General features: G+C 40.0%; 1 protein-coding gene and 1 non-coding gene across 8 annotated transcripts; both read right to left on the bottom strand.

Annotated features, from left to right (window-relative positions):
• Positions 1-108,469: 108,469 nt before the first annotated feature.
• MYO1B (myosin IB) lies at positions 108,470-287,429 on the bottom strand. Of its 7 annotated transcripts, none has more exons than XM_003309371.7 (31): positions 287,346-287,429; positions 254,028-254,171; positions 234,847-234,962; positions 201,162-201,256; positions 189,614-189,718; positions 185,212-185,258; positions 181,269-181,332; positions 170,763-170,861; positions 169,136-169,239; positions 167,632-167,779; positions 167,231-167,349; positions 161,864-161,950; positions 161,198-161,263; positions 149,844-149,948; positions 148,052-148,114; positions 145,345-145,545; positions 143,976-144,202; positions 140,924-141,124; positions 139,215-139,308; positions 138,195-138,344; positions 134,927-134,995; positions 133,156-133,242; positions 132,789-132,875; positions 130,906-130,992; positions 125,430-125,504; positions 124,442-124,576; positions 122,450-122,556; positions 119,440-119,572; positions 118,951-119,103; positions 117,395-117,522; positions 108,470-109,796 (listed from the first exon to the last, which is right to left on the bottom strand). In XM_003309371.7, exons 2-31 carry the CDS (start codon positions 254,160-254,162, stop codon positions 109,673-109,675), a joined length of 3,411 nt encoding a protein of 1,136 aa, XP_003309419.1. In that variant the 5' UTR covers positions 254,163-254,171; positions 287,346-287,429; the 3' UTR covers positions 108,470-109,672. The 7 variants fall into 7 exon arrangements, with proteins under 7 accessions (XP_003309419.1, XP_009442172.1, XP_009442174.1 ...); XM_009443897.4 differs by lacking the exon at positions 287,346-287,429 and adding an exon at positions 267,680-267,768; XM_009443899.5 differs by lacking the exon at positions 130,906-130,992.
• Positions 160,446-160,553, bottom strand: LOC112208457 (U6 spliceosomal RNA). The gene has a single exon (XR_002942939.1). It is a non-coding gene; the product is annotated as a U6 spliceosomal RNA (small nuclear RNA).
• Positions 287,430-288,358: the final 929 nt, after the last annotated feature.

Here is a 288,358-nt window from a genome sequence, read left to right as displayed (position 1 = left end):
GGCCCCTCATCTCAAGAGCTCTCTCCAGGCAGCACAAATCACCTGACTTCATCTATGCTTCCTTCATGCTTGGTGTTTAAGCTATTTCCATATAACTTATTGTTTGCATGACTCTCTGCCTCAAGCAACTCCTGAGGAAGACCAAGTGTTCTTTCACATCGTATGGCTGCTTGTAGCACAAAGGTAGTTCAATAGCAGTTTGAGGAATTCTACTGAATGAGTTTGTATACGTGTCATATATGCTGTAACAGCTAAAAGGCTCAATGTATAAAAGCCAACAGTAACCTGCAACAATGTAAGAGAACTTCATGAAATCTCTTCCCAAGGTCACATTTAGTGAACATATTCCAAAAATGATCGAACTGATCATCTTACCAGATCAGATCTCCTTCTACTCCCACCTCCTTGTGGCCATCTTATTCTCCTTGTACTGCCAGCCCCCAGCATGCTGGTCATAGAGAAAGTGCTCCATAATTGTTGATGAGATATTGAGAAATGAATAAATTATGTACAAAAATACACACACATTCTATATCAGCATTTTAATCAGTCTTAAATAAAAGTAATACAGCTACAATATGTTCAATTATTCTCTTCACCTTGGATTTACCTGAATCTTCAAAGAGTTCTACCTATCAATTATATTTTTCTCTCTAAAACTATGTTATAAATTGGCAGCAAACTTTCAGACCAAAAATAAGAATTCAGGAAGGAAGCTATTTCTCTACCAAGTGAGTATTGCATCATTGACACTGAATGCAGTTGGCCTCATCAGTAAGATGAATAATAAGTAGATTGAGTTTTTTAAATAGCAAAAAAACCCAAGTGAGTTTCATAACCCAATCATTAGTGGATGAAGCCAACCTTGAACACACAACTAGACAAGAAGTTATGTTTATGCTCTGTACTGTTTATCTCCAGGCATTTTATTGCCATATTTAATACACATTACAATAAACACTAAAAAAAAAAAAAGTCTAAGAAAAAGAGCATTTAATGAAGGCAGGCCCAAATTACGACAGAAATATTTCCAAAAAGAGAAACATTTAATTCTTTTTACAGAGAACTAAACCTGAGATGAAGCACCTCAAGCATTTCCCCAAATATGCATCATTGTACAAGCAAGGGATTTCTCTCCATCAGGTTAGATGTGAGAAAGGGATTGATTTTATTTGGACCCCTGTTCTTGCCAGTTAGACTCACCTTCCTGACACTCCTCTTTCTTATTTAGAAGCAGCATGCATCCCCCAATAGAGAGGATCCTCGTTATAAGCCAACCCAAACTGCACTTCTGTTAGTGCTAAATGCTCTTTTCAAGTTAAAAGAAATATAGTAGACAAAGCTCCAGGAACTCAGTCCTGTATTTCTCTTCCCTTTGGAGCCTTACCCGCAGGCAGCAGGGGAGAGCTACCATACCATCATGGTCTTATTTAACGCTTCAGTCATTTTTCACTCTCTTCTAGAAGCAACTCTAGGCTCTAGCTCAGGTGTCTCCGCAGGTGCCCTGGGACTTTACACCTGCCATGATGGAAGACATAAACACAAGTTAATTAAGTCTATTGTTCAAACAATTTGTTTCTCACTGAGGCTGACTCACTTGCAACTACATCTGCACAATTTTATTTCTAGAAGTAGCCTTCCGCCTTCATTCTGGGTGTGAGGACTCTCTCTTTAGAAATTCACTTTATTTCTGAGACTCTTGGGTCACTGACAGAATAACACTTAACCAAAAAAAAATACATCAGCAATTTAATCAGCATTTGAATATATATATAGCTAATGGATGACAAGCTGTTTTTTTGTTTTTGTTTTTGTTTTTAAAAAAAATTATGTGATACTTGGGCCAGGTGTGGTGGCTCATGCCTGTAATCCCAGCACTTTAGTAGGCCAAGGTGGGCAGATCACTTGAGGTCAGGAGTTCGAGACCAGCCTGACCAACATGGTCAAACCCCGTCTCTACTAAAAATACAAAAATCAGCCGGGCGTGGTGGCACATGCCTGTAATCCCAGCTACTTGGGAGGCTGAGGCAGGAGAATTGCTTGAACCTGGGAGGCAGAGGCTGCAGTGAGCCAAGATCGCGCCATTGCACTCCAGCCTGGGCAACAGAATGAAACTCTGTCTCAAAAAAAAAAGTATGTGACACTTGTAATTTTTTTTCCTAGCCATAAAGTTCCTCAGGGTAACATCATTAAGGGAAAACTGGAATAAGTAGAGTGTTGAAGATTTAGTATTGTGTAGCATTCTTACTCAAAGTCAGGACTGAAAACTACTTTTGAAAGGCTTTCATAGTCTCTCTGGCAGAGTGAAGCATAGAAAATGAATGGAAGGTTGAGTCCGAGGAGAAAAATTTAGGCAAGACGTACACAGAGGGAGGTTTGAAGCATGCTGCTTTGTTTTTGTACAAAAGGATCAAAGGACATTTCTCACATTAATTGCTTCTATTTTTACTTGCATCCTTATTGTGCTTCCATTCGTCTCTCTAACTGATGTCCTGGACACTCTTTTTGTCCTTGTTCCTCTCTCATCACATGCCACACAATTTCTGCCTTGGATCATCCATCCCTTTCCTCTTCTCTCTCTCTCTCTCTCTCTTCCTTCTCTCTCTCTCTCTCTTTCTCTCTTTCTCTCATTAGGTTCTGTATTCTAGAGCAGCAGAGAAGGCCAGCTGCCACCCATATGCTGCCCTTCCATGTTGTAAAGATGTCCCTGGGCAGCAGCTAACCAGCCAGAGCCCTCATTTCCCAGCCTCCCTTGCGGTAGGTTGAAGCGAAGTGACTGAATTCTTCCCAGTGGAATGTGAGGGGAAGGGTGCACCCTCTCTCCAGGCCTCTATGCAATCTTCTGTATATCATCTGTGGAATTCTCCACGCTCTCGCTTTCTGCTTCAGACACCTGACACTGATGCCCACTCATGGTCATATTGGAAGCCATCTGCTGAAGATGGCAGAGCCTCTGTCAGCCTAGGACCCTCATTGATTTCCTCTTCCATCTGCCTTCCTCCCACAGGTGGACTGTCTATAAGCAAGAAACAGATTTCATTTGTATTATATCTTCGAGATTGCAGGGGTTACTATTGAAACAGCTAGCAGTACCTTAACTAATACATGAGGGCAATGAAAGAAATCAAAGCCTACTACAGCAATCAATCATTCATGTCACAAATATTTATGGAGCACCTACTATATCCAGGGCCCTGTACTAAGGTTGGGGGCTAGACAGACATAGTCCAACACTCACAGAGCTTACACAGAAGTTCCTTAATTTCTAAATCATCTTGTTCTCCTAAGAGCACCTATTCTGTTGCATTTCACCTGACATCTCTGAAGTAGGAAAGTAATTTATGTGTATTTTACACATGAGGAAGCTACAGCCCAAGCAGAATGTGGCATTTGGGTAAGCCAAATCCATCTTCCTGACAGAGCTTCTTATACAGCATGGTCTGGAGAACCACCAAGTAAAGTAGAACTGGCTTCTCGATATAGTTTAGATATCTGAAGCCCAAATCTCATGTTGAGTTGTAATCCCCAGTGCTGGAGGTGGGGCCTGGTGGGAGGTATTTGGATCATGGGAGTGGATCCCTCATGGCTTCATGCTGTCTTCATGATAGTGAGTGAGTTCTCATGAGATCTGGTCATTTAAAAGTGTGGGGCACCTCCTCCACCAACTCTCACTCTCTTGCTCCTGCTCTGGCCGTGTGACAAGCCTGCTACTCGTCCTTCACCTTCTGCCATATTGTAAGCTTCCTGGGGCCTCCGTAGCAGCTAAGCAGATGTCAGCACCATGCTTTCTATAAAGCCTGCAGAGCCATGAGCCAATAAAACCTCTTTTCTTTATAAATTACCCAGTCTTGGGTATTTCTTTATAGCAATGCAAGAACAGACTAACACACTTCTCCATGAGCCCTACCAAGTCAAGAACATGAACCACATTTTCCAGCCACTAAACACATGAGACCTCAGCTGCTCAGTGAAACACTGTGGTTCAAAGCGAAAAAGGGTAAGAAAAGACAGATAACTAGAGGGTTTATTTTTTGTAAGATAGATGATACAGAAATCTAGGGTTTTCTTTCTTGCTATCGCTTTATAGAACTTGAAGAAATAACTCATTTTACAAATCATCTGCTTTTAACCACTTGTGTATGCATTTTAAAAATAGCCTATATAAAGAAGTGAGATGTAGCTAACTAACTCAGGCAAGGGTGAAACCTAAAACCCATACATTTTTGAAGACTCCTTTTAAGGAAAATAATATAAATTACAAAAGCGAAATTTGATACAGGGCCTGGAAAGGGCTCTGGCAAATGAAGCTTTTGCATCATTGGTTTTATGGCAAATCCACGCACAAGCTGAAATTTTTAAAATTAAGTGACGAATTAAAATAAGGGTTGAAAATTTTCTAGATATAATCTCACTTTGCTCCGTGGCCCAATTAATTGTGAATCAGTTGTCTATAACCAGATGTAGCAACGATCCATCAAAACTGTGTTTTTCAGTTCCTATGTTCTGAACCATGTACCTTGTTGCATACTCCTGCTTTGAATGTATTCATCCCTGCTTATGTAAGAGAGGACAACAAGAATTTTTTAATGAGAACACAAATATGGATACTGCAACATAAAATAATGATGGCAGAAGTCTTCTCTTCAGTTTGGAAAACTTATTTTAATGCTAGTTGGAAAAAAAAATGTATTCTTCTCACTGATTGTTAGACCTAGGGAAAACCACCATGCCATTGTGTGTTAGTCAAGTATAGTGATTAGAAAATGAGTTCATTTGGCTGGGCACGGTGGCTCACGCCTGTAATCCCAGCACTTTGGGAGGCTGAGGCAGGTGGATCACGAGGTCAGGAGTTCAAAACCAGCTTGGCCAAGATGGTGAAACCCCATCTCTACTAAAAATACAAAAAATTAGCTGAGCGTGGTGGCGGGTGCCTGTAATCCCAGCTGTTCGAGAGGCTGAGGCAGAGAATTGCTTGCACCCGGAGGCGGAGGTTGCAGTGAGCCAAGATCACACCACTGCTCTCCAGCCTGAGCGACAGAGTGAGATTCCATCTCAAAAAAAGAAAAAGAAAAAAGAAAAAAAGCTCATTTGGGCCCTGATCTCTAGCCACTTCCAACAAATAAGACTTAATTAAATAGATGTGCCATCTTCTGAGAACTAATGACCTTATGCTTTGTTGACTTGGGAAAACTCAGTTGCCAAATGAGAATTCTCTACAATGAACTGTTGGCTTCTATATCTGAAGATTACAACCCAGGGACCAATTAACAAGAGCTCATGGCTTATCTTTGCCACCAAAGGGCCTGGGGAAGCCCAGACCTGCAAGTCTTCACCTTGAGTTATCCTCAAGAGCAAATTTGTAACCTAGTTAGAAAGCAGACACATTTCTGCAAATGTTAAATGCTGTCCTGTTAAACTTCAGCCACAACTTTGAGTTAACATTAAGACTAAATTTTATTCTAAGATCCCAAAAAGTGAAGAGCTACCAAGATATTTATTTTCTTGGTTATAGCTTTCAATTTAGTTCAGGCAAAGCTATATATTCTACCATTACAAACTTACAAACTCTCACCATGCCCAAAAGTTTGAAACCATCTGTTCTATATGGTAAGCATATAGGAAACCATTATTGTTAGATCATCCCACCCTTAACCCCACCCCAAAGAACCTGGAACTACATTTTCTCTCAAAGAGTCAACACATGATGAACATAGTTATCAATCTCCAGAAGTAATCAGCCTACTTCTCTGTCAACATACCAGAAGAGCAGAACAAAGAAATTGAGTAATTAAGACTTTGTAAAAGAGATTTGCAGATCTGAAGAAAGATCAGGTAAACTGGAAAAAAAAAAAAAAAAAAAAAGGTCCACTTTGAGCCTGAAAGTTTCAGCAAGAAAGAATTCCGTGAGTTTAACCACTTTTGTTTATACCATATATAAAAATCTACTCAAAATCAATCATAGGCCTAAATGTACAAGCTAAAATGATACAACTTTCCAAAGAAAACATAAGCGTAAATTTTTTTGACCTTGGATTAGGCAATGGTTTCTTAAGAACAATACCAAAAGTACAAGTAACAGTAGAAAAGCTTAATTAATTTGACACCATCAAAATTTAAAACTTTCATGCTTCAAAGGATACCACAAGAAAGTGAAAAGACAATGCATAAGATGGGGGAAAGTATTTGCAATCATAAACTCAGTAACGCATTCAGAATATATAAGGAACACTTACAACTCAACAATAAAAAGACAAATAATACAACTACAAAATGGATGAAGGACTTTTTTTTTTTTTTGAGACAGAGTCTTGCACTGTCGCTCAGGCTGGAGTGCAATGGCACAATCTTGACTCACTGCAACCTCCACCTCCCGGGTTCAAGTGATTCTGCTGCCTCAGCCTCCCAAGTAGCTGGGATTACAGGTGTCCACCACCATGCCCGGCTAATTTTTTGTATTTTTAGTAGATACAGGGTTTCACCATGTTGGCCAGGCTGGCCTCGAACTCCTGACCTCATGATCTGCCTGCCTCAGCCTCCCAGAGTGCTGGGATTACAGGGTGAGCCACCATGCCTGGCCAAGGATGAAAGATTTAATAGGTGTTTTTTCAAAGAAGATATAAGTGGCCAATAATCACATGAAAAGATGTTCAAAGCCATTACTTATTAGAGAAATGTAAATAAAACCACTATGAGATACCACTAGGATGGCTGAAATTAAAAAGATAATAACAAGTAATGAAGAGTATATGGTGGCTGGGCAAGGTGGCTCATGCCTGTAATCCAAGCACTTTGGGAAGTTGAGGCGGGCGGATCACTTAAGGTCAGGAGTTTGAGACCAGCCTGGCCAACATGGCGAAACCCCATCTCTAGTAAAAATACAAAAATTAGCTGGGCGTGGTGGCACCTGCCTGTAATCCCAGCTACTTGGGAGGCTGAGGCAGGAGTATTGCTTGAACCCGGGAGGCAGAGGTTGCAGTGAGCAGAGATCATGGCGTTGCACTCCAGCCTGGGTGGCAAGACCGAAACTCTGTCTCAAAAAAAAAAAAAAAAAAAGTATATGGAGAAATTGGACACTCATACATTGCTGATGGGATTGTTAAGATGTAGGCACTCTACCAAACAGTCTGATAGTTCCTATAGTTTTACATGTGACCCAGCAATTCCATGTCTAGAAATGAAATGAAAATACATGTCCACACAAAAACTCATATGTGAATGAATGTTCTTAGCAGCACTATTCATGGTAGCTGAAAATTGGAAACAACTCAAATGTCCATCAACTCAAGAGTGGATAAACAACACGCAGTATGTCAATATGATGGAATAGTACATGGGAATAAAAAGAAATGGAGTACTGATTCATGCTGCAACATGAATGAATCTGGAACACATTATGCTAAGTTCAAAAAGAAGCCAGACAAAAAAGAACATATATAATTTTGTTTATATGAAGTGTTCAAAATAGGCAAATCCATAGAGACAATAAGGAGATTAGTAGTTGCCAAGGGCTGAGGGGAAGGGCAAATAAGAAGCGACTGCTAAGGGGTACTTTTTGGGGTGATGAAAACGTTCTGGAATTAGAGAGTGGTGATGGGTGTGTCACTTTGTGAATATATTAAAACCACTGAATTGTACAATTTAAAGGGGTAGATTGTGTAGTATGTAAATAAAGTTGTTATTTAAAAACAAAACAAAAACACATTTATGTTCAGGAAAGAGGGTGCGCTGATCACAATCCCTCTTAGCAGAAATGGTCAAAGAGATGGATGGCATCATTGTGTGGTGCTACCAGCCAACAGTATCTTCCAAATAACCTTCTTTGCTCTGAATCTGAATGTAATCTGGTTTCCCATTTAGGTTTTCTCACAAAAAATACACTTTTTATCAGCATTTTAGTTCCCTTTTATTCATGCATTTGATACATATCTTTGGGCCTCCAGTGTGCCATGCACTGCAATATGCACATGGTATAGAGCAGTGAGTAAGACAGACATGGTCCCTGAGCTCACTATTCTCAAAGTGTAGTGGGAGGCACATAAAAAGGAAACAAACAAGGAAATAGTGTTATTTTTCATTATTTATTGTCTCAAAACAACTTCTCTCCCTACCCAAAACCCTACCCTGACCTCACAAAAGTTATTATATCTACATAATCCTTGTATCTCTGTATAATAATCTATGTATACAATCATATATATCAATATAGATACATATATAGTCTATTAATTGAGATAATATCTGTAAGCACTTAGACTATGCCAGGCACATAGTAAGTGGTCAGTGACTATTATGATGACGGTCATTGTATGATTTTCTCCCAAAGAAGTGTTTGTATGAATGGTGTTGTGAGTAAAGATGACTTTAGGTCTTGGTTAGGCTGGTCTCCCTGGAGGGAGGGAGCCTCCTGGTGTCAGTCATCACAGAAAGAGGAAGGTGTCTGTTAGGTAACTTGGTATGTCTTAGGCAGGGGTGGTGGTGTTGCAGGGGACACCTTTGCTCTCTCCCCGCTCTGTCCCTTGACCTCACTCTTTCAGGCCTGGATTTCAAGGTTTTTAACTTGTGTTTCCACAATCTAGTTGCTCTGAATCCTTGAGGGAGCTTTCATTTTTTTTTCTGAAAATTTTTTTTCCATAGGTTATTGGGGTACAGATGGTATTTGGTTACATAAGTAAGTTCTTCAGTGGTGATTTGTGAGATTTTGGTACACCCATCACCCAGGGAATATACACTGTATCCCATTTGTAGTCTTTTATAGTCCCCCTTCCACCCTTGCCCCCAAGTCCCCAAAGTCCATTGTATCATTCTTATACTTTTGCATCCTCATAGCTTAGCTCCCACATAACAGCAAGAAGATACGATGTTTGGTTTTTCCATTCCTGAGTTACTTCACTTAGAATAATCGTCTCTTGGCCAGGCGCGGAGACTCACGCCTGTAATCCTAGCACTTTGGGAGGCTGAGGCAGGTAGATCAACTGAGGTCAGGAATTCGAGACCAGCCTGGCCAACATGGCGAAATCCCATCTCTACTAAAAAATATAAAAATTAGCTGGGCGTGGTGGCACACGCCTGCAATCCCAGCTATCGGGAGGCTGAGGCTGGAGAATCACTTGAATCCAGGAGGCGGAGGTTGCAGTGAGCCAAGACTGTGCCACTGTACTCCAACCTGGGTGACAGAGCGAGACTGTCTAAAAAATAAAAAAATAAAAAATAAGAGTCTTTTAGGGAAGCTTTTAAATAAAGATACTTGAACCCAAACCCAGGGAGTTCCTAATATAATAAGCCTGGGGTTAGAGTGCTTAGCGTACTCCTAAATAGTAAGGGTTAAAGAAAGTTGAACAAAGAGACAGGCCCAGACTGAATCTACACCACATTCCTACTGATGGCTCCAAGCTCAAGCATGCAAACAGTATCTGGCAAGCCACATTATCCAACTCATGTTACTCTCCACAGTGTTGCTAAAGCTAATCAAAGATTGGGGTCCATACCCAGTCTGGCCAGAATAAAGGACTGAGAAGTTACAGCAGTGACAGGGAAGCAGTCAGTGGCCTTCCAGTAGCGAAGGAAGATTCAGGGCTGCCTTTTCCGAAACAGTTATATCCCACGACTTATCGAGAGGCAGAGGTAGTCACTGAACCGGGGCTTCACATTCATGAAGTAGATTTTTGGGTTTGTAGTCACAGAGACACACTTCGAAGACTGGATATTTAAGCTAAACTACAGTTTTTGTAACCTTGAATTGGTGTTTCTTTTTCTCTGACTATATTGAAAGTATTTCTTAAAATGTCTTTATTGTAATACCTAAGTTCTATTCTTTTTATTGTAAGATTGGCTTTCTTGTTTTTATTTCAGTATAGCTGTGTAATTTAGAGCAAATTACTTAACCATTGTGAACTTCAGTTTCTTCATCTATAAAAATGAGAGCAATGATGGCCGGGTGCGGTGGCTCATGCCTGTAATCCCAGCACTTTGGGAGGTCAAGGTGGGAGGATCACCTGAGGTCAGGAGTTCAAGACCAGCCTGACCAACATGGTGAAACCCCATCTCTACTAAAAATACAAAATTAGCCAGGCATGGTGGCACATGCCTGTAATCCCAGCTACTTGGGAGGCGGAGGCTGGAGAATTGCTTGAACCCGGGAAGCAGAGGTTGCAGTAAGCCAAGATCACGCCATTGCACTCCAGCCTGGGCAACAACAGTGAAACTCCATCTCAAAAAAAAAAAAAAAAGGAGCAATGATAAAATTGATCACAGGAAGTTGTTGTGAGGATAAAATAAGGTGATAGATTTAAGACACTGAGCCTGGCAGATTATTAAACCCCTAATAAATGGTACCTATTAGGTGGACATTGTGGCTCACATCTGTAGTCCCAGCATTTTGGGAGGCCAAGGCAGGAGAATCACTTGAGGCCAGGAGTTCATGACCAGCCTGGGTAACCACAGTGAGACCTCATCTCTACAAATAATTTTTTAAAAATTAGTCGGGCGGCCGGGCGCGGTGGCTCACGCCTGTAATCCCAGCACTTTGGGAGGCCGAGGCGGGCGGATCACGAGGTCAGGAGATCGAGACCATCCTGGCTAACACGGTGAAACCCCGTCTCTACTAAAAATACAAAAAATTAGCCGGGCGTGGTGGCGGGCGCCTGTAGTCCCAGCTACTCGGGAGGCTGAGGCAGGAGAATGGCGTGAACCCGGGAGGCGGAGCTTGCAGTGAGCCGAGATCGCGCCACTGCACTCCAGCCTGGGCGACAGAGCGAGACTCCGTCTCAAAAAAAAAAAAAAAAAATTAGTCGGGCATGGTAGCATGCAACTGTAGTCCTAGCTATTCAGGAGGCTGAGGCAGGAGGATCACTTGAGCCCAGGAATTCAAGGTTACAGTGAGCTACAGTCACACCACTGCCCTCTAGTCTAGGTGACAGAGTGAGATCCTGTCTCAAAAAAACAAAAACAAAAACAAAAACCTATTATTGGTAGTAATAGCAAATTTTTGAGGTAATAGTAACATCAGCAATTGAGCCACAAAATCCAGGATCTGAATCTGTCAAGCTGAGGACCAGACCTCAAGCCACAGTGACTTCATCCATGCCAGTCAGGCAGCAGGCATCGTTCTTAAACTTCTTTGTTGAGTCTTTAGCTAAATATTTTAGTAAGTTTTTTGTTTGCTTGTTTGTTTGTTTGTTTGAGATGGAGTCTCTCCCTGTCACCCATGCCGGAGTGCAGTGGAGCGATTTCAGCTCACTGCAACCACTGCCTCCCGGGTTCAAATGATTCTCCTGCCTCAGCCTCCTGAGTAGCTGAAATTACAGGCTTAAGACACCACACCCAGCTAATTTTTGTGTTTTTAGTAGAGTCAAGGTTTCACCCTGTTGGCCAGGCTGGCCTCAAACTTCTGAGCTCAAGCTATCTGCCCGCCTTGGCCTCCCAAAGTGCTGGAATTACAGGCGTGAGCCACTGCGCCTGACCGGTGTAAGTCTTTTATTTATAAAAAATGAAGCCATTCATATTAGTTCTCACAAATTTCAGAGTAGTCTTTTTTCTAGATATAAGGATGGATGGATGGATGGATGGATGGATGGATGGATGGACAGACAGACAAAAGATAGATAATCAATAGTGGAAAGTTTAAAATATTATAATCTGAATAGTTTTGGTTTACCATGCCAAATTTCACTATCCAGTCCTCCAACAAATGTTTATTGAATGCTTATTACATGCCAGACATTTTGCTAGGTGCAGTGAATTTGATAGTGGGCAAAGCCAGGGATGCCCTCTGCCCTCATGAGACTTCAAAAACAGAACATCCGATTGTAATTTTCAGGGCTGTAATATATCGAGGCAGTGACCTGTATGATGCATTCATTTTTCAGTGTTTAAATCCTTTAAGGTCTTCCAAGAACCAGCATCAAATGATTGCTAGTCCTAATTTTCCTGGGCATAAATCGCTCCAAGCGTAAATTTCCCATGTTTTGAAGATCACGTGTTCAGGTTTTGCTGGGTGTCGTTCATCAGTGCCCTGTGGTGGGAAATTTATAAAACCATATTCTGGGTCACAGACTCCTCATGTCAACAATCACTTACAAGGTCATTTAGGCCACCCTCACGCTCCATGAGGGAATGCTCCCATTATGTCTGAAAGTGTTCTTCCAGCTTCAGATAAATATGTTTACCTGCAAAAAAAAATCATTGCTCTCAAAAAGTAGCCTTTCCCTGATGGCATCATGCTAATTACTTGGAACGACTTTCCCTTAGTGAACATATTGTCATAAAATGATAAATTGCCTGAGGCTAACATTTATCATTTTCCAGACCCTGGTCATGGACCTCACCAGGCTTCCTCAGTCAACTCTACTAAACAAATAAAATTAGATTCATGACATTTGAAAAGGCAGCATGATTACAGTCACCACTTAGAAGACAATGGGGCAAAAGACTGCTCAAAAAATTAAAAAACAATGAAATCCACAAGCCCAGACTCCAGCCAATCCAAAAGATTTAAAATGAGACATTTAAGGTATATGTGTGTGTGTGTGTGTATATATTTATATGTACATATGTATATGTGTGTATATATGTGTGTATATATATACACACACATATACAAATTGTAAACTAAATTGAAACAAAAAACATTAAGAAAATTTTAACTCTGGTTTCAATTTAAATCAAGAGAGAGAAGGTGTTGGAAAAAATGATCAAATTAAAGCAATTGGGAAATATTTGCTAGGATTACAGAATTCCAAAATGAGCACGAAGCCCTGATTCAGGGCCTAATTGCTCCTGATGGCTGCACTAGACCATCACTAAATTCTCCTTTGTCAAAACCTCTAGTGAAGAGTCTTAAGTAAGAAAATGTAGGGGGGAAATGAAGTGAACTCTTTAGTACTGAATGATTTCACTTTAAAAGAAATCTCCATGTGCACTTTTAAAAAGGTAGTCAGTATCCTGTCAGCATAAATATATGTTCTATAAACCTGCAGTTTGTACTATTAGAAAGCACTGAGCTTAGTTTTTATCAAGTCATTTGAATTTTTTATCCATTTACTCACAATCTTGATAGGGCAGACAATTATTAGACCAAACACAAAGTTAAACGGACCTTCCTAAGTGCAAGAAGGTATTAACTTTTTGCATTTGATCTTGGGTTCTCATTTTAACATGCAATGTAGACATTTAAACACCAGAGGACAGTGTGTGAATGAAAACAAAGTTCAATTGCTATTCATCTAATTCAATTCATTTACTTACTACATCAAAGTAAAATCTTAATTTTAAGTGCTTTTCCCCCCAAAGACATTTTATGTCATTTCATGCTTCAGAAATTAAAAGTAGAGGTTGATAGAAATGTGAATCATGAGACCAACTAATCAAGTTAATTTGAATCATAATGGAAATTAGAAAGATTAATTTCATAAGCAATCATTAATAATGGAAGCTCTCATGTACGAATAATCAAAGCTTTAAGTATTATATGGTAATTAATTCATTACTATGGGTTACATATTTTAAAATAGCTCAAATCTTCCTTGCTTTGGTGTGCTTTTTAATAGCAATCCTTAGGGAAGAAAAGTTAAAAGGTTTCTTTATGAAAGTTTTCTGTATGTGTTTCTTAATGGGCAAGCAAGAAAGTTGAATTAAATTCTACAATAAATAGGCTTGCTCATTTGGTAACAGGCCTTCTTCACCCATAGAAGAAGTCAATTGTCAGCCCTTTGTGAAAGAGTAGAAGATTGTGCTATTGACAAAGAAATAGCCTAAGGTGGAAGATTAATTATATAATTTTGTTGTCCAACATTGCAACTAGTATTTTGTTTACATTTAATTTCATTTAAAAAGGCATTTGACTTGGGGCTTGATTTGGAAAGTGGTCTTGTATGCTGTCACCATTTACATCAGTACACATTCAAACGTTCACTGAATAGTCACATTTCTCATTTGCAATGCCCCTATACTTTTCCCACATTCAAATTTATATGCAAAATACTTGTTATTATGAGTCGTCTACACAAAAATCAGGCACAAATGGACTTAGAATGTACTTTTAAATATTACCTCTTCTCGTCTTAAGGAATGTTTCAGTATTATCATTAAAGAATTATGAAAACTGTTAGTATATTGTTTCTTATGATAACATAATCTCTAGAATACAATGGATTCCTATCATATCTTCTGTATAAACCTTCTTATATATATATATCTTCTCATATATATAACATCTCCTTCTTCCATTTTTCTCAGTTTTCTAGGTGATCTGGATTTGCCCTGGTCTTGATAATACTTTGACTATAATATTTGACTTCCACAATGCTAATTTTATTCATTCCTCTAGCCAACAAGTACTGATGTCCCCCACATTCTTTTTTTTTTTTTTTTTTTTTTTTTTTTTTTTTTTGAGAAGGAGTTTTGTTCTTGTTGCCCAGGCTGGAGTGCAATGGTGTGATCTGGGCTCACCGCAACCTCTGCCTCCCGGGTTCAAGCAATTCTCCTGCCTCAGCCTCCCGAGTAGCTGGGATTACAGGCATGCGCCACCATGCCTGGCTAATTTTGTATTTTTAGTAGAGACAGGGTTTCTCCACATTGGTCAGGCTGGTCTTGAACTCCTGACCACAGGTGATCCGCCCACCTCACCCTCCCAAAGTGGTGGGATTACAGGATGAGCCACCGTGCCCGGCCTGGTGTCTCCCACATTCTAGTCACTCTTTCTAGTACTGGAGATACTATGGCAAATAAGGCAGACTAGATCTGGAGAAAGTTCTACAAAGAAGCTTGCAAGGGCTCTGTGCTTCTCTAAGAATCTAAAAGAAGGCTATTACAACTGGCCCACTGAAGTGAATAAAGGAGAAAATGACAGATGCTGTCAGATACCACAGAGTCTTGGCAGACTGGGTAAGGGGCTTAGAATTTACTCTGACTGTAATAGGAAGCCACTGGAGTTTTTTAAGCAGGGAAATGGTTTGAACTGATTCCCCTTTTAAAGTATCCCTCTGTTTGAACTGATTCCCCTTTTAAAGTATCCCTCTACCGAGGAGGCAAGTGCAAAGGTAATGGCAGAGATAAAATGGTGGTTGGACTAGGATTGTAGCAGTGGAAATGATGGGAAGCAGGTAGACTCAGTGCATATTTGAAGGTTGGAGTGACAGGGACTTCTTTCTTGATGGGCTAGCCATAGCGTGTGAAGGACAGAGCAGTCAGCGATGGCTCCTGGGTTTGCAGCTGAGAAGTCTGTGGGAGAGGCAGGTTTGCTTGGGGTGAGGAGTTGTTTGGGCCATGATAAATTTGAGGTGATTGTTAAATATCCAAGTGGAAAAGTTGAGTTGGCAGCTGGATGTAGAATATGAAGCTCAGGCCGGGTGTGGTGGCTCACACCTATAATCACAGCACTTTGGGAGGCTGAGGCGGGCGGATCACCTGAGATCGGGCATTCCAGACCAGCCTGACCAATATGGAGAAACCCCTTCTCTACTAAAAATACAAAATTAGCCGGGCGTGGTGGCAGGTGCCTGTAATCCCAGCTACTCGGGAGGCTGAGGCAGGAGAATTGTTGAGCCCGGCAGGGGGAGGTTGCGGTGAGCCAAGATTGTGCCATTGCACTCCAGCCTGGGCAACAAGAACAAAACTCTGTCTCAAAAAAAAAGAAAAGAAAAGAAAAGAAATATGAAGCTCAGAGAGGAGGTCGCAGCTAGATGACTAGATATAGAGCCTCATGAAACTTATCAACTAACTGGAAAAGAGAGAGTTAAGCAAATAGTATGAGTAATAGATAATTCTTTTCTAAAAAAGAGAGTACATCTGACACATAAAAAAGAAAAAAAAAGAGCACAATGGGAGGAAAGCCGTATTTAAATTGAAGGATTCAAGACAGCCTCTTTGAGAGTGAAAACTCTGAAGACTTCTTTAGCAGCATTGTATTTAAGAGTTAATGACCTCAGATTACAAACCAGACCTTTACCTGTAAAATGATAATTGCTCAGGGAAATAGATCCCTAATTACATGCACCTTCTAATTCATAGCAGCACCCTAGATCATTTTCCTACCAATTACAACTATCATCCTTCATAAATATTATATGGAGCATATGCTCGCACAATGGACTATGACCAAGTGGCTAAGCCCTGGTTGTCAATTCTTTAATTTTTCTCTTGTTTGTAACTCTTTGTAGAGAAAAGAGGGGAACAACAGCATCAATGAATAAGGAATGATATATATTGAAGTAGCCTGTATCATATGCTTAAACTCTCCCTTCCACACCTCTCAAAATTCCAAGTTTTCTTTTCCATTTTGAATACCCATTATTATCGTAAGTTAAAGCCAGTATCTCAAACTTCATTTTCCAATTTCTCTTTCTTTCTTTCTTTCTTTGAGAGACTTAAGCCAAGTTCTTCCTGTAGTCTGTCAGACTGTTCACAGGTAACAGCACTCTCCTGTGGCACGAATTGCAGAACAGCTTGCTGTAAGTCTCGTCTGTCACATAATTCATTATCAGAATGTTTAATATTTTTCCTCAGGAATAAGAAGTTGTACTTCAGGAAAAAAAATAGAATAACCTCCCAAATAATGGTTCATAATCTTCTTAAAAAGCCAACCTTGGCAAGGCTAACATTGCCATTTTCAAATTGATTTATTCTACCTAAGCTCCTCGCCCAGAAATTACTGAATACACACACACACACACACACACACACAAGTACAAAAATGTTCCTAAAACAGACTAAATGGTATGCATGTATTTTTAGGTTTTGGTTTATGCTCCCCTTAGATGTTGTCACAGAGGATCTAGTTGAACAATAAAAATATTAGAAATGCAGTTATTTTTACTGAGTTGATTGGAGCAAGCAGTTTGTAGTCTCAGAATGTAGCAAAGCTACCTAGACACTGTCAAGCTGGTAATCAAATACTTTTTTTATTAACATCTTAGTTTCTAAACCATAAAACTTGACTATTGACAGTTTCTTTCATTTCTGTTTCAATGGATTATATCCTATTTGGACTGGATCATTCCCACTGAGCCTCTGACTTCACCCTTTTGTTTGATCTCCAGCCTCCAACCCCCTTCCTGACAATCCTTCTGCCCAACTCGACCAGATTACGATTCCTAAATTATCTCTTTGATCACATCACTTTCTTGCTCAAAAATATTGATGGCTCAGTATTTCTCCATGAAGTCCAAACCACTCAATGTAACACCAGCTGGCATCTCACTTCTCTCATAAACACACCCTGCAGCCCAGCTAAGCAGAGGTATCCACCATTGCTGTGCCTCATTCGAGAAGAACTTCCCCTCCACACCTTTGTTGAAGTTTTAAGCTTCCTTTAAGGTCCAACTCAAATGCTGTCTTCAAGATGATCTCTCTGATCATTAATTCTTCGAAAACAGCTTACACTCTCTGTAGCTATCAGTAGAGGGCTCCCAAAGTGACACCTATTAAGTGCCATGTACTCTTGCATTATGGGTCCTGCATTTGCATCAGTTTGTTTGTTTTTTAATCTTTCCACTAGAGTGTAAGGTCCTTACATTGAAGCCAGCCTCTATCTCCTTGTTTATCACTATATACCCATGGTATAGCACAGTATCCAGCACAAAGTAGGTGCTCAATAAATATTTCTTAGCCCAAATTACTAAGTTGTCTGAAACTTTAGTAGTGACATTAATTTTAGCCTGATCTAAACAAGCACTGTTTTTAGAATATTTATACTGACAGCAAGTCTTCTTATTTCCTCTCTTACTACATTTTTTATTAATTAAAATTTTTGTGGTTTATGCTGTGCATTTTTACATTTGCTTACTGTTGTCATGTATTCCATGAGAACAAGCAGGCTGTCTGTTTTACTTATGTATTTATTTAGTTATTTTTATTTTATTTTTAGATGGAGTCTCACTCTGTCACCCAGGCTGGAGTGCAGTGGTGCGATCTCGGCTCACTGCAACCTCCACCGCCTGGGTTCAAGCAATTCTCCTGCCTCAGCCTCCCTAGTAGCTGGGATTACAGGCGCACACCACCATGCCAGGTTAGTTTTCGTAGTTTTAGGTAAGACGGGGTTTCACCATGTTGGCCAGGCTGGCCTTGAACTCCCAACCTCAAGTGATCCACCTGTCTCAGCCTCCCAAAGTGCTGGGATTATAGGCGTGAGCCACCGCACCTGGCCTTGTTTTATTTTTAAAAAGAACCATGCTTGACAGGTTTTTAGATTGATCCCCAGCCCTACTGCCCAGTAAACCAATGGTTCAGCAATGGTAACATAGAGACCTTCAGCTTTTCAGCCTAAGGCTTTCTATTTTTACCCGCTACAAGACTTAGCTTGAGCCTTGAGAGGAACTTACCTTAGTTTTCTTAAGGGTCTCTAGCCAATAATGTTATCCATATGTCTTTTTAAAGCCTTAAATGGAATTGATGCAAATTCACTAGTATCCATTTATCTCAGTTCTGCAAAACCAAGTTAGTAGAGCCATGGCAGCCAAGGTCATACTGTTTATTCCAGAGATTTATTTCCCCCATGTGCCTTTTCGAGCTCCCACAAAGGACTACTAGTGTTACACTTGCCCAAAGTGAAAGCACAACATGAGATTCTTGTAGTAATCTGTGTTCTCCTCCCTCTCCTTTCCCTTCCCCGCTTGCCATTCCTCCTTCTCTCCCCACCCGCTCAGTCATCAATGAGTTCCGTTCTGTCCCCACTCTAATAACTATAAATGACACCAATGCCCAGCAAGGAGCAAAGGTCAAACAGCTCTCCTGTATTCTTTATTTTTCTACCAAGATTGCAGGATTTATGTGGCAACAAAGAATAAAGAACTGGGCAGCAAATACAAATTTGTAAATTTTAAGAACAGAGAGCTTAAAACACAGTGCCCATCAGAAAAAAATATACATATATTATAATTGTTTCAAGTCTTGAAAAAGAAGTAGTCTTTGCTGTGGTGAGCAGGCAAATAACAACAACAGATTCCTGAGGGAATGTGATAGGCTTTTCCTATGATAGGCTTTGAATCAAATAAGTACAGGTCATGGATTTTCAAATATTTTTCTAGTGTGTCCATTACTTTCCAAAAGGTCCATCTCTCTGCTGTTGCTGTTGCCACAGCTGCCAGGTTCTCCAAGCAGAAGGAGGGAGAGAGGCTCCTGCAGCTTCCCCAGGGCACTCGACCCCTCCACCCACACACCTTCATAAAACATTCAGAAACCTCTCTGCTCAGTTATATGTGCATATACCACTGCACAATAACTCTCCTAACCACATGTTATCCCAAATAACCTCAATGGCACTGTTATGACAGACTACGAACAAGGCATGGGGACTCAGCCAGGATTGTGTAATAGGGTTTTGGCAATAAAGAGGGTTTTGGCCTGTCTTGAAGCCAGGAGTGATTATTTCTACTAATAATAGCTATCGTTTATTAAATTCCCACCAGGTGCCAGCTGCTTTATATAAGAAATAATGATGAGAGGTGGTAACATTTATTGACTTGCTCATTATATGCTAGGTACTGTTACAGATTTGTAACATGTATTTTCTCATTTAACCCCTACTCCCCCCAACTGCTATATATTAATTTTTTTAGCTATATATTAATTTTTTTATTATATAAAAAAGGGCTATATATTAATTTTTTTAGCATCAGTAAATAGATGAGGAAACTGAGGTGCAGACAGTTTAAATAACCTGCCAAGGTCACACAAGTAGTAAATGCTGGAGCTGGGACATGAAGCCTGGAAGCCCAACTCCAAAACCACACCCTTAACCATCATGTTAAATTATCTTCCTGGTTGAGTTACTTTTAATCCTCATCAAAACTCTACTTTATACCCAGTTCATATGGGAAAACTGAGGCTCACAGTTGTTAATTAATGTAGGTAGTAGCTGGGGTTCTGTTCAGTGTCATGAGACACCAAAGCCTCGGGATGTGGGGTACAGAGCTCTATCACCCCAGGAAGTTCTGTGGCTGTCTAGCCTTGGACAAAGGAGTTAAGTCGCTGAAGCTTTCTTCAAGAGCTTCCACCTTCTATCTTTTCCATGTTTGATCCCCTTTCCATCTCTGAACTCTCCCTGAGGCCCATCTCCCCCTGCCACCACCCCTACCCTCCCATTATAAAACTCTTCTTTGTCTCCTTCCTGAAGGGGCCTCTATAAGGGAACTCATAAATTAGCCCTTCCTAATTTTTCATGGTATAATATTAGCACTTTAGAGTGCTGACTCTGCTGAAAATGCAAATCTCAGGCCACACAGACATAGTGGTCCTGACTCGGTAGAGCTGGGTGGGGCCCAAGGATCTGCGTTTTTCAGTAAGCACCCCATGATTCAGATGTGAGCAGCCCAGCTTGATTGACTCTAGTCCAGTGTGTCCACACCTTCTGACAGAAGATTTGCATCATAGAAAGGGATTTTATGTTGGGAATTTGAGGTCAGGGCAAGTGAGATATTAAAGCAAAAAGACCTTCGGGTTTTGTTTTTGTTTGTTTGTTTTGGGTTTTTTCCTTTTTTTTTTTTTTTTTTTTTTTTTTTTTGAGACGAAGTCTCACTCGCCCATGCTGTAGAGCAGTGGTGCAATCTCGGCTCACTGCAACCTCCACTTCCCAGGTTCAAGCGATTCTCCTGCCTCAGCCTCCCAAGTAGCTGGGACTACAGGCATGTGCCACCATGCCAGACTAATTTTTGTATTTTTAGTGGAGACGGAGTTTCACCATGTTGGCCAGGCTGGTCTCAAACTGCTGACCTCAGGTGATCCGCCCGCCTCGGCCTCCCAAAGTGCTGGAATTACAGGCATGAGCCACCATGCCTGGCAGGCCTTTGGGTTTTGTTTTCCTCTGGCTATCATATTGGTCAGATTTGGGTATATATTTTACTTATGTAAATTTTAAAGTGAAGGCCTTTCAAATACTCTTCTCTTAAATTTAAATAATTGGTCTTTTAAAAAGACAGAATAAAATTTAAAACTTCCTGTTTATTTCCAAAAAGCTTACTAAATAATAACTTTTCCTTTATTTGGTCATTGAATATACGCATATCTCACACATGAAATAAACAGTGTTGGAGTTCCTTTTATGCTGAAACCAGGCTTCTTTCCAGGTGTTTCAAGGGGTGTGTCCTGAGGAATAATGTATAGTTTTTAAAGACACAATTTGTTTTTTTCTTTTTTCTTTACTTTTTTTTTTTTTTTTTTGTGAGTCTCACCCTGTCGCCCAGGCTGGAGTACAATGGCACGATCTCAGCTCACTGCAACCTCCGCCTCCCAGGTTCAGATGATTCTCCTGCCTTAGCCTCCCAAGTAGCTGGGATTACAGGCACCCACCACCATGCCCAGCTAATTTTTGTATTTTTAGTAGAGACGGGGTTTCACCATGTTGGCCAGGCTGGTCTTGAACTCCTGACCTCATGATCTGCCTGCCTCGGCCTCCCCAAAAGACACAATTTCTTTACCAATACCTTAAAAGTTATGTTTTGAAAGAATTGAGCATTTTCTCTATAGTATTTCCATGAACTTTCTTCCAATAAGATTCAGCATGAGAAAGTTAAAAATACTAATGATAAGAAAATATAAAGTAGAAAAAATAGAGGATTTTTTTTAAGCTCAGAAGTTTGAACATGAAGCATTTTGAACCATTAGACACCACACAAACAATGAAGAGTCTCACCCCAAGGGGACTTAACAGTTGGCAAAGACAACCATAATGTCATAAATAAATTAAGCTAGAATAAATATGAAGGCATGCCCTACCTCTTTTATTTTAAGTGCAGAGCTTTCTTGCAAAATTCTTATTAGTAATAAATTCCCTTTGCTACCATGGTGACCTTATAGTTTAAAATGTTCAGTTCTTTTTTCCAGCCAACTTTGGATGTGTTCTGAAGGTTTTATCTGAACTTTTTTTCCAGATACTGTACTTTTCTGGTTGGCATTTGCATAGTCATTTGCATAATGTTATTCCTGATAAAGCTCTGGTTCTCTGAAGAAGAAAATTAGCAATTATTATTTTGCCACAGAATGAATGATAGCTCAGAATGTTAGCTACCAACCTCGTTTAAAAACTTTTGAAACAGGGCATAAAAATAATATGAAGACATGTAGGATTAAAAAAATTACCATCTCACCAAGCACGGCACAGGCTGCTCTTGCAGTGATTAAGGGTGTCCACGGAAGGTCTGGAAGGAGGGGTGGAGGGGCCAAGTTGTCAGCTGCTAGAAAGGCAAAAAGAGCAGGCAAATTATTGGGAGCAAACCATTTAATGAAGGCTTTGTTAGCATGTAGGGCTGCCATGCTGTATGACAGCTGGCACTTAAGAGTCTCATTATTAAGGCAACGTAATTCTGTCCATCTGCAAGCTTGGGAAAAGGGCAGTAATGGCTCACTATCACCCAGAGCAACAGTGTCTCTAATTACAATTTTCCATACTGAAAGACACCGCACATACATGCTACCCATACCCGTATAGGCACCCATTGTTGTTTAGAGTAAGACAGGATGTTTCTTTATCTCAACACTTCTCTTAGATGACTCCACATCTTCTTACAGCCATTAGGGAAGGCCGCTCTTGTTCCTGAGAAAGAAGTGCCCAGCTGCGCTTTCTCTCCAGGGTTATGGTAACAGCGCATCAAGTCACATCATTAACTGGACTGCCACAGAAGACAGGGTGAGGGAGAGGGCTTCCAGCAAAAGCTCATCAGTGTCATCTCACACATCCAAAATATTAAACAACCTTAGCATTTTTTAGTGGGTTGAAAAGGTCAATGGACACGAACACTATTATCCTATTATTTATAGGATAATAGCAAAGTCTTTCATAAGATGGCCCTTAAAATTTAAATTTTGTCTTGTAACTGAAGTTATAGGACAGTTAGAACATGAAAATAAATGAAAAGGAAAAAAACTCTACTTCTACTACCCAGAGACAAACAATACCCTTATGAAATCCTTTTATTCTATGTGATATATATATATATACACACACATACATATTTGTTAGATATCTACCCATATACGCCATGATACTGATTTACAACCTGCTTTTTTCCATAAATAATATTCTGCTAACATATTTCCTTGTTTTTTGATATTTGACCTTACAACACAGTTTTTAATGGCTGCCTAATATTTCAATTATAAAAATGTACTTTTTTTTTTGAGACAAGAATTTCACTCTTGTCTCAAAAAAAAAAAAAAGTCTCACTCTTGTTTCCGAGGCTGGAGTGCAGTGGCGCAATCTCGGCTCACTGCAACCTCTGCCTCCTGGGTTGAAGCGATTCACCTCCCTTAGCCTACTAAGTAGCTGGGATTACAGGCACCTGCCACCATGCCTGGCTAATTTTTGTATTTTTAGTAGAGACGGGGTTTTACTCAGCTGGTCAGGCTGGTCTCGAACTCCTGACCTCAGGTGATCCACCTTCCTCAGCCTCCCAAAGTGCTGGGTTTACAGGCGTGAACCACTTTGCCCAGCAAAAAATGTACAGTCTTTTATTTACCAGCCCTCTACTGTTAGGCTTTTGGATTTTTTTTTTTTTTTTTTTTTTTTTTGCTATTATATAAACATTTATTGTTTTCTGTATTGTTGTTTGTTTGTTTTTGAGACAGGGTCTTCCTCTGTTGCCCAGGCTGGAGAGAAATGGTGTGATCATATTGCATTATAACCTCAAGCTCCTGGGCTCAAGTGATCCTCCTGCCTCAGGCTGCAGAGTAGCTGGGACTGTAGGTGCATGCTGCCAAGTCCAGCTAATTTTTAATTTACTGTAGGTGGCAGCAGACGGGGAGAGGAGACTGGGTCTTGCTTTGTGGTCCAGGCAGGTCTCGAACTCCTAGGCTCAAGTTATCCTCCCACCTTGGCCTCCCGAAGTGCTGGGATTACAGGTGTGAGCCACTGTGCCCAGCTCCTTTCTTAAACATAAAAAGAGATGATCACAGCCACATAGTAATAGTTATATTTCTAGTATTTCACTGACTGAAGAAATTTCTAGAAACAAACAGCTACTATTAATTTAGCAATACTTTTCAATGAATTTTATTTTATTAATTACAATAGCATCTATACATATTTAACAGGTAGTCATACATACACACAACTACAAAACCTATTTGATTCCCATATAATTCCCTGACACCCTATACCTTCCAGAGAATCTCTGGGCGTCTCTAACCCACAGGTGGAAGACATTTGGTTACAACACTTACCTGGGAAGGATCTTCCAAGTGTAGATGCAGAGGCCGGCATTAACATCTCCTTAGATTTTAGAATCACAGTGATATTGGCCCCTTAAAAGTCAAGTGTTAGGCCAGGTGCGGTGGCTCATGCCTGTAACCCCAGCACTTTGGAAGGCCGAGGCGAGCAGATCACCTGAGGTCAGGAGTTTGCGAACAGCCTGGCCAACACGGAAAAACCCTTTCTCTACTAAAAATACAACAATTAGCTGGGCATGGCGGCGCATGCCTGTAATCCCAGCTACTCAGCCGGCTGAGGCAGGAGAACCACTTGAACCTGGGAGGCAGAGGTTGCAGTGTGCCGAGATCGCGCCACTGCACTTCAGCCTAGGCAAGCCTGTGAGTGAGACACTGTCTCAAAAAAAAAAAAAAAAAAAAAAAAAAAAGCCAAGCGTTAATTTGTTTTCAGTTGTCTGTATTTGTTCTTTTATAAAGTTTAAGAAAATTTCTTAAATCTCAAAGTTAGAAAAATTGCAATTTCGAACTGGACATGTCAGAAGAGGTCACGGGAAGAAAGGAAAGGGAGAAGCAAGTCTTCAGCTCCTGGTTAAGAGCCAAGTGCTGTGCTCGATGCTTTCATACCTGCTATCACAGGTCCATGAATCTGCTTGTATTAACAGCTGATATTCAAGATCAATATTTTGTCTTAAAAACAAATGAAGAGGCCGGGCACAGTGGCTCACGCCTGTAATCCCAGCACTTTGGGAGGCCGAGGCGGGCAGATCACGAGGTCAGGAGATCGAGACCATCCTGGCTAATGCAGTGAAACCCCGTCTCTACTAAAAATACAAAAAAATTAGCCGGGCGTGGTGGCGGGCACCTGTAGTCCCAGCTACTCAGGAGGCTGAGGCAGGAGAATGACATGAACCCGGGAGGCAGAGGTTGCAGTGAGCTGAGATTGCGCCACTGCACTCCAGCCTGGGTGACAGAGCGAGACTCCGTCTCAAAAAAAAAAAAAAAATTAAAAGTTTGTATGTTAGGAAAATTCATCCATACTCAGTTTTGAAAAAACAAAGAAGTAAGCTGCATACCCCATTGACCCTGATGTGATTATTACACATTTTATGCCTGTATCAAAATCTCTCACATACTCCATAAATGTATACACCTACTATGTACCCATAAAATCTGTTTTAATTAAAATTTAAAAAGGGGTAAGCTAGCCTCATGGCATAAGGAAGACTCAGTCTGTGTCTTCACTCTTACATCCAAGAGTTGAAGAAGAATGCAGGAGTAAGAGGAAAATCAATTTTGAAGAAGGAAAACAACCAAACACATCTGTTTTAATTGTCCACATCAATTCAACTCAGCACATTACATTTATTTTTAGGTTTTGGCATATTTTATGCAATTTTACTGCTTAAAATTCAAGAGGACAACTCATTGGCTATTTCAGCATTTAGTTATTTATAGGTACACAATAAAAATTAAATACTTGTCCAAACCTACCCAAATGAATTTATAACAACTGCACAAATATCTTCCATTATCATCCAAATTAGCAGGCCTATAAAATTTCATTTTATGTTTTTGAATGGGAATAGGATATAAATCATAGTACAGTTTTTAAGAATTCAGATTCAGATAGAATATTTTTTCAAGAACATGAAAATGCTTATGATATGTGGGGGGGAAGTACATAAAGCTGCTCAGTGACATGGTATTTACTTTTAATTGTATCAATGCAACCCAGGTATCAGCTGATACCGCCTGCCTCTAAGATTTAAATACAATTGTTTTCACACCTTTCCAAATTTCATGGGGAGCTTGAGGTCGTCTCCAAAATTCCTGTGAATCCTGAGATGTACTTTATCACTGTCACTTGTGGTGTCAGGTTTCTTCTATTAAACTGGATCTCATGCAAACGTCATCACCCATGGCACTTCTCGACCCCCTTCCTCCACCTCAATGCAGGCATGGAATTCAGCCATTTTTTTATTTGCCCCAAACACATGAAGCCTTAGGGTATGAAACTAGACAACACAGAGTTGGGGTGTCCAAGAAGATCACATATCAGGAACACAAGTTCAAATGAAATTGTTTGTAAAAGTTCTCTAACTGCCCTACTGTAGGAATCTCTCATATTGAATTCAAGCAGTAGCTTTCTGCCTGGCTGCTCTGCTCTCCTCTCCTCTTATTGTCTCTCTTTTCTCCCTTCTCTTCTCTTCCCAAAGCTACACTCCTGTTCATTTCACGTGGAGGGCAATTGCACTGTCTCTGTTGTTTCCTTCTCAATGTGCCCTGGAGCTTCATTGTCTGTATACTAGAGACTTATCAAGCACTTTTCCTAAACAATATACCATCTTCCCCCACTTTGTCCCCTCCCCCACTTCCTCTGCCCCTTTCTCCCTCCCTCTTTCTCCACAAACACACACACACATGCATACATGCACACATATGTAGTGTGATAAATATTCATTTTTTGGATTACATAAAATTACTTTTATAGTTAGAGAACATTATTTAAAACATGTATTTTGGAATAAAGATGAAATGGGCTTTCTTCTCTTTTTTGGTCTGGAGACTGCTGGCAAAGTTGCTTGGGGAAGGCCCATTGTTAGAATGAATGTAAAGTATCAGTAATAAACACTGTTTATTCTTTATAATTTCCTAATGCCAAGAAAGTTGTACTCTGACGAGGTTTGTTTCTTTTCTTTTCTGTTCTTTCTCTTTTTTTTTTTAACTAAGAGGTGTTTCATTCAAAGTTCCTATAGGGTGTTGCTGGTGGTTATTTCTGCCAAGTTACATTCCAAATTGTTGAGAAGGGGTCTATATTATAAATAGGATCCCCAAAAGAAATGACCTTTCAAAAAAGAAAACATATGTACATGTACTCACATATCTATCAGGGTGCCAGATATTGGGGAAACCAGCCCCCAATATTTCAATGTAGGTTCTTTTCTATTTTCTCTAAGTGTCGGCTGGTCTGAGAAATAAAGGGAAAGAGTACAAAAGAGAGAAATTTTAAAGCTGGGTGTCCGAGGGAGACATCACATGTCAGCAGGTTCCGTGATGCCCCCTGCACCATAAAACCAGCAAGTTTTTATTAACGATTTTCAAAGGGGAGGGAGCGTACGAATAGGGTGTGGGTCACAGAGATCACATGCTTCAAGGGCAATAAAATATCACAAGGCAAATGGGCAGGGCAAGGTCACAAGGCCAAGGCGAAACTAGAATTGCTTATGAAGTTTCATGTCCCACTGTGCACGCACTGTCATTGATAAACGTCTTAACAGGAAACAGAGTTCAAGAGCAGAGAACTGGTCTGACTAGAATTCGCCAGGCTGGAATTTCCTAATCCTAGCAAGCCTGGGGGTGCTGCAGGAGACCAGGGCGTGTTTCATCCCTATCTACAACTGCATAAGGCAGACACTCCCAGAGCGGCCATTTTAGAGGCTCCCCCAGGAATGCATTCTTTTCCCAGGGCTGTTAATTATTAATATTCCTTACTGGGGAAAGAATTCAGCGATATTTCTCTTACCTGTTTTCAGTAATAAGAGAAATATGACTGTCCTGCCCAGCTCCCAGGCAGTCAGACCTAATAGTTATCTCCCTTATTCCCTGAGCATCACTGTTATCCTGTTCTTTTTTCAAGGTGCCCAGATTTCATATTGTTCAAACACACATGCTTTATGAACAATTTGTGCAGTTAACGCAAGCATCACAGGGTCCTGAGGCGACATACGTCCTCAGCTTACAAAGATGACAGGATTAAGAGATTAAAGTAAAGACAGGCATAGGAAATTATAAGAGTATTGTTTGGGAAGTGATAAATGTCCATGAAATCTTCACAATTTATGTTCAGAGATTGCAGTAAAGACAGGTGTAAGAAATTATAAAAGTATTAATTTGGGGAACTAATAAATGTCCATGAAGTCTTCACAATTTATGTTCTTCTGCCATGGCTTCAGCCAGTCCCTCTGTTCGGGGTCCCTGACTTCCCACAACACATATCCCAAACCATATAACAGGTACTTTTGGTTGCCAACACAATGGCCATCCCCTACCCAGCTCCTTTTAAAAAATAACGTCAGAGGCATTCATTCCTGAGGCTACTCCCCTCCCCTGAATCAAGATTCAGGGATACATCTTGATTGGTCTAAGCCAACTGTGGTGGTGCAGTCTTCCTTGCTGGCACATATTAAGCATGTGCATGTGATCCAGTTCTGACCAATAGGCTATGAGCAAATATTTGCTCGGGGTTTGGGGGGTTGTTAAAAAGTGGTTTCTTTACTCTTGAAAGAAAAAAAAAAGCTCAAAGAATAGAGACTCCCTTCTTCTTCTAGACTTTTTCATGTCTGCACATAACACCTAGGGCTGTGCCAGCTGTCCTGTATCTATGAGTATGGCAAGCAAGGGGATGACACTGACAAGATGAGATGGCAGAGTGAACACACACACACACAAAAATGGAATCCTTCATGACATCCTTTCACCTCTGAATTAAACAACCCAGCTGCCTGAGCACTTATTTTTTCTTAGGAAAAATAAATTGGTCTTCTTATTAAACCAGGTGAGTTTGGATTTTTTGGCTTCTTGTGCCAAAAGCATCTTCCTGATGTGCTGTGTTCAAGCCATTGACTAAAACTAAACCCCTTTAACACAATATTTATACTGAATCAATGTGAACTTCTATCTCTGGGGATGCCATTTTCTTTTTTTTCTTTTTTTCTTTCCTTTTTTTTTTTTTTTTTTTGAGACGGAGTCTCACTCTATTGCCCAGGCTGGAGTGCGGTGGCGCCATCTCAGCTCAGTGCAACCTCCGTCTCCCAGGTTCAAGCAATTCTCCTGCCTCAGCCTCCTGAGTAGCTGGGATTATAGGCACGCACTACCACGCCCAGCTAATTTTTTTGTATTTTTAGTAGAGATGAGATTTCACCAAGTTGGCCAGGCTGGTCTCAAACTCCTGACCTCAAGTGATCCACCCACCTCAGCCTCCCAAAGTGCTGGGCTTACAGGTGTGAGCCACCACGCCTGGCCGAGGCTTTCATTTTCATCTACATGCTTAAAGATGCCTCTTTCACCAACCCCTCTGGAATTGCTCTGTTTACATTGCCTTCCTGGCAATTAATAACAGCTATTTTGGCTCAGAAAAATCAACAACTGGACCCTGTGCTTTCTTCTCCATTGTACCAAACAGTACCCAGAAGAAGAAGGGTGATACAGAGATGAGCTGGTGATGTCACAAGAATGGCTCCCCTTGACTCACAGCCAAATTTATGGGGAAAAGAATCACCAAAGCAGTCAAGGTTCCACAGTCTGATGGAGGTCACTAACAGCATCTATTTATTCTGCCTTGTATGCAGACCTAAATTTGGTTCAAAAATAGCAGAATGACATTTTGTAGGAAATTGACAAAGACACCATAATAAATATTTAAAAGACCGACTGGTTTCAAAAGTGCCTCTGTTACCCTATCCTTTCTTGTTGTCCAGCCCAGGGGTTTTAGGATCAGCAATGAAGTTTTGTCATGTCCTGATCGTGCTGGTTTGTAATATCTGTCTTACTACCAACCCGCACCCAATGAGATGGGTGTGGCTAGAAGCAGTAATGGAGCAATCCTGACAAGAGGCATTTTCCATACCTCCTAACAGTGGAGTCCCGACGCCCATCTCATAGCACGAGTAATTTCTCTGTGTTATCAAAAGTATTCTGTTTAAATGTTTAATTTAACCTTGCAAATAATTATGAAATATGATCCACCCCACATATAGGCTGATTATCTTTCAAAATGTCACAGAAGGAAAAAAAAAATACCCTGTGGATTATTTACATCTCTCTCAGCTCATCTCCTGAAGGCCAGAATTTGAGAGAGCAATTTAATACGTGCTTCTGTTATTGTTTGTTCCTAAGTCTCCATTTAGGATCATTGATATTAATCCAACTTAAACCTCAGCAATTGGTTATGTGACCTTAAACAAGTTGCTTAACCTCTTTAAGCCTCAGTTTCCTAGTAAAATTAGACAGTAATTTTATTGCAAAGAGTAAGATAATGTTGTAGGAGTTATTAAGAAATTATTTTAGGCAAATAGAGAGGAAAAAGCGTCCTTGGAAAGTCTTCATTTTTTAAAGCATCTTTGGAAAAGTTTCTTGTAAAGCCCCAGCTCTTAGAGCCAGGCCGGCAACCTTTGATATACAAATGCTGGCCATTAGAAACTGGGTCCACCCAGCCAGGCGTGGTGGCTCACACCTGTAACCCCAGCACTTTGGGAGGCCGAGACAGGCTGATCACAAGGTCAGGAGATCTAGACCATCCTGGCTAACATGGTGAAACCCCATCTCTACTAAAAAATAGAAAAAATTAGCCAGGCGTCGTGGCAGGTGCCTGTAGTCCCAGCTACTGGGGAGGCTGAGGCAGGAGAATGGCGTGAACCTGGGAGGTGGAGCTTGCAGTGAGCCGAGATCGCGCCACTGAACTCCAGCCTGGGCAAGAACGAGACTCCATCTCAAAAAAAAAAAAAGAAACTGGGTCCACCCAACATGGCCAGTCTGGCAACCTTTAATAAGCAAATGCCAGCCATTAGAAACTGAGTCCACCCAACATGGTGATTCCTGCAGCCTTCTTGCCCTTGCCCCACATGTGCCTGGAAACATGGCTGCCCCCATCTATCCCCACATGTGTAGAACATCATGGTGCCCTGCATTTGCATATTAAAAGGCTAGGGTAGGAGGGCCATTTTTTTCACGGGCTATGTGAATGACATGCCTTGTCAAACCAACCCCCTGAGCCCTACGCAAATCAAACATCGCCTCCTCCAGCCTCTTCATATACCTGGTTGGTTTCCGTGGCAAGTGGGGTTCCCTCTCTCGGCTTTGGAGTCCCCCTCCCTCTGTCTCTGTACAGGGGAGCTTTTTCCTTCTCCCTTCCTTCTTACTCCTTCTTGCCTATTAAATTCTCCGCTCCTTAAAACCACTCCACGTGTGTTTGTGTCTTATCTAATTTGATGTGAGACAAGAGCCCTGGTGTTCCTCCACTCATCAGAGCCACATCAATAATTTAGGTGAAGTGCTTGGCCTAATGCTTTGCAAAAAGCAAATGATAATAAATATCAGCTTGTTACTGGTGGAAGTTATCTGAGTTACAGGTGGCAAATCCCTATGGGTCTGTAGCAACCTCAATTCTTGCCTCCTCAAAAGAAAGAATTCAACTGAGGGGCATAAGGCAGAAAAAGAGACTGAAGCAAGTTTCGGAGCAGGAGCGGAAGTTTACTGAAGAGCTTTAGAGAAGAAAGGAAAGTACACTTGGAAGAGACTCAAGTGGCAACTTGGAGGTCAACTGACCCATTTGACCTTGAACCTAGAATTTCATATGCATTTCACTTCCGGTGTTGTGATCCCTTTTTTCCTTGATTCTTCCCTTAAGGTGAGCCACCCACATGCGAGGTAGCCTACTGGTTCCTAGGAGGTGAGCGCGTGGTGTGTTTACTGGAGTTGTATGCATGCTCACCTGAGGCTTTCCTCCCTTTTCCAGTAGAATGCCGGGAAGGTCATACTCCACCATTTTGCCTCTTAACGTGCATGCTCGAGACCACGTGCCCAATTTCTGAAAGCTGCCCATTACCAGTTTCAGGGGTTTTTATGTACTGGGAAACTGCCTCTCCCTGGTGCTGGCTGCAACCAATTATTATATTAGAGAGGTAGTGTGACAACTGCCTGACCATCATCCAATGGTCACCTGACATTCCTGGTGAGTGGGAGATGCCCTCTCCTGCCCTGCTGATGCCCGACTAGCTACCTTTTGTAACAAGCTGTTGTTGTCTTGTGTCATTGTTGCTAACAATTCTGCAAAGAACTTTGGAGTTTGGCTAAAGAAAAATAAATTTAGTTTTGTTATGGTCCTTCTTTTACCTTCCTTATGTAAACCAAAAATAAAATTCTAAGTCCCCCCAACCATCTGAATGGACTTCCTTCTTGGCCACGGTGCTCTTAAAATTTAACCTGAGAGACTGGTTTAGGCCAGGACAGGAAGTGAGGGTTGGACAGCATTCATTATAGCTCACTGGCATCAACATCAATGCAGACCTTAAGTCTGATAAGAAGCATTTACAGGCCAGGCACGGTGGCTCACACCTGTCATCCCAGCACTTTGGGAGGCTGAGGCAGGCAGATCATGAGGTCAGGCACTCGAGACCAACCTGGCCAACATAGTGAAACCTCGTCTCTACTAAAAATACAAAAAAAAATTAGCCGGGCATGGTGGCTTTCTTCTGTAGTCCCAGCTACTCGGGAGGCTGAGGCAGGACCTGGGAGGCAGAGGTTGCGGTGAGCCCAGATCGGGCCACTGCACTCCAACCTAGGCAGCAGAGTTAGACTCCAAGACTCCATCTCAAAAAAAAAACAAAAAAACAAAAAAAGCATTTACCATTCATTCTCTCTGAAGCCGGCTACCTGGAGGCTTCATCTGCATGATAAAACTTTGATCTCCACAACCTCTTATTACAACCCAGACATTTCCTTTCTGTTGATCCCAGGTCCAGATAAGCTCAACCAATTGTCAACCAGAAAATTTTAAAATCTACCTATAAAGTGGACCGCCCCCCCAACCCTCACCACCTTTGAGTTGTTCCGCCTTTCTGGACCAAACCAGTGTATTTCTTAAATGTGTTTGATTGAAGTCTCTTACCTCCCAAAAAATGCACGGAACCGAAGCTGCACCCCGACCACCTTGGGCACATGTTCTCAGGACCTCCTGAGGGCTGTGTCATGGGCCATGGCCACTCATATTTGACTCAGAATAAATGTCTTCAAATATTTTACAGAATTTGACTCTTTTTGTTGACACTTAACCATAAAATGGAGATGATATTCTGTCTAACGTTGAAGAATTAAGTAAAACTAAATCTTTAAGCACTAGATTTTACAGGCAGAATTTTGGTACTATAAAGTGTTAGATTAAAAGTTTATTTCTAAATGCTTGTTCATTTCAGAAAATTAAAGCTTTTTCTTTGATAATTACAATACTGCTGTCTTTTCTTGCACAAAGAAAGACAATGGAGAAACAAGGTAACAAGAAGTCCCCATAAGTTTTCCTCTTATTTTACTAAACACTGTACAACCAAGAGGCAAAATTAATTCCACAAGAGGGAGACAGGTCCATGCTGAATTTCCTCAGGGAAAGAAAAAAAAAAAAAAGAAACTATGATTCTGTTCAAGGACTTCTTGAAATTTCCAAAGACATTTTAGGTTTTGCCATATTTTTAAAGGGGTCAGTTTGTGTGCTCTTTCCTTTTTCTCTCACCTTTCAATGAGCTATTAGAGAAACCGGTCCTGTCTAAAGGGAGCCAGAGATTGAAACTTGGCTCCCAGGCAGACCTTTCAACAAAGGCCACAGCCATCTCCCAACTGGCCTTTGCTCCTCCGACTTGACATATGACACCGGTCCCACCAACCATCTCTTTCTGTGGCAACCAGCTTCCGTTTCTCCCCTTCGTTTTCTGGTCTCTCCCATGGCCAGCCCCCTCTCCTTCACCCTGGGGCAGGAGGGAAGGCAGGGAGGGAAGAGCTGAAGCTGCGGCTGCTCTGGTGTGTTTCTACAAGATGCCTGGCAGCCTGTGGGCCTCCCAGCTGGCACGGGGGTGAGGAGACCCGGAGCTCAGTGTGGGGAGGACAAGAGACCTACACACAATGGGATCCCAGGAGATGAGCAATAACCCCACTTCTGGCTCAGCCAGCCGTGTTTGGCCTGTTTCCGCAGCAGCTATAATTTGCTTTGTTTCTGTGCCAGAGTGGGCTTCCCCAGCATGGGAAAGGATTCCTTTTTGGTTCATCCCCACAGTTTCCAGAAGCCTCCCTACTTCAAGCTGCTGCAGTGTATGCGTCTCTACTGAAGGATAATAAAGTTGTCTTTGGAAGGAGCATTCCTGACTCAGCCACTTCCTACCTGTGGGGCTTTGGCCTCAGGTTCACCTTTCATTGTGTGGGGATGATAACAGTCTGCAGAGTATCAGGATTAAAAGAGACTAGACAAGTCTGTGATTTTCAAATTGTGCCCTGAGGAGCCCTAAGGGTCTGGAGGACATATCTAAAAAAAACTGCTCTGGCAATGCAGGGGGAGCTCCAGCAGTTCGATATCACCTGCTTCACTCACACACACACACACACAGAGTTACTTTACTCACAATAGCTGGTTGGCCTTGCCTAGAAGAGCTTGACCCCTTCCAGATTACAATCCTCCTCTTCCTCCCTGTGCTTTAGAGCTGGGGTTTCTAATCACTAGCCTTATGCAGCTATTTTCAAATGGGGCTTCCCTGGAGCTGCACTGGGGTTTGGATACCCAGCCTCATATCTACTCTGCCCCCGCCCCTTAACCCCACAGGGCAGCTCTGCTTTTCTCTGTCTTATATAATACACTGTGGTTCTGAGTAGCATTGGTAGCGAGGCAGCAGTCTAATGCTCTCAGTCTGAGAAGCCCCTGATGGAGGGCATCTGGAAGCACTTAGGGGAGCAGTAGTGATGAGGCATGATGCCAAAAGGCATGGGGACTGTGAGCAAGAATTGAGTGGGACTGAGGCTGCCTCAATGCAATTGGCTTGCCAGCACAAGGGCTCCAAATACTTCTTAGTCCCAATACTTACTACTTGCCAATTGCCTGAGACTGCTTTCTTTCTTGGTTTCTGCCAGTTTCAACAAGAACGAAGAAGGAAGCTGTTCGGCTTAAGCCAGAACATCGCATGTTGTGGGAGCAGCGGCTCAAGGAGGAGCAGATGCAGAAGCCCAGGTAGCAGAGTGCAGCTGCCACCCACAGCCAGCCCTGCCTCTGACAGGGGATACAGCCTGCTGGCGTGAATGGTCCATGCCACCATGCCATGTGAGGGACAAGGAGACTCCTCCTCAACTGTGAAAAACTCAACACACCACATTCACATATGCGACACACATTTTATTTTTGCCTCTATAATTTTCCTGTCATTTTACTTTATTTTTATTTGAATTGTTTAATTTTGTCACACAAAATGTGAAATTATGTCACCCAAAAGGAAGAAGCAGTGTCTGTCAACAGATAAATGGATAAACAAAATCTGTTTGTACATATACATTCAATGTTATATTATTCAGCCTTAAGAAGGAAGGAAATTCTAACACATGATACAACGTGGATGAACTTTGAGGATATTATGCTAAGTGAATAAAACAGTCACAAAAGGGCAAATATAGTATGATTCCACTTATTCAAGATATGCAGAGTAGTTGAATTCATACAGACAGAAAGTAGAATGGTTGTTGCCAGGGTCTGGAAAGAGGGAGGAATGGGGAATGTATTAGTCCATTTTCACGCTGCTGATAAAGACATACCTGAGACTGGGCAATTTACAAAAGAAAGAGGTTTATTGGACTTACAGTTCCACATGGCCAGGGAGGCCTCACAATCATGGTGGAAGGCAAGGAGGAGAACATCACATCTTACATGGAGACAGCAGGCAAAGAGAGCTTGTGCAGGGAAACTTCCGCTTTTAAAAACCATCAGATCTCGTGAGACTCACTCACTATCATGAGAACAGCACAGGGAAGACCAGCCCTCATGATTTAATTATCTCCCACCAGGTCCCTCCCACAACACGTGAGAATTATGGGAGCTACAAGATGAGAGTTGGGTGGGGACACACAGCCAAACCATATCAGGGAGATAGTGCTTAATGGATACAGAGATTTAGTTTAGGAAGATGAAAGAAGTTCTGGAGATGGATTATAGTGATAGTGTACAACAATGTGAATGTGCTTTAATACTACTGAACTGTACACTTAAAATGGTTAAAATAGTAAATTTCACATTATATATATTTTACCACAGAAAAAAGGAGTTTTTAATGTTTGGTTATGAAATATTTTAATCATACAGAAAAATACATATCAGCCACTTGTGTAAGTCTTTGGATTTAATAGACACATTTTGTCATGTTTGTTTCTTTTTTTTAAGAAATAAATCATCACAGATGCAGCTAAACCTTCCCTCCTTGTTCCAGTTGTATTCATCTTTTTCCTCCTTTCCTTGTATGTTTTAATGTTTTACTGTATAATAATACACTATTTTGTGTGATGTTTTAATCAGACAGAGAATATTATATTTTCCAACTTACTTTTTGTTGTATTTTTAGAAATTGTTCCACATTGACCTATGTAGTTCATTCATTTTTAACCTCTGAATATTATTCGGTTGTTTGAATCCCCCACTGATGGACATTTAGGTTGCTTCCACTTTTTTGCTACCACTACAAGTGCTGCCGTGAATATCCTGTGCATGTCACCCTGAGTGCATGTGTAAGAGTTTCTCCGGTGCACAGTCCTGCAGTGGAAATTTTGGGTTGTAGAGGACATGTGTTTTCCACTTCACTAATATTGTCAAGTTGATCTTTGAGGTGGTTGCACAATTTGAATTCCTACCTTCACTGAAAAAGACCTCTTGTTTCCACAATTGCCCTCAACAAACTTTGGAATTATTACTTTTTTTCCCATGCTAATGGATGTGAAGTGATATCTCACTGTGAGTTTAATTTGCATCCACCCTCCCCCAAACATCAGTGAGAGTGAGCAGGTTCTCACAAGCTTACTGAACATTCCAGTTTCTTCTTTGAAAAATTGCTTGCTTCCTAAATGGTAATTTCCAGAAGGCCAAGGATAGTCTGTGTTATTTATAGTTGTATATTCATTACCTAGCACAATGCCTGGCACATGATAGGTAGGCATCATTATCTGCTGAATGAATGAATTGCCAGGCATACTGACAGGTGCTAGGTAAAAATAGTATTTAAAAAACATTAATGACGGTAGGTGCTATAAATACTCCTGACCTTGAAGTTGATAGAAGTTAAATAATTTGCCAAGGCCACACAGCTATTACACGGTGGAACCTGGACTCAAACCCTGCTCTGTCTCATGCCAGAGCTCACACCCTTAATACTACAACATCCTGCCTCCCCTCAAAACTCAGATGGAAGACAAAAGAATAAAGAACAAATATATTACGGATCTTTAATGCTGTTAACAATTCTTTGTTATTTTATCTTGATTAGATCTCTCAAGAAAATAAAAATGTGTTTCAATGTCTGAAAGCACAGTTGCTTTTGGAAAGTATCAAATGATTTTCTTAGCTTGGAGGCCTTGTACCAGGCAGAAAAAAAAAATGCTCCTCTTATTTAAAAGAAAAGCTGGCACCAGCTGCTACTGTTTCTAGATCATTTATATCTATAACCCATATTTTTCACCCAAATAGTAAGCTTACCCAACTGCCTATAAGATACCTCTTAGCTTGCCTCTCCGAAATTGAACTCTAGTCACCATCTCCCCCAAATCTGTTCCAGCCACAGCTTTCCCATCCCAGTTGATGACAGTTGTTGACAGCCCCACCCTTTCAGTTGTTCACAACAAAAACCTGTGCTCTTTCTTTCCCAGCTCACATCCCTCCCCCTCAGCGTATCTGCTGGCTCTGCCTTAACAACACGTGCAAAGCTCAACCACAGCTCACCCCCCTCCACTTTCTCTCCCTGGTCTTATCATCTTTGTCTCTGCATTTGTTTCCTAACAGGTGCCCCTGTTTCTTCCCTTGCCTCCAATCATCTATTGGCAACACGGCAGTCAGAGTGATCCTGTTAACATTCAGATTATGTTCCTCTTCTGCTCAAAAGCCTGCAGTGACTCTCCATTTCATTCAGTTTAAAAACTAGAGTCCTTCAAAGAGCCACAGGCCCCACATAATCCTGCTCCTCACTCCTTCCCTGAGCTCATCTCCTATCTCCCCTCATTTGCTCCTCTCTAGCTACAGTGACCTCCTTACTGTCCCTTTCATATGCCAGGGCACTCCTCCCGTAGGGCCTTCAAGAGAGCCCGGAGAGCTGCTCCTCACATAGTCATGCGGCTCTCTTCCTTTCCTCCTTCAAGCCTTCGCTGAGATCTCACATTTCAAGAAGTCCCTCCTGAGCACCTACTTAATAACTTGATTCTTCCTCCATCTCCAACCCCTACACTTCCAATCCCCTGCTCTAATATTTCTCTTTTCCAAATCATTTATCACATTCTAGCATGACATGTGTCAATACCATATGCTTCATCAATACTGTCTGTCCCCCCCCCCCCCATGGGAATATAAGTCCCTCCAGGGTAAGAATAATTTTCATTTTGTTTACTGATGTATTCCAAGCAACTAGAACAGTGTCTGGCATTGTTAGCGCTCAGTTATTTGAATTTAACAAACAGTGTTTGCATAACCAATAACCTTCCTCTTCATCCCTTTCTTACTAAGAAAATTTCAGGTTTTTTTTTTTTTGAAAGTCTCACTCTGTCACCCAGACTGGAGTGCAATGGTGTGATCTCGGCTCACTGCAACCTCCACCTCCCGGGTTGAAGCGATTCTCATGTCTCAGCCTCCCAAGTAGCTGGGACTACAGGCATGTACCACTATACCTAGCTAATTTTTTTGTATTTTAGTAGACACGGGATTTTGCCGTGTTGGCCAGCTGGTCTCGAACTCCTGGCCTCAAGTGATCTGCTCTCCTCTGCCTCCCAAAATGCTGGCATTACAGGCATGAGCCACCGCACCTGGACAGAAAATTTCAGTTTGATGGAGAGAAAATATCAGCCCTTGAGAACGAATCACAGCCTTTGCCAGTAACTGGTCCTGAGGTAAGCATGTGGCCCCACTTTCAAAACTCTAAAAGTTACGTTTCAAAAATTCTATTGCAGCCAGGCTAGAGGCATATGACCTTGGTTTGATCAAGTAGATTTAATGGTGTTAGACTTGGATTGTGTATGTGATCACTATGGCTGATATCCTGGCATCCACGGGGATGAAAGAATCTGGTTCTCAGAATCAGCTCAGGTGGGGATCTGGAATTATAGCTGCTGCAAGGTAGGTGGTAATTATAGGCGTGCTTTATCAATAATGGCCCTGTGGTTTCATTGCGCATTGTCCCTAGAGGCAGTTGCCCTAATTGCATTGTTCCTGGTTAAAAAGACTGTTTCCTGGCTTTCCAAGAAATTCTATGAACTATTTACTATAATAGGTCCTTTCCTTCTTAAATTAACTAGAGTGGATTTTGATGTCTGCATCTAAGAAATGTGACTCCAAGATAGTGCCATTGAGGACGTCATTCATTAGGTCTTCAAATTAACCCTGGGACTCATTTCCTCCAGATTTCTTACAACACGATAATCAGTGTCATAGTGATTTAGTAAATAGTATATTTTCTTATACTTTCAGTTGAACACATACTGTTGTAAGTTGTACATAATTCTTCAGTCCTATAAAAGATCTTCATATGCTCTTGTTTTATTTTGTTTGTTTGTTTGTTTGTTTGTTTTTTGGTTAAGAAAAGTGAGGACACCCAACCATGGCCTGGAATGTGTGAGAATGAAACAGAAAGAGAGCTGAAATTCTCTGCCTAATGCAATCAGAAGGACTCGCATTTCTGTCAATAGCTTCAAGTAAGAAGTGAAAGATGTGTGGAGGTTATAAAGAGAGAAAGAATAAGGCACTTCTACCTAGTTTATAGAAAGCTGGGAAGAGCATCGCTCCATATCAACAAGAAACAAGTGAAAAAGCAACAAAATAATAATTTTCTTGAACCTAGTTGAGAGCACAGGGAAATCAATTAACCTAAAATATAAGGAAAAACAGGCCCTTCAAGAAGATGGGATGCAAGCACTGGCTCAAGACACAGCAAGGAAATGGAACTGGTTGCCATCCACACAGGTAAGTTAAAGTGTTTAATAACCTGCGAAATGCCAATTCTGACAATCTCCAGGAATTCCACGGACACAGGGTAAGATTGTAGCCCCACACAGTCTCCTCTCCACAAACCTCCATCTCACACCAGGCACTCAGAGAAAGGTTGGGGGCAGGGTGGGAGACTTAGCAAACCTCATTTTGTGGTGGATGTCTAGAGGAGAGGAGTGGCGGCCATAGTGGGAAAATCCACAAACCCTGTCTGGAGCCATCGCCTCTGTGGAAAGAAAGCCTTAAGCTGCTAGGTGTGTAGGAGTAGCCCGGTCAATCCCAAGATGCAGATGAAACCCACTGGGGTGGCAGAAGGGAAGAGACACCCTCAATATAGCATTCGAATCCCAGGCCGTTAGAGGACTTCTATCACTGGGGAAGTGGCAGGAAATTTTCCCCCTCATAATTCCTTTAAAAAATGCAAGGCAGTTTGGCTGCCAGTGGTAAAGAAGCAGGAGCATGAAAAAAATTTTGACTCCCAAGATCCAGTAAAACAGGTTTTACCTAAGACTGAGGTTGGATGAAGGCAATATAGAACCAGTCCCTGATCCCCTCCACCATCAGGCTAACAAGCATTGAGTAGTAAGCATAGCCATTTGCTGATGTGGCAAAGACAGGATATGAAGAGAGATCCACTCTGAGGTGTAGATATATGAAGAAGATATAAGCTGAAGGTAGAAAAAGAGCATTGAGAAAATCTCTCTAACATAGACAGGAGACAGGGAAATAATGGGTAGAAGAGGGTGGTTCCCTGGCAAAGGCCCCACACTCAAGCCTGGAAACCTGTGGCCCTAAATGGGAACAGGCATTCCTGCTTTCACGCCCAACCACGTCCCCCTGTCTTGTACCCACATAAACCCTAAACCCCAGGTTCCATGAGCAGAAGAGCGGAAGAGCAGCACAGCAGAGAAGAAGAGAAGAGAAGGAGCACCTGAATGTTGAGAGGAGTTCAGATGGGGATGGTCGGAGAGGAGATCGGCTGCAAGACAACTGAACTCCAGGGGAAGATCATCTTCCCATTCCATCTCCTTTCCATCTCCCCATCCATCCTGTGGTGAGCCACCTCCATCCAGCAATAAAATCCCTCACATTTACCATCCTTCAATTTGCCTGTGTGACCTGATTCATCCTGTACACCAGACAAGAACCTGGGTACCAAGAAGGCACTGAGCTAGTTAACACTTAGGCTGTCTGCAGATAGCAGAGCTAAAAGAGCATTGTAACACACCCACTGGGGCTTTGGGAACCACAAGCACCCACTCCTAGATGCTACTGTGGGGCCGGAGCTCCAAAAGCACTCACCCCAGCTTCTGCACCTGCCTGTCTGTATGCTCCCCCTCCCATAAGGGGTTTGAGTGCATGGTGACCAAACAGATGAGCCACATCCCTATCACACAACCTACGAGGGGATTGGAGAACTCTCCCATTTTATCTCCAGCCACTCAGTCTCTACCCTAAACACAAGATAATACGAAAGGAATTTAAAGTTGGTGGTACCCTAAGGTAACCACAGCAACAATAAAACCCAACCCAGCTCAAATTCTTAGATTGATTCAATTCCCCATGTGAATGGCCTACCAGTTGAAGAGGCATGCTCATTTTTAGGCATAAATTCCATTTAACTCAGTCTTTCCCATTCTATATGTCATATCCCAAATTAAAAAAAAAAAAGTTGCAAGAGAAAACAAACCATGAGATAAAATAATTAACAAAACCAGGCACATACTATCAGACAGGAAAGTTAAAATAACTATGAAAAGAAATTCAGATACTGTCACCAAAACAAAAAACTGGCCATCAATGAATAGATCTAACAGAATGCTAATTCAAGGATTCAAGCATGGATGGAAGTTGGAAAAAAATAATGAATGAGCGTAACAAAGTTTTAGGATACAAAGTCAATACAGAAAAATCAGATTTATTTCTATATAATAATAGTAAACAATTAGAAGTTGAATTTTTTTAATGTACCATGCATAGTAGTATTAAAAACATTAAATACTTAGCCATAAATCTAATAAAATATATGAAATATTTACATACTGGAAACTAAAAAGCGTTGATGAAAGTAACCAAAGAAGACTTAAGCAAATGAAGAGAGTTGCTGTGCTCAGAGATTCAAAGACTCAATGTTGTTACTAATTATCCACAAATTAATCTAATGATTCAACTTAAATCAAAATCACAACAGGATATTTTATAGAAACAGACAAGCTGATACTAAAATGTATACAGAAAAGCCAAGAAGGTAGAATAGCCAAAACAATTTTGAAAAAAGACAAAGTTGTAAGGTCTTACATTACTTGGTTTTTAAGACTTCCTATAAAACAACATTAATCTAAACTATGTTATATTAGTAAAAGGAGAGACCACTAGAACAGAAGAGAGAGTCCAGAAACACAGCCACATATACATGGTCAATTGATTGTAATTGACCGTAGTAATTTCATAGAGAAAGAATCATATTTTCAATAAATTGTGGTGGGACAATCTGACATTCATACAGGAATGTATGAATTGGCACATACCTCACATCATCACAAAAATAGATTTAAATTAAATGTTAAAACAAAAACTATAAAATTTATAGAAGAAAATTTTTGTGACCTTGAGTTAGGTAAAACATCTTCAGATATCACACTAAAAGCACAATCCATAAAAGAAAATATTGATAAATTAGGACTAATCAAAATGTAAAACTTCTACTCTTTGAAAGACACAATTAAGGAAATGAATAGACGAGGCACAGAATGGGAAAAATAGCTATAAAATACATGTCTGATGAAATGTTTATACCTAGAATTTACAAAGAATCTTCAAAACTCAATAATAAGGAAAGAAAGCACCCAATTTATTTTAAAAATGGGTGAAAGATTTGAACAAACACTTCACCAAAGATATATGGGTGGCATATAAGCACATGAAAAGATTTGCAACACTATTAGTCAGTAGGGTAGGGCAACTTAAAGGCAAATGAAAACCTCAATGAGATATCACTATGTATTCTTGTTTTATATGTGTGTATGTGTGTATATATACATATATGTGTGTATGATATATATATAACATATATATATGTTATATATATGCAGAGAGAGAGAGAGAGAGGTTCTTGTTATGTTTCCCAGGCTGGTCTCAAACTCCTGGCCTCAAGCAATCCTCCTGCCTCAGCCTCCCAAAATGCTGGGATTATAGTGTGAGACACCATGGCCAGCCCCCACTACACATTCTTCAGAATTGCTTTTCAAAAATCCAACAATGTCAAATACTGATGAGGATGTGGATCAACTGAAAATTTCATACATGATTGGTGGGAATGCAATGTGGTACCACCACTTTAAAAATCATTTGTCAGTTTCTTATAAAGTTAAACATACAATTACCTCATATTTCAGCAATTTCATTCCTAGTTATTTATCCAAGAGAAATGAAGACTTACATTCACATGAAAATTAGTATACATATGTTTATAGTGGTTTTATTCATAAATACCAAAAATAAAAAACAGCTCAAATGTCTTTCAACTGGCACATGGATTTTTAAAAAACAACTTTGGTATAGTCCTACAATAAAATACTGTTCAGCAATAAGAATGAACAAACCACCAATGTGTGCAACATGACAGGAGTCTCAAATTCATTATGCTTAGGAAATAAAACTACGTAATATATGATTCCTTGTTAACTCCCTTTTTATGGGTTAAAAATAATGTTTTTATTAAATTCTCAAAAAGGTAAATATTAGGGATGGAAAACAGATCGGGGTAGGTAAGGGCTGGGGATAAGATAAGTGCTGCTAGAAAGGAGCACAAGGGAATTTGAGGGGGGCAGCAGGAGCGGTAACAGAAATATTCTATGTCTTGATTGCAGTGATGGTTATACAAATGGAGCTTTTGTCAAAATTCATAAAGCTGCTGTACACTAAAAAGTGAATTTTAACCATATATAAATTATCCTTCAATATGCCTGACTTTAAAAAGAAAGAGTGGCAGAGGGACAGAGAGACAGAGGAAGGGACAGAGAGAGAGAGGAAGAAAAAGAAGAGGAGGAAGAGGCCAATGACGACACAGGTAATCCGGGACTTTGAGGAGATTAGATGTTCTCCATGAAGAAATGACTAAGAAATTTTAAGAGAGTAATAACTAAATTTCATTTCCATCCTTGGTTACCCTAATCCTTAAGAAAAATTAAAAAATAAAAAAAGTGTCTTTTACCCCAGAGAGCATAGTGGGAAATCCAAGATCTGACAGGATCTGAATGAATTTTTTCTTTTTTTTTTTTTTTGAGACGGAATCTCACTCTGTCTCCCAGGCTGGAATGCAGTGGTGCGACCTAGGCTCACTGCAAGCTCCATCTCCCGGTTTCATGCCATTCTCCTGCCTCAGCCTCCCAAGTAGCTGGGACTACAGGCGCCCGCCACCACGCCCGGCTAATTTTTTTGTATTTTTAGTAGAGATGGGGTTTCACCGTGTTAGCCAGGATTGTCTCGATCTCTTGACCTCGTGATCCACTCATCTTGGCCTCCCAAAGTGCTGAGATTACAGGCATGAGCCAGCGCACCTGGCTGATTTGTTTTTTTTTTTTTTTGAGACAGAGTCTCGCTCTGTCGCCCAGGCTGGAGTGCAATAGTGTGATCTCAGCTCACTGCAACCTCTACCTCCTGGGTTCAAGCAATTCTCCTGCCTCAGCCTCCTGAGTACCTGGGACCACAGGAGCCCACCACCAAGCCTGGCTAAGTTTTTGTATTTTTAGTAGAGATGGGGTTTTGCCATGTTGGTTAGGCTGGTCTTCAACTCCTGACCTCAGGTGATCTGCCCACCTCCGTCTCCCAAAGTGCTGGGATTACAAGCCTGAGCCATCATGCCTAGCCTAAGGATCTGAATGAAATTGAACATGGCAGCCTTTCCTGTATTGCCCCTCTGCTGAGGATGGTAATAATAGCTGCATGCTATTAAGGAAAGATACCAGAATCTACGGGGGTCCCAGGACTCAGGTGAGTGGGGGTATGAGTTAGAGGCAAAGGCAGAGGACACCAGAGAAGTGGGCAGGTTTGGACTGACCCTGGGGTAGAAATGGGACAAGCTTCCCTTTTTTTCAAAGCTACCAGAGATGATAATCCTTGAATAGACATAGGCAAACACTTGGATTATCATTCCCAAAAAACAATCCAGAAACTCAGATGTTTTCCTGTACTGCATTCTATCAAGTTGTAATTAATCAACCTTTCATGCTAGAATGTAGAAGCATAAACACAGCCCTAATTCAAGAATTATCTCATTTTTTTACAGCTTTGTGAATTGTCAACACTACAGCAGATACATTAAGCATTTGTCCCACTTAGTTACAAGAAGATAAAAATCCGTCTTTGCATAGATTGCTAATTGCATAGATTGCTAACAAATATGTCACTGCTCTTAGCTCATTTTATGTAAAATGAATGGCGTCTTTTATTGCATTTTTTAAAATGATGTAAGATTCAACTCAGACAAGAGTTCTAACGCTGCTCTTTAGAAATGCTTTCTTATAAATTAGTTAGGTTCAGGATTTTATTTGATTTAGGTCAGCTTTTCATAAACAGATACCCTAAGAATAACTTGTCCTACTTGTAAGCTTGAAAACAGAGAGAAGAAGCTTGGCAAATAAATCAGTTTGGAAAATGTGGCACAGCGTTTCCCCTTGGTATTCACAATTCACATCAGTATATTAGATACTCTCAGGAATCTTGCAGTAAGGAAGCTTGCTTAGCTGTGTTCTAGTAGACTGTGAGCCTCATGTGGACTGGGACTAGCTGTATTTTGTTCAGTGCCTAGCAAAGCTCCTGAGACAAGGCGCCACTCTGTAACTCTTTTTTTGAACAAAGCCAGTATTTCCCACACTTTATTTGACCAGAGATTTTTTCTTGCTGTAACATCTGTTTAACAGCCTGCATATCATATCAGGGTTCTTGGGAACTGCTGACTTGGCTATTCAAAAACATAAAAATCAGTGCACAATTTAAAAGGAAAATTTGCATTGCCCAAAAAGAAGAAAAGAGGGAAATTTTTATTAAAAAAAAAAAAAAAAAAGTGATGTTCCAGCTGTCAGATGTAGTTGTATCCTTCCTCAACCATTTAGAGTTCAGCTCGAATCTGGGGGCTTTTTTGCCTTGGGCATTGGAAAGTTCATTCAAATGATATTCTAACTTTTTACCACTGTCAGTTCATGTTTTTAAATGATGTGGGGGTGGGGGATGGGGTGGGAAATAATAATGTGAGAAGCTACAAATCATATATTTTATAGGGGTTAAAAAAGTTCAGTTAATCATAGTCCTTTCAAGATTGATTTTCACAACTTATCTGGTCCCAGAAGGGACTGGAAATAGGAACTGTAAAATATATTAAGGAAGCCAGTCTTCAGCTATGCAGATCAATTAGACAGAAAGGTACCAAAAATCTTATGGTACAGCTCAGTTCTTTTGTGGGAGATGAGGAGTGGAAGAGGACTTCAGGTGGAGATGCATTGCAAAGGCTTAGGAAAGGCTTTGGGATGACAGAAGCATTGTCCTGGTGGGCAGGCCCGCTAGAATACACCGCTCTCAGGTTTTCCCCAGCCCCCTTGACTGCCCTTTGCTGTCAGAGTCGGAAACATTCTTTGTTCAACTGAGGAATCTTCCAGGGAAGTGCTGACAACACATATTGCCTGCACATAGACAGAACATTTCCTGGTTCCTCCTTTGCCACATCGGTTTCGTGTGAATTGCCAAATGCAGGGAGAGGCAAGTGAATTGGACTGCCCCGGGCTCGCCATTCCTGGAGATCCAGCATGAATCATCAGGGGTCACTTAGGTGAGCAGAGTCACTTAAGGTGCTGTAGGATAAAGGACTTCTTAAAGGAATTAGACTTTTCACACCTGTGAGAGGAGCTGAGCAAGTACAGGTGTGTAAGGATGAGTTGGAGAATGAGGGAGTCATGAACCAGTCACAAAGAGGAGTTAGTTACATTCGTGACTAAAGTAGGACAGTGAAGCAGGGATTCATGGTGAGGTTACAAATCATTGTATCAGCAGCTCCCAGCCTGCCACTAGATACTGGCCTACAATATCTAGTGGTACAGCCCAATATCTAGTGGGCTTGGAGCTGCTATTGTTCAGCAGGGCCAGCAGTCTGGAAGAACTGGACACAGAGCGGAGTTTGGACAAGTTTTGTCTGTCTGTCACCACATATGACCCTGAAAAGATTTTCAGAAAGTAACAGCCACTGCCTCTCTTTTGCCTTTCAAATCTCATGCAAATTCCATTCTGGCCATCTCTAACCTGACTCCTGCAAGAAAAAGGACTTTGGAAAACAGTCCCCAGCTTAGATACTTTGACAGCACAATCTGCCACACAGAGTACTTGGCAGACTGAAAACATGAAATATGTGTGAAGCCCCTCTGACCAACATGACCAGTCAAGCCTAAGCTCTATACAGCTCCACAGGCTCCTCAGCTCACTGGTCTTTGACCGCCTATTTTTATCCAAAATGGCATGAAGACATTGTCTTTCCCAGTAGCTATGGTTATCAGAATGTGGCAAACCTCAAAAGGAGTGTCAATACAGTGTCATTCACAAAATGATATTCTGTCCTCTCCAATTACGCTACTTCAGACTACCAGAAGGCCCATGGAGACACTCTTGTAGCTTCCACGGCAAAAACGCTGGATTCAGAAACACAATCCAGGCCTTAATTAGCAAATTATGTAAAATCAAGTGTTACCTGGTCTCTCTGCCTCAGTTTCCCTATATACAAGTTGAGAAGATGGAGGAGATGATTTCTAGGGAACTTTCTAGTTTGAACATTATATAATTCTACATCTGTGGCAACTTTATGTCTGGGGAGGCGAGTCTGCCATTTCATGCAGAAAATGAAACTCCACCAGAGAAAACCTCTGGTATGTGGAAAAGAAAAGGCAGTAGTCATCTTTTCTCATTAGCAGCACCACATTCTGCTACCTCAGCTGGATGCTGTTTAGTCATCTGCAGTAATAACCTCCATTCCCAGCTCCAAGCTGCTGCCTGGGCCTAGACTGAAGTCTCTGTGGTTATGAGTCACAAGCCCATTAAAGCCAGGAATTGACACGAGACCTTGAAAGGCAATTTGCCTTCCATACCTAGCTTCCTAGGAACTGGTTTCTTCCCAAAGAGAAAATAGTATATGTGGTTTATGAAATATCACATAGTATTTCCTCATAAGCTCATGGCTCTAGAAATGAATTCCTAATTCTCCAATTGGAAACACCTAGATTTTTGATTTTAGCTACTATTATCAGTTGTTGGATCCACAGCTCCTCATGGGCCATTAAGTCTAGTGAATGCAGTGCTGAACAGAATACAGTCATTGATACAAGCTACTTTTATCTGGGAAGTCTGCTGAGGCTACTTGTCCTTTTGGCATTTTCCCTTTGCTAAATGTTAAGGTATGGGTTCAAAGCAACAAGGCTTTGCAATATCAGCAAACTTCTAAGGGCAGTCCTTCACCCCCACAGGTATGCTCACCTTAGCTCCTTGCTGTACTACTAGATGTCTAATAAGTATTCACTGATGGTCCCCTCCCTGCTGCTACCACATGATAAATCAAGAAGGAGGTGGTGCCAGCCCTACTTTCAAAGTACTACAACCAGGTCAGCCTACACTCCCTAATTTCAAAGCCTGAGAAGAAGCAACACAATTTGCAGACTATAAAAAGAGCTTTGGGGATTGGATAGAAATGGAAACCCAAGTGGTATCTTCTGCAGAGCAAGCACAATGGGCCCCGGGGAATGGAGGGAAGTGGCTGCATGGACAGCGTTATTACTAAAATTTGGCCAAGGGAGATAAAGGGCAAGGCTGAGGGTGGGAGCATGATCCTGGGAATCCAAAATTAGTGCCTGAGAGGATAGAAGCACCAAAAAGAATGAGAGTGAGGGCCAAAGAGAAGTGAGGAAAACCACAAGGGTGCTGTATGGGATTTAAAGACACAGCAAGATATTAAAGATGTCTTCATCCAAGACATCCCAAGGGAAATGGAGAGGAGTGGGAAGGTTTTCTCAGAGTATCCATTTTCCTTCCAATTTCCCAGGAGAGGTGACATTTGTGCTGGTGTTAAGGCCTGAGTTGGTATGAGTTAGTGATACTACACAGGCTATGAAGCCAGAGTCTGGCCCAAGCAGGGCCCTACTCTTTACTAATTGTGTCATTTTAGGCCAACTGTGCCTCAGTTTCCTCATCTGTGAAGTTCATTCATTTGAAAAATCTTTGCTGACCATTACAATATACCACACAGCATTATGGTGAATAAAACAGATAAATATTCCTTTTCCCTGTAGCTTGCCTTCTAATGGATGAGAATACTACTATTACTACTAGTAATACCTATCTCATAATGTTGTCATGAAGATTAATTAGTGAATATACATCAAGCACATAAAACTGTGACAGCCCATAATTAATGCTCAATAAATGCTGGCCATTATTATTACTATGAGGTGGGCAAGCAAGCTGAGGCTATTTCAGTAAGAGAAGGAAAAGGATGTAGTAAGTGTGGAAATAGCAAGAAGTTAATTATGATCATAGTGGTGGGCACCTGGAGTAAAGATAAATTTGGACAGTTGATCTGGGGACAACTGGCCCTTGAGCCATATCTTTTATATCTTGAGAGGCAGAAGGGTTCAGGCTCTGGGGAGTGAACCTCAGCTCCATTACTCACTAACTTACATCACAGGTGACTCTAGGTTAGTAACTGGAGCTTTTTGTGCCTGTTTCCTCATTGGTAAAATGTTGAGATCTACGTCACAAAATCAAAGGGAAGATTAAGTGAGTTAATATTTGTGAAGCTCTTAGAACTCTGATGTCATAATTCAGGAAACATTTGATAAATATAAGCTGCAATTAATTATCCTCCTTACTAGTATTTCTATCATCTTCCTCCACTCTCTAGTTTGGCAACATGTACTATCATAATGTGTTATTCTTGTTCTTTGCCTTTCCTGCTATTCCCAAAATAAGCTGCCAGGAAGTTATGCTTCTTCCTTGTACTGAGTCTTTCCAATACTTCCTTTCTCTCCCAGGGATCCTTTGCTAGTTTAGGCCCTTACTCTTTGTTCTAAGGATACAGCAGCAGTTTCCCAGTTGGCCTTTTTTTCGTAAGCCATCCTTAACCCAGTCTGTTTTTCACAAAGCTGCCAGAGTAATCTTTCTCAAAGAGTGTTGTCCACATGTGCATCACTCTGTCTTGCCTATTGTACATCTTAGTCTTATTCTGGCATTCAAAACCATTTTATTAGCTCTACCATCCCCAACCATCACCACCACTATTCTACAACCTCCCTCCACCACTCCCAGGATGGCTAGTTCAAGTGCAAGGCAGAAAAAGGCACCTTGTCCTCAAGATATTTGACTGCCATCTGCAGCAGAATTGTTGCTATCAGCCAGGGTCTCATCAGGAAACAGACGATGTTAAACTGGGTAATTTAAGGACAGTTTAATAAAAGAACTACTTACAAAGCTATGGGCAGGATTTAGAGAAAGAAATAATGGGGAGTGTAGTACCTCAGGACTTGTAACAGTTGGAAACCATTATCACCCACTAGGCATGAAGGTTCAAGGGCAGGGCACAGTCACCACAATCCAGAGAAAGGTAACTGTAAGAAAAGGGCTGTTTGACAAGAACTATGACGTTAAGTAGAGGCATGTGGCCAAACCATGGTGACCCAGCAAAGAGAGAATTAGGGGGAGAAATACTCCCACCTCAAATTTCTTTTGCCCTCTCATCTTCTCTGAATCCAACCAGAAGTCAGAGAGTAAGATAGCCCATGGAGACAGTTCATACAGGGCAAGTTCTTGAGAAACAAAGAAGGGTAGAGAAGTGTAGAAGTGGATCAGGAGGAGTAAACAGGAGACATTCAGCATAATTGTAATAATAAATATAAATCTATGATGACCCTATAGTTTCACAACTGCACAACCAAACATAGCAGCCCTACCACTGACCTATGGCCATGCCTACCACCACCTCTAACCAGTGTTACATTCCCATCCCCCTAACCTTCACCACCAGGTCCAAGACTTGACCCAAGGGAGGTTTTGTGCAAATTAGAAAAAGACACAGCTTTCCTCAAGATACTTGACTTCCATTTGATGGAAAATTATTGGAACATACTGTGTTTGTTAGAATAAGCCATCTTAAGGCCATCTACCATAAAGCGTTTACAATTATCAACATACAAATCTACTATGCCTACAATGTGAATGTGGCCCATGACTTCAGTATGGCAGCATGAGGAGTGCCATAGACTCACTCCCCAAAGAAACAAGCAATATTGGAGGAAACTATTTAAAAATGACAACATTTAAAGTCTCTGGAAGTTGTCCTATAAGCTATAGCAAATGAAGAAATATTTAGGAAAACCTACTAAAATTTAATTTCAAGAACATAGAGATTCTATGACATTTTGTAGTAGCTCTGCCAGTGCCCCATAATGTTTCAGTTTTGTTGTTTGAAGTAGAACCCAGAGTTCTTTGTCTCATGACCAAGAAAATTAAGGAGTGAGGACACAAGGGTGAGGTTGGACCTAAAGTTTAACAAGGCAAAAGGAGAAAACTCTCCGCAGCGAAGAGGGGACCAAAACGAGGATTGCTATTCTACAGTCAAATACAAGGGCTTTTATAAACAGGATTGTAGGGCAAGATATTTCATTTACATAAGGTGCAAAAAACCAGTTAGGACTAGTGTTTCATTTACATCAGGCGCAAATTCCTGAAAGCTCCTCCCTGTCCTTTTAGTGCATATGTAGACTCTTAGCTTAGGTCACTCCACTACTGTGCATGTGTAAGGGGGTAGAATTCTCAATTGCAGATGTGCCTGGTTCTGTGTTACTCCTCTTAGTCATGTTTCAAGCAAACCTCCCTGCACCCCTGTGCAAACTCCCTTATCTAAGTATATCCAAAAAAGGAAAGGAATGTACTCACTGAAGCCTACCGTGTATACGTGACCCTTGCTGGTTACACAGAAGGCATCTTTATGGTAGACCTTGCCTCCTTATCTATGCTTGCAGCCTGATCTTTCAGGCTGTTCTTTCATTAGAAAAAATGGAATTCTACCACGGACTTGTCCTAGGTATCTGCCTAACTGGTTCCTTTCTCTCTTTTCCCTCAATTTGAAGCATAGCCAACTCCCTCTCACAACCAGCATTATACTCCCTCTCCCCATCTTTCCTCTTGTAGCTCACTTGATGAAAGCTTTCCTCTGGAAGGTGTGGCCAAGAAGATGGAGCTCCCTCTCCCCTCGGCTCCCCATCAGGGCTGCCATATCTCACCAGGAGAGAAAGGCCACCAGCATTTCTTATCTCTTCTTACCCCGGATTAAAGAAACTAAATTCCTGATGAGTGCAGTTGAGACACTGGGGACTGTTTTCTGTCACTCACTCACAGGACAGAGGCTCTATCTAAAGCATGGAAGGCCAGGAATACTGCGACCTGATTACTCTCAATTCAGCTCACTCATAGGGAATATGGGTGTTCTATCCTGGAACATGCAAGCCAGGAAGATCAGAGGCTGTTGCCCCACCAAGCACCCAGAATATTTGCTTAGAGATTTTGACCAGGGAAAGAGGAAGTCCATAAGAAAATGGGACCCTATAGCTCTTCCCAAAGAACTGGACTTTAAATGAAACAAAATATAGGCAAGTTCAAGGCTTAGGGTGCTCTTGAAAACAATAGCTCTTTTCAATATAGAGCAACAAGCTAAACAATAGACCACCTAGCTCACCAAGGAAAGAGACAGCTAAAGAGAGCCTTCTTGGGATTATTTAAAAAAACTTAAAACTATCCCTGCCAAAGGGCCTGAATTTAATTGAATCAGACTGCTGAGCAATTTATGCTCCAAAAGATTGTCATAAAACAATAGCACAGTCAGCCAGTAATTAATGTAACCTAACAGTTGAGTGTGATGCCAATTGAGGTAGACAGGTTAACAGAAAGATCAGGAAAAGAGACAAAGAGAGTCCTGCTAGAACCACTGTCATCCCAAGGTGATTGTGTACACATCCAAGCCTGCACCATCTGAGGAACATCACCAAAGGCTTCACACTCTGGGGGAAATAGACTACACTAAAACAGTCTAGCCAAGTCATAAAACAAACAAGCAAACAACAAAAGCAAGCTCCAAAGATGAGTAAGGGGAATCAATGCCCAGAATTGTTACAGTATATTACCTAAAATAATTTTCAGCAAAAAATTACATGATAGACAAAGAAAGAGGAAAGAGTGACTCATACAAAGGAAAAAAAAAAAGCAGGCAACAGGAACTGCCTGTGATAGGGCCCAGATGTTGGACTTAACAGATGAAGACTTCAAAGCAACCATTATAAAGACGTTCAAAGAACCAAAGGAAGCCATGCTTAAAGAAGTGAAGGAAGGTATGATGACAATGTCTCATCAAATCGAGAATATCAATAAAGAGATAGAAATTATAAAAAAAGAACTAAATGAAAATTCTGGAGTTGAAAAGTACAATAACTAAAACAAAATATTGACGAGAGAGGGTTAGCAGTAGATTTGAGCTAGTAGAAGAAATAATCATGACACTAGATGGATAGAGACTGTGTAATATGAAGAACAGAGATTGAATAAAGAGAAATGAACAGAACACCAACATATGTATAATGGGTGTGCCAGAAAAAGAAGAAAGAGACAAGAACAGAAAATTATATTCTAAGAAATAATGAGGCTGGGCACAGTGGTTCATGCTTGTAATCTCAACACTTTAGGAGGTTGAGGTGGGAGGATCACTTGAGGCAATGAGTTCAAGATCAGCCTGGGCAACATAGCAAGGTCCCATCTCTACAAAACATACCCAAATTAGCCAGGCATGGAGGTACATGACTGTAGTCCCAGCTACTCAGGAGGCTGAGACAGGAGGATTGTTTGATCCCAGGAGTTAGAGGCTGCAGTGAGCTATGATTAACACTGCATTCCAGCCTGGGTGACAGAGTGAGATCCCGTTTCAATAAAAAAAAGAAAAAGAAACAATGGCTGAAGACTTTCCAATGTAAATAACACCACTTTCTATGTTATCCTTTTTGTGTAGCAAGAAGCAACAACACACAACATATACACATGGCAGTCCTGAGTTCACCACAACAACAACCACCACCATCACCGTCCCTGAATCTTTTTTTCTTTTTCAAAAGAGCAGTTGTGCTCTAGCCAGGTCAATCTTCATACTGTCACCTAAACTTGCCTTAGTCATTCTAGTCTACATGTCTTTCCTTTGACATCTTTTATTTCCGGATTACCCTTTTGATTATTCTTATCAGCACAAACCCATCATTTTCCCCAAGCCTCCCTAGTCCTTGTATTTTTATCTAATTGCTCATATTGCTTACATGTTTTTTGGTGGTTGTTCTGTCATTTTCTTTAAATATCCAAACAATATTTATTGAATGTGTATTATGTTTCAGGCATTGTACTGGGCATTAGCAAAGAACAAGACAGAGACTTTGCCCTAATTATTCTACACACAAGCAAATTAATAAGTAGCATAATTTTGGATAGTAATAGGTGCTCTGTAGAATGTAAAGCAGGGTGACTGAGATTACATGGAAGAAGAGGGCTACTTTACATAGTGTCCAAGGAAGGCTTTGCTGATATGAGAGCAGAGACTGTATGAGAACAAGCAGCCAGCCAGGTGAGAGTATGGAGAAAGGACTTTCCAGGCAGGGGAAACAGCACAGGCGAAGGCCTTGAGGCAGGAACATTCACAGAGGATCTAGAGAAGAGCAAATAGGACAATGTGATTGGAGAGTAGTAAGCCAGTAGGAAAAGGGTGGGAGATAGAGTTTGAGAGGTGGTGGGGGCCTCTATCATGTAAGGCCATGTTTGTGTGCCTCGTTTCTCCCTGAGATGTCAGTCTGGGAGTGCCAGGCACTGGTAATTTCCTGAAATACCCAAATCCTACCTTCTTCCCTACCCAGGGTCTATCTGCCCAGGGAAAGAAAGGCAATTTCCATACCCAGGGCTCAGAGTCCTTGTTCTTAAAACTGAGCACTCGTAGAGCCAAGATTGAGTATCAGATTCACCAGGGAAGCAGGGAGAATGTTAGCCAAGGGATAGAGACCAGCAATGGATGATGGAGAATGATAGGACCCCAGTAAGTCAACAGAATACATTTACTGTAATATTATTTACTACACCCTTAATCTGCGTCAAGTCCTTTCTATACACAATGCCATTTAAACTTGACCACAACCCTGTGAAGGCAAGGCAGGGGAAAGCAAGGGAGGGGATGAAATGGGAAGTCCCCTCAGGGTGCTGAGAATTCCCCCAAACTGCAGAATCTTGACTGAAGTACATCTGACAGCAAAGCCCAAACGCGTCTAGAGTCTTGAACTCCTTGATCAGAGGCTTTTCTGAAACCTGCCCCTCCCTCTGGCTGCCCAACGTGTGGCAGGTTGAGAAGCCTTATTAAAGGCCTTTCATAAAAGCTCCAGTCGAGGAGCATCTGCTCCTGGTGTGTGAGAGATTACACAATGAGTGATCTTGGCCAGGGAGACCTAGCCAGCTCCAGGCTCCGCTGGGGAGACAAGATTTCAAAAGGCAGCCGCTCAATTAGGGAAACAGCCTTTCTTGGCCGTGCCTCTGAATTTCATTTCCAGCACAGGCTCCTCTAGTTAATGATAAGAAGCCCGAGATAAGAGCCTGCTTGTCGCCTGAATGGCTTCCTTCCTGACGGAGGGGAAAAAAGGAAACAAAAGATTAGCACAAGCATCAGACTCCTGATTTAGCTTTCCTTCTGAAATAATAAAATAAGTAAACAACAAAGAGCTTTTTACCATCAGAGGCTGTGTGGATTTCTCTTCTTGCACTGCCCCATTCAGGTTGTGTTTTATTTTCTAAGGTTGACCCTCTGCATTGTAGGGCATTGTATTCTCTTTCTATAGGAGGCACTTAATGGATTAAATTTGCAAAGAGTCAATGGCAATCAGCCATCCATTAGAGAGGTCTATTTACATGCAGTCACTCCTGTAGTTTTTGAAGAGCACAGAATTAAAAGAAAAAAATTGCTGGAAAATACAATTATGAGAATCTTTTGTCCCTCTTGGCACCACCTCTTTATAACCTTCCATCTGCTAAGGGGGAAGGGAAGGCGCTGTGTAATGATGTACGGACAGATGCTTGAAGGCTGGGCGTGGCTTCTGGGGTAAAAAAAGGAGAATCGGTATCAGTGCAGTGTATGAGCCTCCTGGTTCTTAGAGTTTTCTATTCAGCTGCCGGTGTTATCCTTGTGAGTGCATGGAAACCACCCTGAACAATCCAATTTAGAACAGCTTTTAAAATTCTTCACAAAAAGCAAGATGGCCTTAATTAAAATTTGAGATTCAAGCCTGTCAGCGTGGTCACACTTTCCGAGTGGCTCAGGGAATTTTACATCTCCTATTCCATGTAGGATTTGCACTGGTGAATCTTTCAATGAAATGACCATGTTATTATTTGTAATGTTTGAAAATCTGCACATTGAAGATTCTGTTTTTCGATTTTAGTGTGCTTTGTGACCTTTACATTTAACACTGTTATTAGCAGGACATAACTTATTAATGGAGAAAGCTGCTGGCAAACCCCAGGTCAATGCCTTTTCTAGGTCACATTCCTTATGGGTACAGAAATAGGATATCTGTCTGATTTGTGGAAATCACACAGCTGAGAGGGAATGCTGAATCAAGGTTCTTATCTCAAATCACTTTTTAGAGTAGAAAGATTTAAGTATTATAAAATATTAAATTAATAAAAATTCAGAAAGCTTTTCTAAAGTTGTATTGACAGCCCAAAGCAAAATGAAAATCTATTCAATTCAACAAATACTTATTGACTATGCTAGATACTTCTGTGAATATTAAGATAAATTTTACATGAACAAGTATCAGGTCTTCCATTTAGGTTCAATCAATTGCATAAACTTACAATGAAGCGGCTTTGGGGCATATACCTTGGGCTTTGTCTTCGCGTGCCAGGAACATTTAGGACACGGACACACAAGGAGTGGGTTTAGAAGCAGAAAGTTTAATAGACAAAGAAGAAGAGAGAGAGAGAAAGCTTCCTCATGCTGAGAAAGCGGGGTGCCCAAGAGAGGTCTCCAAGTGGAAGGGGCCTGCTGATGGCGAATATGCCGAGTTTCATAGTCCAGTTTGAGGAGGGGATGTCCGATTTTCATAGGACTCATAGATTAGTTTGATTAGGTATGATGTTTACATAGCACGTGGGGAAGGCTAGTTGCCCCACCCTAATCTTCCTATGCAAGTTGATCAGTGCCATCTTGTCTGCTCCTTACAGCACACCGGGCTGGGCAGAGAAGGGAAGTTGGAGCCGCCATCTTGAAAATGTCTGGTCCTGGCCGGGCGCGGTGGTTCACGCCTGTAATCCCAGCACTTTGGGAGGCCAAGGTGGGCGGATCATAAGGCCAGGAGATCCAGACCATCCTGGCTAACAAGGTGAAACCTTGTCTCTACTAAAAATACGAAAAAAAAAAATTAGTTGGGCGTGGTGGCGGGTGCCTGTAGTCACAGCTACTCAGGAGGCTGAGGCAGGAGAATGGCGTGAACCCAGGAAGCGGAGCTTGCAGTGAGCCGAGATCGCGCCACTGCATTCCAGCCTGGGTGACAGAGCGAGATTCCGTCTCCAAAAATAAAAAAAAGAAAATGTCTAGTCCTTAGTTCCTGCCAGCATTCGTCCATGCAAGCTCACAGCTTGCAGGCTGTTCTGTTAGAAATGATTTGGGGCTGCATTTCATTAAAAAGAAAAGCCTTACTGAGGACTCACATGCCTTTGCTATCTGCCGAAGTAATTCTTTCTTAACTCCTGTATCAACAATACATAGGATAGATTAATTAACAATACATGGATAGATTAAGAGTTCATGCAAACAAGGATTTGAACCTATGGTGTGACTGGAAAACAACTCATGAAGCTTTGTGCTGCACCAATTGAAGTACAATATCTAGGTAAAGGATATTGCCTCAGCGTCTGCCCTCTGGCGGGTGCATGTCTGGAGTATTACATTCATTCTGGGCATCACAGTGCTGTATGCTATGTTTTGAAGTGGACGTTGACAAAGTAGAATCCACGCAACGGAAGGCACATGTGTGGTACATAATCTTGGAAAACATCGTATGAGGAATAGTTGAGGGAGTGGAGACTATTTAACCTTCAGAGAATCACATTTAGGAAAGTCCTAGCATCACAGAATTGAAGAGTGAGAATAACCTACTCTACATCTCTTACTTAACCTCTGTCTTTTACAGATGAGAAAACAGGCCCAGAAAAGGGCAATGCCATGCTGGTCTCCATCTACAGTCTTGCTTAAGCCTGGTGGTTTTATTCCTGTAGTACCAATATTCACTACACATCTCAGCTTATGCTTCTGGTCAGCTGTTGATTCCAGTTATCAGAAGGATGGACCTTCTCTGCCCTCAAAACGATCTGAGTGTTGGAAAGAAGAGCAGGCCAAGAGTCTAGTTCTTTTTCCTTTATCTATTGCCTGGCAAATTCCTGCTTATCCTTCAAGGCAGCTCAAATGTCACCTCATCTCTGAGCCTCTGTAAAAAGTGAGGTAGAGGTTCCTCTTCAAAGAGACTTTCCTCCCCATCTAATTAAGAACAAATATAACTTCTCTTAGAAGCAAAATTTATTCAAAGACCTGTGCTAACATTCTAAAATATCTGCTAGCCGTAATAAAGAAATCAATATACTTTGTGTTCTTAACTCCCACAAGTTTGCCTAAATATTTGCCCTGGCATGCTTATACTGGTCCAAGCAAGCCTTAGGTCATAGCCTGTTCCTCTTCCTTATTTGGAGGTGTTTTTACTTTCTAACACCTCACAGTCCTCTTTGAAAATTAATTACACTCTCCCATCATTTCCCACAGCTTTCTGGAAACATCTCACTGTAGCATCTATCACTTGAATTGTAATTGTTTACTTATACATCCATCTTTCCACTAGATTTTGAGCACCTGATCCAGCATGACTAAGACTAGTCCTGACTGATACTATGACTGGGTATCCACATATGACCTCTCCATTTGACTAGGGCTTCCTCACAGCATGGCTGCCTCAGCGTAGTCAGGATCTATGAACAAATGTTTCTGTGCACAAGGCAGACACCGCATGGCCCCTTATGGCATTGCTTCGGAAGTCACATATTGTCATTCCTACCATGCTGCCAAGATTCAAGCAAAGGGGCCATAGAAACTACCTCTCTATGAAAGAATTGTCAAAGAATCTGCAGTCATGTTTTAAAACTGCCACCAGTTGACAGAAAACAAAGTAACAAATACATAAAATACTATATATAATATGTTTAGTGGTGATACACATTATAAAGAAGAATAAAGTAATACTGGAAATAGAAAGGACTGTGACTTGGGGAACTAGGGTCGTGATTCTAAATAGGGTAGTCAGAGAAGGCTTTACTGACAAGCTGGTGTTTGGGCAAAAGTTGGAGGAGGTGAATGGACTATGCTGATCCCTGGGCATGACCACACCGGTGAGAAGGAATAGCAGTGCAGTGGCTCTGGGGCAGCACTGAGCCTGGCATGTTCAGAAAATACCAAGAGGGCCAGTGGGGTGGGAGCAGAAGAAAGCAGCAGGTGAGGGATGGAAGGCACTAAAGTGGGAGACTCAGATCCTGTCAGACCTTATAGCACTAAAAGGACTCTGGGCTTGATCTTGGGTGACATGGAAGACACTGGAAGGTGTTAAGCACATGATTGAGTGTATGCCAGGTGTTAACAACATCACCAGATCAGATATAGCTGAAGGGTAAAGCGAGGAGACTATAGAAGGCCAGTGAGATGTTCACAAGAGAGTTCATGGTGGCTAGGGGGATGTTGTAGAGGGAGTGAGGAAAAAAGGCCAGATTCTGCATATATTTTAAAAATAGAGCCTGTAGGATTTGCTGCTGGAATGGATATAGGTTTAAGAGAAAAATACAACTCAAAGATAACCTTAAAGTTTTTGGTCTGAGCAACTGTTTGGAGTTATGTTAGCTCAGCTGAGGAAAGTTTTAGGGAAAAGACTAGGAATATAGTTTTGGATATACAGTCAGTTCTGCTATAATATGTGCTCCTAAATATTACCACAAAATTACACAATAAAAATCACCAGGCTTATGAGGGAAAAAAATGGCATTGAGGGCATAATACTCAAGGATGTCCTCAGTGACACATTTAAAAAAGAAAGAAACCTAATGCAAATAGAAATACAGTTTTACACATACTAAATGGTAAAGATATGCATAAATACTACCATCAGTGAGTGAGGTACGTCACCTTATAAAGACCTGAAGTTTGTGTGTGGAAGTAGGCTGCAGGGATGTTATTGGGAAGTGGTAAAATAGGGTTATCTGTAAAATAATAGGAAGTTTTTTTTCAGTAACACCAGATGTGGATGGGTGTGGCTTCACAGTCCTTTGTTCAAATTGGCATTGAACATCACAGTTAAATGAGCTCTCTCAGGCTTGAATCCTGGTACAAGTTGCTCTTCCTTTGAGATGTAGGTCCTCAAATGTATGCATTTATAATAGTTACCTGTTTCATCAAAATTGCAAATTTGGTCCAAAGTATAACTATCTACTTTAACTTCTGCATTGCTGGAAATTTTTCTGCAAATTCCTCATATGCCTGATAGCTGGAGGCTTTGGAAACTGTAGCAATGTCTGAAATCTTGCAACGAGGCATCAATAGCATGAAAAGTCACTTCTGCAGGATTTGAGGATTGGAGATTTCCTTTTGAGTCTTTTGTGTATAGATAGTGCCTTCTCATTAGAAAGATTTTTCCTGTACTTTTTACTATTTGGTCTTTAATCTATACATTCAATTATCTTTCCATTTATTTTGTATTTCTAGTCTTTGTTCTTACTGTCAAAGTTGTCCTAAGCATGGATTTTTTAAAATTTCATTTTTGTGGCATTGTCTGTCATTGTCCACACTGTAAATTCCCTTATGCCTATTGCTCAGGAGATATCACATACAGCCAATCCTGCATGAGACTGTTCTGCATGACGCTGTGTTAACAGAAACATGTATCAGAACTTTGTTCATGCTAAGATTTGTCAACTAGAAAGGGAGCACATCATTCCTTCCAATCTGCATGGGTTTCAATGAATGCGGTGCTGTGCAAAATGAAGATTGCTTATATCCTCCCAATTTTTTTTTAAACACCACATTGTTATTTCAAGCATCTCCTCGATACTTAAATATTTCTCCAGGCTGGGTGCGGTGGCTCACGCCTGTAATCCCAGCACTTAGGGAGGCTGAGGTGGGCAGATCACTTGAGGTCAGGAGTTTGAGACCAGCCTGGCCAACATGGTGAAACCCTGTCTCCACTAAAAATACAAAAATTAGCCAGGCATGGTGGTGCATGCCTGTAATCGCAGCTACTCAGGAGGCTGAGGCAGGAGAATCGCTTGAACCTGGGAGTTTGGGAGAAAGAGGCTGCAGTGAACTGAGATCGTGCCATTGCACTCCAGCCTGGATGACAGAGTGAGACACCACCTCAAAAAAAAAAAAATTCTCCTTTTGTATGCACTGCTTGGTGTTTTTGAGCCAGGACACTTAGATCTATGTTTGGGATATAGAATGAGAGTTTTTTTGTTTTTGTTTTTACGTAGAAAAGTTCATGAAGGCAAAAGAATAGCCAGACATAACTTAGTAGGATAACACACTTCGAGGTGAGGTGGCTGATGGATGGTGCATGCATGTGTGCGTTTTGTGTATTCCTATGTGGCTCAGCTGGATGCAGTTTTCTGCATTCACCTAGCATTTCTCACAGACAAAATTGCACATGAGCAAAGGTAAAATTGGTGTTAACGCTCAAATTATACCCTAGTGTATCAATCGCGTTGGAAGAAATTAACAGTTTTAAAATGTTACAGCAGAACTGGCCGTATTGAGCTTGAGATGCTTATTGTCATGCAAATGGAGATATTGAATAGACATTTGTCTAGAATTCAAGGAAGGAATCAAAACTGGAGATATAAATGAAGGCACCATCAGTTTAAACATATATTTAAATCTATGAAATCATCCAGGGATTATGGACAGAGAAGTGATGCAGACTGAGGTCCTCTAACGTCTAAGGATTAGAGAGAGAAGGAGCAACTGGCAAGGGAGCCTAAGAAAGAACAGACGGTGATGAAGGAGCAAAACTGAAGACAGTTCTAGACACAAAGAGATTAATGTGTTTTAAGGAGGAACGAATGACTAGCATTGTTAAATATCGCTGGTAAGTCAAACAAGACGAGGACAGAGAATTGACAGCTGGATTTAGTCATGCAAAGTTTATTGGCTACCTTGAAAATAAAGGTTATGGTGGAGTAGTGGGAGCGAAAGCCCAATTACAGAGGGTTTGAGAGAGAAAGGAAGGAAAGGAAAGAAACTGGAGAGTGTGAACAACTCCATCAAGAAGAGCCAAGAATTGGGAAAATAATTGGTATGGGATATGGGGTCCAAAAAATGTTTTTTAGGTTTTTAAAAATTTTTTGATGTAGTAAAAAGTATAGCAGATGTGTATGTTGATGGAAACGGTAAGAAGAAAGGGGAAAAAATGATGATGCTCTGAGGAGAGGAAAAAATTGAAGGAGGTCAGTCTTTCAGTATGTGGCAGGGAAGGATGGGATAAGTGTGTTATCCTACTAAGTTATCTATCCATCCAGGTAGAGGAGCTGGCCACAGACAGGGATGCAGGCAGTTGGTTCAGGGAAGCAAGAAGGAAGGCAGAGAACAGAGGTACGGGTACAGGTAGGTATGCACACCAGGTGACAGGAGCTCTTCTCATAGCTGTGTTTTCCTCAGTGAAATAGGAAGCAAGTTCATCATCAGCATAAGGACTTGGGGGGTAGGGAGATTGAGGAGAGGTATAAAGTTATGAAACAGTTTTCTAGGAAATAGGAATAAACGGGGAAAATATAGTAAGGTGGCTGGGCAGCAGTAAGGGGCCCAGTGGAAATTAGTGTTCATGGGAGGATAATCCTGTAAAGTACTTGGAACAGTGCCAGGCACATCATAATAGCTCAATCATTGATAGCCGTATATTATTATCATTATACTACACACTTCACTCTTAAGAAATTTTTTTTTTTTTTTTTTTTTTTGAGACGGAGCCTCGCTCCGTCGCCCAGGCTAGAGTCCAGTGGCGCGATCTCGGCTCACTGCAAGCTCCACCTCTCGGGTTCACGCCATTCTCCTGCCTCAGCCTCCCGAGTAGCTGGGACTACAGGCGCCCACCACCACGCCCGGCTAATTTTTGTGTGTTTTAGTAGATACAGGGTTTCATCATGTTAGCCAGAATGGTCTCTATCTCTTGACCTTGTGATCCGCCCACCTCGGCCTCCCAAAGTGTTGGGATTGCAGGCAGAGCCACCGTGCCTGACCTAACTTTGTAATTTACCTACCAACTCCCAGTCCTGACCTCATAGGATAAGAATGATTCTACAACAGCTCTTAATAGTTGTGTGTTCCAAATTCACTAGGAGGCAAGATATGCACAGTAGAGGGTCCCATAAATGTCACACCAGGGCAGGCATTGAATGGGAAGGAAAGGCTTAAGTCAAGGTCTGACCAGGAGTGTAGTTTATATTGTTGATGGAGAGTGTTCCTTGATGCTTCTATAGATCTAGAGAAAAGAAAAATATTGAGGGCTTTTAACTAAGGCAGGAGGGTTGGTGTTTCCAGGCACAGTATGTAGATACGGGAGGTAAGACAGGTGGATAATTCTAAAGTTAGAATTCACTAGTCATGCAAACAAACAGCCACAGGTGACCACTGATCCTGGGGGAAAGACTTTCTGCTGTCTGCCCCATTTCATGCTGCTAATAAGGCCGGAGTAGCCTCAGGCTCTAAGCTGCTATCCAGAGGCAGAAGGACATAAAAAGGCCTCAAGGTAAATCTTGACCCAATTCCAGAAAGCACGAGAGATGCTGAGATTAGTTCACATTGTGAAAGATTATAACATTAATTTTTAGCATGTAGCTTAGTCTTGTTGAACAAAATTATTTGAAAGCAGGAAAGCAAAATACTCTCTATTTTAGAAAAATTATTTCAGGCCTAATTCATGACCTAGATTTTTCTGTACTCAAAACCAAGTCCATATATACTCAACGCCAGCAGGCCTAGGAAAGGATTTTCATTCCTATTCAAATGCCACATGAAAAAAGCAAACCTTACACACCCACCTTGCACTTAATCATTGTATGATCATAGTCTTTAAAGTCATCAGTTTTACTAAATGTCAGAGGCCTATTTTATGTATTTTGAGAATTATGCCATAAAGCTAGTTTGATCACTGATACAATAGAAGTCTAACTTGAATTGTCTGCTATATTCAGGATTAACTCTCCAGAGTTTTATGAGGTTTTCTCAGGCAATTTGACTACTATTAGGTATAATTATACTTGGCAATCAACTTACTTTTCTAAAGATATCCACTTGCTATGCAGCAGAATTAAATAGTAACCATGGAATCTGAATATCTTTTATTTCAACAAGAAATTTTGCAATCACATACGTTCCATTTGCTTGGACAGATACTAACCTGCTAGGCATCCCATGTTATTAACACCTGTTTAGAGCAATGGCTAATATTTGTTTAAGGCTCTATGAAGTCATTGCTCCATCTACAGAAGAAAGTGATTGTAATAAATATATAGAAGGAACTGGAGGTGTAACAGACTAAGTTCCCCCAAATATTTGGGGGATTTGCTCCTCAATGGAAATCTGACTACACAGTTCCAAGGACAAGCAACAAGTTCAATCCAAGGAAGCTTCCTAATGATCTTCAAATTGCAAGTGAACATTTTCAGAGCAGTTAAGTTATAATCTTTCATTTGTTTATTAGTTTTCTTTCTTCAACATCAAACATATTTGAAGGTTTTCTGAGGCAAGTGTAAAGATAAGATAGGACATGCTTATATGGAACTTAGAACGAGAGTTCAATTACACTATTTAAAAAAGGAAGCAGGCCGGCGGCCGGGCCTGGTGGCTCATGCCTGTAATCCCAGCACTTTGGGAGGCCGAGGCGGGCGGATCACAAGGTCAAGAGATCGAGATGGCCAACATGGTGAAACTCTGTCTCTGGTAAAAAGACAAAAATTAGCTGGGTATGGTGGCGGGCGCCTGTATTCCCAGCTACTCAGGAGGCTGAGACAGGAGAATCGCTTGAACCCGGGAGGCGGAGGTTGCAGTGAGCCCAGATCGCGCCATTGCACTCCAGCCTGGTGACAGAGCAAGACTCCGTCTCGAAAAAAAAAAAAGAAGCAGCAGGCCGGGTGCAGTGGTTCACGCCTGTAATCCCAGCACTTTGGGAGGCCGAGGCAAGAGGATCACGAGGTCGGGAGTTCAAGACCAGCCTGACCAACACAGTGAAACCCCATCTTTACTAAAAGTACAAAAATTAGCCGAGCGTGGTGGCACGCACTTGTAGTCCCAGCTACTCAGGAGGCTGAGGCAGGAAAATCGCTTGAACCCGGGAGGCGGAGGTTATGGTGAGCCGAGATTGTGCCACTGCACTGCAGCCTAGGCAACAGAGTGAGACTCCGTCTCAAAAAAAACTAAATAAATAAGATAAAAAAAGAAGCAACAAGGCCGTCCAATTCTAATTGCTGGTTGAGAGGTGCCCGACAATAAGTGTTATGAATTACAGAGAGGAATGAATCTTCCTAAGTTATTGTGCAGGACGGCATCCAGGAAAAGCTAGGACTTCAGCGGGGTCCTGAAGGGAACACTAGAGTAAAGTAGGTAAAATGCATAGGATGAATGAGGAAAAGGAGAGAACAAGACAAGGGGATGGAAATGACGATGCTTGTTTAGAGAGCATTGACTCTTCCAGGCCGCCTGTGACAGAGGGCTTGAGAAAGGAAGTTAATGACTAAATTGGTTTGCATGTGGTTGGTACTTAATATGCTTTTGTTTAATTTAATTGAAGGCACACTGGAGGAGAGTCTTGAATGTCAGCCTTCAGGTAATGGAAAGTCTTTGAAGTCTCTTGAGCAGGGGCCTGGCAAAATGAAATGACATCAGGAATTTCTGCTGTTAGAGAAAGCAAGTGAGAGTGAGAGGTGGAAACAGAGTTGAGGTCTAAGAGGGTGAGAACCAGGAGCAGAGGGCACAAGTGCAGCCCTTTCCAGAAGGCCAAGGGAAAATGGCTGCATAGTGCATCTGGGGAAGGGACCACATGCTTCTGAGCAAACATTTCACTGGCGCACATGAGGCGTGGAAACAGCAGAGAGGCACCAGGCCTGCAGGCATTACACAGACAAGCATGATGGACGTCACCATGGTGACGTGTATGAACAAGCAGAAGCTGTTCTTCTGCTCTCCCACCACCCCTTCTTGAGGTCTGGGAACTTCCGGGAACAGAGTTCAGTGTCCAAGAACTCTGGCACCTACACTGGCAGGATAGGGGAAAAGCTCAAGGAAGATGAACGTTGTCAGGATGACTGACATCACCCTGTGTTGTGTTGGTTGTGTCCTACACAAAAGTGCCTGGCCAAGGGATGGGGGTAGAGGGTGGGTAAAAATCCAGTGTTCTCTGCAGCCCAAGCACTGCACCTAGAGGAAGAGGCTTTGTAATTTGTCCACCCAAGGTGTGTTTTGTGATTCTACTATCTGGAAGAGGTGCTTTCTGGAAATTATGTGCTGGTGGAGCCCTGAAAGTTAACTACTCCCACCCACCAAGAGTCAGAAATTAATGTAAACTATAGACAAATTCCATTTTCCACTCCTGAATTGTGACTTCCATATTCACCACATAATGTTTGCCAGGCCTACATGATGAATTGCTGAGAAAATCAAATGAGATAACATATGTGAAGAAACTGTTTTAAAACTGGTGAAATGCACACAAATTTAAAGCATTATCATCAACAGCTTTGAGCTTTGGGGCCAGAACACTTCCTTTTGGTTCATATGATCAATATAAAACATTAAATTTTTCTTTGTACTTTACTTGGAAGTGGGAAGGGTTCTGCCTACAAAATTGCACATGCATTTTATTTATGTCATTGCAATTTGCTATGGAATTGTCATTCTAGGCCCTTAGATCATTTATTTATTTAACAAGCACAACACATGTTCTATGTACTATTAAATGAACACTGATGACACTAAAATTAAAAAATATAAAGTACCATGAAACTATTAAATTATTCTCAAAGGAATCAGAAAAGCAAACTTTCACAATGCCAAAATAATTTCCTCTTTTGAAATATCAGGACAAGTTTAAAAGGAAAATATTGTTTGTACATAAAACTAACTGGTTTTGCCCTACATTGTCACAGTAAGTTGAATCATATCCATAGAGCTGTACACAGGAACTCTATTTTTGGAATGGAATCCAATAAAACTTCTATCTTGGCTTTATAAAGGTCTTTCTCTCTTTTCCATTCCTAGCTCATTGTATTTTTTAAGCTCTAACTAAAATTACTTAGTAAATTATTTTTCAAGATGTGAATTCATTTAAAAAGTTTGTCCGCTGTAAAATATCTTTTTGCCATCAAAGTTGAATGAGCTCACTTTCCCGTATTCTTTTGTTTAAAGATGATGGAAACTGGTAGGAGGGAGAAGTTGGAGGGGGGAATGTTTGGAGCCTTCAGGACAGCCTGTGACAGGAAGTCCCAATGGAGCAACCCACAGTTACAGGAAGTGAGGAGCCTTTCTTCCCAGAGTCTTCTGCAGCTGTGTGGATCAAGGAGGCCACATTCCTGGTTCGACCTCCACTTAATTACTCTGACCAACAAGGCCTCAAACTTTGTCCCCAAAGTTGTAAGACTATTAATTAATTAATTAATTGATTTTTTTTTTCAGACAGATTCTTGCTCTATCGCCCAGGCTGGAGTGCAGTGGCACAATATCAGCTCACTGCAACCTCTGCCTAATGGGTTCAAGCAATTCCTCTGCTTTGGCCTCCCGAGATGCTGGGATTACAGGCATGCACCACCATGCCCAGCTAATTTTTTTTCTATTTTTAGTAGAGATGGGGTTTCACCATGTTGGCCAGGCTGGTCTGGAACTCCTGACCTCAAGTGATCCTCCTGTATGGGCCTCCCAAAGTGCTGGGATTACAGGCCTATTTTTTGATTTAAAGAAAAGTTTTAGGCCAGGCACGGTGACTCACACCTGTAATCCCAGCACTTTGGGAGGCCAAGGCAGGCGGATCACCTGAGGCCAGGAGTTTGAGACCCGCCTGACCAACATGGATAAACCCTGTCTCTACTAAAAATACAAAATTAGCCAGGTGTGGTGGTGCATGCCTGTAATCCCAGCTACTCAGGAGGCTGAGGCAGGAGAATCGCTTGAACCCGGGAGGCGGAGGTTGCAGTGAGCCCAGATCGCATCATTGTGCTCCAGCCTGGCAACAAGAGTGAAACTCGGTCTCAAAAAAAAAAAAAGGTTTTGACTCTTCATCAGTGAGAGTCTAGGCACTGCTGTGGGCTCCACCCACTAAAGAGCATCTCTCCTCTTGTTGAGTGAACCATTGCTTGAGACTGTTCCCAGGCACGAGGTGGAAGAGCTCGGTAAAACCAAACAATCTTTAATGAAAGAATGTCAAACTGAAAGTCAGCAAGATTTTACGTGTTCTTACCATCCACCCTGTTTTCTTAGTAAAAGTTTAATATCTTAGGGATACCAACCAGGTTGGATAAAAATGATATTAATAATTAAAAAAATCAATTGGTTAGAGGAAACAGAAGTTATTGACTTAGAGTCTGGGGATATTTATATTTAATATATTATATATAATAAATGTTTAATATATTATGTATGTTTAATATATGATATATAATTTATATTTATAATTTTATAAATGTAAAATTTTATGAATTTTATAAATAATTTAAATGTAATAAATATTACAATTTAAAAATTTATAAAATTACATATATAATTATATATTTTTTATATATATATAATGACTTTTCTAATACCCAGGGTGGGATAAAATGTCCCAACAAGATACATTTACTTTTGACCTTCAGAGAAAAAAAAAGCGATTTCTAGCCTTTTTAATAAGAGATACCTTTAAACAAAAAGAAACATATTAAAGTTGAGAGAAAATTTTTCATTGATACAAATGAGATGTTCTTGAAATGATTGCCTTTGTTTCCAACATCACGGTGCTCAACTGCCAAATACATTATGACCTTTGGGAAAACCATAAAAGCTCATCATTTAAATGTACATTAATTCTTCTAGGTCCCTGGGTGTCATTAAGTAAATTACCAGCCCAAGACATCTTAGGGTGTCTTTGGGGCCTGAAAATATGTATGCTTATATGCTTTTCTCAAAGAAGGACCAGACCCCAGGATGGCTGGCCTGCCTGCCCTTCTCCCTGGGAATATCAAAATCAATCTCTTTTAAACTCACGTTTAATTCTAGGAGGTTGCTGTCTATCAATGCTAGGAACCAGCTTTTGCTGAGTTGTAACGGTGTGCTTTATAAAGGTTTGATACAATTGACTCTTCACCCTGAAAGTTTCCTAACACTAGACCAGTGTTTCTCAACATTATAAATTATTGTTCTGATAAAGAGTCCCTGTAGACATTTATTTTTCCAATCGACACTGATAAGGACAGAAGGCAGGGAAATACTGGGTAGAAGAGGGTTGTTCCCTGGCAAAGGCCCCACCCACAAGCCTGGGCCCACGCCCTAACTGAAAACTTCACATCCCTATTTTCCTGCCTGAATGTTGCTTTTTTCAAAACCACCCTGGCCTGCCATACCCCCATCCTGTACCCATAAAAATCCCAAACTCCTCTGGCAGAGGAACACAGCAGCATGGCAGAGAGGGAGAGAAGAGAAGAAGTGTCTGAATGTAGAAGAGGTAGCTGGATGGTCAGAGCAGAGTTTGGCTGGGGACGGCGGAATTCCAGGGGAAGATTATCTTCCCGCTCCATCCGCTTTCCAGCTCTGCATTCCACTGAGAGCCACCATCATCACTCAATAAAACCTCTGCATTCACCATCCTTCAAGTCTGTGTGTCCTGATTCTTCCTGGATGCTGGACAAGGACTCGGGTACCAAGAGGGCAGGGTGTAAAAGGCTGTCACCCTGACTCTCCACTGAGCTGGTTAACACGTAGCTGTCTGTGGACAGCAATTGCTAAAATAGCATTAATTGTAATACACCCCTAGACACTACCATGGGGCTGAAGCCCAAAAGCGCTCACCCTGGCCCCAGCACCCATTCACTTGTGTGCTCCCCCTCTCATAAGGGGTTTGAGTGCCGCGGCCAAGTAGGTGAGCCACACCCCTGTCCCAAGTCCCATAAGGGGTCCAGGGAACTCTCCCATCTCACCACCCCGTTTCCAGAAAATAAATACTGGAAAATAAGACTCTGTCAGGTAGGTTGAGCCATATTTAAGTTACTATCCCTGTTGAGAATATATGCATTAGACCAGGATTTCTCAATCTTGTCACTTATTGACATCTGGGGCCAGATAATTCTTTGTTGTAGGGGGCTGACCCACATATAGTAAGATGTTAATAGTAGGATGTTTAGAGCATCCTTGGCCTTTGCACACTAGATGCCAGTAGCACCCTCTCCCTGCAAGTTGTAACAAACAAAAATATCTCCAGACATTGCCAAATGTCCCCAAAACTGCTCCCACACTGCATCAGACATGTAAACAAGCAGAAGGTACATAAAAGTATAAGAAAAGTCAGAACTGCACTTTTGGCAAAGTGCAGGCAAAACTATTTTTTAAATGTGAACTAAGGAAAAGGCTAGAAAAGAGAAGGTGAAATGCAGAAGACAATACTATAGCAAGAAAAGTGAAGTGGGAAAGGCAAGGCTGTGTAGGGACAGGGGTAAGAGAATGGTTCGGAAACAAGACCATTTATTATTTGTCCTGGAGGGCAGGCAGCTGGCCTCACTCTCCTCGCGTATCCTGCCCGCTCTGTCCTCAGGGCTCCCAACACATTAAGGGCCTAATGGCAGTTTGTTTGCTTATGTTTTATTTATAACTCTGTGGATTGGTTTCTTGACTTTTAATCATTAGCTCTGCCTCTTTTACTGGAAGATTCTTAGGGAAATATTGGCAGGGTTTGTCCTGACTGGGTTGAGTTGCCAGGCAACCAGGCCTCAGGTATAGCTGGAGTTATCCAAGTGAATGAGAACTTTGACTTCCTTGCCAATCCCTTTTTGTAATCAGTAGGACTCATCCCTTCCCAACTGATTCTCAACAAGTTAAGAGATGATCTGGACCAGTCTTTTGCAAAGAGCTCCCCCTCCACAACACACAGAGTAAAATTATGCTTTAATCTGTTTGGAGCATATCTGTAAGATTTTATTTGAAAAAAGAATTCCTCCATTTGAAATAAAAACATTGATCTTTTAAGGACTGTTAGTGACATCCCAGGCCCTCACTTTGCATACAGCGCTGATAAAAGGGCTAAAGGTATTACAGCAAACACACATAAAATAAGGTACACCTACCTTACTACATCTTATCACAAGGAATCCTGTGAATCTGAGAGACCTCATATGAAACCAGCAATCAAAATGGTTTTGTTAGGAAATCCCTATGCTGATGACAGGCCCACCAAAGAATGGACATCAGTGGCTTAGCATCATCAGTAAAAGCCCTACTTAGATTGGTATGAGTAGATTTAATCTCTACCTGTAAGAGTTGGATAATACTACGAAGATTTAGGAAAAGTACAGCAGAAATGTGTAAAAGGTAGGAACCAGAAGAAAAGAATTAAATAATGTTAGTTTGTTTTCTTGAAAGGGAAAGACCAAGAGGTAATTTAATACATAAAAGGGAGAAAGATGGTTAAAGTTTACATGATTTTATTTTATTTTATTTTTTGAGATGGAGTCTTGCTCTGTCGCCCAGGCTGGATTGCAGTGGCACAATCTCGGCTCACTGCAAGCTCCGCCTCCCAGGTTCACGCCATTCCCCTGCCTCAGCCTCCTGAGTAGCTGGGACTACAGGAGCCCACCACCACTCCCAGCTAATTTTTTGTATTTTTTTAGTAGAGACGGAGTTTCACTGGGTTAGCCAGGATGGTCTCGATCTCCTAACCTGGTGATCCACCCGCTTCGGCCTCCCAGAGTGCTGGGATTACAGGCGTGAGCCACCGCGCCCAGTCAATAGTTTACATGATTTTAGATGTCATGAATCTTACAGACATTTAATCTTTATAGTAAACTAGAGTGGAAGGCTACCATTTGGCCCCTAATAGTCATTCTTCCCTTTCTTCCATGGTATTAAAATTTTCAGCTGCCCTGATGGCCACGCAAAACAAACACTACCTTTTCCAGCCACCATGTATGTGGCCCTTTATCTAAGTTCTGGTTGTTGGATGAATGTATTGTGATAGACTTTGAGACCCTTTATTCTCTGCTTCTTTCCTCCTGGCTGCTGGCTGGAGAGTAAGCATAGTAGCTCAACCAGAAGCAACCATATTGGACTTTGGGGGACTTTGGAATTGAGGGCTACTAAGGGCAGAATCATAAGATGAAAGGAGCCACAGTCCCTAAAGGCATGGAGTGCTATACCGACTCTGGACCAGCCTCCAGACATACAGATGAGATAAGTGTCTATCTTGTTTGAACCACTATTATTTGGGATTTTTCTGTCACTCCTAACTTAACCTAATCTTAACTCATAAACCTGGATAATGGCCATTATCCTCCTCTCCAGATGAGGAAATAGAGGCTCAGAGTTGTTAAATAACTCAAAGCCATGCAGCTAATAAAGTTCAGAGTGCTTTGTACTATACTGTGTTTAAATTTTTGCATAAATCTAGAGCTAGATGGTAGAATGAAGCTTATTATTGCTGTTTGCTATTTCTGGAACAAACAGGACATAGGTTTATCTTACAGTAAGAATTTGGTAAACCTGTCTTATCACCCAATCCCCAATTAGGAGAAATCAAACTCCATTAGTAAATTTGTACCTATGGTTTAAAGGTAGACCCTGCCTGACAAAGAGGGGTGATCCAAATTTACTCAATTTTCTTTGCACAAATGTTCAATGAGTATCTTCTAACTGCAAGGCACTGCAAGAAACTGGACATACAGAAATGAACAAAATAGAAAAAATTCTTGCCCTTATACAGCTCTTTTTTTTCAGTAGAAGTAAACATATGATACATAAAATAATAGTAAACTGATAATATTTCAGTGGTGAAAAGTGTTGTGAAAAAAACTAAAGCATGGAAGGGAGATAAGGAATGTCATTTTTAGTAGTGATGGTAGTGGGGTGTGTGTGTGGAGGGATGGTGGGATGCATTTTAAAAAGAATATTCAGGGAAGGCCTCACTGAGGTGACATTTGAGCCAAGACACAATTTTGGTAAAGGAGTGAGCAAGGTGACTGTCTGTAGGAAGAGCATTTTAGGCAGGTGGAACAGTCAGGACTAACACTCTGAGGTAGGAGCATGCCTGCTATGTGTTAGCATTGCAAGGAAGCAAAGCATGAAATATGAGATATGGTCAGAGAGATGATTGCAAAAAGCCTTGTAGGTCATTGCAAATAGTTTGACTTTTACTCTGAATGGGGTGAGAAATAAACAGAGGGATCTGATCAGAAGAGTTAATAATTGTACTTAAATATTAAAAGGGGACTGCCAAGTAGAAAATTGACTAAAGAGGCAAGAGAGGCAGCAGGAAGAACAACAGGAGGCTACAACAGTACTCTAGGTGAGAAATGATGGCAGATTTTGGTTCCAGGAATGGCAGAATAACAAGTATCAGATTAAACCTCTCACAGATAACAAGCATAAACTCTGAACAAATTTTTTTTTTTTAATTTTAAGACACGTAAAGTGACACAACCAGCAGAAATGGCAGTAAATTCAACCCTTAAAAGAAGGGAACCATGCTAAGTGAAACTGGATTTTCACTGGGCAGCAGGATTTAGTCTATATGACACCTAGAACTCACTCAGAAAGCATAGTCTTACTGACTTAGGGAGACAGAAGACAGAGTTTAGGAGTTGTAAAAGCAACTGAAAATTGAGCAGAGAAATCTCAGAAAAAAAAGATAGTACAAAACTAGAGGACCTAAAAATCTGCGTATAAATTCCATGCAACTCTTTGGATGATCTCTGAACTGCATCAAGTGGACCCCATGGAAAACAACAGATTTAAAAACATAAAAACTGACTAGAGATTTTAACTAGTTTGAAGTTTAAGTTCAGGTAAGTTAATTGCTTACTAGAATAACTGGATACCAGAATCCAAGAATCTCTGTAACATATCATCCACAATGTCTAGCACGCAATCCAAATTACTAGACATGTAAAGAAACAGAAAAATGTGATTCAGTTTAGAAAAAAAGTAATCAACAGAAACTAATCCTAAAATGACCAGATATTAAAATTAACAGACAAGAACTTTAAAGAAACTATTAGAAATATGCTCAGGGACTTAAAGGAAAATGTAGTCATAATTATTGTGAATCTCAGCAGAGAAATGGAAATGATAAAAAAGTGAAACTTTTAGAATTGAAAAGTATCTCTCAAATGAAAAATTCACTAAGATGGGGTTAACAATAAACTGGAAATAAAAGTAGAAAGTTCAGTGAAGTTCAAGATAGATCAGTAGAAATAATCTTATCCATGGAACAGATAGAAAAAAACATGAAAAAAGTTTTGCTTTTTTTAATTACTAGAGTTTAAGTGACATATGGAACAATATCAAACAGTGTAATATCTATGTAGATCTATGTAGTTAAAGTGATAGAAGAAGAGAGAGAGTACAGACCTGCACTACTAAAATAACAAGGGAAGACTTTTTTTCAAACTGAAGGGAAGTAACACCAGATAGAAACACAGACTTTCAGGAAAGAATGAAAAGCGCTAAAATGGTAAACATGTGAGTAAAAGCATTTTTTAAATCTTTTTTCTCTATTTATTTAAAAATTTTCTCACTTTTTAAAGCAAATAATATTGTATTATTAAATTATGAAGTTTATAACATACATAGATATAAAATACATGAGAAGGATGACACAAAGATAGCAGAAGGTAATATTGGAAGGCTCTTACATTTTACCTAAAGTTGAACAATATATACATAGTTCTAAATTAACCAATAAGTTAAGGATACATATTGTAATCACCAGAGTAACCTCTAAAAAGAAATTACAAAGATGTGTAACCAAAAAGCCAATAGAAGTATTAAATGGGAATACTAAAATATATCTGATTAACCACTCTCCTCCCTCCAAAAACGACAGGAATACTAGAAATGGGGGGTGGGGTAAATAAGAAACATAGATTACAGAAAAAACAACTAGCAAAAATGGTAGTCCTAAGTTCAACTGTATCAATAAATACATTAAATATAAAAAGATATAACCACTCCAATAAAAGGGCAGATATAATCAGACTGGGAAAAAGGAAAGACTGCACTATGTGTTGTCTACAAGAGATACACGTTAACTAGAAAGACACAGATGAGCTCAAAGTAGAAGGGTGGAAAAAGGCATACTATGCAAACTGCAAGCAAAAGAAAATTGGAGTGGCTGTATTAATATAACATACTGTGGTCTTCTAGACAAGAACTATTACCAGAGATGAAGACTTTTCATAAAGACAAAACAAAGTCATCAGGAAGACATAATCATAAATGAGTATGCACTTAATGATGGAGCTCCAAAATGCATGAAGCAAAAACTTACAGAACTAAAGGAAGAAATAGAAAAACCTTCAATCAGAGTTGGGAATTTTTAACACTCCCTGTCCAGTAATTGCACAGCAGATAAACTAAAAGAAAATTAATAAGGGTATAGAAGATCTGAGCAACGCTATCCACCACCTAACCTCATTGATATTTATAGAACACTACATCTAACAATTCTAGAATACACATTTTTCTCAAATGTACATTGAACACTCACCAAGAGAGACCTTATGCTGGGCCATAAGATAAATCTCAGTATACCTCATAGCACTTAAATCTTACAAAGTATATTTTCTGATCACATCTAACTAAATTAGAAATCAATAACATAAGATACTTAGAAAAATTCCAAATATTTGGAATATTTAATATTCCATATAATAAAATTTGACATAAATTCCATATAATAAATAACATGAGTCTAACAAGATATCACAAGGGAAATTAGAAAATTTCAAACTGAGTGATAAGAAAATACATCATATTTATGACATACAGCTAAGTCAGTTCTTAAAGGGAAATTTATGGCTACAAATGCTTATATTTTAAAAAGATAAAAGATAAAAGATGGCCAGGTCCGTTGGCTCACGCCTGTAATCCCAGCACTTTGGGAGGCTGAGGCAGGTGGATCATGAGGTCAGGAGTTTGAGACCAGCCTGACCAACATGGTGAAACCCCATCTCTACTAAAAATACAAAAATTAGCCAGGTGTGGTGGCACATGCCTGTAATCCCAGCTACTCAGGAGATTGAGGCAGGAGAATCGCTTAAACCTGGGAGGCAGAGGTTTCAGTGAGCCAAGATTGTGCTATTGCACTCCAGCCTGGGCAACAGAGACAGACTCCATCTCAAAAATAAAAATAAATGAATAAAAGATTTAAAAATCAATGATCTAAGTTCTACATTAAGAAGATTGGTGGGCGGGGGCGGGGGAGGGGAAGCAAATTAAACCCAAAGTATGATAAAGGAAATAATAAAGAGCAAAACTAACCTAATATAAAATAGATTAAGAATAAAGAAAATCAACAAAGCCAAAAGGTGATTCTTTGAAAGAATTGATAAGGTTTTTGAAATGCTTTGCAAAAATGATTAAGAAAAAAGAGGGGGCAAACAGGAATTACCAGTATCCATACTGAAATATACCTTTCAGACATTAAGAGATAAGGGCATATTATGAACAACTCTACATCAATAATGTCAAAAATTTGAATGCAATGAAAGTGACACAAGTGCAGCCCCTGCCCGGCCAGCCGCCCCGTCCGGGAGGGAGGTGGGGGGCGCCTCCGCCCGGCCGCCACCCCGTCCGGGAGGTTAGGGGCGCCTCTGCCCGGCCGCCCCTTCTGGGAAGTGAGGAGCCCCTCTGCCCGGCCGCCACCCCGTCTGGGAGGTGTACCCAACAGCTCATTGATAACGGGCCATGATGACAATGGCGGTTTTGTCGAATAGAAAAGGGGGAAATGTGGGGAAAAAATAGAGAAATCAGATTGTTGCTGTGTCTGTGTAGAAAGAAGTGGACATAGGAGACTCCATTTTGTTCTGTACTAAGAAAAGTTCTTCTGCCTTGGGATGCTGTTGATCTATGACCTTACCCCCAACCCGGTGCTCTCTGAAACATGTGCTGTGTCCACTCAGGGTTAAATGGATTAAGGGCAGTGCAAGATGTGCTTTGTTAAACATATGCTTGAAGGCAGCATGCTCGTTAAGAGTCATCACCACTCCCTAATCTCAAGTACCCAGGCACACAAACACTGCGGAAGGCTGCAGGGTCCTCTGCCTAGGAAAACCAGAGACCTTTGTTCACTTGTTTATCTGCTGACCTTCCCTCCACTATTGTCCTATGACCCTGCCAAATTCCCCTCTGCGAGAAACACCCAAGAATGATCAATAAAAAAAATAAAAAAATTAAAAAAAAATAAAAACGAAAGTGACACAAGTAAAATGGAACATAGCCTATATCTGTTGAAGAAAATCTGTTGATGCGTTATCAAAAGAATTCCCACAACAGAGACAGCATGCCTAGGTGGTTTTACAAGGGAAGTCAACTAAACATTTAAGGAATAAATAATACCAGTCCAACACAAACTCCTACAGAAAATAGAGAAAGACAGAACACTCGTTTTATGAGGCCTGTATAACCCTGATAACAAAGCATCAAAATGAAGAGAAAATTGCTGGGCGCAGTGGCTCACGCCTGCAATCCTAGCACTCTGGGAGGCCAAGGCAGGTGGATCACAAGGTAAAGAGATAGAGACCATCCTGGCCAACATGGTGAAATCCCATCTCTACTAAAAATACAAAAATTAGCTGGGCATGGTGGCACATACCTGTAATCCCAGCTACTCGGGAGGCTGAGGCAGGAGAATTGCTTGAACCCGGGAGGCAGAGGTTGCAGTGAGCCGAGATCGTGCCCCTACACTCCAGCCTGGCGACAGAGCGAGACTTCGTCTAAAAAAAAAGAGAAAATTACAGAACAATATCCTTCATGAACATATTCTTACAAAATTGTAGGAAATCAAATCCAGTAATATGTAAAAAGAATAATATTTCATGACCAAGAGTATCTATCTCAAGAATAAGAAGTTGGTTTAACATTCAAAAATCATGTGATACAATTACCAGGATTAATAATTAGAATTAAGGAGAAAAAATATATTGTCTTAATCAATACGGAAAAAGCATCATTAATTTCAAAACCAACTCATGATTTTAAACAAACTAGGAATATAAGGAATTTTCTCAATTTGATAAAGGGCATCTATGACAAACCTACATGTATTAATACCGTCATGCCTTAATGATGACATATTACACCTTTTGCCCTAAGGAGCAAGAACAAGGCAAAGATACTCACTCTTGCTTCTAGTTAACATTGACTAGAGGTGTTAGCCAGTGCAATCAGAGAAATAAACAGCATAAATGTTGAAAATTCAGAAGTAAAACTCTATTCACAGACAATATGATTATTCATGTAGAAAATCCTAAGGAAACTGTGGCAGACATACCCTAAGGCAGGGGTCTCCAAGCCCCAGACCAGGAACCGGTACCAGTCCATGGCCTGTTAGGAACCAGGCCACACAGCAGGAGGTGAATGGCCGGTGGGCAAACATTACCACTTGAACCTCCTGTCAGATCATCAGCAGCATTAGATTCTCATAGGAGCATGAACCCTATTGTGAATTGTGCATGTGAGGGGTCTAGGTTGCATGCTTCTTATAAAAATCTAATGCCTGATGATCGGAGGTAGAACAGTTTCATCCTGAAATTATTTCCCACCTCCAACCGTGAAAAAATTGTCTTCCATGAAACTGGTCCCTGGTGCCAAAAACATTGGGGACAGCTGCACTAAGGGACCCCAATGAGTTATACCTTTATATATCTTTATATATATAAGAAGAGTTATACCTCTTCTTGAGTGTGCAGAACCTGTGACTTGCTTCTAGTCAATAGCATATGACTAAGGTGATGAATTGTTTCCATGATTATGTTACCTTAGGTAAGACTTTGTCTCAGCAGACTGGAGGGAGAGATTCTCCTGCTGGCCTTGAAATAAACCAACGTGTTGTGAGAGGCCTATAAGGTTCCACGGAAGTATTATTGAGCCAAGCTCATTCTGTCTGTGCACAGCAAGCCAATTGTTGTGATGATAGGTTTTGCACAAAAGCAAGAGTTTATTCATGAAGCAGCCAAGTGAGGAAGCAGGAGAACAAGTCACAAGTCAGCCTGCCTGAAGATGGGGTTTTAGGAATATTTATGGGATGGAGGAGCAAGGTGATCCAAGATATGGGAAAGGTGATTGGTGGGTAGGAAATGTGAGATAATTGGGGTTTCTGTGCAAATGTAATTGAGCTACACGGCTCTTCACATGATGCATGTTCATAAAATGGTGGTGTCAGATGATCTGAGGGTGGAGTTTTGGCTCTCTGACGTCAAAAGGTCACTCTTCGGTGACCCGTAAAGACCCAGAGTGGAAGGGTGGGTGGTCTCAACCAGCTTGAGTCGGAAAGAGCTGCCCCCTAGTTTCTGAAAAACAACTTTAAGCACCTGTTGCTATAGTGACCCACAGTCAGAGATGTTATCAATGAGGACGCTAGTGGGAGTTATGTACTACTTGGCTTGCTAGTGGGAGTTTTAAGATCAACTAGAAGTAACTTATTAAAAGCAAGCAAGGCCAGTATCCTTGACTGTATCCTGTAACCCTGCAAATTTTACATATTAATTATCATAGCTGCTGTGTGAATTTTCTACTATTGCAAAACAAATAACCACAAAATTAGTAGCTTATAACTGTGTTTTAGCTTATGGTTTCCATGGTTCAGCCTCTGGGCATGACTTACCTGAGCCCTCAGCTCAGGGTCTCACAGGCTGCACTCAAGTGTCAGCTGAGCTGCGTTTCTCTCTGGAGATCAGGGTCCTCTTCTGAACTTATGCTGGTGTTGAGAGACTTCAAACCCTGTGGTTGTAGGGTTGGGGCCTCTGTTTTCTTGCTCAGCTGACACCTTGAGTGCAACCTGTGAGACTGTGACCAGAGGGCTCAGGTACGCCATGCCCAGAGGCTGAACCATGGAAACCATGAGCTTAAACACCGTTATAAGCTACTAATTTTGTGGTTATTTGTTTTACAACAGTAGAAAATTCACACAGCAACTATGATAATTAATATGTAAATTTTGCAAGGTTACAGGATACAGTCAATATACAAAAATTAATTGTATTTCTGTATACTAGTTGCAAATAACCGAAAAAATAGAATTTTAAGAATTCCACTTAGAATGTCCTCAAAAACTATACAATTATTAGAAATATATATTTCTCTATATATCTAGATATATTTATATTTATATATAAGTATATCTAGAAATATATAGAAATATATATATATTTAAATGGAGTCTCACTCTGTCACCCAGGCTGGAGTGCTGTGGCACAATCTCAACCCACTGCAAACTCCGCCTCCCTGGCTCAAGCAATTCTCCTCCCTCAGCCTCCTGAGTAGCTGGAACTACAGGCACATGCTACCATGCCTGGCTAATTTTTGTATTTTTAGTAGACACAAGGTTTCACCATGTTGGCCAGGCTGGTCTTGAACTCCTGACCTCCAGTGATCCCCCACCTCGGCCTCCCAAAATGCTGGGATTACAGGCATGATCCACCACGCCCAGCCAGAAGTAATTTTTCAAAAAAGAAACATGCAAGATTTCTACATCAAAAATTACAAAACTTGGCAGGGAGAAACTGAAGACCTAAATAAATGGAGAAATATAGCATGTTGACAGCTTGGAAAACTCAAAACTAAGATGTGATTTATCTTGCCCATCATTCTCTTGCAATATAAAATGTGCTGCACCTCCTGGATTCCCTTTTCAGAACTGAGGCATTTCCTCAGCTGCTTGGAGTGTTGGCCACTTATGGTCCTCAACTGAATCTCTTTCTTAGAATTGCTCTTGTCTGAAGAGAGCCCTTTCGGACAGGCATCTTTCAATGATTGGTGCATGCAGAAATAAAGTTATAGCCCCCTTCCCTTAAGGTGGAACAACTCAGAAGGGCCATCTCAGCTTCAGAACTCCCTATAGAATGGATTGAGGCTCTTGTTGCAACTGTGTTGCAGTTCGACTTCCCCCTCTGCCTAATCCTTCTTTCCTCAAGCCTCACAGGTATTGTTCATAAAAGCACTAGGTAATAAACTGCCTGGTTGTAAATATCAGAGTCTCAGAGTCTGTTTCCTGGGAACGTCACCTAATATAATACCTAAATTGATCCATAGATGTAAATGCAATTCCAATCAAATCCCTCTAGATTGTTTTCTAGAAATAGGTAAGTTGATTATAAAATATATAGGAAATGTGAAAGACCTAGAAGAGCCAAAATAATCTTCAAAAATAGAAGCAAACATAGAGGACACACACAGTCTAATTTTTAATCTAACTCTAAAACAAAAGAATCAAGCAAGTATGATGTTGGCTTAAGATAAATATGGAATGGAACAAAATAGAGAATCCAGAAATAAACCCAATTTGGTGAATTGATTTTTGACATGGGCACCAATATGCCAATTTAATGGAAAAAGGAAAGTCTTTTCAACACATAGTGCTGGTACAATTGAATAAATATATAAAAAAAAATTTCAACTTCTACTTTATACCATACACAAAAATTAATTTGGGATGAATTATGGACCTACATGTAAGGGTTAATACTAGAAAGATTTTAGAAAAAAACAAAATAGAATATCTGCAAACTTAGAGTAGGTAAAGATATCTTAGAGAGGATATAAAATGCAATAAACATAAAAAGAAATACTGATAAATTGAATTTCATTAAAGTTAAAAACTTCTCACCAAAAAATAGCATTAAGAAAATAAAAAGGCAAGCCATCAAAAAGAAAATATTTGCAATACATACATCCAACAAAGGACTTATATCCAGAATATACAGAAGCTTCTATAGATCAATAATAAAAACACACACAACTCAGTAAAAATAGTGGGCAAAATATCTGAACAGACTATTATAAAAATATATCAATGGCCAACAGGCACATGAAAAGATGATTAAGAGCATTTGTCATCAGAGCCATACTCATTTAAACCATAACGAGACACGCATCCCACTAAAGTTAAACCACTAAAGTGGCTTAAGGGCCAGGCGTGGTGACTCATGCCTGTAATCCCAGCACTTTGGGAGGCTGAGGTGGTCGGATAGCCTGAGGTCATGGGTTCAAGACCAGCCTGGCCAAAATGGCGAAACCCCATCACTACTATAAATACAAAAATATTAGCCAGGCGGGTGGCAGGTGCCTATAATCCCAGCTACTCTGGAGACTGAGGCAGGAGAATCGCTTGAACCCAGGAGGCGGAGTTTGCAGTGAGCTGAGATTGTGCCATTGTACTCCAGCCTGGGTGACAGAGACTCTGTCTCAAAAAAAAGAAAAAAAAAAGGCTTAAGGTAAGTGTTGGTAAGGAAGAACAATTGGAATTCACATACATGACTGTTGGAATGAAAAATGGTACAAAAACTTGGGAAAAACTGACAGCTTGTTAAAAGTTAAATCTACCTCTACCCTATACTTTCCTAGTTATAGAGTAACTTTCTAAAATAAACTACTTATACATGCAACAACATGGATGTACCACAAAAACATGATACTGAACAACAGCAACAAAACAGACACAGAAGAATATATACTTCATGATTCCATTTTTTTATATTCAAGAATAGGTAAGCTAACTTATGATGACAGACATCAGTACAGATGCTTATGGGAAAGGTGACTAAAAGGGGTCTGTATTAGTTCATTTTCATACTGCTAGGAATAAGTACCTGAGACTGGGTAATTAACAAAGAAAAAGAGGCTTAGTGGACTCACAGTTCCACACGGCTAGGGAGCCCTCACAATCACAACGGAAGGTGAAAGAGGAGCAAAGGCACGTTTTACATGGTGGCAGGTAAGAGAGCGTGTGCGGGGGAATTGCCCTTTATAAAACCATCAGATCTTCTGAGACTTATTCACTATCATGAGAACAGCATGGGAAAAACCCACCCTCATGATTCAATTACCTCCCACTGGGTCCCTCCCATGACATGTGGGGATTATGGGAGCTACAGTTCAAGATGAGATTTGGGTGGGGACACAGCTAAACCATATCAGGGTCATTGGGAACTTTCTGGGGTGATAAAAATATTCTACATCTTGAGTTTGTTGATAATATATACATTTATCAGAACTCATCAAATTATATAATTAATACCACTTAATCTCACTGAGATTACCTTTAAAAACACCCACAAAAAATATTGAATTCTAGCAAGCACATATGCTTTTTGCAGGTATATGAGTTAGCAATTCCGAAATTATTTTATGTGTGAAGCAAATGAACATTTTATATGTGAGCAAATGAATGAAATGTGTGAGCAAATATGTGAGCAAATGAATTATTTTATGTGTGAGCAAATGAACATATTAGTTAGCAATTCTGAAATTATTTTATGTGTGAGCAAATGAACATGAATATATATATATTCACTTATGTATATAAAGGATGGTGGGAGTGAGATTTGCCACTGCTGGAGAAGGCAGTTTCAAATCTGGACAATGGGAAGACTTGAATGGATCCTGCAGCATTGGATTAGAATTGGGAGTATCTGTATGAACTTATGTTTTTAAAGATAGGTAGATAAGTACATGATAAATGCAGGTAGATAGATTAGATAGATAGATAGATAGATAGATAGATAGATAGATAGATAGATAGACAGACAGATGTTTTCTAATTTATGCCTACTGAGAAGGCCTAGAAGCAATAGCTCCTGTAACAATGAGCACACAAAGAGCCATAGCTTTGTTTGTAAATACTATTCCCTACTTGAAGGAACCAGGGCTTTTTGTAAAAGTAGCTGATTCCAAGGCTGGGAAAGGAAAAAGACAAAATGAGCCTGGAACATCATGCCAGAAAGTAAGGAAGTGCCCCAAGATAAATGGGAACATAGCAAAAGGACATAGGAGCCAGTTTAAAAAGGCTATCACTAGCCAAATCTGCCTCAAGAGAGCATCAAAATGTATTGGAAAATGTAAGGAATATAACATACTGAATAAGATGAGTCACTAAGTTCATATGGATATAAATAAACATGCAATACATAAATTAACGGGAGAGAAAGGAAAGCTCTTCTATATAGAATAATAGCAACTGATAAACGTAGAAGAAATACTGGAATTTGAAAATCACCAATGGAAGCTAAAATTAGTGGTTGAAAACTTCATGAGGAACAGCATATTTATATAGTCTTTAAGAATCTGCTCACAAAGTATTTATTAATTATAAAGGGATGGTGGCTCATGCCTGCAATCCCAGCACTTTGGGAGGCTGAGGTGGGCGGATCACCTGAGGTCAGTAGTTCGAGACTAGCCTGGCCAACATGACAAAACCCCGTCTCTACTAAAAATACAAAAAAATTAGCTGGGTGTGGTGGTGCACGCTTATAATCTCAGCTTCTCAGGAGGCTGAGGGAGGTGAATCCCTTGAACCTGGGAGGTGGAGGTTGCAGTGAGCTGAGATCATGCCACTGAACTCCAGCCTAGGCAACAGAACAAGACTGTCTCCAAAAAACCTCCAAAAAATTATAAAGGGAGAAAAAAATAATAACATTGAAGAACCAGGCAGATACCACTTTAATCAAGTAATCAAGGTTCAGAATCAAGTATACATATGTGTGTTTATGTGTATACTTGTGTGTCCGGAATTGGTGGGTTCTTGGTCTCGCTGACTTCAAGAATGAAGCCGCAGACCCTCGCGGTGAGTGTTATAGTTCTTAAAGATGGTGTGTCCAGAGTTTGTTCCTTCTGATGTTCGGATTCTCGCTGACTTCAGGAGTGAAGCCGCAGACCTTCACAGTGAGTGTTACGGCTCTTAAAGGTGGTGCGTCTGGAGTTGTTTGTTCCTCCTGGTGGGTTCGTGGTCTCACTGACTTCAGGAGTGAAGCTGCAGACCTTTGTGGTGAGTGTTACAGCTCATAAAGGCGGTGCGGACCCAAAGAGTGAGCAGCAGCAAGATTTATTGCAAACAGCGAAAGAACAAATCTTCCAAGGCATGGAAGGGGACCCCAGCGGGTTGCCTCTGCTGGCTTGGGTGGCCTGCTTTTATTCCCTTATTTGGCCCCACCCACATCCTGCTGATCGGTCTATTTTACAGAGTGCTAATTGGTCCATTTTACAGAGTGCTGATTGGTCCATTTTACAGAGTGCTGATTGGTGCGTTTACAGTCCTTTAGCTAGACACAGAGTGCTGATTGGTGCATTTACAATCCTTTCACTAGACACAAAAGTTCTCCAAGTCCCCACACAGAGCGCTGATTGGTGCGTTTACAAACCTTTAGCTAGACACAGAGCGCTGATTGGTGCATTTACAATAGTTTAGCTAGACAAAAAAGTTCTCCAAGCCCCCACCTGATTAGCTAGACACAGAGCGCTGATTGGCGCATTTACAATCCTTTAGCTAGACAGAAAAGTTCTCCAAGTCCCCACCCGACCCAGAAGCCCAGCCAGCTTCACCTCTCACTTGTGTGTATGTGAGGGGACAAGTATATGAGAGAAGGAAGAAAAAAGAGATGAGAGAGAATGATGAAGCAACTAAAGCAAAATATAAATCATTGGTACATCTAGGCAATGGGTATATGGAAATTCTTTGTACAATTTTGGCAACTTTTTAATACTTTTAAAATTATATTGAAATAAAAGAAAATGATGGCTGCTTGAACCACAGTGGTAGGGGTGCCTGTCATAAGAAACAGTCAGATTTCTGAACATATTTCAAAAGTAGAGTCCAAAGGATTTGCTGACAGCTTGGCTTTGGGGTGTGAAAGACAGGCATCAAAGAGGACTCCAAGGTTTGGAACCAAAGCAAATAGAAGGAAGAAGTAAACATTTATTTAGATGGGAAAACGGTGGGTGGAGAAAGTGTGCAGAGGTGGGAATCAGGATGATCTAGGACCTAGGATGTTTGAGCTGTCTATCAGCCATCCAAGTAGAGCTGTTCAGTAAGCCATTGAAATACACTTCTGGAGTTTGGGGGAAAAGTCTGAGCTGCAAATATAAAGTTGGTAGTCATCAGTTTATTTAAAGCTGTGAGGTGATTTAGGGAATTAACATAGAAGACTGGATTGAGACATTCTTGATAAAGACCTTCCTACTCTCAATCTATAAATAGTATGTAAATCCACAGTCTGTATTTAGCTATTTGCATCCTCATAGAGGAGTTCAATATCTTCCCCTAATTTATTCACTTACATTTTCTAAAACAAGTATTTATTATTTTCAGTATGCAAGGCACCATCTCTATATGCCTATTATGCAAGCACCAACATGTGTATAAGATTCCACCTAGGTGATATGAATGAGTAGGTAGCAAGAACAAACAATCTAGAGTCATATATCTTATCATTCTCCCTATGCTGCTTAACTGCCTCGTAGAAATTTATTGCCCTGATCAACTACAAATATGTTTTAGGTAATATTGTGCAATGCCTTTGCAAGAGAAAACACATAACTCTATTTTCTCACCACTTCTGGGAGAGCAAGGGACAAAGCTTATCACCATTTTGTTTACTTGTTTTTTAAAAATAAATCTACTGCTCATGAAAGGTTACAATAAATTGGAGAAAACTTAACCCAAAGTCCCCTAGAATTGAGTTTTCTATGTCAAATCATCCCATGACCTCTGTGAGGCAATGCCTTCCCAAACTAAACAGTTATAGAAAAATTTATTCAATCCTTTGGTTGTTTTGGCTTTTTTTTTCTCACCTTTTCTTTTAAATTTTATTGTAAAATTAAACACTAATACAGAAAACCACACGAATCAAATGTATAGCTTACTGAATTATTATAAGACAAACACCTCCAAGCTCATGAAACAGAACTTCACCACTTGCCTTGGAAACCCCCTCAATGTGCCCAGCCCAATCGCAGTCTCTCCCTTCCCCATAAATAACCACTATCCCGACTTGTTCCTCTAGTCTCTGTATTTCCTGCCAACAGGAAGCTGAATCCAGAGACAGGGTCCGATTCAGGTTCTATTCCCTTGACAAATTTATAGGCAGTGTTTTTGAAGGCTATAGAGGCATATTTTGTCTGGTTGTCTCTGTGATTTTAGAAACTGTTGATACTTAACGCCTATAGCCACTCATTAAAGGTTGCAAAATGGTGATATTCTAGTTCTATCATTTCTTTTTCATTTATTAGTTAGAATACTTTCATAAAGTGACACTTCCCCTTATCTACTATTTGTTTACAGAGTAAAACATTTCATATAGGAAATGAAGGATAAATGTTTGGTTTTTTGGCTCTGTTTACCAAGATAATGATTTCATTTCTTATCATCCTCCAAAACTAATAATTATGTTTTTATATTATCATGAAATCATGGATTTAAATCTATTTGATGAATTTTAATCCATTGCAATTATCATTACTAACTCAAAATTTTCCATCTTTGGCAATGGTAGCCTCTTCAAGTTGACTCCTGAGTCCTGTAGACATGACCCTAGTTGTCTTTGATAGCTCCCTAACCATCTGGTATGACAAGATGTTCCAGGGTCGTCTTGTTCATTTCCTGCATTACACCTGGAATCAGCACTGTCTCCAAAGACACCTGGTCCTTTGCAGTGATGAATGGTATTGTAAAACCACAAAATAGAAGCTAGAGATGTTTACTGCTGCTGTGTAGTTATTGTTTCTAGGTCTTTTCTTTTTCTTTTTCTTTTTCTTTTTTTTTGAGACAGAGTTTCAGTCTTGTTGCCCAGGCTGAAGTGCAATGGCACTATCTTGGCTCACGGCAACCTCCACTTCCCGTGTTCAAGCGATTCTCCTGCCTCAGCCTCCTGAGTAGCTGGGATTACAGGCTCGTGGCACCACACCCGGCTAATTTTGTATTTTTAGTAGAGACGGGGTTTTTCCATGTTGGTCAGGCTGGTGTTGAACTCCCAACCTTAGGTGATCTGCCCACTTCGGCCTCCCAAAGTCCTGGGATTACCGCCTCTGTGTCTTTTCAGTGGACACATCTGGGAATAAAATAAGACAAAGAATCACGTAGGTTTATATTGATATCTTCACTGAGGTTTTATTTAATCTCTTCTCTACTTTAGTATCACCTTTCTTCCATATCAAGGAAGAATCTTGGTTCTCAAGGACAAAGGAGATGATAGATTTAATATCTCAGAATTATTCATTTGTTTTATTCTATTTTACACACAGTCTCAGAATGGCAATAGTAAGACTAATACCAATATAACCAATGAAATTATTCCCCCTCTCCATTTTAAACAGTTGATTAGCATTCTTTCTTAGCCCTCAGTCTTCATTCTAGGGACCCATGTACTCAATGCTCACCAACAGTCCTTACAGTAGTCAATATTTGTCTAGTTATTTTATCTGAACCTCATTTTCTAAAAGATTTTTCAGGTAGGGCTCATGAAAATAATATTCCCGGAGTTCTGTTGGTGCCTATTATACTTGAAAGTCATGCTAGATATAGAATTCACACTTGTTTCCATGAGGATCTTAAATATCTTAATCCATATTTTTTTGCATACAGCATTAGTGTTAAAAAGTATAATAATCTAATTTCTTTTCCTTATAAACAATGTGCTCATTTTTTCTTTTTTCTTTTCCTTTTTTTTTTAGGGGGGGACAGAGTCTTGCTCTGTCACGCAGGCTGGAGTGCAGTGGTGTGATCTTGGCTCACTGCAATCTCCCCCTCCCAGGTTCAAGCGATTCTCCTGCCTCAGCCTCCCGAGCAGCTGGGACTACAGGCGCCTGCCACCACGCCCAGCTAAGTTTTTGTGTTTTTAGTAGAGATGGGGTTTCACCGTGTTAGCCAGGATGGTCTTGATCTTCTGACCTTGTGATCCGCCTTCCTCGGCCTCCCGAAGTGCTGGGATTATAGGCATGAGCCACTGCGCCTGGCCAGCAATGCGCTTATTTTTTCTAGATACTCAAAGGATATCTTCTTTTTTATTTTTCTGAGGCAGAATCTCATTCTGTAGCCCAGACTGGAGTGCAGTGGTGCAATCTCAGCTCACTGCAACCTCCGCCTCCTGGGTTCAAGAGATTCTCCTGCCTCAGCCTCCCGAGCAGCTGGGATTATAGGTGCACTTCACCACGCCCAGCTAATTTTTGTATTTTTAGTAGAGACGGGATTTTGCCATGTTAGCCAGGCTGCTCTCGAACTCCTGACCTCAGGTGATCCACCTGCCTCGGCCTCCCAAAGTGCTAGGATTACAGGCATAAGCCACTGCACCCGGCTACTCATTTTTTGCTTTTAATTTTTAAATATTTTATATTTAAATTTTTTTTCAATTTGGAAGTAATTTCATATTGGCAGAGAAAGTTGTAAAAAATAGGACAAAAAATTTCTATCTACTGTTTACCTATTCCTCGAATGTTAATATCTTACATGCTTACAGTACAATTATCAAAATCAGGAAATTAACACTGATATAACTATTGTGTAATGTACAGACCTTACTCAAATTTTATCAGTTGTTCCATGACGGTCCTTTTCTTCATCAGGATTCAGTCCAGCATCACACATGGCATTTAGTTCTGTCTCTCCTTAGCTTCTTTTAACTTTGAACAGTTGCTTCATCTTTCCTTGTCCATATTTTTGAAAAGTGTGGGCCAGTTGTTTTGTAGACTGTCCCCCACTTTGGGTTTATCTGACATTTCCTCATGATTAAATATCAGTCAGGATTTTTCAGCTTTGGCACTATTGACATTTTTGGCCAGATAATTCTGTGTTGTAGGAGGCTGTACTCTGCGTTGTGTTTATTGTATGTTTAACAGCATCCTTGGCCTTTACTCACTCAATGCCAGTAGTATTTTTCCAGTCTTGACAATCAAAAAGTCTCCAAACATTTTCAGATGTCTCCTGAGTGTGAGAGGAAATGAATCCCAGCTGAGAGCCACTAATTTAAGTTATGTATTTTTGGCAGGCAGTATATTCGACTGATTGGATGAGGTCCACTCACATTATGGAGGGGAATGTGCTTTATTCAAAGTTCACTGATTGAAATGTTAATCTCATCCAAAAGTGCCCCTACAAAAACATCCAGAATAATGTTTGACCAAATACCTGGGAACCATGGTCCAGCCACGTTGACATATAAACTTTGATATATTTCAGGTTTGTGTGATTTACAGCAAAAATCATTCCTGATACATAGTGCTATTTGAAATTTATGAAATTACTTTGATATTCCAAACATTTCTCTTCCTAGTTCACCTTAACCACAACCACACAAAGTACTTCCCTGATCTGTTTTTACTTATTCTTCATCACCTACATTCTCAACTAAGATTGATGATTCTGAAAATCTTACCTCTCTATTGCATATCAAAGGCCCTAGGAAACACTTATAAATATTTACCTATCTCTAGACAGAGGATTTCTTTCCTCACTTTTATTCAATTGTTTGCTATGGTATAGACCTGTGATATCTAATATGATACCTACTAGCCACCTGTGGCAACTGAGCATTTTAAATGTGAATAGTTTGAATTGAGGTGTGCTGTAAATGTAAAATACACAATGAATTTTGAGCCGTTAATATAAGAAAAAATGTAAACCATCTCAATATGTTTTTACATTGATTTCATGTTGAAATGATAATATTTTGGATATATAGGATCAAATATTATAAAACATTAAATATTACAATTAATTTCACTTGATTCTTTTGACTTTTTTAATGTGGCTGTTAGAAAATTTAAAATTACAGGCCAGGCGCGGTGGCTCACGCCTGTAATCCCAGCACTTTGGGAAGCCGAGGAGGGCGGATCACGAGGTCAGGAGATTGAGACCATCCTGGCTAACACGGTGAAACCCCGTCTCTACTAAAAATACAAAAAACAAAACAAAACAAAACTAGCCGGGCGTGGTGGCGGGCGCCTGTAGTCCCAGCTACGCAGGAGGCTGAGACAAGAGAATGGCGTGAACCCGGGAGGTGGAGCTTGCAGTGAGCCGAGATGGCGCCACTGCACTGCAGCCTGGGCGACAGAGCGAGATTCCGTCTCAAAAAAAAAAAAGAAAGAAAGAAAATTTAAAATTACATGTGTGGATTGCATTTGTGGCACACATTATATTTCTATTGGACAGTGTTAGTATATACATAGAAATAATTTTTTGTAATTAATCTGTCAATATTATATGTACATTTTATAGGCTTTTACGATTTTATTCAAAAATATAAGTTGATTTGTTTTATTTTTATTCTTTTAAAAGTGCTATCTGGAGCATCGTTAGCAATTCAGAAAAACAAAAATTACAATGAAAAATCAAATGGGTAAGGAAAGGGTTATACGAACAGGGACTCGACTCAGCACTTCGTGTCCAAGAAGCTTAGCAATTTTCCCAGCTCACTGAATTGTGGGAACTCAGCTTTTCCAGGGAATAAATACGCTATTTTTAACAATTTTATTATACAATTTGTCACAGGCTGTCTCATGAGAGTATCAACAATCAGTTTCAAATAGAATCCAACCACAAACACTTCTCCACATGGGACTCGGAACATCTGGCCTGTTGGAGTGCCCTCCGCCTCAGGCGGTGCCGGCAGTCTGACTTTGATTCTCACTCTCCTCGAAGGCTTTGTCATACTTCCCACACTGGAACTAAAAAGGGAGGAAACCGTCTTTCAGAGGCCAGCCTTCAGCAGGTCTGAGTGCTAGGCGTCTATTCCCCCTGACTTAGGACGGCAGGCCCTTCCAATGGAGGCACGTGCTGCATTCCACTGATATCACTGACTTGATGATTTATGTGGCATTTTCCCTAATGGTCGAGATGACAGCTTTGGTCTAGAAAAAAAATCAGCCAGCTTCTCCAAGCTGAAGAGATCATTATATCTGCCCTGAGCAGAACGCTTTCATGCAGGAGGCTCAAATTTATAACAGGCACAGGCTGCTGTGTTGCCCACACCTTCACATGAGGCAGAAAAGGCTCATGACTGGAAAAATGAAGCAAGTAAACGTGCTCATTCAGCCAGCGGCACCAAAGCAGTGAAAGACACTGAAAAAGGGAGATCTAGGGGAACATGGGAATTACATAAAGAAACCCCGGGCGTCTTACCTCCCTTTCAGCAATATCACCCTGAAAAGTTAGAAACTGAACATTAAAAACTCACTGATGTTTTTGGCTACGTGGAAAAGCCCCATAGAACCAGGCTGGGTGGCTCAGGCCTCAGTTAAGGGTGTGGTAATCTCAGCATTTTGAGAGGCTGAGGCAGGAGGAGGATTGCTTAGCCTGGAAAGTTGAGGCTGCAGTGAGCAAATATCGTGCCACTGCACTTCAACCTGGGCAACAGCGAACCTGTCTCAAAAAAAAAAAAAAGAAAAAGAAAAGGGCCGGGTGCAGCGGCTCATGCCTGTAATCCCAGCACTTTGGGGGCCAAGGTGGTTGGATCACTTGAGCTCAGGAGTTCGAGACTAGCCTGGCCAACACAGCAAAACCCTGTCTCTATTTAAAACAAAAAAATACAAAAATTAGCTGGGCGTGGTGGTGCACACCTATAATCCTAGCTACTGGAGAGGCTGAGGCAGGAGAATCACTTGAACCCAGGAGGCCGAGGTTGCAGTGAGCCGAGATTTTGCTACTGCATTCCAGCCTGGGTGACAGAGCAAGACTCTGTCTTAAAAAAAAAAAAAAAAGGAGATGGCCCATGATAGATTTCTTCCTAATGGGAAGAAATCTTTAAGGAAGCAAAAACTGTCCTGAAATCATATTTTCCAAGTACAGGTCTCAATACAAGTGTGTCTTTAAATGAGACATGTAGAAGACTCTGGCATGACACTTTGGCTCACCCATATTCAGTAGGTAGACACACTCTCACTCTCCTGTGATTCACATGGGTATACACACACTTAAGTGTTCTCAGCAATGATAACAAGACTCACAAGAAAGCATTTGCCTCAGCGGAAAACAGATTTCGTCTTTCATGGAAAGAGTCATTATCAAAGTATTTGAAAATATTTAAGCAGAATTGATGTGAATAAAAATTTACTAGAAGATTAAATATACTTGAATGAATATATGCCATTCCATCTTAAATATTAATGCACCTTTTGCTTTCTGCCACACTCACAATTATATAAAATAAGTGACAGAGAAGATAGAGTTTCAACTTGTTAGATTCAATTTACAGTCACTGCTACCATGACTAACTAAAGTCTTTTAACTGCAATGACAATGTAACATGTAGCATATGTACATATTCCATACACAAGGCACAATTTTGCTTTCCAGGCTTTTGGGGGGAGTATTATACACATTTATGTTGTTAAATAGTTTTCACAATATTCCTTTCTATGAATATTTGATGGATAAATTAATGAATGAAAGGAATGACAGGAAGATAAAGAAAATAAATGCAATTTTGCAAAAGCAAAATAGTGGTCAGGCACGGTGGCTCATGCCTGTAATCCCAGCACTCTGAGAGGCCGAGGCGGGTAGATCACCTGAGGTCAGGAGTTCAAGACCATCCAGCCTGATCAACATGGTGAAACTCCTTCTCTACTAAAAATACAAAAATTAGCTGGGCGTGGTGGTGCATGCTTGTAATCCCAGCTACTTGGGAGGCTGAGGCAGGAGAATCACTTGAACCTGTGAGGCAGAGGTTGCAGTGAGCCAAGATCGCGCCATTGCACTCCAGCCTGGGCAACAAGAGCAAAACTCTGTCTTAAAAAAAAAAAAAAAAAAAAGCAAAATAGTATTTATATTGGAAGGAGTTTCTCACAATATGCCTTTTAACTTTAATACCTCACAAGAATTCACGTGACTTGCTGAAAAGGTTTGCCTGCCTCTTCTAGTTGGCAAATAGTCTTCCCACGTCAATAGAGGTGACAGCTATTTTGTTTGTTTGGTTTTTTCCCTTTGAAATGGGAGAAGCCTGTGTAATGGGCCCTCAGCTGGGAAGGAGATAGCACTAACACATTGCAGGACCATGATTGAGTTCTCCCTCTTGATAATGATGTTGGGTGAATGAGTAGATGAAACATTTACATCTTTTTTTTTTTTTTTAAGAGCCAAGCTATTAACACTCTGCAATTCCTCTTTCAGCAGTTCATGGTGTTTTGCCTGTGCTGAAATTCCCTCTCACCATAGATAGACTATATTTCAAAAGTTAATTTAGTGCATTGTTAGAGACCATGAATATCTTTTGCCATAAAAACTGTTCTAAAAGATGGTTTGGTTCCCTTGCTCATCTCAAATTTATTCATATACTGTGGCTGAAACACCTCATGTTTGCAATGATATGTACTTGAAAATAATAATATTAGTAATTGAAAGAGAAAAATCATGAAGTAAAATAAGAAATATTTCCAACTGAAGGCTTAGGGAGAAGTTTTTTTTGAGACCGAGTTTCGCTCTTATTGCCCAGGCTAGAGTGCAATGGTGCAATCTCGGCTCACTGCAACCTCTGCCTCCCGGGTTCAAACGATTCTCCTGCCTCAGCCTCTGGAGTTGCTGGGATTACAGGCATGTGCCACCACGCCTGACTAATTCTGTGTTTTTAGTAGAGATGGGGTTTCGTCATGTTGGTCAGGCTGGTCTTGAACTCCTGACCTCAGGTGATCCGTCCATCTTAGCTTCCCAAAGTGCTGGGATTACAGGTGTGAACCCCTGCGCCCGGCCAGGAGTGGCTTTAACTAGAAAAATTTGAGGAGATAGAATTTTATATGTATTTTCAAGTATTTTAGAGGTTGATCATACTGGTTTTATTTTCAGTTAAAATGCTTTTTCTTTTTTTTAGAGGAGGATAATTTGATCTATTCATCAATTAGAATGTAAGCTTCAGGAGTCCAGGGACTTGTTAATTTTATTTGCCATATGTCCGCAGCACCCAGAACAGTATCTTACATAGAGAGGAGTTCAATAAATATTAGGTTGGTGCAAAAGTAATTGTGGTTTTTGTCATTACTTTTAATATTTATTGCATTCATTCATTAATTCAGCAAATATTTACTGAGCATCTGCCATGTTCCTGCCACTATAAAGAAGCTGGGAAATAGAAAAAAAGAAGTTGAGCAAAACTGAAGAAATCTACACCTTCATGGAGTTACCTTCTTGTAGGGGAGAGAGAAACTCATAGAAGAATCACATGAATGAGTGTAAACCTGATTTAAAGTTAGCCAAGTGCTCAAAAAGAGAGTTACTTCGCCATGACTGGCGCGTATTTTTGGTTCAAAGATTTTAATGAAATTGAGGAAGAAATAGAATTCTTCCGAGGAAACTGACAGGCTAAGGAGCAAGAAGGAAGGAGGTCATAAGAATGTGCGCATGCAGAAGAGAATGAACTCTCCAGACAGGCAGTGAGCCTAGCTAATAGAAGAGAAAGCAGAGATGGAGTGCGGAGCACAGCCGCATACAACACCCCTTTGAGGGGTGGGGAGAAAGGAAGTAGAGAGGACACGTCCTCCCCGGGCACGCAGCAATGCTGTCCAGAGTGGGTCAATGGGAATGGAATGGGGGTGGGGTGTGGGGAGACAGCACACAACTTCATCCAAATATACAGGATGTTTCATGATTTAGAAAGTTCCCATGCTGATTAAAAACAAAACAAAACAAACCCCAAAATCATGTCCTTTGCAGCAACATGGACTGAGCTGGAGGCCATTATCCTAAGAGAACTAATGCAGAAACCGAAAACCAAATACCACATGTTCTCACTTTTAAGTGGGAGCTAAATATTGAGTACGCATGGACATAAAGATGGGAACAATAGACACCGGGGCCTCCTTGAGGTGGGAGAGTGGGAGGAGGAGGAGGATTGAAAAACTACCTGTTAGGTACTGAGGCAGAATAGGGTTTGGAGACAAGGAACATAAGGACTTCCTAGAACTAAGTCAAATGGAAAACACTTCAGCTACAACAGAAAATATCCTCTCCATTTACGTAGGGCGTACAACAGTAAATGACTTTGTAACTTTACTTCACCCTCTTAATTTACATAGAGCATACACCAAGTAACCAGTGGAAACCTCTAGAGGGTATTTAAACCCCAGAAAATTCTGTTAACAGGGCACTTGAGCCCCTATGCTCGGGTCCACTCCTACCGTGTGGAGCATCCTCTCATTTTCAATAAATCTCTGCTTTTGTTGCTCATTCTTTCCTTGCTTTGTTTGTGCGTTTTGTCCAATTCTTTGTTCAAGACACTAAGAACCTGGACACACTCCACCGGTAACAGTACTATGCTCATACCTAGGTGACAAAATAATCTGTACACCAAACCTCAGTGACACACAATATCCATGTAACAAACCTGCACATTTGCCCTCAGAACCTAAAATAAAAGTTGGAAGGAAAAAAAAAGTTCCCATGTTGACTCTTTCTGAAAAGTTAATTGTATGATTTATATAAGTAATTTTAGATTTAATAATAAAATAATCATTTTTTATAATTTTTCTAGCAGACTAATTGGAAGGATAAATTTAAGGATGTGATTGAACACTTTATTAATTAAAGAGTATGTTAAGGCATCCAATTTGAACAATCTTTTTGCCATTGCCGAATATTTCCTCCCACTTGTAATCTCCAGTCCTTTAAACTCCCATCCTTAGCTCTGCCTTGCCTGCTGTTCTGTTCACACAGCTTGGGCAGTTCTCCTATCTCTCTCACCCTACTTCCCCATGAATCTGTCATAATGGTCTACAGCCACAAAGGCTAATGCTAGTCCGTGCCGCAAAAGAGAAATGGAGAATTTTCCCCATGGCATGAAAGGAAGTTACGTTTTTCCAGTAGTGGGGAAGGAATTAACAGTGACCCCTCGGGGCCTGACATCTGGGACTTTGGATGAGTAGGGTGGATATAGTCCAAATTGGCATCATGGAATTGTATTTTATTCTTTTGCTTTTTTCAAATTTTAACCCAAGTGTCATGGTATTTGAGGGACAGGACATATTTTTAAGGAAGGCAGAAAGACACAGCCTTATGTTGCAAAAGAGTTACAAAAATAACTCTAGTACTTCCTGATTAGACACATCACAGATGAGATCTGCCTCTTTGCAAGTGAGGTTAAAGTTCAAGGAAACGAGCACATAGCGAGATTTTCTGTTTTCCTTCTTTGTAAATATATACCCATGTGCATATGCACACAGGCATGCACACACACACACCATCTTTGGAGCTAAGGATTTTGGACACTTTTTATTTTAAATAACAGCTTAGTCTCAAGAGACTATCATATATATAGTTTTACAGAATAAAATACATTTGATTGTTTTAAATATCCATCCATCAGTCACAAGCACATGGAAATCTTAGAAACACTACTGCTAAGTCAAGAAAGGTCCCCTCCCCATCCCCACCCCCCCGCTGTATATAACATTTAAATGCAAATAAGGCTTCCCATGTTGAAAAAGTGCCAGAAATAGAAGGAGTAAGAGTCTATATAGTAGGCAGCTGAACCCCAAGAGTTTAAAAGGGAACAGTAAACTATCCTCTCTTACAAATCTTAAATGAAACACACGTAAAACTCTGCAGATGCAATTATTTCTCTTTATGGTCCAAAGCACCAGCTGCGTAGGTTCAAAGCCATCTGAGACTCAGGCAGCAGTTTGCCAGTCTACCTCACCTCTATCAGCTGTCATTCACACCAAGTGCTGAAGGACATGCTTAAGATGCTCACACCACTGCTTGAAACTCCAGTTGAAACTCCAGTCGTTGAAAAAATATTTTCAACTTGTCACCATTTTCGTTTGTAAAAAACATATCTGGTCATATTATTCTAATTTTCCTCTGTAAAAGAATTTCATTAGACAGTCTAGAAAACAAGAGGAAAGCAACAGAGAAAGTAATAGCCTGCTTAAAGAACCAAGAAACCACGTGTTACTCAGAATACACTTCTCAGCAACCAAATCTATCCCCAAAGGCATAATACAGACATGCCTTTCTTAGGCATGTTCTGAAAGTGTATCATTTTTGTAGATTTTATTTCTCATCATTTTACTCCCCTGCAATAGCTTGTGTTTTTGTTTTTCTCTAACTGGAAATGGCTTCAAACATGTCGGCTCTTCCAGAAGTGAGGAACTTCAGGTTGTCACCCTGATGAGCATTGTGTTTCGTTCTGGAGGCTGCATTTTAGAAGGGACACCAGTTGCCTTGCATGCAGGCCAGCTGTGGGCTGGGATTCATACCATAAATGAGCAGAGAATTGGAGGGTTTGAAGATGATGCTTCTTGTGGGAGGAAACGATGCTACTGTCACGTGGAAGAAAGCAGAACTCCAGAGGTGCTTCAGAAGACAAGGCAGAAGGTGTAGTTGTAGTTTTCATACAGTCATTCTTCAATCAAATTTTCATCTGTGATACATTTTACTGTGTCATTTTAATTTTTATCAATTTAATTTTGAGTTACTAATTTTTCATGAGAAAATTGTGAGCAACTCGCCTCACATATCTGACTGCTTCAGGGCCAAACACCAAGGCCAATCATTTGAGTTCCTGCTTTGCATCCATCCTAAGAAGGCTGGGGGGTGGAGAGACAAGAGAGATTAAAGAGGTTGAGACAACCAAGAAGAACGGGGCAAAGTGAGCATTAAGAATTGTCCTTGAAAAATAAGCTTCTACAGAAGTGCATGCTACAAAAGCCCTGGGGTGTGTGTGTGTGTATGTGTGTGTGTGTGTTTATAAACCAGGATTAAGATCTAATGAAGCCAACTCTAGAAAGAACTACCAATCTACTCTAAAATGTTCTTCCTAAAAAATGAAAGATGTTAGGGCTCTCGAATCTCAGCAGCATACATCTGTGCAAAATCCCACCATGATTTTGCCTATCAGAAGTAGCTAACATTGGCTCACTTTAGCCTCATGATACTCAATCCATTTCTCTTAACCTTCCTATTAAGTAAATGGTAGGGGTTGCAAGCAGCCACAATTTTTCTATAAACAAATGTAAGGGCCTCATTCTCATGTAGATTTAAATTTCTTTCTTTATACATGAACACTATCAACTTAAAAAATAACCATTAGGAAACTAAGAGCAGAAGTTTCTAAATGCCCAGTGTCTCTTTAGGCAGCCAGAGGTCTCTGTTCTTTCCTCTTTCCGTTGGGAAAAATCAGGAGTATCACTTTGACTTGTCTGAAAGAGTGCTGACTCCAGGAAAGGGCCATCTGAAATGCAGTTTGCCTAGCAAACCTACTCTTCATGTGTTTAAATAAGCATAAGGCCATTAGCCTGAGGTCGTTTCCATACTTTGAGATCCTACCTAACAAACTGCAACCTGTCTTAGGAGTATAACAAACAGCTGTTTCAGCCAATCACAGGCAGTCGGCTCATCAAACCATGCCCAGATAAGGCAGACGCCTAGCTGTAGCCAATCAGATGATTCCTCTACTTTGCTTCTGTGTCCAGCCTATAAAAGCTCACTGCTCACACTCCTGGGTGTAGCTCTCTGAACCTCTTCTGGTTCTGAGTGCTGCCCAATTCATCAATCATTCTTTGTTCAGATAAACTCTGTTAAATTTGTCTGAAGTTTTTCTTTTAATACATGCAACAAGTTTCACTTTTCCTTAGAAATTTACGTTGGCTCTGCACAAAAGTGAGTTCTGTGGGACTCAAGTAATAATTTCATGGAGGTGGGGAAGATATGCAAATGTGTTTGTGAAATGGGTGTTTGTGCTGCAGGATAGTTTATACTTATGATATAGATACAATTTTGTTTTGGAATATGCACCATTTTAATTAGCTTAGAGATAACTCCTATTATACAAGGGAAAAAAAGACCAAGGAAAAATTATGTAATTGTTCATATCAATATTACTTTACTTAGGACACACTGATAAAGAGGACATCTACTTGTGCCCACTTCCTGCCAGAGGGATGGTCCACAGGAACCGAAGATCAGCCCCTTAAACAGGTATTACAGAAAGCTATAGGGGTGGGGAGAGTAGAGGGGAGTGGGAATTGAACTACCATAAATAATTATCTTTGTGGAAAGCAGGCTTGAACATTCAATTGGACAACTTGAGTAAACAAGGACAATGAGAGTTTCATGTTTAAAAGAACTAGAATGCTTAGGAAAGTAGAGGGTTAGATATGGGAAAGAAGTTACGCTTCTGTGTGCTCTATTTATTGAACAATATGTGCCAGGCCCTGCCAGTTTCGGCTTCCACATTGGGGTCCCATCTTTCTTGTACTTTAAAAAAATGTCAGCATCTTCCATTGATATCCATGGCTGTTAATTTCCTAAATGAAACAAGTGTTTGGGCATCTTTTCCTAATCCTCCTTGGGGAGCCTGTAGGAGTGGAAACCCAGAAGACATAAATTGTAGTCTAGTTCTTCCAGTAACCACAAAACCTTGGACCAATCACTGCATCTCTCTGGACCCTGATTTTTCTTCTCTGCAAAGTGAAGGGATTGGAGGGTACAGTTCAGCAACTTCCAACCTTTGGAGTTTTTGTAAAGGGTCCATAAGTTCACATGAACCAAGTATTGTTTGTTGACTGTATTAAATAAGACCTGTAAACACATGTAATGACATTTTCCAAACATATTTAAGTGTGCTGTAATTAAGAAAATGCAAATTTACTTGTCTCGAACTTACACAAATTATATATTTGGCCCAATCAAAAGATGCTAAAAGCATGACTACCATCATGTAGGTGTTCATGAAGACATTAAAAAATGGTCTTCATACTAGAAAACGTTGGGAAACATCTAACTGGATGACATAATTTCTTAATATTTTGTTTTTAATATTTCGTTGATATTCTTGAAACCCAATGTATACAGGGAAAATATTCTTTTTAGAAAAAAGTGCTTTCCTTCACTATCACAGTCCTCAGCATCCATATTCTAAATCAAGATGGCAACCTTTGAGACATTAATGTACTTTCATTTGAATGGCAGTATAGGGTTTCTGCCAAGCCATCAACTGGCATTTCTGGCTAATGACACAGATTTGGCAAGACTGGTTGAGGTGAAGTCTAAGAGCAAAATGGCTCATTTCAGGGATCTAATTTCAGTCTAAATGCATTTTATTAGATCCATAAAAAGAACACATGGTGATGCAGTTATTGTAAAGTGACTGACTTGCTCAACCAAATAAGATGTAATGGCATATTAATAGAGTAATTTAAATTTCTACACTCAAAGCAGTTCCTATTACTAGAATGTATCATGTCTCAGCAGAAAATATAATAAAATCCCAGTGGTTGCCCCAAAGATGGTGTATTCAAAGATGGGTTTGTTTTGGCAGGCAATCGGCAACCATGTGACCAATGATGACTTACTGCAATCCAGGAGAGTAGAGAACCATACCAATCTCCCTGATTAGACCACATGTGCTCTTCAGAAATGACAAGGATATGAATAGTGTGTCTTCATCTATACTATCAAATCACACTTCAGAAATAGACTTTTTCAAACAAAATTTGCCCATGTGCTTCATGTGGTTTGAGGACAGTTCAAGACACAACACAGGGAATCTTCATCTGTGGGGTTTTTTTTTCTAGTGGAAAGAACAAATTGGTCGGTGAATTTCCTTCCCTTTTAGTAGTGTTTCCACAACAGCTCCCAAGTACTTTCCATTTAATGCTACCAGTTCCCATTTCTTTTTGAGATCCAAGTCCAATTTGTGCTAGGAAGTAAAGAGTTACCAAATTAGTCTCCAAGATGAGCAGAAAGACTAGATTCCAACTACTGCCATTTCCTGGATCTTCACACTTACTCATTCATATTAATACTGAGACACAAAAATTTCTGCCCCATTTAAATTCAAAGCCACAGTAAAGTGAAGGTATTTTCCAACAAACACCGAGATATCTATAAATATCTTCCTATTTTTGTTTATAGTCATCCACATGCTACAAAATAATGCTCAAGGTGGCAGTAAGTTTTCTCCCCTTCTCTGCAAATGGTATGGCCATCTGAATAGAAACTTATTTGATTTCCCCCTATCAGAAAGTATTAGGTAGTTTTATTTGACAATGCTGAGTCCAATCTAGTAGGATACAATCCTAACTTCTAAAAGCAGCTGTCCACAACCTTTTTGGCACTAGGAAGACAATTTTTCCATGGACAGTTGGGAGGGGGCATCTCTTAGAGATGAAACTGTTTTACCTCAGATCATCAGGCAATAGATTCTCACAAGGAACGTGCAACCTAGATCCCTCGCATGCACAGTTCACAATGGGATTTGCCCTCCTGTGAGAATCTAATGCCGCAGCTGATCTGAGAGGAGGTGGTGCTCAGGCAGTAATGCTCGTGCTCCTCCCCTCTTGCTGTGTGGCTAGGTTCCTAACAGGCCATAGACCGGTACCCATTCATGGTCTCGGCGTTGGGGACCCTGTCTAAGAGCTTCTATTCTAAAAGCTGCTGTTTTCAAACTTCAGGAAATTCATTTCAGGTCATTTTAGAGACGATATCACGGAGAATTAGTTTTGATGGCTGCTCTGCTTAAAAATGGCATTATTCCATTCTAGAAGTTAGGATTTAAGAGACAACAGAATGTAAATATTACCATATGAGTTACATTGCTGAATAAAGAAAGAGGGTGAATTTGTAGTATACTGCAGCTAAAGGACTACTTTCAGGTTTCTGAAGGATGGAGGAAAATGTTTGTTTTCTGCTATGCAATGCCTCAACAACCTTCCACTTCCTTTCAGTAGGTGAATTTAGACGGATACAAAACTTATGCATTTCCTATTTGACTTTGTCAAGCAATTGATTCTTATTGGTACACATAATACGACTAAGTTAAATATGTTTTCCTTTGACTATAATTTGCTTCTCATGAAAAAATAAATGATGCATATGTCTTTACTGCTACTAAAAACAGTTCCTCTGCCTTTTTGGTACTGCTCCTCTCTGTCAATTAAAATCCCAATTTCAGGAAAGCTGAGCTGGCAGAGATTATTTTTAAAAAGGCAACTCTGAATTTAACTAGCTCAGAATTGCACACAAGAGATGGATTACTGGGAAATGAGTTAGAAAAATCTCTTTAAAAAAAAAAGGTGGGAGTATTAAAAAAGCCAAACAAAGATACAAACTCCACTTCTGGCACCATCTGGCCTCATCTATACACTATTATCATTGAACAAGATAACTGACTATAATATTTAAAGAATTAGAAAAACCCTCAGAGGTCTCTCATTACCAACTACTTAAAGGAAGAGGGAAACAGGCAGTCTCACCTAAAAACAAAAGAAAATATTCACATGCATTTATATAAGACAGTAATTTTAGGAAGACTTTATGGAAAACTTTAAATGAAGATGACTAGTAATATGGCTAGAAACCACTGAGTCAATGGAAATCCAAAATACCGCATAAAATTAGAAACTGTTAATTTACTTCAAGGAAACATCTCATATTTTCCCCATCCAATCCCATTAGGAACTCCCAAGCTCAAATCCCTGTGGCAAAAGGAAAGGGCTTTATGTTCATATTTTTAAAACTCTGATGAACTATCACTACTTCCTATACCTGAACAAGTAAATTTATTAGTTTTAATGTCTTTTTCCTCTGCCTAGCACCCAGAGCTTAGGACCTGTCACTAAGAATTATCGATTTCACTTTTGAACGACTATGCCAACATATTTCAAAGCTGTAATAATGAACACAGTTTAGTGTTGGCACAAATAAACAATGTAATAGAAAAGAAAATTTAGAAACAATGCAGTGAAAAGGCAGGCCTTTTCAATAAAAGGTGTTGGGTCCACTAGATGTCTATATGGGGAAAAAATGAATCTTGACCCCCTGCATCATTAAAAAATCTTTAAAAAAATCAATTAGGTTTAGGGATAGAGTTGGCTCAAGGTGGTCAAGTTATAATGAAATCTTCCAGGTGTAAGCCGGATGCTTTCAGGTGGACTGAAAATCTAAATGTGAAAAGTAAAACAATAGATATTCTAGAAGAAAACATAGACAAATATCTTCATAATATTGGGTAAGCAAATATTTCATAAACGGAAAAGAAAAAGTACTCACTATAAAGGAAAGAATTGATAAACTTGATTACATACACTAAAACAGAGTTTCTGTTAATCAAAAGACACTGGTAGAAGAAGGAAAAGGTAACCACACCCCATGAGAAAATACATGTCACATACATAAAGAGCTCATATTCAAAATATATATACAAATGCAAATCAAAACAAAAACTAGACAGAAAAATTGGCAAAATACTTGAACAGGCACTTTACAAATGGTAATATCCAAATGGCCAATATTGAAAAGGTAATTGAGCTCATTAGTCATAAGGAAATGAAAATGAAGGCTAAGATCCATAAGAAGAATCTTTAAGAGACTGACAATACCACATATAGCAAGCATGTAGAACAACTGCAACCCTCATGCACTGCTGGTGGGAGTGTAAACTGGTATAGCTCCTTTAGAAGTCAGTTTGACAATCTACTCAAGCTGTACATATGCTTACCCTATAATCCAGCAGTTCTACTCTTAGGTATATATCCAGCAGAAATGTGTATGCATATTCACCAAAAGACGGGTACAAGAACATCTGCAGCAGCACTATGTACAATAGCCAAATGGCCATCAACAGTAAAATGGACCACAAAATTGCAGTCTACCAACATGAATTACATAGCCAGGAATATGAACAAACTTAGTTACGCATAAAAAATACGAATGAAACAAGCCAGGCAGAAGACTATATATTGTATGATTCAATTTGTATAAAGCTTTAAAATGGGCACAATGAATAAATGTACTATAAAACAAGATGCGTTACTTTTGTGGAAGGATTATGACTAGGATGCAGAAGGGGGCCTCTGGGTGCTATCTTTGGGGTGCTTGTTTTGGGTGCTAGTCACATGGATGTGTTCACTTCCTTGTTCACATTTCTGATGTATATATTATAAAAATGTATATTTTTAAAGGGAATATGACAATTCTGTTACTCTGTGAGCCCCCTCTCCCACCAGAAAAAGAAAAAAACAAAGTTGGGGTGAATATAAAATAACTGAAATAAGGTAGCTAGTTTATCTTTCCCTTAGTACTGTCAGGCCTTTGGGTGAATATGGAATTAAATTTTGTTCCCTATTCCTCCTTGAAATACTGAGAAGCTGAGACTATTTTCCTTGGTTATAAAGTTAGATTTTTGTTGAATTTCATGGAACTGACCAGAGGTGATCTAGCAACCATGCCAGAAAAAAAGTTAATGAGAAAGAGATTGTGGCTTTTGCTGTACTGTGATTAACTCCAGATTTTGAAAATGATCTTCAAACCAAAGAAAATGAGGCAAACATTCCATGATCTGGAGGAAACCAACTCAAAACAATTAATTTTCTCCTGTGTGGCAAATGAAATAAAAGCTGATGAGACCAGAAAGCATGTGCCACCTCGTCAAGGTCACGGCTTCCTAGGGTTTAGCTAACAAAAACCTAAGAATCAAAGAGCACACAACAGAATTATTAAAGTAAGACTCAAAGAAAGTGCTCCTCCAATAATAACACAACAGAAAATCTTCGAATGTATGATGAAAACTTACAGCTGTTTTTCTCAACAGGAGGAAAGAAAAGCAAAACTACTGCCCTTCTTTCTCTTCCATTCTACCCCTATGCATCTAATTGTTTTAGTGAATTTGAGTACCACAATATTCATGGAAAAACAATGTCCAGCTTAAAAACAAAGGCTCTTAATATGATACATTCTGGTTAAAACTCATTGTGAGAACAGACACATTAATGAATTTACTAAATCCTTCCCCAGCAACTTACACCATTTCAAAGGTACTTGCTATTTCAAGATTTCAATGAGCCTAAGAAATACCTTACCTATTATATATGAAAAGTAACAGATAAGAAGTTTTGCCTTTTATATTTGGCCTAAAAGCATTTTGAACCATGCTCTAATTATCACAATTATACTCAATTACATGAACTTGAGAGTTCTCAGCATATTAATTGACATGGCATAATAAACAGTTCATTCTCTTAGATTTCTGCCAAATCCATAATATTGAAGATATCCCTATGATTCTCAGAACTCTTGGCCTGCTTCTTTGCCATTACAGACATACCCCCATCACCCCTGGGTATGAGCAAAGCTTTTCAAATTTGAGCTGAAGGCCTTCCATTTGAGTTCTGGGTCCAAGTTATTATTCAAGAGTGTGCAGTACAAAACTGTAATCAAGCCATTAGAGAATAACTATTCCCATACTCCCTTCTTGTCCTGTGGCAGATGGAAATCAAAGTCAAGAGTAGCTGCATCAACTACACTGCATACCTTGGCAACTACCATGTTCTATTTGGTACCCATTACCTGTTTACTTTTTTCAAGCCCATCAGTTAGTCACTCCAGGGTCTGGGTACTCCTAGTCACTACTGGACTAGATCTAGGAGTCTAGGTCCTAGGTGACTAGGTCTAGTCACTCCACTCACTCCTAGAAGTCACTGCAGGGGCCGAGCAACCTTCTAAGTTATGGGTGGGAACAAGTTAGGGCTGTGAGGCCAGGCCAGAATACACAGGAATTCTGGAGTGTCATGAATGCTTTAACTTTCCTTTGCAGGACAGTGACAGAAACCGAGATAAAGGAGTATCAGTTTCTTGCTCACTGTAATAGAGTGATGCCACAGTTATTGGTAACCTCTAGTTCGGCACTGGGGTTGGCAGATTTGGCAGGTATGGCTCACTGGGCCATGTGCAGCCAGAGGGAAGCTTTAGACTAATGGTTCTCATATTTGGGTGAGGGTCACCAAAGGAGGACTTTTTAAGGCATAGACGGCTGTGTGTAGCTATAGAGAAGCTCTAGTAATTTCCCTTGGTGGTTCTCAAACTTCAATGTGTGTGAGTCATCTGGAGATTTTTCTTTTTTGAGACAGGGTCTCACTCTGTCGCCCAGGCTGGAATGCATCTGGAGATTTTCTTTAAAATGTCTGTTTTCAAACTCTATTCCAGAGATTCTCATTTGGTTAGTATAGGGTATGGCCCAGGAACTGGCATGGGTTTTTGTTTTTTTTGTAATTTTTTAAAAACGAGCTTTCTAGCTGGGTGCGGTGGCTCACGCCTGTAATCCCAGCACTTTGGGAGGCCGAGGCAGGCAGATGACTTGAGGTCAGGAGTTTGAGACCAGCCTGGCCAATATGGTCAAACCTCGTCTCTACTAAAAATAAACAAATTAGCTGGGCGTAGTGGTGCATGCCTGTGGTCCCAGCTACTCAGGAGGCTGAGGTAGGAAAATCGCTTGAACCCAGGAAACGGAGGTAGCAGTGAGCTGAGAACGTGCCACTGCACTCCAGCCTGGGTGTTGCAGCGAGACTCTGCCTCCAAACAAAACAAAACAAAACCAAAAATTAAAAAAAAAAAAAAAAAAAAAAAACAGAACAAAAAAACAAGCTTTCCTTGTGGTTTTGAACCAGATTGACGTGCGGTGACATTTTGGGAAACACTGCTCTATAGTGGGTCACCTGGGCCATAGTGGCACTCTCCTTTGTAGTGTGGTCAGGTTATTACTGCTCTTCCCAATGGGGAATGTGAAGGGCTTTCACCTTGGTACATAAGGAAGCTTTCTGGCTGCAGTTCAGCAAATCTTTCCCAACACGTCAAGTCACAACCCATGAAGAATGGGTTCCATGACCAAAAATTATTGAATACTTCAGTGACAAGACTGATTGAACAATCTGCAAATAAGGTATTTGGAAAAATCTAACAAGTAGACCTATGGGATATTTCTCCTTTCCATCCTAGTCTTCCATCCTCAAGTTCCATTTAGGAAGCAACCCAATGATAATGAGTAGGAGACCAGGTAAATCCACCACAGCACATCCATACAACGGAAGAATGAGCAGCTCTTCATGATATTCTGCTAGGTGAAAAAGGCAAGATAAAGAACAATGGCTACAATATAGTCTACTAAAGCAGAAGAACGTAAGAATCTATTTTGATTTCCTTTTGCAAACATATGGACAAAGTAATACAAAAGCAACTAACAACAATGGTTAATGCTTCGGGGAGGGTGGGAACTAAGCAGATAGCTGGTTGATAGGATGCAGAATTTGTAATGTATATATTTTAACACTTACTTACATGCTGAACAATGTGAACATACTGCATGTTATTTAAAACACCACACCCTCTCATTCCCAAATTTCTACTCACCAGTATCAGGAACTATTAATCTACCACTTTAGGCACAAGGCAAGAAGAATCTAAGTAATTACATCCTCTACCTGCACCAATAAACACAAAGACTTCTGAGAACTTCTTTATGTGAGCAATTTTTAAAAATACAAGTCAAGAGAAAATCCCCAGAAAATATTTTCAATTAATGTTTCTGGTTTATAAAAGATAAGTGAAATTCAGTTACACAGAGAACATATAATGTTTGGATTGTAAAACCTTTCTGAGAGATGATACATTGACACACAACATTATGAAAATAGCTTGAGATACAAAAATACAGTTGTGATTCAGGAAATGGCACCAAATTAGAACAATTTTATTATTTAACATAATACCAATGTGTATATACATTATCCTCCCAAATAAGAAACAATTTGATTCCAAAGTTTAAAATGTAGTTTCCAAAATGAACCCTTGTAAATTTGAAGAAAAAGAAAGAAAGCCCTGCAAGTTACACAAATTTTGATCCATGACTAAAATAGGCACCCTGTACCAATCACCTTTCTCATACAAAAATGTATATTATAAATAAAACTTTCAAAAAAGATCTTGGATGTTTTATTGCACATCATACAGAATGTTTTACTGCTATCTGAATGGCTTTTAGCCCTTTACTTTGTTAGGTGTTTAAAATATCTACTCAAATTTGGGTGAAAACAATATTCTGGAGATACTATCATTTCGAGGATCATATATGGTATTTACCAGAAACAGAAACATATAATCTTACTGGACTGCTTCTGTCACTTTTTCTAAAATAAGAATGACTTCTATTTTCTACTGTTACAAGTAATTACCAGAGTTTTAAACAAATTAAAAGTCCTGTTCAAATGTCAGTTTTCTTTTTTTCAAACAGAAACCACATGTAGAGGGATTTAACCTGGTCATTCATTTCTGCCCCCTCTTAGGACCAGCCCTTCTTGAAGCCTATATTGTTAAATATCATACTACAGGGTTCCTAATAATGCTGTCCATCATTAACAGTTATTGTTTTGGTCTCACCATTTCTAAACCTTCTTAGATGTCGTTAAACCAGCACAAACCAGCCAGAATGCAATGGACTCAAAAACAAAAAGGTTCCTAATAAGTTTTCATACCATCTAGCACAGTGCCTAGCATAGAGTAGGCATGGAATAAATATCTGATGAATGAATGCAGTATCTTTTAAGACCATTTCCTATGCTTATATTAATTAATGATTTATGAGTAATATGCTGATTTAGGGTACACAGACCTAACGTGATGACTAAAGGAAGAACACATCAGACATGAAAATAGACACTGTTAGTTTCTACAATCCTGCTCCAGGACAGAACATGTATTTGAAAGGTTAAAACTATTCCAATAATAAAAATTGATTAGTCAAATATTTTTATTTTGCCAAAGAACTCTAAAAGCCTTTGGTGATTCCCAAACATACAATGAACCCCAAATAAAACAAAACCAAATTGCACTATTACAAAGAAACAAGTCCATGAAAGTAGAGAGGAGGCGCCAGTTAAGGGACAGCAACTTCAAGGAGACGGTTGTTTTTTCGTTTACATGTTGGGACACTCCCATTTTTCTGGTTTCCCTGAATAAACTTCACACATACTTTGTCCTGTCTGAACTGTACCAGGAACCTAGGAGAAAAGAATAAAACAAATTAAAGTATACACAAAACAGCTCATGATTACAATAACACTTGCTTTTGTATTTTAATGGATACTGATCTTGACAAGTACAGGCTGCGCATCCCTAACCTAATCCGAAAATCTGAAACCTCCAAACTCTGAAATGTTTAAAGCACTGACATGATGCTTAAAGGAAATACTTGCTGGAACATTTCAGATTAAGACTGAAACATTAAGTATAATGCAAGTACAGTCTATGGGCTACCTAACAACGTTTCAGTGAACAATGAACCACATATATGATGGTGGTCCCATAAGCGCGGAAAAATTCCTATGGCTTAGTGACGTCATAGCTCTCCTAATGTAGGGCAATACACTACTCATGTTTGTGGTGACTGATGTAAACATACCTAATTCACTGTCAGTCATATACGATAGGGGTCCTATAAGATTATGATGGAGCTGGCCTATACAGTCGTACCATTTTTTTGTCTTTTATACTGTATTTTTACTGTACTTTTTCTGTTTAGATAGACAACTATTTACCATTGTGTTACAATTGCCTACAGTATGCAGTACAGTAACATGCTATAAACAGTTGGCTATACTATAATATACAGCCTAGGTGTGTAGTAGGCTATACCATCCACGTTTGTGTAAGTACACACTCTATGATGTTTGCACAAAATCACCTAGTGACACACTTCTTAGTACACATCCCCAAGTTAAATGACACATGACTGTATTCCAAAACAAGAAACTGGGAACACTTCTTGTCCCAAGCATTTCGAATAAGGGAGACTCAACCTGTATCACTTCTTCCCATGAGTACTTCTTACATAGAATTGTATCAATGCAATTTACCTCCAGTAGTCCTCATTTAGCCCTAAGGAAACTAAAGTTCATTAACTCATCATATTCTAGTAAGGTAGAAAGGCTAAGAATTATTTCTGTGTTTCAAATGGAAAGACCAACAGGTTATATTTCCATTTTTCCATGGCAAAAAAAATATGGGAGGGGGCTCCTATTAAATTATCAACAAATTGAGAAAATGAGGTAAAGAATTTCACAAAAGGAAGGGGCCTGGCAACCCTCTAGTCTATGGCTTCTAAACACTGGTTACTCACATATGTCCTACATAGTTTTTGTCGTTATCTGCATAGTATGCTAATAGCTATTGCTAGCTTAAATGTATTTCAAAATAATAGTGACCTACAGAATATGCATAAAATCATGTGTCTGATCTACCACATATATCTTTAATACCCATTAAAATATTTATATAAAAATTATAAAAATTTAAAAAATCCATTAGTGTATAGAAATTAATTCATGGATTAAAAAATCCATTAGTGTATTTTTCCCTCAGTGTATCATGTGGACCACTGCTGGGATAAGAGATGACTTTAGGTGTACAATTGAGCATCCACAGAGGGTTCTTCACACCATCCCTGTGCTGGTGCTGCGAGGAACCCCCAACTGTATATGATGAGATCCCTGAACTGAGGATAGCATCACTGGGGGACATGAGAGCTGCATCGCTGGGCCAGAAACCAGGTCTTCCAGTTCCAAAACCAGTGATCTCTTCTCTCTACCCTCATAATTAGCATAGCATTATGACATTTTCCATATTCTCAGGGATGGTTTTCTCAGTCAATGGCACATTATTAAAGTGAGTCAACCTAACAACCACTGACCACTTACTGACATCCCCCAGCGATGTGAGGATCCACAGCTCTGCTCTGTATACATTAGTTTCAGTTTCAAGGTCTAAAGAGGCCACATTTTGCAAACATTATCTGCTAGAATGAAACAAGGCAAATGTGTTTCTAATTCATCAGTTGTTTTATAAGGATAGTGCTTCTGATCTTTTAAATGGGTTCTTCATTTTCAACTTGAAAGCAATGAGGAAAGGACAGCTATAGTTCCAGATTCAACTATCTGAGATATCTCTCTGGCATATATACTTGTATGTATGTGTCTCAAAAAAAATCTTTCAGGTCTATTGAAAATTCACACATTTTAAAAATCAAACACTTTCACATTTTTATTTTCAAAGACCACTTGTGGCTGGGCACAGTGGCTCATGACTGTAATCCCAGCACTTTGGGAGGCCAAGGCAGGCAGGTAACTTGAGGCCAGGAGTTCGAGACCAGCCTGGCCAACATGGCAAACCCACGTCTCTGCTAAAAATACACAAATTAGCCAGGGATGGTGGTGCATGCCTGTAATTCCAGCTACTCGGGAAGCTGAGGCAGGGGAATCGTTTGCAGCTAGGAGGCAGAGGAGGCTGCATTGAGACGGGATCACACCACCGGACTCTGACCTGGGTGACAGAGGGAGACTCTGTCTCAAAATAAATAAAAAAGACCACTTGTAAGTGTAATAAATGTATAGGAACTTCTTTCCCCAATAACCTTGGCCTACATTAACTGTTTCCATGTCTATAATTCCTGATTAATATTCACACTAGAGGCCAGGCACAGTGGATCATGACAGTAATCCCAGCACTTTGGGAAGCTGAGGTGGTCGGATCACCTGAGGTCAGGAGTTTGGGACCAGCCTGGCCAAGACGGTGAAACCCCGTCTTTACTAAAAATACAAAAATTAGCAGGGCGTGGTGGTGCATGCCTGTAACCTCAGCTACTCGGGGGACTGAGGCAGGAGAATCCCTTGAACCCAGGAGGCAGAGGTTGCAGTGAGCCGAGATCTCGCCACTGCACTCGAGCCTAGGCGACAGAGCAAGACTCTGTCTCAAAAAAAAAAAAAAAAAGATTCACACTAGAAATAACAACAGGCAAGATATATTGAGGATTTGCTACATACCACACTGCGCTTGGCCATTTACTATGTTATTAGATCAGGCTTTAAGACAATCCTAGGAGGTAAGCACTATTATTTATCTTCACCTCATAGAAAAGAGAAAATCCTCCTCCAACAAACAATAACATGGAATGTATTATTTCATGGCATTCATACCAGTTAGAATTTCAAGGTAAAAGGAACATGGATTAGTTGTTTGGATTTCAAATATTCAGAAAACCAACTGTATAACTTAAATGATATATGTGTATCTATTGCACACACGTGTATACCTATATGTATATACACACACATATATTTAAAATGTTTAATGAAACAAATTCACTTTAGTTTTTACTCTATTTGGGAACTTGATTTTAGAAATATAGTCATGCATCATCTAACAAAAGGGATACATTCTGAGAAATGCATCACTAGGTGATTTTGTCATTGTGCAAACATCATAGAGTGAGTGCATTTACCCAAACCTAGATGCTACAGCGTGTTATTGTACTGTAGGTAACTGTAACACAATGGTATTTGTATGTGTAAACTTAGTAAACATAGAAAAGGTACAGTAAGAATAGCATAAAAGATAAAAAATAGTGTACTTGTCTAGCGCCTTTACCATGAATGGGGCTTGCAGGCCTGGAAGTAGCTCTGGGTGAGTCAGTGAGTCAGTTGTTAGTGAATGTGAAGGCCTAGGACATTACATTACTGTATACTTTATAGGTAATTTTTTCTTTCTTCAATAATAAATTAACCTTTGCTTACTGTAACTTTTTGCTTTATAAACTTTACAATTTTAAAAACATTTTTGACACTTTTGTTTTGTTTTTGAGGCAGGGTCTTGGTCTGTCTCCCAGGCTGGAGTTCACTGGAGCAATCATGGCTCAGGGCAGCCTTGGCCTTCCCGGGCTCAGATGATTCTCCCACCTCAGCCTCCTGAGAAGCTGGGACTACAGGTGTGTGTCATCATGGCTGGCTAATTTTTTAATTTTTTTGTTGAGAAGGGGTTTCGTCATGTCGCCCAGGCTGGTATTGAACTCCTAAGCTCAAGCAATCCACCAGCCTTGGCCTCCCAAAGTGCCAAGATTACAGGCGTGAGCCACTGGGCCCGGCTGTTTTTTGGCTCTTTTGTAATAACACTTAGCTTAAAACACAATACTTTGTATAGCTGTACAAAAATATTTTCTTTATAACCTTATTCTATAAGCTTTTCTCTATTTTTAAAATTTTAATTTTTTTAATTTTTACTTTTTAAACTTTTTGTTAAAAACTAAGATACAAACACATTAGCCTAGGCCTACACAGGGTCAGGAGCATCAATTTCACTGTCTTCTATCTCCATGTCTTGTCCCACTGGAAAGTCTTCAGGGGTAATAATACACATGGGGCTGTCTTCTCCTAAGATAACAATGCCTTCTGAAATATCCCCTTAAGGACCTGCCCGAGGCTGTTTTACAATTAACTTTTTTAACATGTAGGCATACACACTAAAATAAAGATAAAAAGTACAGTATAGGCCGGGCGTGGTGGCTCACGCCTATAATCCCAGCACTTTGGGAGGCTGAGGCGGGCAGATCACGAGGTCAGGAGATCGAGACCATCCTGGCTAACACAATGAAACCCCACCTCTACTAAAAGTACAAAAAATTAGCCGGGCGTGGTGGCGGGTGGCTGTAGTCCCAGCTACTCGGGAGGCTGAGGCAGGAGAATGGCATGAACCCAGGAGGCGGAGCTTGCAGTGAGCCGAGATCACGCCACTGCACTCCAGCCTGGGCAACAGTGCAAGACTGAGTCTCAAAAAAAAAAAAAAAAAAAAGTATAGTATAGTAAATACATAAACCAGTAACAACATCATTTATTATCAAGAGTTACATATTGTACATAATTGTATGTGCTTTTACTTGTATACAACTGGCAGTGAAGTAGGTTTGTTTACACCAGCAGCAGCACAAACATGTGAGTAGTGCCTTGCACTATAACATTACAACAGCTGTGACATCAATAGACAGAAGAATTTTTCAGCTCCATTACAATCTTAGGGGACCACCGTCATCTGTGCAATCCATTGCTGACCAAAATGTCATTATGTGGTGCATAACTGCATTACACATCTTGCAGGTTATCCTTAAAATGCAATCTAGTTACACATTGAACAGCTTAGAAGTTTAAGGACTAGAAACTATAAAGCAGCTGAATCTCTGAATGAATTCAATTCTCACTTCTATATGTACAAGTTTAAATTCCACTGAACAGGCTGGGCGCGGTGGCTCACGCCTGTAATCCCAGCACTTTCAGAGGCCCAGGGGGGCGGATCACCTGAGGTCAGGAGTTCGAGACCAGCCTGACCAACATGGAGAAACCCCATCTCTACTAAAAATACAAAATGAGCCAGGCGTGGTGGTGCATGCCTGTAATCCCAGCTACTCAAGAGGCTGAGGCAGAATAATCCCTTGAACCCGGGAGGCGGAGGTTGCGGTGAGCCAAGATCGTGCCACTGCACTCCAGCCTGGGCAACAAGAGCGAAACTCTGCCTCAAAAAAAAAAAAAAAAAAAAAATCCACTAAAGAGTAAACAGGACTTTGACTCTCTTTCCATAAACTGACATCCACTTATCCATAATGATTACAGAATCTAGGTTTGTTAGAGTAACTACTTCTACTTCTGGGAAGGAAAAAGCAAGGAAGGGCTTAGTCACTAAACTGCATGTGGTTTTCAACACTGGTTCTATAGAGCTAGCGAAGCCACTTAGGGTTGACACATAAAGGAACAGGAGCCCCTGCCTATGACTTTGGACATTTTCATTTAAATTCAAAATGCTCCCTAAGGAGATTTACGATCCTTACCTACAAACTTCCTCTGCAGGCTTCCTGTGCCACCTGGGGAAGGGACCCACGGGTGGTACGTAGAGTCCTATGAACTGTTTTATTTTTATGAGACCAATCAATAATTAGGCACTGGAGAATGAAAGGCATTATAATGCTACCCAATGTTTGTTTTCTTCATGTGGCCACATTATAAATCTTCGCTTAGACAACTGTTTACTGAAAGCTTATGGCATCCAGAACATCACACGCCCTCTGTGACAGGGCAGGGCCCTTGCTGCCCAGAGCGAACTGTCCCCCTTTCCCAGATGGCACACCTTCGAACACAAGCTGTGAGAGCTGCTGAAGGAGCTCTGTGGTTGACTATGTTTAGGAATCACGCCACACGCTATCCCCGCAAAGCTCCTCAGGAGAATCACAACAAGATTTCAGGGGCTCTGAGATGTAATGTAGTGAAGAAAGATTTTAAATTTCCATCAGAGAACAATTTTTTCACAGTACATTGTTATTAGCATCCTGTACAAGCAATGTTCCTAGAATCCCGGTTTGGGAAATGCTTAAAAATAGCAGTACTTTGTGGTCTGGATGTTGGTGTGATTTCCTTTCTGTGTAAAGATGAGTTTATTCACATAGTGGGACAACTATGAGACTGCTTCGTCTGTACACTGAGGAGCTTCTGCTGTCTGGGATACATACGATCTTCCCATGATGAGTGAGAATTAGCAGCCCCACCAAAGCCCATTCTCCCAGATTATGAAAAACTTCAACTATTATAAAGGGATTTTAAAGCTCTAATAGGCCCTAACGTGTTAAATCCTTAACTGAAACACACCAACCATTATCTTTTTTCCTAATTTCTTTATGAGAAAGATCTCATTAACAAGAAAAGTTATTTAGTCCGAACAGCAATTTCCAATATAGAGTATACATGAAGCCCAACCTCCCACCCAAATCTAAACACTTCAATGAGAACTTAAGAAAAGCCCACAGCACTGCAAAATCCTAACATATCAAAGAGAGTCTGACTTACAAAGGGGCAGAAATGGGTGTAAATTTATTTTAGAAAGACTTTTAGGAAGAGTTGAAACAGAATAGACTAGAAAATTCTTAATTAGAAAAGAATATAATTTCCTGAGCAATCTAGACATGCAAAGAAGTATATAAGCAGGTAAACAATCTATTGAAAGGTAACCAATTAAGTATAATCAACACAGTAACTCAGATTTGTCCAAAACACTTACATAGATAGATACAATAAATCAGGGGATGCCCCAACCTGTATGCAAATAACTAACTTCTATAATCAGAACCCTAATGAGAAATTGAAGAAGCAAATTTCAAATTTATACCAGTCTCAGATGTCACCACATCAAAGAGGCCTCCCTGACTCTTTTTTTTTTTCTGAGACGGAGTCTCACACTGTCACTCAGGCTGGAGTGCGGTGGAACGATCTCAGCTCATTGCAATCTCCGCCTCCCGGGTTCAAGAGATTCTCCTGCCTCAGCCTCTTGAGTAGCTGGGATTACAGGCGCCCGCCACCATGCCCAGCTAATTTTTTTTGTATTTTAAGTAGAGACGGTTTCACCATGTTGGCCAGGCTGGTCTTGAACTCCTGACCTCATGATTCGCCTGCCTCGGCCTCCCAAAGTGCTGGGATTACAGGCGTGAGCCACTGCGCCTGGCCTACTCTCTGACTCTTAACCCTTTTTTTCCTCCATAAACACTTGTTAGCCAAAATCTTATCAACTATTTCATCATTTTATTTGTACATACTGGTCTCTTCCACTAGGATGTCAGGTACATGAGGTTGGAGACTTGGTCAGTGTCATTCACTGCCCATTTATCATGTGGAACAACTACTAGACACCTACCTGGTACTTAATAAGTAGTTGTATTAATGAATGAGATCGAGAGCTGAACTAAAACAAAAAAGCTGAAAGAGAAAAAGGGTTTTCAAACAATACATGAACGTACTCATCGGAAATCTCAATATTGAGCTTCTGTTTGGTTTGGCTGAGAGTCGTGCGATAGAGCTTGGTGGCCATTTCAATCAGGTGATCACTGCTGAAGAGAAAGTCTCCTTTACTCGCTGCTTCTGAGCCCTGCAAGGACAAACCAAGAGTCGGTCATAATTAAAGATACCTTAGAAGGTCAATATTTACAGGCTTGGCTAAAAACATACTTACAGTCTCTTTAAAACATCAGATCCTGGAATCCATTCTCCCAAGGTAAACAATAATGACAAAAGCAGTGTTTCTTCCAACTTGCTCAGAGCACTTTAGTAAGGTTACCTAATCCCCTTCTACCTAAAGTCGGTGGATGCAGCAGAAGCACCATCTGCATCACTTGGAGCTTGCTAGAAAAGCAGAATCTCAGGCCCTACCACAGCCCCAGTGAATATGAAACCACAACACAACCTCCAGGTATGGGTTTACACATTCAGGTGTGAGGAGCATGGACCTATCCCGCAACTCTTCTGAAGGACTTGATTAAAAAACTTTTCAGCGATTTGGTTAAAACCCTAATGACAACACTTCCAACAAATATCCTAGGGCAGTGGCTCTCAGCCTTAGCTGTGCAAGGGAATCATCTGGGTTTATTCAAAAAAAAAAAAAAACATGATGCTTGTGCCCCCTCTGAGAAATTCTAATTTGATTTCATAGGGGTATGGCCTGGGCATCAGAATTTTTAAAGTTCCCAAGCTGTTTACATGTGTCACTGAGGTTGAGAATCACTGTCCTAGTATTTGATATGCCCCCTTTAAGTTAAGATCCAAAATAGGGTAAACAGGCTAAGGGAAGCTTTGGGGATTTTTCTAAGTTTAGGGTTGGCCAGAGAGTAACATTATTAGCTAGACACATGTCCCTACATATGATCAATATTTGCTAACTTTTGTTTATTCAGTGACTATGTGTTATGTGACAGGCCCTGTTCCTCCAGTGTCTCATTTAATCCTTAATCCTTACAACAATGCTATGAAGTAGGCACTCTTACTATCCCCATTTTAAAGATGAGAAAAAGTAGATAGGCACACACAAATTAAATGCCTTGGCCAAAATCATCATAAAGTGAGTGAGACCAACTCCAGAACCTACATGTAACCACTGCATCGAAGCCAGGAGTCCTGGTTAAGCTAAAGGCACAGAACACTAAAAATTATTTAGGTTAAAATTAACTGGCGGTTATTTTATTTTAGTTGTATCCTTTAATGTAAACCCCCAGATTAGAGATGAACATTAAGACATTTACTAAGTTGATACATAGAAGAAAAAACAGGAGAAAACAAAATTTAAAACATCTTGATATTTCTATGTATTAGTCTCAAAAAGTAAAGTAAACTGGTCAATAAAAGTGATTAACTTTATTCAATTACTGAAAAACTGAGTCCGAGATTTTACATAGGGGCGAATATCCAAAATTTGCAAATTAGCAAGGCAGATATATAAACTGCGATAGGATTACCAGATATGGAAATTTTTTAAATCAATGGCTGAGAGATTAAGCACAGAAATCTTCTGTTGAACCTTTACCTCTTTGAGATGGACGGCGAAGAAGCCATCATTTTGTGAGCTCATTGATACCTTGGTCACATCCACCAATGGAACCTCTGACTTGATTTGTCCAGACTTTTGGTCAGCAAGAAGGAGATTATTGTTTGTTAAGAGGAAAATCCGAGATGTACTCTAAATCAAAATAAAAAATAGTATAAAACCAATGATCACAAATATTCAAAAATGGTCCATGAGTTTAAGGCATTATTTGCAAAAATTCCAATATCCTTCAACAAACATACCTATGTAAACCAAGAACACAGTAAAGAACATAAATAATATGTTTTATTTCATAAAAATGTCAGAGAACAAGCAAAATTCCACCTAAGCTTAAAGGTAAGGGGAAATAGCCGCCTTCATAGTTAACTCTACTGAGAACATGAAATGCAAATTTTTACATTCAGAAAACAGGGTGACTATCCCAACTAATAGGTACTTCTTATCAGTCTTCAAGGTTAGCATTTTTACCTTCCCATTAGCACGGTTAATTTTGTTCACGACTTCAGCAATGATGATCTTTTCTTCAATGGCATCTTTGAGTTTCTTATACTTGGGGTTCTTGTTGATTTCCAGGTAAGCCCCTTGGAATGGTTGCCCAACACTAAAGGAAAAAAATTCCTGCACATTAGAAATAGTTTCAAATGAAAGTACTACTAAAAAAAGGAAACAGGTCAGTTGATTCTAAGGAGTAGCTGACAACTTCATAAAAACTGATTTCAATTTATTTTATATATTACACTTACATCTGTCCTAAATATAAGTTGGAAATGAAACCTTAAACCTATTTCAAATACATTTTTGGGGTGATCATGGCATTTGGTGGGCAGGACTTTGATAATAATCTTATCACATGGAACAATCAAGACAGAAATCACTCATAAGAACAACAGCTAAGACTCAAGTACATGGCCTCATGTGAAGGAAAAGGCAATTTCTTCTAATCTGTTAATATAAAGTTAACAGCTGCTCACAAAGGATTTACTAACGCCTTCAAACAATATGTGGCAGTGAAAAAAGAGCTGAAATCATTACCATCACCTGCTCTAAAGAAAAATTTCATTTCTTGCAGAGAATAAGAAAATCAATAGGCCTTCTGGGAAAGAACAGATCCAGGGCAATCACTTTAGAAGAAAACTATAGAACACTTAATATTAACATGTAACTGTGGTTCTAAGTAGGCAATACAGATGGTCTCTGACTTGGTTTGACTTAGGGTTTTTCAACTTTACAGTGGTGCTCATAAACCATTCTGTTTTTCACTTTCAGTACGGTGGTCAATAAACCACATGAGATATCCAACACTTTATTATAAAACAGGCTTTGTGTTAGATGATTTTGCCCAACTGTAGGCTAATGTAAGTGTGCTGAGCATGTTTAAGGTAGGCTAGGCTAAGTGATTGTGTTCAGTAGGTTAGGTGTATTAAATGCATTTTCAACTTACGATATTTTCAACTTCATATGACATATGACAACTTCATAAAAATTGACTTCAATTTATTTTATACATTACGCTTGCATCTGTCCTAAATATAAGTTGGAAATGAAACCTTAAACCTATTTCAAATATATTTTTGAGGTGATCATGGCATTTGGTGGGCAGGACTTTGATAATAATCTCATCACATGGAACAATCAAGATAGAAATCACTCATAACCCATATGATGGGTTATCTGTGTGTAACTGCATCATAAGTTAAGCAGCATCTGTATATGAAAGGAGAATCAAGCCTCTTCTCCTAGAATATGCCTCTAAATGGACAGAAGTAACCAAAGCAAACATTCAGAATCAGGGCAATTTTTTTTTTCCCAAACAAACTAATTTTTGTAAAAGGTTAACTGTACACTTATCACTAAGATATCAATTTCCCTAAAGACTTGTCGGGGGACTCTTTCAGGACAGGTTCATCAAAGGCACCAAGGAAAAACTGCTGCTTCAAGGAATCTATAAGCTTCATTTTGAGCTACAAAGTTCTGGCAATTTGCAAATACAAATTTAAATGCTTATGTTGTGGGTGGAGGATCAGGGAAGAAAAATCCACGTAGGTGGTCAGCGTTTCACAGCTCTCAGGATATAAAAGGCCAACTCCCATAAGAGCTGCCACTTTGCAGGGTGGTGGGAGGCTAAATTATTCCACCTCTCTCACTGCTGTGGGGTGAGTGTGCCACTATCCCTGAAAACTGATAAGACTACCCAAAAAGGACTTGGCTTGAAGTTAACTTTTTTTGGTTCCTATTCAACTGTGTTTTAAATTATAAAAATGCTAACAGGCTTTTAAATTGTTTCCTCAAAGATGTATTTTCCAGCCTGTAGTTTCTGAAGAGTCATCCACAGGAAATGTTCATTAAGAAGGTTATTCCCTAATTTAAAAATGTATAAAAAAAAAGCTGAATAAAATTAGTTGCTGAAGCAAGCATACAGACAAATTCTCCTGTTTGAATATGCTTTATATAACAGGCACTTTGGACAACTTTGGATTTAGACACTGTGTTTGACTTAAGGGAGTATGTATCACCTCAAGCAGCCACATCAGCTAACCAATGAAGTTGTACAATTTAAAATATTTAAACCCAGTGAGTCTGGCAATGTATATTCCTTTAATCCTTTAAAAGGAAGATATTTTAAATGTGTACAAAGTCACAGAGAATATAAACATAATTTATGTAATAAATGTGAATATACTCAGCATATAATACATTCTTTCTTTGGCCATTCATTGGGAGAAGCTTAAAGTTGTTACAGATTTGGCTTGAAATTGTACAATCTACTTTTTTATAAACACCAGACGAAAATGGGATTAGATTGCTGGGAGGAAGTGATGAATGCAGGAGATGTAAGACTATTGGGATAAACAGTCTTTACCAAGGACTTCACTTGCTGAACTTGGGATTGGTGTTCCTTCTTTTTCTGAGTCCATGGTGTCTAAAATAAAGGAACTGAACGTGCTGTACAGGCCACAGAAGTCATATCCGTTGAGTTAGCAGACCAAAGGGCACCACAGACCAGTGCTCAAGCAACACTCAAAAAGTACTATCCTGGCTCGCTCTTTCATTTACCTTACAAATAAGTTTCTGACCTTGCTTGCTATGGCAGGAAGACTGGAATGGTGATTAAAGTATATTGCCAACAGAAATTTGGCTAGTCTTTGAAAACTACGGAAAAGGAACAGGAATTTACAATGCAAACGTATCTTAACAGGCTATATAATTTTTATGTTAAATGACTTCTAATTATTTAGTAAAGTGTTTGAGCTAATGCTAATGGAGTGAAACCAACAATCGTAACCGCATTTCATTAAACTGCACTATAGAAGCCATAGCTCAAATAAATGTGTTTACATCAAGCTGATTATAAAATGATTCACAGAACTAAAAATCACTCATCTAAGACTGAAATCAAACACCAGGCAAAACGGCGTACAAATATACTTGAGAAACTTTTATAATCCTGAATTTTATGGGTAAAGCAAAGCCATAATACCTAGATGGGTATAAAGCCTTCTTGTCTTTGAAGAGTTCACTGGCTTCTAGTTTCTCTTCATAAATAAGTTTCTGCTGGTCTGTGAATTGGTCCCTGTATTTTTTACACTGTGAGATATGAGAAGAAAGAAACAAAACATCATTTATATAAATAAATCATTACTCATTCTTAAATATGCTAAGACAATTTATCAGCAACAAGAATAAGGGAGAAAGTACAAAACATTCACTAAAAAAGGCCCAAAACATTTTTCCCTTGTGGGTTTTAAAAAGTTTGTCTTGGAAAATGTCAGAGTATTATTTGTATTGCAGAACCTGGGATGCTTCTTCAAAACACACCAGGGCCTAGTGGGCATGGGCCTTGCAAGTACTATTTCCTCCCACTATGTCAATCCTTGGAAATCCTCTAGTCCTGAGGCTGTCACTCTTCTAGAGAGACTCACAGTAAAAATATTGTGCATCACAATCCACTAAGCACATTTCCACACACATACAGAGAAAATTGACACAAAAGCGTCACAAAACAATACTCAATCCTTTCTATATATTGTACACTCTGCTATTTTCTATTCTATTGCATTTTATTGAAAAACGCTGGTAGTAATCCACTAAATTGATTTCATGACCACAAATATGCCATGACAGTTTGAAAACCACTGCTCCAAATCCCCCCACTACCATTTTACAATAGGGATGAGGGACCTGAGATATCCCCTTTCACTCCATCTCTGAAGCTGCAATGAGAGGAGACAGTGGCCAGAGGAGCAGGGCTAGGTTTTTTAGATGAGCATTCCTAGAAATTCAGTTACAGGTGTGGTCAAGTGCTACTGAAATAATTGCATGAAGAAGTGTGAGCATTGCTGCTGACCCTTTCCATGGAAAGGCTCCCTTCAGGAATAAACAGCCCTCATCTCCCACCTCCAATCCAATGGAGGGATGGGTGAGATTGCAAAGCCAGGGGAGGGCAGAGGTGGTGCAGATCCCCAGCAATGGGAGCTCCCTGTCATTATTTCTGAAAACAGTTTCTGGGTTAGACTCAAGAAAGGAGACAAGCCATTAAGAGGTTCATGAACCTCGCCAAATTGGCTGTTAGAGAACAGAACTCAGAATCCAGTTCCTTATGTTGTATGGTACCACTTATCAAGCTAATCAGCGATAATGTCACTCTATACATAGATGATTCTAACAAAAAAACAAGCCCACCGTGCTGGGCAGGAAAGTTTCCTGGAGGATGTGTGTACTGAGCATTCATTTACTAAATACATGCCCTTCCATCTCATGATTTTATTACATCTGATAACTGCATATATTTAACATTCCACATATCAACTGACTAGGTTATCGAAGTAAGGTCAACATCTATACAAGTGCCCCAGGTGTTCCATGCTGGGCAACATCTAAATTACAAGCCATGTCCTCTTATATAAAATAAGAGAGCTAAAATAAAAGGCAGTATAAAACAGATTTCCAGCTTCCCTGTAATTTAGATAGAGAATGTGTTACTATCTTTAGGGACAGGAAAAAGCCTTTTTTCCCACCCATCAAAGTGTGTGTGTTCACATGTATTATCTGATTATCTGTTCTGTACATCTGATAAAGTAAACTCTTCAATTTGCAGGATTTAACTATGTTGCCTGAAGGTGTCCAAATTTTATGATTTCTCTGTCCTACAGTATTCCTTTAGACAAAGAGAGAAACAAATGAACAAAAAACTGAACTACTTGAGAGCAGCTGGAACCTGGAATGGAAAGAAAATGCAGCCCTGTGCTCCCCGTTCCAGCCAGGGCCGAGAGGCGACCGCACAGGGAACGCCTGGGCCGCTGCAGGGGCTCTCGTAGAAACTCAATATGGTGCATGGGGGAAAATCACCAAAGTCCTCAAGTAATCCTCTTTGAGGCAAAGGAAGAATGTGTTAACAGTTTTGATTTTATGTGTTTTCAAACACTCAAAATAAATAAGAAAGTCTCCGAAAAGATGTAACATGACATTTTACCCTCCACAAGTGGAAAATCCTTTTTAGCTCCTTGTGAGTAGAATCCAAGAATAAGTAAGGTCTTGAGGGCCAATTCTTGTCTATTGGAGATAAGGAAGGCATCTTATTTTTCATTTCCAAGAAGTATTTTTGCACCTGTGATGGGTTGACAGAAAATACTACATGAGGAAAATATACCACAAAAGATACTGTTTTACATACATCATGATCAAATAAACGAGACAATAGTAGAATTTGTTTAACTTTGGAATGTATAAAACTGTAACTCATCTGGGAAGTCTCTATTCCACTCTTTCATACTGGTTGGGGAAATATGAGTTCCACCAAATGGTTAAGAGAAAAGAAGAATAGTAATGCTAACACTCATATTAACACTAATGCTAATACCAGCTAGCTCTATAGAGCTGTATTGTCTAAAATGCAGTCACTAGTCACACAGGCTATTTATATTTACATTTTAAGTAATTAAAATTAAATTAAATTTAAAAATCCAGTTCCTTAGTCACACTAAGTGGCAGTGGGGGCTGGCTCCAGAGTTTGCAGTCTGTTCAGCACTACATACACCTCTCTGAAAGATGGAGAACTCCAGAGTCCATGTGGGTGGAGCTGCACAGCCTGGCTCCCTGTCACCCCTCTCCCCACTAATTTGCTTGCCAGCCTTGCCCTGCCACAGCTCATGGCAGTTTCACAGGGTAAGGTCATGGCTTTCTTGGATCCACTTTCCCCCAAAAGTTCTCTCTGTCAAATAAGGCAAACACTGTATTAATAATATACGGGCCATTAACAACTCTTTCTGACACAATTCTACCAGAATTTGGAAGAAGATGATTTTAAAAGATAACTAACTCTCAGTGTCACAGCTATGATTTAATTATTATTTAAAAAGTCACTTTTGTCATTTAGGAAAAGGCACATTTTATGGAGTTGGTGATATTAGGTGGGTAATTCCACAATGCTGATTATCCACAGACATAAAGTGTCAACTTACAATTCTCTGAAGTGTAAACTCATAGATTTTCTTTCCAGCATTGGCTCTGAAGAATTTCCTGTATTCTCTACGTACCTTTAAAAAGAAGATGTAGGTTAAGTGGTTAATGTGTGGCTGGTACAGGTCCATAATGATACACCTCTATTAAAAATGAAAAAATGTCAAACAAGTCAGTTTATAAGTGTCCTTTCTAGATTTAGTAAAATAATTGAAACACATTCACATAGTGGATCTTAAGTCAGAGAGAAAGAAATTAAGAAATGTAAAATGATGAAACCAGCATGAATTGATGTTTTAAATCCTCTTAGTAGTTTTTGAAGAATCTGATGATTTGACAAGAAACATTTTACAGGCACAGCTGCAAACGCATCCCCAATTAAAATACATTAAAAATTATATAAAATAATGTTCTCTTCAGATTGTTTTGTAAAAGGCAAAAAGAAAAAAAAAGTCTGAAGAACTGTATCAGTTTCCAAAAGCCTTGCATAGAAGATAAGGCTTTAGTACTACACACTGAGAACTGAATATGGCTAAGAATTTAAATAGAAGCTTTGAAACTACCATTATCTTCCATTTCATTGCATTAATTTTTCTCTATCATCTCTACTCCCACCAAACTTTATACTTAATGCTATCAGAGCACTTAAAACATCATATTATAGTTTTAGTTCACACATTTTTTCCTTGCTACATTGTTATATTTACTTCATATACTAATGTCTAACAAATAACAGTAATGAAGTGGAGTGTTTGTATAACAAATGAATAAATTATATAGTTAAATTTTGAAATTGAAGGAAAAATATCTTAAGTATTTATTACCATCCAGATACAAATGGGAGAGTTAGAATTTAGCAAAATATTAGCCTATCTGAATAATTCAGATATTACATATCTTTTTTCTTTTCTTTCTAGTTTTCTAGGTTTAACTGCACATGTTCAAAATATTTCTACATTACGGGATGTAAGCTAGTAATCTTCTATCCAAATTCAGTTTATAGATAAATGTTCTGTATGCATATTTTTAAGTTAAGAACTTAATATAACAATTCAGACTGCAGATTTCTCTTAAAGTTGTCTAAGATCTAGCAACATTGAGGCCTAGTCCTATAAAATAAGTGCCAGGGAGACCAAAGTAGCTGCTGCTGCCTTTAGATGAGGCATGCATGCTCCAAACTACACGAGTCCCTTTGCTCCTGATCCACCTCCCATCTGATGCTTTCCTCATCTGTATGACCAACCTGGTCCCTCTGAGCATTTTTGCACCAGACCCATTCTCTACATCTAAAGACTGTTAAGGTTTAAAAACTGTAACATATACCATATAGGCAGTTTTTCTTTTTACAGGCATACCTCATTTTAATGCACTTTGCAGACATTGAGTTTTTACAAATTGAAGGTTTGTGGCAACCCTGCATCAAACAAGCCTATTGGCACCATTTTTCCAACAGCATGTGCTCATTCTGTGTCTGTCACATTTTGATAATTCTCACAATATTTCAAACTTTTTCATTATTTTTCTATCTGTAAGATGGTGAACTTAATCAAGAGACAGTGTGTGTATTCTGACTGCTCCACCCATTGGCCATTCTCCCATCTCTCTCCCTCTCCTCGGGCCTCCCTTATTCCCTAAGACACAGCAATATAGAAGTTAATTAATATTGAATTAATAACCCTACAATGGCTTCTCAGTGTTCAACTGAAAGGAAGGGTCACACACTTCTTACTTTAAATTGAAAGCTAGAAATGATTAAGCTTAGTGAGGAAGGCATGTCAACAGCTGAGGCAGGCCAAAAGCTAGGACCCTTGTGCCAAACAGCCAAGTTATAAATGCAAAGGAAACATTCTTGAAGGAAATTAAAAGTGTTATTCCAGTGAACATACAAATGATAAGAAAGTGAAACAGCTTCATTGCTGATAAGGAGAAAATTTTAGTGGTCTAGATATAAGATCAAACCAGCCACAATATCCTCTAAGCAATGCCTAATCCAGAGCAATGTCCTAACTCTCTTCAGTTCTAAGAAGGCTGAGAGAGGTGAGGAAGCTGCAGAAGAAAAGTTTATTAACTTTTCATGAAGGTTAAGGAAAGAAGCAGCAAGTGCTGATAGAGAAGCTGCAGAAAGTTATCCAGAAGATCTAACTAGATCACTCATGAATGTGGCTACACTCAACAACAGATTTCCAATGTAGACAAAACAGCCTGCTATTGGAAGAAGATGCCATCTAGACTTTCATAGCTAGAGAGGAAAAGCTAATGTCTGGCTTCAAAGGACAGGTTGATTCTCTTGTTAAAGAATAATACAGCTGCTAACTTTAAGTTGGAGCTAATGCTCATTTACCATTATAAAAATCCTACAGCTTAGGAATTATGCTAAATCTACTCCGCCTGTGTGCTCCATAAATGGAACAACAAAGCCTGGATGACAGCACATCTGCTTACAGCATGGTTTACTGACTATCTTAAGCCCCATATTGAGACCTACTGCTCAGAAAAGAGAGAACTTTCAAAATATTCATGCACACTGACAAGGCACCTGGTCACCCAAGAGCTCTGATGGAGATATACGAGGAGATTAATGTTTTCATGCCTGCTAACACAACATCCATTCTGCAGCTCATGGATCAAGGAGTAATTCCCAGTCTTATGATTTAAGAAATACATTTTATAAGGCTATACCTGCCATAGACAGTGATTCCTCTGGTGGATCTGGGCAAAGTAAATTAAAAACTTTCCAGAAAAGAGTCATCGGTCTGGATGCCATTAAGAATATTCCAGATTCATGGGAGGAGGTCAAAACAGCCACATTAATAGAAGTTTGGAAGAAGTTGATTCCAACTCTCATGGATGACTTGGAGGGGGCTCACAACTTTAGTGGAGGAAGTAACTGCAGATGTGGCAGATATAGTAACAACTAGAATTAGAAGTGAAACCTGAAGATGGGACTGAATTGCTGCAATCTCAAGATAAGATGGAAATGAACAAGGAGTTGCTTCTTATGGATGACCAAATAAAGTAGTTTCCTGAGATGGAATCTACTCCTGATGAAGATGCTGTGAACACTGTTGAAATGACAACAAAGGATTTGGAATATTCCATAAGCTTAGTTGACAAAACCAGTGGCAAGGTTTGAGAGGATTCAATTCAATTTTGAAAGAAGTTCTACACTGGGTAAAATGCTATCAAATGCCAACATATGCTATACAGAAATCTTTCAGGAAAGGAAGTCAATCTATGTGGCAAATTTCATTGTTATCTTATTTTAAGAAATTGCCACAGCCACCACAACCTTCAGCAGCCACCACCCTCATCAGTCAGCAGCCATCGACATCAAGATAAGCCAAGACTCTCCACCAGCAAAAAGATTACAACTTGCTGAAGGCTCAGATGATGGTTAGCATTTTTTGGCAATGAAGTATTTGTAAAGTATGTACTTTGGCTTTTTAGACATAAGGCTATTAGATACTTAATAGACTACAGTAGAGACAGTGTAAACATAACTTTTATTTGCACTGGCAAACAAAACATTTGTGTGATTCACTTTATTGTGATATTCACTTTATTGCAGAGATCTAGAACTGAGCCTGCAATATCTCTGAGGTATGCCTGTATTCATATTCTAGTTACTGATTATCATCTGTCTTTTAGCCACAGAGTTGTCAGATCCACAAACATTTCTAATCTCAAACTAAGGTGAGAAGGGACAAGGAGAAGAAAAATGTTACCTAATAATTGGCTCCTGAAATTATAATAGTATAGGAAAGCAGACAAATGAAGTTACATAAGAATATATCATTAAAAATATACCTGAAGTCATACTATATTTAGTTGAGCCTCATAACTGAGCTCATTGCTATATGCATTTTGATATTCGACAGGGCAGGTTATTTCTCCCAAAATACAACTACAGACACTAAAAGCCTGGTGACAACATGCTGGCATATACGATGGTGCCCCCTGGGGAACTGGGAGTCTTAAAAAGGCCCACTGCACTTTGTAATTATTTCCACAAGAAAAGTCAATCATTTGAGAGGGCAAAATTATCATTCATATTAACATGATTCTCTTTTAGAAAAAAAAAGTACAAAATTATTATATTCTTGGACTTCAAGTAAGTTTGATCTTATTTCATACAATAATACTGGTTATATAGTAAAGTAGCTCTGTTTTGTTGGAGACTGAGAGGAAAAAAGTTATGTCTAGAGTAAGCCCAGTTAACTTCTGCTAAAATAATATTCCCCTACAAACTCCATTTGCTTTGTAGGTTGCTAGTGTACACCCTTAATGCAAAAATGTTTTGAAATCATATGCAGTTAAACCCAGAAAACTAAAGATGTGAGTTAAATGGGAAAATGTTTACTTTTGTTTGACTTAAAAAAACCGGTTATAGAGCTTGTTTGGAGTTCTTCAAATAGAACATCTGTTAAAATTCATATTTAAGTTACTTCTTAATTACTTCAAATATTACTTGGTGAATATTCAGTATAATCAAAAAGGATAATTTACTAAAGTTTATAGGCTGAAATTGCAGAAAAAAATGCAGATTGTTCAAAGCAGGATTCAGGGATATTTCTAATGGTTGTTCAGACTTAGAGTCAATGATTACTCAGATAATATTCAAATATTTGGAGTAAGATTAAACGTCATAAGATTAAAGTAAAAACAATGATAAGGAATACTGTCAGAAAGGGGCCTAATTATCCCCAAAAGGCAATATGGATGGCTTCCTATGGTGACTAATTATTGAATTTGGGAGACCAGATCCTTACATGGTGTAAAGAATATTCTAAGGGCTTCTCAGAGCTCAGAGTTATTTACTTATGTGTAGTTCTGTACACATAAGTGTACCCTACTGTAGTAAGCACCATTTCAAAATAAACCCTGCCATAATCACAAGGTATTTGAATTCGAGGTTCTCTTTAACATGAATGATCCACTGATCTCTGAATCTCTGAACTCATTCATCAAAATCTGTAAGCTTAGTGATGCAAGACCCTTTGGTTCCGACACTGAACAATTAGAACAATGGTCGCTCTGAAGAAAGCTCTACTGCAGGCAGCCATTATTGGGGCAGAATTGGCACAAAAAGGGAAACAAAAGCCTGGCATCCCTAGGCTGGTCACTGCGGATGTAGGGCAGCTTTTAGCTCAACTATTGTAACTGTGTCTCACAGATTTTAAAAAAACAACTTTACACTCATAAAGATAACAAACTAGAACTTTGATAACATAGTATCTTGAATAAAACATGCCATATTGCTATTACATTAAACCTATTATTTAAAGAAATAGAAATCACAAAATCAGAAAAAAAATTAGTGTATAGGTTTCTTCTGAAAAAGGTACAAAATTAAGCAAGATGACATTCTACAAGACTGTGCAGACCATCAGCAAGCATAATCAATCATTTTCTCAGGGTTAGTAGGTGCTAGGCTTTATGAAGTTCACCCTGGACAGAAACAAGTGGTTGAGGAAGTACCTTCAGTCCAAGCCAGTAAGCCCAAATGACAGCAACTGCATGCTTACGCCTAGCCTCCTCCTTCAAGCGTTTCAATTCCCTTCGAGCCTAGAATGTTTTAGATAGTAAATAAAAGAGACAGCCCAATGCAGACAGCACAAATGACCAGAAAAAGATACCCCACCAAACAGAAGAGCCAATTTATGAATAAGGATTTCAGAATGACAGAGGAACAGTGCATAACAATTTAAACCCAAAGAATTGGTGTCAGGCTGGTGCAGCGCTTATATTTTCAGTGCACTGAGATTCTGTTCCAGAGAAGGACAATCTGTGTGGTTCCCAAGCTAATCATTTCCCACCCCTTACTTCCATTCCTTTCCTTTTTTCTCCCCTCTTCTCTCTCTCTGTTCGCTGCCTTCTCCACACTCTTTCACTCCCATATCAAAGCCTTCAAACTCTGAGTAACAGCCCTAATGACGTCATTAGACTCCCCTTTGCTGACAGCACATTGGGCTGAAGAAGCTATGCACTCCTGAGTTCATCCCTTTGGATGGATAAAAAGACAACTCTTGTGAACAATCACTTAGAAAACTGGGAGGAAAAAAGTTTATTTCTCTGAAGTGCAAACAAAAACCAAAACTAACAAAACTCAAAAATTCCTTCCAGTCAAAAAATGAAAACTGGCATGTGTAAAAATTCAATTTTAGCTAAGGTCGCAAAAGTAAAATATACTGGAAGACTGAAGCAATTATAGGTTAAACTTATAGGTTTAAAAATTACTCTTAGGGAAAAAATAATCTTAGGCAAGCTATTCTAAAGGATACAAATAGGCACTGATTGTTCAAGATATTATAGTACTGAGACTGGGAAATGAACTCACTGGATGGAGAAATCTTAGCAAGACCCATCTAAGAGTCCTTTTGCTTCTGCTATGACATTTCCCTCAGTTGACTAGAGGAACAAGTTTGTTCTTCACAGATTTTCAGGAAAAGCACAGATGAACAACTCTGGTTAGTTTTTGGCAAATTAGCTCTTTATGCAGGCAGATGTTGACTTTTCTCATTTTCTCATAAGATAGGCTTACAACATTGACAAGGTGGACTTCAAAACACAGGACTCTGTTGATGTTTGTGTTTCTAACTGGAATACACATTTTTAGCAAAGATGACCTTTGATTTTCTAAGTAACAAAAACATCTAAAAATCTTGTCCCTTGGGGTATGTGAAATGTTCACAGAGCCCACGACTATGCCTGGGGATTAGTGAGAGTATTTCAGGAGGCCTTTGTTTCTGAAAACAAACAGCTGATGCTGAAATTCCTGGGATTCTTCAGTGGCAATCATAGCTAGCTGTGCATGAACATAGTTTTCTGTTAAATCACGGATGATAATTCTTTGCACATGTAATATTTTGCTTATAATCAATAGCTGCCACACTGAGCCTAAAAAAAAATTTCATTCATAAATTAATATTTTAAAGACATATGTTAGAGGCATTTCCATTGTCAACATGTTGCAGAAGACCGACTGAAGCCCAAACTTGAACATTCCCAACATGCGCAACCCCTCCAGAAAACCTCTAAAAAACTGCTAGCATTCATCAATGGGGGCCGGGGGGAACCTAAACATGCATGTTATTTAAGAGTTGTTTTGTTTTGTTTTGTTTTAAAGAGCAATGATACTAGTGCCTTTTTAGTAAGCAATTAGTTTTATTGACCTATGCATGCCTAAGCTTCCTATGCATACTACTGAACTAATGTTTCCAGGTGTGTTAAATCTGGCGGCTAGGACATGCACCAGTGTGAGCCACTATTAATTGTAGTCATTCATCCCCTAATAGGCTAGAGGTAAGGACTGATTATTGCAGAATTCCAGGATGGAGTGTTGGGATATGTGCATCAAGTACCTTAGATCCAAGCCAGTAAGCCCAAATAACTGCAATAGCATGTTTATTCCTAGCCTCCTCCTTCAGCCGTCTCAGTTCCCTTCGCGCCTGTGATGCATTTGAAAAGGAGTTACAGAAAAGTTTAAGGCAGGAAAGGTTACTGCTGGTTTTCAATGAAGAAAGAAAAAGAGAGACACTAGTCACCACCAAATGGTAAACGCAAAAGCATGTGCCACCACCCCACAACAAAATGTTGGAAAGAGCAAGAGGCAAACACGTGCTCAGTAGCTCAAGCCAGTGAAATATTTTCTGCCCCTGAAGCCGAGGGTTCATGGTTCCACATGACGTTACTGCTGACCCACCGCCTTCCTTGGGGTCTCGGGCCTACCTGGGTCCCATGCCAATATGCAGCAATGGTCGTGACTGCTTCCTTACAGCGCTTTTGATGCTTCAGTTCCCGCAGAATTTTTCGAGCCTAAAGGGCAGAATCACCCAAAAGAGAGAATGTTTAAAAAAAAAGGAATTGACAGTGACTTGAAAAAAAAACCTGAAGAGATGATCGTCCCAACACCCATGCTATTGTGATAAATCAACAGGTTAAAGAAGGCGAAGGTGACTAGCCCCAAACTGACTATGAGAAGGTGGACAATGAAGACATCATTAAGCATGGGTTTCCACTTGATTGGAACAGCAGCCTCCCGTACCCTGATACACAATGGGAAAAATCTGACTACAGCACCACAAGCTGGCACACATCTGTGGGATGAAACAGTTCTCAGAAAGGGGCCAGAGGATTCCAATGATCCTCTAAAGGCCACTGTATCTCTTTCATTATTATTGCCTGGAATGTAACTGTAGCTGTCCTTTTTATTCAAGATATTTTTAAAACTCCAAAACCAAAATGATCTCATTGATCCCAAACCAGTGACTTCTTTCCATTAGTTGCTGGAAACTGATTTTATGGGGGCCAGGAGGACACCTGGTTTCAAGGTGGACTTTGGGTCCTTCCTGTAAGGTCTCTCGCCTATAAACGGGGCCCCAAGGTCCAGCCATGAGGCCAAGGAAGAGCCTGCAGGCAGCAGTTTCACTTACTCTACATGTTCAGATTTGTGTTTTGCCATTTGCTGTGAGACAACTGCTAAGCCCTTAAGTTGTCGAGGGCCTGGGCAAGGTCGGTCAGTGTTGCTGGACTCGGGACCCAGCGTCTACCCTCTGAAAGGGCTCCAGGCCTGGGCACTACCCCTCTGGATCCAGACCATACCACAAAGTCTCCTCACAGGAAAGTGGTCAGAACAGGCTCTGAAGTATCGTTGACCTAGATCAGGGATCAGTAAACTTTTTCTGTAAAATGCCAGATGGTAACTGCTTTTGGCTCTGAAGGTCACACAGTCTATCGCTACTACTTGACTCTACCACTGTAGTGCTACAGCAGCCAGACAATCTGTGAAATAAATGAATGTGGCTGTGTTCCAATAAAACTTTATTTATGTACACTGAAATCTCTATTCCATATACTTTTCATATGTCATGAAATCATCTTCTTTTGCTTTTTTAAAAACAACGGTTAAAAATATAAAAACCATTCTTAGCTTGCAGGTTGTATGAGAACAGGCAGCAGGCTAGATGTAGCCTGTGGCCTGTAGTTCAGTGACCCTTGAACCAAGCCTTGGCAGCAAGGACCTAGAACCAGGCTGTCCACCGTGACGGCTCCTCCATGTCCCCACCACTAGACCTGGCCAGATCTCAGGATCTTTCAATCGTGATGGGTAGCCTGCAAGATGGTTACTGGACAGTTACGGAAGTCACTGGGGTAGGGATTCTGAGTACGAAAGCAATGGCTGTGAGATAGCCTTCTGTACCACAGCTTTTCTCGAAAACACGGGGCAAAGGGATACTGAAATCATGTATGGGTATTATTTCAAGGACTTCCTGCTTAGAGAACAAAGCGCTTAAAAAGAAAGCTGGTTAGAAGGAAGTGGCCAAGACATGGTCACCAGGGTCCCTGTTTGGCCCATAATATTTATTCTTTCCATCTGACTGTTTACAGGCGAGGCAGGAGACAGAGGAGCCCCTCCTCTGCAGGGTGACCCTAAAGACATTATCCTTTGTGAAAAACCAGAAAACCCAAAATAAATAAAGCATACTTCTTTTAAACTCACCTTCCAACCCCGGATATAAGACTGAATTACTAAGGCGGAACTCTTTGTCTGCTGGTACCTCTTTTGTTGCTGTAGGATAAAAGGGGAAGATATCGGCAGTTGTAGTTACATATCTGTAACGCATACAAGGATTGAGAAAGGGTATTTGCTCACTTCGTCTGACTCAATTATCCATACTCCTTCTGGAAACCAATACATAAAGAAACCAAAATATCAAACAATCCAATATTATTACAGTTAATCCAAAGTATGCGTTAAGGATGCTAAATAAAATAATTCCTAAATGACTCAGGACACAGCATTATTATTTTCTTCATCTCATGCTGTTATAATACAGGGTTCCACACACGGCAGATACTCAGTAAATGCATATTGAATGAAAACCCACTGAGTTCTGCATCTGCTTTTGAGTGTTCTCTCTTCTTGGTGTCATTTCTCACCATGCTACTTACTGGACCCACCTCTAAACCTCCCTAGTTTCTTTTAGGTTTGCTACTTTTACTCTGCCTCAAGCTGGAAAATCAGCTAAAAATTTAAGTAAACTGCTATCAATCAACTAAATATTTATATATTGAGCCTCTACTATGCATAAAGCCTTTTAATAGGACCATGAGGATATAAATGTGCATCTGACTGCATCCCTGCCCTCAAGGAGTTGAAGTGAACACAGGTCAACAGTATAAAGAAAGGATAAACAGTACCCTGGGACAGATGCAGCACAGAGAGCACAACAGTCAGGCTCAGAGGCAGCAGAGGTTAATTCCAGGTGGGGAAGGTCAAAGAAGACCTAGTGAGGCTCCCAGCTCTGGCTCAACAAGCTCAATGCCCAGAGGCCTTTCTTACTTCTAGGGCTGACGCCCTGGAGTGGAGGCTGCTGGAATACTCCCTAGAAAAGTGAGCTTTTACAGTATTCACTTTGGAATATACACTGAAACATGGGCATCCCTAATGAAAATTCACAGCATTTCGAAGTACTAAAGTCACATTGTGAATCCCTCATGTTAGAAGTGCTAGCTGGCTCAGCCCCCATTCTCTGAGGCGGGAGAGATGCCTTCCCAGGCTTCCAGGCTATGTCTTGGAAGATCAGAGGTAATGGGTGATGGTACCAATAGATGGGCAGAGGAACAAAAAAGGATGCCAGGGAGAAAATCCAAGAGGACCCTGGGACCTCAGACAAGCCACTCACCTTCTCTGGGCCTCAGTTTCCCCAGCTGTTAAATGAGGAGGTGGAAAATCTCTAGGATTCTCCCCAGAGTAATATTCCACAGATGTAGCTGTAGAATAGCTACAGTATCTGACCATCACTCTGACATGCATTTGGTACCTCTGTATTTTCCTTTTTAATTAATAAATGTCTTGAAAATAAGTATATCTCACTTGAAAATTCATCTCTAGGAAACATGAAATATTACAAAATACGGAATAACTTAAAAGTAATCAGCGACTAAAAAGGAGCATTCAAGAAATCTTTTGAGTTATCTGGTTGAGGGAAAATAATGAGTTTAACCACTGGCTTGAGTAACATGTAGTGAACTGGTTGAGGTATGTAGTTCAAATTTTGAAAGAGATGTAACACTAGAACAAAGTTAATGCATTCTCTAAAACTGGGGCTATTATTAGTTTTCATTCTACAAACTAATATTGCTCATAACTCCTGACATCATGAACTAATGATAAATCGTGACTTTTTAAAATCTGGTGATATAAAAGCTTTATGTTGGGAGAAAAGGTACAAACAGTACTTGAGCTTCCTTTGCATTGCCTGTTCTTTCTCATCCTTCTGATCAAATGGCCCCTCCCCGAAGTTTCTCCTTGACCACTCTAGCTTAGTTCACATCCCGCCTCCCCATTATTCTTTATGGCAGTTCTCTATTTCCTTCCTAGCACTTACAACAGTCTATAATTGTTCTGATTATTTGTTTGCTTAAATGCATATTGTCTTTCATTAGATATAAACTTTAGGAAGTCAGGAATTAGGTTGTTTTGTCCACCTTGCTAACGTGTTTCAAAAATATTTGTAGAATTCAAGACAGATGAATCCAGCACACTTGTAAACTTTTCTTAATGACCTCTAAATAAGAAATTATAAAAAGGGCTCCTTGAGGACTTTTTCGTCCTCTTGTTGGTCCTCCCTTTCTCAGGCTAACAGAAAACGGAGCATTATGAATCTGCAGCAGAGTTAAGGAGTGGTATTATGTGTACAGAGGAGACTCCACGGCCACCAGGCCGGGTGACAACAGTCCAAAGTGCCTCTGCAGAATGCATATGAATGACTCTATCATTCACATGGCTGGGCAGACTCATATTTTAAGACTTATACTGCTGGTTATAATCTTAACTAGCATGAGCCATTGTAAAGATAGTCTCAAGCTGATTTTCTTTAGCTTAATCACTTAAATACCTCATTAATTTGTAAAACTTGGAAATAATAAACTAAAATGTATTATGTGAGAATAGGTCAGTGTAAATTATGTCTTGATTATATACAGCCCTATAGCAAAGTCTCTTTATGGCTGAAAAAGAGGAAGAATATAAGAAAGGAGATGTGAGTGCAAACTTAATTCATTTTGTGAGAACACAGCCCAAGTTTCAATTAACCCTGAGGCAAACCTTCAGGCTTCTCTCATACCTGTGGTATGCCTTCAACAAAATCTCTACAATCAAATGAGGAAGGAAATGCCAAAAAGAAATTTCATATTAACTAGGTAAACATTATTTATTATTGAATCTTTCCCTATAGTTAATAGAGCCAGATACCTAAGGACTAAAGAGAATGCAATCCTTTAACCAAAACCAGAAATCTACAAAAACATGGCATTAGCTTTCTGGAATTAAAGCCACTTTCAAAGCTGCTACAATAAAGAATAGCCAAAGAATAGCCAATTACTTTGAAAAACTAGCCCAACCAAATCAAAAGCTTAAAGGATATTGTCTCTTCCAATCTGATGACCAAATTAAAAATGTATTTCCAACCAAATACAGCTAGATCAGTGAAAGGCGGTACGGCACACTGAACTTGAGCTCTAATACTGTCTTGGATTCAAATCCCAGCTCTACCACTTATAGCTATGTGGCTGTGGGCAAATTACTTAACAGCTTAGTGTCTTAGTTTTCTCATCTTTAAAAAAAAGAACCATTAAGAACATCCATTATCTCATGAGGTTGTTGAGAGAATTAAGTATGTAAAAATCACATACATGGTAAGTACATAATAAATGTTGGCAAATTAGCATTGTTATTACTGATTTAAAATGACTGAGACTCTTACCGCATATCTCCTGTACCAGGCGGCAATCACAATTTGGCTTTTTTTCATTAGCAGGAAGTGTGTGCGGCATTTCCACCCCCGATATATCTTCTGAATGAGAGTGGCCAAGTCCTCCAGGCGTTGCTTCCTCAGGTCTTCTAATTTGAATAACTAACAAGAAATGATAGATGGACTTATCAAAAATCCTCTGAAACCTCACAGCATACAGGAAAGGAATTTTCAGGAGACAAAATGCCATGATGTTGGAGTCAATTACATTGAAAAAAAGAACTGAAAAACCATATGCATTATATATGATATGGATAATGGTCCATGAGAAAATTATTTTGATGGATTCATGAAAGACTTACAATTTTTATTCCAGTGATTCAGAATTTATGACAAATCAGAGAGGGGCTGAATTGACCTTAAGTTTACCTTCACACTGTCTATGAGGATGCAATTACTAATGGAAGGTAGATGCTGGAAAATTCTCTTAAATGAATTAAATACTTTCCAAAATCTTAACATTTCCAAATTACCAGTCACCTGCTATACTCATTATACTTCACACTCATCTATTCATTGACAAAAAGATTTCCTTGGGGTTCTATGAGGTAGAATGCTAAAAGTATTTTTTTTAACTTAAAAAAAATTTTCATTTTAGTGCTTTCCTGTACCTCTAAATAATGGGGCTGTAGTTCTTAGAATTAACGTATAATTCAGGTATTACAAATACAGACTGTTTACCTGCAGTTGCTATGAATGTTGTACCGTTGTCCTAACAGTTTCTTTGTGATTTCTTAAGTGTTGTACAATCTGTCAGAGCAAAGACTTTGATGGTTCATAAAAAATACGCATTCTTCTACCGCCCCTTACCCTTATCTGTCCCTGCCTCTTGATTATTTGTAGATAAACACACAAGTGTTTTGTGGCATTCATGGTGGCCCCTCATATAATGTTATAAAGTTAAACATATTTTAAGAACTTTCCTATACGATTCCAACTTAAGTTCAGAGTGTAAAGGTTTTCGTTACATACTGTTCTTGGGTTTCGGATGAATATCTTTGATCTACCAAAGGAGTATTCTTCCACGGGAATTTCTAATTCATTAAATAGGACCTCCACACCAGACCTAAAAAAATAAAAATAAAAACAGTGAGTTTTCTGAGTTACAAAAATAGTTTTATCTTCTATCATGGTATCAGGTTCTCAGTGGTATAAAACATAGCTTCATTTCCAAGTGTAATTGCTCTTTCAGCAATCATCCATTTATCAAAGAATTTTCCACAAATTAAACTTAATCCAGTAAACACTGAAAAAGTAAATTTGGGTTCATAACTATGTATTCTAAGAAAATGTGGTATTAAAGCCAATTTCTTGATTTCATTAGTAGAGGCAATACTTGTATCAAAAATACCTATAATGATGTACCAACCTGGGCCAGGAGGGTGTGCAAGAAATTCAGATCTATTTTAAACTCACTCAGTTAATTCCTGAAAATATTTTAAACATTGTTTCTGCCCCTGAGAATAAAAGCAGAGACCAAGAAACAGTCCCAGACCAACGGGACGCTAAGGAACGTTGGCCTTACCCAGTGGGAGCAAGAACTGGACTTGGCCCTGACCTCTCCATCCTGGACCCCGGTTTCAACATCAGTCTTTAGAACTAAACCTCACTCCACCCACCTGCAGACTAGATGCCAGGCAGGGAGTGAATACACATTCTGTATTATGGTACCTGTTTGCCATAACACCCCGGAAATTAGCAATGGGAACTGAAACAGTACCCAAATCCTACATTAAATTAGGGTACTAAATTAGGCATCAGAGACCGCACCATACATCTGGAGTTTCTAGATCTTCTTATAATACAAGGTAAGTGTCCTAGGTGTGTTGATGTTCCTGTGAAAGGCCAGGTGCAGTGAGAATAATGTGTAGGCAATATCAGTACAGTTAAATGAAAATCGCCCATTTCCTGCCTAGGCCCATGAAACAGGCATGCCAGCCCTCCAGCAGTATTCAGGGGCAAGCCTTCTTCAGCCTGCAGAGGAGCAGCCTCTCTGGTGAGGGCAGAAGGAATAAGGCTTGATTTCTCTCCTGCAACAGCCGCCCGTCAGTACACAGTTCTCTCTGCCTGTGGAGAGCTCACAGGACATGGGGATGCACCACTGGGCCTGCAGTGTCCAGCACTCTGTCTGGGACTGGATGAGTAAATGCAATTCAGGACAGACCAGCTGAAAGCTGTATGGCCCTGGGTCCAAGCTACGTTCTCTAATCCAGCTCTCCTAGCAGTAATGCTGACACTGTGAATCCTACCTGCTCGTATCGTCTATTGATTAACTGGTATAGATATAGGCAAAGAGAGGGACCTTCACCCATCCACTGATTCTCTCTGCAGCCAAATTCTTCATGGGAAAAGTGACAAGTGGTAATCCAACCTGTCTCTAATTCTACCCTTCTATGATTCTACACAAATATAAGCGTATCAAATTACAAACCACCTCCTACGAACCTACCTTGGGCATATTCTAAAAATTAATATTATTGCCATACAAGTCCCAAATGTGGATTTGGTAAGTCTTATTTTGACCTTAGCACAAAATGGTATCCTAATGGAAGAAGGTCCAAAACAGAGGTTACATCCAGTTTTTCATAAATTTCTGTTTTATCTAACAGCATGTGAAAAAACACCGTATTATTTGACCACTTAAAACATTCATTATTAAATATGGTCACTGAATTTCTTACCTGGCTGGTCCTTTCCAATGAGGCCATGTTTGTTTACAAAGCATTTTGTATCTTTCTAGGCAAGGTTCATAGGCCTGCCTGAAGGCGTAGCCTGCCCTCCGCACTCGGACGTTCTCCAAAAGCCCCAGGTACCTGATCTGATGACACACTAGAGCCTCGTTGAAGATGTGTGCTGCTTTTTTATCATTCGGTTTGATACACCTTAAAGATCACAAAGATTTTAGGTTATAAACTGCCTCCTATGGATATAATTGTCTATGTTTTCACAAAGTATTATATATAACTGTTTCATAGCAAAACAATTATTTGTTATTCTTAAGAAACCTAGTCATTACTTTTGAAATTATTTCAAATCATTTTACAACCACCTAAAAATAAATACAATACTGCAGGCACAGTAATTTTAAAAAGAACACATTAATAAATGCAATAATGTGGATAAGTATCACTCACATTTCATTGAGTGAAAAGAAGCCCAACACAAGAGTACATGCTGTAGTTATGATTCCATTTATATCAAGTTCAAGCAAAACTAACCCATGGTTAAAAATCAGTATTGCTGTTACCTCTGGGGAGAGGTAGTAGTGGGGGATCAACATGCAAGGGACACAAGGGAACCTTCTGGACTGACGGGAATGTTTTACCACTTGATCTGGATGGGGTAACACAAGTACATACATCTGTAAAACTTCAAGAAGCTGTACAGTTAAGATCCATGCACTTTAATGTATGTGTATTATACCTCAATAAAAAGATAAAAAACACTGTTTCCTCCCTATATCTGTTCTCCTTTCTTAACAGGGCACTTTGCTGCCCAGGGAAAAACTTTATTTCCCAACCTCCTTTGCAAGTAGATGTGGCCAGGTGAGCAACTTCTGGCCACTAGGATCAGAGGGGAAGTAATGTCTGCAGCCTCTAGTCAGTGTTTTTAAAAGAAGGGACAGGCACTCCCCTTCGTCTCCTCCAGCTTACTGCTGGCTGCAAATGTTGACACGGTGGACAGCCATCTTCCTCCATGCAGACGAGGAACACACCCAGGAAACGGCAGAGCCACAAAACAGAAGGAGCTGCCCTGTCAGCTCTGGAGTCCTCATACTTAGAAGTTACTTAAGAAATAAACATCAATCTTGCTTAAATCATTGCTAGCTTTGGATCATACTGCAGCAATCCCTGTGTCCTAACTAATACTTAAAACATTCATGATTACGGCTGCCTAACTACAACTGTGAAATTACACACTTACGTGGACAACTACATCTTAGCTAGTTTGGCATCAGTGTTACTATGCTTTCTCTTTTACCATTTATAAAAATAATGTCTACTCTTTGGCTTAAATAAAGATGGACAAATAGATAAATGGAATGGCCTAGTAAGTTCAGACCCCTACATATACATTCAACAGATTATCAATAAAGGCCACAAAGCAAATCAATGGGAAAAGAAGACTGTTTTCAATATGGTATTAGTGCAACAGGATATCTACATGGGGGGGGAAACAGATCTAAATATGAAATCTGAAACTATAAAGCTTCTAGAAGAAAATATACGATAATATATTCACAACCTTGGGGTTTATTAATTAAGATTTCTTGGAAAAGCTGTAAAAATAAAAAAAGGAGGGGAACGAAGAAGCTTTCTGAGGTAATGGAAATGTTTTACGTCTTAACCTGGGTGGTGGTTACTAAAGTATATATAATGGTTAAAAAAAAAATTGAACTGTTCACTTCAGATCTGTGCTTATCACTTCACATAAATGATACCTCAATAAAAGAGAGTTAAGATGCAAAAAAAAAAATTCATTCAATTGAGAATAACAAAAGCAACTCATCACAGAAAGTTTCTTGGATTTTTTTTTAAACTAGGATCTTCTCCCAACATATGTTCTAATCTGACTGCAATCAAACCAGAGGGTTTTGTCTACTTACATTTCTGTAAATATAAATATCAGGCACACAAACTAAACACAAAAATATTCTTCACTCTAGTTTCCTCATAACTGCATTTTCAAAGACAACTATAGAAGGTACTTGTGGGTATGGGTGTGCTCTATGAAATCTGACCCACCAGACACATACCTTCTACTATCTAGCTCACCAAATACACACATAGCAAACTCTAATCCTAGTTGGTCTTTACTAAATCTAGAGAGAGTTCTGTCTAAGATGCCCTAGAAGCAGAAAAAGAGAAGAGCCCAGAAGCCTTTTTCCTTTTTTTTTTTTTTTTTTTGAGATGGAGTCTTGTATTGTCACCCAGGCTGGAGTGCAGTGGCGTGACCTCGGCTCACTGCAACCTCCGCCTCCAAGCGATTCTCCTGCCTCAGCCTCCCAAGTAGTTGGGATTATAGGTTCCTGCCACCACGCCCAGCTAATTTTTATATTTTTAGTAGAGACAGGGTTTTGCCATGTTGGCCAGGCTAGTCTCGAATTCCTGACCTGAGGTGATCCACCTGCCTCCGCCTCCCAAAGTGTTGGGATTATAGGTGTGAGCCACCACGCCCAGCCCTTTTTAAGAAGGTCTTTCTACTGCCTTGAAAAAAATTCAGATTGCTTTAGGAATCATTACTTTCTCCAGGCCTACACCTCTCACAGGGAAGAAAAAAGTGCATGTCTCCTAAGAAGTGCCAGAGCAGTTAACTAAAGCACTTGCTTCAATGCTGTGCTCTAAGCTAATAGAACAAGAATCCCAAATGAAGCCAACAAGAGTTTTCTGCAAAACACTGACCAGAAAAAACACTTGCATTTTGTTTTTTAACTTGCCATTAAAAAAATAATAATAAACATACAGAAAGTTGAAAACCCCTAGGTCTCAACCACTGAGCTTCATTAAATATCTACTATCTTCTCCACCACACTTTACTTTTTTACTTTCTTATTTTAGGGGAAAGGATAGTGGAGCATTTTTTAAGCCAATCCCAGATAAGGTATTATTTAATCTGTAAGTATTTTAGTTACCCTCTGCTTGGGCTACACTCAGATTGAGGCAAAGGGAAAAATGATATTCCTTCGGGGTGCTCTCACATTTGAACTGTGAAAGTTTCATGTGCCAGAAATACCTAATATAGTTTGGGTTCTTGGTCTGTAGGTTTTTCATCAGAGTGGCCACGGATGCCTTGAACTGTGAGCCTGCTGTAGGAGGCCTTTTCAGGTTGATCTTGGCGGGATTCCCTTCGGGGAACAAAGACTTGATGAGGGCATGGCTGGCCTTCCACATGGCTTGGGACAGGTCTCGATAGAGAAGGTCGTTGTTTTTGTCAACAAATCCTTCCACCTGGTACAGCACCTATAAGCAGCACATGTAACTCAATGACAGGCACATTGCATGCTATAATGTCAAACAACTATTAAAAATACTCCAAGACAATCTACATTGCAGCCACTTCCTTCACCATCAAAAAATCCCTGACATGTTAGTCACACTCTCATAATGAGTTCGCCTCCAAGTTTAAATTCCATCTGTCTAAATCACAGACAAGATCAAAATAAATTCTATTACCATTCAGGATTTGCAAGAATAAACTCCAAAAATGTTATCATAACATTTTCAAAGGATTTTGCATTTTTTAGGAGTCTGAACATATTCTGGGGTTTTACTTTTATTTTTTAGTTCTCATATACCAATTCTAGTCTGTTTAAAAGTAGATGGGGCAAAATAGAAACAATGCTAACACTTTCATAAATATCCTGAAGCAGCAGAAAAACTGATCAGAAATTATCTTTTAATAATATACGCTAATAAAAAAATAAAATACCAAGTTCTAACATTTTGAAATTAAAGGTAATTCAGGTACTATATACTTTTTACAAATGTATAATCAAGAAGTTTTTTTCCCTTTGAAGTTTGCAATTTTATGAAAAAGGAAGTATTAGCTCTAATCAATATTCTTTCAGGATTCTAAAGATTAATCAATTAAGATTGTTTTTAGCATTGTCTTTATATATTAGACATAAAATTAATTCCCCCAAATATTAACCAAATAAATAAGTGCTTTTTTAAAAAAGTAAATATTTTCCCTAATGTCATTTCAAAATCTCAAATAATTCATTATTTTTGCTAAATGGCTTGTGTTTTTAAAGCCTTAAGTCTTTATTGACTCTTAATTTGTACTGGCAAATCTCCTTCAATAGTGTTAATAGATATTTTTTATAGGATAGCTTAGAGTTTGAAAATAATAAAGATGATTCAAAAATATATTTAGACTCTTCATTAAGTCCATTAGCTTTGCTTTTGATTTTCTATATTAATAAGATTTTAGTCAACATGGTCCAGATTCTATTTCTATTGAACATTTATTGATTCAACCACTTTAGCAGCTCAATTTGTCCTCACAAGTTAATGGGGTTTCGAACGCCCATCTCTGAGGTACAGCCTCCTTGCAGGGGTAACTTGGCAGGCCTGACTGGGTGCTCACAGCTCCCCCATACCTTTCCAGCATAATGCTGGATCCTGAAGCAGCTGTGAGGCAGAGACGTGTCATTGAGGAACCGAGAGCACTTGCTCATCCTGCTCTCAAAATGCTGGTGGGTGGCACATACTTGGTTCAGCTTTTCTAAGAAGGTCTCATCAGTGACTGTGCCAGGTCTGAGGCACTCTTCATCCAGCATGGCCAGGATTCCATTTGTGTTCTGGGAAAACGGAAATAAAAAAGTTTCCTTCCTTCCTCACTGTATTGTTTTAATAATTATTCCTAATTACACCATCAAACACAATCAACTTAGTCACAAGAAAAGTCTGTTCAGTTATAACAAAAAGCAGAGAATCAAAACAATAACAAAAGCCACAGGAATCAGCTCTTTCCTGAAGGATCCCAGGTGTGTGTATGGTGGTGTGGTTGGGAAGTGTGTGTCTTCTTGGTTTCTCTCTCCTCGCACAGAACAACAGTACCTGGGAGTTGCCTCAGACACCTTAGCCTGATGATGACTGAAATTTATACTCTTAGAAAAAGACAAGTTGGACCTCAAAGATTCAAAAACAAATCTAAAAGCAGAAATGAATGTGACAATACAGCCTCTATAACATGTCTCAAATCACAAAGCAGTCTTCTAAGGCCATTATTTGATTGACTCCTAAGAAGGAAACTCGTTTTCTATGTTTCCAAATTGTTCATGTGTTCAAAATAAAGTTTATTTCCTAGAAAAAAATGCTGTGATTTGAGATGCTGCTTTTAACAATCACTGCAATCAAGCTGATTTCAAGAATATCTGTTTCATATAGATTTAGATTTTAAAAATTCATGTGGAATTTCGAAATGGATGTTAAACATAAGTGAAAATTTATTTGTTGCATATCTAGACCCTGTGGTCATTTTTATTCCAAGAGTAGTCAGCCCTAAACTGAATCAGAAGTCAGGAAGCTTCTACTTTGCTAAATAAAGACTGCTACTCCATGGACTGCCCCTATGGGGTCATAAGTCTTAATTCCAAAAACAATCCACTCCACTGACCATCAATCCCACCTACTTCCACCCAGGCAAAGTCCTCTGTTCCTCTCCCCTTCTGCTCACAAGGCCACGACATCCTCTGACCAGCATTTATTCATTCCACACAAAACCCTGGGGAAGCGTGGACTCTCAGGAATCAAGTGTGTTCATAACATCCCCAGAACAAACATTATTGTTCAATGATGCTGGAAGGAAACATTTCCTTTATATACCCAGGTTCCTATGTGAACATGAGCTTCTTCAATCATATAGCAAGGGGATTTTTGGCTGAGATAATCTAGTTAAATTAAGTGTATTACCACTGTTCTTTTTCTCCTCTTCTTAAGAGAATAATTAAATGCAAGGTTATATTTATCAAGGAAAACATACTAATCAGCAATTCTGAAAATTAAGATTCCCATAGCAAATTACCTCCTTCACAAAATGGACCAGGAAAATTTTCAGGAAATTCACTTTTCAGAGCCAAAATCAGAGATCTGAATTGCTTATGTGGAATATTAGTGTTCCCATTCAATATTGTTCAGATTTTTTGAAACACAGTTTATTTCTTATTGAAAAATAGTGATGCCTTAGAATATTGTTTTTAATGTTTAATTTAATCAGAGAAACAACTTTTAGGAATATCTTGAATACTGAGGAAAAAAAATACTGGCTAATTACATATTTCCCAAAAAGCTTTGTAAAAGATGAGTAGAAAATGATTTAATATTCATTCAGAGCATGTGACTGTATTCCTGAAACACAGCACTCATCTCACTAAACTGGTCTTGCTAAAAAGACTGCAGGATAATAAAGCTTATACACTGTTTCAAATTACTTATTCAAAGTCAGGTATTAGTAATCCTAAGCATAAATTAGTTTCCTGTTTTCCACACACAAAATCAGTCTTCCTACATTTAATTCATTTACAATAAACTACGGAATATGATCTAAAAACAAAAATCTTGGACTCAGAAAGCTTACTCGAAATTATCCAATAATTTTTCACACTTTAAGCCTTTTTGCATATGCACATACTTGGGTCATCCGAAAAATTCCAGGTCCCTGGCCACCTGCAGTCACACATGCAATGCCCTCTGCATGTAGGATCTGAATCAATGCTACAGCTGCACTTAAGCCACTTCTGGGGTCCCACTTAATTCAGCTCCAGAGGTTGTCCCTTTATGTCACTTAAACTTAATATAATACCCGGTGAATAGTATGTTAAGAGGTCATTAGAGTTTTGGGAATGAAATGGATATTTTGATTTGGCAAAAAACTGGATGGCTGCTCAGAGCCTACTCTGATCAGTACTCACATGACCAGGAGTCATGGAATAGACCTGGGCTCCAACCATACAAGAAAGGCTGGTACCTTTAAGGCCTGGTGTCTGAAGGTCATAAAAGGGTGTTGTGATATGGCCACTGGGGATCCTGGCTAAGTATCAAAACATCCAGCTCTCTATGTATGTGTTCAAGAACTGTGTATGATCTCTTAGGGCTACAATAAAATCTCTAGAACTCTGCAGTTCCTTAACATATATATATGTATGTGTGTGTGTGTGTATGTGTGTATGTGTGTGTGTGTGTATATATATATATATATAAAAAACAGTGAAAATACTAATGCTTAACATTGAGGCACTGAGAACATTTATAAGGGTGAATTATAGGACTAAAACATTCTTTAGAAAACTGTACCTAAGTACTCACATTTTCTATTAGGTCACAAATGATAGCATTATTGAAGTAGTCAATGTGAGTCCATTCTATATCCTAAAAGACAAAACAGAACAAAATCCAATGACACAAGATGAAGCCACGACACTACCATCCATAAAACAGACTTTGCCCATCTTATCATATTTCCCTTCCTCTCTGAATTTATTTTCTTTATAGAATGGGTACTGCAAATGTCACAGGCAGTTCCCAAAACTTTCTCAATGCAGCTGCCTACCACTGACATAATCTGATTGAAGCAAACACCCTTGACCTGTTCTGAGACTGCCTTCCATTCCACTCTCCCATCTGCAGCAATTTCCCATGCACTTCACTGGCCCTGGGCCAAATATTTACTCAACAGGCCCTTGGGTCAATATTACTTTGTGTATGTTTACAATGTTTATAAGGAAATAAGTTAGAACTTGATCCCAAGAATTTAAAGCCTAGATTCTTCTGTTCTGAATCCGTAATCATAAGGAAAAAAATTAATTTTAGAGTCAATCTTGTGTTGTAGGGAAGTTAACTCTTTCAAGTGTTAAAAAAAACAGGCCAGCGCTACCACAAAGTATTTTCAAGGAAAATACATGAAAGACATGAAAATCTATCCACTGGTTCTAACACTGGCTACAAAGCCAAATCCATAAAGCCAAATGTAATCTTTCTGTGTCTACTTACATTCTGTCCATAAATGTAAACATTTATTTGTCTTCTATTCATTACAGCAAGCTAGGAATCTTCCTATATATTCTTAGAAGTGTTTTAAACAATCTGTATAAACTGTTTTAAGTTACCCATCAAAGTTTGGGCATTCTCTTCATGATGAGAAGACAGGAAAAGAATGAATCGTGCTTTTAGAATATTTATGTTACTAAAAGGTGCCAGACAAGTATAAAACATTTCTGAAGCATAATGAGTACTCTAAAATAAAGATGAAATATTTATGATTTAGCTTTTGAGTAAATGGGTTGTTTTACTAAGCCACTGGGGATAACAATCACATTAGAAAAATCTATATGGAAAGAAAGATAAAAGAGAATTCAGTGTCCTTAATGGCTTAAAATGATACTAAGAAAATAAAGGAAAACAGGTAACATCATTACTAAAATATTAAGGCAAATAAACAAAAAAGGAAATAAAAATATAAACATAACAATTCCTTTTTATTTTTTGAAATAACTAATTTTACACTTGAAAAAAGACTGGCTATTTTAAAAAATAAAAGGGTGAAAAGCAAATATATATTTTTAAATTAATGATGAAAAGACTCTGCAAACACTACTTCTGGTTATTTTAAGATTATATTAAATGAGATAATCTATACATAGCACTTAATATAATACCTGCTATGTAGTAAGGACTCAATAACTGTTACCTATTTTTACTATAAATTTGAATACTCAATACTTTTTGATATTGAACAAAGTCTCAAAATATTTTCAAATCTACTTACAGTGATGCTGACTTTTTTGGTATACAGTTCTCTAAGTTTTGGCAAATGTATAATGTCAAGCAACCACCACCATTATCAGTCCCCAAAATTCCCTCGTGCTGTCTCTTTGCAGCCACAACCCTCTCACGACTCCTATCTCCTGGCAATCCCTGACTCTATAGCTTCTTATAGGTAATCAGTCTCTATAGCTTTGCCTCTTCTAGAATGACAGATGGAATCATACAGTATGTAGCCTTTTGAATATGGCTTCTTGTTTAGGCTATCTTCTGAATTAGAATTTATATTACGAGTAAAAAAGGACCAACACTTTTAAAAATAGCATTTCAACATTACCTCCCGTATATACTCCTCCTGCTCTTCTTTAAGAGTAAGTTCAATGAAGATTTGTTGCAGCTTTTCATTACAATAATTAATAATGAACTGCTCAAAGCTGTTGTCCTGTATGGAGAAAACGAAAAACAGCTTTATAAACCATGCCACTAGCTCTCTCAAAACAATGACACTCAGACATCTCAATCCATGAGAAATGCCACACATGATCTCTCAGATTTAACTGTGGCCCAGCACACGGCTCCTAGGACAGACGCTTGCCCATTGCAGGCACTCGAGGAGTGGGTCATGAGTAGGTGAATGAATGAAGTATACACAAATGATGCAATATTTGAAGGATGAAGACTTTTAGTTGACAGAGAAGCACCCCAAACAGAAAAGCTAGAAACAATCTCACTTCCTTTGCTGAAGGATCAGCAAAGACACAGTGAGCTCCACAATCTCTGTCACCAAGTTCTGAATCTCCCATTCTCAGGTGAAACTTCAGAGCTCAAGGAAGTCCCCCTGAACTGACCCCTTATTGTCCCCATCCAGGGACAGATCCCTCACTCTGACTCTTGCATCCTAACCCTTTTTGTAAATCATGTTATACGAACATGTGTGTATGTGTAAGTATACACATGTACAGATTAGTTTCATATACATCTGCCTCACTAGACTGTACATTCTTATGGGTGAGGGCTGACCATGCTCTCTTGTTCACTGTATTCCTACTCCTTACACAGCACCTCACACCTAGCAAGTTCTCAATATGTATTGGCTGACTGAATGAACAAATGAAGTTACTACCAAATGGAGACCCAAAGATTAAAGCATCTCCCTGACAAGAAACAATCTCTCTCTCTGTAGAAGGCCCACATCCTTGATCACTCTTAGAAGTCTCAGCAGCCTCTCCTTCATATTAATCTCTTATGAATTCGTTGACAGAAGCTTTATGCCTAAATCATTTCTGAACAATCTGCAGGGCTTAATGTATTGCTGTCCATCCTGAGAGCACCAAATGAATAAATTTATCAAGAACCACATGGTCCAGGAAGAAGTAGATCTGACACTAAAACTTGTTTTCACCTCTATTTTTCTTTATTGCCCAAAGATGGTGGCAGTGGGAGCGAGGGATAGTATGACTCCACCACTGGTAAACTGGAATCTTCTCCCACAGTGGTGGCCAGTCCTGGTCTAATGAGGAAGGAGAGCCCACATGTAATGGTGCAGCCAAAGCTCACTGCTCCTTGTGAACAGGCAGAGCCACTGGCCTTCAAATCCCTCCGTACATGATAGAAGTGAAAAAGTCACAGAGTCTTCTGAAAGTTGATCTTTAAAAATCAACTTTGGTCTTACTTAGGAAAACTTAAAAATGATACTTATGCTGCAGCATCTAACTACATTCTTTCCTGGAAGTCAGCTAGGAATTTCTAATCACCAGTGATGCAGTGATCAGAGGAAATTTTAAACTCAAACTCATAAATAACACATGTGAATATATTGTCAGTGACTTGTTAATGCTAAACTTAGTTAAGGATAAAAGTTTGTTTGTTTTATGTCTTGAAGAGTCTTACCAAAAGGCAAACATTTATTTTCAATAATTTTGACAAATATAGTCAGATACAAAGGGCACTCCTCAGTCCTCATTTTCACACAAATTTTTTAAAACCCTGTGCTCAAATTCGCAGAGCTAACAATTTCAATTAGAAACTGAAGTTGGTCTAGTATAGATGCCTTATTATTATTATACTCAGCATAAAGGCATTCCATATATCAGAAAGTCTCAATTGCTTTGCTAAAGTATGTCCCTATATGATGCAACTATAAATAAAACCTATAAGTAAAAGTAAAACATTAATAACTTATAAGAGCAGATCTTTGACTTTTTTTTTAGACAACAGTCTCATGGAACAAATGTGTTATCTGGCAAGTCTGTGCCCATGGAGCTATTTCAACCCTATTATGCTAAATCATCAAACAGCAAATAATGAGAAGGAAAGGAAAGCACTAGTGTCCTCAGACACATTGTGTAGCTATGAACAGCTCAAAGTACACTTCTAAAACAGGACCATGAAATATACGCAAGCAGATTAGAAACCAGAGGCAAAGCTTCACAATTACAAAACAATTTAAGGATTAAGTTACAACTAAATTAAATTTGCCCATAACCTTTAAAAATTCCTGTATGGATTCTGTATTTTATATCCACATGGTTATTCAGCAACCACTTACTGCAAAACTCACACAGCTAGAGAAGCTATTAACACAAGAGCATGCAACAGACCAGCACTGCAAACAGGTCATACTTACTGCATTCTGGTGCAAAAAGGGACAAATTACACAAAATGCAGTCAGTTCTTAATTAGCAATAAACTTCTAAAAGTGAGCATGTATTGATAGTTATTCATGGTTACAAATGACAGCTTTTACCATTCAGGCTGTATTTTTGATCAGTGTAAAACTTTGGATCAAGACCCATATCCAGTCAATTCAAAAGACAGGACCACAATACCTTCCTGTGGTGTCTGAACTGTGGTTTGCTAGGGGAGGGTTCTTTAGGATAAAAACGGTTTGACTGAAATAATGATACATCATATAACTTGCCTGAAGCTTTAAAGCTTCAAAATCCAATGCTTCTAATTATAAATTATCAGGAAAAAGAAAACATGCCATCCATGCTATCACCAGTAATTCTATATGACAAATGCTCCTTCTAACAACCCCACAATATCACCCCTTATCCCAAAATCTTTCTTCAGTTGAATCTCTCCCACTGTAGATTCCCACACTGCCCCAATCCCGCTCGAAGCAGCCCTGAGAAACATCACTAATTCTCTCTCCATACCACCCCCAAAAATTTTCGCCGTCCCAATGCTTTACCACTATTTTGTTTTATTTTTCTTATCAATATAAGAAGACAGGAATGTCAAGCCTCTGAGCCCAAGCTAAGCCATCATATCCCCAGTGACCAGCAGGTATATATTCAGATGGCCTGAAGCAACTGAAGATCCACAAAAAAAGTGAAAATAGCCTTAACTGACGACATTCCACCATTGTGATTTATTTCTGCCCCAACCTAACTGATCAACGTACTTTGTAATCTCCCCCACCCTTAGGAAGGTTCTTTATAATCTCCCCAACCCTTAAGAAGGTTCTTTGTAATTCTCCCCACCCTTGAGAATGTACTTTGTGAGATCTGCCCCCTGCCCCAAAAACATTGCTCTTAACTCCACCACCTATCCCAAAACCTGTAAGAACTAATGATAATCCCACCACCCTTTGCTGACTCTCTTTTCAGACTCAGCCTGCCTGTACCCAGGTAAAATAAACAGCCATGTTGCTCAAAAAAAAAAAAAAAGAAAAAGAAAAAAAGAAAACATGTATGACATGTATCCAAGGTCCACATCCACCCAAACAGTCAGGGCAGTGGTGGTTGGTGGATCACCGAAAAGTGAAGAGATCCATCATAATCCAAAAGTAACTCCCCTTTCCCACCCCAGTGACACATCCCTGTGTAGTACCGTGCTGAGGCTCCTCTTCAAAAACCAATAAGGAGAGAGTATTCTCCTGGAGATGCCCTAATAACAAAAACTTGACTGTCCGAACTTACTCTACTGCTAAAAAAACACCGCCCCCTCCCCCCCCCCAAAAAACCCAAACAAAAATAGAATAGCACAATCACCGATGTAGAAATTAACTTACTTCCCCACAGAAATCAGTATCTATTGCAAACTCACCTCCACAGTCTCCAAAACATGTCATGGGTCACCTAGATGATCATTACTGCTCAAAGTGAAGGCTAAAGACACACACCTCTCTTGTGATCTAAGCTGAAGTTGATGGCATTGTTCAAATGTGGAGGAAAATGGGACTTCACATATGATTAAAAACTTTCAAAAATTTAAGGAATAATCAATAATCTGCAGAAAATTAAGGAATAGCCTGGCAGCAGTTCACAGAACTCTAACTTGTATAGGTCTAACACATTTTTCCATTAATACAAATATTAAATTAATACCTGGTTTTCAACTTGGGCCCCCTCTCCTTCATAAAATAGCTAAACTGAGACTAGAAACCACTAGATGAATAGGAAGGCCCCAAAGCAACTTTATATTTGGAGACTTTTTTGGTTTGTCAAGAACTGTGTGAATAGCCAGCAATCCCTGAGCCAGGCCCTCTCCCACGTGTCAGGCTCATGAATCAAAGTCTCCAGAAGAGGAAGTGGGCAGGAACTTGCCCCAGGAATGACTCATCTCCTCTCTCCAGTTTTCCACCCATGCTCCAAGCATGCAATTTTTCTCTACTGTCTTACCCACATTTATCCCTGAAGACTAAGGAATAAAACTAAAACTTAGAAACATCTTCAGACAAGTACCTTCTGGGCTTTCTATTACATAACCTCCCTAAATGAAGCTGAGGCTGCTTTAGAGAACAAAGGCAAACAGCAAGGTGTCTGTTCTCTGCTATTTCACACTATAGTTACCAACTATAGATTGGGATAGTGAGCACTTACTATGTTTAGAAGTATATAATATAATCAAATTTTAAATGCTAGGGCTTCTTTTAAGAATTCTAGACTTTGAGTCCATCCTTTCAACATCAAAACAAACAAACAAACAACAACAAAAAAAGCCCAGAAAACCTTATTCCCAGTTGATTCATAACTACTTTATACTCACAAGTATCAATCATAAACTCTCCAATATAAATTATTTAAGATGTATCAAAAATACTGGCCCCTTTGTATATTCTCCTTAGCAACAAAGGAGACTGATGATATTTTATACTCTTTAAGGAAGACAGATATTTTAAAAACTCTTAGGCTTTTTAAAAACAATAAATATTGAAAGGAAGACAGTAAATAGAAGTGGCAGCTCTGTCCCTCTGTATTTGGGGCAGAGAAATGGGAAGGAGTCTGTAGGTGAATATAATGTATTTGAAACAGCGAGCAGTCCAAACACAAAGACCATGACTTATGTTAATTACATATTAGTGTTTCTTATAGTTCAGCACTTTCATTTGAGGTCAAATTTTGAATATAACATGCTGGCTTGGGGGTTTCTACATTTTTACATACAGTAAAGTCTCCTGCATAATAAATGAGTCAATACATTTATATAAAAGTTACAGGATTTTGAGTGTATATCACTATTTTAGGGAAGTTGGGCTATATTATTGCTGTAAAATATGCTGTTGGTCCTTGCAAAGATTTATTTGGTGTTAAAGCCTTTGACAGCTTCTGATTATAATGCTGTTCCTATAGAAAAAGATAATGCACTTAACCACGGTCCATTTTTAAATATCACAGCATCAAGAAACAGGCTCCAAAACAAGAATTGCTTTTTTTAGAATGTAAACTTAAAAAATCCTCAAAATATATGAGAAAACCATTTAATATGAAATAGTCTCCTTTTTAGACATTTACAAAATTGAATGACTAGCTAAAGGTTTAGAAAATTTCCCTTAACATTTTTTCTTCCAGGTATATACTAAAATACAGCAAATGTTTAGAAAAACAGTGTTATCGTGCTCTTCTTAAATATTTTAAAATAGGCTTTCATCTAAAAACTTTTTATACCTGGAAGAAATACACACATATTATTACACAGAAGTCCAACTTCACAAAGGAAGAAAATTATAATCCAAATATTCCAATTATTCCACACATTTAAGTTTGAATTTTTTTTTTTTTTTTTTTTGATATGGAGTCTCGCTCTGTTGCCCAGGCTGGAGTGCAGTGGTGTTATCTCGGCTCACTGCAACCTCCGTCTCCCGGGTTCAAGTGATTCTCCTGCCTCAGCCTCCCAAGTAGCTGGGACTACAGGAGCATGCCACTATGCCCGGCTAATTTTTGTATTTTTAGTAGAGACGGGGTTTCACCATGTTGGTCAGGCTGGTCTTGAACTCCTGACCTTGTGATCTGCCCGCCTTGGCCTCCCAAAGTGCTGGGATTATAGGAGTGAGCCACCATGCCAAGTTTGGACATTCTTATAACTGAAAAAATGGTCTGTGATTTCTGAGAAATACTTACAGCATATCCATAAAAGATACACTACAAGACTTTGATTCATGAGACTGACACATGGGGAGGGGTGCCCGGCTCTGGGATTCAGGGATTGCTGGCTATTCACACAGTTGGATCTGTCTGTCTGTCTGTCTATCTATCTATCTATCTATCTATCTATCTATCTTTTACAAATCATAGCAGTTGTCATCTTTTTTTTGTTTTTAAATCTACTTTAAATTGTTTCCTTCCTCTTCAATTATAAGCTTTCTAGCATAAGAAGGACCAAATGAAGGCAAGAAACTAGAGTAGAAGGTGCTGACTATAGCCAGAATTTCTTTTAAAAACAATTTAGAAAACAAATCCTATGATCATGAGGTGTACCTACCAGACTACAATGACTCTTGCCCAAGTATTAGATTTTTTTATTTGAAATAATCATTGCATCCAGCCTATCATACTCTTACCATATATGGGTCACTTTCAGTGAGGTTTATGAGGGCAAGATAAATAAGGAGTCCATAACTGAAAGTAATTAGCACTTTGCCTATGTTAAACTAGCTCCACTGTATGAAAGGTGAAATAATCAGCTACTACTGCCTGCTTTGGTCTACAGAACACTAATGACCAATCAGATTTTCCCAGTAAAATATCTGCCAGTTTTAATGCCTGTCAGATAAGTATGTAGAAAACAAGCTGAAATCAATGTAGATTGTTCAACTTACTTTTTAACTTAATATCTTTTTTCAAAAAAAGAATAGCAGTTCTTTTATGGATATGCTATAAATATTTCTCAGAAATCACAGACCATCTTTTCAGTTATAAGAATGTCCAAACATAAATGTGTGGAATTGGAGTATTTGCATTACAATTTTCTTCCTTTGGGAAGTTGGTCTTCTGTTCTACCAGGATGTACAGCTAGATTTTTTTTCCTCTATGCATTTTAATTCACTTCACCTTATTTTTGGTATCATTGTTCTACTGATCTGTTTTCCAAACTGACATCGGATCACATGTGGCCAGCCAGGCAGCACTTCCAGCTGGTACTGGAATGTTTTGCAGTCAAATCCATGTGTCATCAACCCATGGTTTAATGCATCAGTTTCCCTCTTCCGTTTAGAGACAGACCACAGGGAATGAAAGGTTTCCACCAGCTCAGCTAAAAAAGGCATTTTCATGGGAACTGCAGGGCCATGGGACAACTAGACGCATTTTTTTAAAAAAGTCTCGCCCTTTAGTGTCCAGTTTTTAAAGAGATGCCCAGGGTATTCTAAAAGGCAGAACTCTTAATTCCTACAGTCAATTGAAGAACAACAGAACAAATAAAAAAATACATGTTATCTATACTCCAGCAGTTTCTTTTCACTTGGGTGGAAAATATCACAGAAATTTTCATTTTTGCCTTGATGTGGATCTGAATACTTCTTCCATACTCTGACCCCTTGTACTTCAACTTGCAGTACTTTTAAGTTCTTAATTTTCTTGGTTTCCTAACACTCTGAGCTTCCTGATGTCTCCATGTGTTCTAACATTGCTGAGAATCCAGGAAAATATAGGCTGGCATCTGGGAATGTATGTGAATAATTTATTAAAAGAAGAAAAACACGTCTGTAACTCTGTATTAAAAAGCAGGTAAAAGTACCTAAAAATCCCCAACCAAATCGCTAATCTAACCTCCCCACAAATAAATTTATTTTAAAAAAGTTATTAAAAATCAAAACTGAAGATTAATCTGAGAAGGCTTAAAAAGGAAAATGGAGGGAACAATTAAATATAATGAAAAAACAAATCTTGATTCTCTCAAGGAACTGGGGGGAAAAAAGAAAAATTATTTACTGCATGTAGAAGGAAAGTTAAATTTTTATAATTTGATGGCCATTATAAGATTTGCTATAGACACATAACTGATTGGATTTGGCCTTGGCTGAAAGTTCTGTTTAAACGGAGTAAAAACCGCCTCCCAGGTTCAAGCGATTTTCCTGCCTCAGCCTCTCAAGTAGCTGGGACTACAGGTGCAAGCTACCACGCTCAGCTAATTTTTGTATTTTTAGTAGAGACAGGGTTTCACCATGTTTGCCAGGATGATCTCGATCTCCTGACCTCGTGAACCGCGCATGTTGGCCTCCCAAAGTGCTGGGATAACAAGTGTGAGCCACCATGCCCAGATGAACAGTAGGTGAGGCCCAATGTTTTACAAGGGTGTTTCATACAGTGGCCAAGCAGCATGAACACCACATGTTTGGAATCTGCAGTTTACTCCAGAGACTACTGTCTAACAGAGCATTTGGTCTCAACCTTGAGTGCACACTGGCATCACCTCAGAGCTTTAAAAATGTTGCTGCTGCAGCCCCATCTCCAGAGATTCTGACATAATTGCTCTGGGTACAGCCTAGACATCTGAATTTGCAAAAGCTCCCCAGGTGATGCCAATGCACAGCTGTTTGAGAACCACTGAAATAGAGTAATCCTCTGAAGAAAGGAAGAATATTTAGAAATGTAAGACAGGCAGCCAGGCCGGCGCAGTGGCTCATGCCTGTAATCCCTGCACTTTGGGAGGCTGAGGTGGGTGGATCATGAAGTCAAAAGATCGAGACCATCCTGGCCAACATGGTGGAACCCTGTCTCTACTAAAAATACAAAAATTAGCTGGGCGTGGTGCTGCAAGAAAATCACTTGAACCCTGGAGGCAGAGGTTGTAGTGAGCCGAGATCGCACCACTGCACTCCAGCCTGGAGACACAGTGAGACTCCGTCACCAAAAAAAAAAAAAAAAAAAAAAAAAGGAAATATAACGCAGGCATTTTCATAAACTGAAGTCTCTAGTTGAAACAGGGTTGAGAAAAATGATGGTATAACTTGCAGAAGGAGGGCACATTCAGCAAGACAGGTATGGAGAGAAACTTGAATCAACCAGAAGTGAAAAATATTCTTGGATTGCTGAAGGGTATAGGGTATTTCACCCAGCATCAAGTTAAAGGATGTTTACACAGGAACATCTGACTTCTGTTCTGATTAGGTCTGTAGCAAACAAACTTTTAAAACGTAATATAGTTTCCTGATTAGACTTTCCTACCTGATAGGATGCATCCTCTGGCAGCCACAGACTCTCAATCTTAGGGCTAAGACTCTAAGCTCCATGCAGACAAGGAATATCTCAGTTATGTTTACTACTGGTATCTGGTAACTCAATAAACACTTGAGAAATGACTCGAATTGTTTATGAGTTATAACTCAGTTTCCTTTGAGTGTTATAAGTGTTTCTTTTCCCATGGCTAATTAGATCTTAGGACCTACTGGAAGTCAAAGTTAACTAGATATCCCATCATAACCTCATTATCCTATTTTTTAAACTTTCCATGTGTTGTGATATGATATTAAGCCATTGCCCACTGGCTTAAGATCAATAATCCTTTTCTAGCAAAATTAAAACAAAATCAGTTTCTTTGACTTTAGAAATGTCATTGAATGTATCTTCTTAATCTAACTTTCAAGTGAAATCTCTGCTTACCCCTCTCCCCTGCTCATGAAACCATTTAAATCTAGATTAGCACAGCAATGTGCTAGGTAGTAAGTCTTTTTCCCTGCCAACTGTAAAGAATGACTTTGGCATTCTGCCCATTTAGTGATAGTAACTTGAGGTCTTGCTAGAAAGAAATTAATTTCGGCAGTGATTTCTGTGTGTACTCAAGCATTTCTCCTAACTCAGAAACCTCAAATTCTTCCCTTTCTACCAAGGAATTGGTAGCTTTCCTTTGTAGATTCTGCTAAATGGGCAACAATACAAGCAGATGCTGTGTTGAAGACCTCTGTTCTGGCGACCCCATGGGGAAGCCACCAGCACACACACTTCCATCTACGAAGCACCCAATGCTGGCCAGGAGCTTGGAGTGATGACAAGGGTGGAGAAATAGGGGAGTCAGAGACTTACCACATTTATTTTTTTCTTACTTCCAGATACTGGGGAACCTGTTACTTTGGGAAGAAAGGTGAGGAAGTGCCCCTGGTCTCAATCTTAGTAAGAAAGAAAAGCAGTAAATGAAAATATTAAAAGGGCCTGGAGTTTAGGTCCTGAGTCTGCCACTAAGTAGCTGTATAACCCTGGGGAGTTAGTTGACCTGAGGAGCTTTACTGTCTCATCTGTAAAATGGAATTCATAATAATAACAGCTACATCATGAGGCTGTTTTGAAAAGTAAATCAGACCATACACACACCACTTACCACAGTGCTTACATACAGTCGGCCCTCAATTAGTACTTACCATTAGCTATTAAATATAGAATATGATCGAGGGAAAACATACTAAGAAAAAGGCATGTGCTAGCAAGGTCTGGTTTAGGTGAAAGGAATGATCTGATGTTTTTTTTCTGAGATTCTGTGACCCTAATTTTTTAGAACATGTAAATTCTTTGGGAACATTCTGGGCAGAGCCTGGTTCCTTAAGGAAATTCACAAATCTTACTTGTGGAGGAGAATTAAGAAAGGAGGAGCCCTATCTACTTCTTATTTCCCTGAACCAAACTAAAATACCACTCCTAAAAGTGAGAATAAATGTTTTAATAGATCCTTAAAACTCCTTCTAAATGTCAAAGTTAGCAAGGGGCAAAAAGGAAATTCTAACATAAGTACATAACGTTTATTTTATTTTCCAAATCACTTTTTTCAGGGGCCATGCTCATCTTCTCTATATCATTCTAATTTTAGGTATATGTGTTGCTTAACCAAGCACAAATGGTTTAAATATTTAATCTGTAAAAAGCATAGAATCATTTTAAAAAATTCACCATGAGCTTCAGCAGAAATTATTTCAACCTCTGCAGCAGAATTCATTATCATAAGATCACAGTAATGAGACTCAACAAATCACCTAATCCAAATCCTCTTTCTCTGAGTCTCACAGATGAAATGACCAGCCCTGGCAAGGCCAGAACCTATGTCCAGCCCTCCTGTAGCTTTCTTTATGGCACCAACCTGCCACACTTTCTAAACAACACACAAATGGCCACAGACATACTCATTGCAGCTTGATGGAAGCCTCACGGTTAGAAATTTAAATACACAATTTCAAAAGTCAGGTACTAATACAAGTTCTTTTTAAGCAGTACTGTCTCCAAAATGCTGGCTCTCAGCATACACACAACACACACACAAACACACACACACTCAGGCACACATGCAGGAATACACAACCAAATTTTGTTACATCTACACAAAGATTTGTTGGTAGATTCAAAGTGATAGTGTGTTACATCTACACAAGGATTATTTGTAGATTCAAAGTTACAGTTACTTATAATGTCTACATAATACAGGTTTTAATTTCCAACCATTCCACTTTACTAAAGACAATACAAAAAAAATTTTAAATCTTACCTCGAAAATCTCAAAGCCATAAATGTCCAGAACACCCATGACCTTCTTTCTCACTTTTGTTTGTGCCTTAAAAAAGTTTCAAATTAAAGGGTTAATTAAGGCATGAAATATAACACTACAAGCATCCAAGGAACATAGATATATATTACAAGTTAATTATGTTTCTTAAGTAAGAAAATAACTGTAATTTAGTTGTTTTTTAAAAAATGTATGAGATGGGGTATTGGTATAGAACTCTTTTAGAAATTTTAATAATAGGTGATATATTTAAAGAAGGCATTAGTGGTGCCTTTCAAAATCACCTAGTCCAACACTCTCATTTTAGTAATGATTAGATCATGACCTAGTGAAGTAAAGTGACCTTTTCAGTGAAGTGTGTACCACTAGTTACCAGGTGAGCCAGGCCAAAACCTGGGACACCAACTCCCAGAGTAACTCCACAAAGACCATCAGACTATTCACCAGTCAGAAGCAACACACATGGCAAAACAAAATAAACAAAATCCCTGACAAATTTCAATCTTATACATGGTACACTCTTTTTAAGGAATAATCTTTATAAGTGGCAATCAATTATTTGATTATAAATTGAAACTTTCTTCAACTTAATGTTTATACTGTGAATACCATTTATTACAACTGATTTTGCTCATAGAAATTCAGTACCTTAATGCTTTCATTGATTCGATTTACCAACCATGAAAACAACCTGCTGTAGAGGTTTTTAGCCAGAGCATCACGGGCATAATAAGCCTATTAAAAAACAAACAAACAAAACTTAACACCCACAATTCCACAATGCTTACTTTTAATAAAATCATAAAGATACTTTTAAAAAATATTTGAAGCTCTTTTATTTCACATTTCTTTGCAGAACCAGTTTTATTGTATCATAAACAATCAAACCTTTAAGAGAATTAGGCAAATTGTTTATACACAGTTACACTTTTTCACAAACCAGGAAACTAATTTTAAATACTGCAAAAACTTTCACCACAAAGATATTTATTTCAATGTTATGGAACAGAGAAAAATCAGACGCAATTTAGACGTCCAACAATAGGGGGTAGTAAGAGAAACATGCACTGAGAGTAATGTTACATAGTCATCAGAGAGTGATGGTTATGAAAATCAGGTAATGAAATGGAAATGCTCGTGTAATGTGAAAATTAAACAACTGTCTACTTAATATGATAACAACTATTTTTTAAAACCCTTATACACAGAAATGGAAATTCAAAGGAGATATATGAAAATGGCTTTGACTGATGGAATCTGTAAATTTTTTTTCTTCACTCAATCTTTTTTTATTTTTAAATTTTTTTGGAGACAGAATCTCACTCTGTTGCCCAGGCTGGAGTGCAGTAGTACAATCTCAGCTCACTGCAACCTCTGCCTCTTGGGTTCAAGGGATTTTCGTGCCTCAGCCTCCCGAGTAACTGGGACTACAGGTGTGTGCCACCATGCCTGGCTAATTTTTGTATTTTTTGTAGAGACAGGGTTTTGCCTTGTTAGCCAGACTGGTCTCAAACTCCTGGCCTCAGGTGATCCACCCACCTCAGCCTCCCAAAGTGCTGGGATTAGAGAGGCATGAGCCACCATGCCTGGCCACACTAATCACTTGAGTATTTAAAAAAACTTCCACAATGAGTTCTTTTAAGTTATAGAATGAACATAAACCCCTTCTTACGTGCTTATCTACTTTTAAAGTTATTCAGAACTACTTGACAAAGAGGCAGAAGACATATGCATCTCTATGACTCTTAGAATCCAAAGGCCGAAGAAAGTCAGGTTTGGACAGAAGAATCTAAACACCCTTAAATGTACCGAGTGCCCAGAGCATACAGTAGGTAAGTACTAATGAGATGTTTAATACCAGCATCCTGGGGAGGCCTGGAGGTTGGGTGTCAGCAGCCTAAAAAGGAACTGGCCTTGGGAAAGAAAAAGCTTGAGGTTTTGTTGCTATTTTCAACATGCTGGCCGTATGTGTGTATTTTGCTGCTTCTAAGTAAAAATTGAGGTATTACTGTTAAAATTAACCAGTACATTTTTATTTTACAAAGAGCACAACTTGTTAGATTATGTGGGAATACTTTCTCTACATTTCTTCCTAAATAAAATGTAACAACTTTAATAACAGATTCACTTCCCTGGCAACATAACACAGCTGAAGATAACACCTTTTCCCTTCATCTGACATTTCCATGCTAATCCCAAACCTCCCTCCCTACTCCAATTAGGGTTAGAGAATATACCTAAGAGTTGGCAACAAACAAATAAACAAACAAACAAGGGAGGGAATGCTTCCATAGTAGAAGATGCATGTCAAATGCTAAAACAGAGAAATCAAAATATAATTTAGATGCATCTTTCCCCAATACCCTTTCTTCTAGTTTTTACTTTCTTAAAATAGGTAATTTAAGTGCTTAGAATAATGCCTAGCATACAGTTAGTCTATAGATGTACTTACATTGATTTCTGAAGTATCCTTTTCGTCTACTACTACCTCATGAGCCTATATAATTTCCAAATCCTTTCCTTTTTCTTCTTATAAATTCAAGTTATCTCAAAACACCACATAATTTCAAAACACCATGTTTTTGTAAATGAGCCCTTTTTCATCTTAATGTCGTCCAGCTTTTTTAGTTATATGCTATCTACTTTCAACAAGCCACTATTTCAATAAACAACTGAACTAACAGTGACAATTTATTCTGATAAATTGCTTTATATTTTTTAAAGTGTATTCACAGCCAATATTAATCTTCTTTGGTTTCTTCAACAATATTTATTCCAGGGGTTTCAAACTCAAATGTTTCCAGGGACTGTGTGATAGAAATGAACAGGAAATGATGGCTCTCTCTATCGGACTTAGAGGATGCATTCCAGGCTAAAGGCACTCAAATTCAAAACTTAAAGAGCAAACAAACAAAATCAAAGAAAATACTACCCTTTAGTCAACTAAAAATATTGAGCTTTACCTGGCCCTAGGAGCTGCCAATTTGCCACCTGGCTGCCAATGTGCCACCCCTGACTTCCTGAGCCTGATTCATGCCACCAAATCTCCACAACATTATCCTATAAAGCAGTAAGGGAAGGAATGTCTATTCCCACTTAAGGACCACTAATATGGGGTGTAGAAACGAGGGAAGACTCAAAGTGCACTAATTCACCATCTCAGTTTCAAAGCACACTATGAAAAGACCATGCACTTCTGCAGCTGCATGAAACTCAGAGAGGAAAAGCCCAGGTGGAATGTGCTGCAGACATGGCCAGTAACAGGCATGGTCTAGGACGGCAAGTGACAAAGCAAGGTGGAGACTCAGAGATGCACAGACATGGGGCCCGCCCTCCAGGAGCTTAGAGTGGAGCTAAGGAGATCAAACTAACACAGAGGAAACAAGCAGAGGCCAGGTGCCAAACTGCAAAAAAAACAGGTTCTGACGGGGGTGTGGGGTGTCTCAGGAGGCCTATTTGATCAAAGAAGTCTCCTAGGATAGGGCACAATCAGGTAGAGCATTTAGATGGGCAGAAAGAATGAGCATGACATGGGGGGTGATAGGCAGGTCGGAGCAGAGGCAGCAGGTAACAGAGAACTAGCAAGGAATAAACTGAGGTAAGCTGTGTGGGATCAGATTTCTGAGGACATCAGAAGCCAAGGAGAGAGTATGTCGGAGAAGCTGAAAAACTCTTGTCTTGAGTTTCTATTATTTCAGCATTAGTCCTCCTATCTAGAGAAAGGTCTAAATGCCTTGGGAAAAGGAGGCATGGGGCAATAAAGATGATGCTGGGGCCCAGGAATTGAAGCTATGTGGAAAGGCTAATAAAACAAATCACTTCTCACAGCAATCAAAACCTCCCAGGCAATAGATCAGTAGAACCAGATACTCTGAATACTACATTAAAAATAAAATAAAAAAAAAAAACAGTTGACTAAGGAGCCGAATAGCTGAGGATCTCTAGCCAAATTCTTTTATGCCAAAGGTTAAGAAAATGTGGAAAGTTTTCTTTAGTGATATAAGGTGACTAAATTAAGCTTATAAAGTCAGAGGCACCTGGGCCTGGTTCCCATACAGGATGATTAAAAAAGCAAGAGTAAAACACACAATTTTAAAAAGACCCAAAATATACATATTCCTAAAGGGCCTTCTTAAACAATACAGGCTTTTTCACGGCTTCCTTACAGACTTAACAATTCCCACTCTGGCTATTGAAAATGTCCAAACTCGGTGGCTCTCAAAATGTGATCCTGGACCAGCAGCAGCAGCAGCAGTGTCACCTTTGAATTTATTAGAAATGCAAATTCCTCGGTCCTACCCCAGACCCACTGAATCAAACACTGGGGGTGAGGTCTGCAAACCATGTTTAGTCAGTCAGTCCACCAGGTGATTTTGACGCACGTTCAAGTTTAAGAACTACTGGTGCAGATTTGCCACTCCGACTGCAGACTTCACCTTTCCAGCCACATTGCTCTGAATCCTCTTTACATATCTACAGCTATAGCCAAGCTTGATTAATCCTTCTTCTGATATGTGCCCCAAATCTGGCTTTTCTCAATGTTTTCTTTTTGATATGCCCTTTCAGCCATACTTCACACATCTAAATCCTTTGATCGTCTCCATGGGGTCTTCCCTAACCTCTTACTTCCCAACTCAGGGCCTATGTGTGGGCTTGTGCTGTACAGGCTCTCAGCAGCATTTCCTTGATTAAGTAAGTTACTTCGTATCTGACTGTGAATTAGTGAGGATGACTTGGACAGATATGACAGCAAAAGCAGTAATTTAGGAGGAAGGACAGGCAATGGCTATAGCTAGGAAACGATTGCTACAAACCAAATTTCCATATATATAAAGTTATGGTATTTGCCACAGCCAAAATAACTCACCTAAAATAAGATATCAATGTTGAAAGCTAAGGACATAAAGGCATTCTTGGATTATAGTAGGAAAGGCTGGTTCAGCAACAGAGAGCAAGCCTGGCTCCACCCTACTATTTATGGAGGCTTTATGGATAGTTATGAGGATGAGACAACAAGAATACAGTTGGACAAAGTGGGGGCCTGAGTGGAAGTCCTAAGTTAGTAATTTAATTCTAGCCTGAGTCATTGACTGGTGGTAAAATGTGTAAGCCATAGCACAAAGGGTTTTAGTGAAAGGGGCTGCAGAAGCTACCTGGGTATACATGCATGTATACAGGCATGCAACCATCCAAACACCCACCCACTTAACTTGAAGCAAAAGGAGAGAAGGCAGCAGCTCAGATTTGTGTCTTACAAAGACTAAAGACTTCACTGGCCCCAATATCAAGGGTAGAGGGGGTTCAAGAAGTAAGGCAGGGAGGCCAATTTGGCTTCTCCCGCTGTCTTCTCCAAATCAGTAAATGACAACTCCATGTTTCCAGTTGCTTGGGCCAAAAACATTAAATCACCCTTGATTGTTCTCTTTCTCTTAAACCAGCTAGCACCAGCAAGTCCTGTAGCCTCTACCCTCTAATAATATCCACAATGTGACCACTTCTCACTGACTCCACTGCGACTACCTGGTTCAAGCCACCATCATCTCTGGGTTAGTGCACATCTCCTCGAAGGTCCCTCGCTTTCACTCCTTTTTCCCTGACCCTCTGCTCTCCACATCACAGCCAGAGTGACCCTTTGAAATACAAGGCAGTCATGCCACTGTTCTGCTCAAAACCCTCCAGTCATTTTCCACCTCACTTGAGTCTCCTTCCCTGCCCCAGGGAGCTCCCCTACTCTGCTCTACTGTTGCTCTCAGTTCACTGATCATACCACGGGCTAGTTTGCTACAGCACTTATTTCTTATGTCTACTGATTATCATCTAATTCCCTCTACCAGAATTTTAAGCTCCATGAGGGCAGGGATCCTTATCTGTTTAGTTTATTGCTCTGTTCCCAATGCCTAGAACATAGTACAACGATTCAGATAACAGCCTGTAAACTAAAATCTTTGTTTATACTTATATGAAAATAGCACAGACTTTTAAGAAACTTTCTTCTGTACATTATGTTTCACCCACCTGAGCCACATTCAGTGTAGTTGAAACTTTCTCCTGTTTGGCCTCAACTGTTCGGAAACTGAATGCTCGTTCTAGAACTGATTGATCAATGCCGGTCAATTCACAAATTTCTTTTAACTCTGTGGGAAGGCAGGGGATGGACACAAAAAGTGACTGCACACGTGCTGCTAATAATAATTTTGAAGGCTTAGGATGTTCTTTCTAAATCATAATCAAACAGATCAGTATAAAATGTATACATCAAAAAACAAAGCTTAGCCACAGTTCTATTTCTGCTCAGTTTCATTAGAAAGCTTTCTCAAACCAATGCAAAGCAAAAATTTTACTTTCTACATTAAAAAGTGGGGAGAAGTTCAAAGCAAGTTTCCTAAACAAACAAAGTTGATTCTCCACGGATGTACCATTTTTATCTTTGATTTTGCTTTCATCTAGACCATTCACTCGAGATTCGGGCTTGAACTCAATGTTCCCCAGTTTCAACACTGCTGCCACCACCGCCAAGACAGACTCAGCTTCATGATCCATAAAGCCCACAATCTGCATGGCATTCTGGGGAGAGAAAAAAAAAGCAACTATTTTTTTTCTTGTAGTTCTTTTCTTTTCTTTTTTAATGAATCATATTACAGATTTATTTCTGGGGAAAAAAACCCATAAAAGACAAAGCTGTATCTTCAGTGGTTTCCAACTGCGATTTGAGGAACCCTGGGGGTACCTCTGGTGCTGTGGCGGGGGTTGCAGGGCACATAAAGAGGAAGACAGAAGAAACAGGAGGCTGGGAGCAGAGCCTTGGGTCCCTACTTCCACTTCAACCACAGCAGTTCAGTTTGTATGTATGTCGTTTTTTTTACACTGAGGTTTTGCTACTAGAAACAAAACCAACTTGCACAACTCCATACAAAGAAAAGCTCCTCATTCATTTTACATATCAGAAAAACTGTGGTTTGCAAAGGTGAAGAGCCCAGCCCAAGATACTGGGTAACAGGAGGCATCTGTTCATTCATAAATTTTTACGGAGTGCCAATTACGTGCCAGGCAAAGTGGTTCTAAAACCAGTCTTGGACTCAAGGTTTAAACAAAATCATGTCCAGGGATCAACAGACTATTGCTTCCATATGAAGATGTTTATACAGTTTTTTAAAATAACATACTGTAAGAGATACTTTCTTTTTGAGAACAGCTGGCTTTTAAAAAATGACTAGGCTACATAGCAATGGGAGTAATGTAAGTTTTTGTTATTGTTGTCAAACATATACAAAAGTAGAGAAAGCAGGGAAAGAACCCGCATGTCCTTTCACTCACCCTCAACAATTAACAGATGCCAACTTTGTTTTATCTATAATTCATCTTACTCTCCCCTTTCCCCATCACCACAGCTGTCTCACTTGCAAGTAAATCCCAGTTACCATATCATGTCAAGTGTATCACACATTAAGACAGAAAACAGAGTATAGTGTTATTTAAAATCATCTTTTCTAATGAATGTGGAATGCTAATCGCTCTGGTTTATATACGAGTTTCTGAAACTATATAAAAAGATTTTTTTCTGTCTCAAAAATAGTTTTGATTTAACATGATCCAAGGGCAGTTGGAAATTAACTTTTGCCATAAAAACACTTGGAATTTAAAAATAACCTTAAAGGAGTCAAACCCCAGGATAATAGAATAAGAAAACTCCTTATGATAAATGGTAAAATCACATGCTCTAATAAAAGCATGGCCTTCACAATCTTGTGTGATTTTTGAGCTAGTAAAAAAATCAAAGTAACAAAAATAGAATTCTTGTATAATTCTAAAACCTTAGGGAGAATGAGCTACACTTTAAAGAAAACTCAGAATTGCTACCAGCTCCCGCTGAGCAATGCAGTGGTATGCAATTTAAAGCTTGATGAAAGTACTGCATCTTACCCGCACGGTTCTAAAATTTGCTGCATCATCCACTCCATTCACTTTGGCCGAATCCAGACTCAGGTAGTTATACCTGCTGAAATCCCTCTCAAGCTTAAGTTTATCTATTGAATCAAAGACACAAGTTGTTATGTTGCTTCAATAAATCCAATCTTTAATATCTCATTCCCTTTGATATCTTGTTCACATCGGTAAAATGGCTTTTATATTAACTATTGAATCAAAAGAACAAAAATTATACCCAAATATCAGTAACAGCATATTCTTAAAATGACTTTAATCATTGTGATAGCACAAACTCTGTTTTATACTTATCTAGGTAAGTCTCTTTCCAGAGTTTTTATAATAAAAAATACCTTCAATGTATTATTTCATTATAACATATGAGGTCTGCCTGGTGATTCAATATATTATTTCATTATAACATATGTGTTCTGCCTGGTGATTCCCTCACCATTGGATATTTGGGTTTTCTCTAGTTTATAATAATAAATATAGAGCAGTGATAAATGTCTTCATACCAATTGGTTTTTGGATTTCATATCTGAATTATTTTGTTGGAATATAGTCCAAAAAGTGGTGTGACTGGATGGCAGGCTCTGATTATAAGAGGTCCTCGCTTTGAAGTAACACCCGCAGCTCTACGCAGATGGGTATACCACAACCTCCAAGCAGATCAGTGACAACTCTGCTAGCTTGATCCTTAATAACTTTTGCTAATATATGTAGATACTTCTACATATATTATACTATATGTAGTATATGTATATATATTATATATCTACATATATAATAATATAGTAGATACTTCAGGGCTGTTTTAATCTGCATTTGTTGGTTAATAGTGAAGATGACTTTTCCTAAGTGGTGTTGACTTTTCATAGCTCTTCTTCTTTGAACTATTTGTTCACTACTTTTCATCATTAGCTATTAGCTATTAGATAGTATCTTTGTGGAATTATGTTAATTCTCTGAAATTCCAAATATCAGATCTTTATCTCTTGTATCAACTGCAAAATGTCTTCCCCACTATTCTTAAATATTCACCTAGCAATTTGTTTTTATAGAATTGTACTCATTTAATTAGAACCCTGATAATTTTCTCTCCCCAAACAGAAAAATCATATTCTTCCATTTTATTTTTTAAACGTATGATTAGTCCCTCCCCTAATAATCAGCTTTGGCCAAGTCCAGACTGAGGTAGTTCTAGCTGCTGAAATCCCACTTGAGTTGACTGAATCATCTGCACAGTCCTCAACACATCGGAGACGTATGGCACGGTATCTGGTGAGGTACAAGAATATTACACAAACCCTGGGGTGTGGCAGAAGCAAATACACCATGTTCTTCACTTCAACTAGAATCATAAAAAATTCTTAAGAAGGAAGGGGCAAAGCATATGGAGTATGTTTTAAAGAGAATGCTTCAAAAAGTGCTGTGACACTGAAAATTAAAACATAGAAACAGTTCAGGCACAGTGCTCATGCCTATAATCCTAGCACTCTGGGAGGCCAAGGCAGGAGAATCGCTTGAGCTCAGGAATTAGAGACCTGCCTGGGCAACACAGTGAGACTCCCAGCTCCAACAACAACAACAACAACAACAACACATAGAAACAGAGACTTACTGAGGAGCTCTTCAGAGGCACCAGAGAGCAGTTGATAGAACACATGGAAGTTTCTTTCACCTCTTGGCTGTTTAACAACCCGAGATTTCTCTAAAAGATCTAAAGAGAAGAGTTAAATCATAGTATGGCATTTGTTTCACTTTCAAATCCACCATGCTTTTTTTCCTTCTCACTTTCTTTTTTACTTTCTATTCTGCATTAATAAAATGAAATAATAAAGGAAGCTATATTATTTAGTTCTAGCTTCAGGAAGAACCACAACTCTAATGAAAATCACCAAATTACACAGGTCACGTTCTTTTTAAATAATGAATATATAAATAAGTTACATTCAAAACACTGATTAAATATCATTTTTATACTAATAAATGCTCTTGGTTTTTTATGATGACATTAAATTCCTGAAAATGTGACATTACAAATGTAAGCAATGAAATACAGCCATTCAATTATGAGTCTACCTAGTAATTATAATAAAAATTAGTTAACACTTTGAGATCTTATTACGTGCTAAGTGTTTTACAGATGGTATCTCACTGAATCCTCCCAACCCTTTTATAAGGTATCATTCTACAGTTGAAAACACTGATAATCCAGGAGTTTACATAACTCAGTTGGCAGCTTGTGGAACGAGGATTTGAAATTAGGACTCTTGCACCCACATGCCCCATTACCTGGGAGAAGCAACGTAGAGTTTGTGGATATCTTGAAGTCTTAGAGAAAGATGGTTCTCATTGAATGGAATTTGGTGTTATTTGATATTATATTTTCATTGACTCCAGATAATTTTTCAACCCATAAATCTGAGGTCTTCCCAAATTTTCAAATGGGGAAGGAGGAAGGAAGGGAGGGATGAAGAGGATATTCTTGTCTGGAGCCCTGCTTATTACTCAATAGTGATACAAAAGGCTGTGGGCAAAGGCAAACTTCAACTATAAAATTCCAAATTAGTAATGTCATTATTGAGCACTAATTCTAGAGAACACACAAATTTCACGTCCCCCCCAGTCAGGCTGCAATCTAAAACATCACGATAATGCTTGGTAAGGAAGAGAATGATGTGCCATTTAATCTAAGAATGATCATTAAACTTTTTAATTTGTATTTCTGGAACCTACACCAGCATTTGTGGAGGAGTTTAGGTAGAGTGAAAGGATATATATTTGATGAATGAGAAGTCCTAGGGTGCTCCAAATACATAAGATTGTAAGAATAAAGAGATGCAGCATAAGAAAACATAAAATTAAGCCAACTGAAAAAGAACAAAAATACGTAAGTACAAAAATTATTAGGCGCAGGATGCTGCAGATTTTTCATGTTCTCCAGCTCTCATATGACTTGGAAGACTGCCAATGTCCTCAAATCATAGATGGAAAATAATGAAGGCTTCATATTTAGAAAACATGAAAAAAAAAACACCCCAAAGGTTGAAAAGTACAAGTGGGATATAACTTGTGTAATAGTTACCATTACACAATGGTAACTATTGTGTAATAGTTACCATCTCTAAAAAATGGAATGTTTCAGTCAATTAATAAGTAAAAACTGACATGCAAAGCACAAGATAGACTAAATAAGTAGTGTTAAACATGCAGTATGATTTTACTTATCACGTGACTGAGCTTCTATGGGATCCTGTAACAGTTTTAGAAGAAAAAACCCACAGGGCATGGGCAGATTCTTCATTGAAAAGCTAATTTTTATAGGAAATTCCTCAAGTTTAGAAGAAAGTGGCTTGATTACATAAAAAATATAAACAAATGCTACATTTGACTTCATCCATTCATGCACGAATTCCTTCAAACAGGTCATCTACTGCTAACGCACTATGTGCCAGCGATTTGGGAAGAAGTTTAGCACCAGCTGGACACGTGATGACCTTCCACTTGGTCTACAAAAGTCACACATGTTCCTGGCTGTTCTTGCCACCCAAACAAACAGCAGCAGCTCTCTTCACAGTGAGATGCCAAGGCCCTTGTGAGTGAGGACGAGGTGAGCTGCTGTCCTCTCACCTTACAGTGGCACCTTATAATGATGACAAGCGATTGTTTGGCAGCACTTCCACAATCACATTACAAAAGCAAACTGTAGTAGGTCAAGACACAAAATAACACCTTCAAAGAGCCCGTGACAACACTACACTGTGCAACAGCAACACACTGGCCAGTCTAATGTTTGGCACCTTTTGAATAAACGCTCATAGACATTGCAGAGTGTAGAAATGGCAATGACTGTAAGATTCAGCAGATAACAACCACCAAGTTCAAGAATAATATTCACTTATGCACGATGTGAAAAGGAATGCTGGCCAAGTGTACTTTGTAAACTGCACACACTGATATGATCAGTGATTACTCTCATATTCCAATGTGAAACATGATACTAGGTGAGTTTAAAAGGAAAGGTGCAAAGGGAAAATAGAAAGAGAACTTTCCCTGACCTTTCGCTATGCGTTCAGTGCTTTTCATTTTTTATCATATTCAACCCTGAACACCTTCCCTGAGGTTGGTTTTATAATCCCTATTTTACAAATGAGAAAATGAGGCTCGCATCCCAGTCTTGGTAAGCAATAGAGCCAGAATTCAAAGCTCTGGGTGACTAGGTATCATGCTTACAGTCTTTATAATTTTCCAGCCAAAAAAAAGCAATGTCCTTAAACACTTGGAAATGCTGTACTTTGTATAAATACATGAATTCGCTTAAGCAACTCAATCACACAAGATGAGGAATCTTTCATTACAAAGCAGTTGAAGGTTTTACCACTTAAAATGCTTACTCTATTACCCTAGAGCCTCCCATTTCAATTTCTTTATGACTTTTCTCATAAGTCACAAGCTTCCAGGTAGAAAAGTAATCAGGGAAAATGTTTGCCCCCAAATTTACTCTTGCTTAAGACCATTCCTTATTGGTTTTCTTCCCCTAAATGTGCATGCACCAACATAATCTAACAGCTTGAAGCCATACCAAATAATTACTCAAAGTAGAGAACATAAATTCAATTCACTATAGGGATTCACCACCTGACCATTTTAATTTACTTAAATGCGCCCCTGAATTAAGTCAAAGCAGAACACTGGCATGGCCTTCTCTTCTGCCTTAGGTACTTCTACCACCACCAATTGAGCCTCTGCTAACAAGACTTAGTAAAGAAGAGTTATTATTAGACACTGGATATTTAGTACAGAAGAGATATTCCAGATATTCTAATGCAGCTACATCCTCCTCACAAGATACAAATTTGTTTATATTAAATTTAGCATAAATTTCCATTTTAAGGTAAGAGATAAACATATTAAGCCACTCTAGTGGGGAAGTTAAGGGGGCAGGGACAAAGAAACAATGAATCAGAACTTGCCCCCCTGCCCCACTGCGCTGCCGCCACCCAACTATCGACACGGAGCCTGGCCGTTATGTAGGGGCTTTCCTAGCTCGACTCATTAACAGCTAGTCCACAACACGTATAAGTGCCTGTGCATGTCAGAGACAGCCTCCCCAAGGCACAAGGTGTGAAAGAAATAGTCTAAGACTGCACCTGCTGGAGGATGAAGTTTTTTGACAAATAAATAAAAAGACATGTATTGGTCGGGAAGAAAAAAAAAATCACATCACATACTTTGGGATGTAACAGAGAAAGGATTAGATAGTATGATAAAAGCTTCATTATTTTATGTATACTCTCCTCTCCTGGAAAAAGAAGTGGTCCAAATTCTTGATTAAGGCTAATTACGAAAAAATCAGCTTTGTCTTGTGAGGTGAGAAAGACAATGAAAGCTTGACTGAAAGGCTATCACTCAAACTGACTGCTCGCAGAGACCCTGTGCCTCCTCTCCAGTTGCTCCAACACTAATATTATGAAAAAAGCATCTCAGTCGCATTTAGGTTCTTTCAATGAATTTGTGCCTCTTCAGTAAAGCAAAAGGATACATTAAACAACAAGCACATGCCAGTGCATAAAGTAGATAATTGAAAGTTCGTTCATGAATGTATCTGAATCTAAAATTCTAGACCCAATCCTGAAATAAAATTAATGAAATATCTGGTCCTTACTATCTTGATTTACTACCCTAATAAACACCAATTAATGAATGAATAAATTAATTCATTAATCTGAGGTTTAGATATATTTCAACACCTGGCTTCTTCAATATTTGTATATAGTCTCATTTCATGATAAATACAGTCTTTTTTCATGGTAAACGTATGTTTGTAAAAAGAACAACAAAGTAAAACTGAATAAAGAGAAAGCATCTACTTTCATATAAAGCCACCCATTACGAATTCACAGCATTGCTCTTTTGAAATTTCACTTGTATTGCTACAGATACTTCACAACCAATGATTGACTACTTCTGTCTTCTTCAGGAGCTTTAAAACTCAAAACTCAAAACTCAAAAAAAAAAAAAAAAGCCCAGCCTTGTATGTATTATAAATTAGGCAATGTATTCTCTTAGTTTTTGATTTGTGACCCTAAAAAGGCAGATTAAAAACAGACACTTTATATAACGAATATCTCACTACTGAGAACTGACCCATAGACAGGGAGTCTTCTATTTCACCTCAATACATATATTCCCAGAAAACTGATCAGAGATTCCTTTAGGAAGTGTTCTAACAGGCAGTTTCATGCCTTTTATTGATGACTTTCCATCAATAAAATCAAATATATGATATAAAAGGAAGAACAAAGCTGTAAATCTCAAACAATTTAAAAGAGTAAAACCACGTTCCATACAAAATGGCATGAATGCAGCACACACACAGATTAAACAATGTGCCACGAGATAGACAGCACATAAAGGTATAAGCCAATTGTGTCGTAAATTAAAAAGAAATGTGAAAAAAACAAAGCAATCCAGAGTAATCTGTTCCATCCTCCATCTCCATTGTGAGGAGGGTGGCCATTTCCTTTTGCTTTACATTTCCATGTGGAAGCATCTCCTTAGAGTAACTCCCCCAGTGTGCTGGCCCCTCACTCACTCCTCCCCAGGACAAGAAAAAATACTTTGCTGAGCAGTGAGATTTGCAGAAGGAAAGGGCCGTGCACAGAGGGCTCAGCTCTCTGGGTTCCCCACACTGTGCACACATCTGGCTCTACTCCTCAGTGCTGTAAGACAGATGGGGCAATGCACACAAGGAGAGACCAGCAGTTGCTTAGCGTTGTCAATCACTGCCTCACTACCAAAGTGCCAGAGGACTACTAACACATCTACTTGGGTGATAAACCAAAAGCCACTTTCCTCAACCTTGCCTTTAACAGTAATAAAGCCACTTCCTCTCCAGCTTGATTCTTGTGCCTATTTTACAAGTGCTTCCAAACTGGGTGAGGGAAAGGATATATTATCAATCGCACCCCTGTATCAGTTAGTTTTTGCTGCATAACAAATCACTCCAAAACTCAGCAGCTTAAAACAATACCATTTATTAGCTCATGATTGTGGGCGCCAGCTGGATATTTCTGGCCTGAGCCAGCTTGGCTCATCTCTGCTGGGCTTGCTCATGGGTTAGTTGTCTGCTGGTGACTGGCTGGCAGCCGTCTGGGCTAAGACGTCCTCACTCATATGTCTAGCAGTTCATTCCATGTGTCTCTCCTCATCCAGCAGACTAACCCAAGCTCATTCACATGATGGTGATAGTGAATTCCCAAGATCAGCAAGAGAGGACAAACTCCAATATATAAACAATCCTCAAGTATCTGGTTGTGCTGTAGTTGCTAATTGTTCCACTGATCAAAATAAATCTCCCAGTCAAGCTTTGAATCAATGAGAGAGGGGACTAATCAAGGCTGTCGACACAGGGTGAGAAATTATTGTGCCATTTCTGGAAACAATCTATCAGACAGTGGCTGTCTAAAATAAAATGATTACAAATTATTTGACACTCTTTCGAGAGGTATGATCTGTGTCCCTGCCCCTGAAACTGTGCAAGCTGGTGCCCACTGTGACTACATAGAGTACAGCAGAAGTGACATGCCATATGCTTTCCCAGGCTACTTCAGGCTTCCTCCTCAACCTCTTGGAACACTGGTTGCCAGGATGTTACTTTCCTCTCAGAACCTAGTTGTAACACTGTGAAACACCCAAACTTCTTGTACTCTGCTACTAAGTTTGAGGTTGTAGGGGGCGGGGGGGTTGTCAGGCAGTGCAGCAAGAATAACTGGAACATAGACAAATCACAGCATTTGCCTCCATTCATAATTAGCAGAATTTCTTTTTTTCAAGCTGAACAAAGTCAGTAACAGGAGAACTCTGACTACCAATAATTTTGTTTGCCTTTCTGGGATTTAGGAAAAGTATTCATTTAGAAGTATTTTTAAATGATTAGCACAGAATATTCAGATAAAATTTTCCAATAAAGCAGAAGCTTTATTTCTCAACAAAACTCTTAACTGTACATAATTACTTTTGTGATCATTAATTCATTCAACAAATATATATATAAGGTGTTCGACATTATTATTATTATTATTATTTTTAAGACGGAGTCTTGCTCTGTCACCCAGGCTGGAACGCAGTGGTGCAATCTCGGCTCACTGCAAACTCTGCCTCCCAGTTTCAAGTGATCCTACTGCCTCAGCCTCCCGAGTGGCTGGGATTACAGGTGTGTGCCACCACACCCAGCTAATTTTTGTATTTTCAGTAGAGACGAGGTTTCACCATGTTGATCAGGCTGGTCTTGAACTCCTGACCTCGTGATCCGCCCGCCTCGGCCTCCCAAAGTGCTGGGATTACAGGCATGAGCCATGGTACCCAGCCTATGTTTGACACTATTTTAGTTGCTGGTCACTCAGCAATGAACCAGACTAAGGCTCTATCCTTACAGAGCATGTATTTGGTGAAAGGCTAGAGACAATAAACAAATAACTATAGTGAAAAAAGCAAATATTTATTGAGTGCTCACTATGTACCAGGCACTATTACAAGTGCTTTAGATACTAATACATAATTTATACCTCAGGACAACCTATGCAATCAGTCCTATTGTTATTCTCATTTCAAAGTGAAGAAATGGAGGCACAGAGAATGAAGTAATTTGCTGTCTTTTGTTTAGACACTGGAAACCACATGATAAACCAACAAGAGTTGCAAAAGTAGGCTCACGGGTATGCCCCAAATAATGGACAAGGAAAAAAGAGCCTGCCCGTATTTGCACTTACACACCTGCTGTGTCAGGTATTACACTAGACTCTTGATAAGGTAATGTGAACAAGACGACCTGTCTAGTCCATAGTTCGCTCAGGTGTATGCACATCTGAAATAATAGTTTCTTCATAGCATATATTTCTCTGTGATATTCTTCTTCTAGAAGACAGAATCCCTTGCGACTTGTACCATATGTTCTCCACTGTCTAAACTGCCACCAAATGCCTGTGATGTTAATTTTAAAAACTAGTTTCCAAAAGCTTCCAGTTCATAACACTAGATGCAAAATCCCCAAATACAAAAACATAAATGTTAGCAGACCAACAAACCTTAACAAACTAGGAGAAATATTATTTAACATCACCTAAACATTTGGATGTGCTTCTATATTTTATCTTCTCTATTGAAACAAATGTTTTACCATCTTCTATTTCAATACCTCTCTTAATGACACTAACCTCAGGGATATGTAGTTTTCAAGTGAGTCCCAGACTTAATTTGTCTCTTTTAGAAAAAGAGAGAGAAGTTACCAGGCTTTCCTTTCCACTTCCTGGGTACACAATTGGCTCAAAGGATATTGTGCCTTTTTCAAGGTAAGAGTTTTAGCCAATGACAATCTATGCTTTCACTAGGCAGCTGCTGGAAAAGGAGGCAAAATATACTTCCTACAAAATGGCAAATTTTGTCTTCTTTTCTACGCTACAAGAAGCTAACTTTTAGCTTCTTTAGTTTGGAGAGAACACCAGTTGGTTTATCCATTGCTTTAAACTCCCTTCTGCCAGAAGGCAGCAACTCCCAGTGACCACCTATGAGTCAGTTCTCTATACAGGATGAAATTTCCTGCTCTTACCACTAATGTATTCCTTTTCTCTCCAAAGCAAAGGATACTCTTAAATACCAGGGTGTTCTCACTACCACAAATTTCAATATAATTTCACTGTGGGAACAAATGGTAACAAACACCATATGAACTCCATTCATGAAGATATATTAATCTTAATTGGAAAAGAACTGAGTGTTTAATATTTATTCTCCATGGATACTGCAAGAATCAGGGGACAAGAAGACATTTGTGCTTAGAACTTAAACTTCAAAATTTAAAACTGAAGTTATTTTCTAATCCTTATAATAATAAAATCATCCTGAATTATTTTCCTAAAATCCTCAAGAGTAATATTGATTAAATCATTCCAAAATGTTCAGCTATAAGTTCTGTAATGAAAACAATAGTAAACCTACTCTCATTTTTAAAAAGTGTTTTATTAATTTTATAGCTAGAGTTAATTTGTCTTGTAAAAAGAAAGCACTAAAGGCTCATGAATATCATTCAGAATAAATATTAATCATTCCTTAAAATGGTGATCTTAAAACTGAGGCAAACCACTAGCTGGATAGCTCTGATCAGCTGCCATATATTGTAAAAAGAGTTTTCCTAACAAGTTTGGCAGGGGTTATAATCACTTGCCTTTGGTTACATCGTATGTGGTTTGCATGAGTACTTTTACTCCCATATTTTGTGTATGAAATCATTTAACGTAAGTAGCACTATCCCATTCAACTTCAATTCATATTAAAACTTTCTCTTCAAGGCATTTCTCTAATAATTAAACATTCTTATAAATATGGACAATCCCAACACATGGCATACAAAAGTGTGTAGGTGGGCAAACTAAAATGGAAACTTATTTATTTATTTATTTATTTTTGAGATGGGGTCTCACTCTGTCACCCAGGTTGGAGCGCAGTGGCTCAATCTTGGCTCACTGTAACCTCCAGCTCCCAGGCTCAAGTGATTTTCCTAAGTCAATCTCCTGAGCTGGAACCACAGGCATGCGCCATCACATCCGGCTAACTTTTCTATTTTTGGTAGAGACGAGGGGTTTCACATGTTGGCCAGGCTGGTCTCAAACTGATGAGCTCAGGTGATCCCCCTGCCTCAGCCTCCCAAAGTGCTGGGATTACAGGCATGAGCCATTGCGCCCAGCCAGAAGTTAAGTTATTTAAGAACTACAGAATGCTGGAAATGGGAAGAACCATGGAATTCATCCAATTCAATCCTATCATTTTAAAGATGAGAAACCTCTAGCCCTAGATGGTTACTCTCTGAATCATGATTTAAATTTTTTTTTTTTTAAATCGGCTGCATAGTTTGACCAAATTACTAAATAATAATTTTCAAATGGTATTCTTCTGCTAGGGCTAGTCAGGAAGATCTCAGTGGCATCTGAGAGTGCCAGGATTCTGGGCTACCCATCTCCTCTTCAACCAGATCAGGTCTCATTTTACCCCGGTACCTTCTTTGGGGTTCAGCATAACATTTCCTTTGAAGACGAAACGCCACTGTTATAAGAAAAATAAATGCGCACACTTTGGATACTTCAGTCAACTTTCTTTTTTTTTTTTTTTAGGTCTAAACATAAATTTTTTCATTTTAACAATCCCAATAGCACCATGGGATGGTGAGGCAGGCAAGGGCAGGAGAAGGTTCAGTTCTATGGTCCTCAAAAAACCCAGAGGACTCAGAGGATAACCAGACTGTGGCTGAGGTGCACAAAGCCCTGAGTCATCATCTTACATTTTCCAAACTAATCAACCACGAGTCAAGAGGAGCAGGGACATCAGGGTTGTGCTGTGGGTGCCACAACTCCAAAGCACTGACAGCACTGTCATTTTTACAAGAGACATGAAAACCCTGTGTGGCACTCATACACCCACTTTAGAAAACTCTGCACCTGGGCTAGTATGAGCAGACCTCATCTGATTGTGTTTTTTTGTTGTTTTTTTTTTAACTTTTCACATTAAATATTTCACTTCCACAGTCACAAATCATGTCTAAAGAAGGTTAAAAAATCTGTTTTACCTAACAAGTGTATCACATTCCAATCACTTAAATACACTGGAAGAGAAGCAACATTTCTCAAAATAAGACTGAAGTACAGGTCTACTCCTTTTATTGAATAAATATTACTTCAAAAGTTATAATTTAAAACCAATTATTTATATTTTTTTATCATAAGCATTTTGTTAAAGAAAATAACCCTTAGAGGATCTTTTTTTCATACTGGATTGCCTTAAAGACCTATAGGATTTTAAAAAGACCTATAGAATATAAAAAACAGTAGGGCAAATATTTATTTAGCAAGCTTCTAAAAAGTTTTTCCAAGGTAAAGATGTTAAGTGATCTTTAAAAAGATTTATAAATTACATTATATTATAAAACAATCTGAAATGCAAAGCTTAAAGTCTAAATATAAAGCAAGGAAACATATTCTTATGCCTCAAAGACACAAGTATCTAAACTATTCTACTATAAATATATGTTTTAGTATTCTGAACTTCTTTACAAGGACTGAAGAAAAATACTCACAGTTACTTATTACTCCTCCTAGCGGATCGCCTTTAAAGTCAAATTCAATATCCATATATTTGCCCTGCCAAAGAAAGATTTTGTGAGTTTTCTAGTTCATCTCAAAATGTTCACTCAGTGTACTTCTTAGAGAACAGCAGACTAAGCCCTTATTTTTATACATTTGTTTAAATGTAACTAAGAAAGACACAGTTTATATAACCACGATGCAAAACAACATGCCTCCATAAATAATTCATACTAAATACCCCATTAGTTCAAAGCTAATATAACCCACTGCTAATTTAGGAACAAATCTTCTCAGCCATCATGTGACTTTTCCATTTAAGATTATCTTTCAAACTTCTGGAGGATATGTACTCAATTCAAAAATAAAAACAGAAGAAAAATAAGTTGTCTGTGTATACAGACTGGTTGGGAAGATAGTCTTTTTTTATTGGCAGAATATGTTTTAAGCCATTGCTAGGAACTTGAAACATATCAGTAAATGAATTGAAACGTTCAGAGATCTGTTTTTATATCTACTCAAATCAAATACAAGATTATGTGTTATGAACAGGTCAGAATCACACTGGCCATTATTACTTTTTTTGGCTTTTCACCCAGATTATAATAGCAATATATAACGCAGGTTCATTTTACACTTTATAGATAGTATCTTAAACACACAGAAACACACATAGAGTTTAATATTCTGATTGTTAAAGAACTGGTCTATAATTGCCTAAAGAGTAACAAGTATAACAGAGTAACTGTGACAGCTGTTTCTTGTTTGGAAAAGTGTGTGTTGATCTAATAAGTAAAGTCTTTAGTTTTGTTTCATGTCCTAAGAATTACTTTAACTCATTAATTTTCAAAATGAGGGTAAGGGAGAAGAAATACAATCACATGGAACTCAGTCAACAATGCAATTTGTGCCTTTTTATCGGCTTATGCATGCTCCTGCACCTTCTCTTTTTTCATCATCATGGGTCCTCTACCCTTTTAGGTCTGCACTTATTCATAAGGATATGTCCCTCAACCATTTCCTTAAAGCTGAAGTAGGCACAAGCGAAAGCATGGCATGGCTCCTGCCTTCAAGGAGCTTACTGTCTAGCGGGGGAATTGAGACAGGTCAACTGGATATTCCAGTCTAGGAGGATATGTCCTACAGTGGGTCCTGGTGCTATGCCAAAGAAGCGGGAACAAAGGGAGAGTAGGAAATCTGCCCCATCTTAATTGCAAAGTATCAGCAGAAGTCAGGTGGGCAAGGAGGTGGGAGACCAGGAAGGAGTAGGCATAAGAATTGGCAACCGTGAGGATGAGTGGGAAACAAGGCTGGAGAGGGAAGTTGGAGCACATGATTACTTTGAGATATTCTCGTCACACCAAAGCCATGTCCTTAAAGGCTCCTAAACAAGGATGCCATGATCAAACCTGCCTATTTACAAGATTTCCCTGGCTAGCATGGAATGAACAGGAAAGAAGCAAGAGAAGATGTAGCTGACAGGAGGTGGCTACAGTGATTAGTGGAGAAATGTTGGTGGCTTTAAGTAGAAGTAGTCAAAGAGAAAAAGTAAACAGAATTGAGAGCTACCCGGAGAGTTACAGGAACAGACCCAGGTTGGATGCAGGAGATGAGAGAGGAAAAAAAAAAGTCCAGTCATGTGGCCCAGGCCACTCAGTGTACAGGGAGGACCTCCAAGAAGGTGGGGGACCAAGGAGGCGAAGCAGCTACAAAGGAGGGAAAGAATGGTTACTCTGTCAAAGGAGTCAGAGGTTGACCATGTAAGAGGGGATCCTTTTGACAGAAGGTGGTCCCTGGCCACAGGAGGTGACAGAATCTAGAGCCTAGGTAAAAGGAGTGTACATAGACATACATATAGGTCAGGCACCAGGAAGCAGGATTAACTCAGTTTGAAGGCCTGTATGATGACGATGGTGATTTCTGTGAAGTAGGCGTAACATCATGAGCTGAGAGTAAAAAAAATAGGAGGTTTGAGGAGGGTAGAATAAACACTGGAGAGAATGGAAAAGGAAGACAACCAGGGATAAACCAACGAGTGGCCAGCCCTGAGAATTCAGTTGATAGTGGAATGACACTATTCCCGCTAAGCCACTTCCTGATTACTCGCCAAAAGCTGGGTTCTGATCATGTCACTAGTCCACTCAGAAATAACTCGTAGCTCAATATGTCAAACTACAGCTGCTGTGGTGGGGAGCGGACACTGTGAGGCATCTCCATGAGAATACTGGTTCAAAATGTGAGCTACAATGAGCAAGCATTAACTACAACATAGCAGGGTCTATCAGACTACTCAGTGAAGAGGTCAAGGAATTCATTCCAGGTTAACCAGACCAACACAGACTGGTTTGCAAGTCAAAGACATTGCAATTTCCCCAGAGTGCAAGTACATAAACCACTGTTAGGTACAGTAGTAACTTTAAATACAGTAGAGTCCTCCTATAAAATTAAAACATGGGTATATTACTAGTCAAGTCACAGACCACAAAGCAGAGAAACTGCTAAAAACTGGGCATGAAATGATTTAGCCCATAATCAGGTATTAATCTCATATCCTAATACCCATGTTATAATAGGATTTCTCTGAAGTTACTTAATAAGCCAAATCACCTGCCAAGCCTTTCACTAGATTTCAAATATCACTGAGTAGTAATAGCCTTTTAAGCAATATGGGTTTTTACATTTTTGTGATCTATAGACTAAATATATTTGCAAATATTAAATACTGTGTGTGCATGTAATTTGCAAACAGCAAAAATAAAATCTCTATCACATAAAGAAGCTTGGTCATTAGAATTACTTCTATCGCCCACACTTCACTTCTAATTCTATTTATGTAATGAGATTAGCCATGTTACCACAACAGGAAAAGGCACAGATCAAATCAGTTATAACAACTTAAGGGGCTAATCTGATGGAAAAAATTCACAGCCTTGGAATTAGGAACCTTACTTAGCCTGCCATTTTCTAAACTATCAAAACTATCTCCCTTGAAGTCACTGTCCTGCCTTAAGCACAAAATAACCTTAAGGAGGAAAGAGCCAAACGGGATCTAAAAGAAGAAGGTGGAGAAAGGTCAGGAAGGGTCTCACGTAAGGAGGCGTAAAAGATCATCAAAATTGTCCCTGGTGGCAATCAGTAAGGTATGTGAGAAGACGGTTCATTAAACAAATGATCTTTTATTATAAAAATGTATACATTAATTTCAAAACACCACCATCAGACTCAACATTTCCTGCAGCTGCATCCAGGCAGCTGTGTCTCTGTAAAGGGTAGAGGCACCCAAGAGCATGGCCCGGCTGGAGGAGCCCACTGCGTCAACATGCAAGGCACAGGCCAGGGAGTAGTGGGGTATGAGGCTGGAAAGATGGACCCTGTAGGGAGAAGTAGCATTTTCCAACTCAATCAAGCTCAAAACACCAAATAGATTTGGTTTTTATTATTCAGTTCTACTCTACAGCCCCACACTCACCCCACATGCTTGCTTTTGTTGCCAAGCCTATGGACTTTACCTCTATTAATTTTAAAATACATCCCATCCTTTCTGGACCCACTGAATAAGGGACAAGGGTTATGGTGCACCCTAACCCTAAACTTGAGACCCAGTTTATCTTTCTCTTAATTTCTGATTCTTGATTTCTAAATACCAAACTCAGATAAGCAAAGTGTTACTCTAAATAGCCTCATTTAAATTGCTTATGGGATTTTATGATAGAAGATGTCAAGAAAACATGATAAAAATTGCTTGTTACTCCAAAAAGAATTCAAAAGGAAAATTCCAGAAATCAAGAGTCCTTATAGAACTTTGTGTTTCAATAGAGATGATGTTCCTCTTATTTTAAAAATGTGTGTATTAAGAAATATTAAACATCTACTGGTTGTTTAAACATACATGAGCTAAATATTAGTGTTAACACTTATGCTTATACAAATACTTACAAATCTAGAGGAGTTGTCATTCCTTACAGTTTTGGCATTTCCAAAAGCTAGTAGGAAAGAAACAGATGTATGGTTAAAAAAATAATAATCTCAAGCAGAAAGATAAAGCAAATACAGTATTTGAAATCTATGATTTCTGGAAAATACAACTTGTAGCAATGATATTTCTGTCCAAAACTTCCATAGAAATATACTTAACAGAAGTCTTAGTAAGTTGCTAAAGCTTCCATGTCTTACAAGTTCATAGAAAAAGAGAATCATTCCTGTGACTCATGGAATTTTTTCAAGTATTACTGTAAACTTAATCTTACCTAATTCAACACCTTTTAACAGTTTTAGAGAGTAGTCAATTGAGTGACCAGGAAGCAAAGCTTCATGCTCTTCTAGGATTATCATCACTGAATAAGGTTATTTCAGAGATTACTTATTATCAAAGGCTTTATGGAACTTGAAGTTTCCAGATCATGGGGAATGGCATGTGAACCTTTAAATTGTTTAATTAATTTTAAAATAAAGCTATTTAAATATTATTAATTATATAGCTCTGGAATACAGGAAGAATAAGAGATTTGGAAACAATAGTCATTTCCAATAGGCTACAAGTGCTACATGGTTTCATCAGTTTATGCACATCAGACCTAGGTGAAACTCTCCAGACAACAAAGAAAAACAATTTGGCCCATAATGCAAAATACAAATGTTCCAATCTTAGCTGTTTCCTGGAGACAAATCCCTCACAGGACTCCCTTTTAAATGACAGCGTTTAAAAACCCCATGGCTGACGCTGGTCCAGGCACACACTGCTCTTGTTTAACACAGGGAACAGCACGGAGTCATAGGGTAAAAGGATTGTTTCACCAAGCCTGTGCATAAGATAGGAGCAAGTTAACCTGGGCCATGGTAGTAGAAGATTAAGTAGCCTAAACGTAAGTTGTATAAGTAGAGGCGATCCCTGTTTGACACTCTGGAAGCCCCACCCCGCCCATCTTTACCATTTCAAACTTTAATGTGCAAACTAACTACATGAGGATAAAGTGCAGACTCAGGTTCAATGGGTCTGGGAAGGGGCATGAGATCCTCTGTTTCTACCAAGCCTCCCACCCGCCCAGTCTGTTACTGGGATCCAGGGGCCACAAGGCAGCTAGCATGAATAATGTGGTGAACAGAAATAAACTTCTGGAATCAGAGGCTAGGCATCAAATCTCTAGAGGTCTCCATAACTTCTTCAAATTAAACAGGGAGCAGATTAGACTACTGAGTGTTCAAATGAGAACTACAGGCTAAAATCTGGTCTGACTTTTGAAAGCAGTCAAAAGTCTCTGATCAAGGAGACAGGGTGTGTGCTTACCTATGTTAACTCCAGTAATTCAGCAGCCACACTTGATGCATTATATTTTGTGTGGAGTGGCTTTTTTGTGTTTTTGATTCTTAAAAAAATAGTTGCTCAAGCTTGATTAAGACAACATTTACAAAGTCAACACAGGCAAAGTTCTTTGCCTTAGAGATGCTGCTTGGGCTGAGTATGGTTTGGTAGGTCCCTGGCAGCAAATTCTGTCTTCAGCAGAAGACGAGCTGAAATGCTATACAGAATGAAGAAATTTGCACACTAAAAATATTCAAAAAAGGATGCTTGCTGGAGAGGTTCCCATTCTTATCTCATGTCCACCACCAGTTAAAAGGCCTTCATGAATGTAACCTTGATAATGGTGTGTATTGACCTAGTTATCATGAAGACGATGACATTTCTTGTGTTTTCACAGGCTAGTCTTTTGTGGTGGGTGTGAACATGCAGGGCTGCCAAGTTAGCTAACTTGCACAGCCCCAAGTCCAACTAGAGATGTTGACGCATAAAGGACAGTTTATTGTGGCTTGAAGGTCAGGGGCAAGTGAAGGAATTGCTTCAAAGAAACTTTATTCAGGGTGCTATTTGCAAGCCATAAACCATCTTTTCATCAAACAAATCTGAGTTGCACATTACTAAACACAACCCTAAACACTACAGTCTTTTATTGTGAGCCACAGAATAAAAAGCAAGTGTTCCATTATAGAACACTTGAGACACATTCCTCAATTGGTTTTTTTAAAGTTCATTGTTCTAAATGTTCATTTACAGTAGCAGCTCCAGCTAAAAAGTAAAGCATTCCCATAAAAGATAATGCATGCCCACAGTAGACATTTCTTCTATTTCCTGCACTGGAGCCTAGTTCCAAATACCACTGAATAAAGAGCCAGATTCCAGTCACAGATGCAGGCTACAGCATTCCTCAGCATTTCTCCTTTACATCACAGCACTCTTAAAATAAGCATATGCAGAAATACAGCAAATGTATAGCACCCTAACTTAAAAGCAAAAGGCAATAAACAAAAAGTCAAATAATGGAACAATAAAATTGAGAGATATCGCTTTCCATAATAGCTTCGTTATTAAGATATTGCAATGGAGGAAAGATCAAAAACAGCATAATAGATGATTTGCCTTCATTTCTCTCTTATGCTACTAACTGGGGATACAGATGCATGGTGTGTCCTTGTAATGGTGAAACTGAAGCATGGGAAGTGTGTCTTGGGGTCACAGTGAATACTCAGTGTTCGGGAGCCTCTCTGAAAGGGCAGGAGAGGCTGAGCCTGAGTACAAACTACAACAGGGCAGGGTTTTAACCCTTCATAATGGGAAAAAACTACCCCAAAGCAGTTCTGCTTTAATCCATGTTGAATCTCATCCTTCCATGACTTTACTTCTATGACTTGGACCAAAAGTTTCCACCAAACTACTTATCTAGCCTAGAGATTCTAATCAAGGGTGGTTCTGACTCCCTAGGGGACATCTGACAATGTCTGGAGATACTTTCAACTGTAACAACTAGGGGCAGGGGTGCAACTGGCAGCTAACAGAGGTCAGAGATGCACAGGACAGGCCATCCTACAATGCACAGGACACCCTTCCACAGCAACATGTAAGCAATCCAACACTGCTGAGGCTGAGAAACCTTACTCCACCACAACAAATATGTTAAGTGACAGTAAAGACATGCTTACAATATAAAGCATTTTTTTTTTTGAGACAGAGTCTCCCTCTGTCGCTTACAATATAAAACAAGTTTTTTTTTTTTTTCTTTGTTTGTTTGAGACAGAGTCTTCCTCTGTTGCCCAGGCTGGAATGCAGTGGTGTGACCTTGGCTCACTGCAAACTCCACCTCCCAGACTCAAGCGATTCTCATGTTTCAACCTCTCAAGTAGCGGGGATTACAGGCGTGTGCCACCATGCCCAGCTAATTTTTGTATTTTTAGTAGAGAAGGCGTTTCATCACGTTGGCAAGGCTGGTCTCGAACTCCTGGCCTCAAGTGATCCACCCGCCTTGGCCTCCCAAAGAGCTGGGATTACAGGTGTGAGCCACTGTGCCCAGCCATAAAGCAGTTTAATAGCTTGCCATCAGTAGGGAAAGACTTTGATATACTGTTTCCAATGCCAAGGTAGTTCATACTGATGTTGTATGCCATTCTCCATGGCATTAAGGAAACTCGTTTCTGGTTTTGTTTTCTGATGATGTTATGGGCTGAATGCTTATCTCCCCACAAAGTTCATATGTTGAAGCCCTAACCCTCAAAAAGCTAGTATTAGGAGGTGGGGCTTGTGGGAAGGAATCAAGGTGAGATGTGGTCATGATGGGTGAGGCCCTCAAGATGGAACTGGTGGTCTTATGAGAAGAGATTCCAGAGAGCTTGCTCTCACCTCTCCCCACTCAAGCACAATGAAAAGGTCAAGTGAGCATACAGCAAGATGGCAGCCATCTACAAGCCAAGAAAAGAGGCCTCAGAATAAAATCTACCTGGACAACAGCTTGATCTTGAACTTCTAGCCTCTAGAGGTTTGAGAAAATAAGTTTCTGTTGTTTAAGCCACCTAGTCTGTGCACTTTGTTATGGCAGCCCAAGCTAAGACAGAGAACTAAATAGAGAATTTGAGCACTCTCCAGTCAGGTTTAGGCTTTCTATGACTCTGGAAAAAATGAGTCCTTAAGTGTTTCTCGGGGTGAGCCCTCATTTCTCTAACAAAAATAATCAGCCACAGGTGTTATCCTGAATAATAAAACAGCACTGCACCATCACATGCAAATGATCAGTTGATTATTTTTAATCAAAATTTAAAGAATTCAAATAAAAATTGAGTGGGGAAAAGTGACTGTTAAGTGAGGAAGCCCATTTTACATTAGTAAACTATTCTGCTAAACACTTAGGCCAAGAGGTTCTAGAACACGGCTTATTTGCTCAGCAGGTCTTGGCCTGAATCTCTTCCTTCCTCTTCCCTCCCAGAATACCTCCCAGCAGACCAGGTACTCAAAGCACCCACATAACTCAATCTACTGTTCGAGTCACACCGACTTAATGTACATAACACATCCTACCTTCCAGGACCGGGTTGGACTGTAAAAGCTGTTCTTTAACTTGATTAACTTCTGCTCCTTTTCCACAAACAGCTGCCACATAGGACATGACAAGCTTACTGGCCTCTGTGGATGAAAATAAGCCATATTAATCAATAACACAGAAATTTAAAAAATCTTTTTGGGGAGGAGGAAATGTGGGAGAAGACCCACTAACGGCATTTTCAAATGTCTTTATTCCTAGAGGAGTAAATAATGTTTTGGATACCTTTCTAAAATATTTGTGCTTTCTATTCAGTGACATGTCATTAATTCAGACATAATAAAAATTGTGCTTAAAGTTTATCACTGGGCTGTTAAAAAAACTGCTTAGTAACATGACCAACAAAATATCAGAATTATCTTCTTAAAGCAATCATTTATATATAATTATTATATTATATACTGATAAGCCACAAATAACTTGGTAACCTGGGTATCTTTACCAAACGTATTTTTAAAGTTTAAAAGACTGCTCTTCTTCAAAGATATGTTCCAAATCACAAGTTCCAAGTCGTTTGCTCGGCCAGGCACAGTGGCTCCCGCCTGTAATCCCAGCAACTTTGGGAGGCTGAGGTGGGCGGATCATGAGGTCACCAGGTTGAGACCAGCCTGGCTGATATGGTGAAACCCCGTCTCTTCTAAAATACAAAAATAAGCTGGGCATGGTGGCACGCGCCTGTAGTCCCAGCTACTTGGGAGGCTGAGGCAGAAGGAGTGCTTGAACCCGGGAGGTGGAGGTTGCAGTGAGCTGAGATCGCACCACTGCACTCCAGCCTTGGCAACAGAGCAAGACTCTGTCTCAAAAAAAAAACACCAAAAACCAAAAAACTGGTTTGCTCATAATTAGACCAAATTCATTATTCTTCAACTTAATTCAAAAACTAAGCAGCCAATGTAAGGATTTAATAACAAAAAAACGCAGCCTTTTCCAGACATGGTAGTCTTAATAGGCTTCACTAGTAACCCCGTTACTAAAGCTGCTAAAGAATAGGCCACATGAGGCAAAGGATAAAACCACCTAAAAATTTTTTAGCTCAAACTGGGGAGGTGGACTAAACATGTCTTTGGTGGTTTTATCCTTTCCCTATCAGTCCGTGTCCCCTCTCTCGGCATCTGCCTCCTAGCTTCTGATTCTTTTAACACTAAGTTTCAAGAAATGTTAATAGATATTTAAGGAAAATAAGGTCCAAAGTGGATGTGGAGCTACAGTGAGTCAGATGCAGTGAAACCACTTTCATTATCAAAAGGCTTCTCAGAGCTTTTAATATGATCGCGTGCACTGCTGAACTCTAAAAAAGGATCTAGAATGCTGTTTCCCTAATTTATTTTCTATGGAATCTGTTTTCCATTGATTGGGCTGTCCTAATTAGTTGTTCTAATGTTCCGTAACCGGGACACAGAAAATGCTTGACTATTTTATGTTGGCAGAAGAAAACATATTCCCTGGTCTGGGTAGTTAAGGTAAGGAAACCAGTCTCTCCACATCCTGCTTTGTCTCAAGTCTTTGCTCTACTGCCACTGTCAGTGGGCAGGTGAGCCTCCTCCAAGTTGGAGGGAGGGTCTCTCTGCCTACAGGTATAATGAGGCAATCTTAACTGTCTCACAGGAGACCTGCAGGTGGATTCCAGTCCCATCTCCCACCATTGGGAAAATAATACGTGAAAAATTGGAATGCCACTTTGAGCACACTGCCCAACGTGTTCCTGAGGGCTTTTGCGCAACCTAAAAGCATCAACCAATAGGAGCCACTGAAGACCAAGAATCTATGCAGGTCACATAAAGCTCTCAAGTCCTAAGATGTCTGTTTCTGGAGTACTGGCAAATACATTAAGGCGGAAGTAAACAATCTCATGGAGCACAGAACTATGGTGGGACATTAGGTGCTTCTTCAATGGTTGGAGGTAACTCTCTCCAATTTGCTTTCTGGGTAATGAAAAGGAATCCAAATAGGTTGTCTGGTCATCTGTGTGGTTGATTTCTGCTGTCTCCCTTTAAAGACTGTAACTGAGAAACAATCATCTTTCCACCTTTGCAATACCGTTCTTTCACAGGGCACTTACTGTCCACATAACACAACCACCAACATTTAAAGTTCCTCAACTACATTTTCCATTATTCTCATGGTTTAACTAGAAAAAAGCCGGTGAATTATACATAGATAATCCTGTTACACCATTCAGGCTGTCCTGAGCCATCACTTACAGACAAAGACTTTATATACTATTATATTTCATTTCACTCCTGGGGGCCACATTGCCCTCTACCCTCTAGTCCAAGGTATAGCTCTTCCCTGCTCACTTCAGGATACTTTCTAGGCTCTCTGCCTTTCAATTTCAATTCAGGTGAGGCTGCCCTCCTAGCAGGTTCCTAACATCCGGTGCTATCTAGTCTCCAGCACTGGGGCAGCTCTCTTCAATCACCCAGGCATCCAACTCTGTAGCCTGGCCTTGGAAGCAATCCCCTCCAGGCCTGCTTTCTCATGTTTCTGCTTTCTCAGTGGCATTCTTTGTTCCCCATCCCCACCTGAACTCTCACATATATTATGTATATGCTTCTTTCTTGACATAAATTTCTGGCCTATCTATCCATCGTAATACTAGGAGACTGAAAACATTTATCAGCAAAATAACTGTCTTAGACAGTGGCAAATATACAAACATACTAATGCACACACACACAAATACACACTCACATATTTTAGATGAAAAGGTAAGTTTTCTTTTAGGTAAACTGACCAAAAATATATAAAGTTTAGGTCAGGCTCTTTTGTTTATTCTGGTAATTATGGACCTTACTGTGGCCAAACTTCAAAACCTCAAAATTCAGATTCACGGCTACATTGAGTCCTCTGAAAACCTGTTCTGGTCCAGGATGAACTTAGAGGACAACTGCTTTAGCAGGGTGGTGGTGGGGGGGAAATCAACCAAGAATGAGAATCTTTTGGTGGCTACTAGAATTGATTTGACCTCTCAGAGACCTTTTTAATGGCCAGAACAAGATGGGATCAAGTTCTCTCAGGGTCAAATGTGTTTGAAAATGGCACCAGGAGCAGATCTCCTGGAATGTGGGTCAGGCTTACATCACTTGGCTGTTAAAGTATATATAAACCCATAATATCTCCTGGCATATAAAGATGGATTCATTTAAACTGAAATTAAGAATCACTTTATTAACTTTAAAACCTATTTAAGCAATTCAAATAAAATTTTTAAATATAGTTTGAGAATAAAGTTCAAGCTGTTTTAATAATTTATTTCCAAGTTGTTAAAAAATCTTCAGATTCTTAACTATTTTCAAGAATTCTACTACTGGGCTCATCTTAATAAGTCATTTTTGGAAGCTGGTATTAACAGTATTTTCTCCAAAAAAAAATCACACTATTTAAAAGAGACAACTCTTATAATTTTTTTTTCCTGACATAATACTTGACCTTTAACTCAAGTAGTTCATTACACAGGCACTACTTTAGAGAAATTAATAAACCAGTAAGGATGAATTACAAGGTCCAACATACTTTAAGGAACAGTTTTCATAATATTTCGCCACGCTGGAAACTGGAAATAATAGTTACCTCATGAGACTTTGTGCTTCATTTCCTTTTGACTCTTTGGTGCTAAAGTTCAAATAAATTTGGATCTGTATTCAAATATTTATATACTTATACAAATCAAACCTTTACATAATAACCTCTATAATGAAAAACTGCATTTCTGAGGAGAATCAAAAATGGAGTATCATCCACCATATTTCAAAGTCTGGTTTTTGAATTATGTTGACTGTTAAATACAAGAATATTGTCATTTAAAATAGACAAAATGTAACAGCATTGTTTAGAATCAATTCTTGGTTCATCATTTTCTCTAACTCATAGATACTTTATATATGTAAACTTACGTACATATATATATATGTTAGAATGTAACTTGAATCTTAAAATTCATCAACAGCTGGACTAACAAAATATATGAAGCCTCTGGGGTCAAAATCTCTTCTCATCAGAAAATGGCAGAACATTTAGGGTTAACACATATTCCTCACTAATGGACAAAGGGCCTGTTACAAAATACTTCTGGATCAGAACATCTAGATCAGAATTAATTTCTAGAAACAATGGAAAGGAAGTACAGATGACAGTTTAAATGTGTGAGGATTTTAAAGTCCTGTAAGGGTAAGAATAACTAATTGAATTCTGTATTCTCTGACACCTTGCACTGTACTGTGAATAATATGTATTATCATGTAATTATCACACAACATAGAATTATATAAATTCATATATAATAATCTTTTTAATGAAAGAAAGCATTGTGAAGTAGCGGAAGGTGAATGAGAAAGGGAAAACAATACAAGGAAAGACAATTGTGATGATGACAAAAGGATGGGAATCTCATGCCTAAGATACCTAAACCTATCTATGTTAATGGAGCAGGTTCCACATGGATTCAATCACTGCATCAAGGGAAAAAAGGCTTGAGAATAGGCAAGGATTATTGTGCACTTTTTTCACAGAGCTTCTAATAAATTTATCCAGGAGTAACAGGTCTCTATGGATAAATTCATAGATATAGGCAATATCATGTATGTCGCATATTGATCTACAGGTCATATGGCATATAGAGAGGGCCATACATTTATTCGTACACATTTATTTATCTCCTTCTTTACCTCTCTATCTCTCTAGTTAAGACACCAAAGTTTTTCTAGGAATTGAGCTTTTGTAGGTCTGGTGGTTCAGAGCCCTAGACCAGAGTTTAGGGCTAAAGAGTGAATGCCTAAATCAATGAGGCCATGTTTGTGTTCAACAAAACAAGCACTCTACAGCTTGGAGAAACCACCTTTTAGCAGTCTGGAGTCTACTGTGCTGCAAAATAACCCAGCTACCGCACATCCAAATGGATCTAACAGGCAGCAGTGAAGTGTTCCAGAGTACTAAACGCATGGGCCCTGCAATGAGAGACACAGCCTTTGCTACAAGGGAAGTCACAACTGGTGATGTTTTTATTGAAATAAGCCTGTATGTCATCCTCTTCTGAAAGAGGGCCACAAAATCTCTGATAATTTATATAAAACACACGGATGGAGAGGGGTCTTTCTCACACAGGGGAAAAACAAAACAAAAGCTCACTACATTTTGGCCTTGACTTCACTTATCTATTCTGCTTCAGTGTGGGTATTTTCAACACTGTGAAATGCTCGCCAATGTTTAGGCTACAGTAAGTCAGTGGCATCTCTGTCACTGTCCAGTTGGAGAACCACTGCAGATACATAAGGTCATTTGGGGTTTAGAACCAAAGGTCTTAATGAGCAACGCAGGCTTCATAACTCTTCTAGCAGATGGCTGAAGAGTTCCTAGAAACTGATGTAACTGTAAAATTAGAAACCAAATAATTATGTTTCCTAACGTTGGGATCATCTTCTCAGGCCCAGAGATTTACTCTGATGTCCTTGGAAAAATGTAGTTTTGATGGTTCCCTCATATTCTGCCCCCCTGCCCCCATCAGTGCTTGAAAGGTTCTCCACAAACCATCTGTATTCATCGGAGTGAGTTGTGAGTTCAATGCCTAAAAATACTTGGGCACTTTTATGAGGTCTGATGAATTTTTCATTTAGCACAGCAGTAATGAATTAAATAGCACCCCAAAGGACTCAAAAGAGTTCATGCCTCTCCCTAAGTGCCCACGTTATATAACTCCGCAGCTTAAGAGTGTCTCCAATGTGTAAGACCAATAACATCATCATCTGCCAAGGAGGGTTTATGACCCAGTTAAGTTAATTACTTCTTATAAAATAAGCCCTCTAATACTACATGGTGGTTCTATACAAACTATTAAGTAAAGACTTTTATTGAAAGGAGATATTATATGTCAAGCACACAGCACATTCCAGGCCTTCAATAAATGTTAATCATCTTCTTTCATTTATTTACTAAAACAAAATTTTTAATGAACACATGTACACAAAAACAATTTTAGTGCATAAGATGATATGACATTTCAAAATGGCCTGGCATCCCTCTTCTGCTCAAAACTGAGATGAAACCCCCACTCCAAATTCCTTGTACAACTATATACTGAAATTTCTATATTATCTTCCATCATTTTATTTTCCTGTAAGTAATCTCCATAAAACAGAGACTTTAAACAACACACATATTCTTGGCTTTACTCAATTTGATAGACTAAAGACAATTAAAACCATCATAAAATATTAAGCAGTTTTTGTACCACTGCTTTAAAAAAGAAAGAAAATAGAGTAAGTCAGCAAACCACTGTATGTCTACAGTGGACTGAGAGGTAGGAGAAGCTGTTGGGTTCTATAAGTGAAAAGGACTCAAGGGCTAGGTGCTACGAAGCATGTAGCTAAGTGGGTATTCAAAATGAACCACTCTCAGGAGCAGTATCCACCTCCCGGCTCCAGGCGTCTTAGTGATAACAGAAAGCTGAAGCACCCAAGACGATAGTTCATCACGGGGTCCAAGAAGCACAGTAGCTCAAAAACAACACAAATGCTTTGAGTGACTTCTAGGCAGTATTACTCAAAGTATGGTCCAAGGACCAGCACGACTCCAAGTTGGTCAAATCCACAGACTATTAAGTGATCTACACATGCAAGTAGGCTTTTAAAAGTTTCTGTACTAATTTGGTTGGTTGTTTTGCCTGTTGAAACTAAAAGAAAAAATTAAGGTTTAAATGCTCTATTTTGTCTATTATTTCATTTTTGTAGTAATGATGAACATGAGATTTGGAACTGGTGCTTCACCGCAGATTTGAGAAGCAATGCTCTAGGGTCTCTGTTGGACCCTCCTCCAGCCTCCTCCCTGAAGCAGCACCTAATTCTATGTACTGTAAACACAATGGCACTACCAGAGGAAAGGGTGACAAGCCCTGGGAAGTGCTGTCCATTTTCCAGCTTCTGATAAAGGGCAACAGGATCCCCAGAAGGACTAAATCCAGGGAAGATGACAAGGAGAAGAGGATTTCAAGTGGTGATTTGGGCACTGAAACCAATAGAACAAATCGTCAAGCAGAAAAATAACAAGAGAAAACTATAAAAAAGAAGAATGAACTCCATTTTACTACTAGAGTTCTACCAGAGAAATAGGGTGGTAGTTATTTTTTTTCCTAAGAAAAATGGATGCCAATCCTCTGAAACAGCGCTAGCAACCTCCACTCAGTTTTTCAGTAAGGAAGATACATGAGCCCACCAGGAGATGGAATCTGGCTCCAGGAGGAAGTAGTAGTGTTAAGAACTCTCTGAGAAGGCAGATGTCACATACTGACATAGCTAATTAGTGGACGTGCTGTCTTCTCAGAACACATGTTCCAGAGGAGATGAAGAATTGGCCAAGACCCATCAAAACAATGACCGCAACCCACTTCTGATGACTCATTTAGGAACGAATTGATACAATTAGAGTATCCTAAAAAAAAAACCATTAGTCACAAAGAAGGCTAAATAAAAAGCTAAAGAACGTAAGAATGAAAGAGGCTTAGGAATATTTTCTTTTCTTCTTCCAAATGAAAATAAAAATGAAGCAATATGAAGTGAATATGTGTGCTTGTAGATAGAGTCAAATAGGATGGGGGGAGGGGTGGGCATAGATTCAGCATCAGTACACATGCCTTCAGCAAGGAACAGAGTTTCTAACTTGCCTTGCCACCATTTTCATTTGTCAACCTAGAGACAAACAAGAAGCTGTACTGCTTCTAAGAATTAAATTCTGTTTCACCTGAAAGAACTGGTTAGTGACATGGAAGGGGTAAAAACATTTTCTCAAGATGCCCATGTCCTGTAAAGTTTCCCACAGGTTAAGAGGCAGAGACAGAGAGAGATAAAGAGAGAGAGAGAGAGAGATTTGAACAAGCAAAGACTGGGGTCTGTAAAATGGAATTAGGGGTAATCAAGAGAGAAAGGAGAGAAACCCATTAGACATTGCTACAAATAATCCTCATGAGAGATAATGGTTGGTGGCTTGTGAGTCTCCATGTGGACAAAAAGAAAAGGAAGAGAGAGCCTGGTATGAGATATATTCTACAGCCAGAACTGACAAAATTAGGAAAGGGATTTGATATGGGAAATACAGGAAAGGAAGAAATCAAGGATAACAAACATTTCTATGTGTGATAACTAGGTTGACTAGTGGTCTCATTTATTGAGATCAGAAAGATTGGTTATAAGAGGGTAAAGAGAGAAATCAAGAGTTCCATTTTGTACATGCTTAGTCTGAGATGCATGTTAGACCCCAAGTAGAGATGTCAGACAGGCAGTAAATACATAGCTGGGAGATCAGCCAAGAGGTATTTTAACTAGCAGTATAAATGTAGAACACATTAACGTTATTGGAAAATAGTTGAGACTGCCTAAGGAAAAAAATGGAGAAAGATAAAGATACCCACAACTAAGCAAATCAACTAATTTTTAGTAAGATAGACATATTTTAAATGAGACCTGGCAATTTTCATATGGATCAGTCTTTGGCCCAGTCCTATTCAGTGTTTTTGTCAATTACTTAAATAAAGACAGGAGGCTGGCTCCTTGGATTAGTACATGATGTTCATTCAATTATTTAAATATGTACTGACTGCCTACTGTATGGCAGCCATTAAATTAGGTAGTAGAAACACAATACAAAATCCCTCCCTTAAGAAGACATGGGAGGCTAGTTGAAGGAGACTTACCAACATGGGCAAAGTAGTGTGGCACTCGGAAAGAATCATGTTCAAGAACTACTCTGTACCATGTTCAAGGTACAGAGATGCAGCTTAGTACAGTGGATAAAAGCAGGGACTCTATAACTACACTACCTGCATTCAAAATCCCAGCTCTGCCACTTATTCACTGTATAAGTTTTGGCAAATTGCCTAATGTTTCCGTGTTCCTATTTTCCCATCATAAAAACTGAAATAACAAAAATACTTATCTCATACATGTAAATAAGCACACCGCCCAGCACGTGATAAGTGCTGAACGTGGGTTAGCTAGTATCATTATCACCCAGCAAAATGACAGCAATCCTAAGGGAAGGGAAAGAATCACGATTTGTCAGCTTCTCAAGAGGCTATAACAATGGACCAAAATTAATTGAAAAAAAAATACAATATTCTGCATGTAAGTTTAAAATAATTTTGTTCATCAATAGTAGATTGAGCAGATCTGACCTAATGGAAGTTACTGTGAAAAAAAAAAAAATCCTATAATATCTTACTTGATTTAAAGACCAGTATGAGTCAATACATGCTTTATATTAATAGAAGCTCAGAGTCCACATTAAGAGGGATAATAGGCCAGGCATGGTGGCTCGTGCCTGTAATCCCAGCACTTTGGGAGGCCAAGGTGGGTGGATCACCTGAGGTCAGGAGCTCAAGACCAGCCTGGCCAACATGGTGAAACCCCATCTCTACTAAAAATACAAAAATTAGCTGGGCGTGGTGGTGGGCACCTGTAATCCCAGCTACTTGGGAGGCTGAGCCAGGAGAATCACTTGAACCCAGAGGGCGGAGGTTGCAGTGAGCCAAGATCGCGCCATTGCACTCCAGCCAGGGCTATAAGAGCGAGACTCTGTCTCAAAAAGAAAAAGGATAAGAGTTCCACTACAACCAGGACCAAACCTCAAGTATTCTGTTTATGTTTTGGTATGCAATTTCATGAAGCATATTGACAAATTAGGATGTTTCCAGAACAACAGGACCAAGATAATGAGAGATTTGTAAGATCCAATTCTTCTTGTAACGTGCTCTCATAAGCACCATGTGATTTTCCTTCACTCCACTTATGTTTTGCATGTAATTTGTATGTATAGGTACGTACATATATGTCTATGTAAAGAGCTATTGTTTATCTCCCCTACTAAACGAAATGTGATAAGGGCAAGGACAGTGTCTATGTCCCTAGTATAGTACCTTTCACTAAGTTGGTATTCAATAATTTTTTTTCTGGATGAATGAATTAAATCAACGTGTATAAAATGAGAAAATTTGAAGAAAAGGGATTTTTAGCCCTAGAAAGATAAAATGTTGACTTCAAATAACTGAGTGATTGTCCTGTAGAGGAGAAGGAAGACAAATATGGTAAAGTTCCAGATAGCAGACTGAAGACAAACAGGTAGAGGCAGAATTGAACTCTAGGTAAGGAAGAATTTTGTTAGCTGAACCTGTACAACAAATCCAGGGGGGTGCCATTCAAAGTGGTGAGACTTCATCACTTCAAAAGGAGTTTGGCTGTCCCATGTGGAGGAGCCTACACCAGGTGGTTTATAACTAAAATCCCTTCAACAATATGACACCATGTTTTCTGTTACCTAAGGCTCTTACATGCCAGTCCTTTTCCCTTCATTTCTGACCACCTAGAGCCTAGAACTTGCCTAGCCCTGCAAAACAATGGTGCTCGGTGTCTCCAAAGGGCTCAAGAAAGGGGGCTGGACACATTCATCTAACCACTCTTTCTTCAGCTGCATGGGGTGCAGGGAGGAGTTACTCCTAAGGCAAGCGGAGTAAAGAGTAGGTGTAGAAGGAAAACCATTTCGATGTAGATAGTGAGCCTTTCAAGGCACAAATCTTTCTAAGAGCTTGTGAATAAAATGGATTCAGTCAGTTGACTCAACACCTATGGCAGATTTTCTTCTCTTGATCAATGGGAACTCAAAATGTGTAAATGTTACAACTAACCAGCCATGTAGAACAGAAACATTTAAAATTCCACCTTTGAATACTAAAATAATTGACCAATTATCACATTCTTCTCTATAAAACAAAAGCATTTTACAGATGAAACTTTACAAAAATACCATCTCCCTCACCATCTTCCTCCTCCACAGACTCATCAGTTCCATCAAAAAAAAAAAACCCACTGATAAGAGCAGCTTTAAACCTTTCTAAGGTTGAATTCAGAGAATGTGGCTCTTCTGAATCTTTTCCAGGTAGCTGGGCACCATCTGTAAAGTCATTTTCTCACTCAAGACCACCAATCATATGAATTGCATTTATTAAAAGCACAAGGGGAAAAAAGCATAACCCTTCCATTTGGAGGGTTTTTTTATGTGAAGCTTGCCAGGTCTAAAAAATACATATAAAAATCTCAATTCTTCAGGCTTCAGAGGAAAACTCTTGAGTAAAATGTTAGCATTTTTCTGGTATCTTCCCTCACTTTTTAGCAAAGGTAGAGTGTGTTTGTACCCTCTTAAAACCTAAATAAATTGGCATTCTTGGGGAAGCAGTTTGAATCTGTAAGAGCACACAGGTTTAATGTCTTGGGAGAAAAGTAAGAAGATCTTGCACCATCCAGAGACTACGCTAAAAAGGTCTAGAATCCAGCACTAGACTTCATATTGGTTGGAATCCCCTTGGATAGGCACCTTGTTTCTCTGGGGAGTCCAGAGAGCATTCTGTGTTCCTAACCAGTATCCTCCTGCAGAAGCACCCTCACAGTGGCCCTGCGACAGATCTTGCTAAGGAGGCCCCACTGGTCCTCTTTGCTGTTGTCATTCTGTGCAGCATTTACCTTCTGCAGAGTTGCTTGGTAGGAGCCTTACCTGTTTTTCCTGCTCCGCTTTCCCCAGTAATGAGAATACATTGGTCCTTATCTTGATCTCGTAGGGATCTGTATGCTTCATCCGAAAGGGCAAAGCTGCAGGGGATAATGGAAAAAAATTCCTTAGACTTCAGATCATTATTATGTGTTTATCAGATGGAACTACAAGCTCCTTAAAGGGCCACTGTGATATGCTTTTGGAAAGCAAGCTATCACCTTTTATTTCCTTTGAATTCTTAAAATCCATAAATAAATAAACCCATCCATTGCGACACATGTTACCTTCTTCCACGTATTCTCTATTAACCAAAATAGTACTGTTTTATTGTACTCTAATGATATGCTTTATTTTTTATATAAATAATATTTACTATTTATATAAATAAATAATTTATATAAATTTATTTATATAAATTATTTATTTATTTATAAACCCAGCAAGCTACATTTATGGGTCGTTAAACTAAAATCCAGGTAACTCAGACAAACAAGGAGAAAATGTTAACACCACATGTCTAAAATTGGATAACGTTGAGATTTTTCAGGACAATACACTGAAGTTTCAATATGAGGGAAAAAAATCTTTTCAAACATTAGAAAAATATTATCAAATACCAAATAGCTGATGTTACTACAATAACTTAAATACAGAACTACTGCCTTTACAAACAAATGACTGCAACTCTAAGATCCATCAGAGGCAAAATTGGGTTTGCCAGGGTTTTTGTCCAGCCCAAGCCTCCCAAAATTCTAACCCTGCCTTAGGATGACAAAGGGCCTCTATCAAGTAAGGCCAGAGCAGTGGTCCTGTTGCTCTTCCCCACTTCAAAATTTACTAAAGTAAATTTTGCCCCTTCTAGCTAATTGAAAAAATGATTCTCACAATAAGACAATGTATTTAAAATAGGTAAAGTCCTCACTTCATTTATTAACAAGTATTTGTTGAGAGTCTACTATGTGTCAAGAAAAAGCTGGAGTGTAGAGACAATTAATGCTTGACCCCTTCTTTCAGGAGTTCTCCGTCAAAAGGAGGAGAGAAAGAGAAAGAGAAAATGGAGCCAATACATTAAGCCCAATGATAAAGGTATGTGCAAAACATGGCAGAACAAGACAAACCTCAAAGGGGTGGAGAATGGACTCAGAGAAACTCAAGAGGTGGAAAACTCAGTCCTAAAGAATGAATGAGCAAGACAAATGTCTTTTAGACAAAAATAAAGGCCAAAACATCATGGAGGTGGGGTGAAGGATTATGTGCAGTTCGATGTAGCTGGAAGGCAAAGCAAAGCATAATGAAGAGAGGATAAGAGATGAGCTGCGGAGAGAGATAGGCAGGTTCCAAATGAAAAACAAAAGAGCTGATAGGAAGCTTCAGTGCAGGATGGATAAGACAGTAATTAGAATTAATAATATCCAATTTACCATGTACCAGAACTGCCTCCAAGCTCTTTACGTTTAGTCATTTTAAATCTCACAACAAGACCAGCACAAAGCAAAGGCATAACTTGCTGAGGTCCACTGCCAGTGTGACACAGCAGGGCCAGAGCTAACGCCTGCGACTGACCACTGGGATAAAGAACCTTTGCATTCTGCATAGACCACAGGGTGACAAGGGTGCAGAGAGCAACCAGTCTGCAGCCAGGAGACTGGTGAAGGACTGGGATACAGGAAGAGTGTATATTTGGCCAAGCAGATCACAGAGAGCTGTTCACACCAGTCAAGGACTTTGGCTTTTCTTCCAAAGGCATACGGAACCATAAATAATGACAATTTACTGAACACCTTTGATGTGCCAGGAGCCCAGTAAAGTGTCCTAGGATTCACAATTGGACTTAATCTTCAACACAGACCTGCAAATTAAATGCTAGCCTCCTTAAAGAAACATGGTCTTAAGAGATGACATGAGAAGCCCATGATCCCATTCTCAGAAGAGTCATAACTTGAACCCAGAAATACTGTGAATCACATTCTTCCCTCTCTCATCATGTTCTCCTACAATTATTTGCCAGAAGATCTTACCTTCCAGCTGAACTACTGTGAGATCCTCAAGGATAGCCACCCCTAGTCTTATTTTGTAACCCTCATATCAGTGAGTCTGCTGCCTTGCATATAATAAGTACTGTATACTCTAAGTGCATTTGTTGAATGAATGTATGAATAAAAGAAAACGACAGACAGAAAAAAAGTAATAAAAAGATCCTGACACCAGGGTCTTTTTTGAATAACAGCTTGTTCTAGCTTGTTCCTTTGAACAATGTGCACTGATCTCTGTCTCTCAAAGGCCTTTCAACCATTCTCTACACAACCAAAGCCTTGCTCAAGCTTCACAGCTGCTTGTGGCCTTAGCCTTCTCTCACATTCTGATTCCCTAGTCTGTGCACCATTGCATAATGGGCATAGTGGAAAACAATGAACACAGAGGCAGAAAACATCTCAGATGCAATTCCCTGGGCCGTACAGATGTATCTCAACACCTACTTGACTTCAAGCAAGTCATTACCATGGCTGAACTTCAGTGTCTTCATCTCCAACATGGAGAATGTAGCCACATACTTTAGAAGATCAAATAAAAGTGCATACAAGCACTTTGAAATTTATAAAGCCCTGAATAAATGTCAGAAAATCTTTGTGTGTTATAATTAGTTATGTACACACCTTCTTATTCCCTACCAGAATACAAACTCCTCTAGGGCAGAGCCTTTCTAATTAATCTTTATGCCATGTTTATGCCATAGAGACATAAACATGAAATGTAACCGATACCAAATCATAAATGAAGGGATGGATGAATGAGTGGATGCTCTCGAAGCAGTGGCAAAGTCCCTACTGGAGTGAGCTCCATGAAGAATGATAAACAATGGGAAATTCATTTCTTCTATGACCTTCATGTAGGAAAGGAAAGCATTGCTTAGATTTTTTTATGAGCCTTCCTCCCCTTCTGCTCCTCCAATGTTCAGATAATATTTTGAGATGCCACTTTTATTATCATCATTGGCAAGAAATGCACGAAAACACATTACAGTAAATACAAAAGAAGTTTTCCAACATATAATACGTACTCACTGAATTTTTCACGTATTGTTGAATACAGATCTTTTTCCCATGCTCCTAGGGCTACAACTTTGCATTATATTTACCACTGGTTCCAAAATAATGCAAAATTACTTCAAAAATGAGTAACATATATGGCACACACACACACACACATATATACAAACACAAGGCTTTGGAAGATCACCAAATCACCCTGTTGTGAGTTCATTTTAACTCAAATAACCTAAGTTGAACACTTATTTTTTTCTTCTCTATCCAGGCTGAAATACTTAACTGCTGTCCTCAAAGACAGGGTCTCATTCATCTAACAGAGAGTATAATTTTAATAGAAGACAAAGGCTAAAAGGGATTTATTCTCTCAGGATTCTAGAGAGCCACTGAGTTCAAAGTGACATGAAAATTTACCAATTAAAGTACTTAAGCACTGGAAAAATTGGCTTGTAACTACTGGCATACCCATCTCAAGGACAGTATAAATGTCATCAGACTTATTTCTTATAAACACAGATCTTCAATTTCTTTTAAAAAAACAAGGGGTGGGGGCAAAAGGGAGGGCCCCAAAGAACACAAATCCCCCTCCCAATCTTGTTCCTCTCCCTCTCTGGCAATATGAGCACGTACCCATCATCAGCTCCAACATTTATAACTATAAACTGAAACCACATGCCAGTCTTCCAAGCCACTCTGTAATTAAGGAACCTAAATAAATCTTTAGAGAAGTCTTTAGTTAAAAACAGTTGTGACCCATATGCTTCACATTATTTTGTGACCGTGTCAGCATTGTTATTTACCACACAGAGAAATGAATGGTTAATTATAATATAATGACGATAGCGTAAGGGAGTAAACACGGTTTTAGTCCTACCACATTAAGGGCATGGTTTTATCCTCTTCTTCTGTCCTCTAGTTGAGCTCTAAGAATAGGGTCAGCCCGATGTTTAAAGGCCATCTCCCCTTCATTTCCAGATCAGCTACACGGCTGTTCTTTGAGAGCCAAACTTTCCCCAGCACTAAGTATGTTTCCAGACAGCTGTATCTATCACTTTTAGGTTTTAGAAGTTTGGTTTGGGGCTCATCTGTTATTTTCTGTCACGGTGGAATGCTGGGTTGCATGTTCACAATTGTCTAGCTGGTATTTATGTTCCTCTCCCATCTTATTTCTGTTCAGAGTGTTCGTCAGAGTGGTTCTGCTTTCATGGCCATCAGACACAATGGCAGGGCTTCTTTTCCCAAAGCTCCATGTTCTCCACCCTGCCATTTCCTTCCTAGGTTTGTTTCACCTCAAGTGCAAAGCAGAAAAGATGTCTGTGACACCCAAATACATCCAAAGCTTATGTTCTTTCAAACATGGCCCCATGTTTCAGCCTCTCCAGCTCTTCCCTATAGAGTTGCTTGAGAAATCATTCTCCAAAGCCAATCTAATCCATTCTGAGAACTGGTGGTTGGACCTCTCCATTAGCCAAAGTGTTTAACAGAACTAAATTTGTCTCAGGAAACTTACCTGAACTTAGATAACTGTTTCTACCTTCTTATTTCAAGTCATTTTCTTCAAAAGCTCTCAAAATGGTATTATTCCTTTTCATTTAATCTTGAGCCCTAGAGTACTTTCAAATAACACCAGGAAATTCTCCTTTGGAATTCAACCCTCTCAAAATAGCTCAGTCTCAAAATTCCCATCTACAGTTGAGATATACAAGTCTCAACTATTTCTTTTCCTTACTAGCTCTGGTTTAGTCCTAAAACTGGGTGTTTCTAAACTAACCCCCAAAAAAGTGTTTTTTAAAAATGCCTAACCTCCATGTGCTTCCCCAATTCTAACTTCACGCTAAGCCCAATCAGGATTGAGGTGGTCCACAAGGACATGGAAGAGAAGGAAAAGGAGAAAGGGAATTATGTATGGTGTGTTTTGCATGGAAACCTTGAGTTTTCTTAAGGAGAGGCACTACGTTGGCCTTCCTTATATCTTTATATCTATAATTGTCTCATATTCTTAATTCAGAAACATTTGCCCAATTGGAAAATATCCCCAAGTTGACATTTTGATATCATTGTCAAGTTAGTGTTATGCCCTTCCACCAGACATTCGTCTTATCACATCTTAAGGTAAAACTTTAGGGAAAATAAGTCTTTATAGTTATTTGTACCTTTATCCTGGAAGGCTTCACTGCAGTCTTGTCCTATGCCAGTATAAGCATGGTAATTTAATTTATGTACACATTACAGTTACCCCTGCTAGCCACAACACTGGTAAACATTCCTAAATAGTCCAAGCTTCAGGGCAAGAAAAGGTAGAAAAGCCTTTCAAAATAAATGACAATGGGCAAAGTGTGCACTATGCAGTAAAAAGAAAACAATGTGAAAACAAACATAACAGATGGGACTGGTGGGAGATGGATGGTAAATATACCTAAATGGTTGGAAGGTTTCTACATTTCACATAAAGTGGGACAATGTTAACTCTATATGGATTCTAAAAAGTTAAGGTATATTATAATCCCTAGAACAACCCATGAAGAACTATAGCCAAAATAACTAAAAAGTAAATGGAATTATACGAATAAAAAATTCAAATAATCCAAAAGAAGCCAAGAATAGGGAAACAAAAAACAAAGAAAAAAAAGAGGGAAGAAACAGAAATAAATAATTGAATGACAAATTAAATCCAACCATGTCGAATATTACATTAAATGTCAGTGGACAAAATACTGCAATTAAAAGGCAGAGAATGTAAGAATGAATATAAAAACAAGACTCAAGTATATGTGCCTACAGGAATGACATTTAAAATATAAAATCATAGATAGGTTGAAAGGAAATAAAATAGAAAAAGACATACCATACAACAACAACTTATTTTTTTAAGACACTGCACTTTTATTTTTATACATCTAATGAAGTCCCTAGTTGCCATCCCAATATAACAAAGATGCTATGCCATAGCATGACAGATGGCAGAATGCAGGTGAAAATTATCTTAGAAAATGAGCTACAATCATTTTTTTCTAAGACTGTTTTATCAACATGTAATTTTCTAATTTCATTTACATTCTTATATCCTAAACATAAGTGGCCGTGTTGCTTTCCTTTGGCTACATAACCGGAAAAGGATTGTTTTTACTGGCTACAAAACAAAAATAATATCATCAAGATAAGTCATTTGAAGATGACATCTGTTTTAGAATGACAACAGTAAAGCATCAAATAAAGCTTGAAAGTCAGGCTTTAAAATAAGATATGATGAATATGCATCTTAGTTTCTTCTTCCTTTAGAATCATACTTGTTTTCAAAACACAGATCTCACAATATTTTTGTGAAATTTCATAGATTACTTAGGTCAGCCTCAACATATACCACGTTTCACATTTTTTAAAATGGGTCACTCAAAAATATACTTTAATCCTGGCAGTCAAATGTAACCACTAAGGAAGAAAATCATACTATCTGAATATTATGTGTATATAAAATGGTTCACATGTGTTACGATGTTTTAAAAACTAGAAATCCCTGTGTAAGACACCTTCAAAACAGAGCAACTCCATCTTGAATAAGGACTGGGTAAAATAAAGCTGGGACCTATTGGGCTGCATTCCCAAGAGGTTAGGCATTCTTAGTCACTGGATGAGATAAGAGGTCAGCACAAGATACAAGTCATAAAGACCCTGCTGATAAAATAGTATGTGGTTAAAAAAAAGCCAGCCAAAACTCACCAAAACCAAGATGGCAATGAAAGAGACCTCTGGTCCTCCTCACTGCTCATTACACACTAATTATAATGCATTAGCATGCTAAAAGATACTCCCACCAGCACCATGACAATCTACAAATGCTATGGCAACATCTGGAAGTTACCCTACATGGCCTAAAAAGGGGAGGAACCCTCAGTTCCAGGACTTGCCCACCCCTTTCCTGGAAAACTCAAGAATAATCCACCCCTTGTTTAGCATATGATCAAGAAATAACCACAAAAAAAGCTAACCAGCAGCCCTTGGGGCTTCTCTGTCTATAGAGTAGCCATTCTTTTGTTCCTCTGATTCTCTAATAAACTTGTTTGTCACTTTACTCTGTGGTCTCACCCCAAATTCTTTCTTGCACAAGATCCAAGAACCCTCTCTCTTGGGGTCTGGATTGGGACCCCTTTCCTGTAACACCCGCATAATTGGACAAGAAACTCTCCTACTTCAGCATTAGAATTAATAAGCAAAGCTCATTATTTCAGGAGTTCACATCCTAGTTACAGAAAATAATCTAAAACACAAGGGGTAGTTTTCTTTCAAGATTTTAGAACACTTATTTGTAATCCTTGTGACAAAGAAGCTTAGGGACACCCCAAAATTTTTTCTAGCCTGGAGGCCTGACCATTATCAAATCATAATGGAGATCCTCAAGTCCGCCCTGGCCAGGACCAGCTTGCTAAGAGTTACTCAACAAAATAAGCACCTTTCCTTCTATTGGACTGGTAAGAATGTGAACTGGGCCAAAGAGTGACTCTTTTTCAAAGGTGGATTGCAGAAGCCAGGTATTGGAGACACACATTAGGAAGCAGATAAGGGATTTAGAGAGACTAAATTATCCCAGGAAGGAAAAGGACTGAACTTAAGATATAAAAGCAGAGAGAAGGAAACATCTGTCTTGAGGGCCTGGAAGCCGCTCTTTGGAATTTAGTAGCAATCCCTTGTGCTGCTGAGGACTTCCTTCTGAAACTTGCTTCAAAGAAAACAGTACCTAGAAATGCCCTAGGCATGAAACCACCACAGGGGGGAAAGTTCCCCACAGCGGAGCATCCTGTTGGGGTTTGGCAAGAGGTCAAAAGCAAAAAGGCTAATTCTACTTCTTTATCTGCCCTTGCTACTGCAGGCTGTTATCTCACAAATTAATGAAGCATGAATGGCTTCCACTGCCTTGATTTAATCCCTTAATAACTAAAATGGAAGAGTATGTGGAAGCAGGGGTGAGGTCATCCAGAAGAGCAGGGCTCCCAAAGGATTTCATGGATACTCATGAGGTAAGAGGCGTTGTACTCACTGTGAGGGCTCTGAGGATGATGATTAAGAGAATCTGTCATCTAGAAGCTTAAAATCTAACAAGAAAGACATCTAAGTTCCCCCATAAAAAGGGGGTAGGAGAAGGTAATAAACATATCTGTAAACTCCTAAAGATATTCAGAAAAGGAAAAGATGACTTTTACTGAGAGACGCATGTCATGGAAAGCTGCAAAATCTGAACCCCAATGCATATACAAGGAAAGAGGCTGGGAGGAAGCAGACAGCAGGGAGGAAATTATGCTATTTCCCCAGTCCAGAAATTAACCAAACACATTGATTTGGAGAAAAGAACAAATATGCAATTGGGGCTCTTAATTCAAATTCAATAAGCTCTTAAAGCATTTTTACTATCTCTTTTAACAAAAGAATTCTAACAATCACCTTTTAATACCCAACTCTTTTTAAAAGAATTGCACAGCTATGGTCTACAAGAATAGCCTTTCTGGCTCACTTTAAACAAATTCCCAACACAAATGTTTCCAAACTTTTTGGCAAAAATGGCTTATTTCAATTAGTTTCATGATCGATTTTTATGACTTTGTTACAGGCAACTAAATCATGGAAACACCTATCCCAAGAGAAGTTACTCTACAGACCTTGCTAATCACCTTTACAACTTAATGCTAAATTTAATGTTGCACTTATTAAAAAGAATGGTTTCTGCTGATTTTTTACAGACAGATGTTCCCTACTGATTTAAAGCCTTAAAAAGCAGCACCTCATATGCCACTTTTTCTTTAACTTAGAAACACATTCTGATCTAAAGTACGTCATATCCACATCCCAAACAGTTAGACTGCTTGGTTAAGTGAAGCTTTCATGTTTACAAGAGTCAAATGTAAAACACTCTCCTCTAACTCTGACAGCCCCCAGTGCCCCATCTGCCCTAGAAAGCACTGTGCTGGGGACCTGAATAGCACCATATACTGTGGAAGTGCAGAGAGATCTGGCTCAGGTTATCACAGAAGGCAATAGGTAGAGACGCCATTTGAACTGGAACCCCAAGTACATACTGTCTGATTTTTTTTTTAATGCATAAAGGAGAGAAAATGGGCAGCGGTAAAAGGCTATCAACTTCTTCAAGCTTTGGTTTGTGCTTGAAGCCTCACAGGGCTGTGCAGAGGATGTCTATAAAGTACCCTTGGTCTGAAATGCAGCAGGTGCTCAATAAAAGACTAAAAGGTATGTGGGGGCCGAATCTGTGGGTGTGCCTTACAGAATCAAGGTCATCAATCTATTCATGTTTAGGAAAACCAAATCTGTAGCCATTTCATGGAGTGGCTGCAAAATTCAATTAAATCTACCAATATTAATGAGATGCCTGAATATAGATAGATACTTGCACATACATACACACAGACCACTGTGTATATACCATGAAATGTCTGAGCTTGCATATATTATTGTACAGAAAGAAAAGTGAATTGGCAAAATAATAAAAATAAGAATAATAAGAGTCTTCCTTGTTAATAGCTAAATTCATATCATGATACTGTAAAGAAGGAAGCATTCTGGGAATAATTTTAAGATAATTCAGAACTCCTTAATTCAATACACATTTTATGTGTCAGGAGAGCGTCAGGCAGAGGCATACAAAGGATACTGTCCCTACCCTCAGGAGCTCAGTTTAGAGAAATCATGTACTATCTAACTAGAAAATAATTTAGTGATGTGAGGACAAGTCATCTGGTCCGTGTTGCCTGTTGAAAACAACAACAAAACCTTTCCCCAAAGCATGAGAGGAACACTAAGACCAGAAAAAAGTTTTTGTGATTAAAATTTTGCTTTTCTTCTTTCATCCAGCCACCCAATACCTTCCAAAGCCACCCTTTCCTTACCATCACCAGCTTGCCATTGTCTTAGAGGAGTCTCTCATTTTTGGCTTTCAGGAACCTCTTAATGGGGATTTCTATATCTAAGCAAGACATTTTCACAAGCCATCTTGATACAATGCTGTCAAAAAATGTCGTTTTTTTCATTACCATGACTCCTTCTCCATTCCTAATCTTGTCCCCCTTGTAGCCAGATTTAACTTCATACGTTTAAACATTTCTGTAAGAAATTTGTTAGAACTCAAAGCAAAATTGTATCAGTTCTGTCCCCCAAAACTATGGTTCAAAGGAGTACTCTGATTATAAGTATAATGCATTTATTTTGCTTAGGCACCAGAGAGATAGATGTCTTAGCAGCAGTTCCAAGGATTTTGGGGGCAGTCTTGACTGACATGATCCTAATGTGGTCCGGAGGCTCAACATCCCACCATACCCAGGGTTTATGATGTACCTACTCAAACAAGGTTTGCAAATTTGTAACAGAGATAAAATGTGGAAACCCTTCCTCTAGACTTTCAAATAGAAAACAAGTAAGTTCCATCATGACTTAGCCAAATCCATGTCTTAATTTTAAAAAGAAAATCAGTGACTCAAAAGGACATCAGAGGACGATGATTCAGACCATGGAGAGAGAAGCCCCCTCAGAGACTGAGCAGGCTCCAGGCCTAGAGTGACTGACAGCTTTCTCTGAGAGGACTGTGTATGGTCAACATAGTAGGGCTTATGTGAGTGTGTCTTCCAGATGGTTTCCACTCCCATTCCCTCCCTTACCCATGTCCTGGTTGCCACTCTAAGTAAAGGGTTTCAACAATAAGGAAGCTCAAGATGCCAAGTCTGTTCTGCACATTATTTGAGATTGCTTATGTTTATGGTGTTTTCAGTGCTAAAGTGTCTGCATAACAAAATGACTTCAAAGTGGTCACATAAGAATGGGTAAAGCAAAAATATCATATACCACTCGGCCTGCAGGCTCTCTTCCCTGCAGCCCTCCTCTTCCTTACTGGAGTTAGCCTAAAATGCAAAGAGGCCACTCCCTCCCTCATCAGTTTACAAGCTTGCTATGCTCTCCACCAATCCAGTCAGAGCCTGGCCCTGGACTTTAGGCAGGGAGTGACTAAACAGCCATGCTTTAAGCTATGTGACTGCTACAGGAAGATTTAACATTGGTACACAGAAAGTGCCCTGATACAAAGGGTTTCAAACAACTCTTGCATGCTTACATCACACAGACAGTGCTGCTTCAGAACACATCCAAATGCACAGCACTCAAATACTGCTTCAAGTGTTTTAAGTCATGTCAATACATCTCAAAAGTGGCTACAAGAAAATGACTATGTTGAAATATCACACACAGATTACATATATATTTTTTGAGAGAAGCAAACACTTGGATCTGCAAGCAGGAAGTTGGTATTTATTACTACGTATCTGCAGGGGCTTAAAGTTATCTGATAAAAGACTAGAGACAATCCTCCCAGAACAGCTGGGTAGAAGCGAGAGACCTTGGATCGGAACAGAGACTGCTTCAGGGTAATCTGGAGACAGGCATCAGGTCCTTGGGAGCTCTACATAGTACACATATTTTTATTACAAAATATAAGCTTGATACAAGCTTGTACCTTCAATATGAAAGCTCCATTTCTATATACTCAGACTGATTTCTGGTTATCCAGAGAGGTCAAAACCAAGCAAGATACACTCATACAGAATCAAATCCTAAAAGCTTGATTTCTCACTGATGTGCTACAGATTACAAAGCAAGCAAGGCCCTTCTCTAGAGCTGGCCCTGCTCTTTTTCCTGGCTCATTTCCCTGGAACTCCCTGCCTCTCAGCTCGCTCTAGGAGTCCCTTGCCTGTACACCTATAAAATCCTATTTCTACATCTATTACAGCCTTGTAATATGGTGTGTAATATGTTGTGTTTTAAGTTTGGGAGACTTTTTTTGTTTACAGTTTTGAGAGTGGGAATTAAGACTCACCATCTAGTGCCTAGCACAGTGCAACACATTGTATATGCTCAGAAAAAAACGTGTAATTAATCCTAACATCACCTTTTCTCATATTCATGCAAAAAAAGAAATAAAATTAATGTATGGCATCTTCAAAGTCTATGTTTGCTTGCCAACTATTTACAAATAACAAAAAGGAAATGAAATAAAATGTTATTTCAGTAGACATATATAAGTGCACATTCATATGCTTACAAAGAGCTCTGTGGGTTTAAAATACTCGAAGAATTAAGTTAAAGAGGAGTGAGGCTCTACTTTATACTCTAGTTAAAAATTTTCATTTGGGTTATTTGGATTCAGCAATTCTCTCTAATGCTGGTCTGTATAAATTCAATGTGAAGACACAGGCAAACAGTCACCTAAAATCTCCTTTTAAAAGTCAAAGTGTGGGGTAGGGGGAGGGGGGAGGGATAGCATTAGGAGATATACCTAATGCTAAATGACAAGTTAATGGGTGCATCAACATAGTGCATGTATACATATCTAACAAACCTGCACGCTGTGCACATGTACCCTAAAACTTAAAGTATAATAATAATAAAATTTAAAAAACTGTGATTACATTTGCACTAGTAACATTGCAGGCCCTTGCTAGTTCTTGAACTAAGGAGCAAAGGCAATTACAGCCTTCTTCAGAGCTGGCTAATGAGAATATGCTGCTCCTATCCTTCCTACCTTGCTTACAGTCTCCAGCTGATATGCCCTTTCGTCTCCAAAAACTGTTGGTCAGTTCTCTAGGTCCCCCTTGAACAAGTATCACTTTTATCCTCATTTCCTTCTTGAGTTCTATAGCGGATGTATCCAGTGCCTACAGTCTGCCAACAACTGTGCCCAGCATTGGACAGGATGCAAAAATAAAAACGACGCTGCACCTGCTCTCCAGATACTCAAGTCCAAGGCTCTCCCTCCATCATGGCTTGCTAAAGCTACCAAGAGCTACCTATCACAGTCCCCTTCTGCCTCCGCACATCAAATACGTCCTCCTCCAAAGAAGGATTACTTTCAGTGTTCCGAATTTGTGTTGAGAACAAGTTTTCTGCACCAACAAAATCACCGAAACCTGCAGAGGTGCGGCACTCAAAACTTTCCTGGATCAATGAACCAATACATCTTCAAAGACTCCACACGTTAAATCTTCCTAAATTAAATTGCTAGGAGACTGCCTAGAAAAGCTACAGTGACAACCCTCTGCTCACCTCCATGCCATTCTTGCCACTGAAATCTGACATGCTGTCACATCCAATCAACTCAGTGACAAGTCCTAGGATGATGCCAGAGGACCCTCACTGGAGCTTTCTATATGCCAGTGGTAGCCTTGTTGACAGAGAAGAAAATCTACAGAGATTTGGAATGAAGGCACATGTCTCCAAAGATTTTAGTGCTAAACACCTGCTAAAGGAAGACATCCCTAAAATTTTTATAAATTGTCAAATAGGAAATGCCAATTTCTAAAACTATTCTAGACTAGTAGTTCTAGCTTTATTGCTTAAAGGTTAAAACACACACATACACACACACACACTCACTCACATATGACTGTTCTCTTCAAATATGTGTACTTCAAATACCTACTGATTGAGAAAACAGCAATCCCTACAATAACTCCCGAGGCCCAAAGACTGGGAATCATTATCATAAATCAGTTCCAGTCTGGAGAACTTTCTATTTGTCATATGACTTATGGCCCCTAATCTCTGTAGAAATCTCTGTAGAGATGAGGGGCCATCTATTCAAACAAGTCTAGGTTTGCTTCCTAAATTTTCATAAAATGAAGGCAGACCAATCTATTAATGAATTTTAAAATTAAGGATCTTTTATTGGCAGTGGAAATTGTGTACTCTAAGCCCTTACCAGAGAATAAAACCTCCAATTATCTGAAGACCACCTTTAATTCAAAGCCCATTTATGAGAAAACAGAAAACAAATAAATGAACACAAAAAACTTTCACAGAACTACAAGGCACCTGAAGGAAATATGCAATCTATCTGTTCCTTGTACTCTTTAATTGAGTCAAACCATCAATAAGCTCAGCACTTGTACCTATGGTTCTCATCCCTGGATGTATACTAGGCACCTACGGAGCCGAAACCTTGTTCCCCCTCCCCAACCCTATAGATTCTAAGGGAATTCTGCACTGGTTCTAACAGACAGCCAAGGGTGACAGCCACTTACTTATACCTCTTATAGATTTGCTTTTCCTAAATCTAAATCCTTATAGATTTGCTTTTCCTAAACTGTGCTTTGGTGTTATGTCCGCTGCTTCCACTTAGTAACATGAGAAGCAGCTATCTAAAATGCATTACTAAGTTTTGGGAGGTGTTGTCATGATGACACCCTTCACATAGTCAGTCTCACAGGAGAAATCTCTTTGAAATCTAATTGGCAAAGAAAACTTTGCTTCTTTTGAGCAAATGCACTTTGATCTTATATGCAAAAATAATGTAACTGATCACATTTCCCTTTTCTGCTTTGACTACCAGGAAATGAAAAGTTCAAGTTCAGTAAGCTTAGAAGATGTCATGGTATTAACTTTCACTGGGGTCTCATCTATTTTCTATGTTTCCTTTGCTCTGAGTTTTAGAAAGCTGTTTATTTTATTACATTGACTATAAAATACTAAGCTGCCTTTGGTCAGCTTACTATGCAGCTTACTATTTTGAATAGTAGGGAAGATAATTTTGAAAGTGGGGAATATAACAATTAATTCACATTGATCTTCTTCACATGTATCTGAACTATAAAAACTAAAAAAGGCAATTGGTATGACTAAAATATATGCACACAAGAAGAGTTTTGCTTTTGGGGAGGAGGGGAAGATGGATGGGAAGATGGATGGGTGGATGGATGGATGGACGGATGGATGGATGGATGGACGGTGGGAGGATAAGGGGTGGGGGTGTGGATGAATCTGCCTCACAATATACAAACCACCCTTATAAGAAGAGCTAAAAATGTGCCCAGATAATTTTTCTTCATTCACTTACACCTGTAACATTTGCAACTCTTACCAAATCTAGAAAAATCTTCAGTATGCAAACAGACACACACAGGTTCAGCAGAATAAAAAATCTACAATTTAAAAATATAGCACCACTGAGTCAAGAGAAGCTTTGAAAGCCTACTGCCCTGACTCATATTATGGAAATAGGAACTCTTAATGCATTACGCAATAACCTGAAACTTCCCCATCTCACCTGCGAAAACCCAATATTCTTCTCCTTTCTGAACAAAAATATTCTTCTGTAATCTTTTCTAAAATTTTCATATTTCCTCACCTTCTATCTTTGACTATAGTCATATGTGGAAAACGAACTTAAAGTTGTCCTTAAACACAACTTTAAGCTCTTGAATATAGGGGAAACTGACTTTTATTTATTCATCACCCATCTGGGAAGAGTTGAATCCAAAAACATTAACATTGCATTGGCTTAAGTTTCAAAGCTGGTTAGAACCATTTTACTGAAATTCCCAATGGATGAATATGTGAATCAATATAGAAGAGACCAACATCTAATTTTCTAATAATTCCAACAGACATATTGGTTCCAAGAAAATCAGTAATATGAGAATTGGAACAAAGATGGATCTACTCCAATAAATTACCAATGCACTAAAACATCTTCAAATAATCACCAATAATCACAATAATCACATATCAACTATTTCTGTAAGCAACAGCAACCAACTATAACACTATTAGAAAAGTCTTTATTGATAATAAACCAAAAAGCTACTGAAGTCTGTTGAACAATAGTGTGAAAGAAAAAAAGTAACAACAGAAACATGGAAAATGGATGAACAGTTTTACTTCTGTGGAAATGCATTCAAATAAAATTAAACTGGAAATGTGGAAATTCACCATGATTACAATTATTATTTTTTAAAAAATTGAAAATATTTTAAGAGGTCTTTCATTCTAAATTATACTACTGAACTCATGTTTAAATTCACACAGAAGCTTGCTTTACATGATATCCACAAGTTAAATTACCAAACAGCCAACAACCTTACTGAAATAATCCTAGCAGACAAGAGACCATGTGATATATTAACTAAATCCCATTCCATTCTCCCTTCCCGGGCACAAGAGGAGACTGTATTTCCCAGCTTCCTTCGCAGTTAGGCTGGGCCCATGTGACTATGCACTGGCCAATGAAGAAGATCTTATCATGCTCTCTCTTCACCTTCCACAGCAATCTTAAAAGCCATGTGGGCCGGGCACAGTGGATCACATCTGTAATCTCAGCACTTTGGGAGGCTGAGGCTGGTGTATCACCTGAGGTCAGGAGTTCGAGACCAGCCTGACCAAAATGGTGAAACCCCGTCACTACTAAAAATACAAAAAATTGCTGGGCGCAGTGGCTCACGCCTGTAATCCCAGCACTTTGGGAGGCCGAGGCGGGCGGATCACGAGGTCAGGAGATCGAGACCATCCTGGCTAACACGGTGAAACCCCGTCTCTACTAAAAATTCAAAAAATTAGCTGGGTGTGGTGGCGGGCGCCTGTAGTCCCAGCTACTCAGGAGGCTGAGGCAGGAGAATGGTGTGAACCTGGGAGGCGGAGCTTGCAGTGAGCCGAGATCGTGCCACTGCACTCCAGCCTGGGCGACAGAGCTAGACTCCATCTCAAAAAACAAAAACAAAAACAAAAAATTAGCCAGGCGTGGTGGCGGACACCTGTAATCTCAGCTACTCAGGAGGCTGAGGCAGGAGAATTCCTGGAACCCGGGAGGCAGACGTTGCAGTGAGCCGACGTTGCACCACTGCACTCCAGCCTGGGCAACAAGAGTGAAACTCCGTCTCAAAAAAAAAAAAAAAAAGCCATGTGTTCCAGATATTATAACTACAATATAGAAGCAGCTTGGATATCTGAGTAACCATTTTTAGGAGAGCCTCTGAGAAAACCCAACAGACCCCCATCAAATTGTGTTTCACGAGAAACAAACCTTTGTTGTGTTATGCCTTGAGCTAGGAAGGCCTGCCACTCAAAAATAACCTACCTTATTCTGACTAATCGTTCCTTATACCCCCTTACAAGGTCTCAAACACACTTAGACTATAAACTCAAGTTTCATTTCCAATAGTTGGGAATTTTGTCAGTAAGCAGCACAGAATAGCTGAAGGCTAAAAATAAATATTTCCTGAATACTTACTATGAACCTAATGCCAGGTCTCCAAAGTGAGGTGTGGGCATCCCAGGGCATGCCCAAGATGAGCCACTGGAGTACAAATATAAACATCAGAACTTCTATTTATATTTCTGTATTCATCACTTTTTAAAAATTCCCAGTCTTGTGTATGTTTTATAACACACACAATACATTAGGATGGTGTTACCTGACAAGTTAACTATAAATAACCAAACACAGGCAGATTTTAAGACCACTGATCTTGAAGCAACAAAGTATCCATGTATAGTCCCTCTTCCAAAGATGCTTACTATTGTAGAAGTCTAATACTTAAATAGGAAACAATCAATGAGATACATAAGATAAATAAAAGTCATATGATTAATAAAAATCATATATAAATAAAAGGTCATGGTTGTGACAGAATGCACAATATGGACCATATGTGTTTGGACCACCAAGTGGCCTTTAGAGAAGAGGCTTCAGAATGGAGGTGGTTTCCCATATACCGCAAAAGATGAGCAGGATTTGAATATGTGGAGTGAGTAAAACAGAATATAGACCAGAGTGTCTGTGAAAGAGGAGAAATGAAGCAAACAGTGGGATTTCAGAAACAGTAGGCCACAAGAGGCCAAGTGAAAAAAAATGTATAACTGATCACTAGCTACAAATTTATCGAACTCAATTTCTCTATTTTCACAGCCAGAATTTTTAATTAGCGCTGGTTTTAATTTTAAGAGTCCTATTAAAGATCAATGCAATATATTTGTAAACATCAAAGAAAGTTAAAGTCTCTAAATATAGAAAAGGACAAAGATTTTCAAAATTTAAAATGCATCTATGCTACCTAAGCTATGCCTGTAAGACAAAGCATGACATTAACAATCAATCATAGATATAATATTCTTATAATAAAAGTTATGTTAAGTTACGGAAAGGAGGCAAATGTTCAAAGTGTTATATATCATTTTCTACTTGTTTTAGGAACAATGCCCAACACCCATGCACATGTTTCCACACTTCCTCCTTCCCTATACCCACATTCCAGGTAATGAGTAACCAGATAGCCATGACTCACTCTATCATGTAATCTTAAATAGCTACATGTGTTCATTTTATAATTTATGCCTTTAACATCTTTATACTTCAGTAACACTTTTCTTTAATACATTTCCCTGAACTTAGATGAGATTCTGCCATTTTGAATGTCCCTTTTTTTATCCATAATGCTATTCACATGAGAAAAATATGCATAAGCTTCTGCTATTAATAACGGCCAAACCAATTATAAATATAGATAGAAGCAGCAGCAACACTGCATGGCCAAACGTGAGGTAGGGTGTATGAGTGTGAAAATATGTCTTTCGAAGGCAAAGCAACTGCTTAAAAACTAGCAATTCCTAAAGAAACATCCAAGGGCCCTTAGCGACCCATCCTTCATGAAAATATAGAGGATAAAAGTAGAAATGAAACCCTCCGGTCTTAAGCCAGTAACCTAAGACCTTCTGCAGGTAACCTATGATTATGCCTGCATGTGTTTTCCCAAGGTAGAGGTCTGTGGTGCAAAACTATCCAAATCATCTCTCCCTCCAGGTGCTAAAACAGCCTAAGTTTTGGCTGTTGATGTGGACTGATGGAAAAAGATTAGTAGAAAATGTATATACTCTAACTTATTCCTCTATTGTTAAATTTATGTGAAAGCAGGCTAAGTCATCTATAAGGCTTAGGAAGTTCCTACTGTAACTGAGGATACAAGGATATTCTTTTTGGATCTCAAGCTGATCACCTATGCATCCAATGAACACTAATATACTAAGGGGGTGGCTTCAAAGGGTTTCGTAAGAGTTAATAAAGGTTAAAATCAGTATTCTTCATATCAAATGTTGCCCCTTCCTAAATTACATTGTGACTCATCACCAATAGCAACTAGAAATTCTGTTGTAAAACAAATGAATTAACATCTGTTTACACTTATATCATTTCAACATTAAATCATTCACCACTCATTCATTAAAAAATTGCATTTACACACATATACACTTAGGCATATTTAACAAGTCTGAAAATTTTTTCCAGTTCATGACTGAAATGCAAGATGGCAATTTTTCCAGACACATAGCTTGCAATTTTAAGTAATTTCCTTATCCCAAACTCTCCTCCTATTACTTTGGAATAACCTTCATAATCCTTCAGTCTTCCCAATGATTCAAGCAGATTGGTATTGGAATGTTTTATTAAAATTTAAAAATAGCTCTACATTCTCAACTCTAATACCGTTTCCCTTTCCTAACATTCAGGGTCATTATGCCATAGCCAAAACTGGTCTTTTGTCTTATCTTCTATAAACTACAAAAGCCACCTACTTCAAGAATTCCTTCTTCAGGTTGGGCGTGGTGGCTCATGCCTGTAATCCCAGCACTTCGGGAGGCCGAGGCAGGCAGATCATTTGATGTCAGGAGTTCGAGACCAGCCTGGTCAACATGGTGAAACCCCATCTCTACTAAAAATACAAAAATTAGCCAGGCGTGGTGGCGCATGCCTGTAATCCCAGCTACTCAGGTGGCTGAGGCACAAGAATCACTTGAACCCAGGAGGTGGAGGCTGCAGCAAGCCAAGATCGCGCCACTGCACTCCAGACTTGGTGAGAGTGTAAGATTCTGTCTTAAAAAAAAAAATTCTTCTTCAAGACTCAACACAAGTGGCATCTTCAGAATTTCTGAACCCACCAATTTTTCTGCACTTCCAACTTGTTCCTTGTAAGTATACTGTTACATTAAAATGCGGCTTATGTAGCTACCCCCAACCCACAACTAGAATGGACAATCCTTAAAGACAAAACCATGTCTTCTACAGTTTCTAACGAACAGCAGCTCTCCCACCCCCCACCAATCTATTCATTCATTCACTCACTCCACCAATATTTATGGAGTGGCTGCTCTGCGCCAGGCATTGTTCTAATTACTATGGATACAGGGATGGTAAAATAAAGTGCAAGTGCTCATGGAGATGACATTCTAATGCAAAAGACAATAAAGTAACAAAAAATGAGCCCATGGCAAGATGTCAGGTAAGCACAAATGCTCTGGAGAAAAATAAAGTAGCCTAAGAGAATAACAGGTGATTGGGGAAGGACTTGGCTATTTCAGGGATTGCTATTCCTGATTGCAGTAAGAGAACAAGTCAGCCCCTCTATGGTACAAGAGTGATGCTGACAGTGGCATGTTCAAGAAGCAGCAAGGAGGACAGTGTGGCTGGGGAAGAGAGGGTGAGAAGTAACAAATGCAGTCAGGAAGGTGGCCAGAGCCCAGATCAAGTGGAGCCATGCAGGCCACAAGGGAGTTGCTGCAGGTTTTGTGAGCAGCAAAGAAAAACAATCTGATGGAGATCTTTAAAAAAGATCACTCTAGGCAGCGGCCATAACATTCATGAAGATAAGAAAGTTGGCGGTTGAGGGGAGGCAGGCGGAGGCAACAGGAGAGTTGAAGCAGGGACGCAGTGAGGAGGCCACCAACATAATCCAAGCAAAGGAGGGTAGTGGCCTGGGACACGCACAAGTGGCTATGGACGTGGTTAGGATGATCAGGCTGATGATGGACTGAGTGTGCAATAGAAGAAAAGGAAAAAAACAGTTTTGCATCGAGTAACCAAAGGATGATGCTGCCACTGACCAAGGTGAGAAAGAGAAGAGGGAGTGGGGCAATCCTAAGTCTGGTTTGAAGCATGCTAAGGTGTGAGATGCCCCTTATCCAAAGAGATGCTGCAGAGCTCAACATAGCTGGATCGCCTGCAGGTCAGGCGAGAAATCCAGCTGAAGATCTAAATCCGGGAGGCATCATCAGCACACAGAGGGTATTTGAAGCCCACGTAGGCTCATCTAAATAATGCCTACAGAGGAAAAAAGCAAAGGTCCCAGAGTGGAGCCCCTGGACTTGCCACGGGAATGCAGAGACTGGATATGGAGCAGCCAGCAAGGCGGGGGAAAGACAGGAAAACGTGGAGGCCAGAAAGCCAAATTTTAAAAGGGTTCCAGGAAGGAGCTGGTCATGTTGTCAAATGTTGCTGATAAAGGAAGAAGAGGATTCAAAACTGACCATGGGATTTGATAACATGGAGGTCACAAATGATCTTGAAAAGAAGTTTTAGTGGAGCGGGAGATGAAAGCCCAATTAGAGTGATTTACAAAAGAAAAAGAGATGAACTAGAGACAATAAGCATACCCAACTTTTCAAACAGTTTGGTAATAAAGGAAACAAATGGCATGGTAGCTAGGAGATGTGGAATCAAGAGAAACACTGCAGCATGTTATGTTGGTGGGAATGGAAGAAGAAAGAAAAAAGATAAGGCAGTAGACAGGGGAAATGACTTGGAGGGGTTGGATGGGATCCTGGGCACACAACACTCAAATGTTTATTGAGTTGAACTGTTGCTACCCTTAAACATGTCTTGGAAAAAGGTGGCCTACTAATTCAGCTTTCTAAAATTGTATACAGAAACTCCAACAATAACCTGGCTTCAGGAAGCCAGGATTCGAGTATTTCAGGACAAGCTTTCTATGGCTTCTTAAGAACAATGTATAATACACATGTCCACATCTGTGGTATAAAAACAAATGTATCTGGTCTTTGTCTCAGGTTCCTGACACAGGGCTCCTAAAGCCTTTGGAATTTCCTGGGTGACAGGAGTATCTTGTATTATTCATAACAAGTCCCTTTCGCCCATACCTGAGGTTATGCAAATGAGGGGACTCAGGTGGGGCCCCTCAGTAGCATCAGGATAGGGATGTTTACCAGAAAGACCAAGCCTGTGATTACAGTGGGGGGGGAATCTTTCAACCCCACCTCCCCACCTCCAGGGAGGGGAGGGGAGCTGGAGATTGGGTTATAAAAATTTGAACACAATTCTGTTTTTTTGGGGAGATGGAGGGATCTAGGTTGGTGAACAGACTGACATGCTGGGAAGGTGGTATTCCCAGAGTGCACAGAGGCTCTGCATACACACCCCCACCGTGCCCTCTGCAACTCTTCCATTGGACTGTTCCTGTGTTGTATCCTTTATAATAAACCAGTAAATGTTAAAAAACGTATCATCCTGAGTTCTGTGAGTTGTTCTAGCAAATTATTGAACCTGAGGATCATGGAAACCCCCAAATGTGTGGGGTTGACTGAGCAGAAGTGTGAGTAGTCAGGGTACCCCATTCGTGGCTGGTGTCTGAAGTGGGGCACTCTTGTAGGACTAAGCCTTTGACCTGTGTGGTCTGTGCTAACTGTGTAGTTAGTGTCAGAACTGAGTTTGTCGGAGGTGTTCGAACCAGAGCAACTCCATCTTGAATAGGGGCGCGATAAAATAAGGCTGAGATCTACTGGGCTGCATTCCTAGAAGGTTAGGCATTCTTAGTCACAGGGTGAGAGAGAAGGTCAGCCCAAGATACAGGTTATAAAGACCTTGCTGATAAAACAGGTTGCGGTAAAGAAGCTGGCTAAAACACACCAAAACCAAGATGGCGAGGAAGCTGCCCTCTGGTCACCCTCACTGCTCATTATACACTAATTATAATGCTTTAGCATGCTAGAAGACACTACCAGCAGCGCCAGGACAGTTTACAAATGCCATGGCAATGTTGGGAAGTTACTCTACGTGGTCTAAAAAAAAAAAACAGAAGGAACCCTCAGTTCCAGGAATTGCCCATCCCTTTCCCGGAAAACACATGAAAAATCCACACCTTGTTTAGCATATAATCAAGAAATAACCATAAAAATAGGCAACCAGCAGCCCTCAGGGCTGCTCTGTTTATGGGATGAAATGGCCATTCTTTATTCCTTTACTTTCTTAATAAACTTGCTTTCACTTTACTCTGTGGATTCACCTCGAATTATTTCTTGCACAAGATCCAAGAACCCTCTCTTGGGGGATCCCTTTCCAGTAAACAAACTGAACTGTTGGACACCCAGTTAGTGTCAGATAACTGGTTGGTGCTGGGGGGAAAATGTCACACACCTGGTATCAGAAATGATGTTAGAAACATACAATTATCTGCTGTCAATTACCTGGAGCCATGCTTTTCTAGGTACCCACTGCTGCTTCCCAAGACTATCTCCAGGCTATTGCAATTCCAGGGGTTGCCTGGGACTCTGAACCTCTCCATCCCAGCCAGGAATTGTGACTGGGCTCTGATCCCCCTTTCTCCCTCTGATCCCCCTTTCTCCCTCTCTCTTCACCTTTTCTGTTCAGCTACTGCATCCTATGGATTTGCCTCTAAAGTGTCCCTCCCATCCTCAGATGAGCCTTCTGTCCTTGTCCCTTACTGCAAAAGCCTACCACGTCCCTAAACCTAAACCTCTCGTTGAGTTTCTCTTTTTCTGTACACCCACAGCAGTTCAAATCCCAAGGCTCATATTCTCTCTTCTCCTACCTGCTTAAAAATCCTTAGCACAAAAGTTCTTTGTGACCTGGGTCTGCTCTTCTTCTTCCACCTCATCTGCCCATCCTCAGTTTGCACCCTAGGTTCCAACCTTAGGAAACCACACGAACTTAGATCACTGATGTGCCATGCTGTTCTAGCTCAGTCTGTCTCCCCTTCAGACCTTTGCATCTGCTGTTGCCTCTGCCTAGAACATTCTTCTCTCAACACATCACATCTCTCCCTCTTACCCCTAGACGATGATACTGAAATATAACATCTCAATAAAGCACTCCCTGGTTACCCTATTTAAACCAGTAAACCACTCGTGACTCCCCCACAGCCCTGATGCCCCTTCCCCACGTTGTTTCTCCACAGCACTTGTCACCATTTAAAATGCCATTTGTTTTATTAACGTCTCTTGTGTTTTGTCTCTCTCTGTGCTAGAATGTAAGCACAAAAAGGCCAAGATTTTTGTCCATTGTGTCCCCAGTAGGTACACTAGTACATGGCTCACGGTGGGCACTCAAATAACGTATGATGAATGACTGAGTCAACACTGTTCCCTCTGACTAGAAAATTCTCTCCTGAGCCTAGAGTCCTATTCTTTATCCATGCGGCAAACTCATCACCTAAGGGTCCTCCATCCCATCTCCTAGCTCCTCAGGCAGGGCTGTACCCCATTTCCCAGGGGACCACACCACTTACTGCTCATTCTCAGACTCTTCTGTTAATTCCAAGAGCACTATTAATAATTATGCTGCTACAAAAGGAATCACCAGGGCTACCCAGGGCAAACCAGGACATGCCCCACCTTTTTTTATGGCCGCTTTCTCCCTTCGGTATTTATTTATCAGTCTGTCTCCCACACCAGCCTGTGAATCCTTAAGGGCAAATTCATCTTTGTATTCCCAGCACCTCAACATGTTGTGGATGCTTAATCATGTTTATCAGATGAATGAACAATCACTCGCACTTGGGGATCTGGGATCCCTGGGACAGGCTGGAACTGGAACCTGGGGCTGGTACGCCTGGGCCTGTTCCCCTCTACGTGAGTTTCTACGCCTGTGGTGGCCCCATCACCACCCTCAGTTCCGCAGTCTCACGACTAGGGCCTCATATTCGCTCTGCTGAACACTTTCATTATCCCTGGCTTTGCTAACTTCCCTGGGCTGGCTGGATGGGGACCAGCTTTTGTCAGCCCCTGTTCAGACAAATCCCCACAGGGTTCCTTTGGCCCTACTTGCCCTGCCACACCAGTCCCAGCAACAGATTGTGGCAAAGATTCCAATTTCAATAACAAAGGGTGGGGCCAGCACCCCTCCCACCTCCCTAGACAAGGCTTCCCAGGTGGGTTCCAACTGTGGCTCTCTCTGTCAGGGATGAAGTAATTATACTAATCCTTCAGCAGCCAAGGCCTCAGTGCTGCTTCTCCAGATGAAATGGATCTTTTCCAGGATGTTGCAGAACTTCTCAGAGTCTGTCAAAGGTCAGCCACATCTTGGCAGTTAGCAGCTGTTTTGCTGAGAACCAAACTTTTCCCTTTAAGATTGTATCACTGAAATTATCATGTATGCCGGTGTGAACATAGGCTTGGCTTCACAAACAGCATTTTTACAATAAACTCTTTCGAGTCTGAGATGTGCATTTGGTGAGAAGGGATATAAACTCTAATTGAGGGTCTAGAAATTAGGATTCTGAAACTGCCCAGATGTACCAGAAACACTTTTCAATTAATAAATGTATTCTTATATCATAACAATTTTCATGATAAAAACATTAGGCTGGCATCAAACCAACCTTCCTACTTGAGTTTTAAAAGCTTCATGATCTGGAAGAAAAATTAGCTGAGGTCTCTTTCCGCTAAGAGTACATATCCTGAAAGAAACTGGGTTGTTGTTGTTGTTGTTGTTGTTTTTTGAGATGGGGTTTTGCTCTTGTTGCCCAGGCTGGAGTGCAATGGCATGATCTCTGATTACTGCAACCTCCGCCTCCTGGGTTCAAGCAATTCTCCTGCCTCAGCCCCCCGAGTAGCTGGGACTACAGGCATGCACCACTACGCCAGGCTAATTTTATATTTTTATTAGAGACAGGGTTTCTCCATGTTGGTCAGGCTAGTCTCGAACTCCCAACCTCAGGTGATCCACTCACCTTGGCTTCCCAAAGTGCTGCGATTACAGGCGTGAGCCAACGTGCCCGGCTGAAAGAAGCTGTTTTGAAAATAGCCACAAAAAGCAACATACTGGGAAGAAAACTTTGAAAGTCAAAGGCAGCAAGTTCAATTCGTGGAGCATTTACAGAAGCTAATTAGGTGCGACGCCCAGAGATGTTTCCCACTGCAGACCCAGCCTCAGGAAGCTTCAAGTCAACAGCAGAGCTTGACCACCACATGGACATTGCACTGCTGATATGAAACTCGCCTAAGTCAAGAAGTTTTCTAATCCTTGTTGTCCAGAATCAAACAAATATCCCCCAAGACTGACAACAAACACAGTGCCTGCCTTCTGCTTATTTTGACCCATGACAGTCATGCATAAAAGGAAAAGGGTAATTTTAGCTATTTTCAAGATGGTGTCATTACACACGAGATGTTTATTTAAGGCATCTAAACTGGAGAGCAAACAAAGCTCTAATCCCCTTCTGTACAAGCTACTTGCGTAGATCTGAGGCCTGGACAGATGCAAAGCCTTGCAGACCACAACCTGTCATCTACTGACTTAAACTGCCTTAGATATGGCTCAAAGGGGGTTTTATAAGAATATCCTTTAAGATTCAATTTTTTTTTTTCATGAAAGCTTCCCTTCCTCTGCTCTTCCCTTTTTCCCTTCTAACCAATGGTGTGTACAATCTTGACTTCTAAATACTTAAGCTGGAGTTTAGCCTCTCTCATGAAGACAGGAATTTTATCTGTTTTGTTCACTGCTGTATCCCAGTGCCTGAAAGACTGCCTGGCACATGGTAAGCTCTCAATAAATATTTGCTCAGTAAATGAATATCTCTTCTACAGCAATAAATAAAAAGAATGCTAGATGGGAAAGCACAAAACCCTTTTCTGCAACTTATTTGTGGAGACGTACTGGATCAATTTAAGGGCTCAACTATTCCAAAAGTAAAATGAAAGAAATAACACAACAGCCTCAGCAACATCACATCAACACACACACGCACACACACCCTTCAGAAAGCACTTTCACATACAGTTGCACAAGCAACCTCTACAGGAGAATTCAGAATCTACTTGCAATAAGAGCTCTCAAACACAGCTTTAATTCACAGAATTTCAACTCTGTTGCAGAAAAAAAAACTGACTACGTAAAAGAAATAATGTGTGAGACTTCTGCCCTGGAATCTTAACCTAACCTCTGTATACTCAACCACAGCACTGGTACATTTTGAGATATAGTCAGAAATGTTCTTTATAAAATTACTTTGGTTCACCTTGAATGGAGTAAAATGGAAAACACACAAGCATTATAGCAACATCACTCATGGGCAATGGTATGTGATCCTGAAAAACCAGTCTGGCCCAAAAGTAGGGGTCAAAGAGTCCACAGACGGAGGGCTCACTTCTGGACAACTGACATTAGCACTATACCAGGTGCTCCCACTAATTGCTTACCCATTTTTAAATGAGGGTAACCAGAAATTATTCAAAGCTGTAAGCCATTTGTCTAAGTTTTAACATTTGTTGCTGAGTTTGTAATTTACTAACATGGAAAGACTGCTTCACCTTGTGACTGCAATGCCTGAGGTAATATGGCCACCACATTATATCCTAACTTAAGAAGGACACATCTCAGCTCACTCCTGGGCTATGACCACCAGAGGGCTTGTTGCCAGGTACCACAATACACTCTTCTGGTGGCAAGTTCCTTCCAATAGACATACAGACAACATGAACAAATCGAAGCTGAACAAATACTTAAGAGTTGAAGAGCACCATAAAAATATTTTTGCTTTTTTTAAAAAATGAAAAAAATTCTCATTATACTGCATGAAATTTTGAATAAACTCCACAAGTATCCTATCAAGTACATTTTGATTTCATTGAACTCTCAGCTATAACACAGGTAAAATGTAATGAAAAATCACTTAAAATCTCTTTTGTTTTATAGTTGTTGAGCTCTGAAGAGAAAAGCACTGGAGACAGCCACAGAGATGTGCAGGATAAAGTTTCTAACCTACAGAAGCTTCTATCTCATTCAAGAGGGTGACACCAAAACCTAATCAACCATAGCAAGAAGAGGTGTGTTTACGACCACGAGTGGTCTGATAACTCAGGGCCAGTGCAAGTCCCTTGTGGATTATGCTGGGGCTGACCAAGCCTTTCAGACAGACCATAGAAGACTGGCAGGATTTTAACAGTGGAGATAAGGTACAGGGTATGAGACGTAGAAAGGAAAAGACATGAATGGCTCTGGCTCAAGAGGAGATTCCACAAAGGAGAGTAGTGGGGTTTGGAGGAGAGCAGGGAGGACAGCTAAAGCTGGACTGTAAAGGGCCTTGAACACTACACTAAAGGAACTGGGAGTAATAGGGAGCCCATGAAGGTTTCTAGGAAGGTGAGTAACATGATCTGATTTTAGAAGATCCATCTGTTGGTGATAAACTGCATCAACTGCTGCAAGGTTAAAAGGCAATCACCCAACAAAAAAGGCCAGTGGATTTGGTAACTAAAATATCTGAAGGTGCACTGTCACAGTGCTATTGCAACTAAGTGGAAGGAGATTAAGTATCGACTGAGTATCGCTTAACCAAGATGTTTGGGAGTAGAAGTGTTTTAGATTTCAAATTTTTTCAGATTTGGGAATATTTGCAGATACAAAATTATCTTGGGTATAGGACCCAAGTCTAAACATTAAATTCATTTATATTTAATATACACCTTATATACATAGCCTGAAGGAAATTTTACCTTTCTCTTAGGGACACGGAATCAACTCTATGTTGCATGACTGCATTTTCACTGCATTTGGAGGTCAGGAGTGGTGTTTTCCACTTGTGGTGTCATGTTGTGATCAAAAAGTTTCTGATTTTGGATCATTTAAGATTTTGGATTTTCAGATTAGGGATGCTCAACCTATAGTTTGATTATTTCCCTCATCTCTCCCTTCTCAGCCTTTCCTTATCAATGCTGTTTGGGAATCTGAGGCAGTTCTCAATGAATCCAGTTACTGAGTTTTCTGAAATGTTCTCAGTCCTCCCTGGAATACATTTTTTACCTTCCTTATTTTCAAAGAAGTTAAAAATCATACTGGAAAGACATCACTTACCTAACTAGAAAAGCAAATGGTGGTATAGGCTCTGCCACACAGCACAGCCACATTTCCTTGGGGATGCCACCCAATGATACCCTGCTCAAAGATGTGGCTTAACACGTAACGGGGACAGTTCAGAGAAGGAAAGGAGCCGCAGAGGAGGAGTCCAGCTGAGGAGTTCCATGTTTGGGGGACTAACAGACCCACAAATGATAACAGAAAGCTATTTTTGAAAGGAAAATAGGTAAGAAACCAATCTATACATTTCCACGATCTGAAAGTCATATACTTACACAAAATGGAATTATTTTTTAATTATCTAAAATTTAAAGAAAGATAAATTGTAGACACCTTCAAAACATATGAATTACAAAAGTATCTGGATGCTTTTGCAGACTAACAGTGAACACAGCTCAAATTAAATTCCAAATGTAAGCCAGGTGCAGTGACATGTGCCTATAGTCCCACCTACCTACTCAGGAGGTAGGAAGATCTCTTGAGCCCAGAAGTTGAAACCAGCCTGGACAACATAGCAAGACCTCATCTCTTTAAAAAAAAAAAAAAAAAGGCTGCGCGCAGTGTCACACCTGTAATCCCAACACTTTGGGAGGCGGAGGAGGGTAGATCATGAGGTCAGGAGTTCGAGACCAGCCTGGCCAATATGGTGAAAACCTGTCTCTACTAAAAATACAAAAATTAGCCAGACGTGGTGGCGGGCACCTGTAGTCCCAGCTACTTGGGAGGCTGAGGCAGGAGAATTGCTTGAACCTGGGAGGTGGAGGTTGCAGTGAGCCGAGATCGCGCCATTGCACTCCAGCCTGGGCGACAGAGCGAGCGAGACTCCGACTCAAAAAAAAAAAAAAAAATTGACAAGTAAATTTCAAATGTAATATTGGGTAAGTTAATTGGCAAAGTTTTCAAAGTATGTAGTCTGAGCAGCTGCTTAAGTTGTTTTCTATTCAAACTGGAACTAAATTCATGAAATATTTACAGTTAGAATGCATCAAAAGCTAAGGTCATCTTACCCCCTTACATCACAAACATCCTGTTTGAGAATGCCAGGCTGTTTTAGTAGGGAACCAAGTTAGCATTGACCCTGTTTCAAAATACCATCAAAGATGAACATTTGCAAAGAAAAATGCAGGAAAATACACTAAAGGAAGTGGAAAATGACCCACCATGCAGAAAGTGGTGAGACAGAGCATGTGAGAATGTTGGAAATGTGTCCCACATACCTTATTATTACAACAATTGCTATAATTCTCATTGTTAATAGAAATAGCTTTCCTTTCTCACAGAGTTATGGCAGATTCCATGCTAAGCACCTTATACGTATTAGATCATTATCTAAATATCAACTACATATTTGGCCTTCACAAAAATCCCAGGAGTTAATTAATAATTCTTTTCCCACTGAATAAGCTAATTACTTAATTTCTCTGAGTTGAAGTTTTTCAAGTAATTTGCTCAAGATTATATAGCTTGTAAATGGAAGACCTGGGACTTGAACCCAAGTCCTGTTCACTATGTTTTTACTGAACCCTTATCAAATTCTTAGACAAATCATCCCTTAAACAAACATTAAATAGTAAATGTGGCAAAAGCAACAGATCTAGCCTTAGTACGGAGCAAGTGAGGACGGTTCCTCCCTAAGAGGTCTTCTGCAATTTGAGGTCTGAAGGAAGAACACGAGTTGCTTTGGAGAAAGAGGGAAAAGCATTCCAGGCAGAAGGCACAGAATTCTATGCAAGGATGCTCTCATGGGAGGGAATGTGGTGAGGGTGGGGTGAGGACTGACAGAACAAGCAAGATGGGAGGGAATGAGAGGGATCTGGCAACTTCAGATGCATTAGTAAAACTGTACTTTGCTCACCACGTAGTGCTTTGTAGGCCATGGTAAAAAGTCATTTTCTTTATCCTAAGCACATTGAGAATGTATTTTATTTTAGTGCTCGTGGTGGTTCTTTTCCTTGGGGGTGAGGGGTGTGAACTAGAGTAGCAGTGCCATGCTGCCTCCTACAGGAATCTTCCAGGCGCCAGGATAAAAATGTATATTCTGGAGCATGAACTTCTATGACCTAGAATAGACTTCTAAACATTCTCTATCTACCCAAACATTATATATCTAAACATTCCCAGAATGGAGATTAAAGCTGAAAATGCAAAAAGAGCATGTGGACAATTGCTGGGGGTAAACTGAGGCACAGTCAAGATTATCCTGGAGGGTTTGTGGTGCAGGAACACAGGCGAACCAAAGGTAGTGGGGTGGAAGTGCACAGGAAGAGGCCCTGTCATGAAAATGGCAAGCCCATTTCCAGCTAAGAGGGGCAACCAATGTTAATACCCCGGCTCCACTCCCACCAGCTGTGTGGCTTTGGATAAGTTACTTGATCTTTCTGTGACAATTTCCCCATTGGTAATAGTGCCTATCTCACAAGATTATTTTGAGAATGAAATGAGTTATAAAACATATAAAGTATTTAGAGCAGAATAGTAAGTACTTAATAAAATATTAGCCATAAATATTTTTATTATTACTATTATTATTGTTAAAGATCACAAATTGCAGTAAGTAGTTAAGAAAGGAAAGAAAAACATCTTAAATATAGATCTAAAGCAACACGTTCTCAGACTTACATGCGCCTAAGAATCACCCAGAAAGCTTGTGAAAAATGTAGATTCCTGGCTTATGAGAAGTAAGACCTAGGAATCCAGATTTTTTCATAAGCCCCTGGGGGAATTCTGATACAATTGGTCCAAGCACCATACTTTGAGAAGTGGGGCTTTGAGGACTAGAATTTAAAATATTCAGGTATCAAATAAAGTATTTCATCACAGGGGCTTAACTATCAGGATAACTTTATAAAACAAATTTCAGATATTATTTGTCTTAAGGCAAAATGAAACAAGATCACTTGCAATATCTACTTCTAGAAGAAAACAAAATGATCAGAATTTGCTTGACTGGTAAAATATACCAGCAGATTTATTCATTAATAACCATTTTCATACATTTAAATAATAAATACTCTTTAGTTCCAAACAGCCCAAATATATCGCTGCATGCTGCATTATCAAGAGAAATTAAAATAAGCATCTGGACAGTGGTATATATATGTTCCTTAATTATTAGATTTTATGTTCTGTCAAAATTAATAAAGCCAATCTTTAATCATACAGAGAAAATCCTTTCTGCTAGGACATAATAAGACTTTCTGCAGGTTCTTTCACTTCATTTCAGGGTTTCTCAACCTTGGCACTATAGACATGGTTAACAGACAATGCTTTACTGTGAAGGGCTGCATATGCTTTGAAGGATGCTTAGCAGCATCCCTGACCCACTAGCAGCAAGCACCCTCCTACCCCCAGTTTCACAATCAAAAATGTCTCCAGACATTGTCAACTGTCCCCTGGGGTTTTAAACTGCCCCACTTTGAGTACTACTGCTTTCGGTAAAAAGAATGAAAATGTCTAAACTCTAAAGTGACCCAAATTGCCAGCTTAACCATTTTCAAATGCCCCGCTACCAATATGCCAATGACCAATAAATCTTTTCCACAACCAAGACATTTACTGAACATTTCCTCATCAATATCTACATGCACATGTATTTATGTGCATTTCATGACAATTTGTGGTTGTTTTCAGCATATCATCTGTTTTGAGAGAGAGAGGATGATGCTACTGCGAAAAAGTAATAGCAATGGTGGTAATAACGAACAACATAACTTTGTAGAATGCTTGACACCTTCCAAGGCACTTCTGCATACGTTATTCCCAGCCACGTTCAGTAGCAGTTCACAAATATTCTAAATCTCCATTCAACAGTTTATTGCATAAAAGATGTTATGCTGCATCAACCAACTCCCGTCTGCAAGACACCGTGGGCCCCTTGTAGCAACTGACAATCATAAGTACGTGAATTCTGGTAAAAACGCTTGCATGCCCACAGGAGAGGAGGCAGGAAATGTTTCTGCCTAAGCAACAAGCGGAGAAGTCTGAGGCTCTCAACTCATTACATGACTTGGCCCAACTTAGCATATTTCTCTTTCCTTTTCTTTAAACTCAGTAGTGGACATGAGAATGTAAATAGTGAACATATTTGTCTTGAATCAGTAAATGTAACATAAGAATAAAAAAGTTTTTTGAGAAATAAAAAGTTTAAGGTATTGTTTGTGATAATTTCTGGGTATTCTCTCTTCAACTTTCTTTTTCAGGTATTTTTATTTGGAGGAATAAAAGTTCTAGGGTTGAATAACCCGGTTCTACCACTGATCTACCAAATCTAGGCAAACTTTTCCAGTGTTATGTTTCAGTCATTCAGACTAGAAAACAAAATTGTAGTGGTATAAAGTGGCCAAATCATTTCGGCATCTCTTAAGCATGTCAACGAAGAACTCTAAAGGAGCAGACAGAATCTACAGGTACTGTGAAGGAATTATTTACACTAACAAGTGACCTTCTTCAGAAAAATCAAACAAGTGACTTTCCAGAGTAAGTGAAATCACTGGCCTATCCCACGCATCTGGTGAACATTGTCTGCAAAAATTACAAACTGAAGGTATTGTTTGGTCCTTTTACCCAAACACCATCACACAACCCAACACTCAGGATTTTTCTTGGCCCAACAACACTATGAAAAAGCTGCTTAGGCTCTTTATAATAATAAACAATGCACATTCCTGTTTTATTTGCAAAAATAATTAGCAGCAGCTGCTACTTGCAAAGAATTTTGAACAGAAAATATTTTACATCCTGAATCCAAATATTTCAGAAGAGTCTGACGTCAAATGAAGTATTCTGCCTTTTTTTAATTTAAAATAAAGAATAACAATTAAAGTCTTCATACTTTTATCAAACTTTTTTTAAAAAAAACTGACAAAAACATTATTCTGAAATTCAAAGGAGACAGCTGTACACATCTCTGGAGTAAAAGAGAAACTTAATGCTTTAGTACAGTACTTACATGTGAGGGCTCAGTTCATAAAAATTTCTGTTCCTGTATTCTTCCACTTTCTCTGGTGAATAAATGGGTAAAGACCGGTATGGGTTAACAGATATAACCACACTTCCAATGTATGTCTGCAAAACAAAGAACAAAACATGCCCATTAGTACACAAAATGTATTTTAACGTCTTAAGCTTTAGTGTTGTATGGTTTCAGCCTTTTAAAATCAACACTAGTTCTGCTTCACCATTCATTGTATACATTTTAAGAATGCTTTGCATCTCTGAAGACAGATGGTCAACAATGTCTATTTAGTTTGTTGATAAATGGAAAGCATACATTTATATATTTAAAATCCTTTCAAAGTATATCTCTGAACTAATTTACGGTTCTCGGTAAGAGTTCTCCAAAGCCCTGTCATATTTTCCACAAATTTTGTCACAAACTACTGCTAACTGTAAGCAAGAGCCATGTTCTCCCTGATTCTAGATAGAGCTATAGTTCTCCTTCTTCTCTCATCTTTTTCCACCTTTTTAGTCAACAGTATCCCAGTGTTCCCCTCTTCCCTACCCACACCTCATAGGGCCTTCCCTTTGGCACTGGCCCTCTGCAAGTCTGTCAATCTTTCTACAATGGGCTCAGATCACGTTCAATTCAGTATCAGAGCTACAGGTATCTCTTGGACATTCAAACCACATAATCTCATTATATCTAACATAATATCAGAGTTTTAGTGTCAAATTTAAAGGTACTTTCCACAAAGCACATTTAATGTCAACATTTAAATTTAATGTCAAATTTACATTTAATGTAAAATTTAAATGCACTTTCTGAGGGATCAGTGCTATATTTTAGCATGTACTAAACTTTTCTCACTGAACTTTAAACCAGAACACAATTTCTCTTCCTGTCTACTTCGACCCTAAATTCCTGGCAGCACCAGTGGTGCTGGTTTAGTTCCTTCTGTGCAATGCCAAGGACAATGCCACAAGCAAACGTCACTTAACTGTAACTTATCTTGGCAGCTCCATTTTCCCCTTCAGTTTCAACATCATAAAAGACAGGAGGGGGAAAAAAGGTGCCAACAAAAGTGGTAAAGTGATAAACTAAGTGATAAAGTGATGAGCAATAAAACTTTTAAAAAGAAAAAGGTTCATAAAGGAAAGAAAGAAACAAGGGGAAAAAAAGATCTCCAACTTCCCACCTTTCCAATGTCATCCCACAAAAGGTAGCATTTTTAGAGCAACAAGTTTTTCCAGTATTACCACCATTGGGATTCAAAAAGACTGTCAGATATTTCTAGAAAATTAAACAGAATAGAAAATGAAGGAACGTAGAAATGTTCTGCTGACTTTTTTTTTTCTTTTTACAGGGGTCACAATGATATTAATTATGAAGGACTTTCTCCCAACTAGGAAAACTGAACAGGTTATATATATATACAAACACACTTTCATCCTGTAAGAATACTATCTTGTCAAAGGTGGACAAATATTATCTTGTCAAGGGTGGACAAGATTGCTGTTGTAAAAGAAAACTCTCAGTTCCCATGCAATTTTTCACATTTATTTCTAACATTCTATCACTAGGACCCAATTAATCTGGCCTCACAAACAATGACAAAACTTTCTCAAGGTTTTCTGGTTGTCCTCACACTGCAACCCACCTAGGAGATGGGAGATGTCTCCCAAGGACAATGTCACAAGCAAACATCAGATGGGAGACGCCTGACACTGAATACTTGTCTGAATAGCTTCCAGCTAATACATTAGAATTAGTAGCCTTGGTAAATATGAAAATATAGCCATTGGTTATTTCTTTAACATCTATTGGTTAAAAAAATCAACCTTCTTTAAGTAGAAAAGTACTATTTGAATCCTTCTCCCTTTTTCTTGAACACAATAGTTTCTAAAATATATTGATTTGCTGTTAGCAGAAAAACCACTTACTGAGTTGCTCTTTAAAACCAAACTTCACAGTGGCTAAATTCTTGATAAAAATCTGCCTCTGTGGCATTCTTGCATAGAGAACAAACTCTGTTGCCTCAAATTCAAAATCAAAAGCCACAGTAATAAGTTGTAAGTTTCTCTTTGTTCCTTGTGACTGTTACACATACTGAATTACGTGTGTTTGTTTTCCCCCAGCTGCATCTCTATCACCTAGAACAGTGTCTGGCCCACCATGATGTACAATAAATATTTGTTAACTAAATGACCGAATCACATGGGGTATGTTCATCACTAATTGGAGGGTACAAGCCACTGAAACACATATAATTATTCTTGCATTGAAATGTAACATCAAATATACTATACTCAGTGCTTAGTATTTTAATCAGCCTATATGCCATGTGTTACTGTTAGAGGTGTTTGAACCAGAGCAACCCCATCTTGAATAGAGGCTGGGTAAAATAAGGCTGAGACCTACTGAGCTGCATTCCCAGATGATTATGCATTCTACATCACAGGATGAGGTAGGAGGTCAGCATGAGATACAGGTCATAAAGACGATGCTGATAAAACAGTTTGCAGTAAAGAAACCAACTCAAATCCACCAAAACCAAGATGGTGATGAGAACACTTCTGGTAATCCTCAGTGCTACACTCCCACCAGTGCCATGACAGTTTACAAATGCCATGGCAACATCAGGAAGGTACCCTATATGATCTGAAAAGGGGAGGCATGAATAATCCACCCCTTATTGAGCATATAATCAAGAAATAACCATAAAAATGGATCTGCATACGGAGTAGCCATTCTTTATTCCTTTACTTTTTAAATAAACTTGCTTTCACTTTACCGTATAAACTCACCCCAAATTCTTTCTTGCGTGAGATCCAAGAACCCTCTCTTGTGGTCTGGATTGGGACTCCTTTCCGGTAACATTACCATTTAACAAATCCCTAAATGTCGTTTGACTCTGGTAGACTGTAAAAACAGCCAGAACAATTCTTTCCATCCCTGCATGCACTTCCCATTTGAAATGTGACTTTGTTACTTTAAAGATAGAGTTTTTTTCTCCACTCCTTCAATTGGAATTTCTCCCTGTGACTTGATTTAACCAAAGGGAAGTTAGCAAATGAGACACAAGTAGAAGCCTGAGAAGCATTTGTGTATTAGGATGTGTCTCCTTTTTTATGACTGTGGCTGGAAGCCATGATGTGAATGAGCTTGAGCTAGCCTGTCAGAGAGGTCCTGTGGAGAGCTAAGGTATCCTGACCTACAGCCTGCTATGCTAACTATTAGACATGAGTGAGGCCATCTTAAACCTTCCAGCCCCAGTAAGGACACCAGATGCCTAAGGCCACATGAGTGATTCCAGGTGAGACTAGCAGAAAATATACAAGGCTAAACTCAGGCTAACTTGCTATCCCAGAGAATCGTGAGCAAATAATTGGCTATTGGTATAAGCCTTTAATTTCTGAGAGGTAGTTTGTTACATGGCAACAGTAACTGATACACCTATGTAAACCAAAAATAAAATCCTAAGGCCCCTCAACCATCAGAATGGACTTCCTCCTAGGCCAAGGTACTCTAAAATTTAACCTGAAAGATTGGTTCAGGCCATGATGGGAAGTGGGGGGTCGAACATGCCTCATTATACCTCTCCAGCATTAACATCGACACAGACCTTAAGTCTGATAAGAAACGTTTACAATCTATTGTCTCTGAAGCCGGGTATCTGGAGGTTTTATCTGTGTGATAAAACTTTGGTCTTCACAACCTCTTATAGCAATCCACACATTCCTTTCTATTGGTAACTCTTTTAACCAATTGCCAATTAGAAAAATTTTAAATCTACCTATAACCTGGAAGCCTCACTGCTTCGAGCTGTTCTACCTCTCTAGGTTGAAGTCTCATGTCTGCCTAAAATGTCCCAATCATCTTGGGCACATGTTCTCAGGATCTCCCAAGGAGGGCTGTGTTATGGGCTATGCTCACTCATATTTGGCATAGAATAAATCTCTTTAAATATTTTAGAGTTTGACTCTTTTCATCAATACCTACATGACTCAAGAAACTAAAAATGGTGCCAAGCAGGACAAGTTTTATCCATCTAAATAAGCAAACACTAAAAGAAACTATGCTTTCTCTCTCCATTCCACTTTATACAGTTCAGATATCCTCTTTATCTTCTAACCTTGAACTCCTAACAGGTTCATCCTATACCTGCCCTTTCTGTTTATGGATTTCTTCCTCAAAGTTCTATGTGCATTAGCCAAAGGTTTAAATATTCCTACATGGGCCAGTAGAATAACTCAAATGTTCACAGTCACAACTCTGCTTCCTCTGAGACACAGAAAGACATTCCTGATAGCAGCTGATTGCTGGGTGGGGTTTAACATTTCTACTCTAGTTTTAGGTAGCTACCAATTCTACATTCAGGTGACTACAGCACCAGATTAAATCTCCTTTTCAAGGATCAGAATGATAGTGACCAGACAGTTCATTTTTACATTGATTAACATTTGGACTTGTGAATCAGATGTCATTTTTTTAATAAACAACTGCATACTATTTACAGTTGGTATTTTCTTATTGCATCACGCTCTAAAAAGGATGGTAAACCAACTCATTATGAAGTAACCAGCCCAGGCATTTCTAGGCTCACCCCTCCACGTTTCTGAACCTCAGCTCCCCTAAGCCCTCAGGTCCATGCCACCACTAATATGACAATGGAAAGCTCCCTCTATGCCTCTGCTCAGTGGGCCAGCCTCTGACACCCAGGAAGGGAAAAGAAAGGAAAGAGATGTGGGAGGGAAGAGAAGCAAACAAGAATGAAAGAGAAGAAAAAGGGAAGAGGGAGAAGAAAACAAGCTCTACCTTTCTATAACTGGCACATACAGATAGCAAGGTTATATTTCATTTCTCAAGGGCAGACACTGAATCAAGAATGCACAAACATTCTTAAGTCAAAACCATCTCGACCTTCCTAGATTTCAAGTATCTCTAGCATTCCAAAACAGATGTCTTGTAAATAATCAAATAATACTTGAGTGTTCTTAGCATAATTACCATGAAAACAGAGGTCTTTTCTGGAGGACATTCAATCTAGCCACCTCCACTCCCCAGACCACTGTTCAGAAGCCAAAAGAAAAGCCTTTGAGTAGTCGAAATATAACCTAAAGGCCACGTGTTTTATTCTATAAGAAAGTTCTTTCAGAACTCCAATCCTCAGAGATTCTACTTCAATGATGTAGGGAACGGCCAGGGGTCAGTACTTTTTTGAAAGAGACCCAACATAAACTAATGTGGAACCAGGGTTGAACCAATGTCTGTAGCCCTTCCCTTCCAGACTCACAGGACCAAGTTTTACTCTCAATTGCAACAACCTGCTAGTGCTGCTATTGGCTTATCTTCTATTTCACCTTCCCCTTTAAATACTCCTATGGAACTAGTTCTGAAACAAAAGAAAAGTCCTTCTAGCCTCACTCTCATTTTAGCCACATTTCTAATAAACTTGGCATAGTCTCAATAGACTACAGAAAAACTGCAGCAACATCTGTACATTGGAAGAGGCAAAAAGGGCCGTACTATAGCTGTGAATTTGAAATGTTTGATTACAACTCATATATAAGAAATAAAATTTTCATCACAACCAGGTATGTGTATGTATGTCTATTTATGTGCACACACATACACAAGATAAAAACTTCACAAAACCAAAAGTACCCTTTACTATATGTGATACATTGATATTTTTTGTTCGATTCTAATATTTTTTACAAAATGTTTAAAAACTGTTGGCCCTAACCCACTAAATGATTTTCATGAGCAATTAATGATATGAAACTTGCAGTTTAAAAAATTGTGCTACACAGCACTCCTTAACCTTTCTTTAATTGTTGATCCCTTTGAGATACCAATGGAAGCAATGACTCTTCTCCTTGGAAAAACACACATGCACATTGAAGTCTGCATACATGTGATATACCAGGTTAAGACTCCCTCTGCAAGCAGAGAAACAACGGCCACTAATAGAAAAGGAAGAGTAGGGAGGGACAAAGAAAGAAAGAAAATAAGTAAGAAGTGATGAAGATAATTATCAAAGTATAAAAATATTTATAGTAAGACCCAAGAGCCCCATGGCTTAGCCGGCCCTGACTGCTTTATTATGGCACTAATTGGGAACGTAGGGTAATAATCAACAGCCAAAATCAGTGTATTCTGTTTTTGACGACAAGGATATATGCAATACATTTTAGAATGATATCTAACCAAAAAGTTAAATATTTTAGCACAGCTTTAATATTACGTAAGTCTCAATAATGTGTAACATTCCTTCGCAAAGGCAGATAAATGAAACATTAGCACACATACACAGAACAGTCAGAATATTTCCAAGTCTGTATATAAAACTTCTTCTAAAAAGTCAGAATAGTTTTAATATCTTTTATATCATAATTCTTCCCAGGGTAAGATAGAGATCTTTAGAAGCCCTAAATCCTGAAGGTTTACATTTCAGTTTCTCATATGATATTAAAATGTATAACTACACCATAAAATACATGTAAGAAAATCCCATAATGACCTATTTTTGCCATCATGTACTTTGATGCTTTTTTTGAAATATCGAATTCTCTCAAAATCTATTTTTAAAGCCTCTGTTTGCTGGGCTCTAACTAGGCATCCAATCTGTCTATACCTACCTGCTTCCTTATTTTCTTCAGGATGAATTTCAGTTATTTGTTTACATGTCTCTGGAGTTCCTTAAAAACTCATCCTCAACCTATTGAACAGCTGGCATAGAATATACACTTATGCACCTTTCTACTAAACTACTCCCAAATCCCCAAGAGATAGATACAAATTCTCTATCTTAATGTCCATAACAAAGGAGCACAAAGAAGTGATACGACCACATTAGCTAGCAGAAGTGAAATCAAGACAAGGAGACAAGAATCTGTTCTCTTTTCATTAGAGCATACAATCCATGCCGTCTGTTAGGCCTGGGAAGCTTTGGTAAAAAGCACGCAAGAAGAACGGAGGAAACTTGTGTTGCACAATGCCATATAAAGCGTCTTCAACCTTTGTGTAATAAAGCGCTACTCTGTTAGGCAAAAGCCTCCCATTTTACCACCTGAGAAATCCTTCTACCGCCAGGAATAAACAAAACAGAAAAGGAAAAGATTTTCTAGTTATAGGGAAAATGTTTGATCTCACCAGAAAAGATTCAATCGTAATCATTCTTTAACTTCAGAGAAATAAATCAGGAATGTGGTGATGTAAAAGGCAATATTTATTTAAATATCTTAATACGAATTAGTCTAAAATAACATCAAAGAAATATCAGAGAAGGTATAGGAGTCCTCTGCATCTCCAAGGGTCTCCAAGTCATGTTACTTTTGCCTCTAAAGTATTGGGCTGGTGCAAAAGTAATTGCAGTTTTTGCCATTACTTCCAACGCAAAAATCACAATTGCTTTTGCACCAATCTATAGTTCAAATCCAGGATGGGCCAGGATTCAGGTAAGAATAACCCATCACAAGGCTGCACAATCGCACTGACTGATAGAATGATTTTAGGCTACAAACCATTTTACATGCAAGCAACAAATTTATTAAGGGCTAACTTTATGCAAAACATCATGCTGGGCATGGTAGGAAAAATACAAAGCTCCCAGTGTCTGTGTGCCTGGGGAGTTTATAATATAGCTTAGGAAGTGAGTCTTTTAGATAGAGAAACATAAAATTTAAGAGTTAACTTCTCTAGACATTAAAACAGATGAAACAGGATGTGATTCCTGGCTAAATGAGCCATTAGTCTGATTATTTTACTGTCTAATGAGTGCTCCAGGGTTATATAAAGAAAGGTCACTATGAACTGCAGAGGTCCGAGAAAGCTCCAGAGAAGACAGACAGCTTGAGCGGTCTAAAAAGATGGGCATGATTTGGACAAAGTTCCCCCCAAAGAGTGACATAAGACGTTAGGTTTCAGGTGATAGCTGAATGCCGCCCAGCCACCACCTTTCTTTCTTCTTTTTTTTTTTTTAAGCTAAGCTATCTTCTTCAAAATATATTTTTTTAAGTACAATTTGCCAGGGACTCAAACAGATATCTGCACACCCATGTTTATAGCAGCATTATTCACTATACCCAAGAGGAGGAAGTCACCCAAGTGTCCAGCGACAGATGAATAGATAAATAAAATGTAGACATGTACAATGGAACATTGTTCAGCCTTAAAAAGGAAGGGAATTCTGACACATGCTACAATACAGATTAAAACACAGACAGAGGCACAAACGCCTACCCAAGCACAAACCAAAGACAGAGAATGGAACAGCTTCCCTAAAACAAAGACATCCCCTGAGTAGTTACGACTGGAATAAAAAATTCTTGCTAAAGCCAGGAAAAAAAAAAAAAAAGACTGAGATCAAACTGTAGAGAGCCTTTGAACTTCACGTAAGCAGTCTGAGCTTGAGTCCAAAAGCAGTTTTGAAGTGAAAAGTCAGTGGGGGATGAGGGGCTTAGATGATGAAACTGATGGGATTTGAACCCACATCATTCTGACCTAAGTATAGTATTTAAGCTCTTTACTCGGATTCTACCTATGTCATTTCATAATAATAATTCTTCAATGTATTTGAAATATTGTGTAAGTCTTGGCTCCAAATTAGCTGGCAAAATTCTCTAGTTTTGTGTGAACGTGGGCACATTATTTAACTTTTCCACATCCCAGTTTCCTCACCTTTTTTTTTTTTTGAGACGGAGTTTCACTCTTGTTGCCCAGGCTGGAGTACAATGGCGCGATCTTGGCTCACTGCAACCTCCACCTCCCTGGTTCAAGCAATTCTCCTGCCTCAGCCTCCCGAGTAGCTGGGATTACAGGTGCCCGCCACCACGCCAAGCTAATTTTTTTGTATTTTTAGTAGAGAGGTGGTTTCACCATGTTGGCCAGGCTAGTCTTGAATTCCTGACCTCGGGTGATCCGCCTACCTCGGCCTCTCAACTTGCTGGGATTGCAGGCGTGAGCCACCGCGCCTGGCCTGAGTTTCCTCATCTTTACAAGAAGCATACTAGCTCCTCCCTCATCTAATGCTGAGGATTAAATGAGGTTGTGCGTCAAAACATCAAACACAGCACCTGACCCACAGCAAGCATTCCATAAATATTACCTATTATAATTATATAAATTTAGCTGGGCTCTACTGGAATCTATTGGCTACTGCAAAGAGCCAAATCAGGACTTGAAAGTCTACATAAAATATGTTAATACCATGGCTAAATTCATTAATGAGTCCTACCACACCAGCGTCTTAAAAACTTTTACAAAATGGTCTGTTTTGTTTTGTTTTGTGTTTTGAGACAGGGTCTAGCTCTGTCACCCAGGTTGGAGTGCAGTGGTGCGATCCTGGCTCACTGCAGGCCCGATCCCAGGTTCAAGCCATCCTCCCACCTCAGCCTCCTGAATACCTGGGACTACAGGTACATGCCACCAATCCTGGCTAAGTTTTGTATTTTTGGTACAGACGGGGTTTCATCATGTTGCCCAGGCTGGTCTCGAACTCCTCGACTAAAGCAATCGGCCCGCCTCAGACTCCCAAAGTGCTGGGATTATAGGCATTAGCCACGGCGCCCAACCCAAAATGGTCTTTGTATACAGGAAATTGATGAGTTTTCAGATAAGCACATAAGGTATGTCTTAATAAAACTAATATTAAAAGTCTAGGATACTAAGAAAATGACTATACAAGACAGACCAGTGGGAATCCTCAAAAATGACAACATGCTATTCACTCCAATATGAGGAATCTACTTCCTTCCTGGGTCTGAGACCCTGGGAATTTGATCACAAGACATTAAGATGTCATATGCCACGGTGTTTTTAATTAGACATCTGTAAGATTTCCCAAATTTCCTTGCAGAGGGCCTCGGTCTTTTTTTTTTTTTTTTTTTAGACACAGTATGCTCTACCAAACGCTTTGGTTGTTTTTTAGACATAGTTCAAAACTGTGCAAAATGCCTAAGTAAAAATTACAAGTATAAGGTGAATAACAGACTTAGGTGTCTATCTGGGCCTTATATTTTTTAAAAATGTAATTCAGTGTATGCATCTCATGTCTCCAGTCTCAGAAACATATTTGTGATGCATATGCAATAGACATATAAAATTGATGCTAATAGCCTAATTTTACAGGGGAACAGAACTGGAAACATTAGAAGGTTTTAAATAACTTGCCCAAGGTTTCTAAATCAGTGGCAGAAGCAGAGTTTCATCCCAAAGCTCTGCATCAAAGACTATGACAATAGGACGGAGAACAGTGGCTTGGTCAGGCTCTTTCAGCTGCTTGGCATCCAGGTCCATTTCCTGTATTAATGAACTCACCTAGGAACCCCTGACAACTATCCCAGGCTATAACAAATCTGGGACCTGAGGGTGACTATGGGTCCAGGACGGCTCATGAACCAACACAACCCAAGTTTGTGAAGATTTCCTCTCCAGTTCTGGTATCAATGAGCCTCGCCCCTGCCCATGTCTCTGCTTCTCCCCTTGTTTCTTTCATGCCTGCTGCAAGCTGGTTCCCTCACTTTCTACTCCATTGGCTGTCCACTTCAAAGCCTCTTATTCATAGGTTCTGTTTGCCTGTGGCCTATCATGTACTCCTCTCGACTTCATCACCCTCAGCATCTTGATCCCATTGATATTTTATTTTTTCAGTATTTCTCAATTCAAAGTTTGAGGAAAGAATCTAGCCTTGCTCATCTTTTTATCTAAGTTGTGCCTTAAATCACTGGCCTTGGGTCAGGAACTCATTCAGAGGCCAGGACGTCCCGCAAACCGTGGCTGCCGACGGTGGCTGCAAGTTTGTCAGGCACAGTCTCTGCTGCCTAGTCCAAGACGTGCCTACACTACCATCATATTATACTCTTGTTCCTGGGCTGCAGCCAGTCATTTCAGACTATGAATTAAAGAACTATATATGAGTTCAACGCCACGCTGAAATACTGGCTAAAAATATCACCTCAGGCATCTTTATTTTAGAACAGGATAATACAATACTGCCATATCTTCGTTGAGACAAACTGTGTCACGAGACAAGTATTTTCCAAATATATACCATTCTCCAGACTTAATAAAACTCTCTTAACAGCATGGTCCTGTGGTCCTGTATTAAAGGGATAATATTTACAATGTCTTTAAAATAATATTTCTATGGTTAATTGAAAGTAGTAATGTAACAAAAATGAATCTGCTATGAAACACAGGAACTGCTATGAAAGGAATACAGAAAGAGGGAAAGAAGTAGGCAGGGAAGGGGAGAAGAGAAAGAATCTAACTAATGAAAATACCAGGGTCTTGGCTAGGCTTGGTGGCTTACACCTACAATCCCAGCACTTTCGGAGGCCAAGGCTGGTGGATCACTTGAGGCCAGGAGTTCAAGACCAGCCTGGCCAAAATGGTGAAACGCTGTTTGTACTAAAAGTACAAAAAATTAGCCAGGTGTGGCAGCATGTGCCTGTAATCCAAGCTACTCAGGAGGCTGAGGCAGAAGAACCGTTTGAACCCAGGAGGCAGAGGTTGTAATGAACCAAGATGGTGCCACTGTACTCCAGCCTGGGGGACAGAGCTAGACTCTGTCTCAAAAAAAAGAAAACATCAATGTCTGAAACCTCAAAAAAAAAGTGATTCTGGATTTCCAAGTTTTTCAGACAGTCGGGGCACCTACCATGCACTCCACTTTCATCATGTGATAGGCACTGGACTAAGATGTCCCTTAATCCCCACCACAACTCAACAAGATAAGTACCACGATGACCATTTTATGGGTGAGAGAACCTCTATTCCTTACAGTGGTCACAGTGACTGTAAGTCACCAAGGTTCAAACAGGTCTGTCAGCCAAAAGCTCACACCTTTCCCAGTATGCCATGTCATTTCACCCTCCACTCCTTCCAAAGCAGAATTTGAACAACAAAATAGCCTCTCTTTAGAAATTAGGATTATTAAAATTTTTCTGCACTATGGATATACAACAGACACAGATGCATGTGTAGAGGGGACAGTTGAACTGGCCACAGAATTAACTGGCCATGTGTCCCCTGTGCCGAACTGCTTCCTCTTCCTCCTCTCTCGTGCTCATAAAGGCGAAGAGCCATGTGCAGCTGTCAGTTACCTGTCATCCTGTGAACATGATGAAATATACTTTCCTCCCAGTATCTTCTCCCACCTTCCACAGTGGGGAAAAAATCATTGTCATGGCTGCTATCACTTTTCCTTTGAATTGAGAGCACCATGTAATGATCACCTATGACTTTAGAAATGAATGTCCTTGCTCTATGTCACGCTGGTTCATGTCACTGCACTGCTGAGCAGCTCAACACATGGCAGGAATACTGATTATCATTTTGATTATTTGTCCAGGTCATTTTCAGATTGCCTCATTCCAAACCTACACATTCTTCAATATCATACCCAATTATTTTGAGAATTGAAAGGGCTTTTGTATCAGTAGTATCCTTTGATGCTCACAGCAACCATGGAAAGTCAGCAGGACTATCATTAAGAGCATGGACTCTGCAGCTGAACTTCCTGGGTGTGAGTTTCAGCTCCATCACCTACTTGCTGTATGACCGTGGACAGTTACTTAGCCTTTATGAGCCTCGGTTTCTTCATATGTAAAATGAAGATAATTTAAAAACCTATAGTACATAGGACTCTAGTGAAAATTAAATGAATAATACATGTAAAGTGCTTAGAACAGCAGCTGGTACCAATAAGGAAATCAAAAATGTCCTTTGTTATCATTTATCATTTTACCAACCAATAAGAAAACAGTCTCCAAGGAGTTAACTTGTCCCAGGTCTCACTAAGTGGCAGGGCCAGGACTAGACGTCAAGTTTTTGCTTCTTAGTGCTACCATACTGCTTCCAAAAGATCTGATGTCAGGCCTTAATTTCTTCCAAATCAAACCTTAGGTTTAGCTTCAACCAGAATATTTAAGTTAATGCACTGTAAGTATTATACAAATATTTCAAGCCCTATACAGTGCCTCCATGATGAAAAAACTCTCTAAGTTTGGTAAGCAACAAATATGTGTCAACTTTGAAAATTCTAAGAGGAAGAAATTTTCCAATCACCAAAGGTTGTAGGAAAGTTTGCATGGGTTGAAGCTGGCAAGTTATTAGCAAAAATGACTGTCCAAGAGATAGATGGTGCTCAGAAATTAGACACGACATTTCCCTTCACCCTCATGATTTGCTGTTTTTCAACAGCTTTATCTAGGCTTCTAAAGCTGTGTCTCCATTTCAAACACCAAAGCTACACTCTGGAAGGCACACACAATTTGTTCTCAATGTTTACCTTAATGGTCTACCTTTGCAGCGATCAGAGTAAGCTGAGCACTACTGATGGTAAACCACTCACATACAACCAAGTCTAGGCATTTCATGTTAACAGGGCTGGGATCCCTCCTCCTTCCTTCCCTACTTCATCTAAGTGGGATTGGAGGTGGCATTAAAGATTGCTCTTGTTCCATGCAAACTCTGTTGGGTCTGGATTACCTGGGTAAAGGTCTGCCCGTCTAGATAAAAGAGAACCTCCTCCTACTTCCAACTCTAGAACAAGAAAATTAGTTTTTTCACCCAACATAATCTTGAAGATTACACATCATTCTATTAATTACTGTTCACGCTGGGAATGGGCCTGTGGTACTGAAGGGAGAAAACTACATTTTTATGATATGTCTGGCTGTACTATTTGAAAATTTTTTTTCCCAAAAGCATTTGTTATTTTGTAATTTAAAAAACCTTTAAAGGAAATTTTATAAAGAATAAAACTTGGAGAACAGGGCTGAGTAACAGGAATAACACTCAGGTGGTTGTCTGAACTCCAGCCCTGCTCTCCACCAACACCACCATGAGCCTGCAAAAGGTTCAAGCCACAGATAAGATTGCAGCCCTGCTGAAACCTTGACTACAGCTGGGAAAATCCTGAATAGAGGACTCAGCTAAGCCAGGCCCCAACTCCTGACCCCAGGAACAGCAAGATAACATACGTATGTTATTCTAAGTTGCTAAGTCTGTGCACTTTATTTTGTAGCAAGAGGAAACTACTACTCCATCTACGCCAAATTCCCAGGAATAGAGATTATACCCATGAGGTGGGATTTTCATGTGTATAAATGAAAAGTGGTTTTGAAACTTCAAATAAATGTGTTAATCAGTATTGTTTTCATTAACTTTACAATATTTTAAATCAAATATATAGTACTATATCTTGAGTATCTTTCATAAAAGTATCTAATCTCATCCTGGGAATCCTAATTCTAGTATTAACTTCTATAACTTAAGACAACTTTTCCTATACTTTTAAAGTAGTCACTTCTACAACTACAATTAGTTTAACATAAGATCTAAAAATTAGACTAACTCAGGCCCCTATATCTAGATGATCCCCAATCTTACAATTCAGATAGAAAACAAACTAAATTTACTGGTCAGCACCAAATATACTTCTCGTCAGAGAACAGACACCTTGGTTCTCTGGTTTCCAAATTTGTACTGGGCCTTGTTCTTGCCTAAATTGTAGCTTTCCTGTTCCTGAATAGAACCACAGTCCTGACCAGTCACCCTAAAAACAGAACATGTCTGGCCGGATCTCAGCTCTGCCATCTCCTACATCACAATAAAAGTCCACATGAAATCCTGCTACCATCCATCTGGCCTGGGGGCCGGGGAGGGGAGGCCGGAAGAAGGTCTGACAAAGGACAGAAAGCAAACAGAAAAGCAGTGCTCGGGAACGTCACGACCAGCATTTCCCAGCCATTGACCCCACGGAGCCTGTCAGACCAAACAGCATGTCCTGCAGCTGGGCCCAGCTTGAACCACACTCCACCAAGATGGAGGAATAAAAAGCAAATAGAGTCTCTGACCCTGTGTGTTGCAGCATCACTTCAGTATTTCCCCCATCTCATCTCACCTGATCCTCCTCCATCTCCAACTGAATAGCCCAAGCCCTAACTGCGAAGACCACGTCAATATCTGCCACTGTCCCAGATTTAAAAACTCAACCAGGCCACAGATGGCTATGAACCAATCCAGTGCTATTTAAACAAGTGTGTCAACCCACCTCAAAGTGAAGAACAGATATTTCTGGAGCATGCAACTTACTCAAAGGGTTACAAGGGGTATATTAGTTCAAAACAACCCATCTGCACTAGAGAACAGTATAAAGCTTTGAATTACATTTGAAAGTAAACATTTCGGCAAAATTTCCCTGAAGCAGGACTTCGACCATGCTCCAGAGTTCCTGGGGGAAGCTGTTTACTCTTCTCTGCCATTAGAAGTTCACCAGCAGAAAAGTCTGAGAAGCAAGCCACTGGGCGCACTTGAAGCCTAGAACTCAAGTGACCAATTCTTCCCATGGACACATCCTTTAACATGACATCAACATCAAAAAAGCCACTTCATTACAGAACTCCCTACCAAACCAGTGAGGAGTTCACAGTGAGTGGGCTCCTCGGCATCCATTGCCCCTTTCCTCTTCTTAGTGTGTGAATAGATATATTTGGTTGGGAACCCACCCCCTCACATACAGCCTATCTACTTTGGAAAAATCTGGTTCAACTCCAATCTTAAACATCATTTTCTTAAGTCACTCAGGTCATGCCATCTCCGGGCCACAGTCAACGGTTTGAGAAGGGAGTGTGACTCCGGCAGCCTAACCAAGGTAAATCTCAGGACTCTGACTTGGAATGCCAGAAGAGAAGCACTGCCTCTTCTTCTAGCCAGCGCGATGCGGGAATGCAAAGCCTGGAATGCTGCAGCTGGTTTGCTACTATGAAGCCTCAGAACAAAGAAACAGCCAAGGAAGGCAAAGCAGACAGTAAGTCACAAAGTCCTTAGTGATATCAGTGAGCCACTAAATCAAACCAATTGTGAAAGCAGAATTTCTGGATTTTCAGGTGAATAAATGTGGGTGTGACGGCTACTTGCAAAAAGCACATTCTAACACTACCTGACATTTCCAACTAACTCCAGAATGCCTTGTTCTATCCAGAGCTTCAGGTTTAGTACGACAGGATGACAAGGGAGTCTGCTTCCAGCGTCAGCTGCTACAGATCCAGAGGATCACTAGGGGTTGTGAATGTTCTAGAGAGTCGTAACTCATACCCAGGGGCAAAGCAATCCCTCACGAGAGCTCTGGGAAGATACAGACTATTTTTCATTTCTAAATATGTTGGGGGAGGGAGGAGAAGAGGAGATGGATGGCAGGATGTTAGAACTGAACCCCCCGATTTAGAGCTGGTTCACATAGGAGATTGCTGAGGCTATGGGTGTATCCAGATCCAGAGTTCAAAAGTCTGGGGCAAGGGTCTTTCTGTTCACTGGCCCCCTTATCAGACATAGCTCTGAACATACAAATTACTGTTCAATATGCTCACATGATGGATCATCCCTAGAGAGTCACCCATTTTTATAATATAAAATGAAGCTATAAGACCTTAAAAGATGTTTTTTTTTAACTGCATCTTCATTTTCTTGGAAAGAATTGAAAAACAGAGTGAAGCAGAAGACAGTAAAATGTTCCATGTCATATTAACTTAGCCTTGGGCATCAAGCTAGACAATTTTGCAGCAACCCATGAACAAAAGCAAAGCAGGAGTATTATCAGAATAAGAGCCAGAAATAGATTTCACCAGGGAAGAATACATGGCATGTGGGGCTGGAGAGTGTGGTAATCAAATTTATCATGCAGCTTTTTTTTAATTACAAAAGCAATATATGATTGACTTAAGTCCTACAATACAGAGGTCTAAAAGAGTAACCTTCCCTGTCCCCATGCCCTATCCCAACCCACCCCACTATGGTACCTGAAGGTAACATGCCTGTCTCTCTGTACATACAAATATATACAAACATATGTACATATTCGTAAACCCCCATACACATCTTTTACAAAAGGATCATACTATACACATTACTTTACAATCTCTTGTTTCACTTATAATAGAGAATGCCCAGCCCTCCAACATGAGGTGTTTGAAGTTACAAAACAAAGGCACACATCTCATGGAAACAGTAGCCCTGAATTATCATGAAAAACATTAATTGATATGAATATCTGGAAGCTGAAATCAATTTTCTGCTTTTGTTTTATAAACACAAAGGACGTTTAGAAAATAAAATTACATAGAGCTGAAATCCAGACATTTCGTCTGCTAAAGACTCATGAATGTTAACACTTGGCATTTTGTTAAAAAGGTGATTGTTTTATTTTTAGTGGCCACAACAAATCAGGTATTTGAATGCACGTAATGTTCTACTCTCCATCTTATTTTCAATTCATTTAAAAGTGAATTGTGCTTCTCAGAGCCAAAAAGAAAAATGATCGGTAACGTTAGTTACCATATAATTGATTCTGCCTATCTCCATCTCAAAGACCAATGTTTAAAGTCTGTCTTTTATTTGATATCAGAGCATACTTTCAATTAAAGGTGCAGAACCCTCAGCTTTCCCACCTGAAAGCAGAACTGCTACGCTTGGAGGGAAGGTGACACCAGGCGGTACTGCCAAGCCAAACAATGCCACCCCCTGCTCTGCAGCAGTGTTTTATACCTTTTCCATTTGGATCAGCACTTTAAATAATCGCATCTCTGAACTGTAAACACACTTCAGTTTAGTATCCAGTTATCCAATTAAGACTCCAAAAGCAGTATTCACAGGCCTCTTGTTACCATCAACCTTCCCCCACCTCCACCAATACAAAGTGAGAAGAATGAAAAGGTCAATTCCTAGAGGATGACTACTATCTCATAAATAAATTACTCAAAATCATCCTTGAAACATGTTTGGTGCTGTGGTCTCAATGTTTCTATCTCCCTAAAGTTTATATATTGAAAGCTAGTCACCAATGTGATGGTTCTAGGAGGTGGGGCTTTGAGAGGTGACTAGGTCATAAGGACAGAGCTCTCATGAATGGGATTAGTGCCCTTATGAAGGAGTATTCCTCTTCCACCATGTGAGGACACAGTGAGAAGGCGCCATCTGTGAGCCAGAAAGCAGGTCCTCACCAGACACTGAATATGCCAGCCCCTTCACCGTGGACCTCCCAGACTCTAGAACTGTTGAGAAACAAATTTCTGTTGTTTATAAGCCACCTAGTTTATGGTATTTTGGTATCGCAGCTCCAACAGATAAAGAGAGTTGGCTATCTAGAAAAGAGAGCTATCTATGATATAAAAAATATAGCTCATAATTTGCATATAATTTTACAAAATATATTAGTTCCACAAAAGTTATAACTGATCCTACTTGTATCACTGTATTATCTCTTTTATTTATTTATACTTCCTCCCTAGAATGATAAACAGAAAAATATTAAGCATGCCCAATAATCCAGTTCTTCTCCATGCACAGATGCATATTTTAAAAAGGAGGAAAGAGAACTCAGGAAGTGAGGCAGAGTCCACTAAAACTACTCCCATCCAAAACATTCTGTTTCCTTCTCAGCCGCAGGTACAGGGAATCAATGCCTCATTTCTTTGGTTTAGTTAACAGTACACCTTTACTTCTGCAGATGCTTTATGCAAACTCCAGAAAAGCTGCATGTAAATGTATTTTTTATTCATGTTTTTAAAATATTTAGAGAACTTGACCCTGTGAAATCCTTTATAAAGACTTTTTACAACAGGAAATTTTCTCCTATTATAGCATATACATATTTATGCTTCTGTTTATGTATATGGCATTAGACTTTTGTACAGTAGGACATGACTATAGCCAAATCTTCAGGGACCAATTACATATTTTTATCTGATAATCGGCTCCTGTCCCTACTAACTACAAATGTCGAGAAAGTTCATGTCTTTTTTGACAGTTTACTGCCTTGCATTTCAATGAGTAGCTTCTCCCTGATTAGGCTTTGTTAATCTTATGAAGGTATCCAAGAAGATGCCTATGGATTTCAAAATTCCTTCTAAATTCCTCAGAGGGCAGTATTCTGCTTGCTTTAGAATGCCCCCAACATCCACTACAATACTTGCACACAGTTGATCATAGAAAGCAGACTGACTTGTCTAATCCACATTACTCATGGGCTAAAACAGTAAAAACTCAACTCTTTCTGAGGGTATAAAGCAAATACCGCTGGACTCAAACAGAGAGAAAAAAGAAAGAAGAGTCTGAGGAAGAAAAGACAGCTCTCTGGCACAAAATACAAAGTCTAAACATTACAGATGACCTTCGTGTGTACTTACGTATATTTCACTGTGGTCAAAGCGCTTCTTGAGGTTGTTGATGAAGGTCTCCTCATTGAGAGGTTCTAAAAGAACCATATCTCCAACTCCAATCATATTGTCCAGAAGTGAGGTTTTCACCTCCATTTTGGCCATGGTCTCCAGCTGCAGAAGAGAGGGAAAGGGGTCAATTTAAACGAGCAAAATAATTTCAAATAGGTTCTTGGCACTACTGCAGAAATCCAACACTGTAGCTCCAAATGACTCTCACTAGCCTTAAAAAAAAGTCATAACCTCTCCTCCCTATGAACTACATCAGGAGCCTCTGACTTGGCTGCAGCTGCCCCATTTGCCAACCTGCTGCCACAAATGAACCTCCTTCCCAGTCCATCCTCCCTGGTGAAGTCCACCTACAGAAAAAGCCACTAGAAAGCCATGGTCTTCTCCTCAGCAGAGAGTCGCAAAACTCCAGAGGGGGGAGAAAACCTAACCCACCCCTACTTTCCCTCAGCCCTTGTGTACCAATGTCAGACTATATGAACCTGCTTCCTCGAAGATGATAAAAAATGATGCTGCTAACATTTGTTGTTTACTTGCCACATATCAGACACTATACCAAGAACTTTACGTTAATTGAACCCTCACAATAACTCTATGAGGTAGGTATTGTCATTCCCACTTTAAGATAAGAAAATTGAAGCTCAGAGATTATGAAACTTGCTATGGTTACTTAAAAATGTTTTGCAGCATTTGATGTGAAAGAACTCAATTACCACATCTAACATGGCATCTATGGGAGGAAATTTCATTCCAGACAATCAATATTGACATATAAAGAAAAGAACACAACCCAATTGTAAATCACAGGCTACCAGTATAACATAACCTGATAAAAGTGGCCTCTACGTTCTTAATTCTTGTACCAACAGACATGCCACTATAACAGCAGAATCAAATTAACACGCAGTAAACAGACCAGAAATACTACAGTTTCCCTTTGGTTCAATGTGAAAATCTACCAAGTGGAAACAGAGGCACGCTACAAAGGCAGCATTCTACCCTGCTACTAATGTGCATGGTGCCACCCAACAGCAGAATGGTAATCCCCAAGGCTTCCAATCTGATCACTGTCAAGAGTACTAAAAATCTTTCAAATTTCTGAGCATAGGAGTGTGTGGGATATGTGTGTATGCACACATGTGTCTGTATTACTTTTCCTAATATTACCAGAACTAAATGGTAAAATGGTAAAACTAAATTCATCTGGGCCATTCTCTCTAAATGTTTCTAATGTAGAAGCCAGTTTTATATAACTTCAGTGTGCTGATACTCAATCACACTTCAGAATACTAATAAATACTTACATATATACCTGCCACTGATAATGAGTGGAAAGGACATTTGATTCTTCCTATTAAGGAGTCACTTCGGCACACTATGTCTTATAAAGGTTGGTGTCCTTACTGAAATCTCAGCAACTTAAACAAATGTCCCCCACTTCTAGTCTAGAACATCCAGTAGGTCTTGTAGAAGCAGCAGAAACTACTTTTAGTTGGTCTGGTTTAAAGAGAACTAGGAAGGGCTAGTAATTAAGAAATTCATTATTATTAATTACTAGCAATTTATATGAACCCACAAACATATCCTTTTTTACTGATCCTATTAAAACAAGTTTTTGGCTATGAAAAGCCAAAAAAGAGAGACTAAGATGAATTTATGAGAGGTTCTCCCATAAATAAAATAAGGAAGTATTTAACACTAAAAAGAAAAACAATAGAGTAACTTTTTTGTTACTGTATGTTTTTTATAATTTTATGCCAAATACACCTGGAACGAAAAGTCCCAGATAGGCCAGGTGCGGTGGCTCATGCCTGTAATCCTAGCACTTTGGGAGGCTGAGGCAGGTGGATCATGAGGTCAGGAGTTCAAGACCAGCCTGGCCAAGATGGTGAAACCCCATCTCTACTAAAAATACAAAAATTAGCCGGGCATGGTGGCAGTGCCTGTAATCCCAGCTACTCAGGAGGCTGAGGCAGAGAACTGCTTGAACCTGGGAGGCAGAGCTTGCAGTGAGCCGAGATTGCGCCACTGTAATCCAGCCTGGGCAACAGCGTGAGACTCTGTCTCAAAAAAAAAGAAAAGAAAGAAAGAAAAGTCCCAGATACCACTAAAACTCAACAACGTCGGCCCAAAGAACTGCTCTGTATATTTTGAAGTTGGCTGGGCTCTGTTTCAGAACAAAACTGATGGGGGTGGGAGGCACGTGCCATGCTATGGAAATGCAGCAGGAGCCACAGAGACGGTGAAGCCAGAGCCAGAGTCCACAGAAGGACTTGCACAGGGAGAGGACCATTTGTCACAATAAATTTGTCCACAATAAATTAACATTTGAATCAAAGTTCAAGTTCTCAGGCTCCATGTAATGCCAAAAGCACTCTAGCTGCCATGCATTACATATAATTTGGCAGATGAGGGAAGAAGGCTTAGGGATTAAGGGGGAAGTCAACCTGAGAAGGGTTTCAAAAATAACTACCTCAAACCAGCAATTTAAATTAAGCAAAGAGGAACTCTGCCCTGGGGTGGATTCCTGTATATAGTCTATTTATAGGAACAGCTGCAGAAAGACAACACAGCTTCCCTGCAGGTAACAATAATTAAGCAGCCAATCTTTCTCTGTAATTACCCGCTTCACCATCTTTTCCAATGTGGAATTTATATCTAATTTTTTACACCTCATCCCAACTTTCTAATCCAAAGAGGAATAGAGTGCAAAAGAAATGCTGAGTTACAGGTAACTGGTAAACAGTGAAGACCTCTGAATATTGTATTTTGCAAACCAAAATACAATAAAGCAAGCCACACTGAAAAGGTGACACTAAGAGTCATTGAATCATGCAAACAGTTTTGCTTTGTTTTGTTTATCTTTTTAGCATTTAGGGACACTGGGAGAAGATCCAGTGACAGCCTACCTCATTCTCAAGGTAAAAATAGGACACTAAGGAAACGGTGTGGGGGTATTTCCATATCTTCTTACGGTGGTTTCTGGTATTGTGACTACCATCTCTAGCCTTGGTTTGGTTCACTTTGACATGTCAATGAAATTAGTTCATGTATTTGCTCCACCAAAAGGATCCATTTGTCTTTTTCTCTGAAGGAGCTATGTGCTTACCATGGGCACAAGTTTCAGAATCACTTGCTAACTCCACATTTCCATAAACCATTAGAAGAATTCGCATGGGGCTCTAGGGAGAATTAAATGAGAATGTATATAGAGCACTGGGGATACTTTTTGTTGGACACACACTGTTATAGATCTACCTCCTCCCTTCCAAGAGCCCTCACAAGGAATCCATGCTGTTCTGGGTACCAAAAATGAACATGTGATCTAGGCTAAGTCAATCAACATATTCTCATCTTCTAGCCAGTGTAACTGATTCAAGGCTGGACACGTGACTGAGCTTGAGACTGTGGCTTCAAATACCAGGACAAAGGTTCTCTGTCTCTGGATGGCGTGACTTGCAGACGTGACACTTGGAACTACTGCAGCCATCTCTACTTTCATGAGGAGGGTTGGTAGGAAGAGGAAGACGACACATGGAGGAGGACAGGGCAAGAAAATTACCTAGAATTGGCCAGGCGCGGTGGCTCACGCCTGTAATCCCAACACTTTGGGAGGCCGAGGCAAGTGGATCATTTGAGGTCAGGAGTTTGAGATCGGCCTGGCCAACATGGTGAAACCCTGTCTCGACTAAAAATACAAAAATTAGCCAGGTGGTAGTGGCACACCCCTGTAATCCCAGCTACTCAGGAGGAGGTTGAGGCAGGAGAATTGCTTGAACCCAGGAAGTGGAGGTTGCAGTGAGCTGAGATTGCACCACTGCACTCCAGCTTGGGCAACAGAGTGAGACCCTGTCTCAAAAGAAAAAAAGAGAAAAAGAAAATTACCTAGAATTATTAGTACTGGAGCCTGGATGACATCCCAAACTTCTGGATCAAACTGCAGTTGAAGCTTGCTCCCATCTCTCAAGTTTTCAGTGATGTAAGCCAATTAGTTCTCTTTATTGTCTAAGCTGTTTGAGTTGCATTTTCTATTATTTGCAACAAAAAGCATTTTACCTAGTAAGAGACTGGTACCAGGAAGTGAAGTGTTCTAAATAATACACCAAAAAGCAAAAACTGGCTGATCTAAGGCACAGGCATGAGGACCTGCTGTCTTGGACTGACAAGATGATCATCTTCACTATTTAATAGTGAAATAGTGGACTAAACCATGGCCCGTGGTATCTTGAGACTTGGACCTTTATGCCTGCGGCATTAGAGAATTTGAAAAAAATTCAAGATGCCAGAGTATGGGTTGGCTATTTCTTAAGGATTTACAAGAAAAAGATAAGCTTGCTGTGAAACTGCACTGTCTGAAAGGCCAGAGAGGAAAACATATGGCACTGCTCAGAGGGCTCACTCTGCCTGGAGGTGGGAGACATAGAGATGTAACCTATCCCAAGCACCACCTCTGCCTCTGTGGCCTGAGAAAGAAATAAGCACTCCTGCCATGCAGATGTAGCCCAGGAGAGGTGCCACCTCACTCTACTGCTTCTTACGCTTCTTACTAGCCCCAGGTGGATTCTACTACCAAGAACTATGGCAATCTGCAAAGTACCAAGGCCAGGAAACAAATTATCAGACCATGTTCTAGTTTCAAAACTTTGGGACTTGGCAGTATATTCAGTTTGGGTTACTAGTCCAGAAAAGCAGTCTCTCTATCTAAGGGTACCAATTTAGGCCAGCCACAAGCCTGCCAACTGGTGCCAGGCAACTCCACAGGCTGTGCCAGTTCTTTTCAGCTCTCTGTCCATCCAAGAAGAACAAAATATATTATTGCAATTGTTCCTTCCCCTATCTACTCTCATCTCAAGAACTTCCAAAATTACTACCTGTATTTCAACATACACTAATTCATTTACTGGTATCTTTTGCAAAGTTAAAATACCATTTAAAATACTGACAGCAGCATTTCAAAAGTTCCTCAAAATCCAAGAGAATGCAGCATAAACATCCTATAGCATCTGAAAATGGCCATCTGTGACCTACCACGTAAACTTAATGAGTCTACCCAATCACTAACCTTAAATTGCAAGCCACCTACCATATGTCAACATCATCTGCACTTGGGAATGTCAAGACCAACATAGCCCCCCAACACACAGAGATGGCTACACAAAACAGCACATCCAGCATGGTAATTCCACTATTCAATATCAAAATGATACTACAAAGGAGTTATTCCAAATTAATAATTAAATAATAACTAAGAGGAGATGGATGATAAGTTAAAATAAAATTCATCTTATCTCGTGCTCCTCCATTGAATTTGAAGTTCTCAGAGTACCACAGATAAGAACAATATATACGTTGAAACACTTTTATTGTAGAATTTGAAAGAATATTCACAAATCAGAGCTGAGGTTGCAATGATTAATAAGAATATTAAATCACTAACATGGTTTTAAATTTGAAGGAACTTCTTTTTTTTTTTAGATTTAAATAGAAAGAAGATCTTGCTATGTTGCCCAGGCTGGTCTCAAACTCCAGGTTTCAAATGATCCTTCTGCCTTGAACTCCCAAAGTGCTGGGATTGCAGGCATAAGCCACTGCACCCAGCCTAAAGGAACTTTTAAAACAAAGCCAAAAGAGTCACTTGCAGGAAAACTTAGTGAAAGCAGTTATCTATTGCTTTGGTAATTGTAAATGAGGACATTTAAAACACATATATTATAACATCATTAGCAGTATAACAGCATTAGCAATATACACCAGAGACAGCACCTACAGGGATTCTTCTTCGCATAGTAACAAGTGTGTTTTATCTGACTCCAGTTCCACTCATTAACCTCCCTGTATAGTGGTCATGTATGCATGACAGCACCTTTTCTAGAAAATCAGCTCTTTGGTGTCAAGAATCATGCCTTATTCATCTTTATTTCCTGAAAGCACAGTGCACAGCCTCTTGCACATGGTAGCCATTCAGTGATATACAAAGGGAAAACAAGTATGCAAATTTCCGATTGACAACTGAGTCGTACAACAATGCACGTCCTCACAGCTGCCATCCTTTGGTTTGGTCACAGCAGACCAGAAGGCAAAACAATGACAGTAGCTTCAAGCCACTTTGATCCATTCCTCCAAAAACATATTATCAACAAAGGGCAGGAAACAGAATTGAGCTACTTGGCTCCCAACAAGATCACTAATGCTTTTAAGAATAGCATGAGAAACATATTTAGGTAAGAAAATGGAGCCAATGTGGCAAGATTTCATGAACACAGTAACTCTCAGCAAATCCTGATGGCAAAACAAAGGCAAAAGAGGAGCCAAGTCTGTAGGATGTGGTTCAGTACCTAATATAATAAGCTAAGGGAGTCAGAAAAACTGGAATTTCCTTCCTAGATCTTTTAAAATAGCACCGAATCTCATCTCTCTGAGAGGGGTTAGACTAAATTTCCATTCAATTCAGTTCAACCAGCTTTTACAGTATTGAGGCCTGTTGTGCTGCTGGCATGGTGTAAAGTGCTAAGAACACAGTGAACATCGTGGTACCTCCCCCTCCCTGCATCACCCTCCAGGAACTCACGGTCCAATAGAAAAGTCAAGAAAATAGGCCACTTTTGAAATTTTCAAGGAACTTTTTAATAATTAAAAGTAATACATGTTCACTATAGAAAAAAACTAGAAAATATAGATGAGCAAAAAGACTATAAACCAAATTCAACATCCTTATGCTTCGGTCTAAATCCTTTTGAATTTATTAGAATCCTTTTGAAAGCTCCTTTTTACAACCAATGAATTGGCCACCTTTCCTTGTTTTGTAAATTTTGATATGTTGTCTCAAGGTAGGAATGTGACATCATTCCTCAGGAGCTGAAATTGTGGCGCTGCATCCATAATGCCCCCACCACTTTTAAATTCAGCCAAATTGCATGGCCATCTGCTCCTTTATTCTTACCTTCTCCTTTACCCCAAATTAGCAACCCATATTATCGACAGCCTGCCTACCAATCATCTCTACCACTTGGCTGTGTCTAACAGCTCAACACATTTCCAAAATTTGTATCAATCATCCCACACCAAAATATAAAAAACAAAACAAGAAAAATCTTACTCCCTCTAAATTCCACAAAATAACAATTGATCCATCCAGGTTCTCATCCTTGGCTTCTCCCTGTCTCTTCCTTCCTCCCCACATATCCAATCTGTCTCACTGACTGTATCACCTTGATTAAGCTCACTTCTATCCCTTCCCCTCAAGAGCTTTCTAAGGGGTCTCTCTGCCTTGTCTCGCCACCACAGCCTTGCCAGCCCTTTCCTTTTCCCCAGCCCACACCACCCAAGTTACTTTTTCAAATCACAATCTGATTAGGCATAACCTGCTTCAAACCCTTCAATAACTCTCCAGTGCCTTTCAGCCAGCATTATGATTCTTTAGCAGAGCCTCCAACAAATTAAACATAGACTCCCTATGTAACCGAGAAATTCCACCTCTGGGTATATACCTAAAAGAAGTGAAAGAAGGCTCTCAAACAGATGTTGGTACACCCATGTTCACAGCAGCATCATTCACAACAGCCAAAGGGTATAAGTAACCCAAGTGTCCATCAATGGATGAATGGATAAACAAAATATGGTACATATACAAAATGGAACATTACTCAGCCTTAAAAAGGAAGGAAATCCTGATACATGCTACATCAATGAACCTTGAGGGCACTAAGTTATGTGAAATAAGCCAGTCCCAAGAGTACACATATACGATCCCACTTATATAAGGTACACAGAAAAGTCAAATTCATAGAGACAAAGAAGAATGGTGGTTACCAGGGGCTGGGAGGAGAGAGTAATGAGGAGGTGCTATTTAACGGCTACAGTTTTAGTTTGGGATAATGAAAAATCTCTAGAGATAGTGGTGATGGCGGCACAACAGTGTGAATGCACTTACTGTGACTAAACTGTACACTTAAAAAAGGTTAAAATGGTAGATTTTATGTTATGTATATTTTACCAAATTAAAAAAGAAATTCCTTAGCAGAGAACACATGATTCCACAGCCTTTCTCCTTAGTCCAATCTCTCCCCTGCACAGTCCCCACTTACACACACACAAAGATGCCAAGGCCTGCCACAGCACCTTCAACCAGACCACAGCTAACTGAGTGGTGGGTATACACCAGCCCAAACAAAGCTTCCAAAGATCTGCCAGCAGGACACAGACACCACAGTCAGGTGGCTGTGGGCAGCAGAACAGGGAGCTCATAGAGATCCAGGGAACAGCTATCATGCGGGGGAACTTTCCCAGACTCCTCCAGAGGAAGCCTATCTGAAGAGAAGAATGAAGCATGGTGACAGACCATGGCGGGCAGACAGAACAGCTGCCTTTGCTGCCCAGAGTGGTTCTAGCTGTAGGCCCTCGAGAGGTTCCGCTGAGCCTCTTGTCAGACATAAATACCCCCCAACTTAAACCAGTGTCAATAACCATTCCTCATAGGAGACATGCTGTGAGCAAGCCAAATCTTACGGACTGAATGCTTGCGTCTTCCCAAAATCTATTATGTTGAAGCCCTAGCCCCCAGTATGATGATATTTGGAGGTGGGTCCTTCGGAAAGTAATTTGGTTTAGATGCAGTCAGGAGGGTGAGGCCCCCATGAAGAGATTGGTGTCCTTATAAGAAAAAAAGAAACCAGGGTTCGCTCTTTCTCTGTAGTGTGAAGACACATCAAAAAGGCAGCCATCTGCAAGCCAGGAAGAGGACCCTCACCAGAAACTGAATCTACCAACAACTTGATCTCCCACTCCGCAGCCTCCAGAACTGTGAGAAATAAATGTCTGTTCTTTAAGCCACCCGGTCCATGGTATCTTGTTACAGCAGCTCGATCAGACCAATATGCCAAAATACTTCCCTTCCCTCACAATTGTCAGTTTGTTTGTCTGCTCTTCCCCTGGAGAAGGGAGGTTTAAGTTCTCAATGTGCAAAAGCCCCAAGCCTAGCAGCGTGGCTGACACACAGGGCTCTGGTGTGTAGAAAGAAAATGAATAAATAAATGCACATTAGACAGGCACAGCCCATTCTTCTGTCCAGGACGGTTTCCATCATCGCTACCCTTCCACTCCAGGTCATAACTGGCAAAGGACCATCAGAGAGCCTCGATGACACACCAGGAATGTCCTCATGAAGGATTAAAGTTAGAAACCAAAGGACAAGACACTTCCTTAGTATTTACCAACCAAAAACGCAAACTGGGTGAAAACTGGATTCTATAGGACAATTTACTCAAGCAGCATTATTCTCAAAGGTGATGGGGCTGGTGGGCCACACAGAACCACACGGGGTGCCCTGCAGGGCTCCCTAAAGCATTGGAGAAAGTGAGTGCCCCGACATGCATTTGTGGAAAGACTTAGGTGATGGCTGATTTTCATTCCTACCTACACACTTGCTTAAAGATATTTATATAAAGTGTGTCTATTCATGGCATTTACCTCACCAATTATAATTCTCTCATTTTCCAATCCTTAATTTCACTGTGAAAGCCAGCTATATATTGAGAAACCCCTCACCCCATTTTCTCTAAAGCTTTCTGCTGAAAATGTCTAATGGAATGCTAGTAGGAGGGCTTTTGTTAAAATCTTGGATTATGGAAGAAATAGGCACAACTACTGGGCAATTTCCATATAGTATGTTGTTGACTTGTGTTCAAATTCTGGCTAATACAAAGGACATGAAATTACCAGGCAATGAAGAAATCCAATAGATTTAAACAGGAAGTGAAAACAAACAAATGGATAAAAGCAAATGGAAGCCCATTTGCCATACCTGACTCCAACCTTAAAAAGCTGTGAGTGGGAGGGGTTATTAATTCAACATTCCGGTTATCTAAGGGTTAACACCCTAGGTTTTGTCTCTGCATAGGCAGAGAGGGACAGGCACCACCAAGATCAAGGTCTGTTTCTGTCTGAGTATAGAAAAGCTGGCCTTACATCAATAAAAGTCATCAACAAGGAGATACCCTTAATCAACCACCCTCAATCCCAGGCACAGGCCAGTGATTAAGGACTGAAAGACAGCATCTAGAACCTTACAATTTCCAAACTGACGAGAGGGAAAAAAGTTTTTTCCCAACTGTGTAAAGTGAGAATGACAAAATATACCATCTAGACTAATTAGAAGAAATTGAGTCAAAAATAACAGTGGCTGCTATAACAACATGGAAGGTTTTGGATTACCAGTTACCAACTCTCACTTGTGACATAAGGGCAAAATTTCTAAGTGCCTTTGTTTATAATTAAAGAGCAAGGAGAGAGACCTTAGAATCCCAGGCAAAACCTTCTTTTAAAAAAGAAGGCGGTGGAGCCAGCTGGTTTCTAGAAGAGCCAGGGCGAGGATGAAGCTTTTCTGACGGGTCTGAAAATGGTCTTTCACACCTATTCTATTACATATACCCTTCAGTCTAATTCCTAAATCACCAAGCTCTTCACAACACTGCACCGTTTTTCACAGAGTTTTTGCTTCTATATTACAGAAGGCTTGCAGCAATAGTTTACCACAAAGGATCCTTTCGATCCACCCCAATGTGGTACGGCACAGGCTGTGGAGCCACAGACCCAGGCTGGAATCCAAAAGAATTCATCTCTGGAATTCAAATTTCTAATCTAAAAACTCAGGGATGACAATATCTATTCCACAGGGCTGTTATGTAGCCTGACTGAGAGAGCAAACTCATTAGATGAATTTCTCCCTCTCCAATGCCCCTTTCTTCTTCTCACCCTGAAGAGCTCACCTACTCTTCTGTCCTGTCTCCTAGCAGGTGTGTCCAGGTAACTAACCTAGTGAGTTACCTCATTTGCAGTTGATCTTACATGAGGTTTAACACCCTAAGGAGGAAATGCAGCCAACACCACTGTCCCTACAGTCATTTCCCGGAGGAAGCTCTACAGAGTCATGGCAGGAATGGCTGCCAAAGGGCAGGTCAACTTCAGAGAGCACACACCCCACTCCAAGGCTGGGTCTGAAAGTCATGCCCTGCCTCCCTCTCCACCCCCTCAACATGGACCCCCCACCTGCCACAACCCTAGAAGGTCCAGAATGGGCAGCATGCAGCCCAGCTGTAGGGGAACCGGTCATCATGCTATACAGCTCACAATGACTGGAGAATTAATGAGCTAACGTCTGAAAAAAGGCTACAAATTCCTGAGGGACGAGGTAGCCAAAAACTATAAACCGCTGTTACATCCAGAAACACAAACTCAGCTGTACAGGGGAACGTGCTAATTACAACGCACGGACTTTTCAATGCGTTCCTTCGAGGCAGATTTTAAAAATTCCAAGAAGTCAATGTGTTTAGATTGGCAAACCTGAGACCCTGGAACCCCTAGGTGAACATAAAACTGTTCAAATATAACTGGCACACCCGACTCTGATTTGTTCCTGGTGGGTGCACAGATGCCAAGAAAGACTGGTGATTACTGAATTGAATATAGCCACCAGAGGAAAACCAACTTCCCTTCCAAATGAATCAGCTTATTAATCAGAGGGTCTCAATCTCATTCCATGTGCTAAGATCCTCAACAAAGTCTTACACCACTTGTAGATTCATTCCTCTGTTCTCTTTATGCCTGATCGGATCATGCAATCACTCAAGGTACACCTTCATTGTAATTAAAAATACAGTGATTTGCACCTGGTAGGCACTCACACAGGGTTTCCTCTACCCATTAGTTTTGGAGGCCACTCCAGATTGGTTCTGAACAAAGACACTCACATAAAACAGCCTGGGATACACTATGGCAGAATGGCCTTCTTTAAAAAAAAAAAAAAAAAAAAAAAAAACAGGGGCCTTCCCATCGTTCAGGCTCTTTTAGTGACAATGGAGAGAAATGTACTGAATTTAGTGCACTATTCTTGTTTGTAGGCTAAGGAAGCAAATTATCCCTCCAGAAAACAACAGCTTTGGCATTCTGCAACAGATCATAGGTTACAACGACTACTGCAGTGGTTCTGGAAAAAACATCCACAAGATCCAAGTTGCAGGCCCAGCTCTGCAGCTAGCTCACAGTGAGACACTGGGCACACTGCCACCTTCAAGCCTCAGTTTCCTCACAAAGCGTATAACACATCATCTCCTAGGATCTTGTCCCAGCTTCCAACGCTGTTGATTCAACAAAAAAAAAACAAGGCTCAACTCTGGAAAGACTGAGTTCGCTCATTCTGGGATGAGCATGCATCCTAGATCTGGTTATAGAGAATGTTAAAAACCAAAAAGCCAGCAAATGCCAGACCACAAGAATCTCTCTCAGTGACATTACTCAGAGGCAAAGGAAAGCAGCTCTCTTTATTCTGATCTCATAACCGAAATAAAATATATTAAGAGTGCAACCATACACAGCACAGAAAGATGCACAGAATAACCAGGTAAGTTAAGCCATCAAGGCACATTTGAGCATGTTTTCTGTGTGTTTACAATACATGGTTAGCTACAAAATGGAACTGGCTACTTTTAAAAATTCACCTAGTTAGGAAAGCAAAAAAAAAAGTCTAAAGATTACAAATTAAGTAATCTACATGTAAAGGAGGGGAAAAAATATGCATCACTCAACAGTGAAGCTTTGGTAATGCCTTCATACTCAAGGTTTAAAAAAGTTTTTTAGAATAATAAAAATTCAGAAGCTTCCTCAAGCAGTAATCCACTAAAATAAAGTCCAATAAACTATGTAAACAAAGGCAGAGATATTTATACATTTACATTAGGATTTCATGAATGTTTATTAGTTGAGAATTGATCAAACAAAAATAGTTAAGATGTTCCAAAAAAGACACTGATAATGTAAATTGAGAAATAATTTTTAAAGAAAATAGCTAAACTGCTGCAGTGGGTTATTTCACCTACATTGATTAAAATCAACAATCATATTAGAATTTGGAAACATTTTCTAGGTCAATTTCTGGTTTTTCTAATGTTGGAAGCATTCCTTTTAAAATCAAAGGCACCATAATTCTTACATATCCTTAAATACATTCTGAAGTATTTATGAAGAACAAAAGACACTACAAACAAATCAACCTATAAGACATGCCATAACTAATCATTTTTAAGTCACAAATAAAATGTTTACTGAAATTTTTGTTTATAAAATTCACATTTATAAATGTTAACTAAATTTGAATAATAGTTCTGCTAATTTCCAAATATTCTACAGGATACAGCAGTTACTTCATATATTTATATAAGGAGACATACTGACAACACCCCCACACACAGTTTTTTCTCCTTGAATACAGCACATGTTAATAACCTGTAAAGCTATAGGAAAATCCATTTTTAAAGTTAATTACCTTGACCACGTATGGAGCAATAAAACAAATTTTCGCAAGAAAAGTTTTGGTAAGAAATAAAACATACAATAGTGAACTACCTTGTAGAAACCCGATTAAGAAAAGTTAACTTCCTTCTACAAGTAGTTTATCAAAAAAGGGGCTTTCAAAATACATTATTATATTATAAATCATCAAAACTTAAAATTTACATTTCTACCCTTACGTCTGTCTCTCAATAGGTGGGTAGAAAAACTAGAGTTCTTTTTAAATGACAAAATTATAAGGCCCCTCTGGTTTAGAAATTAAAACTGCTTACCAACTTTTCTTCTCCATTGTTTTTTCCACTGATTTAACTAGCACTTTAGCCTTCAGTTCATATGAAAGAGAGAGACAAACATTCGTTGTGACAGGGAGAACACACTAAGTACAACAAATATTTTGCAAGCAGATAAGAAGGGGAAAGTAGGTCAATATCCTGTGGCTAGGAAGAGGCGGCCTCAGCTTCCATACAGGGCTGTTTTATATGAGTTAATCATATAAAATTGATCGAGAGTCCATCATGGATACATGCTGGACTCTTCTGTTGACAACCTCCCACTCTGACCCATGCTCCTGGTATACAAACAGCACTTAGCAGGCAATGAAAGAAGAAAGAATGAGAGACACATCTACTGCTTCTCATGCATGTGCAATCTAACTGAGGAAAGAATACTTAAGAGTAAGATAACCAATATAGTATGTTCATATAGGGCAGGCGATTCACCTCAAAAGGAGGAATATAGAGATGAACATTTCTGTTTAGAGGTAGAGCTACTATCATACAGCAGGAGAATCACAGAAGGATAGCTGAAGAGGTGAAACTCGACCATGAAAGGTGAGTTGGATGTGATTAAGCAGAAAAGAAGTTTAAAGCAAGAATAAAAAACATATTCAGAAGACGGTGACCTGGCAGAATGGTAGCAGAGGACGGCCGGTATAGGAGCCTGATGAATAATGAAGCTGGGATGAAAGGTAAGCCAAGGCTAGACTAGGAGTCAGACCTAAGGAGCTCACAGTTGTTAGAGTGGTGGGAATGGGTGGGCGGGGAGAGAGAAGCATTACACAGCCTAACCAGCGCATCTGTGCTACAGTCATTACTTATGTCACACATCAAGATGGCAACAACTAAGGCTCAGAGTCACTGGTGATGGTCCCATGGAAGATAAAACTGAGGTCAGCCACTACATACAGATGACAGGGAGCCACCAAAATGATTTTGAGCACCAATAGAGACAACAAATTTAAAGGAGGCTTAAGCAGAGGATGGGCAGTCTGAATTTGTTGGCAAAGCGACTAAATGCAGGGAGAAGGACTGCTCTGTGCAGTTGTTCAGTTTGTGTACTGCATAAAAGTGGGCCAGCCGGGGAGGAGGGGGGGCGGCAGAATAAGGTGACTAAAATAAAGTTGAGCTCCTGTGGGATTGTGTCTGCCCCAAAGAGTGCCTTTTTCTCACTGCATACAGGCCCTATACAAGACAGTATATCAAGGAATTCATCTAGGGCCCCAATCTAGTAGTTGAGGAACAAGAATTAGGATAATGCTAATGGAAATGAAAAGGAGATGTGCCAAGGGAAATCACAGATGAGTCTATCATAAAAGGTGGGAAACTAATTTGACAGAGGTGCAAGAGAGACAGGAGGGTTTAAGACTAAAGTAGCGGTTCTCTTATCCAAATGCATAAGGATTGACAATTTGGCTTTTTTTTTTTTAAGTCAGTTAAATTTGGAAGTCATAAAAAATGATACATACCTAAACAAGTCATTTTAAATGAAGCTCTACAAATATACATTTATTGTCAATCTTTTGTTATAGCGCTGGAGCCTTTTCTTTGAGTATATGTCCACTGTTGTACTCAATGGTCTTTCTTTTATAAACCATCCCAAGGCATCATCCTCCAAGTCCAATTTATTTAAAGAACGGTGAGGTTCTAAAGAGCCCTGGAAAGTGAAGTGTGGTAGACCTCATTACCCTTTACAAATGCCCCATACCCCTCTCTACGTCCCGCCTTGCTGAATTCAGGCATATAGCCAATAAGACCTTTGCAGCAGGCGTCCCCTCTGCCACAGGGACCAGCAACGTTCCAGAAGGTACTGCCCCATCAGACTGTGTTCTGGAGTAAGGTTAAGGACAAATGGAGCAGAGTCCCCATCTGATCCACAATGGACACACAGTGTGAACATGGGTTACTGCTTTGAGCCAGTACGATTATCGAGTTTTACATAATCACAACTTAACCCACCAATCATGAATGACTGATAATATCAGTGAGAATACTTTTATTTTATGATCCCCCAAATTTTTTACTTATCTCAGCCACTCCTAAATTAGCTGCAGTCATTTATGGAAATTCATTCTTATCAGGTGATTTCCAAAGCATTCAAATGAATTTTCATAGAAACAATTCTTTTGGCACACATGTTTAAAATCATTATATTAAACTATAATAAGTACACCGGGCACACGCAGGTCTGGGAATTAACACAGTCAGGTCTGGAGAAGCATTCATCTCAACTGGTGGGAAAAGAAACTCAAGAGCACACTACAGGGTAGCCCTCTAGCTTGGAGCATTAGTGTATCTATGGCATCGGCTGATCCACTTTACAGAGAAAAAGAGAACACCAACAAATCCAGCAAGTCTGGAAGTCAATAAAAGCTTATACTGTTTTCTAAAGCTGTGAGTCTGGACAATCATAAGAATGAATAGTACTATCGTATTACCAGGTTAAAAATCTGGTTGGCTTTTCAAAAGTATATCCAACTACCATATTTATTCTGATCCAAATATATAGTCATAAGTGCTTAAGTCATTTAGGAAAGCACAAAAATAACACTTCAAATCCACAACCAGACATAGAGTCAAGAGTACAAGGTCACATGTCATTCTATAACTTGGCTCTTAAAGATAGAAAGAATAAACACAGAAATTACTATTAAAAACTAAATTTGAATTTCATAATTTAAAATTACATACTTCTTTAAAATTGTCAACACAGACAAATGTTTCTCTGAAAAGGAATATCACTCTCTTGAAAAAAGCAAAGGCTCCCAGAAAAATCTGGGTGCTTCTATTGTAAGTAGCTAAATGGTAAATCCATTCATGATTGACATACTTTTAGAAATCTGACATTCACTCTCTTCAATAAAAATATGTTCTTTTGTGTAAAAATGATATTGATATATTTCAATAGACTACTAAAACACTGTGTAAAGACATATACACCAGAAACCCCAAAACAACCAATATTATGTAAACATATACACACCAGAAGCCCAAAACAACCAAAACAGTTTAAATAACACATACATACAAGTCAATCCTGACCCCAGTACCATGCATATAAGGCTCCCCACTCAGCACCAAATAGAATAACCTTAACTTCTATATAGCTTTAATTCAAAAAAAAAAAAAAAAAAAAAAGCCTATCTGGGAAAAAAGTAATATTATACCCTCCAAAATAAATCTGCCCCCAGGCTCTACAGGGATAGCTACCCACTCAGTCTTATTTTAACCAAAGTAAGCTCTTGAAAAGAAAGGAAACCCTGGCTGTCCACATCCCACCTCCGGACACTCCTTATTTTCCTTAGTGCTTCTCCATTCTCTACTTGTCACAGAATGATGTTCCCAGAGTTCTATCCTCCGCCTTCCTCTTCTCACTCTACCCTCTAAGCAATCCTAACATTATCCACAGCTTCCACCACACGTACCTGCCCATGATCCCCTCATCTGAACCCCAGGCCCTGGCTTTTCCCTAAGCTCCGGACCTTGCATTTCAACAGTCCCTGAAGCTCCCTCACTGCCTGAATGCCCCACATCCCAAAATGAACCCCTCACTTGTGGCCCTGTCTATGCAAACCATTCCCAACATCACACAAGCCAGAAACTAGGGAGTTATCCCAGACTCCAACTCTTTCTGCCCCACCAACCAAGTCACTCCATCCATTACCTGATTACATCAAAGAGTTCACAGCAATCTTTGACCCAATCACCTCGTTCTCAATATCTACTGTCAGAAAATCATTCAAAAGAGTGCTCAATGGCGCCCAGGCTGGAGTGCAGTGGCGTGATCTCGGCTCGCTGCAACCACCTCCCAGCCGCCTGCCTTGGCCTCCCTGAGTGCCGGGATTGCAGCCTCTGCCTGGCAGCCGCCCCGTCTGGGAAGTGAGGAGCGTCTCTGCCTGACCGCCCATCGTCTGGGATGTGAGGAGCCCCTCTGCCTGGCTGCCCAGTCTGGAAAGTGAGGAGCGTCTCTGCCCGGCCGCCATCCCATCTAGGAAGTGAGGAGCGCCTCTTCCCGGCCGCCATCACATCTGGGAAGTGAGGAGCGTCTCTGCCCGGCCGCCCATCGTCTGAGATGTGGGGAGCACCTCTGCCCTGCCGCCCCGTCCGGGATGTGAGGAGCGTCTCTGCCTGGCCGCCCTGTCTGAGAAGTGAGGAGACCCTCTGCCTGGCAACCGCCCCGTCTGAGAAGTGAGGAGCCCCTCCGCCCGGCAGCCACCCCATCTGAGAAGTGAGGAGCGTCCTCCCTCCTCATCCGGGAGGGAGGTGGGGGGGTCAGCCCCCCGCCCGGCCAGCCGCCCCGTCCGGGAGGTGAGGGGCGCCTCTGCCCGGCCGCCCCTACTGGGAAGTGAGGAGCCCCTCTGCCCGGCCAGCCGCCTCATCCGGGAGGGAGGTGGGGGGGGTCAGCCCCCCGCCTGGCCAGCCGCCCCGTCCGGGAGGCGAGGGGTGCCTCTGCCCGGCCGCCCCTACTGGGAAGTGAGGAGCCCCTCTGCCCGGCCAGCCGCCCCGTCCGGGAGGGAGGTGGGGGGGTCAGCCCCCCGCCCGGCCAGCTGCCCCGTCCGGGAGGGAGGTGGGGGGGTCAGCCCCCCGCCCGGCCAGCCGCCCCGTCCGGGAGGGAGGTGGGGGGGTCAGCCCCCCGCCCGGCCAGCCGCCCCGTCCGGGAGGGAGGTGGGGGGGTCAGCCCCCCGCCCGGCCAGCCGCCCTGTCCGGGAGGTGAGGGGCGCCTCTGCCCAGCCGCCCCTACCGGGAAGTGAGGAGCCCCTCTGCCCGGCCAGCCGCCCCGTCTGGGAGGGAGGTGGGGGGATCAGCCCCCCGCCAGGCCAGCCGCCCCGTCGGGGAAGTGAGGGGCGCCTCTGCCCGGCCGCCCCTACTGGGAAGTGAGGAGCCCCTCTGCCCGGCCAGCCGCCCTGTCCGGGAGGGAGGTGGGGGGTCAGCCCCCCGCCCGGCCAGCCGCCCCGTCCGGGAGGGAGGTGGGGGGGGTCAGCCCCCCGCCCGGCCAGCCGCCCCATCTGGGAGGTGAGGGGCGCTTCTGCCCAGCCGCCCCTACTGGGAAGTGAGGAGCTCCTCTGCCCGGCCACCACCCCATCTGGGAGGTGTACTCAAGAGCTCATTGAGAACGGACCATGAAGACAATGGTGGTTTTGTGGAATAGAAAGGGGGGAAAGGTGGGGAAAAGATTGAGAAATCGGATGGTTGCCGTGTCTGTGTAGAAAGAGGTAGACATGGGAGACTTTTCATTTTGTTCTGTACTAAGAAAAATTCTTCTGCCTTGGGATCCTGTTGATCTGTGACCTTACCCCCAACCCTGTGCTCTCTGAAACATGTGCTGTATCCACTCAGGGTTGAACGGATTAAGGGCAGTGCAAGATGTGCTTTGTTAAACAGATGCTTGAAGGCAGCATGTTCGTTAAGAGTCATCACCACTCCCTAATCTCAAGTACCCAGGGACACAAACACTGCAGAAGGCCGCAGGGTCCTCTGCCTAGGAAAACCAGAGAACTTTGTTCACTTGTTTATCTGCTGACCTTCCCTCCACTATTGTCCTGTGACCCTGCCAAATCCCCCTCTGCGAGAAACACCCAAGAATGATCAATAAAAAAGAAAAAAAAAAAAAAAAGAAAATCATTCAAAATATAGAAAAGGTTATAGGTACAAAAAGGCTCATCACAGCATTATTCACAACAGCAAAGTGGCAGAAGGAATACAAATGCCCAAAAATAAAGGGATGTTGCAGAAAATGATGGTACTCAATGGAATAATACACAACTATAAAATTTATTTCAAATACTATGTAGCAATATAGAAAATGTATGTACTCTATGATTATGATCACATTTTAAAACATTCACATAAAAAGCCTGGAAAAGAATATTCAGAAATGACCACAGTTGACACTTTTAGAGTGGTAGGCTCACAAACGTCTTTTTAAACTCGATTTTCCTGCATCCCTTCAGCTGCTGTTCAACCTCCTGCTACATCTGTTGCAATACCAACTCAAACTCCCATAAAGTAAAGTTTCCCCCTAAATCCTATTATGCTTACAGCCCACGGCATGAGATCTTCAAAATTGATTAATTCTTTCAAGAAATCCAACTGGACATATCAACAGCTGCAAAACTGGGCTCCCAACATCTGTGGGGGTTATTAACTGTTCTAGTCAGAAAAGTTCGCCATGCACAAGCTGCTGCCAAGACAGCAAACTGTAAAGCTGGAAGCTAAATCACAGAGTAGGTGAAGTCGACTATGTATCTAATGTCCAACCTGGCTCACTGCCTGCCAGGTAAGGAAGGGGCATTTTCTCCATCCAAGCTGCAGAACATAGTCAGGTATTACAGCCCAGAGTCCATGAGACACAAAAAGGTCACTTCAAAGGACATAAATTAGTACAAGTTTCCTTTAACATTTTACCTATACCTTTGTATTGTTTTTTAAACTGGCAACAAGTGCTAAGTATTAAGACTGGGCTGGCAGTTCTAGCATTATGTGTTCCATGCTCATGCCATACCCTTGGCATGCCTAGGCTAAACCCAACGACTTGATCCTCCTCCACAGTATTAGTGTGTATGAAGTGGAGATACAAGGTCATGCCAACATCATGTAGCTCTGTGACAAAAGCAAATAAGCAGCTATAACCGCTGCCCTACTCAAAAAGGGGATATAGTCACACACCGCATCCGTTTCCGTCAACAACAGACCACACATATAATGGAGGTCCCGTAAGTTTAAAATGCAGTTGAAAAATTCCTATCGACTAGTGACGTCATGATGCAATTACTTTGTGTTTTTATAAATTTAGGGTAGCCTAAGTGTACACTGTTTATAAAGTCTACAGCAGTGTACAGTAACGTCCTAGGCCCTCACATTCACCCATCACTCACTGACTCCCCCAGAGCAACTTCTGGTCTTGCAAGCTCTATTCATAAGTGCCCTAGAGAGGTGTAACATTTTTTATCTTTTATACCATATCTTTACTATTTCTTCTCTTTGTTTAGATACACAAATACTACTGTGTTATAATTGCCTACAATATTCAGTACGGTAACACACTGTACAGGTTTGTAGACTAGGAGCAATTGGCTATACTTGTGTTGGCTGTACCTGTATACGGTTGTCTGTCCCATCTAAGTTTGTGTTAAGTCCACTTTGCGGTGTTTGCGCAATGACAAAATTGCCCGATGACACACTTCACAGAATGTATACCCATCATTAAGTGACACATATGTTGGTTCTAATTTAAAAAATTCCTATGATGTCTTCTTTTGAAAAAACCAATGCTAACTCTAGGTATACACATTTTATAAAACTAGATTTTACTGTAATTGTCCCAGACTTCCTTAAAGCAGAAAAAGAACTATCATAAATATTTATGATATGTTCAAATTAGGCATTTGTCATTGAAGATAAAATACCTAAATTGTGGAATAAGGTACAGAAAGGCATCACCTTACTTCCGTTTATTTAAATGTCCTCCACTAGATTTTACACTCAATTGTGTAGCATCATTAAATTAGCAATATTCCTCATGTAAACAGCTCTTCAGCTGATAGCAGGTAACATTACTGTAACCCACTACCTTCTTTCAAATCTATGTCAGCATTATTTTTAAGATACTTATAAAATGCCACTGCCAAGAATAAATTCCTGTAGATAAACACACTTTGCAGGAAAGTCCATTTCTCCACCCACAATTACATAAAAAGAGCAGCATGAAAGAAAACCTGGAAAGTTCGCTGAACTTTTCAGTGATTAAAATCGATGGGCTTTTGAAGAAATTTGTCAGATATGGCATGGTTTCTTTGCAAAAATGTATTTTGGTCATTTTCCAGAATTCTGTTGGAAAAGTTCAAAAATTCTGACATATACCAAAATGGCAGCAACACAGATAACCCTATGCAAAATAGGCAAAGAGGAAAAATTTAACTTCAACATCCCCTCAATCTTCCCTTCCTTGCAGCCACCCAATCTTCCAAGATTCCTGGTGCTTTTAGGAGGTCACAGACCCCCAGAGTTCATTAATTTGTCAGCAAATAAATTAACTAATCAATTAATTTAGGTGTAAGTAAGTAAAGGGCAACTTCATTTAGATTTCTGAGAGTGAAAAGTTATATTTACCTATTTTGACAATAAAAATAAAACTGATGCTTTATTTTGAATTGAATAAATGGGTGCATAATTTCTGCATGACAGCAGGTAAAGAAGATGGATTAAAAGGAGAGACTTTCAAGGGGAAGGGGGAGGAAGAGGGGACTGAATCAGAGACATGGCAAGAGGACCACTAAGGGAGCACAGAACAAACAAAAAGGGAAAATAATGACAGATTAAAAAAAAATTCACAGAAAAGGGGGATTCACAAGGAATAGCCCCATCTTCTAACTTTTGGGGATACTTCTGCTAAAGACTATTCAACACCGTTACCTAGTTTCTGCAACTATAAGCACAAATGGGAAGGTACTTCACCTGTGAATGCCACTAGAGCAGGCCCACCCCTGGCTTCTCACTCTCTCCTGTCCCTTTTTAGCAAACCAATTGGAGACTGCCAGCCTGACTTTTCTTTCTTCAAATAATTTTATTATATTATTAGTACAGAGGTAACATAACCAGGTTATAGAAGATTTAGAAAATAGAGAGTTAAAAGTAAAAGTCACCCCAATCTATTATCGTAACACAATCACTTAACATTTTGGTTTCTTTTTTTGCCATCTTTCTCCCCATATTTTCCAAAGGAGTCCCTCGTATGAAATTCTAAATTGTGTGCACTGCTAGGATTCAAACAGATTTAAATATCTGGTGTGGGGGAGGAGGAACCCCAGGAAAGCATTGCAGGAAAGGCTGAATAGTAGTAACTAACATCTACACCGAGTGCTTGCTCTGTGCCTGACACTGTTCTAGGGGCTGCACATGTGTTGATTCATTTAATCCTTACTATAACCCAAAGAAGGCAGCTCTGCAAAATTACCCACATTGCGCAGATGAGAAAATGGAGGCAGACCGTTTAAGCTACAAGCCCAGGGTCCGGGGGCTACTAAGGAGAAGAGTCAAGTTTCAAACACCAGTATTGTCTCCAGAGCCCAGCCCACTGCACCACATAGCTTTTCACTATACAGAGGACTCATCTCAACTAAGCTCAGTCATGCCTGCCCCAGAGCAATGCCTTAATGACCAAACAGAGCACAGATTCTAGGTAGGTGTGTAACTCAGTTTGGATCCCATCCCATTGTCATGCCTGAGCCCTCAGTGTGTGTTTAAGAGACAGTGAAGGAGGGAGAGTGGAGAAGGCTGAGACACTGGAAAAAACACAGAAGGCCCTGCTCACCACCCCTCCCAGGAAGGGCAGAGCAGTCTTCTTCCGACCTGACCTGACCTGACCTTAAAGGACCCCGTCTATTAGTGCAGAGCTCAGGAGAAAATTGCTGAGCAGGACGCTCGTGTCCAGCAGATGCCAGGACCCAATGGCAGCAGCAGTGGCAATACTCAAAATGCAGAGGGGGTAGGGGTGTGGGCAGTGGCCCCATTCAAGCCTCACCATAGAGGCAGCTCTCTGAATCTAGCCAGCTTCACTTGGCAGGATGAGGATACACTGATCAAAAATAAATACCTTCACTTTGTCATAATAGTGTGTAAAACACTGTTAAATACCACTATTATGATAATTTACTAAGAATTAATAACTTGATTTAAGTCATCAGTCACTAAAATTCCCATCTTTGTGTCATTCAGAGTAGAGTCCCACCTTGGGGCTTCTGAGCCTCTTTTTATTGCCTAGAAAGTTCTTCCATCCTCCTCATTCTTTAACACCAACTCATCCTTCAGGCAGCTGTGTGAATGTTTATTTCCTAAGTCAGGCTCTCCTTGTACCCCAATCTAAATTTCCCTCTCTCCGCCTTTCTGTTTCTCACAGCCCCCTGTCCTTTTCCTTCACAGTATCCATGCTAATCCACAAATACATATTTATCCGTGTCCATTTCCACAATGTCTCTTCCCCTTCACATTCATGAGAGCAGAAACCACATCTGTTTTGTTCAACATTAAAGATTCAGTACAGGATGGGTGTAGTGCCTCATACCTGTAATCCTAACACTTCAAGAGGCTGAGGAGGGAGGATCACTTGAGGCCAGGAGTTCAAGACCAGCCTGGGCAACATAGAAAGACCCCGTCTCCACAAAAAAAATGTAAAAAATTAGTGGGGTGTGGAGATGCTGTCTGTAGTCCTAGGTGCTTGGGAGGTGGAGACAGGAGGATCACTTGTGCCCAGGAGTTCAATCCTGCAGTGAGCTATGTTCACACCACTGTACTCTGGCCTGAGCAACAAAGAGAGACCCTGTCTCTAAAACAAAAACAAAAACAAAAACAAAAACACAGTACCTAGTACGGTGCCTGAAACATACTAGGCACCTAAACATTTGATGAGTTAATAAATGAACACATTAAATAACTAAAAGTCACCCCTTCCTTACTTCTAAAAGTACTGCATATAATTTTTAAATTAGGTCAGGTGTGGTGACTTACACCTGTAATCCCAGCACTTGGGAAACCAAGGCAGGAGAACTGATTGAGGCCAGGAGCCTGGGACCAATGAGACATTATCTCTACAAAAAATTTAAAAATTAGTTGGGCATGGAGGCGCACACCAATAGTCCTAGTTACTTGGGAAGCTGAGGTGGGAGGCTCATTTGAGTCCAGGAGTATGAGGCTGCACCGAGCTACGATCATGCCATTGCATTCCAGCCTATGCAACAGAGCCAGACTCTGTCTCTAAAAAAATAAATAAATAAAGAGGCCGGGCGCGGTGGCTCACGCCGGTAATCCCAGCACTTTGGGAGGCCAAGGTGGGTGGATCACCTGAGGTCAGGAGTTCGAGACCAGTCTCAACATGGAGAAACCCCATCTCTGCCAAAAATACAAAATTAGCCAGGCGTGGTGGTGCATGCCTGTAATCCCAGCTACTCGGGAGGCTGAGGCAGGAGAATTGCTTGAACCTGGGAGGTGGAGGTTGCAGTGAGCCAAGATTGTGCCATTGCACTCCAGCCTGGGCAGCAAGAGCGAAACTCTGTCTCAAAAAATAAATAAATAAATAAAAATAAAGTGAATTATGACATTTTCAATAAAGGCTAAGTTATTTTATGCTGTATTGGAAAAGCCACCCAACTGCAGGCTCCCATAGCAAACACAGGTTTAGATGTGAACTTGATCAATCAAGAACTACTTATAAACAAATACAAAATCAATCCCTTTCCTGTACACCAGCAACACTAACCAGAAATGTACTAAATCATTCATTCAAAATGACCACAGAAACCATGAAGCACCTTGGCACAAATCTAACAAAAGGTATGAAAGAGTTTTACATATAAAATGATAAAAATTTCATTGAAGGACATAAAAGACCTATTAAAGAAGCTTATGAGGTTTGTGGATGGGAAGCCATTAAACCATAAAGATGTCAATTCTCCCTGAATTTCTATTTAAATGCAACACAATTTCAATAACACAAAATTAAAGAAAAAAGCCCCACAAGCAACAAGCTTGTTGAACATATGTGCAAGCTAACCTGTGGGGGGAAACAGAGGAGAATGTGATGTGCATGTGATGCGTCAACTGACGCAAATATGGAAAACGGAATTTTGTGGGAATTCCAATAATTTAACCATATGAATGTGTAAGGTTACTTTCAACATTTCATTGTGCTTCAAGTATTTTCTTTTTTTTTTTTTAAGTTGTGAAACAGTTAAGTGTAAGTTCAGAAGAACAAGGGCAACCTGAGTCTGGGAAAACTGACGGAGAAGACAGGCACAAAGCTGGGCACAGAAGGATGTGCCAGTGTGATAGGGGAGAGGGGCTTCTGGGGGGAAGGAATGATCCAGAACAACAAGGTAAAAGCACAAGACACAGTTGAGAGTGAACCAAGTACGGCTCACATGGAATGCACATTCCCACAGGAAGCCAGGCAGTGACAGAACCTAAAAAGGTACAGTGAAGTGACTATAGCAGTGTTATCTACGAAATGATCCCCCCAAAACGTGGTACAATGGTGACATAAGTTGGGACAAGTGCATACTGTATCTTTCTCTTGGGAATTCACAGTACACAGTCACAAATGAAGGCCACGAAAAGTCTTTCTGCAAAGAAACTTAACCAGCTATTCTAACATGTACCTGGCCAAGGAACCCTTTTTACAGGAACATTTACCAACTTTATGGGTGGGGTATTTTTTCGGTTTTTTTTTTTTCCAACTTACTAATTTTTTATGGAACAACTCACTTTGGGTAACACTATACTCTAGTAACTCAGCCTTTTAAAGGTCTGAACCAGAATGAGGGCTTGAGGATTTGCAAAGGGCAAAAGATAGGGGAGAACAATAAATCAGACATAGTGACTGACAGGAGGAATGTAAGGGTCACAGAAAATGGGGAAGTAGGTGATGCTCTAGAATCCAAAGTCAAGATGGTGATGAAAAGGCTATTAGTACAAACAGTGAAGTGAAGTCCACAGGGGACCAAGTATTAGGTAAGAGGTAATAAATTTAGATTTCGACAGGTTTGGAGAGACAGATATCTCCCTAGAAAGAAAACTAAGCAAGAGGTTACAACTTGGAGTCAGTTTCTCAGATACGTCCCCTGTTAAATTTAGGAGCTGAGCAGGTCTCAAGCACAATGAAGGGGTTACAGTGGTGACCTTTAAGACACTTTTCAATAGCAACATTCTGCCATTCCAAAAATTGAAAATTTGAAATAAAAATACCAATATAATCAAGTTCTATCTTTAAAGTGTGAATTGTGTGAATGCAGGATAAAAATAAACAATTCAAGATGAATTTCAGTACATGGGTAAGAGGTTTTTAAGAGATCATGTAATTACAGATACTCAAGAGACATCTATGAACCTTTACAAAGCTGACATCAGGAGTCTAACTCTATTTTCCTTCCTGAATGTCACAGAATACCTGCAGAATACTATGGCAAATAAGCCCTGAACCTGACCAACGTGGCAGTTCATATATTTTTATGAATAGCTCTCAACACTTTGAAAATTTCAGGCAAGCGAGAACTTTTTCATAGATGGCTCACTATATCAGGGGTAGCTCAAAACTGTGATCTACCTATTATGACTAGAAGCAGATTATATGAGGATCACAAAAATAACAAGCCATGCAAATTGGCATAGGCCCAATGTCTATGAAAATTAAGCTTTTCCTTAAAGCATTTAGACTGTGGGTCTAAAATGAATAAAACAGTGACCAATCACTCTGAAGTACTTTTAAGGGAAAAAATGATCAGTTAGGAAGCTAGTATATTTGCAATCTGAACATCACAAATAGCAATTCAGGATCTAATATAAAATGTAAAGCAAAGCAGCAATGATGGAGAGAGAAGGTATACACTGGAAAATGTTAAGTGGGACCAGCAGGAATCTTGCAATTAAGATTCTTTGTGTATTTTGGGGGAGCTTTTTGTTGTGGTTGCAATGTGAAAATGCTTTCATGTAACCAGTGAAAATTAAGTAGGCAAATGACGTGTAAACGTATTATAATGTCAATAACTAATAATCTGTTCCACTGTCCTTTCAATTCAATTTTCTAAAAAGTCTTTAAAGATATTGCATTCTTTTTTTAAACAAATTTAAAAACCTGTAATGTACAATTCTGAACTACATTACTATATTTTCATTTTAACACAGCAAACTTAAGCCACCTGTGCAATCTTATAGCATCTTGAGTCCAGGAAGAATTGGACTGAAAGTCCCCAGAAGGCAGAGATTTGGTTTCCTCTTAAGCCTCTCTTAAGTTATCAAGGAAAGACAGGCCCCTTGCATTTTCAGAAACTTATCAGGTGCTTATCTGATAAGCAAAAGAAGAATGTCAATTTTTACTTTTCTGCTATTTATAAAACTGCCTATCTTGGAAGAGTACAAATTTCACCCCAACTCTCTTCCCAAAACCCAGCTCTGCAATGGCATCCACACCGCTTATTCTCACACATCAAAGATCTGAGCGAGCTCCAGGACTGGATGCCCTGTGGCATGCTGCTCGCAGGCAGACTGGAGACCAGAGATCAGACAAACGCCCTGAAACTCCCAGATGACAATCGATTCCTGAAGATAAAGGCATGGCCAGCAAGGGGGTAAGAAAAGGGACTGGCTATTCAGTCTCTCACTAGCAGGCTGAATCTTGTCTCCCTCAGCTGGGGAAGGAGAATGACGCAGGACTGGGAAGCCAAAACACCCAGAAAAGGATAAACTGAGAAGCAGTTCAACCAATTCTCCTAGCTTTGGACCAGCCAAGGACACCTACAGGAATCCTGACTTCAGGTGACAAAGGAAACAAGCCAGGAAGGAGAGGGACAACAGCTGGGCTCTCCCTCTAACTCCTTAAAAAGAACTCCTTAAAAGTGACCAAAGCATCAAAGTACTCACCCAAAGAATCAAAGTTTTTGCCCAAAGCTCCACAGTACTCATTCAAAGCTTCACAGTACACTCTACCTGGTGGCACTTCGTTGTTCTGGAAAGCAAAGGGGTCTTTGAGGCTTGACCTCCGGGCTAGTGACTCAATTCCCTCATCTACAAATACCTCCTACTAAGGGATAGTGATGAGAAGGAAATCAACCTACAGAAAGTACCCAGCATGAGGCCTAGCACAAAGCAAGCACCCAATACTTAATAAACAGTAGCATGAATAATATCATATAACTCAATATGAATGACTCATTCTTTGGAGATTTGGCATGTCTTGTCCATAAGAGCCTTTTAAAATGCAAATATGCCTGAAGTCTATTAACAGCCTTAGTTGACAGCCACATTGAACACAGGATGAGGAAGGGATGCTGGCAGGTGTGTAGAGAAGAGAGTTGGCGGAGGTACCAAGGACCTGCCACGCACCAGGGAAGACACTGCTATTCAAACCTTCTCGCATAGAATGGTAGTTTATATATCATTTTTTGGACCTCAGTCAGGGTTCTGAACCTGAATCCTTTCACATCATTGGAGATTGGAGGAAATAAAACCTAAGTCAGAGAAGCTGGCACCTGTGTTCAGTTTTCTTCCACTCTCTTGCTTCTGTTTGTTCTCAGCTTTTGTCTCAAAAGCAAGTGTTCCCCTGGTCTTGGTCACTACAGCTGTCATAGCCATTTTCTTCATTTCACCAACATCCACTCTTGGGATGCATCCACCTGCCCTGCTACAACGTCCCTGAAAGCACAATGGATTTCCTTTCTTCCTTTTAAAATGTGTCTAATGCATTGTCTTGCATGACCTGTGTGCTTAATAAAATATGAACTGATGAGGAAGAGGCTGACAACTGCAAAGACCTACCAAAGGCTGTAAGAGTGTAATGCTGGGAAGCATCCTTTTTCCTCCTCTATGCTGCTTATGGTAAGTTGGAAGGTGCTCACCTGTTAAGAGTTTAGCAAACCATGTGTCTGCCTCTCCTCCAGAGGCAAAAGTCTAAAATAGCCAGTGGAGGAGAATTTCATAGCCTGAGGAGACTAAAGTTACTCTCACCTATACCACAGAACTTGAAGACCCCAAATGGTGTCCTAGCTTGAAATAAATAAACAAGGCAGAACTTCCAGTCTTCAAATTCTTATCTTAGAAACAACAACAACAAAAAAAACCCAATATTGACTTTTCCATTTGCCCAGGAGCATTCTGAGGAATCCACAAACAATCCATGATGCCAAGTGTTAAACTCCATTCTGCTCCTGTACTTGGTGTCAAAGTCTGGTACCTCTTGCCCAGTGCCACTCTCAGTGCCACCCTAAGGACAGATACCACTGCTATTCCCTTTTCATGCAGATGCCTAAACTAGTTCACTTCCCCTGTGGGGAAGGGATGAGCACAAAAATCATGTGGAATGAGTGTTCCCACAGAGCTCAGAAATTTGATGATCTCAGAGGATACTGTAAAGAAAGACCCTTGACACTTCCCTAAGGAAGAATGTCTTCTGTAAAAGGCTACTGCCAGGACAAAAAGCATGTGCTGGGAAAAATCTATGGCCTGCTGCTGCGAGTGTTTCCAATTCTGATGTCCCACTTCCTCTTTATAAGCACATTCCTTCCCTCCTTATTTCTCTTCTTAAAAAGACACTCTGGCATCAGGTCTCAGTTAAGAAGCAAAGTGCAATGTTCTATTAAAGGCTGTAAGATAAAAAGGGCTTAAAATGGATTTCAATAAACATAAAAGCCTTGAGTGCAATATAAGATCTACTCTGTTCTACCACTTTTAAATGTTTGGAAAAAAGAACTTATTTTTAAATGTTGGCAACCTAACTTTTTAAAAGTAAAGTTTCATTCACTTACAGCTTATTCACACAGGCCATAACATACAGCTCTTCAGCAATACAGTTCTAAGAGTTGTAATGTCCTAACCTGGGCTTCCAAACCTATCTCACAGTGGTTTTTGGAAGAATCAACTACAATAATAGACGTGAAAGTAATTTGACATCTGCCAGGGGCTAACCAACTAGATAATCAAACTGTTGTTATTATTAAAATACATCATACCATACAGTATATACCTAAAGAGTATGGACTTTGGGATCCCCAATCGCACTTCCACCACTTAGTAGTTAGCTACACAAGCACAGAGGGTCTCAATTTACAATGGTTCAACTTAGTATTTTTTTACTCTATAATGGTGCAAAAATGATAGGCATTCAGTGGAAATCGTACTTAGAATTTTGAATTGTGATGTTTTCTGGGGCTAGCCACATGTAGTACGATACCCCATCACAATGCTGGGCAGTGGCGGCGAGCCGCAGCTCCCAGTCAGCTACACCATCACAAGGATGAACAACCAATACTCTACAGTGGACTGTGTTACCAGACGACTTTGCCCAACTGTAGGCTAATGTGACTGTTCTGGACACATTTAAGGTTCGGTAGATTAAGTGTATTAAATGCATTTTCAACTTACAATATTTTCAACTTACGATGGGTTTATCAGGACATAACCCCATTGTAAATCTAGGAGCATCTGTACGGTGTAAGGGGCAAGTTACTTAACTCCTCCAGGCCTCAGTTTCCACTGGAAAATGGAGATAACACCCACTTTATCAAGTTGTTGTGATGATGAATATAGTAATGTATGTAAAATTCTTGGCATGTAATGAACACATACTAAATGATAGCTATAATTATTGTTAGGCTATTTAATTAAAATCCAAATGTTCAGCTATTGAAAACAGTAGAAGCGAGGTAGAAGACAATCTTACCCAAAGGAGGACAAATGCTAAAAACATGGATGCTACATGCTGAAGATCCCTTCTTAGCCAAACACCACCCACCCACCTCACTCCCTCTTCTTCCCCATGATGTCAGACGTTCCTCCTTGCTTTGCATAACTGTGCAGCAATCAGGGAAAGTTAGTCTTTAACTCCAGGCTTGACAAAGTGATGATTCATCCTGGGAAGGGGGTACAGCCTGTTGCCAGCCTTATCACACAATCAGGCATCCACCAGAACGGCCAGAGGCCAGAGACCAGAGACCAGCCACTCAGGATTCTGCTATCTGTCCACATCTCCAGTAGCGGCAATGTTCAGATGCTTTACATTTTGTTAATGTATAGAACAATGAGTACTTGAGAGGAATTCAATCGTGTTGTATTTTATAAAACAATTCACAGCATAAGTGAAAAGTCCAAAATGGTAAGACAACAACAACAAAAAGTCTCCCTCTGTTAGCTGCCCTAGCACAACGTTTTGCCAAGCAGTGTGTTAGTTCTAATGACAAACAGCTTGACAGTTGGACACCATCCCATTTCAACTTCACATCATAATGGCTCCTGAGGACAAGTCCCAGTGCTTTTCAGCCTGGCCTGAAAATTTGACCACATCCCCCACGAAAAAGACAAACCCTCAGCAGTAGCTTATACAGCTCTTTTCCATTACCACTTAGTGGGCAGGAGATATTTTTTTCCCCCACAGCAAGCTCCTAATTAGCCTTCTAAGGTTAACAGGCTTTCAAACTTGGTTCATCTCAAAATAAATGGCCAAAGGGGTGGTTTAATGGCGGACCCTCAGCTTGTCAAAGAGGCAGCTCTGGGCCACTTCCCAGCCCTGTCTGCAGCCAGACTACTACAACACAATGTCTCCTAAATTATCACCACAGTAATTCTAACCTTCAGTCTGACTTTGGGAATCCTTCCACCAGTGTCCCATAGGCACAAACCATGAATGCCTGGAAATGTCAGCCTCCTCCCAAAACAGTTTTGCTTGGAATACCCCATTCAAAAAACACACATCATTCAATCCCCCATAGCTCCCTCCCTAGGTCAGCCAATCCTTTGGGGAGTCTCGATTCCAATCTAGGAAAGGTCACTTAACAAATGTCTGACACATTACATTTAATTCTACCACCTCTAAACGATCCTCACACAGAGAGTGAAAGCACAGAACACTTCAATGCCAGGGCTCCTCAGTTCAAACCCCAAACGCTGGTGTGTGTGGTGTGTTTCCTGGGACAGACTGTAAAAGGGTTTTTCAATTGTGTTACATAGTCTGATTCATTTATTTATAGCAATGTCTAATTTTCTGGTGGTTTCTGTCCTCAAACAGTCCTGGAAAACTGTTGTACTATATTATACTATAAAACAATTTTACGTCAAAATTGATTCTATAAAATTTGTCTCCTACCCATTCCAGCCAATATCCACTAGCTACACACACAGACCCAGAGGCACACACATACACACCAATGCCATAGTTCATAGCAAAATTTTTTCAAATCTCAAAAAAAAAAGGGGGGGGGGGGGGCTTCTTTCACTGTAACTAAGAAGATTTGCTTTGAGCAATCTAACATTGGGAACGCCTAGAAACTCCAGAAGCACACAACTTGTTGCAGCAATAAACGCTGGGCCGAAGCCTGAACAAAGCACTACAAATAAGCTCTAGAAACTCACATGGCCCTTGAACAAAATGTTGTGTGTTTGTAATTACCTCTCCAGCGCGCTCTCATCACCCTCTCCCAACCCTCTCCCCAACTCTCCTCCCGGCCCCACCACCCTTCGTAGCTCCCGTCTCTAATCTGGTTTCCATTCCAGCCCCGCCCCCTTCCCCTTCCCTCTCTGGGACCGTGAATCAATCCCATCCCGGGCAGGAAACGAGACCCAGGGCAACCCCCTCCGCAGCGGCGGAACAAAGGAGGCGAGCGCAGCTGCACGCGCAGGGAGGCCCACAGCGTCCCGGGCTCCTCCTCCCCCGCCGCCGCCGGGGCACACCGCACCTGAACCCCACTCCCCAGGACGCCCCATTGTTCTCCCTCCGCTTTCCTGCCCGGAGGAAGCCACACCGTGTCTTTCCAGGGGGCCAGGAAACAGCTGTGGGCCAGAGGAATGGAGGGGCTGTGGGTGAACACGAGGACAGCCGAGATTCGACTCTGCCCACAGGTACGAGAGGCATGGGGCAAAGTAAGAGCAACTTAGTTTACAAGCCCTTCTTCTCTCCCGCCACCCCCAAAGCCACTGCGGAGTCACGACCACCCTCCGCAACCTACAGCGTGCGCCGTTCCCGCCGCAGCGCCGCGTCTCCCAAGAGAGCGGCAGAGCCCGCTGACCCCCGCCCGCAGGGTGCGACGGGGCCAGGGACCGCGGGCACAAAGGCGCGGAGCAGGCGCCTCGGGGGCCGACGCCGGACGCAGAGGGAAGGGCAGGGGAGAGAGAGAGAAAGCGCTCGCGCTACCTCGCCTGGCGCTACCTCGCCGGGCGCCACTCCGCGTCCACGTCGTCCTCGCTCTCCGGTGGCGCTCCGGCACGCGGGCCCAGCCCGGGGCTGCGGGGCTCCCGCCGCGGCTGTTCTGCCAAGGCTGTCCCGCGGCTGCCGGCCGACTGCGCGCCGCGCGCTCTGGTACTGCCTCCACGCGCCGCGGTTGAGGCTCCCGTGCGCACCCAGCTGCGAGTGCTCAGCGGCGGCGGGAGGAGCCCGGCCACTCCCCTCTCGCCCGCTGGCGGAGGGGCCGGCCGAGGGGCGGGGGCGGCGACCTCGCTGCCTGGGATTCGCCCCTCGGCGCGCGGGCAGGAACGGGAGCCACCGCCTCCGAGCCGACTCACCTCTGGCCGCCCGGTGCCGGCTTCACAGCGCCCCCCGGTGAGCGTCGCGGCGGCCTCCGCGCCTTGCGGGTTTGCGGCCCGACCCTCCGCACCCGGGGCGAGCCTGGATGGGACGAGGCTTGAGGGAAGGAAGGGCGATGGTCGCGGCCCCCACGGAAGGCAGTCTTTCTACCTTTTTTGCTTCCAGACTCACTGACATAAAATGAGAAATACAACGTTTGACAACTCGAAGCCAGCCTGGGGTCACATTCCGGCAAACAGTGGGAGTAAGTCTCAATTTTTCCTCCTCCCCAAGATGAAAATGTTTGGATGCCGAGAATATCAGAAAATATTAGTTTCACAGAAAAAGAAAAAAATTATACTGAGTGGTGTGGTGTGTCTTCATTTACAAGACTTTTAGTATCTTTTAAATTACTTAATCTCACATTGTGGGAAATAGACACTGGCCAATTCTTTGTGTTATAAATACATAAGAGGTAGTTTAAAAGAAATTTCAAATACCTATACGTATTTGAATAGAGTGTATTAACAGGCCCTGAGTAATGATCAGTGATGGGGTATATTATACAGGCATGTAGGGGCCAGAGAATCAGGACACCCCCCCTACACACACACACACCTTCTCACTCAAGCCCTATTGCCTCA

The sequence above is a fragment of the Pan troglodytes genome, chromosome 13, assembly GCF_028858775.2.
Source record: "Pan troglodytes isolate AG18354 chromosome 13, NHGRI_mPanTro3-v2.0_pri, whole genome shotgun sequence".
NCBI lineage: Eukaryota > Metazoa > Chordata > Mammalia > Primates > Hominidae > Pan > Pan troglodytes.
This window is presented reverse-complemented; position numbering and strand designations above follow the sequence as displayed.

Coding starts and splice junctions, on each gene's coding strand:
- MYO1B (XM_003309371.7), bottom strand. CDS start 254,162: ATGGCCAAAATGGAGGTGAAAACCTCACTTCTGGACAATATGATTGGA. Junction 234,963..254,027: donor TTGACCACAGTGAAATATAC/GTAAGTACACAC, acceptor TTTGTTTTGCAG/ACATACATTGGAAGTGTGGT. Junction 148,115..149,843: donor AGGAGGAGTATATACGGGAG/GTAATGTTGAAA, acceptor TTTGTCTTTTAG/GATATAGAATGGACTCACAT.